The 288,358-nt window shown below is 43.4% G+C and overlaps 8 protein-coding genes across 18 annotated transcripts; 2 read left to right on the top strand and 6 right to left on the bottom strand.

The window, feature by feature from the left end:
* Positions 1 to 16,684: 16,684 nt before the first annotated feature.
* FBXW2 (F-box and WD repeat domain containing 2) lies at positions 16,685 to 48,626 on the bottom strand. 2 transcript variants are annotated; one of them, XM_081237118.1, is made up of 8 exons: positions 48,565 to 48,626; positions 48,354 to 48,462; positions 42,961 to 43,470; positions 35,074 to 35,268; positions 32,699 to 32,832; positions 27,533 to 27,619; positions 26,752 to 26,921; positions 16,685 to 21,858 (listed from the first exon to the last, which is right to left on the bottom strand). In XM_081237118.1, the coding sequence occupies exons 3-8, from the start codon at positions 43,448 to 43,450 to the stop codon at positions 21,570 to 21,572; spliced, it is 1,365 nt and encodes a 454-aa protein (XP_081093244.1). In that variant the 5' UTR covers positions 43,451 to 43,470; positions 48,354 to 48,462; positions 48,565 to 48,626; the 3' UTR covers positions 16,685 to 21,569. The 2 variants fall into 2 exon arrangements, 1 of the variants encoding a protein (XP_081093244.1); XR_014016086.1 differs by lacking the exon at positions 48,565 to 48,626 and adding an exon at positions 25,149 to 25,322 and having other exon boundaries at positions 21,774 to 21,858; positions 48,354 to 48,459.
* A 3,203-nt stretch (positions 48,627 to 51,829) lies between these two features.
* On the top strand, positions 51,830 to 53,294 carry B3GALT9 (beta-1,3-galactosyltransferase 9). Its single transcript, XM_081237582.1, has one exon. The coding sequence runs from the start codon at positions 51,951 to 51,953 to the stop codon at positions 52,923 to 52,925; it is 975 nt and encodes a 324-aa protein (XP_081093708.1). The 5' UTR covers positions 51,830 to 51,950; the 3' UTR covers positions 52,926 to 53,294.
* Positions 53,295 to 54,447: 1,153 nt separating this feature from the next.
* Positions 54,448 to 73,545, bottom strand: PSMD5 (proteasome 26S subunit, non-ATPase 5). The gene is made up of 10 exons (XM_081236152.1): positions 73,305 to 73,545; positions 66,927 to 67,071; positions 65,795 to 65,908; positions 65,231 to 65,359; positions 63,491 to 63,600; positions 61,775 to 61,917; positions 60,818 to 61,009; positions 58,770 to 58,879; positions 58,023 to 58,163; positions 54,448 to 55,267 (listed from the first exon to the last, which is right to left on the bottom strand). The coding sequence occupies exons 1-10, from the start codon at positions 73,475 to 73,477 to the stop codon at positions 55,010 to 55,012; spliced, it is 1,515 nt and encodes a 504-aa protein (XP_081092278.1). The 5' UTR covers positions 73,478 to 73,545; the 3' UTR covers positions 54,448 to 55,009.
* Positions 73,546 to 73,644: 99 nt separating this feature from the next.
* Positions 73,645 to 95,104, top strand: LOC308618639 (protein CutA homolog). Of its 4 annotated transcripts, none has more exons than XM_081236781.1 (7): positions 73,645 to 75,960; positions 82,092 to 82,240; positions 87,775 to 87,834; positions 89,496 to 89,541; positions 89,786 to 89,835; positions 94,576 to 94,654; positions 94,807 to 95,104. In XM_081236781.1, the coding sequence occupies exons 1-6, from the start codon at positions 75,871 to 75,873 to the stop codon at positions 94,622 to 94,624; spliced, it is 444 nt and encodes a 147-aa protein (XP_081092907.1). In that variant the 5' UTR covers positions 73,645 to 75,870; the 3' UTR covers positions 94,625 to 94,654; positions 94,807 to 95,104. The 4 variants fall into 4 exon arrangements, with proteins under 4 accessions (XP_081092907.1, XP_081092904.1, XP_081092906.1 ...); XM_081236778.1 differs by adding an exon at positions 93,414 to 93,743 and having other exon boundaries at positions 94,576 to 95,104; XM_081236779.1 differs by lacking the exon at positions 73,645 to 75,960 and adding exons at positions 76,584 to 78,082; positions 93,414 to 93,743 and having other exon boundaries at positions 94,576 to 95,104.
* Positions 95,105 to 97,909: 2,805 nt separating this feature from the next.
* On the bottom strand, positions 97,910 to 118,304 carry PHF19 (PHD finger protein 19). 2 transcript variants are annotated; one of them, XM_081236776.1, is made up of 15 exons: positions 118,050 to 118,304; positions 115,392 to 115,592; positions 114,797 to 114,878; positions 112,275 to 112,370; positions 111,699 to 111,799; positions 110,886 to 111,034; positions 109,072 to 109,167; positions 108,274 to 108,342; positions 107,953 to 108,073; positions 105,627 to 105,694; positions 104,197 to 104,355; positions 103,514 to 103,601; positions 102,663 to 102,748; positions 101,582 to 101,677; positions 97,910 to 100,419 (listed from the first exon to the last, which is right to left on the bottom strand). In XM_081236776.1, the coding sequence occupies exons 2-15, from the start codon at positions 115,575 to 115,577 to the stop codon at positions 100,077 to 100,079; spliced, it is 1,740 nt and encodes a 579-aa protein (XP_081092902.1). In that variant the 5' UTR covers positions 115,578 to 115,592; positions 118,050 to 118,304; the 3' UTR covers positions 97,910 to 100,076. The 2 variants fall into 2 exon arrangements, with proteins under 2 accessions (XP_081092902.1, XP_081092903.1); XM_081236777.1 differs by having other exon boundaries at positions 115,447 to 115,592; positions 118,050 to 118,204.
* Positions 118,305 to 133,163: 14,859 nt separating this feature from the next.
* LOC308618469 (ATP synthase subunit g, mitochondrial-like) lies at positions 133,164 to 133,812 on the bottom strand (the record flags this gene model as incomplete). The annotated part of the gene is made up of 1 exon (XM_081236337.1): positions 133,164 to 133,812. One exon carries the CDS (start codon positions 133,810 to 133,812, stop codon positions 133,501 to 133,503), a length of 312 nt encoding a protein of 103 aa, XP_081092463.1. The 3' UTR covers positions 133,164 to 133,500.
* Positions 133,813 to 148,371: 14,559 nt separating this feature from the next.
* On the bottom strand, positions 148,372 to 171,729 carry TRAF1 (TNF receptor associated factor 1). Of its 5 annotated transcripts, none has more exons than XM_081237404.1 (8): positions 171,709 to 171,729; positions 168,242 to 169,005; positions 166,223 to 166,307; positions 156,476 to 156,541; positions 155,566 to 155,976; positions 153,908 to 154,085; positions 151,779 to 151,927; positions 148,372 to 149,710 (listed from the first exon to the last, which is right to left on the bottom strand). In XM_081237404.1, exons 2-8 carry the CDS (start codon positions 168,379 to 168,381, stop codon positions 149,492 to 149,494), a joined length of 1,248 nt encoding a protein of 415 aa, XP_081093530.1. In that variant the 5' UTR covers positions 168,382 to 169,005; positions 171,709 to 171,729; the 3' UTR covers positions 148,372 to 149,491. The 5 variants fall into 5 exon arrangements, with proteins under 5 accessions (XP_081093530.1, XP_081093529.1, XP_081093527.1 ...); XM_081237403.1 differs by lacking the exon at positions 171,709 to 171,729 and adding an exon at positions 171,342 to 171,634; XM_081237401.1 differs by lacking the exon at positions 171,709 to 171,729 and adding an exon at positions 171,286 to 171,343.
* Positions 171,730 to 190,377: 18,648 nt separating this feature from the next.
* C5 (complement C5) lies at positions 190,378 to 268,199 on the bottom strand. 2 transcript variants are annotated; one of them, XM_081238391.1, is made up of 41 exons: positions 268,096 to 268,199; positions 263,576 to 263,768; positions 261,925 to 262,087; positions 258,068 to 258,138; positions 256,746 to 256,837; positions 254,421 to 254,503; positions 252,004 to 252,094; positions 249,868 to 249,982; positions 248,159 to 248,285; positions 245,778 to 245,893; positions 244,030 to 244,215; positions 242,623 to 242,826; positions 241,126 to 241,335; positions 240,855 to 241,004; positions 239,655 to 239,784; positions 238,621 to 238,683; positions 237,314 to 237,511; positions 235,266 to 235,356; positions 233,722 to 233,795; positions 232,687 to 232,826; positions 228,897 to 229,124; positions 227,650 to 227,710; positions 222,341 to 222,430; positions 220,921 to 221,133; positions 220,376 to 220,451; positions 217,628 to 217,787; positions 215,859 to 215,954; positions 214,392 to 214,563; positions 212,343 to 212,548; positions 210,565 to 210,717; positions 210,272 to 210,337; positions 209,077 to 209,158; positions 208,025 to 208,073; positions 202,589 to 202,691; positions 202,148 to 202,222; positions 201,724 to 201,829; positions 200,537 to 200,620; positions 199,288 to 199,377; positions 196,903 to 196,986; positions 191,472 to 191,610; positions 190,378 to 190,907 (listed from the first exon to the last, which is right to left on the bottom strand). In XM_081238391.1, exons 1-41 carry the CDS (start codon positions 268,158 to 268,160, stop codon positions 190,769 to 190,771), a joined length of 5,034 nt encoding a protein of 1,677 aa, XP_081094517.1. In that variant the 5' UTR covers positions 268,161 to 268,199; the 3' UTR covers positions 190,378 to 190,768. The 2 variants fall into 2 exon arrangements, with proteins under 2 accessions (XP_081094517.1, XP_081094518.1); XM_081238392.1 differs by lacking the exon at positions 244,030 to 244,215.
* Between the last annotated feature and the right edge of the window lie 20,159 nt (positions 268,200 to 288,358).

Here is a 288,358-nt window from a genome sequence, read left to right as displayed (position 1 = left end):
GAGACAAAGAGAATTTCTCAAGATTGCACAGATAATTAGTGGCAGAGCTGTTTTCCAATGCATGTCTCTCTGCCCTTAAGCCTAGGGTCCTGTAGCCTACCCAGAGCTTCGCCCTCCAGCACCACTCATCCCAAAGCCTAAATAAAAGCCCAGGACTCAATAAATTTGGACCTAACCAGACTTGCTGAACTTACTGAGATAGGGCCCAGGAATTTTCTGATCTTTTTTTTTTTTAAATCAGTTGTCAGATTTATTTTGAAAGTGTTTGTCAGAATCTTCTGTTCTTAATAAGATCCCATACTCATCCTAAAGTTTAGGACCACGGCCTTAATCTCTTTATCTCCCTCAAAATCCATTCTGCAGAAATTATTTAAGTGAAATGGAAGGGTGGAACTTGTAAAACAAAACATAAGAAGAGGCCTTTGTGGAGACAGAAGTCTGTCTGGATCTGGTATGTGTACCTGGGAGTGAGGAGGTGGGTACCTGCAGCCTGGGGAAAAGGCTGATGGAGGGGGCAGAGAGGATAGGCCGGAGGAGAGGTCTTTAAGGTCAGCTATTGCCTCACCCGGGTGTTGTCTTGGGATAAACACTGCCTGCCCCTTTCCATTAGAAACCAGCAGCACAGGTAGTCACATGGGTCAGCTTATCAGAAAAGCAAAAAGCCCCCAATGAGAAAACAAATAAAATGGAACCAGAGATGACACCCTAGAGAGACCGCTGCCTCCCAGTGCTTTACTACTGAATATTTAAAGACAAATCCCTGCCCAGAGAATCAATCCCACATAGAAAGGTGGGAATAAACCAGAGGGGCCAAGAGTGATTCTGTGGGTCCTGAGGTCCTGTGTTCTGGGGCTTATCCCCTCCTCTCTCCTTAAGCCCAGAGACTAGAGCCTGGTCTTCAGCCCTCCCCCCTGAAAACACTACAGAGGAGCTGCTGTCCCAGGGGACCATGAGCTCCTAGACCAAACTAATGAGCCACCTGAGGAACACAACCACAGTAAAAGAGGACAAACATCTACCAGGACCAACATCTACCATCTGAAGCAAGATGACTGGAATAGACTGGCCAAGAATATGCTTGATAAATACACTTAGGAAAATAAGGGCTTTCAAAGTATAAAGCAAGAACAGGAAATCATTTTTTTACAACTTGAATGGTATATAATTAACATACAATAAGATGCACATGTTGAAAGTATTCAGTTCGATGAGTTTTGACATAAATATAATGAATGGTGAAACCATCACTATTATCAAGATAATGAAGATCTCCATCACCTCCCCCCAAAGTTTCCTCCTGCCCCTTGTAATCCATCCTTCCCTCCACTTCCATCCCCACACAGCTGTTGATCTGTTTTCTGTCTCTTGAGGTTAGTTTTATTTTACATAGAGAATTTTGTATAAATAGAATCATATAGTTTTAATTCTTTTGAGTATTGTTAATTTCACACAGCATAATAATTTTTAAGTTCATCCATGTTATTATATGATGATAATTTTTCCTTTTTTTTTTAAAGAAGATGTTGGGGGTAGGAGTTTATTAATTTATTTATTTATTTTTGCTGTGTTGGGTCTTCGTTTCTGTGCAAGGGCTTTCTCTAGTTGTGGCAAGCGGGGGCCACTCTTCATCACGGTGCGCGGGCCTCTCACTATCGCGGCCTCTCCTGTTGCGGAGCACAGGCTCCAGACGTGCAGGCTCAGTAGTCGTGGCTCATGGGCCTAGTTGCTCCGTGGCATGTGGGATCCTCCCAGACCAGGGCTCGAACCCATGTCCCCTGCATTAGCAGGCAGATTCTCAAACACTGCGCCACCAGGGAAGCCCGATAATTTTTCCTTTTTTATTGCTGAGTAGAATTCTACCATATGGATACACCTCAATTTGTTTATCCATTTAAAAACAGTAAAACACATCAGTCGAGGTACTCCTAAAACTTTTGTACATTGAGTCTACTTCTTCTAAATCACTTTTCAAGTCAAGATTATCAGTGTCTGTGATTTTCCATATAATATCTTCTCCTATGATATCACGAGCACTGGTTTTGCAGCATTTCTTTCAAAAAATTAATGAAAGAATTAAACGCCTATACTACTGAGCTCTAAAGCCAGATTTGCAATTATATATGATGCTAACTTACTTTTTTGGTACTTTTTCTCTTTTCTTAAATTTATTTTATTTATTTCTTTATTTTTGGCAGCTTTTGGTCTTTGTTGCTGCACGCGGGCTTTCTCTAGTTGCGGTGAGCAGGGGCTACTCTTTGTTGCAGTGCACGGGCTTCTTACTGCAGTGGCTTCTCTTGTTGTGGAGCACGGGCTCTAGGCATGCGGCTTTAGTAGTTGTGGCACGTGGGCTCTAGAGCTCAGGCTCAGTAGTTGTGGCGCACGGGCTTAGTTGCTCCACGGCATGTGGGATCTTCCCAGACCAGAGCTTGAACCTGTGTCCCCTGCATTGGCAGGCGGATTCTTAACCACTGCGCCACCAGGGAAGCCCGGTACTTTTTCTTATTGTAGTAAAGTGTATATAAAATAAAATTTGTCATTTTAACCATCTTAGTTCAGTGGCATTAATCACACTCACAATGTTGTGCAACCGTTACCATTACCCAGTTCCAAAATTTTTCATCACCCTCAATAGAAACTCTGTGTCTATTAAGCAATAACTTCTCATTCTCTCCTGCCCCAAGCCTATGTATAACTGAATCACTTTGCTGTACACTTGAAACTAACACAACATTGTAAATTAATGACAAGTGTTGAAAAGACTGTGGGAATATGGAAACCCTCATTCATTGATGGTGGGAGAGAAGACGGGGGCAGCCATTCTGGTATAATCTGACAGTATTTAGTCATATGAGGCATTCACACCTCCCCCCTGCCCCAGTGGAGAGAAGCTAATGGGAAACCCAGGAAGGCAGCCTGGCCAGAGATCCAGCATCCAGGGAAAAGAGAAACTTGGGCCAGGGCTGTCCCCATGATCTGCAACAGTGCTCCACCCAAGTGCATCCTGTTCCGGAAAGTCCTGGTTCCCCCAGGGGCACCTTTACCTCTTACCTGGACCACACCACCTTGTGATCTCATCCAGGTGCTGGAGGGAAACCTTGAGGCACACAAATGCCCAGGAAGGCATGAGTAAATCTCTGTGATGGGGAAGCCACGAGATGGATGGGAAAACCTCTGGTTTGTGGATCAACAGACCTATGTTTGCTACCAGCCCCTTGGTCTCAGGCAAATTTAGCTCTGTAAGCCTCAGCTCTCAAATGTTAGTGGGGACAAAACATTAGATGACATCTGTAGAAGTGTGTGGCATAGACTGGATGCTCAGTATTAATTCCGCTGACCACATTTTTGACACGCCAGTGCTGAAAGTCTCTGGGGACACAGGGACTCTTTTTTCTTGTTACCCTGAAGGATAGCTCTAAGCAGTCTTCCCCATGCTAAATCCAAATCTACCTTCCATAATGTTAAAAAAAAATTTTTTTAATATTCAAAATAAAATTAAATAGAGCGTGAAAAGAAAAACAGTTTTACACTCAGAATGAAAGAATACACTTGGAATAAAACCGGCAGTTTGTGCCCTATTCTTTCCCATCCCTGAGTCCTGCTCTACAGAGAGCCACAGAGCTGATTGCCTCCTCCCCCCACATACTTAACTCCATATTTTTAAATGTGTGTTTATACAGCTATTTCTTTCTTAGGAATTTATCTCCTACGTGAGGATTTAGCACTGTTGAATGAACTGTCCTTTCAGCATCCTCATCTGCTAAATTAGTCATCACTCCTCCATACACAGCTGCTTTTAACTTCAAAAATATTCTCAGGAGTCTCCCATTTATCGATGCGTTCTCCTCAGCTCCCTTTGCCCTTGTGTGTTTATATACTATTTTTTATTCTTTACTGTCATTTTGGGTCTATAGAAGGGGAGAAAATAAAGGCAAGATGAACTTGCCATCTTTTTAAACAGAAGCCCCATGAGAGAGCTTCTTGGAACAAAACTTTATTGAAAAAAAAAGAAGTCATTTACATCATTTTTGGTGAGTAGTTACTTCTTGGTCGTTAAGTCTGAAACTGTGGTTAAATATCTTTTGCCCTTGCTGAATATATATGCATGAGTTGAGATTCTCCAATCTGGTTAACGTCAAAACTGAAATTTTGAATTGGATTACTGATGAAGAATTTATCTTCATCTTTAAAAAAACACAACTAATATTGAACTGAACATTCCTTTAATATTAACTGATCATAAACAATTCCTTCTCTTAAGGAACTGATTTTCAGGTATGCATTTTTGTCAATTGATTTGTTATCACTTGTAATTCATTGGAATTTAAAATTTGTAATTTAAGAGATGAATAGCCCTATTTGATTCCTACTATATTTCTTTTTAGTAGCTTCTAACTTTGGCATTTGCCAAAATCAGAGATCATTTAACTTTCTCTAGGCTAGACTTTTTCTTTTAAAATAAGGAATGGGGTGGAAATATCCGGACCCCAAGATAGCTGGAGACCAGGTGAAGACAGGGTTCAAACCCGTGCCCAGGCTAAACCACTGGATCGCCAGGGAAGTCCCAAGACTTCTGTTGCTTTTTATTCTCTACCCAAAAATGTGTTTTACAAAAGTCAGATATTATCTCACTGGTTTCAACCCTCCCTTGGGAGAGGGCTTTTGGTTTTTTTCTCCATACTAGAGCAGATCTAAACCTTTCATCAATTTGGAGGGGAAAGCCAGTTTTGTCAATCTGCTTCAAAATTGGGGGGAGGGGTCCTGGCCCCATTTATAACATCAGAGACAGGAACAGAGTTCCAATCATGATTCCTTTATTTCATTTCCAGCAGATTAAATGGGCAGGTCGTTCTCTGCTATTTAGTAGCAACTTTAAACAGTAAGAAGGCACAATTTGGGGGCTAAATTTTCTCACAGAAACTTTGCAAATGCTACATGGTTCATTTGTGGCAATGATGTAAAATGGATCTTTCTGAGAAAGGTCCATATGTATTTTAGTTTGAGAACAATCATAATTTATGCCCACCTTTTTCCTGAGAGACAGGAAAAGATTTTAAATATATCCTGGGTGTCAGGAAGCTTTCAGTGTATAAAGGGACATTTGACTGAGGGATTCTTAGAAATACGACTTGATGGCAAGTGATAAATAGCTTTCCTTTAAAATAAATTCATACAAGAAAAAGCAGTTGTTTCAAAGAAGAACATTAAGTGTGCAGAAATGATAACTCCAGGGTGGTATTTGAATACCAAAAGGTCTTGAAAACATTGTTTAGTTCATTTATTTTTTCCAGAAATATTTATTGAGTAGCTTCTAGCTTTCAGGCAATCTTTTGGGCACAGAATACAGAGATGAGTGAAAAATTGTTTGAAAGCTCCAAAATATAGAACTCACAGAATGTTATATCTGGACAGGCTCTGAATAGCCACCTAGCCCAAGTCTCCTCTTTTTACTGACCGGGAAACTGAGGCTGAGAGAGCAGACATGACTTTCCCAGCTCACACATTTTGTTTGTGTGAAAGGAAAACGAAGGAATCCTGCCAATTCCCCATCCAGCGCGTCACTGTGTCTTCATCCCTCTGAATCCCGGTTCTCTGGAGTCTGTTCCTGGGACTGGCATCTCCAAGACTTTTGTCATGAAGGTTCTGCCCTGGCATCACCCATATTGGAGGCAGCACAGTTTACACCTGGGGGAAGTCACCCTCAGGAGAAGGACTGCTCCGTTCTTATCTCAGGTTCTACTCCCATGATCAACATTAGCCAATCAGTGCCAACTGCCAGAAAATGCTGGCCTTGCTTCATTCTGAAGAAGCTACCCCAGTGTTTGTGGAGGGAGGAATGAATTTTAACTACATTTATGGTGACCTAGTCTTCTCTTTTTTCTCTCATATGTGTCCAGGAAATCAGGATGCCTCTAGTTTTTTTACTACAGATTTTGCTTACAGTCACATAATTCATTTTGATTCTGTACATCATACAGTGCTATATGATAAAACCAAAAGAGAATTAAGGAAAATTAAAATTGTGGCTGCAGGGTCTTCCCTGTTGGCGCAGTGGTTAAGAATCCGCCTGCCAATGCAGGGAACACAGGTTTGAGCCCTGGTCTGGGAAGATCCCACATGCCGCAGAGCCACTAAGCCCATGTGCCACAACTACTGGAGCCCGTGAGCCACAACTACTGAAGCCCGCGTGCCTAAAGTCCATGCTCTGCAACAAGAGAAGCCAGCGCAATGAGAAGCCCGCGCACCACAATGAAGAGTAGCCCCCACTCGCCGCAACTAGAGAAAGCCCATGCGCAGCAACAAAGACCCAACGCAGCCAAAAATAAAATAAGTTAATTAATAAAAGAAAATTAGTAAGTTTTAAAAAAAGAAATCATCTGTGGCTGCAGAGGGGAGCTTGCCAGAGATAAACGCACACCTCTCAGAGATCAAAGCACATTTATAATAGCCCCTGGTTTTGTTAATCCTTCTCAACCAAATCTCATCCATGTCATTGGAATCGATCACCATGGAGAAGTGCAAGAGCCGTATTGTTTGTTGCGCTGCCTGCCTGCCATCATAAGAGCAGAAATGGTGTTCCACAGTGATAGCAAATGGCTTTATTTTCTATACAGCTCGTGTACTAAGTGAGATTCCTGAGAATTCCTCCCTGTTGGCTCAGGGATGTATCAATTCACTGGGCCAAGATGACAAACAGCCACATACCAAGGTTTGAAACCAGAAACCCAGTTCCGGGTTTCCCTGGTGGCGCAGTGGTTGAGAATCTGCCTGCCAATGCAGGGGACACAGGTTCGAGCCCTGGTCTGGGAAGATCCCACATGCCGCGGAGCAACTAGGCCCGTGAACCACAACTACTGAGCCTACGCGTCTGGAGCCTGTGCTCCACAACAAGAGAGACCGCAATAGTGAGAGGCCCGTGCACCGCGATGAAGAGTGGCCCCCACTTGCCACAACTGGAGAAAGCCCTCGCACAGAAACGAAGACCCAACACAGCCATAAATAAATTAATTAATTTTTTTTTTTTAAAAAGAAAGAAACCCAGTTCTTGTGGATCCTGCAGAGTTCACTGTGTGCATTTCACCTCTTTTGGAGGGAAAATTATAAGAATATTCTACAATTTATACAAAGCATAGAGATGTGCAAACTTCTGGCTCTTCAAACCTGATAATTTACAAAACCAGCTGCAGCAAATTTCTGGGAAGACTCTTGCAGTATTACATCACAGTAGGGTCAAGAGAGGTAATTCATGGCCTGACATGTCTCCTTCCTGGCACTTCTTCTTGAAGAAAAGTGACTTTGCTTACTACAGCCAGAGGACGGCCCTCAGCAAGCTCATTTATGGAAATATGCACAGGAGCCCATTTGTACTGCTCATTGACATTGAAGAGATGGTGCTGCAGATCAGGTGCCGGGAGTGGAAGGCTATGGTGGGGGAGCTCAGGCATTTACATCCGGATGGGGGGATTTTCCTGTTTAAAAACTTTGTCTCCCCCAGTACTGTTCAACATAAATCCCAGTTTTACAGGTCTTCATGGAAGCATCGTCTTGGGGGTGAATGTGCTGCAGTCTACTTATAAGGAGCAGGACTGGTTTAAGTCATGGAAATCCAAGAAAATGTTGGTTAAGCCAAAGAAAGTTCAAATTGCAGCACACACTGTCCTGGAGAGATGTGGTCTCTCCTTTGATGTGCCCCTAGATCCAGATACTGGCTTTCCTTTACCATTGCAGAAAGCCCCTCCTGAGGGACGAAACAATAGGGCAAAGTAGTAAGTCTGTAATTTAAAATGTGGGCTTTGTGCTAAGTAAATTATACTTGACAAAAAAAGTTCCTAGATTTCCTCTTAAAAGGAGAGAGAACCCTGAGTTAACTTTTGACAGGAGGCCCAAAGTCAGGTCCAGATGCTCCAAGTCATCTAATACAGCTAAACCAGACTCTAGTGGGACTTCTCAAATACAATTACTATTGAGTGGAAAACTCCCTAGAAGAGCAGAGAAAGTCAGCAATTTGAGCAGTCACCTGACAGAAACATCCATTAGCTTTTGAATCTATGGGAAAGAGATGATCCTAGGTCTTAACAGGTTCTCTCTATATATTTGAAGGACATTCTTTTCCAAGGACATTTAGTTAAAAGTACAGTATTTCAATTTTTCTTTCTTTTTGTCTTTAGAATAATGTTATTGGAAGCAGAAAAGAAAAACCTTGTATTTGAGACCTAGATCATGAAATACTTCTCTAAAAAAGGTCTTTGACTTTGCTATATCAAAGCTCTTCTCAAAATCATGTCTATCAAAATGTTGTGGTGCTGAAGATGTTAGATGTCTATAAGCAAGTAAGAGATGCCTACTTGAATGCTGATTGTATTTTTGAAAGGATGTTTTTTCTTTTATAAGGATTTCACGGCATTTCTTGAGGGAGGCGCTCCTGGCATTCCGGATGGAGCAGTTCTTTGTTGTGCTGGAACATGTCACGCACGTCAGGAAGTTTGGCGTCACTAGCCCTGAGGCACAGAACAGTCTAGTAACCTAGGTCCTTGGACAGCCACCTACAGATCCTACCACTGGACAAAGTCAGCAGTACCAAGTGCCTCTGATCCAGGCACCATGGCCAGCATTTGAGACACAGACATGAAACAGAAAAGCACACCCATTGCCCTCAAGGAACTTACAGTCTAATGGGGAAGGCAGACATCAAACGACTCAGATCAGGGGCTCTGGCCCAGTAGGGCCCACTGAGCTCGGCCAGCCTAGAAGTCAGGAAGGCCGCCTTGTGAAGGACTGTGCCACTGACCCCCAGGTTGAGTAGGCGGTAGCTCACAAGGCATCATCTGTTGTGTTTAGTTCTTATGTTGCTTCTAGTTTAGTCTTCGCTTCTAAAATAATTTCTAATTCTTTTCTGAATTCTTCATTTTTGAGTTTTTCTAATTCTGATTTATGCAGTTCTTTTCTGTCTTAGGCCACTTATTCAATGTATTTTCATTTGTTTTTAAATAACTGACTGTTTTGAACTGTTTCTGACATCTCTGAGGTGTGCTTTCATTGTCTATGGGGATATCATTCTGCTCCCTCTTATTCTTTTAATAAGTTTGGGTGGAAATTGGCCTTGATACTTTCCTATTGTTCACTTTTATGCGAAATTATTTTTCCTGACTTTTTGGAATGAGGCTATATTCAGGAAAGATTTTCAACCTTCACAGAGCTCACTCTTTTGTTGTTTTTGTGTGGAGTGTAAAAATAAAGCAGCTTGATTTCTGGGATTTCCTGCCTCCGTCCTTATCCTTTCTTGGGTCTGGTCCATCTCATTCTTTCCTTGTCCTCAAACTCTGGTAGTGTCTTACATGTTCCTCTATCAGCTACAAAGACCACCCCCCCTCGCCCCCCCACGCCCCATGAGTAGTACAGCCTCTCTCTCTATGTGTCTCTCTCTGTTTCTCTTCTCTCATCTTAGTCCTGCTCAATTCTGATTTTAGTCCTAGAAGACAGCAGGTCAGCCTCATGAGCTTATAAGGGCTACGCTGCTCCAGTCCTTTCAGGTGTTCTTACCATAGGCACTTGCACTCCCACTGTTGGGGAAGACAAACCCTCTTCCAGCTTCAGCTGACATTTTCGGGTTGGTTGCCCAACTCTCCAGTGATCACCGTTGCCCATTTGGGTTCTGTTCTCAGGTCCATGATATACTTAGCCCTGTTCCTTCTTTCTTTTTTTCCTTCTCCTCTTACACAAATGCTGTTCCTGTGGCAGTTTTTGGTTTGCCCCTCTAGCTTGTATTTTGGGGCTCATGGAGTTACCTTGTTACCAATTTTGTTGTAAGTATTGTCTGGTTTTTTGGTCTTGCTATTTAGTTGTTATTTTTATGTGGGGATTTGAAAAGATTGAAGAACTATGCCACTACCACCAACCACCTGCTCCTTTTGTGTTGAGTGTCAGGTGTTTACAATGATTTTGTCTTCAAATTCTGGTAGTGTCCTATATGTACTTACATTGATTGTAAAGACCCCTGTGAGTAATACAGTCCAGCCAACCACATGTATCCTGGAGCCCTTTAACAAAGGCTGGTAATTTACAGGCTGTTTGCATCTAGACTCATCTTAGCTTGGGAACTTGATGGAGGGTTACTTCCTCTGGGAAATCTTGGTTATCACCCCAAGAAGAACTTCTCCCTTCTTTGAGCTTCCTTCATTACACCTCTTGGGATTTTGTGTGTACTATCCCAGAGAACCGGGAGCCCCTAGAAGCAGGGCCCATACACAATTCTCTCTGTATCCCCAGGCCCTAGCACAATGCTTGGTACAAAGTAGGGACCTAACATTTCCTGATAGAAGGAATTTGAGCTAAATGGTGCCTGCAGCTATATTACATACTCATATGAAAATTTTTTAAAATTATTCTTAAAAATAACTTATGCTCATCATAAAACATTTAGAAAATACCCCTCCCAGAAAAAAGCATACAGAAAATATTCACCTATAATCTCATCCCCAAGAGAGAACCATTATTACCCTTCTGGTATATTTCATTTTGTTCCTGTGCATATTTAAATCATTTAATTTGAATCATGGTGTATGCCATTTAAAAAAATTTATAATAACTTAATTTTTAAAACATCTTTATTGGAGTATAATTGCTTTACAATGTTGTGTTAGTTTCCGCTGTACAACAAAGTGAATCAGCTATACGTATACATATATTCCCATATCCCCTCCCTCTTGCGTCTCCCTCCCACCCTTCCTATCCCACCCCTCTAGGTGGTCACAAAGCACCGAGCTGATCTCCCTGTGCTATGCAGCTGCTTCCCACTAGCTGTCTATTTTACATTTGGTAGTATATATAAGTCCATGCCACTCTCTCACTTTGTCCCAGCTTACCCTTCCCCCTCCTTGTGTCCTTAAGTCCATTCTCTACGTCTGCGTCTTTATTCCTGTCCTGTCCCTAGGTTCGTCAGAAGCATTGTGTTTTTTTTAGATTCCAGATATATGTGTTAGCATATGGTATTTGTTTTTCTCTTTCTTACTTCACTCTGTATGACAGACTCTAGGTCCATCCACCTCACTACAAATAACTCAATTTCGTTTCCTTTTATGGCTGAGTAATATTCCATTGTATATATGTGCCACATCTTCTTTATCCACTCATCTGTCGATGGACACTTAGGTTTCTTCCATGTCCTGGCTATTGTAAATAGTGCTGCAATGGTACATGACTCTTTTTGAATTATGGTTTTCTCAGGGTGTGTATGCCATTTTTAATCCTGTTTTTTTCACCTTAAGTTTTTGCATTTCCCCCACAAATTATTCTTCGTAGCATTATTTGACAGCTGTGTATTATTCCAGTGTATGATAAGAGAAATTTTAATACAAAATTAAAGGTATTTATTTATAAAACAATAGGGAAGAGTTTATGTAGTCTGCCTACTGATGTCTTGACAGGAAATGCGCTATAATAACTGAAAATAAAGTAGAAGGCAACTCCAGTTTTAGAACACATTCAGAGTGGCTGTAATTTTAAGTGCAAGAAAGTTCTTAGTATAATTAACGTATTCTACAGCAACCGACTTCTGCTCAACTCATTGCCAGATGCTATTCCCAAGAATTCCACTAGATGGCAGAACAGGCTAGGTAAGAGCCATGGTTCTCAACCTTAGCGATCGCAGGAACCACCTGCCTAACTCCAGCCTCAGTTTCTGATTCATTAGGTCTGGGGGTCTGGCCCAATAATTTTCATTTCTACCAAGTTCCCAGGTGATATGAATGTGGTGGAAGGATATCACACACATTAGGAACATTGGATTATAGGAATCAATGCAGACCAAGACAAAGTCCATTCACCCACATATCCATCCAGCCCCTCCTTCCAAGTTTATATTAAGCCAGTTCTAGGCAATATGGGCAGAGAGAAGAGTAAGACACAGTTCCTGTTCGCAAGACATAGTCTTATGGGGTAGAAAAAAAGAAATTAGGAAAACAATGCTTAGTGTTGTCAGCTTATGCTGACACATAGCCTTCCTAAGTGTTTTTTGTTTCTCTGATTCCCTCTCAAAGAGTTCAAGCAGGAATTCCCCTGTCGGTCCACTGGTTAGGATTCAGCACTTTCACTGCTGTGGCCTGGGTTCTATCCCTGGCCAGGGAACTAAGATTCTGCAAGCCCCGCGGTACAGCCAGGAAAAAAAAAAAAAGAGAGAGATCAAGCTTTATGACCTTAAAGCTTGAATGATCAACAAGCTCAATCTGCTGAACTAACAACCTCAGGAATGTTTGCTCTCCTGCAAAACCTCACAGATGGAAAATCTCCTCACCGAACTCACAGAGGCCTGAAATATAAAAGCACACCTGACAACACCCTCTGCATTAATGAGTAAAAATAAAACACTAGGATGACGATGTTCTTGGAATCTGTACTTGGTTGCCTTCTGAATTAGTTCCTCAATTTAAATTTCAACACATTAGTTTTGGAAAAAACCTTTTGATTCATGATTGCCCACATTTTCCTTTAAATATTATTAATCACCTATGGTATATCTTCATTAGGAAAAGTTTAAATTAAGACAGCTCTATATATCCAGTACTGTTGACTGGCTCTCTTCTGAAGTTCTAGACCTACTCTGACAGGCAATGCAGTTTATGACATATCATGTTAATTACTGGGATGTAAACAGCGATTGTTGATAGGTTTACTTAACGTGAATCCTTTTATGGAATGAAAGAAAACTTCAATGTATGCCTTGGGTTGAATTCTTACTTTCAAGTGATGCCTAGATTAGTGAAATGCTATTTGTGACTATAATTCATCTCAATGTTTCCCAAGTTTTTGAAAATGTAATAAAAATAAATGGGTAAAAGAAGAAGACAGAGTTCAGAAGAAATATAAATAAGCACACATAAAAATATGTCTTCACATGTTAAAGAAATGACAATTAAAGCAACCTTGAGATACCTTGTTTGTACCTACTAAATTGGCCATTTCAAATAACCACTCAACACTGATGATGTTGTGTTGAAACATGTACACTCAATCCAGTAAGGTGACAACATAAATCCCTTTAACCCATTTGGAAAGCCACATGATAAATATGAAGCAAAAGCCACGAAGTGTTCCTTCCTGGAAACAGAGGAGGTTTCTGGGGACCCAGAAATGTTCTTTCTTGACTTGGATAGTGGCTAGACAGGCATTCACTCTATAACTACTCAATAAACTGTGTGTGTTTTATGGTCTCTTCCATGTCTATAACAAAAAAATGTTAAGAAAAAAATTTCCTTTGCTTTTACCAATAAGTCATCTACTGGGAACTTGTTCTAAGGAAATCATGCGCAAAGAAGTTCTCTGTAGCATTACCTAAAAAGCAAAACTAGAAACTACCAATTATTCACCAAAACAGGAATGGTTTAGCAAATTTTATGTAATAAAGGAATATTACAAAGTATTATGGTAATTGCAAAGACAGCACAATTCTGACAACACAATACAAAACAATGATTTGTAATTACATAAATCTATACATATATGCATAAGGATTAGAAGAGAATATTAAAAATTGATATGACAAAGGAGTCTGGGTAGTTTTCTCCAAAAGTTTGTGTTATTGTTAGATGATCTTTGCCACAAAGAGAACAGAACATGTGGTTAAAATGCAAAGGACAGGAACATCCCACTGGCAAGGCCTACCCTTGTCTAATCACAGAGTGATCGTCAAACATTGTTCAAGTGTACTCAGAACACTTTAGATGTTTATAGAACACGGCAGAACAATGCACCCCTATGTTCACAGCAGTACTATTCACAATAGCCAAGACATGGAGACAACCTGAATGTCCAAAAATGGATGGATAAAGAAGATGTGGTAGGGGCTTCCCTGGTGGCGCAGTGGGTGGGAGCCCACCTGCCGATGCAGGGGACACGGGTTCGTGCCCCGGTCCGGGAGGATCCCACATGCCGCGGAGCGGCTGGGCCCGTGAGCCATGGCCGCTGAGCCTGCGCTCAGCAACAGGAGAGGCCGCGACAGTGAGAAGCCCGCGTACCGCAAAAAAAAAAGAAAAAGATGTGGTAGACACATACAGTGGAATACAGTAAGTCCCCTACATACAAACCTTCAAGTTGCAAACTTTCAAAGATGTGAATGTGCGTGCATCCTCTACAAGTGGTTGTGCTTTTGTGTACTTTACAGTACAGTCCTGAATAGAGCACAGTATCTTTATTTCAAGCCCAGGATGTCTGGAAGCAAGAGGGTAGATAGAATTGAATCCAGCAAGGAACCAGAACCTGTGCCATCAGCGTCAGGCGTGAGCGAAACTGCACCTTGCCCTCCGTCTCCTGTTGCTGACGATCCTTCAGCTCTACCGTCTCCCACCCCCTCTCCCTCCTCCAGTCAGTAACTCTTCTTGCCTGTTCACTCGATGCCAGCCCCTGTACGCCAGCTGTTGTACAGTACTACTGTACTTTTCAAGGTACTGTACTGTAAGATTAAAACTATTTGTTTTTTATGTATTATTTGTGTGAAGTGTTATAAACCTATTACAGTATAGTACTGTATACCCGATTGTGTTAGTTGGGTACCTAGGCTAACTATGTTGGACTTACGAACAAATTGGACTTAAGAACGTGCTCTCAGAATGGAACTCGTTTGTGTGCCAGGGACTTACTGTACTGCGCAGCCATAAAATAATAATGAAGTAATGCCATTTGCAGCAACACGGATGGACCTAGAGATTATCATACTAAATGAAGACATAGACAAATACCGACTGACATATATACACCAATATGTATAAAATAGATAAGAACCTGTGTATAAAAAATAAAATTCAAAAATTCAAAAAGACAAATACCATATGATATCACTTGTGGAATCTAAAATACAACACAAATGAACTTACCTACGAAACAGAAACAGACTCACAGACAAAGAGAACAGACTTGTGGCTGCCAAGGGGTAGTGGGGTGGGGGAGGGATGGATTGGGAGTTTGGGGTTAGTAGATGCAAACTATTATATATAGAATGGATAAACAACAAGGTCCTACTGTATAGCACAGGGAACTATAATCAATATCCTGTGATAAACCATAATGGAAAAGAATTTATATATAACTGAATCCCTTTGCTGTACAGCAGAAATTAACACAACATTGTAAATCAACTATACTTTAATTAAAAAAAAAATACGGTGGAGCAGGGAAGTGTAAGAGAGGGAGAGCTGTGTATAATTGGTCTTTCATTTTGCTTCAAGGCTCTGACATTCTCAAGTTATTTTTCCTCCATAACATGTAGCCCCTAAGATAATTCATGGAATTTATTAAAATATCAAGAATTTCTTGAGCATCTCGTAAGAACTCAATCTTAAAATGTTACTGGAGAGACAAAGCATTCACCTAAATTTTGAAAAATGTATGGCTTAAGGGTAAAAGTTAATGGTTTGCCAACTGCAAACGGTACTACATGATGAATTGCCAAATGAATTGCACACCTACAGTACCCTGGAACAAAACACTGAGTCAGGCCCAGTGGGGGGCAGGGGGCGGTGGTCGCCAGAGCTTTAAAGATGGTGGGAGGTTAATGGGATCCTACAGGCTGGCCCAAAGACTGGTTGGAAAGAGCACAGAGGGCTTACCCACGAGGACGTGGGAGGACCCAAGGTGCAAAGGCAGGAAACGAAAGAGCAAGAGTCCTTTGAAGAGATGAGCTGGGACTCAATTACACTGATGGAGCTAGACACCCCCTGCTGATAACAGGGAGTCATTAAGGTTGTTAACAGAGATACTTGCTCATAAGAGTGGTTGGGGAGAGGCCCTGGAAGCAGAGTCATGGTGGCTCAAGAGGTACACATGAGTGGTGAAGGCAGACGGCAGCGGGCCAGGTCTGGATTGAAGAGACTGAAGTAGAGAATATGGGAAGGGAAACAAGGAAAGGCAGGAAAAATCCAGGTCTGCAGAGGCTAAACATCAGGGCCCCAGCCTCATCCTCGCTACTTACTACTCCTCTAAGCAATTAGCCACTCTTTCAAGCCTCAACTCCTTTTATTTTTAAAATAAATTTATCTACCTATTTATTTATTTATATTTTTGGCTGCATTGGGTCTTCGTTGCTACGTGTGGGCTTTCTCTAGTTGTGGTGCGTGGGCTTCTCGCTGCGGTGGCTTCTCTTGTCATGGAGCACGGGCTCTAGGTACCCAGGCTTCAGTAGTTGTGGCTCGCGGGCTTGGTCGCTCCGCGCAAGCCTCAACTTCTCACCTGTAAAACAGGAAGGATAATCTGCCCTGTCATGGTGCTGCTGGGGATCAAAAGTACAGGACCATGTTTGATGACAAGGAGTCCTACAAGTTTAAATTAAGAAGAAAGAATGAACCAACCTGGGGACATGCTCAACAGAGGAGGGCAAAAGAGAGGAAGCTGATCCTAAGGTCTCGGCCCTGCATAAACGTACTTGCCCTCCATCTGCATCTATTCGTGAAGGTCACCAAATTCCTTCCCTGCATTTTACTTGTAAATTTATTGTTTTCCCTCTTGGATCTCATTCAGAAATTGTTACATTGTTAGACTTACATTCTAGAACATGCAGAAACAGTAGAAGAACAGAGTCACTTTAGATCACTCGAGGGGCAGTTTCATTTCTAAAGATGCATTCTAAAACACTCGCTTTTGAAAAGTTTCCTTGGAATTAGTTGGGGGAAAAAAGCAAGAAAATAGTCTTAACTACAGAATGTAATTTTTAAGGAAATGCAGCTTTATTTCTTTCAAGTACAAACAATAACTTGGGCTTGGCTAACCAAATGTTGCCTAATCAAGGGAACCTGCTTTAATGTATAGATATAAATGATTTACAGTTAGCACAATCACTCACAGGTAGAAGAATGCTTCTATGATGCATGAAAATAACTTCTCATCTTATAGAGACATCTTGTTCCACAATCACTCCACTATTTGCTTAAGCAATCCCTTCTCCCCCACCCACCCACCCCACAGACAGTTCAAATATAAACTTCATTTCATTCCCCCTAGATCACAACATACATCAAATAAGTGAAACATAAGTTCCATGTTGCCACAGATGTTGGATTGGTGAGGCCAGTCTTTTTCAACCTGAGCATTCTTATCAAGAGTACTAAGTCTAAATGAGTGAAATATGTTCACAATGTGAGTATATGGACACCAAACAATTGTGAGCTTTTATCATCTGAATTCATAATTTGCCAGGTTTAAATACAGAAAAACACTTTTTTTTTTTTTTTTTTTTTTTTTTTTTGCGGTACGCGGGCCTCTCACTGCTGTGGACTCTCCCGTTGCGGAGCACAGGCCCCAGACCCGCAGGCTCAGCAGCCATGGCTCACGGGCCCAGCCACTCCGCGGCATGTGGGATCCTCCCGGACTGGGGCCTGAACCCGTGTCCCCTGCATCGGCAGGCAGACTCTCAACCACTGCGCCACCAGGGAAGCCCAGAAAAACACATTTTTATTTGAGCATATTCATGAAGAGTAGAAGTAGCTGGATTCTTTAAGCTGCAATAATTAAGTATGTTTACACTGGTCAAGACTGTAGTACTAGCTTTAAGCAACTATACCATTCTGGGGGAGACTGGAAACGCACTGAAACAACTTGACAGCAAAACACCTTTTTGCACTGAGCATGATCATTCAGCCTGATTAGGCTGAAGGGAGTGATACAAAGACTATCCAGTAATCCATGTGAGGAATTATCCTGAAACAAATTCACTTTCCTAGAGTAAGTACAGGGAGCTACGGATCAGGACACTGCCAAAGATGGCTGGTAGGCATTTCTGTCAAGAATGCTAACCTGTTCTCTCCATCAGACATCCTATCTGGGGACTGCAGAATTCTCGAGTGTCTTGGTTGTCTTAAGTATCTTGGCAAGCACCAGCATAACCAGGTAGGAAGGCTGTGTCAAGGGGACAGACCTAAGGTGTCTCTCCCCTATACTGACAACTCTATGGCCCTAAAGGCAAAAGTCACAGTGTGCCCTGGCCCAGGCTGCATCCTAGGGCAGCAATCTGACTACACACTTCCCTACAGAGGATGGCAAGTGGTTCAGACACCAAGGCCCAGTAGAGGCCCAGACAAGGAGGAGGCACTGAGAACTAGAAGAGGGACGATGGGAAGATTCACCTCTAGGCTCCCGAGAAGCCAGGGCAACAGTCACGGCTTCAAGGAGTCGGCTGGGTTTGGCCAAAGCAACGTTCAAAGCCAGGCTCTACTCTCCTTAGCTACTTCTGTTTGGTTGAATCGCCTCACCTAACAGAAACAAATTCTTCATGTCTAACGTAATACTGTTTCCAGAAGTATTTCTTTTCTCCCTAAGATTTACAAATGCAGAGCAGTAATCATTCTCCTGAGAGCAAATATTAGGATGATTACATAACCCTCATTCACATTTTACTGAGCATTTTTAGTGGCCAGCACAGATTAATTTTAAACTATGAAAAATGAAGTACACAGCTTAAAATAGCAATATTCCCCATCTTCCATTTAAAAGCTATTCAAACACATGTACTTCCTGTGGAACGTCTTCAAAGTCTAGCCCCTGTCCTGGAGGAAGTCTTTCTTCCTACTTCTCTGACAGGTCTTAAGAGGTCAGGTTTGACAACACTTATTACTTCAAATAATGGGGCTGGCTGGAGGAAACTAGTTTCCTTTGGAATGGGAACAAAGTCTACTAAAACCACACTCACTCAGCTCTCCTGGACCCCATCCTCCCCCGGAGCCTGGAGTTGTTATGGTTCCCTACACAAACCGGAGAGGAAAGAAGCCCCCCTTCTACCACACCAGGGCCACTCAAGAAATCCAACACTCATAAAGAAAGATGTAGTCTATTTGCTGATGATTAAGAATTTTTCAGAAATGAGAATATTCACAAAAGAAGAGGCAAAGGCAAATCCCTTGCCTCTGAGCTAAGGAAGCAGAAGTCAGTATGTAGGGAAGAGAGGCCCCTAACTCCATGAAGGAGACTGAGTTATCCCCTACCCACTGCTCTCACTGACTCCCCACCTTACTTTATTTCTTTTTAAAGGATAAGTTAAGTTTTCCATTTGTATAAAAGCTGACAATACTATGAATAAAGCTAGCATCCATAAAGCAATTAAATAAAATGCTCAGGTGAAACAAAGACCTCTGTGAGGAGGATCAAAGTTAGGACTCTAAGCACCGCTGTCAAAATCAGCTGTACTACCTTGATGATAACTTTGGTATTCACCTCTGAAAACTGAAATGGGACATGCCATACAGGTTTCAGGTTTGTCATTTTCAAAAACTTTTTCCCACAAATGACTATAGTTATAATCGCTTGGTCTTTGAAGCTATTAGATATATCTGATGGTGAGGTGGGAATAGGGATGGTCATTAGATCAGTAATCTCAGTTTTTTTGTTCTGGCTGGATGAAAAGGAGTTAAGTTGCTTTACCCTTATCATGGCCCAAAGCCTCCTGAGGTTCCTGCAAAATAGATTCCAGCTTCTAATCTGGTTCCACTTCTTGAAGGACCGAGCAGAGCTCACACACAGAACTCAATGTGAAATGGATTTGGGGGACGGAGAAAGATAATTGTTCTTTTACGCAATTCCCTCAGAGCCTCAACATGGGTATTAACTAAACCCGTCCTTGAAACCAACCATCAAAATTCTCTGAAACACTAACTTTGCAGCATTCAGAGGTCCACTGTCAGGCTCTAGGCTGACAGGATTCTGGGAGAGCTGTGTCCCCACTGTACTTTGAATCATTCTCAGCTCTGCCAGCAACCCTTTTCCTACCTGAAAAACAGATTTGCTTTGTATCAGAGTTAAGAAGAAGAATGAATACCTCATATTCCCAGGCAAAGGCTCTCACTCAGGTTCCCGTTAAGTTCATCTTCAAACTAGTTTCCTGTTGGTCTGTGAATGAAATGCCCCCCTCACTCCTCTGTAACACAACGGGGAAGCGCTGAATTCTTCCTACTACTTGCTCCCTCGACTTTCTCCCTAATGCTTGTGACAGTTATGTTAAAACAGTTCCACTGACGAATCACAGCATTATCTAATTTACAGGAATGAGAGGGTGGAGAATACAAACTGGCAGCCCGCAGACATGCTTTGTTTAGCCCACTACATCTTGAATGATCTTCGAGTCACTGTCAACATTTTTAAAATTAGGGGATTACAAATACAATTCTGGAGTTGACCTCCTTCTGAAATATCAGAAGACCTGCCGAACACTAGACTTGTTTCTGCCTAACACTTAGGGCTCCATAACTGCCCTGCCAGATAAGCTTCCCCTGGTGCAGCCCCATCCTACGCAGCATGCTGCACTCACTTATGTTTATCTCCGTGGCTCCCCTGGGCGTGTGGCTTTGCGAACCTTAATCTAGGGCAATTCCTTCATTTCCAACAGAAAGTTAACCTGCCTGAGGCTACACATCAAGTTAGAGGCAAAGGAGGACGAAAGTCAGGGTCAGGGACCTTTCTTTCTAATATGGCACACTGCCTCTCTAGAGGACCACAGCTGCTCTCAGCATTTCTTCTACCAATCATTTACATTTTTAAAGTGGAACATGTAACATTTTCTACATTCCCTCTTATCCATTCTTTTTTGTACGTTTGGATTTCCTTATAGGTGACAACCTTCTATCAGTAATTTCATTTATATATTATCTCCAAACCTAAAGAAGCAATGAATCAACAATCAGACAAAACTGAAATATCAACTTTTGCACACCTCAGCAGACACAGGACCAGAAGGAATCTTAGAAACCAAGTGACAGCCTAACAACTAGCTATACAGACAGGGAAAATGGGGACCAGAGAAGTATACGCCTGGGGTGCAGCGTTCCTAGGTAACAGAGCCAGTCTTCAGTCTGCCAGCTCAGTGTTCTTTCTACTGTACCACATCATCTCTGTGCAGTCACCTAGGCTGTGGGGGACCAAGGACCAGCTTGCTCCACCTAGAAACAAAAACTACATAACTTCCTCACATCTCAGACATGGCCCACCTTCACTCTGTCAAGAACTAGGGTTTAGAATGTGTTACAAACCATCAATTTATAGAGCTGGATTTGCACTGGAAGACAACTTTTCTTTAGAACTGGTATTTGGTGGACAGTATGAATGTCAAAGAATCTGGCGGTCTTTATAACACGGGTTGTTATAAAAGCTAAGCCCCATGTAAGAAAAGTTGCTGTAACAACATCATAGCACCTTTGCTTCAACTTCAGAAGAGAAAAAGGCAATGGTAAAAAGCTTTGATAATAGACTGAAAGTGTTTTTATAGGCAACCAATTAGCAGATTAATGAGCCATTTAAATATCTTTACTTAAAACCAATATTCAAGGAAGATGAACCCCAAATGCAGCCTCTTATACTGACCCACATAACTAAGTACGAATGAAGTCAGTGGTGCACCCCATCAGCATGCTGCGGCGTATGTCAACAAAATGAGCCCTCCCCCACCCCGAGCCCTGGCCCCCTGGCAAACAGAGATAAATGATTGTGCACTGCGTGATGATACCATTAGGTGAGAACTTTGGTTCATGCAGTCGGCTGCCACAGAGGTTGCACTCAAAACCCGCAGCCCCGGCGCCCGACGTCAGTCAGCGGCGCAGCTTGCGGCATCAGCCGTGCTCCTTCCACAACACCAGGTGAATACTGTGGTCGGGCATGCTGGTGGCAAAGACCAAGCCCGTGTCATTGTGCCCGTCCAGTCCATTCAGCCAGGACGCTTCGCCTGCCAGGAAGCTGGAGCCTCTCTTGGATTTCCTGTACTCTGGGAGAGGCCAGCGGCTAATCAGGCTCTCTGTCCGCAAGTCCATGATATACAGGTAGTGGTTGTCAAACAGCAGGGCAAAGATATCTCCAAAGCCAAGCAAGGCCAAGTTCGCTATCTCAGGAGTCTTGATGACCCTACAAGGATGAGAGTTAATAAACATGAACCAGAAGGCAACTGTGCTTCTGTTTATGCTACTGTAATTTTTTCTGGAGACATTTAAAACCAATGCAAAATTCAAGCAGCAAATTTAGAATTAAATGAAACATTTTTATAAAAAGGAAAATATGAGGACAAAAAGCTCACCCTCCTTTAGAAAAAAGGCTGGGGAGAAGAGCCCTTCATAATGATAAGGTAATATAACATAGGCATATAAGGAGAAGAATATTTATAAAAGCACAAAATGCCCATCTAAGCTGGAAAGGATCTTACAGATTATCTCGTTTAATACTCACTTCTGAGATGTGAAAACTGAAGTACAGCCAGGGTAAATAATTTGGCTAAGGATTCACAACTAGTTAGTTACCAGTCAGAACGAGAGGGTAACACTCAACTCTTACCACTAGGTAAAAACTACTATACAGTCATCCCTTGTTATCCAAAGGGATTGGTTCCTGGACGCCCTCAGATACCCAAATCTGAGGATGCTCCAGTCCCTTACATAAAATGGTGTAGTACAGCTGGCCCTCAACATCCATGGATGCAGAGCACACGGATATGGAGGGCCGATGGTACTGGCCTAGGGGAACCTCCCCAAGCCCAGAACAAAGACTAAAAACCAAGTGACTCAGACTCAGTGCTTCTCTATTCGGCACGTAGCAAACACAGGTTCCTCTCTAAGAACAGCAGAGGCTGAAAATATAAAGTTCCCCCCAATAATTCAGAAACATTTACTAATAGATTGATAATAAGTTAGAGAAAACTGTGAGAGTTGGAAGAACAGCCTTAACCTTTTCAGGTTGGCTGTTCCTAAAACATCAACGACAAAGGCAGAGAGTGGGAGGGACCTTGCCAGACAGGAACACAAATGAAACCCTCCGTCTCTCTTATCTGCACATTTAGTAAGGCGAAAAGTTGATGTCCTCTTTGGAGGCACTAGGAAAAGAGCTATAAGACAAGGGATATACAAATTCTGCTGTGGCAATATATTTGAGCCTAGGTGAGACTCCAGTTTATCCTACATCTTAACAAGGACACTACCAACTAGTGTATGTCCAAGAGGTCAATCAGAAGGGACAGGGCCTGATAACCAGGACAAGCAAGGAACAGCTGAAGAATATGAGCTTGGGGCGGGGAGAAAGCAAAGTGGCAGGGACAGGGAAGCTATACACGATCATCACCTTTCAACAGTGAAGGATGCGTGAGAGGCCAGGCATTAGGCGCTCTAGCAGAGAGAACGAAGGTCAAAGGGAAAGACTGTTACAAAGGAGCAGATTTTAGTCTGGTATCAGGAAGGGAGGGGATTTAGCAGTGAAGAATAAGACCTGTTCCTCACACTCAACCAGCCCAAAACAACCTTCTTAACCTGTTTCTCTTCTTCATTTCCTTGCTTGCTTATTCACCCAGCTGCTCAAGCTAGGAAACATGGCAACCACGCAAATATCAACCCACAAATCCAATCACCCAGATCTACTGATTTTACCTCCTAAACTTTCCCTTAATTTATTCACTACTACCTGAACTGCCCCAACTCTGACCCAGGACATCACCTTTGCCTGCACTGCTACCAAGAGTTTGCAATGGGTGCCCCCACGTCTGCCCTTGGCCCCTTCCAATCAGTTAACCTCACACTAAAATCTAATCCTATCGTATTTTAAACTTTTAAACCCTTCAATGGCTCTCTCCTGCACGCACGTCTGCCACTCTGGCCTTCTTTCAGTCACTCAAAGGCACCGGGCTCCGGCGTCCCAGGGCCTTTCAGCAGACTCTGCCCTCGCGTCTACAATGCTCCTCACTGCACCCTCGCCCCTGGCGCTTAGTGAAATGCGTCTACTCATCCTTTAGAGCTCGGCCCCAATCTCCTCCTCAAAGAAGCTTTCCTTTACTCCTCAAACTAGGCAGGGTCTCAAAAGTACCCCGAGCCATGTTGCTCTTACCCCAACCATGAAAACACCTGCATGTAGTCAGCTGTTGAATGTCAGCCTTCCCTGGTCAGTCATTTCCACAAGTTTGGTAAAAGTATTTCTGCTGGTTCCCAGTGTGCATCACAGTGCCTAACACATGGGTTAAATAAATAAGTGTCTGCTAATGACTAGAGAAGTGGTGCAGTAAGCATGGGAAAATACAAATTCCTACAAGAGAGAGCCAAAGGAAACTGGGGAAAGCAGCAGGAAAGTCTAGTAAGTCCCACATCATCAACACAAGCAGAAAATGACCAGAAGCTTGAAAAACAGAGTGGCTAGGGGACAGGACTTAAGCCTGAGGAAGTTGAGCTGACTCCAAAGACCCCAGCACAAATGTGCTGCAGGACAGAACACAGGTCCTGACAGGCTCACAGCACCTTCTACTTTGATTACTTTAGAACTGTAAACAGACATCCCTGCTGTGCACTCTGGGCCCTTAAACCTACAAAACCCCACCTGCTGTACTGAGATAACCTAGCTCAAGGGATTGCACCATAACTTAGCTTTATGGAGCAACATGCTACTATTTGTGCTTTCTTTTCAATTAGCATCAAAGCTTACAGAATGCAACCTGGTCCTGGCAACTGAGGTCACAGGATTTGTACAAGATTTCAAAAAGAGGCTGTTATGTTCATGTTTGAGGGGGAAAAGCAAGAGATAAAATAGCCCCTCCTCAAAAAAAAAATCTGAACTTAGCACTTGCTAGCAGCAAACAATCTTGCCTGTTTATTGGTTACAGCTAGTATATCGAAACATCAAAAATTAACAGAACTTTCATCTGGGACTCTGGACTCAATATGCCATTCTGAGTAAGAAGCACACACGAGAATATAGGACCAAATTAAACCTTTAGAGACTCTCAAACTCTAAGCATTAATCAGATTATAATACCTCTATTCTACCTCGCCTCTTCACCCCTCTCTCCCAAATTTTAATTCAAAACAAAAACAATATTAAACTATCAAAGATCTGATCTTCCCACGGTGACTAATGTCCTATCTGCGGGGAACTGGTTCCAGGACCCCCTTGGATAACAAAATGCATGGACGCTCAAGTCCTTTGTATAAAATGGTGCAGTATCTGCGTATAACCTACACACGTCCTCCCGTATACTTCAAACCATCTCTAGATTACTTACATCTAATACAATGCAAATGCTATGTAAATAGTTGCTGGTGCGTGGCAAATTCAAGTTTTGCTTTTTGGAACTTTCTGGACATTTTTTTTTTTTTAATATTTTCGATCCTCAGTTGGTTGAATCTGTGGGTGCAGAACCCATGGCCAAATGTACTTCAATTTCTTACTTTGCAAAGACTCAAGTTCTTTCAAAAGTTCCTTCTCTCTGGCTTGCTGGTTCCTTAAGCATATGCCTGCCCGATGATCCAACCACGGATGGATGGATGGATGGATGCTGGACTAGGGTGAGCTGTGGGATACTGGGCAAGGCCCTTATCCTCTCTCAGCTTCAGTTTCCCCATCTATAAAATGAAGAGGTTGGACTAATGTTTTCTGGCATCTGTTCCAGTCTTTTTTTGTCAAAATGTAATTATCAATCATTTCTAGAAATTATTCTGACAGCTTGCAAATCTAACTGGTTAGAAACGTAGGTCTAACTCCAGGAAGACATAAATGAGGTTGTAACTTTACGACCAGAGAGACTGGGCCCACCAAAGTCCTGCTGGCTAGTAGGATCAGATCCCATACAAGTTGACCTCAAACAGTCATGCATAAAAACAATGAAGAAAATGTTCAGTTTCTGTCCCCAGGCCAGCACTTCCTGAAGCATGCTATGGAACACTAATTCTGTGAGCTGTTAACACGTGCTCCTCAAAACAAGGGCTCTGTGCACAATACATGTGAGGTACAGTAGGTTAAACAAATTAAAACAGGTTTCTTTATGTAGGACTTCTCACACCTATTAGTAATAAAAACCTCTCAGGTCCTCTGCTAGGTCCTCATTACAGGCATTTCATTTAACCTTTACTTTACAGGTGAGACAATTCAGACACAGAAAGGTTAAGAAAGTTACATAAAATCACACAGCTCATAAGAAAGAGAACTAGGTCTTAAACCAAGGTTTATTTATCACCAAAGTAGGTTCTCTTAATCACCATATGTCACTGGCTTCCATCAGCCTCCAATATGCTAACAGATATCGCCAGTCTCCAAGAGGGGTCTATGATATACAGTGAATCACAAAATTATTTGTCTATAGACCTCTATTTCTTTCTTTGGAGAGAAACTCTGCAGGTTGTAACTTTCTCCAAGTTTCTCTGTCTTTCTGCTAGTCAGCGGAAAGCCACTCAATCCCTCAACACAGAATTTCAACTGACCAGGAAGTAGAACATAAAATATTAGAACTAGGGCTTCCCTGGTGGCACAGTGGTTGAGAGTCCGCCTGCTGATGCAGGGGACACGGGTTCATACCCCAGTCTGGGAAGATCCCACATGCCGCGGAGCGGCTGGGCCCGTGAGCCGTGGCCGCTGAGCCTGCGCATCCAGAGCCTATGCTCCACAACGGGAGAGGCCACAACAGTGAGAGGCCCACGTACCACAAACAAACAAACAAAAAAAAACTTAGAACTAGAGGAGATCTGAAAGATCTTTTCATCCAAACTCTTCATTTTCCAGAGAAGCTGGAAGGGGAATTCAGAAATTCTTAAAGTGGAAGTAACTCAGAGTAAGAAGACGACTTAGAATCTAGACCGTCTACATTCTAACATATAACTCTTTCTAATTTAATTACTGCCTTTAAAACATTTTTATGTGTGAGATTTTCAGCACACAACTGATGGAGTAAACATTTCCCCAAAGCAAGTTACTAACTGGTTTATGGAAATATTTAGTCTTGCCTTTATTATTAAACTGCAACAAACCGTTAAAGGTAAAGGCCCAAGGGAATATTACCTGAGAATATCATAACTGGCAAAGTCCCACTGGTAGAGACCCAGTGCCGAACTACAGACAATGTATTTGCCATCAAAATGAAGTCTTGGCTGCAGGCAGATACTTCTGTCCTCAGAGACAGACAATGTCTTTAAGCACTTACAGTTAATTTCTCTCCCAATTGGCCAAATCTACAGATAAGAGAAAATTAGGAAAGGTGAGAGATCACATCACCATAGAAAAGCTTGTCCTTAAACAATGTGGCTTGTGTTTGCTGACGTCCAATACAAAGTGAAGTAAACTGGAGAGACCACGGGTTTTACAGCTGAAGCATGGGTTCAGATTTGGATTTGGCACATATGTGTGGTGTAATCCTGGGTAAAACATTTAACCTCTTTGAACCTCAGTTCCTGCAGTGACGATGGTCAGTGCCTACATATGGAACAGTTTAAAAGATGCAATAAAAATACATGTAAGAGTGTTCTGTAAACTTTTTTGCAAATTGCTGTTATTATTATACAAGTAGATGTTTATGTTTTCATACTTCGGATCTAAGAACTGAGGAGAAAAGGAGATATATGTCTTAAGGAAAGGTAAGAACGCATCAAAGCTAAATTTCTGTGGATTTTTTTCCCCCTTCATTTACAAATCAGAGTCAGAAACTGCCTAGAACACAGGAAAATGAACAATTCTCTTTCCAGTGGGTTTAAGAGGGCTTAAAGACATTCCTTCCTCCCTTGAAATATTCCCCCTGTGCCACACTCTTTCATAAGGCAAAGTAATGGAGGAAAAAAAACCTCACCTTGATCTCATATTTGTCTGCACTTAAGAGGATGTAGTCTCCAGGGCTGTGCAAGAGAGACTTGACTTTGCACTTTTGCAAGACCACCTAGAAATAATAAATATCCATGTTACAGAAAGATCCTTTTAGTACTGTTCCTATCCCTTTTAATTAAAATATGAAAAAGAGCTCAAAATGATATGGTATATGAGTAATCTATAACTCTATGTTAACTGTAACACAAGTTAACCTTTACTAGTTTTTTTATTACCAGATTCTTTAGATTATTAGCAAGACCTAAAAGTGTCTAATGTTGGCAGCATTTACTCTTAGCTTTAGTCTGGAAGCAAACATTAGGACTTTAAAAATTATAAAACGTGACTTCATAAAAAATGTGAGGGATAGGAAAGAAAAAAGTCCATTCACATAGTAGATACAAAGAACCTGTTTTCATAAGCATGTGCATCATAAAGGGAAAAGCACTCAACTTGGGACCAGAATGTTGACTGGGACCAGTCATATGTTGACTCTGCAACCTTGGGCAGGACCATCTAACCTCTTCGTTTCTCAGTTTCCTCATCTTTAAAATAGGGTATGGGGCACCTATTATCTCAAATAATTGTAGTGAAAATGAAATAAAACAATGAAAATAATAATGTAAGAGAAGCTAACATTCCATTAGCATGTGGGATAATCTGTAAACACTAGCTTCTGGTTATTTTAGGAATAAATCAGCATAAAGTGAGAGGGGAGGCCAGGCTCACTCATTCAGAAGCCTGGGTTGCAGATTCAAATGAAACTGACAGACCTGCTACTGAGTGCCAGGCACCTTGCTGGGTTCTGTCTCATCATCTCATTTAGTACTCACAGGAACATTTAGCAGATGATGAAACTCAGGCCCTGAAGGGAAGAGTAACTTATCTAAGACATCTCAGTCAGTGTCCTGGCCCCAAGTTCACTGTTTTTAACATAACACCAAATTATATAACTTTTCTATTTAAAATTGAATGCACCCAGTACAGAATTTTTTTCCCAATGTTTTTATTGTGGTAAAATACACATAACATAAAATGTAGAATCTTAACCATTTTTAAGTGTACAGTTTGGTGGTATTACTGGTCTTCTCACACAATCACCCACCCAGTCTAAAACCCACTAGTCATCGGATTCTTTCTTCTTCTTTGTTCCCCATGAGTAAGTTCAGATGGCTTTACCTTAAAGACACATCCTTCGTGTATGCCCTTCTCTTTCTTTATTGCCACCCAAGTCCAAGCCGTGGGTCTCTTTTGCTTAGACTGCTGCAGAAACCTAACTGGCCACGCTGCATCCACTTGTGCCCCACTGTAACCCATTTTTCACTCAGCAGTTATCTTTTTTTTTTAAACTTGCTTTTTAATTAATCAATTAATTTATTTATTTTTGGCTGTGTTGGGACTTCATTTCTGTGCGAGGGCTTTCTCTAGTTGCGGCAAGCAGGGGCCACTCTTCATCGTGGTGCGCGGGCCTCTCACTATCGCGGCCTCTTGCGGAGCACAGGCTCCAGACGCGCAGGCTCAGTAGTTGTGGCTCATGGGCCTAGTTGCTCTGCGGCATGTGGGATCTTCCCAGACCAGGGCTCGAACCTGTGTCCCCTGCATTGGCAGGCAGATTCTCAACCACTGCGCCACCAGGGAAGCCCAGCAGTTATCTTCTTAAAACATGAATCACACCAGACTCTTGCTCAGAACTCATCAATTGCTTTCTACCATACTTACAATAATCCAGAATCCTTAATGAGCTCTAGTAAAGCGTACGTGATGTCCCCTCTCCCACACATCCCCCAACTACAGCACAGCTCCGCTGGCCTTCCAGGGCAATCAGCTTATCAAATGTTCTAGGCTCTTTCCCACCCCAGGGCCTGTGCACATACGGTACCCTCTGAAACACTCCATTTACACAGTTACCTCCCATTTATTCTTCACATTTGGCCCCTTCTTTAAAAGATTTCACTGAATCAAAATGAATTAGACCCTGCACTTTTCCTCCATAGCACTTAACACAATTTGTGAACTTGTGAAATTACTAATAACTATTCCTCCTACTAGACTAACATTCACATCAAGCCTGGGTCTGTTCTGCTCACTCCTGCATCCTTAGCCCCTCACAGAATAGCATGATAAGCTCAAGAAAAGTGTTTCTGCATGGCATTTCCACTTTTTACATGGCTTTTGATCCTCACAGCAATCGTTTTTTTGAAAACTAGAAGACATCACAACATTCTTCTCAAGATCCTGTACATTTTTGTTTCACTTCTTGAGAGCATTATTTTCTCCTCCTTCCTCCTTCCCTTTCTTTGCAATTCATTTAAACTAAAAAACCAAAAAACACTGTCCACCCATTTCTCCCACTCCCCACATCCCACCCCCTGCCTCTGGCAACCACCAGTCTGTTCTCTGTATCTATGAGCTTGGCTTTTTTTCCCCCTGTAGAGTCTACATATAAGAGAGATCGTATGGTATTTGCCTCTTTTTTCTTACTTCACTTAGCATAATGCCCTTGAGGTCCATCCATTTGTCACATATGGCAAGATTTCATTCTTTTTTTATGGCTAAATAATATTTCAATACATATACCCCTTCATCCATCTATGGACACTCTGGTTGTTTCCATATCTTGGCTATTATAAATAATGTTGCAATGAACATGGGGGTGCATGTATCTTTCTGAGTTAGTGTTTTCAATTTCTTTGGATAAATACCCAGAAGTGGAATTGCTGGATCATGTGGAAGTTCTATTTTTCATCCTTTGAGGAACTCCCAAACTGTTTTCCATAGTGGCTGCACCAATTTACATTCCCCTAAAAGTGAACAAAGGTTCCCTTTTCTCCACAATATCACGAACACCTGTTATTTCTTGTCTTTTTGATAACAGTCATTCTAACTAGCATGACGTGATAACTCATTGTGGGTTTTTTCCCCCTAATATTTATTTAGTTAGTTGGCTGTGCTGGGTCTTAGTTGTGGCATGTGGGATCTTCATTGCCACGTGTGGGATCTTTGTTGCAGCATGCGGGATCTTTTTTATAGTTGCAGCATGCAGGATCTAGTTCCCTGACCAGGGATCGAACCTGGACCCCCTGCATTGGGAGCGCAGAGTCTTAACCACTGGACCACCACGGAAGTCCCTCATTGTGGTTTTGATCTGCATTTCCCTGATGATTAATTATGTTGAACATCTTTTCATTTACTTGTTAGTTGTTGTTTTCATTTATCATCTATATGTCTTCTTTGGAAAAATGTTCAGATCTTCTGCCCATTTTTTAATCAGATTGTTTGGTTTTTTGCTATTGAGTTGTATGAGTTATTTATCTATTTTGGATATTAGCCCCGATCTGATATATAATTTGAAAATATTTTCTCCCATTTAGTAGGTTACCTCTTAATTTTGTTAAGTTTCTTTTGCTGTGCAGAAGCTTTTTAGTATGGTGTAGTCCCACTTATTTATTTTTGCTTTTGTTGCTTCTGGTGTCAGATTCAAAAAATCATTGACAAAACCTATGTCAAGATACTTACTATGTCTTCTTCTAGTCTTAAGTTTTATGATTTCAGGTGTTAAGAAGTTCAAATCTTTACTCGATTTTGAGTTAATTTTTATGTATGGTGTAAGACAGTGGTTGAGTTTCATTCTTTTGTATGTGGCTGTTCAGTTTTCCCAACACCATTTATTGAAGACACTGCCCTTTCCCCATTGTATATTCTTGGCTCCTTTGTCATAAATGAATTGACCATATATACATGGGCTTATTTCTGGGCTATCTACTCTGTTCCATTGATCTATGTGTCTGTTCCGCCAATACCATAGTTTTAACTACTATATCTTTGTCATATAGTTTAAAAGCATGATGCCTTCAGCTTTGTGCTTTTTCAAGATTGCTTTGGCTTTTTGAGTTTTTTTGTGGTTCCATACAAATTTTAGGATTATTTGTCTTATTTCCTTGAAAAATGCCATTGGAATTCTGATAGGGATTGCACTGAATTTGCAGATTGCTTTGGGTAGTATGGACATTTTAACAATACCGATTGTTCCAATCCATGAGCACGAACTACCTTTCTATTTATTTGTGTCTACTTCAATTCCCTTCATTAAGGCCTGGCAGTTTTCAATATACAGGTCTTTCTGTTATGTACTGGTTACACTTATTCCTAGGTATTTTATTCTTTTTGATGCAATTGTAAATGGGACTGTTTTCTTTCTTTCTCTTTCTGATAGTTCATTATTAGTGTACAGAAAGGAAACAGATTTTTGTGTATAGATTTTTTTTTTTTTTTTTTTTTTCTTTTTGCGGTATGCGGGCCTCTCACTGTTGTGGCCTCTCCCGTTGCGGAGCACAGGCTCCGGACGCGCAGGCCCAGCGGCCATGGCTCACGGGCCCAGCCGCTCCGCGGCATATGGGATCCTCCCAGACCGGGGCACGAACCCGTATCCCCTGCATCGGCAGGCGGACTCTCAACCACTGCGCCACCAGGGAGGCCCTGTGTATAGATTTTACATCTTGCAACTTTACCTGTAGTTTACAAGTTCTAACAGTCTTCTGGTGGAGTCATCAAAATATCATGCATCTGCAAATACTGACAGTTTTACCTCTTCCTTTCCAACATAGATCCCTTTTTTTCCTTTTCTGCTCTGTCTAGGACTTCCAATTATATGTTGAATAAAAGTGGCTAGAAACCAGCACAATGTTCTTTTAAAGAGCCTGTACATTTTTCTTCCACTTCTTGCAAGCATTTTCTTTTTTAAAATGAAAATTACTTTTCTGATTTAAAAATATGCTTATCCTCAAGGGAAAAAAGTACTCAATTCCACAAGAAATAATCATCTTCAACATTTTAGTGCAAAAACACATTTAGAAACTGTCATCACACTCTACATAGTTTTTTGTACGTAACCTGTCTTATTTGCTCCCTCTACCCACCTAATATATTGTGGGCATCTTTCCATGTCCATAAGTCACTCATTCATTAAACTATCTACTGAGTGTCTTTTACATGCTGATCACTGTGATACACCATCATGCTTTGTGGTTGTATCTATCCCATCTTTTGACTCATCTACCACTTACGAGGCAGCATCTACCATCCCCCATCCCACCCCCAGCTCCCCCACCCTCAGCAAGACTGATGTCAACATTTCTTCTGTAAGTCTTCCTACCTTGGTGACCCATTCTGTGTGCCCGGTGAGCGTGTTCAGGCACGTCCCAGCAGATAAAGCCCATACTTTCACAGTGAAGTCTGCAGAGCCACTCACCAAGATGTCCAGTTCATCATTGTAGTCGACGCTAAACACTAGTATATACAACACACACAAAGTTAAAATACGCCTTTGCCTGTGGGTCTTTCATAGTAGAGTTCAATTACATTTATTCTCCCTAGCTGCCCAACTGTATAATTTCTCAACCAGAACTACTGTAGGAATGATGCTTTCTCAACTAGCAATTTTATGCTAAAAAATATATCTATTTCAAAATTCTTGTTATTATCATAGCTTATAATTCTAAGGATGAAAAGTTCCTGGAATAGTACAATCTCTTATACTTGTACTAGGTTCAGAGTGAGAGGTACATCAGTGTAGGAGATAATGGCATTTCTCCTCAGGACTGCCTGCCTGATACTACACGTAACTTATCTAGCCTATGCAGGAAAAACAGAACATAGGTGGACCTACTCAGATTTGTACTATTTACTGCAGTAAGATAAAATGTCAAGAGTATAAGCTGCCGCAGAGCACAGGGAGATCAGCTCGGTGCTTTGTGACTGCCTGGAGGGGTGGGATGGGGAGGGTGGGAGGGAGGGAGATACATGAGGGAAGGGATGTGGGAACAGATGTATATGTATGACTGATTCACTTTGTTATAAAGCAGAAACCAATAAAAAAAATTAAATTAAAAAAAAAAGAGTATAAGCTGCAAAACAATACCCATACTGAAGAAAAGCCAGTGTAATGAGAAAAACAAAACAAAGATCTTAAAGGTCAGACTGAGCCATTCTCTCAAACTGTCTGATTTTCTTTAGAGCTCTATCCCCAGCACCTAAAACAGTGCCTGAGTATAGCAAGTACTCAAATATTTGTTTTTAAATGCCTGCCAAGCTCTAAAGGAACACTGGGGACCCAAAGATGAAGACACTGCTCTTTTCTTTAAGGAACTCAGACTAAGTGAGGGGTGGAAGAGGAAGTCCAAAAAATAAAAAATAAATGTTTACCTCTTGCTAGGGAAACACCAAGGAGAATGACTAACTCTGCCCAGGGGTATCAGGGAGGACTTCAGGGAAGAGGCGATATTGGAGATGGGCCCTGAAGGATGAGTAGAATTTATCAAGAAAAGAAAGAGAATACTGCAGGTAGAGGGAACAGCAAAGGCATGGAGTTAGGTAAAGCCACAGCAATGTCCAGGGAACAGCAAAGAGGAAATTTTTTATAACAGGGCTCTCAAAGCTGACCAGGTATAAAATCACCTGGAAGTCAATGTACAACCCTGGACACTGTGGAATATTACACTCAGTTTGATATATAAGTTCCATGTTAAATCATATATCTTCAAAATATTAATTTCTACAACAAACAAGTGGTAGCAGAGAAGACTGAAGAAAAATGTACAGGATGACGCACAAAATGGGGGTGACTTGGCTTTTTGCCATAGAACAGCTAGGTTTACATTAAAGAATTACTGAGTACTAGGTATGGTGCAAGGAATTCAGGACCTAAGTGTGAATAAGACAGGCAGGATCCCTGTCCTTCTGGAGCTTACAGGTTGGTGGGGAAACAAGGTTATCATACTTACTTGTATTGATATGATAAGTGTTACACACGTATTGGGAAACCTACAGCAGAGAAACTCAACCCGTTTAGGGAGTCCAGGAAGGCTGCTCATAAGTGTCTCAAGAGCATAGACTATGATTCTCAGGGGCTAATGCAGTGGGTAAAGGGCAGAAAGGAAGAAGGGAGCAGCTGCACAAGAGGCTGGGAACTACATCAACATGATTTCTGCACAGAGCTCCAAAATACAGTGAAGCAGAGGGAGAAGCTCAGATCTGAAGGCTATGTTCAAATGACCAGTTTTTTACAAACTAAGGCTGTTGTAAAATTATTGTCAACCAAGCTCCAATTTGATGTAATCTGTATAGTCACTCCAAATGATTTCCAGTCCTAATTCTACAAATAAAGTAGACTGAATTTACAAGTGTAGCACTTACTCAATTTGGAGGTATGGAATCCGATCAAAACAGAGGGGGCTGACTGTTCAATAGGATATAAATGAAATAGGGGAAAAGAAGAACTGCCTCTCCTAGCATAAGGGTATAAAGGACATAAGAGTTAAAAAATGGGCCAAGGAAAAGCAAAATTAGGGGGAAAATTCCAAAAAAGAATAACTTGAATAAAGGGATTAACTGTAGTGACTGAGAAAGAAATTGGGGGAAAGACAGGTTAAATTAAAAAACAAAAACAAAAAAGGGATCACATTCTTGGCTCCTGGCTTTAAGGAATGAGGGTAGAGTAGCTGTTGAAACCCTTGAAGAAAGGCAACCCACCCGCCCCCGTGTGCCCCCGGAAGTGCTGGGTCCTGGCTCCGGAACTCCATTCCCAGCAGGCCACAGTGTTGTCAAAGGAGCCTGTCACAAGCTTCTGCTCATCAAACTTCACTGCTGCACAAGTGTGGGTCTGGATGCCATAAACACACTGCCCTGTGCTCACATCCCATAGTTTTGCAGACAAGTCATCTGACCCTTCAAGAGAAAAACAGGGAGGTTAGTAAGAAAACAAATACTAAAGAAGGAAAACCAATTCCCCAAACCATGGTATTCTTAAAGGAGAACCTTAACAGTCACCTCCTCTAGCACTCTCACTTAATAGCTGGGAAAACCAAAGCATGGGGACAGTAACACAACTTGCGCTGGGTCACCAGAATACTGTTAACAGCCCTGGTCCTGTTCCCTTAACTTTCCAGGCTATAGTGTGGTATTAGACTAAAGCACCCCTTGGTGCTTCCACTTGTAAATTTTCCCAAATCTTTGGCTATCATGAGCTCTCTGATTTAAGCTTAAAACGGTGGGTGCCACCTATGACTGGATGTGTACACTTGCATGCCTGTCCATTACCCAACAATTCTGAACAAATAAAGAATGGTGAATAGTAAAGTTGTCTGCTGGAACATGTTCTACTCCAAGGCAAATCATAGATAAGCCTCCAATCACTGGTTAACTTCTGCAAAGGCTAACTGCTAGCTTCTTGAGCCATCTTGAAATATGTGAAGGAACTTCAAAGAAAACTAGACATAAATTATTCTCAGATGTTCACAACAACCCAACAAAGAGCTTGTAAAGCCTCTTAAGATTCTGCAGGAAAGAGGGTAGGTTTTATTTCTGCCTCTGATGAAAATATTATACTGATTATGGTGACAGTTCAGGACTTTGTCTTAATCACATTTAAAATCCTAACGATGAACTCATGTCTCACAATTTACCTGTATAAAAGTAAGAATAAGAACTGACAAAGAGGGAATTCCCTGGCGGTCCAGTGGTTAGGACTCTGCGCTTCCACTGCAGGAGGAACAGGTTCGATCCCCCATCAGGGAACTAAGATACCGCATGCTGCACAGAGCAGCCAAAAAAAAACAAAAAGAACTGACAAAGAAAAAACCATTCTGAAGCTACAAAAATGTAGTCCCTGTAATAAGGACATGGTATCTTGGAAAAGCACCAACTGATCAGTTTTCTAAAAGCTTAAATGACTAAATAAAGTTAGCCACAATGCCACCTTTAAGGGTTGATCAAGAGCCACTGTTTCAGACAATGGAAAAATAGCTATCAGTTATGAAAGAGGCAGAGTATGAGTTTCAACTGTGGCAAACCCTATGAGAGCATACTGAAATGAAGACTATACTTGTTGTTATTTTACTATTTAAGGATTCAGTTTCCTCTCTACAAAATGAAAGGCGAGAGTTGGCTGGTGGTTCTCAATGGGCATATGAGGCATCAGAATCATCTGCGGAGCTTTATCAAAACACATGTGCAGGGCCCTATCTTCAGAGATTCTAACTTAGAATATCTGAGGTAGGATCTAATTACTGTAAAAGCTTGCCAGGTGATTCTAATGTATTAGCAATGCATTGAGAACCAATGATCTAGAACAATACCGTCCAATAGAAATATAAGGCAAGACACATACACAATTTAAAATTTTCTAATATCTACTTTAAAAAGTACAAAAAAAAGGGGACTTCCCTGGTGGTGCAGTGGTTAAGAATCCGCCTGCCAATGCAGGGGACATGGGTTCGAGCTCTGGTCCGGGAAGACCCCACATGCCGCAGAGTAGCTAAGCCTGTGCATCACAACTACTGAGCCTGCGCTCTATGAGCCCGCAAGCCACAACTACTGAGCCCACGTGCCACAACTACTGAAGCCTGCCTGCCTAGAGCCTGTGCTCCGCAACAAGAGAAGCCACCGAATGAGAAGCCCACACACCACAATGAAGAGTAGCCCCTGCTCGCCACAACTAGAGAAAGCCCACGCGCAGCAATGAAGACCCAACGCAGCCAAAAATAAATAAATTTATTTTAAAAAGTACAAAACAGGGAAAATAATTTAATATTTTTAACTCAGTATGCCAAAAATATTATCATCTAACATGTAATCAATATAGAAATTAATGAAGTAGTTTACATTCTAAGTCTTCAAAATCCAGTGAGTACTTCCTATTTCACATCTCAGTTTGAACTAGCCGTATCTCAAGCGCTCAAAAGCCATACGTGTTGAGTGGCTACCACACTGGACAGCACAGGTCTAGATAATCTTTAAGGTCCTCTCAGCTTTTTGGTCCAGTCAGCATTTTGTGACTATATTTCTAGGAAGCAAAGCAGGAAAAGAAATCATTTCAGATCCTATCTGAGCTTGGTTCTGATTTATTGCCAGTGTTCAGCCAGGGTCTCATTCATTCATTCATTCAACCCATATTTAGAGAACTTGTGTGTCAGGCAGGGCTCTTGCTCTTATGGTGCTTAGTCTTCCTAGGAAGACAAAAAGGCTAAACAAACAATAATAATTCAGTACAGTAAGTGGTGGGCAGTACAAAAGCCCATAGCAAATACAAGGTGGGGGATAAAAGGAGAAAGCGCCCCAGGTGAAGCTCCGCTGAGTTTACAATCATGCTCCTCAACATCGAGGTGTTCCACAAACACACCTCAGGAGATGGAGCGACTGGCTCCATAGCTATATCCTCTGCTCTGCTGTTAAGCCGGGCTGTGCTGTAGGATTGCTGGAAGGAATTTCATGGCTTAAAAAAACCCCCAAACTTTCAGGTATTAACTAGCTGAAATCTAAAGGATGAATAAAGTAATCAGCACCCTCTCCCCAACCGAAAAAAGCAGTATATGCCAGAGCTCAGCCAAAATTTCTGTAAAAGACTAGACAGTAAATATACTAGGCTTTTTGAGCCCTAGAGTCTCTGTGGTAATTACTCCACTCTGCTGGATCCAGCCCCTGCAGTTCGTGGTTTACCAATCGCTGGAATACAACTATTAAAGCACCTACTGAATATCCCTATATATTACACAAATATATGTGAATAGGCATTGGGGTCGATTCATAAAGAACTACTTGAATCCATTCTAAAAACTACCTAGGAATTAGTTACAATGCTTGTCAAAATGCATTGCCTAAAACTTGGACACGGATAACAGTTCGGTATGACTGGGAAATAGTGGCAAGGTCAGGCTGGAGAACTCGTCGGGAGGATGTTTAACTATGACCTTATCTGCATTTCTGAAAGATCACTATGGCTGCATCAGAGAAAATGGTTTGAAGGGGAGCAAAACTGGAAGCAGGAAGGCCAGTTATAAACTAGGAGGGAGGATAAAGAAAATGTGGCCTATACATACAAAGGATTATTATTCAGCCTTAAGAAGGAAGGAAATTCTGACATACGTGACAACATGGAGGAACCATGGAGACATTATGCTAAGTGAAATTCAGTCAGTCACAAAAGAACAAGCACTGTAAGAGTCTACCCGTGAGGTACCTAGAGTAGTCAAATTCAGAGACAGAAAGTAGAATGGTGGTTGCCAGGGGCTGCGGAGGAGGGAATAGGGTGTCAGTGATTAATGAGTACAGTTTTAGTTTGGGAAGATGCTAAAAGTTCTGGAGATAGATGGTGGTGATGTCTGCACAACAATGCACTTAAAATGATAAATCATATATACTTTACCACAATCTGATTAAAAAAAGGGAAGGAGATTATCTAAATTAATTATTTAAACTAGTTTATATGGGAAAACATGAGGCCATTCAGTTTTACACCCTAATAAACATCAGAAAACAATCAGGTTGGGTAAACAGGTTGTAAATGATACAGTGTAGAGGAAAGTGAAAGGGGACTAAATGTAGACTGTTTTTCATTATATAAAAGGGGGAAAAAGCCCTCTCAACTCGGAAAACAGGGTGAAAACAATCTTTGATATAAAAATTACAGAGATGGGTAATGTAACAAAGGTAAGCAGAAAAATGAGCCGTAACCCAAACAGAGTAAGCTATCTTATCAAGTTAAGTTTAAATATTTAACTGGTAGAATCAGATCTCAGCTCTCAAACCACCCCTCTGAGTTATTTGACTCTGTTAACCAACTGAATAAACATTTACCAGTGCCTCTTCAAGTCAGGCAACTTTCATTCTCCTTCTTGAAACTCTCTTCATTACCCTTGTTTCTTTACCTCTCCCCTTTCTGTGAGTACACACTCAAAGGATCCCCACTATGCTCTATCTTCTGCTCTCTCCATCTCCTTTTAAAATTTCACTTACAGCCATAGCTGTGATGTGGCTAACTCCTAAATCATTCTCTCTAGCCCTGAGCACTCTCCAAAGCTCTCACCCAGCATTTCCAGATACTGTGGGAATCTCCACTTAGACATCCAACTGGATTCAGTTCATCCCAAATTGAATTCCATCTATCCTCTTGAATTTATCCCTTCATTTTCTATTCTTTTACTACTACTACTACTATCTTCCCAGTTACACACGCAGCTAGAAGCCTTCAGCCATTTTTGAAATTTCCCTATTCCTTACCACATATCCGATTGACTGCCAAATCCTGTCAATTCTATTTCAATAGCTGCTCTTCTCTGCAACTGCTACTTTTAAAAATCTCTACCCTTACTATCCTATATCTAGACCTATTTAAGCTCATCTAAACGGCAAGACTAGTCATTTAAATTGCAAGCGCAAGATGTGCCTATGTCAAAGGGTATCAACAGAATTAGTATCATCTCCTAGGGGGAACACTTCAGAAATTTCTAGGGTGGCTTCACTGTCACAATGAGAGGACATTACTGGCATCTACTGGGCAGAGTCCGGGAATGCTGGACATCCTGCAATGTTTGCAGAGCACAAAAAGAATCTGTATTCTGTATGACATTCCATAAGGTTCTGCCAGATATTTGTAAGTGAAAATCTTAGTTATCTGACTGAACCTAAAATCTGTTTTACAAAGAGTATTAGCAGTTTAACTGTATACCTAATTTTCTATGAGTGTAACTACCAGATAAACTGAGGAACGGCATACTTTCCTGGGAACTCTGCTGAGAGTCTTTCACCATTTGAAAAGATGGCGTCACAGATGGTGTCTGTGACACAAACACAACATTTTGCATTCACAGTTGTCATGTTCACAATAACAGTACACATAGGTGTAAACATCTGATTACTTTACCACCTTCTAAGCCATGCTTGAGCACGTGTTCAATATGTATTACTTTAAATCACAGTCCTCTTATTTCTCCTCTGGATCAAAGTTTCAGTATTATATTGATTTTTAAAATGTGTACTTATAGATAAGTTACTTCCATGATTTTTACTTCATGATGGGAGAATACTGTAAAATATGTCATCATAGAGGACCAGGGTCTGACAGAAACAAGAAACTCTAGTTTATCTGAAATGGAAAGCTCTGAACTCGGCCCTTTTTCTACTCAAAAATCTTTCATAGTTTATAGAAAACTGTCCAAATACATGTTCCTGGCATTCCAGGCTTGTGAAAACACAGCCCAAGCCTATTTCTTCAGATTGTACTCTAGGAGTCTCTCCCTAATTATATTCTAAGATTTCAGCCAATATGGGTTTTCTTTATTTTCATCCTCCATGCTTCATGCTTGGCCCTTTCGAAGGCCGATATTCCTATTGGAAAGCGCTGTGTATCTCAACTCTCCAAAAATCTATACATTCTTCAAGACCCAACATAAACACTGCTCTTCTTTCCCAAGTGGAAGAAATTATTCCTTCTTCTGAACAACTGTATAATTTTATTCCCTCATACAATTCAACAGTATCACTTTTTTGGTTGGTCTCTCTTTTAATTAAGATATAATTGACATATAACATTATATTAATTCCAGGTGTGTAATGTAATGATTTGATATCCGTATATACTGTGAAATGTTCATCACAGTAAGCCTAGTTAAATATATCATTTGATCGTACCTCTTTTATAGCTCTCGTTTTTCCCATTCGACTGTAAGCCAGCTATTAACAAATATTTCTCATTAGTAACAGTCCCAGGAATGCTGCTTTAAACTAATGCTTTGGATCATTTTCAATTAACAAAGCATAATTTTCCATATGCAAACCTGGTGAATTTAATCATACTAAAAATAACATAGCATATAGACGCACCTGGAGAATAATCTTAAAATGCAGGGTTGGGTCCACAGTTATCTGCAGATACTAACTGTCCAGGTAGTTAAGGAATTCAGTGAATGTATTCCATTTACTTCTGTGCCAAGTAACAGGTTTTACGGCATTTTAAATGCGAAGTTTAACAAGAAATTAAAAAAAAAAAAGCTGCAATTGGTTCTGAAAATGAGTCAACTGCCAGTATTGACCCAAGTGTGAATAAATGCCAAGCTCAAAGGCAATATGGCACCTTAATCTTTAAAAAAAAATTACCTACCGGTGAGCATGACGCAAAAAGGATATTGAAAAGCCATCACCACAGCTGGGAAAGTACATCAAAGTATAAAAGAACAGATGATGTTGTTCCAGTAATCAGGTTTTTTATAGGACAGGGAAAATAATGTAAGCACGGAGTAATTTCAGGATGGCAAACAAACAAAACCATGAAATGCCTTAAATTTAATGTTTATTTTATAAAACTGACAAAGTGTCTAGCATTTCAGAGAATGTCACCACGTGAGAAAATGTACATCCTCAATGAATAAAGAAATGCCATTTTAAAACAATATTGAGAAATCATACTTCTCTTAATTATTAAAAATATTAAAACTGGGTCTGGTAGGACTCTGAGGGAGAAGCAGGTTACTTTAGACTTTGCTGTGGGCATAGCATCAATCCAATATATCTGGAAAGGACACTTAAGAGGAGCTAGAAAATCATTCATACATCTGGATCTGGTGATTCTACTCTGAGGTTTCTGCCCCTAATAAGTAATTCAAGGGGAAAAAATAATGCAAACAAAAATATTCATAAAAATAGAAACAACCTGAATATGCATAATATGGAAATGGCTAAATAATTATGATATACTTACACAAAGGAACAGTATATACTATTAAAAATGACAACTATATGATTTAGGTAATACTCAAGTATTTATTAGAAATCATCCTGGATGATTTCTAATCATCCAGAACATGGAGTATCCCTATACTATATATATTATATACAATGGAAATGAATAGGCATTGCTATCATTGATTAAGAACTGCCTAGAGCATTCTAAACTTTGCTTGAGAATTATTTACAAAACCTATCAAAATGTATTGCCTAAAACATAGGCACTAATTATAATCACATGTAGAAACACATGCTCATTATAATTGGAAGATACACATATTTCTAATTTTAATGATTACATTTGTTATAAAAAGTTACCTAACTACTTGCTTAGTTTTAAAATACCCAACAGTCTTCATTCCCATGCCCAAACTCTTCTAATTCTTCTCACCACAGTATCTTAGAGCAAGAGAGAAATATCTCCTTTTCCATATTTTACAGACAAGGGAACAAACACAGAGAGGTTACATAATTCTTCCAAAATGACCTATTTGCTAGGACTACACAACAACTTTTCTACTGTTTTTTCCCCTAAAATCATAACTGATAGAAAAAAAAAAAAAAACCCAACATGGAGGACTGTACATGGAAGAAAAGCACAGAAACAAGTAGAGCTTTCTGACACACATCACATTTAAAAAAATGTCTGGAGCTTTCTTCTCATAAAATTTTATAAAAATAATTGTCTTCTCAGAGTGAAAAAGGATAAAGAGGAGAAAAACCAGTCAGGGATGGAGGGATAATGCCCTTATAGGTATCTTTTATAATTAACAATTGCCATTCTCAAGCCTGAGGAGTATTTTGTTCTATTTGTAAGATTACACTCTATGAAATGCAAAAAAAAGTTCCAGGCTCTCTTACCTGTACAGAGGAGTCCATCTTTGTAGTAAAGTGCATACACTCTGGCACTGTGTCCAATTAATGATGAGGTCTCAAAGGCTTCATGGCCCTCCAGTTGCTTCATTCTCAAAATAGCCTTCAAATAAACCTTCTTCCAGTGCAAAGCGTCCTGAACAGAATCATCTATCTGCCAGCCCAAATTTTTACAGGCAGTCTGCCACACCTCTGTACAGGCACTTATCACCTTATTCCACTGTTTAGAGACGAGGCAGCATGTGAGTAAAGTCTGAGGATCGAGCCATTTTAACAAATAAAAACTGAGCTCCAGGGGAAGGAGTTTGAGGAAGTCCCGCTTGAGGAGAGTCTCCAGGTTATTGGAGAGATGCCTGAGCTGGACTGCCCCACTCAGACTAATCAGGTGATCCAGAGTTTCATTTTTCTGCAAGTCCGTCAGAGAAAGAAATGTAACAGAAATGTTATCAAGCCATGTCTCAAAGTCCTTTCTCTCCATAAGGTTATGGAAAAATTTACCTGTGGCACATCAAAATATTGTATTAGTTCTGCTCAAAGTGACCATTCAAGCAAGACTGCTAACAAATGAAGTATTAAAAATTAGTGTAAAAAACTTGGCATTACAACATTATGCTTCGTTACAACTTTACAGTTAATACACTGTATTTATCTGAAAAATTTCCATGCACACAAAAGAAAATACATTTGTGAAATCATACTTTAACAAATCATGACCTCCAAAACATAACTCAATGAAATTTATGCTGGTGTGTGCGTGATTTGCTCCTTTTGGAGTCTAGCACATGCTACATGCATCTTCACAGTAAAAGATTTTACAGAGTATTCATTCCTTATGAAACAGTGTATTCTATACAATGGAACCCCCATCAAAGCGATCATAATACCATTTGCTTAATACACTCTATTTTGGCACTAAAATCACAAAAATAAGCACAAGGATGTAACAACCAGAAAGCAAGTCTCCGGAGCAGTAATTTGAGACACTGGTCATCATGCTAGGTACAACATGACCTGTTACTAGAATCACAGAACTGACTACTGGCTTTTACAACAGATATTCAGGCAAAAAGGTTTGGGGAAGAAAAATAAGCAGATGCAGTAAGTTATACGGCTCATGTATTCTGGTTCTTCCACTTCCTTTATGGCACTGCCTGTTATAACGTGAATTACCAAAGGCCTTATCTGGCCTTACATAGTCTGTTTTTATAAGCCTCATATGAGCTGGTGACAACTCTTAACCTCATGTACCCCCAGAGAGCCATGAGGGTCCTGGAAGCCTGCACAAATAAGACAAATTAGTAACCCTCATGCTTAAAAAACACCCAAAGAAAGGGACCATCATCTTCACTTTGCAGATGAGGAAGCTGCAGGTCAGAGAAGGTGATTTGCCTATAGCCAACAGAGCAGACTGAAAGCCAGTGCTCTCAAGATCAGTACTCTTCTAAACACACCAAGTGTCTCTCTCTGAAGCCAGCTACCACCAGGAGAACTGCAACCTTGCGATAAAATCTGGGAGCACCGAGCCTGATTATATACCACCTTCCCTTTTAGGGCTAAATACAACAAAAAAAATTGACAAGTATCCAGCAAAACATACTATGTCAAGGTGTCAACACACTCTTAACAACGGGGACTAAACTAACAGGAAGAGAACAAAAAATAAAGCAAATCACGTGAATACCATCTTTCCCAATATAGGCCATGTTGGTAGATATTAGTGCTGGGTGATGGGTACATGGAGGTTTTTTATTCTATTTTCATATGTTGAAACATTTCAATGATTAAAAAAAAGAATAAAAACTTTCCTTCTAATCTGATCACTCAGTTTCCCATCAGATTATCATACTAATTTGAAAACTTTATGTCCAAATTAAGGGATTCCCTGGTGGCGCAGTGGTTAAGAATCTGCCTGCCAATGCAGGGGACAAGGGTTCAAGCCCTGGTCCGGGAAGATCCCACATGCCACGGAGCAACTAAGCCTGTGCGCCACAGCTACTGAAGCCCGTGTGCCTAGAGCCCATGCTCTGCAACAAGAGAAGCCACCGCAATGAGAAGCCCTCGCACCACAATGAAGAGAAGTCCCTGCTCGCTGCAACTAGAGAAAACCTGTGCGAAGCAACGAAGACCCAATGCAGCCAAAAATAAATAAATAAAATAAATAAATTTATTTTTAAAAAAAACTTTATGTCCAAATTAAGGTAGAAGAGGAAAATAAACTCCTTTCCATATATGTCACCTAGATCAAGGTTTACACAAATATCCAGATCTCATCGTCCACCTTTGTTAATGTTAAGGTATGTAAAAATCATTTTCATTAATTTCCCAATATCAAATTTGGTGGGAATGTTATCAGACAAAAAGCAGTCAAAGCAAATAAACCTCTTCCAATCACATCATCTGTTGTCTAATATTTTTGAACAGTGAATGGACTTTAACCCTCAGGGTTTGGGCTAGGTAGGAGTTATTAATTTAAGGATTTACTTGGCTGCCAAAAAACGATGATTTCACCAAACGTTTTATCAACTTAACACAAGATAACAAGCCTCCTGGGACTTCCCTGGCGGTCCAGTGGTTAGGACTCTGCGCTTTCACTGCCAAGGGCCTGGGTTCGATCCCTGGTCGGGGAACTAAGATCCCACGAGCCACTCGGCGCAGCCAAAAAACAAAACAAAACAAACAAACAAACAAAAAACCAAAATAACAAGCCTCCTCCTTTTTCTGTACCCTAACAACCTTTTATCTATAATATTTCTGGAAAGGTTTTACTTTAAAAAAATCATTCACAGCAAGACCAAAAAAAAAAGTTTCTGTGGACATTCACAAAATGTCACAATAGCTAATTAGTTAATACTGGCCAAGTAAAAACATAACCAAAACATCTGCCCAAGCATCATTTTTTACAGTGAAGAAGCAGGGGGGCTTCCTCTATCTCACCTGCACCGCCACACACACACAGTATGCCACAGGTCCATCACAGAAACGCTGACATTTATGTAAGATGAACTGTTATTTAAATGGACACAACGCAAATTTATAATACCCGTGAAAACAATATCATTACCAAATAACTAAGAGACATCATACAGCATGCCAAATCAACGTACCCGTGGCACCACAGAAATTATGGAACGAGTTTTCCAACGAGCACCTTTAAAAACCCAGCCATTTCTGATATGTATATACTCTCCTAACTCCTAATAAGAATTTTTCTTCCCACTCTTACATTAGAAATTGCCCTTTAAGCTCCTGAACCCTTTACGGGAGGCTCTTTTCCAGTTCATCTTTCACTGTCATGAAAAAGGCATCTTTTTAAAATAAAGCAGGCCCCATTAACTTTGCAGAATGCACTATTTTAAAAAAATCAGCTTTTGTTTCTCTAAAAAATTGAACTGACTCTGCAGAGAACTTTCTTGAGGTCACAGCTCTAAACTGAACTCTAAGAGAGTCTCTAGGAATATCATGTACTGGCAGCAAAGGTCCCATGGGGAAAACTTCAGGAAGTGGGATTTCAATTCAACTGAAAGAGGAGATCTTAAAACACCAGAGCTTTCCAATAATGGAACAGCTGCCTCCAGAGTGGTGAGCTTCCCATTACTGGGAATGGTCAAGGACAGCTGGATACAGAGGCAGAATGAGGTAAATGAAAATGCTTTGGAGCAGTCAAACCTTTTACTGACTCAGCCACTTCCTCTGTGATCATGGACATGTTCAACTAACTTCTAAGCTTCCGTTTTGTCATCTGTAAAATGGAAGCTAGCTCACCTTGAGGGCTGTGAGAATCAGGACCAGAGTAGGGACATGCCTAGCACAGAGCCCTTGTAAGTTTTATTACTATGAATACCTGGCAGGAAAGCTCCACTAACATCCCTTTCAACCCTATGACATTACCACTGTTTATCTTAAGATGGCTTAAAATATACAGACCAAAAAACTCAAGTGCTCAAACTTACTGGGAATTTAATTTTATAATTAAGGGCAGTTACTGAGGCTATGATTTCCCACTAGGTGCATTTTCTCTCCACCCTCTCCACACTCCATGGTGTCTCATCCTTTTTTTCCCCCTCACTTAAGACTAAACATTAAACTTGCCCTTCTGCCCTCAACAGTAACAATCACAAACCTCTGAAACAGGTGGATGATGAAAAGATTCCTAAACTGGGAGATGGGAGACCTGGGTTTGGTCTCTGGTTCTGCCATTAACTCCCTATGTTCCCTTAGGCAACTCTCATCTTTGTACTGCTTTGACAGACTAAAGTACTACTCATAGATATTACCTCACTTGATTTTCACAACCTTGTGGAAGGTATCAGAACTTCCCTTAACTAATAAATGAGGAAATTTATGGCCCCAAAGGTGGAGTGACTGTCCCAGGGTCCCACAGGAAGGAGCTGGTGCAACATCTTTCCCAGCCCCCACCCTCCAAAACCAAAACCAAACCAAACCTATACTCCCAGGTCTTATTAAAGATACAACATTCTCGATTAAACATGATGAATGCATTTTCCTCTCCTCCCTCAGGACCCGGCCTAATCAAGAGAGAAAACAAGACACTTGTTGCCCTTGGCTTCATCTTCCCTCTCTTTTCTTATTAAGTATAGCCAGCAGTTTAAGAGTACAGAGGCTCTGAACTTATCTAAATGAACTTACATACTTATATTCTGAATATTCAAGAAGCTAGTAACACTGGTTGCTTCCAGAGAATGCTGGAGGGCTGAGGAATAGGGGTGAGGGTCCCTTTATGAATTTAAAACCGTGTGAATATCCGTTCTACGTAAATCCGCCTTCAGTTTTAAGATGAACTTTTAAAAGCTTTGAAAGAATACAAATAGTGTTTCTAAAATAAGGGCTCTGCAACCCCACTTGTTGCTGGGTGACCCTGGGCAAATCGCTTCACCCATCTCAAGCCCAGTTTCCTCACTTATAAAAGATAACCACGAACAGATAACCCTACAAGGGTTTTTACAAGGAATAAACAGGATAATGCACTTAAAACGTTTAGCACAGTACCCGCACACTGTAAGCCTACAAGAAATGCCGATTACCATCATTATTCAGCATTAACCTTGTTATCTTTATTGCAAGCAGCACTCCACATACACACCTGTTTCCATGGCATACCCACAATTATGGCGCAGTCCCTCACATTAGTACAGCGCTTTGTACTTCATAAATCACCTCTCCACACTTCATCATCTTTCAAACTCATGGCAGCCCTGGGACATCACTGTTAACTCATTTCGCAGCTAAGGAAACTGAGGCACTAGGAGGCAGTCACTCCGAGACTCAATTCTCCCATCTCTAAAATCAACTCCAGATCCCTTCAACCCGTTCGTCGCTCCCGGGTCCCCTGCTCCCGGAGCCGTGTTCCGCGCGGCACTGACCTGAGCGAGCGCCCCGGGGCCCGGGACCTCGCGCCGGGCTCACACCGACTAGGCGCGCTCGGGCCGCCAGAGCCTCGCAGCGGCCGGGTCCGCTCCGCAGCCATGGCGCCTGCAGGGAGAGAAAGACAAACAGCCCGAGGCGCGGCGGGTCAGCAGAGGCGCGGGCGGCAGGCAACCCCCTCCCCGACCCGGCCCCGCCTCATATACAGACCTGGACCTGCGGCCGCCGCTCGGGGTCCGCAGCCTCACAGGGGAGCGGCTTCCGGTGCTGCTTGCGTCATCTCCGCGCGCCCCTCCACCCACGGCGCCCAGCGGACGCGGCTGCACTTCCGGCCCCGCCTTAAAGGGGAAGTGGGAGAGCTGAGGAGCGTAGAGGGAGGCGGAGCATGCGTAAGTCCGCTTAGACCTGTGGCACACGGACCAAAGTTTACTTCCAGGCTGTACACACGAATTTGTCCCGCAGGTTTATGTCTGTCATCCAATCTGATCTTGCACCGACCGTGCGGCACTTTTTTCTTATTATGCTTACTTTACGGAGGAGAGAGGGAGAATTTAAGAGACGTGTCCAAAGTCAAACAACGCATAGACATAACATTTATATAGACAATAAGACACCCGTATGTCCAGTTAGTGGTAGAGCACATCTAGGGTACTTGAAACATGGGAAATAAAAAGTTGATTCTTTGTGGTGGAAACTAAGCATGGAGTCCAGAAAGTCAGGTCTCAAGAGAGCAGATTTGATTTGGTTTGATTTGATTTGGAAGCCTCTGTGAACTTCGAAGCCAGGGAGTGACTGATGACAACATTACAAGAAAATTTAGGAAGACATGGGTACACAGATTGGATAACCTTTTTGAAAGAAAAGGCAGTGCTAAGGTAATAAGAAAACCAGGCACCCCTATCTATTTGCAGCAAATGGTCTCAACCCCAGGATGGTAGGAGTTTGATGAATGAAACTGAAAATTCCAGATGGAACTGCCCCAGAGACAACATTGTTTCAACCTCTCATGGACAAAGAAACCAAATTGTCTAAGTTTAAGCCCAGAGGCTATCCAGGAGCAAAATTTTTTTTCTTCTTTTTTTTTCAGGAGCAAAATTTATGGCTTATTAAAAAATGAAAAGAAAATTGCAAAATAGAATTTGTATTTAATTAAATTCAACACCTGTGTAATCATTCAATTTAGTATATGTAAAAATTCCCTATCATTTGAATTTTTTTTAGGATATATATTCCCACTCTGTAAAAATCTCCAAGATTGCACAATGATTGTTGAGAAAAACATAGCCAACTTTAAAATGTAATGAATTATTCCTAGCCAAATAACTACAAAAACTGCTATAAATGGCATGTAGGAAGATCAACACACAAAAAGAAAAACATGAAATATGGCCTGGCATAGGAACAGAATGATCAGTACAACTGCTTATGTGACAGGAACATAAAAATATGCTGGATGCTTTTTCTTTCCCTCCCTCCTTCCTTCCTTCCTTCCTTCCTTCCTTCTTCTTTCTTTCATAAACTTGCTGCTCAAATGGTATTTGGAGTAATTCCTACACTTTCACGCAATAGGAAAATTGCAAACATCAAATGCTTAGTTTCTCTGATTCAGGCTAAAATGGACTACACGTTGTTTTCCATTTTGAGATAAAGTTGCCTGGGAAAGGTAGATGGATGACATATAATTTATTTAGGAATGTTCTTCCATGGCCTATAATAGGAATACAAAATCCTTCTTGACAAGACATACGCCAAACCACACCATAAGTTTCTTTGGGTAGAAAAAAAATGCACCCACTAGGGATGACAAGTATCCCTTGCTATTTAACACATTTGTTGCATGTGCAGGTACCAGGGAGCAGAAACTACTCCAACTGTTTAGTTTCTTGAGATGCACTCCTTCTGTGATGATGCTATGGAGAGATGATATGGGTGAAGTAACTGTTCTTTCAATTCCCACACATATTTCACCAGGCACTTCACCAGGGTCATTTTCAAGAGGTAAATAAGGTTGGAAGCATTTGAAGAGGTTTGCTTTCTAGTCTTTGTTCTGGATTCACTTTAGCTGTAACATGATCAGCACTTGCTGTCCTATGGAGCCAGCAGGTATTCTGGGACAAAAGCTCAGGTTGATTGACAAGAAACCTTATCCTTAAAGTCTCAGGCACAAGGTACTGTACCTCAATTGCTGTTAGACTGAGTGATCCTGAGATACATTTGGGCATACTTTGGCATCTGGACTCAATAATTTCCAAAGCCCTGAAATCGTTCACAGACAACATGCAGGCAAGTTTCTTATAATCTTTGAAGCATTTTATATCTATTAAAATAAGCTTTTAGTAGGCTGAAGTTTCTTCTGTGTGTAAATCATCAGAATTGAGAAAATGGAAAGGAGTTCAGTTTATAATTGTGAGAGTTTGTTTTGCTTTGTTGGTTTTTCCTATTCAACAGACACGGGAAAGTAAAAGATGGAACTCAGGATTCTCTAGTGGTTAAGAGTGAGCTTTGAAATCTGACAGATTTGAGTTCAAATCATGGCCCTACCTCACCCTCTTATTCACTGAGAGATCTTGGGCAAATTCCTATACTGCCTGTATACTCAGCTGAAGTTTGAAGATAACATATCTGAAAGGGATATTACCAGGGCTGAATGAGTTCAGGCATGTAGAGTGCTTAGCACAGTGCCTTGCCCCCAGCAAGCGCTCAGGAAGAGGTAAGTGTCATTAGGGGAGTCTTTGTTGATTGAAGCTCCAATGAATAGAGATTTAATTCCTCCAATGTCCCCTGGCTCTGTATATTGCAATACTACATTGTATATGCTCTTCCAGATGGAAAGTTTCCATCTCCTTTGATAGGTGAAGTAAGCTTGGCACAGGTATGTCCTAGATCTCTGAAGAGGTTCTATACAGATAGCAGGAATCTGGCCATGTTGATAGATGCGTCAGATGGATTAGGGGACATTGTCAAAGCAATGTCAGAATTTATTGTTAAATTGAAAAGTCATGCTAGAAGAATGTAAATGTTTGATAGTAGCCATTGTTCAGTGGCCAACAAAAGCTACCACTCCATTGAAAAACAGCTCTTGACCTTTGTAGTTAGAGAAGAAACTGATCCAAGTGCTTCAATTCCAGAAAGAATATCATATATTTTCCTGTAGGCTTTTAGCACGATGGCACTTGTTACTTTATATCCATGTGTCTATGTCTGATTTCTCTTTGCTTCCCCAGTGTCTAACACAGTGCCTCATATATAGTAAGTAGGCTTTCCTCCAAGCAAGAAAACAACCAACATTTTATTCATGATGCCTACTGTCCAGGGGGCCATGATATAGTGGGAGAGACAGATAACAGAACTAAATAATGAACACTTAAAACAGTGTAGCGCTAAGTGTTGTGAGAAGTACATATAGTGTTCAGTGGGGACAAAAACAGAAATGGAGATGGAGCTTGAATGTGTGTTCTTTTATTTAGGTGACATTCTGCAGACTTCGGACTCACCAGTGGTGTTTCATTCTGTTTAATGTTATTCTATTTCATGCCTTGCTTTTTGGGGCTGATTTTGTGGAAGAATATTTTCTGCATGCTTTGCCTTATGTAGATATGAAAGTTCTTGAAATTAAGGATAAGGCAAGAAAATTGAACATGGAGCCCCTAAGAAGTAATCTTTCCAAATACTATATCCTGAGCCAGTCGGAGGTGTGTAAAGGGAAGAACATATTTTTGCTCTCTCTTATCTTCAGTAGCCCAGGAAATGGAACAAGGCGGGACCTCATCAGGAAAACCTGGGGTAACGTGACCAGTGTCCGAGGGCATCCCATTCTCACACTGTTTGCTTTGGGAATGCCTGTTTTGGTGACTGCCCAGCAAGAGATAGACAAAGAGTCCCAAAAGAATAATGATATAATTGAAGGAATCTTCTCGGACAGTGCTGAGAATCAAACTCTGAAGATTATCACCATGACGCAGTGGGCTGTGACTTTCTGCCCTAACGCCCAGTTCATTCTCAAGGTTGATGAAGAGATGTTTGTCAATCTACCAAGCTTGGTAGACTACCTCCTCAATCTGAAAGAACACCTTGAAGATATCTATGTAGGAAGAGTTATCCATCAGGATACACCCAACAGAGACCCTAATAGCCAAGAATTTGTCCCTTTCAGCGAGTACCCAGAAAAGTACTACCCAGATTACTGCAGTGGTGAGGCCTTTGTTATGTCCCAAGATGTGGCTCGGATGATGTACGTAGTTTTCAAAGAAGTCCCCATTATGGTGCCGGCTGATGTGTTTGTAGGAATTTGTGCTAAATCCATTGGCCTAATACCCATACACAGTTCAAGGTTTTCTGGGAAAAGCCACATCAGATACAACAGATGTTGCTATAAGTTCATTTTCACATCCTCAGAAACTACAGATGCTGAAATGCCCCTGGCATGGAAGGAAATTAACAGTGGGAAAGAATGTACGCTGTTTGAAACCTACTATGGGCTCATTTCCTGCAAACTTCTGACATACCTTGACAGCTTTAAACTTTTTCACATGGGTACCATAAAAAATAATGTCATGTATTATGGTGATTAGGATTTCTTTGTTTTTCTTAAAAGTGTGTTCTTTAAAAATTACCTCCTACCTCGTTACAGAAAGTGTCCCTCCTTCCTTGTGTTTTTTTTTTTTTTTTTTTTTTGCGGTACGCGGGCCTCTCACTGTTGTGGCCTCTCCCGTTGCGGAGCACAGGGTCCGGACGCGCAGTCTCAGCGGCCATGGCTCACAGGCCCAGCCGCTCCGCAGCATGTTGGATATTCCCAGACCGGGGCACAAACCCGTGTCCCCTGCATCAGCAGGCGGACTCTCAACCACTGCGCCACCAGGGAAGCCCCTTCCTTGTGTTTTATGTAGTTTCTCTGAATCTTTAATTGTACTCAGCAAGTTGCAGTGTTCTTAGTGCTCTGATGTACTACATTGCATTGAGATCTCATTTTAAGAAATTTAAGTTGGTGTAGCATGATTCTTTTCAAAATAATACCTTTTGTCTAGAAAAGAGAGAACATTAAATTTAATTATAACCAAGAGTCTTGTTTCTCTTTACAATCAATGGATTTCTAAAAATCACATTCTATGGAACTGTCATGACTCAGTGAGAGCAGCTGTGACTGATTTTTGAGAATTCTCAGAATTAAAGGAGAACACTAAATAAGGAATTTAACAAAATGTTCATCTTGTCTGTAAGATGAAACATTTTAGTAATCTGGGTGGTAGAATTACTTAAAAGTTTTAGCTACCTAGTATATATTAACTTAAATCTCACTAGGGTAAAGACTTGGATCTCTAATTTTTTGTGAAACAATTTTCATCAAGTCCTAATTAGGCAGTATTTTACAAACGGGATGCAACAAATACACATTTCATGTTATGTATACACTCTATTAGTTTCCTAAAGATGCCTAACAGAGTACAACAAACTAGGTGGCTTAAAACAACAGAAATTTAGTGGTATTAGCAGTAGGAAAATGGCCCATATGGAAAGATGGAAAAAGGGGACTCACGGATACCAGAGATGGCGGAACAGAGATGACTAATCTGGGGACAAGAAAATTCCAGTCACTTGAGAATCATTTTGTAACAGAGCAGGGCTGGTTTATCAACATCACCACCATGGCTTGAAAGAAACCTATCTCTCCATTCTGAACCATCACACTCTGATAACATATTCATGTAGAAACCTCTGGATTGGTGGTCACTTTGCTGTTTAGAGAGCACAGCACTGGAAAACAGGTGGGAACATTTTTTGTCAATGAAAAGCAAGTGCATCCTTTGTTAATCAGTAAGATGGTATCCTGGTTTAGGCACAGTGACCCCTCCATTCTGACTCTAGTTATTAGGAGTCAGTTTCCCTCTCTCTGATCAACTCAATGTGGACCTGATGGATCTCAGAAATTAAAAGCAAAGCTCTCAACAACGATGCCCCACCAATAAATAAAATGACAGTTTGGGGACCTTTCTGGTTTAGCATGTTATCACTCCTCCCCACCCAAAACCACAACACAGTAAGATGCCTTGATAAACAGCAAAAAAAAAAGCATCGAGGAACACTAGAAACATTTAAAAAAGATTTATTATCTATTTTTCAAAGGAATAATAGGAACAAAAAAGCAAAAGAGACCTTATTAACAAAAGTATTTATTCTTAGTATAGGGAACATAATTTTAAGATTGCATATTACTTGTTTTTCAAAGAATATTTATATCCAAGACTTTGAAAGTCGAATCAGAAGGGAAAAAAAGACCAAAAAAATAAGGGAGTGGGGGGATAGAAAGAATTCAGAAACAATTTGGTTCCATTTTAGTTAAAGTGGATTTTAAAATAAGATGGTGAGTAAGTCCATGAAAATTTTCTGGGAGAAGAACAAAACTTCCATCTTCTTGCAAAGACTAAGGCAGTCAAAGGAATCTGAGAAACATCTGGTTCAATTACGATCAAGTTTGCCTGCTTTCCTGGCTTTACACTGAATTTCAATGTAGAAACACAACAAATGTTGGTGATAAAATTACATTAGACACTCCATGATAATTCTGGTGGGAGGGAAGTCTCTGTTTTGTAAAATACAGATGGAGTCAAATGCCTCAGGAGAAATTTTGGTCAATAAATGGTCCAAACTCTAGAAGAAATCACTCTGCTCCTTCCACTGCTGTTGTGGAAATAGGTTTCACATAGTATGGACCTTCGCTCAGGTAAGTTCTGAGCCTCAAATAATTTGGGTTCCCAAAGATTTCTGCAATTGTCTTAGAATTGGCAAGTGCTTTCACCAGTTCATATTTGGCATCCTTTGAAGCTTTGTCACGCTCTACGGACCGGTCCATCACATATTCTACAAAACCTGGACTGTTAAACATAAGTTTCTGAGCCCAGGGTTGGTTTGCAATGGCCTGAAATAGAAGGGGAAAAGAACACAATTCCTCTGAGCCTTAAGTTAAGTTTGTTAATGGGATGGCACAAACCTTAGAAAGAAATTTGGCAACATGAACCTTAAAAATGTTACATTTTGCCCAAGTAAATTCCCTCCTGAAACTCTAACTTAAGAAAATAATCAAAATATTTAAAAAATCTGTAAACAAAGATGCTCATCACACTGTGAAAGGTACACTATAAATCCCTAATAGTGGGAAGATGAGTTAGTAAATTATGGTATATAGCAATAATAAATAAACATTAAGAATAAAGTTTATAAAGGATAGGTAAATCTGTTATATGAAAAAAGTAGATCCAAATTATACACATGGCATAGTTACAACAGTGGAAAACTCAAGACAAAGACTTGAGAAGAAAAGACTACCCTAAAGAAACTCTCATACATGTGCATAAGAGGATATTTTCGAGAATGTTCATTGTAGCATCATTTGTAATAGATGCTATCTAAATCTTCATTTACTGGAGATTGACACACTGTGGCTATACAATGAAATACTAATGCCTTTCTAATTGCCTCTTTTAATATAGATAAATCTTAAAAACATAACATTAGGGAGAAAAAGGAAATTGCAGAATGATATGAAGAGCACAATACCATTTGCAAAGTTTAAGAATATTTAAAATACTGTAATTTAAGCATATATGCATAGATAGTAAAAGTACAAAATCACGGGTGCACTTGTAAACCCTGAATTCATGAAAGTGATTACATTCAGAGAGGGAGGAAGGGGAATTGGATTGGGCAGAGGTAGCAAGGTATGACTGTATGTTTGAAATATTACACCAATAAATAGATAAATACTAATACCAATACTAAAAGGAAACACCTTAAAGTCATACCAAACAGGTATGACTATGTGCTTTAAAAAATGTCTACTTCTCAATCTTTTCCAAATTTAAAAATAATGAATAAGCAACGTTTATAAAAAATGTTTTTAAAAACCTCACTACTATATTCTAATGTAGAACAAGGCACAATCAAGTTTACAGCCTATGTCTTCCTCTCAAAATGTGTTCTGCAGACCATCAGCTTCAGCATCACCTGTGAACTTGTTAGAAATTCAGGATCTCAGGCTCTATTCCAGAACCAATGAATGAGAATCTACATTTTAACAAGACATTACAGTTTGAGAAACATCAGCCTACTTAACAATAGTTGAGGATGGGTGGGTTGAAATAAAAACAGCTGCCCAAACCAGTAAATCAAAAATTATCTCTACAACTACGGCTAAGTGGAGCATAAGGTAGAAGAGTGGGAAAAAAACAAATAATGAGAATACCAGCACAGGAGCCAAAATGACCATCACAGTGACTACTGACAAGGATGAAACAGTCTAAAAACAACATTCTTGAAGTTGACAGGTATCCTGTATCCTTCAAGACGCAGATCCTGTATCACATCCTGCAGGAAGCCTTCCCACTTTTTAAAAAAATTTTCTTTATTTTTGGCTGCGTTGGGTCTTTGTTGCTGCGCACGGGCTTTCTCTAGTTGCGGCGAGCGGGGGCTACTGTTCGTTGCGGTGTGCAGGCTTCTCACTGTGATGGCTTCTCTTGTTGTGGAGCATGGGCTCTAGGCGCGCAGGCTTCAGTAGTTGCAGCACACGGGCTCAGAAGTTGTGGCTCGTGGGCTCTAGAGCACAGGCCCAGTAGTTATGGCGCACGGGTTTAGTTGCTCCGTGGCATGTGGGATCTTCCCGGACCAGGGCTCAAACCCGTGTCCCCTGCACTGGCAGGCGGATTCTTAACCACTGCGCCACCAGGGAAGTCCAGCCTTCCCTCTCTTGTTGCCCCCCCCTCCTTGTTCCCTCCCTCTCTAGGCCAAGCATACTGCCTGAGATCCCATTATTAAGATTACTAAAGTGATGACTACATTTCTATGAGCCCAGGGAACCACAGCAAGTGCTGAAGCTACAAAGTTAAATCAGCTATGGCTCCTATTTTCAATAAACTCTGTTGAATAGGTCAATAAATAAACATTTTCAACAAAGTGTAATAAACAGAACACAGAGGTATGATCCTTACCACAACTATAATTATACAATTAACTTTATAATTATATTTACTGCTTGAGTCCTTCAGTAGACGATGAGCTACATGAAAGGAAGGTCTTTGTATCTTTTGTTCACTACTTTATCCCCAGAACCTAGCAAAGAAAATAAACTCGACAAATATTTGCTGAATAAATGAATAAATGCAAAGTAGGAAAGCCAGCACTGCTTAACTCAACCTTGTGGGTTTGGGCAAAGCTTGCTGAAGAGACATCTGAGTTAGTCCTTGAAGAATAAATAAGAGATTAACAAGCAAGCTCAGGGAAGAGTGTTGAATGTAGAGCGTACACGAGGGTCCAGAGATATGAAGCAAGCAGTCTGCTATCACTAGAGCTGCCAGTGCCAGAAGTGAATGGCAGGAAATAAGGCTGAGGAAAACTAGGGCTAAGGTAGTAAGGGCTTGCTTGATGGCAGATAAGGAATGCGGAATTAATTGTGATCCCACAGCACCCTCGAACATTTTGCCACAGCACCTAATATCTTTTACTGAAACCATTTGTTTACATATTTGTCTCCCTAATTAGTCTACGCTAATAGTAGAGGGCAGAAACTTCCTATGCACTTGTGCATCCCCAGGGCATGGCAGAGAGACTGGCTCATTGTAAGTACACATGTGTTGAACTGGCAGAGTCCCAGAAGGCATGGAAAAGAAGAGGATGCCTACCGTGAACACTTTTAAGGCAGCACAGTGTAGTTCAAGGAAGGGTTGATTACTGATGCCACGGAAGAGCTCCAGCGGGTCCTGAGATAAAGAAGAAAACCAGGATTCTGTCATCCTCAGGAGGTCATCAGTCTGCTGCTCAGGCTACAAGACAGAAAAGGAAAACCTCAAGACATTAGGAAGCCAGGAAACCTGGGTTCTGATCATACCCTGTCATTAACTAGCTGTGTGAGCTCTGCCAAGTCTGGAGCATTCTTCCCCAACTCAGCCCAGACTTCCCCAGTTTTGTTTCTTTCTTTCTTTTTTTTTTTGCGGTATGCGGGCCTCTCACTGTTGTGGCCTCTCCCGTTGGGGAGCACAGGCTCCAGACGCGCAGGCTCAGCGGCCATGGCTCACAGGCCCAGCTGCTCCGTGGCATGTGGGATCTTCCTGGACCGGGGCACGAACCCATGTCCCCTGCATCGGCAGGCGGACTCTCAACCACTGCGCCACCAGGGAAGCCTTGTCTTGTTTCTTTTTTGATGGGGTTGATTAAGCAATCTCTAGGGTCCTATCCAGTTCTAATACTCTATGATTCCATTTTAACTTTAAAAATGTCACTAGTGATATAATGAGGGTTATCTTCTTTCACTAAGAGTGAGAAAGATGGCATTTATTTGGTCAACATTTATAGTAAGTTAACTAGTATTATACAGATTTATTCTCCCCCAGATATACCACTGTTCTTCATTAATTTCCCAATCTACTTACTGGTAAATAAAAGAGAGATGAAATTGCATCCAAACACCTAATTTTGAGCTCTGTTGAGGCATTCTTTGCTTGATATCCTATTCTCATCAGCAAGCGTTCAAAGCGAGCTCCTTTGAAGAATAACAAGATATTTTTTATTGTGGTAAAATACACATAACATAAAGTTTATCATTTTAACCATTTTTAAGCATACAGCTCAGTACATTCACACTGTTGGGCAACCATCACCACCACCCATCTCCAGAACTTTTTCATCATCTCAAACTGAAACTCTGTACTCATTAATCAACAACTCTCCTTTCCCCCCACCCCCCGTCCCCTGGTAACCACTATTCTATTTTCTGTCTCTGTGAATTTGACTATTCTAGGTACCATGTATAAGTGGAATCATACAATATTTGTCTTTTTGTGTTTGGCTTATTTCACTTAGCACTGTGTCTTCAAGGTTCCCCCATGATGTAGCATGTGTCAGAATTACATTCCTTTTTAAGACTGAATAATATGCCTTTGAATGTATATATCACATTTTGTTTATCCACTCATGCATCAATGAACACTGGGTTGTTTCTACCCTTTTTGGTTATTGTGAATAACGCTGTTAATGAACACAGATGTACAAACATCTATTTAACCCCCTGTTTTCAATTCTTTTGGGTATATACCTAGAAGTGGAATTGCTGGATCATATGGTAATTCTATGTTTAATTTTTTGAGGAACCACCATGTTTCCACAGCAGCTGTACCATTTTACATTCCCACCAGATATGCACAGGGGTTCCAATTTCTCACATCCTGTCAACATTTGTTATTTTCTGTTTTTTTAAAAAATAATAGCCATCCTAATGGGTGTTAAGTGAACAATGAGATTTTTAAAAGTATGCTTTCATATACTATGACTGCTACCAACCTAAACCAATATAAAAATAAACATGTGGTCAGAAACCAAGTGACAGGCCTAAAACACATTCATATGCAATACAGCATATGTAAGTTAAAGTGTAGAGCTCTGGAATCAAAGGACCTGGATTTGAGTAGCAGCTGCCCCACAGTCTGAATGATCTTAGAAAATTTTCTCAACTTCTCTGAGTGTCACCTACCTTATCTGTAAAATGAGAATGACAACAGTATGTTCTTTGCAAGATTGTAAAAGGATCATATGTCATAGGTACAAGCAGTTAGAAAAGTACACATAACCTGGATACTAGCTGTGATAAACATTATATATAATTTTCAACATATATTTCACAAGGGTTTTAACAGTGCTGTACATTTTTTTTTTTTTTTCTTTTTGCGGTATGCGGGCCTCTCACTGTTGTGGCCTCTCCCGCTGCGGAGCACAGGCTCCGGACGCGCAGGCCCAGCGGCCATGGCTCACGGGCCCAGCCGCTCCGCGGCATATGGGATCCTCCCAGACCGGGGCACGAACCCGTATCCCCTGCATCAGCAGGCGGACTCTCAACCACTGCGCCACCAGGGAGGCCCTGCTGTACATTTTTTTGTGTGTAGAATTCATAGTACTTGCAAGATACTCATGGATGTGCCATTAAAGTATCACTCTTAACATAAAATCTTGTAACATATTTCTGTTTCCCTTCCTTGACATATAAATATAAAACAAATGTGTCTTTTCAGTAAATATTCACAACAACCCTGAGAAGTAGTTGTTATACTCTTTTTATACATAAGGAAAGTGAGGCCTAGAGTAGTGAAGTGAGTAAGTGAAGCTCAAAAAGCTAAGTTAGTGTTAGAACTGGGACATGAATCCAGGTCTTTCTGACTCCAGACTATGGCCTTTGTACTATGAATACTATTTAAGAAAGATGTAGAGGGGAAAGAGTGCTTGGTCCAGCCAAGTTAAAAAAAAATTCAGTAATAATTATGAGACTTTTTAGGGATTAGTCCAAGGTCATGGTAAAAAGACTGCCATCTGTAAAAGTAGTTTCTACTATGCAGTTAACATACAAGCAAATGAACTTATATGATGAATTCTTGTCCCCCCCCCCAAAAAAGAGATATCCTTAAGGAAAGCCAAAACAAGTCATACCAACCTGTTTTCTGTAAAACTTGTTTTCCTTCAACATTGGATCCTAGAATTCCAATTGTGTCCACTGCTATACCAATCATGGTGGGGTCTTGACTTTCTGTCATTTCAAAGACTTTTTCCACAAAGACAGGATAACGCTCACAGATCTGCTGAGGACTATCCATGATAGCCAGGTTTCCAAAAAACTTCACAAATCCTGAAGATATTTACAAGAATATATTTTAACAGAAAAAGAAGATAGCATAAATTGTGGGCCCTAGGTTTTCATGGGACAGTAATAAACTTTAGGTCAGAAAGAGGAGAAAGGTTACAGTACTGTGTTGCCTGGAAATCAGACAGACCATAAGGAGATACTGAAGGACCTGTGATGTGTGGTCCTGACGGAATAGAAATCTCAGGGTGTCAACGGAGCTGGGTCCGAATACTGAAGCATTGTCATATGCAAGAGGGAGAATAAAGAACAAGGACCAGCAGATACAAATTATAGGAAGGCAAGTTTGGAGTCATTATCAGGAAGAAATTTTTAAACAGAGATGTTCATCGACGAAATAAGCGAGGCTATCTAAAATTAATTTCCAATTTCTGGAAGTGCTCAAGAAAAACGAATCAACCAAGTCCTACAACAGAATGGCTAGAATAATTCTATATTAGATAAAGATTCCAACTCAAGATTTGATGAATCGGTGAAATATACTGTAAGTATCATTACTAGTAGTTTTATTATGGTTCTTTTGGCTAAGGTTCAAGGGAAACAGCCTAATGCTCTAAACAGCAATATTTCCAGAAAATTAGACTCAACAGTGCATGGCTCTCAAAGCAATAGATTCCACTTCATTAAGGAGCTATGGGTATCATCTTAAGGGAATGAGCTCTACAGAAAACAATCCCTGGCCTCCCCTGTCAGAAATAACTCTGAAACAAAACATACACTGTCATTTCCACAAGTGTCAGTATTTCTTACCTGGCAAATAGAAGCTAGAGAAAGGGTCTGAATCTGCCCCAACAATTATATTAGAAATCTGGTCAATTACTCCTTCTTGAGCGAGGTACTGTCGTCCATGATGAGTATATGCCAGTGATGTCACCATTTCTATACAGGTGGCTCTGTAATGCCAAGATTTTGCATATGATTAGTATAGTTTATAAACTGTTTTCATATAGGTTATTTTATTTAATTCTTCCCACCAAGTGTGAAAGGTGACTGATCCTGGCTCTACTTTTCAGATCAGGACACAAGGATGAGAAAATTGTAACTTGTCCAGAATCACATTGTTTTTACAAGGCAGTTAAGACTTAAATCATGACCTTCTGATTTGAGGCCCATTATTGTTTCCATTAAAACACAACTACCTCTTCAAAGAGTTTTTCAACCTTTGTTTTATTTTGAAATGTCAAACATGAATATTTTCTCACAAAATTATAATGCCTTTACCACATATTTAAAAAATGATTCTTTGGTATCATCTAAAGCCTACCCATGACCAAATTTCCTCAATTAACTAAAAAAAGTATTTTTATAGTTGATCCTAAGGTATTTTAACTGACTATTTGCAAGGTTGTTTCCTATGTCACAAAGTCTGATACTAAGTTAAAGAAATTTAACAAAATAATTTCCTTATTAGGAAGGCTTTGAAACAATGTAACTCAAATGCTCTGAAACAGTATGACTGAGGACTGGTTTATGCATGTGAGTTCAACAAATTCAATCACATTTAAAGAACACAGGACAATCAGAAAATCATTTAAGATAAGGAAAGCAAAGTCCTGTGTACACAAAGGTAACTATAGTGCTCTTATAACAGCAAAATACTTGAACCAAGTATTCAACAGTGGGGATGTGTTAGTAAATTGTGGAATATCCAAGGAAACACTCGGCAGATATTCAAGGGGACTTAAGGAATAGGGGCTGGGAGTAAAGAGACTGGAATTAACATTTTTTTGAGAGCCTGTATCGGCCATTGTACTGGTCTCTATGGTCAATTCACTTAATCCTCATATTATCTTCTTTACACAATTGTCATTGTTCCATTTAAGAGATAAGGAAACTCAGGTGCAGACAGGTTACAATAATTTGTCTAAGGTCAAACAGCTACTAAGTAGTAGAGATGCATGTAAGCCCAATTCTCACTCATTTTCAAAAGTCCATGTTTCTTCTATCATGCCATAGTGCTATTATTTAAAGACATCAAAAAACATGCATGTTGGGAATTCTCTGGCAGTCTAGTGGTTAAGAGTCGGCACTTTCACTGCTGAGGGCCTGAGTTCAATCCCTTGTTGGGGAACTATGTTCCCATAAACCACACGGCATGGCCAAAAAAAAAAGAAAAAATTCTCTCTCTCTCTCTTTCTCTCTCTATATATAAAATGTGCATGTTAACACATTAAGTAACACGAAATGACAGTTACCATGTGATTGGCAACTTTTAAACAGCACACATGCCTAAGGACAGGGAACACTGTTGTTCAAAAGTAGCTGAATTGTCATGCTAAGTTCCGGTATGTTGTCACCATGTAAGTTGAGCAATTTTCAAAAAGCCCCTTCTTCAGGACATAATCAGTCATAAGATTGCAACCTGAGCATAGGCTCCACTAGGGGAGATCACACTAAGTTCCGAGATTGTCTCCTGGCACCCCAAGAAAGGACATTTTGCTTTAAGAACTCTCTCCGTCAACATACCTTACTAACACATCCTCACCGGTCAGCTCTCGGAGAAGCTGCGTTACCAATCCACTGGTGGTACAGTAGTTTAAAGATTCTGGTGACACAGAAGATATCTCCACAATTAGCTGAAAGAAAACAGAAAAAGCAGAAAGGTCAAAATAGCCCCAAACTTGTTAGATGGCATTTTAAGCTAAATGCAGGACTAGGAAGTATATTACATACTATTATATACTAGTATAAATTATATACTTAATATAATTGAATTTTTAAAAATCCATTATTTGTCTCCACAAGCAGGAAAACTTCATTGAACACACAAGAAATTACTCTGGCACAGAAACACTCACCCAGATATACCTGGGTATATCTGCCCTTTTTAAAAAAGAAACCATCGGGCTTCCCTGGTGGCGCAGTGGTTGGGAGTCCGCCTGCCGATGCAGGGGACACGGGTTCGTGCCCCGGTCCGGGAGGATCCCACATGCCGCGAAGCGGCTGGGCCTGTGGGCCATGGCTGCTGGGCCTGCGCGTCCGGAGCCTGTGCTCCGCAACGGGAGAGGCCACAACAGTGAGAGACCCGCGTACCGCAAAATAAATAAATAAATTAATTAAAAAAAAAAAAAAAAAAAGAAACCATCAATCGGGACAAAAGCCCCTATCAACAACAACGAACAGATTGTAAAAATCATCCATTCATTCATTCTATCAGTCGGCCATTCACTTACTCGTTCAACAAGTATGTTCTGAGGGCTTACTGAGAGATCTAGGACACCAAGTATTTTAAGCAGAGGAACGATAGAATCAGATTTCGATTTTTAAAAGATCATTCTGACTACATGTGGCGATAGACTAGTGGTGACAAAAATGGGAGTAGACCAGTTTGGATGCAAATACAGTTGTCCAGGTGAGAGATACTGGTAGCTTAGACTAGGGTGGTGGTGGCTATAGCAAAGCAGAGAAATGCAGGAGTTTACGTAAAACTGACACAACGTGATGACTGAGTGGATACACGGCAGGGAGGACACGGCCTCACAGAGAATAAGCTGGCGGTCCAACAGCCAGCCACATGGACTGGGAGACGGGGCCAGTTTGTTGCTGCTGTTTTTATTAGGGGCATGAGGTGGATGGAGAAGATCAGGAGTTTGGTTTGAACATGAGCATAAGGGCCCTAGCTTGCCTTCACAAACTCCAGCGATTAAAGGTTCAATAGAGGCTAAGGAGCCAGGAGACCAAGAAGAAACAGCTACAGAAGCAGAAGGAAAATCAAGATTGCATTATATTAACAATACAAAGTAAGACATTGTTCTGAAGAGGGAATCAGACTGTAAACGGTTCTGTTTTGAATATACAATCTATTAATTGCATGGCCTTGGGTCAATGACTCCATCAACAGCGAGATTAATGATAATGAAGTATCAGGTTTACTGTGAGAATTGAAGAGAATATATATGAGAGGATTTAGCACACTGCTCAGTACAAAGCTTCTTCTTACTACCACTTCACTAATTTTTTCAAAGTCTAATTTCAATGGTATCTCCTCTATTATAGTACTCAGAGTGCAGTGTAAATATTTTTTATATGACTGTCTCACACACTAGGCTGGGAGTTCATCCCTACATCCCGAGCACCTGGTATATATAGGGCCTAACATAGACTATATACTCAATAAATACATGTTAAATGAGCCACCTCGCCTTCTGATGTAAGCCTTGATACATTCTGAATTATAGGCACCAGAAAGGATGCTTTTAGTCTTACCTCATACACCCTGTATCGAACAATGTCATTTGTTTCCATTACACTTTTCAAATCATCCAGCAGATTACTTTCAAATAAAGCCTCCAGTCCAGCCTGGGTCAGTGATATTCTTGACAGGGATGTAATGGCCTTATAAGGAAAGAAAATATCTCTTAAGTCATAAAAATACCAAACTGTACTTTCTACTTCATAAGATTTATATGAAAATTAGTGTATGGAACGCAGCTTACCCAAGGAGCATTCACTACATTTTAGCTATAATTACTTATAACTGGAAAAAATACATAGTATTCCCAACAGAAAATAGAAAAAGCTTCTTATCAAGCAACCCAATGTAAGCTCTATGATGGTTAATTTAGAAATGTGCATTCTAGAAAATAAAAGGGGTTTACTAGTTTTATTTTGATGCCACTTATTTATTTCATACCATCGATATGAGGCTGCAAATTCAATTACGCAAATCATTCATTCTAAACCTCCACCTCTCAATCCAGAAGGCCTTTCTCTGTCATTTAGGACATTAATGTCTCTGCATGTTTAGGCTGATGGTTGTAGCTGACTCACCGCTTTAGCTACAGATAGGTTCTCTCCACCAATACAATAAACGATTTGTTTTAATAATTCAGCATTATTTAGAATCTCAGTAACAGCATCAGAATTTTCAATAATTCTTCCAACCTGAAGGGAAAAAAACAATCAGAAATACTCTTCCAAGGTAGGGCAACATGGAAACACATGATGGTCAAATTTCCTTAGTGTGCAGTTATTTTAGGAGTTACTAACTACAGCTATGAGTCATTAAATTCCAAATAACCCAAATTCATTAAAGCCAAACACACAGATGGTATAGTCACATCTTTGAAAAGAAAGAAAAAACAAAACAAAACAGGTGAGTTAAGACTTGAGACACCTCAGTGAGTGAAAACAATACAAATCTTAGTTCTACCAACTTTCAGTTCTTGATCTTGAGCAAATCAAATAACTTTTTTTGAGCCTAATTTTTTGTCTGTAAAATGGGAATACAATACTTAACTGCAGGATAGTAATAAAGATTAAATGAAACTAAATAGGTAAAGCACCTCCTACGGAGTTTTGCACATAAATGGTCGATGGATAAATCGATCCTTTCTCCTTTTCTTGAATAAATACTTCAGAGAAGAAAAGAAAAAACAGTAGTTGAACATCTAGTGGATAACTAACTGCTCAGCTTCTATTCCTTCAAGATAATCCTTGGCAGCAGCTCTTGACCCGAACACTAGCATGTTTGGTTACCGGGGTGGTTAGAGTTACTGTCTCAATTTGTTGGTATAGTGACCTTTATAACAGTACTTCACTCATGCCACTATAATAAGACTTACCATGGCAATCTTTTTCTCTAGACTAGGGGCTCCTTGGAGGGAAGAAACGGGCTTTATTTATCTTGGTAGCTCTAACAGCATATGGCACAATGCCTGATAAAAGGAACTCAGTATTTGATGACTAACTGATTCAGATGGTACTCAGTGGAACTTCTTACTTTAGCTTGTATCTGCCGGTTATAGTTAGCTACGCACACTGGAATAGACTAGATACTCCCTACAGAGAGAGCACGTGTTTTCTTCACCTCTCTGTCTCTGGCTCCCAGCATACACCCTGGCTCAGGGCAGGTGGTCACTAAATGTTGATTCCCTTATTATGTGCTAGTAAAATTTCATACCTGGGACAGAGTGAGGATTTTTACAGAATCATTGGGGTGAGTCAGTCCCCTCTGCAGGTCAACCCTGAGGTTCCGGGCCACGTGAACTGGCTCCAAAGCTTGCAGCAATCTCTCCAGGATGGATACACACAAAGTAGTCTGTTCCCTAAAACAGACACCACAGATCTCATCAATTCATGTCCTACCAGGTAGGAAGCAACAACCTAATATCTGACACCTAGCTTAAAATGAGGCTCTCCTCCACATAGACTTCCCTTTGAAACACCAGCTTCTACTAGTTTATTCAAATTTACCTAGTACCGGGCTTCCCTGGTGGCACAGTAGTTAAGAATCTGCCTGCCAGTGCAGGGGACATGGGTTTGAGCTCTGGTCTGGGAAGATCCCATGTGCCATGGAGCAACTAAGCCCATGTGCCACAACTACTGAGCCTGTGCTCTAGAGCCCATGAGCCACAACTACTGAAGCCCACGAGCCACAACTACTGAAGCCCACGAGCCACAACTACTGAAGCCCACGTGCCACAACTACTGAAGCCCTCATGCCTAGAGCCCGTGCTCCACAACAAGAAGCCCCCGCACTGCAATGAAGAGTAGCCCCCACCCACCACAACTAGAGAAAGCCTGTGTGTAGCAATGAAGACCCAATGCAGCCATAAGTAAATAAATAAAACAAAACTAAACAAAAAACAAACTAACCTAATACCTATTATGTGCCATGCCTGTGCCAGGATAATACATATAAGACATATTCTCTAAGGATAAGATATATTCTCTAATCTCAAGGAGCTCAGTTTAATGGATGACACAGAAAAATAAAAAGGCAACTATAATCCAAGTAGATAAATGCTATAGGTTAGGTCTGGAAGCTGAGGGAGCTCAGAAAAGAACACAGGGTTCGGCGAAGGCCTCCCAGAGGGTAACACCTGAGCTAAAATGTGGGATTTATCTAAGAGAAGAGAGGGGTTCCGGGTAGAGGGGGTAGTCGCACATAAAAGACACAGAGGAATGAGACTGTTATGCATTCAAGGAACCACAAGTCGCTTGGTATGATGGGGTGGGGAGAAGGATGAATGACAAGAAATGAGACAAGAAAGATGCACAGAAGCTGGATTCTGATAGGTCTTTTATGTCCTGCTATGGAATTTAGCCTCTTCCCAGAAGGCAATGGAAAGCCATGAAGTGGTTTTAAAGCAGAGAAGGAACACAATGAGCTCTGACTTACAGAAATCACTCCGCATCAGTTTTAGAGAAAGAATTTTCAGTTAAAAGGTAGTTGATGGTGAGACGTGATGAAGGAGCAAAACAGGGAAGTAGCAGTGGGAATGTAGAAGAGGGAAAAGATTCAAGACCTATTAAGGAGGCAAATTAAGCAGAACTTGATGACTACCAGATGTAGATACAGAGGCGTTTCACTAATAACTTCCTTGTCTCTTAATAGGCAGTACAAATAAACGGGCACTCATATATTGCTAATAGGAGTATACGGTTAAATTGGTGCCTTCCTAAAAGGTGATTAAGCAGTACATAGCAATACACAGCAAATGAACATATCCTTTTAACTTAGCGATTGCACTTTGCACAATCGAGGGTAAGGGAGTAATTAAGAATGTTTTTATACCCAAGATAAATGAAAACATGTCCACACAAAAATTTGTATGCCAATTTTTCATAGCAGTGGAAAAACCCCAAATGTCCATCAATTAATGAATGCTTAAGTGTGTAGATTCACTTAATGGAATATTATTCAACCATGAAAAAGGAATGAAGTACTAATACATGGTACAATGTGGATGAACCTTGAAAATATTATGCTAAGTGAAAAAAGCCAGACACAAAAGGCTTCCTTTTGATGTGATTATTTCGTTTACATGAAATGTCCAGAACAGACAAATCCATAGAGACAGAAAGCAGATTCCTGGTTGCCAGGGGATAAGGGAGAGATGAGAAGGGGAATGGGAGTGATTGCTAATAGGTATAGGTTTCTTTTCTTTTTTAAAGAAATGTAATTGTCTATGCTATAAAGTTCACCATTTTAACCATTTTTCAATGTATAGTTCTGTGGCATTAAATACAGTCACATTGTTGTGCAACCATCACCACCATCCATCTCCTGAACATTTTCATCTTCCCAAACTGAAACTCTGTATTCATTAAACACAACTCATTTTCCCCTCCCCTTGGCCCCTGGCAACCACCATTCCACTTTCTGTCTCTATGAATTTGACTACTCTAAGTACCTCATATAAGTGGAATCATACAATATTTACCTACCGTTTTGTATCTGGTTTATTTCACTTAATATGTCTTCAGGGGCTTCCCTGGTGGCACAGTGGCTAAGAATCCGCCTGCCGATGCAGGGGACACAGGTTCGTGCCCTGGTCCAGGAAGATCCCACACGCTGCGGAGCAACTAAGCCCGTGCGCCACAACTACTGAGCCTGCGCTCTAGAGCCTGCGAGCCACAATTACTGAGCCCGCGTGCCTAGAGCCCATGCTCCACAACGACAGAAGCCACCACAATGAGAAGCTTGCACACCGCAACGAAGGGTAGCTCCCACTCGCTGCAACTGAAGAAAGCCTGTGCGCGGCAACAAAGACCCAACACAGCCAAATAAAGAAGGAAAGAAAATAAAGAAATAGAAAAAAAATTTTTAAATGTCTTCAAAGTTCATCCATGTGTCAGAATTCTCTTCCTTTTTAAGGCTGAATAATATTCCATTGTGTATATGTGTATACCATATTTTGTTTATCCATTCATCCATTGATGGACACTTGGGTTGCTTCAATGTTTCTGTTTGTTTGTTTTAGCCATTCTAGTAGGTGTGCAGTAGAATCTCAGTGTGATTTTAATTTACATTTCCCTAATGACTAATGATGTTGAGTATCTTTTCATTTGCTGATTTGTTATCCACACATCTTGTTCAAATATTCTGCCCATTTTAAAACTGGGTTCTTCTTATGTGTTTTGAGAGTTCTTTATGTATTCTGAATACAAGTCCTTTATCAGATATATTCTTTGCAAAGACTTTGCTCCATTTGTGACTCGCCTTTTCATTCTCTTAACTGTGACCTCTGAAGAGCAGAATGTTTAATTTTGATGAAGTCCAATTTATGAATTTGTTCTCCTATGGATCATTCTTTTGGTGTCACATTAAAGAAATTTTTGTTTAAGCCAAGGTCACAAAATTTTTTTTCTATGTTTTCTTCTAGAAGTTTTAGTTTTAGGTTTTATATTTAAGCTTATAATCCACTCTCATACACTTCTGGTAGGAATGTAAAATGATATAATCACTTTGGAAAACAGTTTGGCAGTTTTTTCAAAGTTAAACATACACCTACCATATGATCCAGTCATTCCACTCCTAGGTATTTACTCAAAGAGAAAAGAAAAAAAATGTGTCTATGTAAAGACTTGTACACAAATGTTCATAGCAGTGTTATTGTAATATACCCACACGGAGATAACGCAAATGTCCATCAACAGGTGGTTCATAAACAAACTGTGATTCATCTATACAATGGAGAACTACTCAGAAATAAAAAGGAATCAAGTATTCATTCACACCACATGGATAAATTTTAAAATAACTGCCAAGTGAAAGAAAGCAAACAAAAGAGTACATGCTGTATGACACCACTTATATGAAACTCTTGAAAAAAAAATGGCAAACTCATCTATAGAGACATTTTTGCTACCTTGATTGTAGTGATGGTTTCATGAGTATATACATGTCAAAACTTGTCAAACTGCATATTTTATTATGTGCAGTTTATTTTAGGTAAATTATATCTCAATAAAGCTTTTTTTTTTTTTTAAAGCAATGGTAGATTAAACTGTATATTGCACAGATTTAAGGTCACATGTGGCCCTTCGGTACCAAGAAGCCAAAGAATTAATAATGTACAATCAGTCTTGCTTGCCTTCCATGTTGTAAAGCAGTGATCTTAGGACTTACTTTCTCTCACAAAAACTCTGGTCAAGATTCTAGGTTTATGGACTTCCCTGGTGGCGCAGTGGCTAAGAATCTGCCTGTCAATGCAGGGGACATGGGTTCGAGCCCTGGTCCGGGAAGATCCCACATGCCACGGAGCAACTAAGCCCATGAGACACAACTACTGAGCCCACATGCCGCAACTACTGAAGCCTGCACACCTAGAACCCGTGCTCTGCAACAAGAGAAGCCACCGCAACTAGAAGCCCGCACACCGCAACTAAGAGTAGTCCCTGCTCGCCGCAATTAGAGAGAAAGCCCGTGCACAGTAACGAAGACCCAGTGCAGCCAAAAATAAATAAATAAATTTATCTTTAAAAAAATGATTCTAGGTTTACATCTATCCGAAAAGATCTCGAACCAATATATAGTGCAGGAAAACAGCCATATATCTAGAGACTGCTAATCCACTATCCAGAGAATTATTCCCACAAATTGCAATTGGTGTCTACAATGTACTAAGTTCTGAATTACCTTGTCTTTAAATTTCCATTAAAATTGTTTCCTAGAGAGCTGCTCCTTTATTCAGCAAACCATGACCCCACAGACCTTATTCTTCAAACTCCCCTTCATTTCAGTTCCTAGTGCATGTCTGGTGTTAACTTATAGATCACTGAAAGTCTCTTCATCTATAATATGAAGTGGTTGGACTAGGTGGGCTCTCTAAAATTTATGAGTTTAATCTTTTATTTGGCATATATTGTATTATGTGCTGCACCCTAAGAGGGATGCAGAGATGAATTCTTCAAAGAATTTACAAACTAGACAGAAACACACATGGAATTACAACATAAGGCAATAGTGTCAAGTATTATTAAGAGAAGTAATGATAATGTCCTTCAGGAGATCTAAGGCCAGTCACTTGTAACTGGAGTGACCAAGAAAGACTTTTTGGAGGGGGTGGCACTTCACCTGGGCCTTAAAAGATGGACAGATTTGGAGGGGAAGGCATTTCAGTTAGAAGGACTGGCATGAACAAAGTTAGGAAAGTGCCAAGTCATGCTCAAGGGAAAGTAATGCCACTTGGTAGCTGGAGCAGATGAAATATGTGTAGAGTGGAAAAAGATGAGGCTGGAAAAGTAGGATGGAAATATATTGTAAAGGTCCAAGTGCCAGACTAACAAGTCATGATTTTACACTGGAGGCAATGGGAAACCATGGCAAAGATGTGAGCCAAATATCCTGAGGAGTTCTCTGTGGTTGCAACGTGGGAAGAACACACTAGACAAGGAAACTCAGAGGTAATGAGAAGTCAGACTAATGCAACAGACCTAGCGAGAGGGAGAAAATGAGGGCCTGAATTAAAATGGACAAGTAGAGATTTCATAGGCAGACCTGAATAATGTTAATTAACAGAATTAATGAAGGGAGAACACATATGAAAAAGGGAGGATTCTTAGAAGGTCAGAGCCAAGAAAGCCCTCTGAAATCATCCAGTGTTGATTCAGTGATTCATTATCTTTTCAAGAAGAAAGGTCACTTTTAAATTTCTGGATCACAAACATTTAAAAAGTCTTTTAAGTTATCAGATGATCAAATACAAAGTGTTTTTAAATCAAATACTACAGATGTACATAAAAAGTAAAAGTTGCCATCCTACCATTCTAAGTCCCACTACCATATTAATAGTTTCTGATGTATCTTTCAGCTATTCCAAAAGCTACACTGGCCTGTGTTCAAGTGGGTGTGGGGGGTGGTAATCCTTTTTAAAAATTACGCATAACGGGATTACAAACTCCTACAATTTTCTTCTTTCATTCAGCAACATATATTAGAGATCTTTCTATGTCCACATATATAGATCTACCTCAATTTTCCTAATAGCTGCATAGTATTACAGTCGCGTCATAATTTAAGAATCCCCTTTTAATAGATATTCAGGTGGTTCCTAGTTTTTTTGTTTGGTTTGGTTTGGTTTTTTGCTGCCTCCTTCTGTTATGAATATTCCTGTATATACAGTACATTTTGTGTGTGAGTATACCTGCATGTTAAATTTCTGTAACAGGGAATTACTGGATCAAAGGTATGCGAATTTAAAATATCGATGGATCCTTCCAAATTGCCAGGATAGGACCCCTTCTTAAGAGGTGGGAAAAAGTCAAGGACTTGGATACGTGATTGTGGAGTCCTCCCCGTAGGTGGGCAACCTTGCTTTCCTCCTCCTATTTCAAGGATGAAGGCAGTGAGGCCAGGCGACGGCCACCTCAGAGCCTGGGCTTGAACCCCGTCTCTCGCCTCTCAGCCCAGGATCCTTCCCTCTCTGAAATTTCAGCGATATTCAACCTTCACTGCGACTGGGAAAAGCCTCCCCCGTCACCACCACCCCCATCCCCGTCTCCATACTTGGGGGTGTCGCTCTCCCCCGCTCAAGCTGCGGGGTCATCTCACCGATGGTTCTCGTTGAGCAGGGAGAAAAGCGGGCCAAGGTGCAGTTCCGCCGCTTGCTCGCGGAGCTCGCTGAGAGGCACCGACTGCAGCACCGACTGCAGAGCGCGCAGCTCCTCCAGCGGCGCTTCCAGCCGAGACACCTCCCTCAGCAGCGACAGCACCTGGGCCGCCATGACGCCCCCTCCCGCCGGGGATCCCCAGTCAACCCTCCCAGCTCCCGGCTCCCGGCGCGCTTTTCCAAGCCTCGCGAGATCTGCCCGGCGCAGACTCCCTTCCCCGAGTTTTGACTGGGCCAAAACGGCCCGGACTGCACCAATAGAGTTGCGGAGCTGCCGGACAGCGCGCGCTCGGGGGCTGCCAAGCCTCGCGAGAGCGGGGCTGACTAGAGTCGCTGGTGGTTACGGGGTCGCATCGCGGCGTCATGTTGGGCGCTGCTCAGTTGGTCCTGCCGTCCGACTCTCCGGCTGGTTTGCTTCTGTCCCACTGAGAACGAAGGCTGGGTAAATGCCCGGCAAGCGGAGTGGTGAGAATGAGGACTAGCCAAAGGTTGAACGGCCTTGGGGGCGGCCCCCTGGCTCTAAAACCAGGCTCTCGGCAGCGGCTATGATGGACGCCGCTGCGGCTTGGGCAGGGGCTTAGGCCGCCCGGGGCGGGGCGGAGGCGGTGGGCATTCTGCTCCCGGGCTAGACACGTATTAAGAGGAGCGGAGGGTCATGTCTTTGGAAGACGAGATGAAAATTCTCGAGAAGCTGGGAGAAGGGTTTGCGCACCCTTAAGCAAAACGAGGAGGCGGTCAGGACCAGCATGGAGAGTGTTTCACCCGTCTGCTCCTAGATGCTGTGCATTCCTCAGGAGGTAAACATCGAGAAGATGGAGACGAATTAATCTTTGGGGTCTAGGATTAGACCAAAGGAGGAGGGGGCAGCCTCTGACGCTGAAGGCCATCTGCAGCCCGGCCAAACGGGTTTACATGCAACTGGTGGAAACCACTGGCAAGGGCAACCCAGAGAAGTTTCATGCGAGCAAGGGATGGTTGGAGAAGTTTAGAAATCGCTATAGGCTGCTGAATTCGAGGTTGATAGGGAAGAACCGTTAAATACCCAGTCGGCACCCACGTATTCCAAGCAACTCCAGAAACTGATCAGAGTTAGTGGCTTTGTACCTCAGCAGGTCTTCACCGCCAAGCAGATGAGCCTGTTTTGGAAGTGCTTGCCTTCGCATACTTTTGGGGAAAAAGACAAAATTCCGGAAAGCTTAGAGGAAGCTAAGGACTGGATTTCTTTCATTTTTTGTGCCAGTGCCGCAGGTGACAAAACCATTGCTGCTTTATGAAGTAGCACCTGTTTCATGGAAAAAAATATAAAACGCCTTCCTATTTTCCGGCGATCACTAACAGTATCATTAACAGCTGCCCTCATTTTGGATTGGCTTCGTAATTGTTTTATTCATTGAACCTGGAGTTATTTAACAGAAAAAAATCTTGCCTTCAGAGTGTTGCTGTTTTTGGACAGAGGTCTCAGTCACCCAGACTCCATTCTTTGCTCATCCCAATGATGATATTGTGTTTCTCCATCTGGAGCGCAGTAGCTATTCTTAAGCCCTTGGATCAGGGTATAATTGAAGCATTCAGGAGGTAATACACCAAGCATATATTTGACTACTTTGCCGACTTTTTGAAAAAAAAAACCTTGCCTCACTTTGAAAGAAACATGGCAACAGTACAACTTTGCTGATGCTTTGGTAGTAATAAAAGAGGTGATGGACGATATAAAAACCAGCCTCTCTTAATAAAGCCTGGTGGAACCTTTGGGATGATGTTGTGAATGATTATGCAGGTTTCCCTAGAGCTAATGAAGATGCTGAAAAAAACCATAAAGTCTGAAAATGGATGGGCTTTAAATTCATCGATATTGATGAAAGTGAAATTAATAAGCTACTTAAGTTTCAAGCTTTGGCAATAACAGAGAGAGTCTATATCTGTAGATGAGGAAGAAGGCAAATCTCTGGAACCAGAGATAAAGTTGAGCTTAAGGAAACAATTCTGTCTTACACCAGGTGTCAGACCTCATTGAAGCTGCAATTGATATGGGTTCTTTACTGGATTGAAGTTTGACCTTTAAAAAAGATTTCAGTAAATTGTTGTATACCTATAAAGAGGCCCAGAAGAACCTTCAAAATAAAGCAAAGGAGATGAAGAAAGAGAAGGAAGACACAAACAATAAAGAGGAAGTAGTGTGGGTGAAAGAGATGGGTACAGAATCTGACTCTGAAGAGGATTCTGAGTCCATATCTGAATCCAGTAAGGAGGAGGAGAGAAAGAGGGTAAGAAGCCTCCAGAAGAAGAACTTATAATCTCAGGCAGTGACACTGAGGCTCTTACTAGATCTGAAGAATCTGCCAAGGCCATAAATGCAGAATTGGACTTTTGGAATCTAACCTTGGAATTGGACCTGAAGAGAGTAGAAGTGCCTCAGTTGAAATAAGAAGAGAATCCAGAAGCAGTTTCTTCCAAATAACAGTTCATCTCTTGCCATCCTTCCCCTGCTGCCCCAGCATCGCCTTCATCATGACCATCCTTAAAATCAACAAACATTTATTGAACATAATCTCTGTGGGATCCTGTGCTAAACTCTGGGACATCATCTCAGGATCTAAGGTAAAATGGTCATTAGCAGTGGCCTTTCTTATTAATGTAATAGATTTAAAAGATCATTGCCTTGATTTATTTTAGTGGACTTGGAATATAAAGGGGTTTTTTTTAGGATCACTCAGCCTCATTTTCTCTAACCCTGTTTTCTTCACACACGCTAAGTTTTTCAATCACAAATGGAGATTTTCTGAGTTAACCTTGTTTGGTAGTTGACATGAGACTACTTGCTCATGAAACGCTGACATGGTCTTACATTTTATAAAGCACTCTTATATTAATCTTCTCTGTTAATCCTCACTTTAGACCTATGAAGGAGGTATTAGCCCTTCCTTTACCAAAAAAACCCCAAAAAGCTCAGAGAGGTTAAGTTATTTGCCTGAGTTCACATAGCTATTGATGTAAATGATAGGACTAGGGCTACAGCTGACTTTGTTAGACACTTTGCCAGGAAGTGTATCAGGCCTTTAAGAATTTATAGTCCCAAGGAATGAGACAGACAGGTAAACAGGTAATTAAAATAAACACAGAGGCTGTGAACTGGCAGCCTGCAGGCCAATTTAGCTAACAGGTGTGTTTTGTTTCGTCTGCCCAGTTTAAAACAATTTTGAATTGGTTTTCAGCATTCCCCGCCTCCTTTGTTTAAGGTACTATTTACATACAATGCAATTCACCAATTTAAGTGTATAGTTTGTTGAATTTTTTAATGTTTGTGTAACCACTACCACAGTCAAGCTATAGAATAGTTTCCTTGGCTTAAAATTTACTTATGGCCTTGTGTATTCAATTTCTTCCCCTGAAGTGTCGTCATTTAAAAATTAAGATATTTCACATTAAAAAGCTGGATTAAAAAATTGGAAACCCTGACAACAGTGGACTCTGCATCCCCAAAGGGCAACAGTCAGTCCTTAGCTTGCTGCTTTTAAAGATTTGTTTAATAGTTGATGTTAAATGCTGCAACGGAAATGTGGACAAAGTGCCTTAGGGGAAAGAGAGGACTGTGGGGATTAACCTTGGGAAAGACTGCACAGAGCAGCTGGCCTGGAAAGACATGAGTTCACAGGGAGAGCAATCAGCAGCCAGAGTGTGTACTCTAAGCCAGAGAGGAAATCAGAAGGGAGATCCTGGGAGGAGGGAGTGATGTGTGGGGGACAGGAAAGGGAAGGCAGCCATGTGTGTGCTTCATTTATTTGGGTTTTTTTGGTGGGATGGTCCTCTACAGCGGTTCCCAACTTTTTTTTTTTTTTTTTTTGCGGTACGCGGGCCTCTCACTGTTGTGGCCTCTCCCGCTGCGGAGCACAGGCTCCGGACGCGCAGGCCCAGCGGCCATGGCTCACGGGCCCAGCCGCTCCGCGGCATATGGGATCCTCCCGGACCGGGTCACGTACCCGTGTCCCCTGCATCGGCAGGTGGACTCCCAACCACTGCGCCACCAGGGAAGCCCGGTCCCCAACTTTTTTGGCATCAGGGACCGTTTTCGTGGAAGACAGTTTTTTCCAAGGATGGGGGGGGTGGGGGGGAATGGTTTCGGGATGATTAAAGCGCATTCCATTTATCGTGCCCTGTATTTCTATTATTATTACATCAGCTCCACCTCAGATCATCAGGCATTAGATCCCGGGGGTTGGCGACCCCTGCAAAGTGGAAGAGTTTTGTGTATGTGTGTTTGTGTTTGGGCTGACGATTTTATATATCTAAGAAACTTAGGTCTTTTAATCTGTACATCTCTGGGGATTTTATGGGTTTTTTGTATGTGTATGTTAGAATGGGAAGGGAAAATTAGTATTTTTACTTTTGCAGGGGTTGGAGGTTTGCATATGGTGCTTGGGTTGTATGTTTCCAGAAGGAGAATTGCCCAGTGAAAAATTACTCCCTTTTCCCCCGCCCCCTCCACTATCTCCTTCCGGCCAGCCTTGCTGGGACCTGGCTGGGCAGTGGGGCAGGCAGCAGGTGGTAAGGGGAGAGGGCAGTTCAGGCCCTTCGTGCCCGCCCATCAGCCAGCAGCAACTCGGCCTCAGGCCACAGTTCCAATAGGCTGTGCTGCTAAATTACCAGCGACGCCATGGACAGGCTGGGCTCACGGTGCCCTTTGCCAGGCTGCCCGCGGCCCTCTGTCCTTTTATGCCTCTTGGTGAGTGTTCCACGCTACGATGCTATGAACCCTCTCACCTCTAAACCTCCAACCTGGGGATTGAGGGAAGAACGTGCATTTCTCTTTTACTCTTCCTGGGATTTTGAGCTGGGGGTGGGCAGGTAGTGGGTGGATGGTAAAAATCCTTGGAGGCACCACCCTGTGTCTTGGAGATTGTGGTGTGAATGTGAAGATTACCAGCACCTCTTTATGCCCTGCCTTGTGAGGAGGGACTGGGCTGTGTTTCCCTGCCAGGGTCCTTGGGGTGGTGAGGGGTGTCTGCTGGTGAGTTCTCATGTAAGGGTCACATGATAGGTTCTTTCCCTCTTTCCAGTGCAGTTACCATCTCATCTTTCTGGGGGCTTTGTTTTCTCATCTCTGAAGTATGTTAAAATTTAAAGTTGGCAGTGGCTAGAGTCCCTACAGTGGTGCTGGTGGTCGCAGTGGGCGGGGGATGAGTGGGGTGGGGTGCGGGGGTGGTGGAAGGGAGAGCTGTGTGGGAGGGCCACAAGCCTAAGGGTCTAGCCCAGCTTTGCTCCTCACTTTTTGGTGATTTCTTCCCCTCTCTGGCCCTTAATTAACTGGCACAAATCAGTGGCTCAACATTTTGGGGACATTTCTTGATTTTGTGTGTGTATGTGTGTGAGTGCAAGTCTGGATTTGCACCCAAGGAAAGTGTATAAACACAATGTCAATTTCAGAGCATTCACAGATTCCTTAAAACTAGATGGATTACAAATTTAGAACCACTGGGTGGTTTCTGAGGCCCCTTCTGCCTTAACACAGATAGTAAAGTCAACCATAATCTCTTAAAGGCTAGGCAAATAATGCAGGACGAAAAAAGAATGAAATAATTGAAAGGGTACATAAAATATTTTAAACGAATGTAAAATTAGAAAAGGTATATAGTAAAGACATATATATGAAAATGCTATAAACTTACAGTAAATCTTTTCCCGTTATAATGTTTCTGTTAGGGAATATGGTGATGTGTGTATTTTGCATTCATATAATATCACGTTCTAATATACTGTAGTCCACTTTTGTTTCCAAACCGACCTTTCATGCTTCTGATTCTTTGTTGATATGGTTCACAAACATTTCTCAAGCCCATACTCCTTGTCAGGCGGTTATAAAGTGCTGGGGATACAGAAATGTATGAGGCCAAAGAGCTCACGTCTAATGAGGGTGACATATGTAAACAACTGTCTGTATTTCAGTGTGATTGATGGTACAGTAGGATGTTAGGCAGCAGTCCTGACCTCTACCCACTAGATGCCAATGGCATCTCCTCCCCAGTCATGACAATCAAAATTGTCCCTAGATGTTGCCAGATGTCCCCTGGGGGGAAAAATTGCCCCAAGTTGAGAGGCGCTGGATTAAGTGAAGCTGAAATAAACCCACTGTATCAATTCCTAGTCGTGCTCCTTGCAGTTCAGAGAGCCCAGAAAAGGAGGCAGGAGTCTTGGATTTAAGTCTTGCTTCTGTCACAGAATTTCTGTCTGTTCTGCCTCAGTAACATTATCTGTTAAATGAAGGGTTGTCTTAGATAATACCCGAGGGCCCCAAGTACCTCTTAGTTTTTTGTTTTTTGGTTTTTTTTGGCGGTACGCGGGCCTCTCACTGCTGTGGCCTCTCCCGCTGCGGAGCACAGGCTCCGGACGCGCAGGCTCAGCGGCCATGGCTCACGGGCCCAGCTGCTCCGCGGCATGTGGGATCTTCCCGGACCGGGGCATGAACCCGTGTCCCCTGCATCGGCAGGCGGACTCTCAACCACTGCACCACCAGGGAAGCCTCCTCTTAGTATTTTTTGACTGTGAGTTCATACAAGAGTTTCAATACATTTTAGGTGAGTTTATCCTATTAGCCCTGTGTTACGCTGATAACTGCTGGCTGAAATGCCCTAGATCTTCCTTAGGAATGGTTTTTTTGGTTGAGGGACAGACCATTACTCCTTTTGTTTAGAGTCTGTACAGGAAGCCACCTTAGAGTCATGTAGTTGACCCCTTAGAGTTTTTTAGTTTGTCCGATTCTCTGCCAAAAGCTCTGTGGGTGACCCAAAAGCCCTACTTACTTCACAAGGCTATTTTGTCTCAATGTCAACATCTTGCTGGTGTACTAATTCACCAGTCTACAAGTTATTTCTTGAGAACCTGCTGTGTGCCGTGAACTGTCCTGGGGACACAGTGATGAGCAAACCACAGTCCCTTCCTTTATTGGATTAGTGATTATATTGTTTTTCCTATCTTGTTTGAACCCATGGCAGCTCTGAGGCAGGCAGCACAGATGTCATAATCTCCAGTTTCTAGATAACATTTATAGAAGGCAAAGGAAGTAACTTGTTGAAGACCACAGGCAGCGGTACTGGCACTAGGATTTAAATCCCGCTCTTTAGTGCCTTTAGATTTTTCCTATATAATCTAATTGAGTTGTCACCAAAAGCTTCATTGAAAAGCTGGGTTCTTTTTTTCTTGTGTGGTCACTGGTTTAGTTCAGAGGACTAGTGTGTTGGATTGGAGGTGTTGGAGGTAGTGGGAGGGAATGAGAAACCCACCCCAGACAGGCTTCTAGTCAAACTGAAGCTAAAGACATAAAAACGCTACTCAGGCCCTGCCAAGAAGTAGGAGCCAGGCAGGGCCGGGCAGTAACGTAGGAGTGGGAGGACAGAGGTTTATTTGAGAGAGATGTGAGCCCCTGGCTGGGAGGCAGGAGAAGCACGCTCTTGTTCAGTCTTGCCTGAGTCACAGCGGGACTCCTTGCAAGTTGCCTCTATCCCTATTAATGACTCCTTTGTATCCCCCCAGCACAGAACCCTGGAATAGAAGATGTCCTCCAGTTCTTTTCATTTCCTCTTATTTTAAAAGTTTGTCATTAAAAAAGCAAGAAAAATTATATCTTGACTGTCTTTTCCTCTCACAGTGTCACTGCCATTTTCTTAGCTCAAGATCTTAATGTCTTTTTCCTGGAACATTGTAATGGCCTTTTGAATAGACTGCCTTCTGGTCACTCCCCATCCTCCTTCAGCTTAATCATATTATTACTCTTCTACTTTAAAACCTGCAAAAGCACCTTATCACTTGAGTACGAACCCTACATTCCTTAGCCTGACCCTTTATAGTTCTAGCCAGTCTCATTTTCCTCCCAGTCTCTTGCCCACAGACTAAGACCCATGCAGACTAGATAGCTTATCTGTCCCTACATACCTCTTGAGTTTGTACGTATTATCATATCTCCCTCTTTTGTAATTCTGCTTATTATTTCAGTTCCAACTTAGACAGTACCTTCTTTTCAAAGCCTTTTCCTGTCCCCAACAGGTAGAGCCTTCCTCCTGGACCCTCCAGTTGTCTGTCACAGTAGCACAGGTCACATTGCTTTAGAATTAGCCTTCCTTTTCCACTAGACTCCCTGTAGCACCTGTCACATACACAATTGAACGAAGGTGAAATTAACTCCCTAAAACATCGACAGGTGTAAAACTTACCATTCATAATAATCTCCATAGGATGATAGTTCAGTGGATGCCGATTGGCGTTACCTCCAGTAGCAGTTTTGTACAGTAGGAATGGATTTCAAGTTATCCAGACTCAACTCCTAATCTTGGCTTCAGTTAAAAGCTGTGTGATTTTTTTTTTTGGCCACACTGCATGGCTTGTGGGATCCTAGTTCCCCTACCAGGGATTGAACCCGGCAGTGAAAGCGCCGAGTCCTAACCACTGGACCGCCTGGGAATTCCCAAAGCTGTGTGATTTTGAGCAAGTTTCTTGATTTTTGAGCCTCTATTTTTTTTCTTTTTTTTTTTTTTTTTACCATTTGTAAAATGCAGAGGCAAATAATCTAGACATGAAAACTTTAAGCACTAAAACTCAATACAGATCCCAGGAATTATTTTATGGATGGGAAATAGGGATGAAAATATGATGCTCAGCTTTGGTTCCAGTCTGCTTGAGCTGGCAAATAGTGAGTTGACCATGTCACTGCTGATCTGTGCTTCTCTTTTCCCACCGTGTAGATCCTGACTGCTTCTTTCCTGACATACTCCATGCTCAGGACCCTTAGCCAGCAGCTCCTTTCAGTTGTCACTGGCAGCTATGTCTCCGGCACTTACTCCATCGTTTTTGTCAACTGTCCCAACGAGCAGATTGCCAGAGATATTGCCAGGTATGGTGAAGGGGCTTAGGTGCTGCCCCAGGAGGCTTGGGAGCTACCAGGATGCTCCAGAGGGGGCACTCTGGGGGTACTTCTCTTGCTTTTGACAACCCCATCTGTCCAGTGATGAACTACACAGCTGTCTGCTTGGGGTGATGTGAGAAGCATGGCTGAATGACACTTAGATGGATCCTGCTGCTGGGCCTGAAAATGCTGAGTGGTGCATGGGGGCGTAAAAGTGATATGAGACCCAGAGAGAGAGATGGCTTGGGCAAGGTGTTAAGATAAGACAACAGTGGAACTCTGCAGGTTGAGAATTTAAGAGTCCTAATTCCCGACCCAGCTCTCTTTTTGGAGATAGTCTTTGCTCAGCCCCAGAGGTGCTCACCATGCCAAGAGCAGGAGGAGACCAATTCCAAGTATATGGCAGATTTCTAAAAGCAGCTGTGCTGTGGCGGAAGGAGCACTGGACTTGTAATCAGAACAGTTTGAATCTTGGCTCTGCCACTTGCTGTGTGACCTTGGGCAAGTTGCTTCCCTTCTCTAAACATTAGTTTTCTGAATTATAGACTAGGATAATGCCACCTACCTCACAGTGTTGTTGAGAGGATTATATGATATATGTACAGTCCTTATTCCAGTATCTCAAATGTAGTAGAAGCTCAAAAAATGTTTGTTGTATCTGAATTTCTACCCTTCACTTCTCTTTTAGTTTTTTAAATTTATTTTTCTTTTTTGGCCGCGCCTTGCGGCTTGCGGTATCTTAGTTCCCGGAACAGGGATAGAACCCAAGGCCACGGCAGTAAAAGCGCCGAATCCTAACCACTGGACTGCTAGGGAAGCTCCCCTGCCCTTCAGTCCTTTACAGCTGCAGCTTTGAAGAGGGTTAGTGGGGCTGAGGGGTAATGGATTTGGCTCCTGGCTCCCTTTCTTCTTGCTCTACAACTCAGCATTCTTGAAGTTTGATGATAGCTTAAGTTACAGTGTTTTATGTGTTGAATTCAGTCTTTGGGGGCACATAGCCTCCAAACTGATGGTCACAGGTTAACTTTGCATTTGATTCCATCTTTCCTGCCCCTAACCAGAATGTCTATTTTTTCCTTATTTACATTACTTTTGGAGAACAGCTCTTGTCTAAAAGAACATGTGATTACTCCAGAAATATGACCTAGTATTGTATTTAGCAGCTAGGAATTGAAATCCCTTCTGTGCTTCTGGTATACCCAGGATCTGGGCTGAACTCACTGGACCCCTGGATTAGCCACTCTGGGTCCTGTCAGGGAACAACTTCAGCTGACATCTGTGAGGTGTTGGGTATCAGGAGGAGAAGGATTCTTAGGCCTGGATTCTAAAGACAGTAGTTGAAAGGCCAGTGCAGGTAAATGGATCAGTACCAGCTTGGAGAGGGGTCTCTATTGTCTTTGCATCCAAGGTTGCTGATGAGAGGTCAGGAATGGGGTCTCATTCCTTCATAGGTAATGCTTTTTCTCCCTGGTTTTTCTCCTAGTTTTTAGGAGTTTCTCTTTGTCTTAATGTTCAAGTATTACTTTGTTAAATATAGTCTCTCTACTCTCTCTATTCTTTCTGCATCACGCTTTCCTGGAACTCCTTATAGATAGATGTTGAATTTGTTTTCTGTGACTGAACTTTATAGTTTTCTTTAGACTGAATTTTATAGTTTTCCTTTTCAAGATTTCAGATTGTTTTTAATAACCAACTGCTCTTGCTTTGTAATTGTTTGATCTTGTTTTATAAATGCAATAATCTTGCTTTATCGTTCTGTGGATAGTAATTATACTTATTTTATGCTTAATTTTCTTCCAGCTTTATTGAGATATAATTGACACATAACATTGTGTAAGTTGAAGGTATACAACATGATGATTTTATATGTGTATATATTAGAAAATGATTACGACAATAAGGTTAGTTAAACATCCATCATCTCAGTTACTTTTTTGTGTGATAAGAACTCTTTAAGATCTACTCTCCTAGCAATTTTCAAGTATACATAATTGTACTTATTTTAAAATCTTGGTTTCAGTTATCCTCATGTAAATTCTTTTGTTGTTGAATTTTAAGTCTCTCATGGTGTTGACTTTCCTCAAATACTTTGACCTCTCTCATCTTCTTAGCTATGCTTATGAGGAAGTGCAGAAACAAATGCAGGAATTGACCTTAGGTGGCACTCTGCAGTGTGTGTGGGGGGCATGTGGACATTCTGCTGGCTGGGGTACCCAAGTAACTGGTCTTCTGGGCATGCACTCTCCCTTTTGTCCTTGGCTGTCGCCAGCCATTAGGACAGTGTTTTGCCTTTTGTCCAAAATTCCCACGTTCACTGCTCTGCCTGTATCAAACATCCCATTACTGTTGCCTGGGCCATGGGAGATTTAGGGGGTCTCCCTGCTCCTGCTGTGGCATTCCAACTATTTACCTTGGTGGTTGCCTCCAAGTTCCTGCCTGCTCTGGTTCCCATTACATCTAGATTACAGACTGTTGCTTTCATTTTCTCTCCCCACTCTCCTGCCCCAAGTTCAAAAAGGCACATTTATTTACAAAGGAACAGTATAACTGTAATAAGGAACAAAGGAAATAAAATAACAGGCATACATATTTACATAGCAGGTGTAGGCAAAACTAAGAAGATTCTTGAAATACTTGTACAATGTAGGATTCAACAGTTAAAATCAGTTTCTAAGAATAATTTATCACCTCAAGAAGAATTTTTAGGATGGTCAACTTGTATGATTCAAACTATGGCTATGTTAATGAAAAAATTGTAATTTTATATTCTTCAAAATTCTCCAGGTTGCTGGAGGCCAAGAAAGCCAGATCACTGCCAATGTTTAAAAGATTCGGAGGCTCTTAAGTTAGGAAGTCCGCCTACATGCTCCCATGCATGTCTCAGCACTGCCTTTTTTCTTCAGGGCCTCCTCCTAGTTTCTAGTGCATAAAGCGTTCTCCTTACTGTGCTCTGGCACGGTGAAGAAGTGTTTTGTTGTTTCTGGTGTGGGGTGTAAGAGGGAGGTTGCAGTGTGTGTGCAGCCCACCGGCTGAGCTGGAAGTCTCACGTGGACTCTCCTGAGTGATGCGGCAGTGGAGCTCTCCCCTCAGCTCCTCCGTTCAGTATTTTTCATTAATGATTTGGGTAGAAGAGAGGCAAACAGGTTTCGCTTCCAGGATTTGTAGAAGGAGAGTAAGTGGGTACATGGTGGGGAGGGCCCCACAAATGTTAGCCGGCAGGAACCCCAGCTCTGCCTGCGGAACTAGTGCTGGGACGAGGTCTTTCAGCTCCAGTTTAGCGCTCTTTCTTCTTTAGGGCTCTTTGGCGTTCGGTCTGCTGCCTCTCAGTTCTGGTTCAGTTCCATTCTGGTTCCTGGCGGTGTTCTTAGGGCTCTTCATTGACAGATACATTCTAAACTGGAAAAGTCTCTTATTGGGGCTAGGGTGAAAACCTGAATGTTGAACCACGAGACCTGGATTCTAGTTTCCTTCTAGCTGCCAACACCACATATGACCTTAGACAAGTCTTCCTTCTCTGGGCTTTGATTTCATACGTAGGGAGAGGGAATTGGATTAGGCCAGGGTCACAGACAGAGATATCACAAGCAGGCAACTTAAGTGAGTGAAGTGGGCTGGGGTGTTGCGCTGAAGAATGACTGTAGTTAGCAACCCTTACTCGTCCCAGGTGTTGAGAGGGAGAACAGCGGAAACTGACTGACCCGAGAAGCATATGTTGTGCCTAGAGGGACTCGCCCCTGCTCAGCTCTAGCTAAACCTGACCTTGTAGGACTACAGGTCCAAAACGTTAGAAGATTCATTTTTTGGTGAGAAGCTAGGTAATGTGTATTTTTTTAATGTGAAATACCCTGACAGTAAATATTGGTAGCAAAATCAAGGTTTTTTTAAATGCCGTGAGAGCCAAACCATATATCTGGTCTGTGAGCCTCTAGTCTGTGAACTTTGCAGTTTCTGGAGACCCCAGAAGCTCTGTCTTCTGCTTTACTCAGATGAGCATAAGGGCATGAGCTTTCCGTCTGTGACTCACTGCTGGGCTTTAGTGTGTGTGTTTGTTTTTGTTTTTTGTTTGTTTGGCCACAGGAGCTTTTTGAATAACACAGTCCTCCATTACTTTACAGTCTTTTACCCAAGGACAGGTTGCTGTGATTACTCAGGAGTTCACACTACCAAAGAGATTGGAGGCCCGTGAGGCAATGGATTATTTTTTTCTAGAGGTTTAACTCACTCCCTGTGTTTGCGTGCCACCTTCAGAACCAATGAAGTGTAATTTCTCAGCAGATCATTTGATTGAGTGAGCAAGACTTGCAGCCGTTGCTTAAACAAATTTGTGCCGTGTGCCTCTCCTTACAGTCAGAGATTTATGTACCACCTGGAACTTTCCAAGGGAATGAGGGTGGTGGTAATACCACATTAAAGTGGAGCCTTAAATAGAGCACTGTTCAGCCTGGAGCTCAGGGGAAGAGAAAGTAGGTCAGTTCTCTTGGCAGCAGTCAAGGGAAGGAGAGATCAGTAAGCAGGGCTCAGATTAGGGTTATCTGGCAGGGGCCACACACTTCAGAGAACTGAGACCAGGCCCCCTTGGCTGACTGAGACCTGAGAGGGGGTTGTCAGGGCCTGCCTGATTCCGAGGGCTTGAGGTTTGATACTTGGGGACACTTCTTTGCATCGATGACTTGGTGGTGCTTTTGTTTCTATGACACTTGTACTAGTTCAGGCACTTTTTGTTGTGTTCACCAGGGCTCTGCACAGGAGTCAGGCTCTCAGAGCAGGAATTCCAACCTGTGGTCTGTCAAAGAAAGTCTTTAGAGGTCTGCAAAGGTGATGATGATTGTGCTCTTAGGGTTGTGGTAGGAACCTTCACAAAAATAAAAAGTGAAAAGAGCCTGTGTTTGCCAAAGACAAACATAGGATAGGAGGCCTTTTTTTGCTTTTCCTTGGAGTTATATCAGTTCCATGCGGTCACATGATATCTACAGACCAGAAACCCTGTCAGCCTAGTACATATCCGAGAGAGAAAGGGAGAAGAAGGTGACATAATAAAAGGAGTTTTCGGGTGGTGAAAAGAGTTGGAAACCACCGACTGAACCAGTCCTCTGATTGGACAGCAGCAGTCAGGTTGAGTGAGGGGGTCGTGCCTGTCTTGGATAGGTGCTCAAATACTTATTTCTGGAATGAAAGAAAGAGCTTGCATAAGGTCACACAGCCATCCTACTGCAGGGCTGGATTGGAATCCAGGTCTTTTTGTTCTCCATCCATTGCTAATAAATACCCATTCCCCAAGCAGACTAGGCCTGTCCTTTAAAACTGCCTTCCCATAGCTGCTTCCCTACTTCTCTCCCCACCCAGGGAAGGACTTAGAAACAACTCTGTCTTCAGAGGTTCTGTGCACAGTAGCTCTGAAACATGTTGGTTTGAGTTGGGAGGGGCACTCTAAATGGTTATCTATTTAGAATTAGGTTTCCGGAGTAGTTCCCAGGAGCTGCTGGACACTTGCCCCAGTAACTGTCACTCTCTCTTTGCTTTAGGGCTATACTGGATAAGAAGCTGACTGCCTCTGTGAACATCCTGCCTAAGGCATACTCACTGTGAGTTTGGCTGTGGCCAGTGGAAGGGTGTGGGAGTGCTAGGTCAGGTCCTGCCTGGTGGAAAGAGCACTGAACTAATGGGGAATTGTCAAAGAACAACTCAAAGGTGTTTAATTAATCAGTAGTTCACTGTCAGTCTCTGTTTAGAGGAAATCAACCAGTGGGTTTATGTCATTCAACAAAAGCAAAAACAGGCTGTGTTTAGAGAGGGGAGAAAAAAATCTACAGTTTAGGAACAGTGAATCTTGTCTGCACATTCTTTGTTTAAATCAATTAGCTTGCTTTTAGCAAAGAAGTCAAACTGGGCATTCCATCCCTGAGTAAGCCAACTAGGGATATCAAAGATTATAATTTACATTACTTTTGGATTCTCTGGAAAACTTTGAGAGTTTAGCATATGCGACAGGCTGTTTCTGTGTATTGTCTTCCTTTCATTTCATCAGCTCCTTTACTTAAGCCTGGTCTGCACCATTTACCTCATCAAAATATGTCAGTATCCCAGTACTGCAGGATTTGTCTTGTGCCTTAATCTCTCTCATCAGCCTGTTTCTCATCTCCTTCCTCCCCTGATGAGGGAGAGAGAGGGAGGGAGGGAGGGGGAGAGAGAGAGAGAGAGAGAGAGAGAGAGAGAGAGAGAGAGAGAGAGAGAAATGACGTCTACTCTAAAGGTCAGAACAGAAAAGTGCTATATAATGAAAGCTTTCCCCTGCCCAGCAGTGTCATTCCCTCAGTGTCTCACATCACCTATAGCTATGGTTCCCAAATTTGGCTATGCTTTAGATTCCTGAGCTCCCTCCTGGATCTACTCAATCAGTCTCCCTGAGGATGGGGCTTGAATCTGAATTTTTAGGAGGTTATGGAAGTGATTCACATAAAGCCAGTCTGGGAGCTACTGCTTTGGAGCTAGAGCAGAATTTTAGCCCCTCATGTGTTCATCCTTCCTTGTAATTCATCCTTTTACCACAGCTCTGTGAGATGAGGCCAGTGTCCTAAGTCATCTTAGATTTGCCCTGGGTCAGCATAGGCATGCTCAGGCCGAATTTCTTTCCCTTCCCATGATGCTGTTCTCGTACTCTTTTCTAAACATTGTCACTGACTTTGTTTTTAACTTTTGGACCTGTTTCCATATTTTATAAGGCTTACTTCCCTGAATCTTCCTGTGCTTTTTCATTTACCCATTGGTGGGCACTCAGCTTTGAGAGTCAGTGATACAGATAGCACCAGTCCAAAGGATGGGGAGGTGCCTGGAAGCCAAGAGTATGGGATGAGCATTGAAAAAGCTGGAGATGCCCAGTTTAGAGGAGAGAACATATAGGAGTTTCTGTAGGGCTGTCCTGAGGTGGTTCTTCATGTGGAAGTTGGGGAAAACAATTGGGTGGCAAATGTTGGCACACCATAAGAAAAACCATCTCACGTGAAAACCTTTCAGGAGATGGTGAGCCTCTCACCTCCAGGAAAGTTAAAGCAGGTGCTAGAAGCGTGCATTAGAATGTTTAGACTAGATGACCTGTAGTGCCTTGGCCAACTCTAGGCTTTTTAATATGGGCTTGGAAAGATTTTAAAGTTTCCACCTTAGTAAGTCACCTAATTGGGCCAGGTTTATTTCACTGAACTCATCTTGTAAGCATGATAATTTTTGTTGTTGTTGTTCTCTTCTCCAGGTACTATTGGAATGGAGAAATAGAAGAAGCCACTGAAATCCTGCTGGTGAGTGAGGATAGGGGGATGCGGCCTTGATAGGGAAAGAGTGAGAGCACGGTTCCAATTAAAAATTAGCAAAGATCAATTAACTGAGGTTCTTGCCCCACATAAGATGCCCTAGGTTCATTTGTAAGCTACTAACAGGGCCTGGGGACCCGGAGGAATGCTGTCTCCTAAACAGCCAGATGAATGAGCAGCTGCAGAGCTGGGTCTGAGCTCCTGAAGCAGTGATTTTTTTTTTCTTTTACAGTTAATAAAGACAAAGACTTCCAAGGTCCATATGCTGTCCAGCTACATCAGGTAATAGTGCAATCTCTTCCCATCTGGGACATGCTGGGAACTAAGTGAAATGAGCTTGAGAAGTAGGAGACCTAGAGCTTAGTCACCAGCCTCCCATGTGACCCTGGGTATGGCCCTGTCCCTCAGACTCTCCATCTGTAAAGTGAGTGAGTTTTAAACCAGCGGTTCTCAAAATTTTGGTCTCAGGACCCCTTTACACTTTTAAAAATTATTAAGGACCCAAAGACCTTTGTTTATGTGGGTTATATCAAAGTTTACTGTATTAGAAATTAAAGCTGAGAAGTTTTTAAAATATGTATTTTTAGTTCATTTAAATTAACAGTAATAGAACAATTACATAGTAACATAAATACAGGCATACCTCAGACAGATTTGGTTCCAGACCACTGCAATAAAGTGAATCTTATGATTTTTTTTTTGGTTTCCCAGTGCATATAAAAGTTATGTCTAACTTATACTGCAGTGTATTAAGTGTATTAATAGCGTTATGTCTAAGAAAACAATGTACATACCTTAATTTAAAAATACAAAACAAAAAACAATTATAGTAACATCAAAGATCACTGAAGACATCACCATAACAAATATAATAATCATGAAAAAGTTTGAAATTTTGCAAGAATTAGCAGAATGTGTCACAGAGACACAAAGTGAGCAAATGTAGCATCAATAGACTTGCTTGATGCAGGGTTGCCACAAACCTTCAATTTCTAAAAAAAACACAGTATCTGTAATAAAGTGTAGTGCAATAAAACAGGGTATGCTAGTAATGTATTTTTATGGAAAGTAACCATATTTTCCAAAAAACAAAAAAGTGAGAAGAATGGCATCATTTTACATTTTTGCAAAATCTGGCTTAATAAGAGAGCTGGATCTTGTCAAAAGCATCTTTAAGTGTTGGGACACTTTTAAGCTCACGATGATAAATTCAGGTTTTCCAAACTTCTGATTTTTGCTTAAAAACATGAATTTTTTAAAATTTACAATATTGTGTTTAATTTCTGCTGTATAGCAAAGTGACTCATTTATTTATATATATATATATATATATATATATATTCTTTTTCATATTCTTCTCCATTATGGTTTATCAAAGGATAGGGAATATAGTTCCCTGTGCTATACGGTAGGACCTTGTTGTTTACCCATCCTATATATAATAGTTTGCATCTGCTAATCCCAGACTCCCAGTCCTTCCCTCCCCAACCCCCAAAACATGAATTTTTTGATTGGCATTAAATGATATAAATTGTCTTCGTTTTGAGTGATGGGCCCACTTTGTTCATATTTGAGAAAATGTCTACCTAATACTCAAACCTGAGTAACCTTAATTTGTAAAACTGACAAATGATGGTTACTCAGGCTTGAAAGTAAAAATGGTATTCTTTGGGAAAAGTCTAGCTTGTGTCTCAGTCAGACAAGTTTAAGACACCATTGAACTTAGGTATATAGCAGAAGTGCTTTATGTATGCTTCCCATTCTGTCACACAGAATATTAAAAAGGCACACTCAAGGGTCAAACTTTAATAAAAATAGTAATTTTTACCACATTATCAAGAATGTTCTTAAGTGAATTTGACTTTTTTAAAATGCAAGTATTGTGGTGGTGAAGAATACAGTGATAGCTAGTACAGTTTGGTGCCGTTGTCTTGATGCATGCTAAGGTGCCACCAGTTTTACCCATCATTGCTTTTGTACCATCAGTGCAAATGTCAACATAAGTGAAAAGATAAATAACAGTATTACTATGAAAATAGTTTTGGCCTCATGGACCTCCTGAAAGAGGCTTGGAGTTCCCCAGGGGTCAGTGGACTCCACTTGAGAACCACTGGTGTAAATCCTTATTTATCATTCAGAGTGTAGTTTTGTAATAATTGGCATCACCTGGAATCTTGCCATAAATGCAGAATCTCACACTCACCCCAAACCTACTGAATCAAACTACAGTTTAACAAGATCCCCAGGTGATTCCTATGCACAGTAAAAGCTTGAGATTCTCTGGTCTAAACCAGTGATTTTTGATGTTGGCTACATATTATAATCACATGGAGACTTTTTCAAATTACCAAGTTGGGCTCCACCTCAGATTCTGACCTAATTCATCTGGAATGGGGATCAAATATGGTGTTCTTCAAAGCACCCAAGTTGACTCTCCTTGCAGCCAGGATGCAAGTCACCTGTCTGGATGATAAAACCCTTTCCTTTCACATCTTAGGGAACCAGGCAGGATTCTATGGTTATATGGCTATACTGGGTCTCAGATCTATTGGTAGAGAAGGCCCTCCTGTTACTGCCTTAGCGCAGGTGTGGAAATAGGGCATCTTTGGTAGAACCAGTGCTGTTGAGAAATTACAGCCTGACTGGTGAAAGACAGCTTCAGGGTTAAGACAGTGAACCCCAGAGCTTGACCTCCAGCGTCAAATCCTGGCTCCTCCGCTTGCTGGTTGTAGCATAAGTGCATGCAAATTACTTTCTGTGCCTCAGTTGACCCATCTATAAAATGGGGACTATACTAGTACCTTGGGTTGTTAATGCATATTGGAAAGAATTTATGTCAAGTATACACATGAATTGCTGTATCAGTGACAGCTCTTTATACTAAAGTGTTATTAAAATGTCTTATACTGAATGCTATTCAGACATACATACACTGAATTCTGTATGTCTGCTTATAAAAACACATACACTGGTCTAGGTATCCATGAAATAAGAAAATTCATTTTTCTCAGGCATTAGATAAAATTACCCAGCTTACTGCTAATGTTTAAGCACCTATACATACACATGTTGTGATTTAGTAAGCATCCTATCTCATGAGAACTTTACAGTGCCTAACTCAGCAAAAAAGAAGCAGAGAATTATTACTCCTGTGTGACAGATGGGACCAAGGCCCAAGGCCTTATGTTTATTCAGTTTGGAAAGTGAAGAGAACTGGCATTTTGTGCCAGGACTAGGTGAAAGAAATGGGGAAAAGGGAGAGATTGCTGTGGGTTTGGATAGTCAAGGAAGATCCCTGGGGAAAGGTCAGTGGTTGAGTTGAGCCTTGAGGAACAGAGAGGCTTTTGATTTATCAGCAGGAACAGGGAGAACTTTCTAGGTGGAGAAGAGAATACAGAGGTACAGGGGAAGGGGGAGTTGTTTGGGGAAGGCACAGTGATGAGTGGAGGATAGTAATAAAAACAGTAGCTAACATTTACTGAATGCATACAGCGCCAGTGTACCACGTATGTGCCTTATATACCTTGTCTCATTTAATCCTCAGCAATCCAGTCACATAGGTACTATTTTTATCCCCTTTTGCAGGGCCTTTAGGGAAATTAAGTGATTTGTCCATGCTTACATAGCTAGTAAGTGGCAGGCTTAGAATTTGAGCCCACGTCTGTGAGACTCTAAAGCCATCCGGCCTGACTCATCACTTGGTGACGGATGGGTAACAGGCGTAGGAGTGGTGGGCTGTGGGGCTGGAGCAGTGGGCTGCAGGCATATTGCAGAGGGCCTCAAGTGAGCTGCCCAGTTGGGTTTTACTGCATAGGCTGACTAATCCTGGTCACTCACAGAGCTCTGCTTTCTTTCCAAAGGTTGGTGCATCCTTTTGAAATCCCAGAGGTCTTCAGTCTTCCCATGGACCAAGGAGATGTGCACTATTTAAAGTGGCTGGAGGAGGGCATGGAGGAGGAATGAGTGCCTCCTGTCGGCTGACTCTGACCTTCCTCAGCTGTTCTCTGGGGGAGGGAAGGCTTCCTCTGCCCCCTTGCATCTCTGGATTCCATGCTTTTGTCAGCACAGAGGAGTTAAGTAACCTGTGGAGGGTGAAGGTCCAAGGCTTCTGAGGCTGGAAGAGGACACTGGGCCAGTCAGGCCAAGCAGGAACCCAGTGGATCTTGTCTCTGAGGGCATCATGCGTAAAGGTGGCTGGGGGTGGGAGGGCGAGGGTGATTGTGTATGGGGACCAAGGGGAGGCGGCAGGGAGGGTGAGGTTTGTCATCTACGTTCACTGAGCCTATATTGAGCGCCTAGTATGTTATTACTCTCCTGCCTCTCATGAGGAATGGACCTCTTGACCTGTCACCCAGAAGTGTGTGGGGTGAATACCACCTAGGGGAAATGGAAGTGCTTAATGTGAAAGCATGAATTGCTAATGGTAGAATTTCAGGGACAAGCAGGACTTTATTTCTTCTGGCTAAAGATGGTGTTTGTTATTCCTGAGTCCTGAGGAAGTGGGACTAGGAGTGGGCTTCCTGAGTGCACGTAGGACTAGGGGAGTATTAGGGCTTAGACACAGCCTCACGGGTTGGGAGTAGGTCTTGACTCTTTCCTAGCCCGAAGGGGCAGGCGTCAGAAGGTTCTGGTGCCTTGCTCAGTGGAGACATGGGTTCTGAGCCCACCATACTAACCTCTGCACTAGAGCATTGAAACAGCATCCTGAAGTCGGAAGAACCCAGGGGGACTGCTAGACAAGTGCTTTTCAGACTTGCTCCACAGGACCTCAGGGGTTCACAGAAGGCACCCTGGGGGCTACTCATACTTCAACCAGTGCAACTGTGCTTTTATTATTTTTATGTATTGAGCTAAGTTTCTGTTGTTAAAAGTTTGTAAACCAGTGGCCTAAGCCAGTCTCCATTTTATAGGAAAGGAAACTGAACTGCAGTGAGGTCCAGAAAGTGGGTGGCATGTTGAGTTACAGACGGGATAGCCAAGGCTGCTCACTCTGTCTGGTGCTCTCCTAAACCTGCTCCACAGGTGTCTTCTCCACAGGGAAGATCGCTGTGGGGTGAGAAGAGAGACCTGATCTAGGCTGCTTCCATGGCTCTGTCACAAGGTGACTCCACTCTGGGGACACTATGGGCAGTTTGGGTGGGAGTCCACAGACATCTGCGGTATCCTAGGTCTTCCTTCTCAAGAGGGAAGGGTGTGTGGGAAGGTTGTTGCCAGGCTCTGGTTCTGACACCTTCTGTGCTTCTTGGACCTTAGTTCCTCCAGATATAAAATGAGGGAGGATCTGCAAGGACCCTTCCATGAAGACCTCGTAGCGCCTTCAGGCTGAGCCCCTTCCAGAGGTCCAGAGGATCCTGTCTGTGATAGTAGGGAGTTTGGTGGGCTGCCTCAGGAGAAGAAAGAAAATGATAATGGTGATGTCCTTTTTTTTACGACAGATGTTTCTGGTGCATGTGAAAATCTTGTGTAAAGTAAACCCTACCGAAAATGTACTGGGGACCCCAAATGGACTGTCCATATTGCTTTCACGATAAAGTCAATTACTTGGTCTGGATTTCAAGGCCCTTCGGAGCCTTGCCTCAACTCAGTTTTCCATCCTCACCTACTCTGGCATGTAGGTGCTCCAGTATGCTGTGAAGTTACTCCTGTGTTCAGGCCACCCCCTCTGCCTGATCACCCTTCTGCATGAGTGCTTAAGAAGTCTCCTTGGCAAGGCCTGGCATCCCTGGTTGGAAGGAATCTCCCCTGCCTTGATGTCCTGTTATCCTTGTGCGTCACAGTCAGTCTCCTGTTTCTAGATTGTGAGCTGCTCGAGGTGAGGGATATGTTTGAATCCATTTGGTCTCTTGCACTGGGTTTGGCAGATATTTCCTGAATTGATGTTTCAAGGATTTGAATAGCTAAAGCTTTCTTTATGGTCCACAATTACTTCCTAATTTATGGAGTCGGCAAAATCCAACTTGTTTTCCTTCAACTTTTTTTAGGTGGGACTAATTCCCAAGGAGGTTTTTCTTTCTATCTCTGGCCTTCATTGGTTCATTTTCTGTGCTGACTGTGCATTGAAAACTGTTTCTTGGTGGCCTTCCTTTGTCACAGTGTCACAGCTGACTATAGGAAATAGGAGAAGACAGGGACAAGACACCAGCTGTCTCTGCCAGGCACTACCCTAGGTTCTTAACATTATTTTATCCTTACAAGTCAATGTTTTCCTCATTTTGCAGTTGAAACCTGAAGTCAGAGAGCAGGAAACACTTAAAGCAAATGGCAGAACTAGGCTCCTAACCCAAGTCTCTGATTCTAAATCTGATGCTCTTCCTGCCTCTTTCAAAGAGGTTGGATGTATCCCTTTGTAGGCCAAAGATCCAGAGAACCTGCTGTAGCCAACTCTAAAGGAAGAGTTATTCGTTCCTAAAACATCTGTGTGGTAGTTGGTATTGACATATTGCATCACTTCTCCCCACAGATCTGGATGTTGGTGATAATATCTTCAATTCTACAGATGAGGGAACGGATTTAGAGGAGTTTAATGGTTAGGGTCTGTGTGACTCCAACTTACATGGTTTGGCCACTATACCACACTGTCCTCCCAGATGATGCTGTGGGAGCTGGGGCTAGGACCTTCATCAGGGTTTCCACGTGGGAATTCCCTCCCAGCATTTCTCAGGAAACTTATGTTTTTTGATCCCAGAATCCCTGGGAGAGTCAGTTGAGGAAATGTGAAAGTATTAAAATTTTATCTGTGAACACTAAAGCTTAAAAGCATAGAGACATTGCTGGTTTGAGGGAATCCAGCTTCATCAAATAAAAAACTAGAGCAAGAAATGCTAACATAGAGTTGAAGACTAAGAGAACCAGGACAGGAGCACGTAGAAGAGAAATGGTTTCCACCTAGTCAGTCTTGCCTGTGATTGTTAGCATGTCCTAAGAGTGTGTGTCTAGCCCTGTCTGCCACATACTGTGAGTTATTCTTGCAAATAAGTTTATACACGTAGTGTACTTTATACAAATCCTATGAGCAGTGTTCCAAGAAATAAGCTTTGGAAGCAAAGTAAGTTCTTAATTTGGCAATTTAGACACATGATTCTATATACTGTTAACCTTGTTAGGATATTTGAATGTTACGTTATTTGAATACTATCCAATAATGTTCCCTGGTGTTTTCCAGTGTTTAAGTATTCCCTAGAGGCTGTAGTTCCTCCTAAATTCTACTAAGCTTAATATTCCTATTTGTTAATTTTTTTTCCAGATATCTGTAATAACGGGGCAAGTATGAAGAATGTTCGCAGTATTTTAAGAATCAGTTATGATTTAGGGAATTTGTGAGAATTCTAATTTCTTGCTCCTAAATTCTAAACGTAGATAGATATGTGTTGTAAATTTGTAAACACTAACGTAGACCACACAGGAACAGGGACTCCCCAGCTTGGGGAGGACCACTCACCTCAGGAGGGTATATAGGGCTATTCACTGTAGAACTTGGACTAGAACCCAAATCTCTGGATGCTTGGTGCCATTCACTTTTTATTCCATCACACTGATTTCAGCCCAGAGAATAATCCCATCCTGTACCCCGCCCCAGCTCCAACTGTGGTTTTGTTCCAAGGGCAGTTATAAGGTTGCAGCAGAAAGAGTGGTAGGAAAAAGCGGGAGCCATAGTTGAAGACGATTTTTAAGGGCAGACATTAACACTCGGGGTTTAACATGCTACACTAACCTCTGAAAACAGTTCAGTTGAACTCATAGCCTTCAGTTCCCTGTAGCTTTTTCCTATCCCTTCATGCTGCCTCTTTTTCTCTCTCCAAACTACCCCCGATTTAGAGTTTAAGGTGGTAATCCATCACATTCATATGTGAGAGGGTTCCCTCAATATCTGGGATGCTGAATACAGCAGGGATTCTCCCAGGCACGTGAAGGGTGAGGAACTGGAGCAAAGGAACCTGACATAGTGGTGCAGGTTCCAACCAGCAGAGCCAGGCCAGGAATGCACTTCAGATTTCTACAACTGTGTGCTTGCGAACTCTGAATGAAGTTTTACAGTGCCTGTACTTAAGCATCTTCACAGGGTCATATTCTAAACTCAGTCCCCAGCTTTCACTTCCCTGTGGCCCTCAGCAAATGTTTTTTGCCCCCGTGGGTCAGATACTCACAGAAAAAAGGTTCCACATCCTTCTGGTGGCAGAGGTGAGAATATTGCTGAGAGAATGTGGTGGTGGTAGGCGTGGCACGGTGGCCAGAGAGAGGGTGGGGCCTCACCATTCCTCTCCACCTTCCAGGAAACCAGAGCTAATTCCTCCTGGCACCCAATAGCTGATATTTCACTAGGGGAATGAGAGGCAGTTTTTCAAAGTAAGCCTTTAAATTGTAAATCAGACACATTAATTATAATTTTAATATAACAAATGTTATTAAAAGCAGCAATTCAAAACCGTAAATCTTTTCGAAGGTGCACAGGGTTATGATAAGGTCAGTTGGCAGTAATGCAGCTATTTTCAGGTATGAATGAAATGCTGGGGTGTGGAGTCAGTGACCTTGCCAGGCCTTACACTGACCTCCAGGTGAGGAAGACACTGTCTCCCTCCTTCCTCCTCTTCAAGGCCAGAGCCTCTGGAGCTTGAGTAGAGGAGGTGCAGGTACACTGACAGGCTGTGTTCATCCTGCACTTTCTCAGAAGCCTGGAAGGCAGGCCTGGGAGGCTGCTGTGTTCTCTGGAGCCAGGCAGGAGGCCCCCGGTTAGATCTGGCCCCATACTTCAGGCGGCTGGCTGGGGGCTGCCTTCTCAGCTCCCCTTCCACCTGGCCCCAGTTGGGGCCTTCAGTGGCAGCAGCTGTGGAACCGAGAAGGGAGCGAACTGGGCCCAACCAGCTTGTTCCTGCCTGGACCATGCTGGGAAGCAGAAGGAAGTGGGTGCACTGTGTACAGGGGGTGAGGTCCCAGTTGAAAGGCACTGTTGGGGCTGAGGTTTGAGGCAAGGGGCATCTGAACTCTCTCAGGGCCCCCCTCAGCCTAATGGAAAAACCAGCTCCAGGCCTGCTGCTCTCAGCTCCTCGTTCACCCCCCTCCACCTTGCAGCCGGCAGAGCCTCCAAAACCCAGCCGAGCTGGAGGCCACAGAAGCAGTTGGCAAGGATGGTCTCCCTCAGGTACACCCCTCGCCCCAGTCAAGGCACTTCTTTCCAATCAAGTGAGTCAGTTTCTAATACCTCTGGAAGCAGCAAAAATGAGGGGTCTCCTCCCCCTCCCATTTTTGGTCTCCCTCCAGGTGGGTCTGAGTTTTAATGGTGGTCCTAAGACTCTATGTATACTCCCACTGACAAAGGCTTCCCTTTGAGGGGACTTAATGACTCAGGCCCTTTAAAAAAATCCCAACCTGCCCCAAAAGTGATTGTCAATTTCAGAACAGGGCAGGGGACAAGGAAGAGGGTATGAGTCCCCTGTGCCTCCCTCTAGGGTCACAGCTGCTTCACGGGCGGGTGCTGGACGTTCACATTGAGTTGCAGCACGGGGCCCCCAGAAGAGGGCCAAGGAAAAGCCAAGGGCAGGAGCCACGCCGGCACCCGAAGGAATGTGTGGCTGTGTGTGTGTGTGTGGTGTGTGTACACCTGGAGGCCAGGGCCCATGTGTGTGCCTGGAGGTGAAAAGCACACACACAGATGGAAGCTTGTGTGGGGGGTGAGTCTGGGGGTGGGAGGCAGAGGAGACAGTCTGAGGTGTCGCAGGACACGGCTTCCTTTCCTCCAGCCTCAGGTTTGCCAGGCCAGGCCCAGCTCCATGCTAAGAGAGAGGGATGTGGCCAGGGGAGGGAACACGGGTCTCAGAAGCTGACGCCTGCAGCCTGCACTCTGGGCCTTAATAACTGGGCTCTGGTGCTGGTGCCTTTGGAAGCAGGGGCCCAGCCTCCTCATGCCTCAGATCCTGAGGGTCCCAGGGCCTCTGCCACACAGGCTTTCCAGAGGCATTCTCTCTCCCACCCTCACCACCTCTTCCCAAGGGCAGAAGGAGAGGCAGGAAAGTGAGAGGGAAAGGCTCCTCAAGGCATCCCCTTACCCACCCTCACCCAGTCTTTCTCAAAGGTTTCTGTCCTCATGATGTGGTCCCTGGGATGGGTCAGGTGTAAGGATGTCCAGTGGAGGGTTGGGTGTGTAAACACACACACCCAAAAGGGGAAGGAAAGGTAAAGGGACGCACTGGGGACAAAGACTCGGGCCTCAGGAACAGGCCACAGAGCCAGCAGGACACTAATTCAGAGGAACAGGTAAACAGTTTGAGGGAGTGTGTGGAGACACTGAGAAATAGCCAGCGGGACCTCAGAGACACAGGCAAAGAGGTGGTGAGCCTGAGGGGGCCGGAGAGCAGAACGGGCACAGCGGAGGCACAGCCCTGGCAGGCGGGCAGGCAGGGCTCTGGCCAGGCACTTGCAGCTCCGTCTTGCTTCCCTCCCCCACCCCAGCCTGGAGAGAACTGGGGAGCCTGTGGCTTCCGCTGTCTCTCCTTTGGTTTCCAGGACTGCTGGCATCCTTTGGGGGCTGGTCAGTAAGGGGTAGTCCCTTCCCACTCCACCAGGTACTGAACCTTGCCCTCGGGCGTGACCCTCCGAGCCAGCACCTGGTACTTCTCCCCACAGGCTAACCGCCCGGCTGCGCCAAAATAGTTGGTGATGGATGACTTGAGGTGGGACAAGGACGAGTCATCTTCACTGATGCTCTCGAAGGTGTGGCTGTCGATGCCCTCGTCGGGCCGCTCAGGGCCTGAGGCCCCCTCTGCGCTGCTGTCGGAGGGGCAGCGTCCACCCAGCTCGGCCGCCCGCCGCTTTGCCCGCAGTGGCATGTACGCTTTGGCTGCCAGCTTCCTCTTGCGGCTGCCCACTGTCCGTCTGTATCGGAAGGGGAGGAGGACGACGGGAATGAAACGGGATTATCCCACCAAGTCCCTGTCCCTGAGCACTCTGGGCACCAGGCCCTGGGCACTGATGATCCCCCTGGATCCCTACAACAGCCCTGAGGAGGCTCCAGAGTAGAAACCACCAGCTGGGGAGTGGCAGAGCCCGGATTCAAACCTAGGTGTGTCCAGCTCTAAAACCGTGTTTCTTATGCTGAGGAGCTCAGTGTGGCCTGAGTCCAGGAGCACCGTCCTCTGTGCTTCCTGCAGCCATGCAGTGCAGAGGCCCTGCTTACTCTGCCTAGTCGGTCACCTGGACTCACTGTAGCTGGAGGCGTCACGCAGGGGTAGGGATGGGGAGGCAGACATGTATCCCCTCTCCTCCCCTCTCCCCTCCACAGGGGCAGAAAGAGGCGGACGGGGGGAAAGAAACACACACAAAAGAAGAGGTACACAGTCACAGATAATTAGAAACAAACCAAGACCCAAAGAGCTAGTGAGAACCGAAGAAATAAAAAAATACAGAGGCAACAGCAGAGAAAGACAGAGATGTTTGGAGACAAGACACACTTCGATGGGCATTACATTGATACTTTAAATTCTACTCTTTGCAAGGGCCTCAAGTATCCTAAATACAGTTAAAAGAGCCTCAGTTAAAAAGTTGTCTGTGTGCTTTGCAGCACCACCCTCGCTTTGCTGCTGAGGACCAGCTGTTGCCAAGCAGGCTGTACCCTTAGCTAGGCCTCCAGGGATTTCTGTGCCCTCTCCTAGTCCTTACACTGCAGGATGCCATTTCCCCTCTACCAGGCTCTTTTCCTTAAAGACCCAGGTTCAGACAGCCAAGAACCACGGTCAGGGACCCTGCAGTCAGAGGCACAGACATTGCAAAATCATGGCAAGCAGAGGCCAAGAAGCCCAGAATGGAAGAACCCTGGATCTGAAACTGCCCAGCAAGAGGTGTCACATAACCTGTAGCAGGCGAAGAGGAGCGGCCCGAACGCCCACAACTTGGAACTGGAGGGTCCCAAACCCTCACACACTTAAAGGCGGCCAGGTCCTGAGACTCAGATGCACAGAGTGAGCCACACATCACAAAGGGGGTTGGGGGTTCTGGGGGGAGCAACGGAACTTGAATCCCATCGTGCTGGGAAGCTAACCTGGAGTCGTAGGAAAGGCTGGTGGAAGCGGAGCCAGAGGTGCTGGCAGCATCAGTGGAGTCCACGTCGGAGAAGAAGGTCTGGCCTGAGCTGGCGCTAAGAGGGAGGAGAGGGTGAGCCAGCCGCTGATCCTCAGCGCCCCTTGGGACCTCCCCATCGTCTCCTGGTCCCTCTCACGTGCATCCTTCGTCCCAGCTGAAGCCACCTTCCCACTGAGCTTCCCGCCACCACAGCTGCAGTGGCACCTCCTCTCTCCTGAACGTTTCCTACCCATCCAGCCTTCAAAGTCCAAGGAGTCACCAAAGCCTTCCCTGACCACCCTCCCCTGGCATTGACATAAGCACTGTGACAGTCATTAGAGATGATAATGACCATGATCCCAGACACTCGTGCAACACCTTACAGGCCGGGAGTGCTTTTGTGTACAGGATTTTGAGTCTCATAACAACCGTGCAGGAACAGGTGAGGAGGTTCAGAGAGGTTAAAGAATTTTGCTGAAGTTACCACAGCTGGCAACTGGGAAGTAGGGGCTGGAGCCCAGGCCTGACTGACCTGAGCCCCTGCTCTCTCCATGCCTACAGGAAAGCACGAAACGACCTTCAATAGTTCTGGAAATAAAACGATGGATGCAGCCCCTCTCCTCGGGTGTACCAAGCACGAGGCTCTGTGGGAATACACAAGGAGCATCCGCCACAGCCTGGGGAGGGTTAGGGAAGGCTCCCTGGAGGAACGTGAACGTGGGGTGATCACAGCAGTTTTGGTATCAGGCGTGAGGCAAGGAGAAGTGGGAGAGGTAGGGAGGGCTGGGCTAGGCAGGCCTTGAGCGCCGCCCCGCGGAGCTGTCCCCGGGAGCCCTGCAGGCTTACAGCACGGGTGTTAGGCTGAAAGCCCTAATGCAGACAGACCTTTCTGGCAGCCTTCTGCAATACGGACCCTTTAACTCAGTGACCCCAAGGGAGCTTCCCTCCCCTCCAAAGGCTCTCTGCTTCACATCTTCCAGAGCTGCAGGAATGGCGGTCTCCCTGCTGGGTTCCATCCCAGTCTCCAGAGCAGACCTCTCTGCCGGGTCCCTCATTGTTACCTCTTTAAACTCTGTATCTCATCCAGCGTGAAGTCAAATATGCTGGCCAGGTGGTGGTTGGTGCTCCAGGCCGAAGTAAAGTCACTCTGTGGACACAGGAAGGAGGGGCGGTCAGCCAGCGAGCATCACTTCCACCTTCCACAGCACCCTCCTCCCCGCTGAGGGCCGCACAGGCTGCGTGGGGCCAGCTGGCCTTCTGAGGGTCAGACTTGTCCCTTCCTCTTTTTTCCAGTCCTGACCAGGGAGCCAGGTCATGTCAATTCTAGTCCTGGCTCTGTCTCTGGCCAGTTGTCTGACTGTCCCATCTCTGGGCTTGAGTCACCTCAACTGCAAAAGGTGGATAATAACCCCTTCTGAGCTTCACTCTTAGGAGGTGTCAGGGAGCGCGGCAGAATGAAATGACAGTTGTGAAGGTGCCATATAAATGGTCCAGGGGAGACACGGCTAACGTTAGTGCCCACAGCGAGGGCTTCAGTGAGGATGCAGGGCTACTGAAGAAGGTTAAGAATGCTCTGGAGCCCTGGTTCTGGGCTGGGCTCTGCCACTGCCTGAGGTGTGACCTCAGGAGGGTCACTGCCCTCCTGGGCCCTCAGTTTCCCCACCTGGACGGTGGAGGCAAGGATATTACCTGCCCTTGCCCAGCCCTGCTCTGGGTTCTTGGGAGAACTTGGGGAGGCGAAGGAGTCGTCTCGCAGTGCCTGGCCCTTCCTTGTTTAACCAGCTGTAAAAGGATCCTTTCGGGGACGTGGGAGAGTCCCCTGGGCCTGGGGGACTTCGTTTTCTGCACAGGAATCCCTAGTATGTGCTGACCCTGAGTGTGAAAGTGGAGAGTGAGAAAACGAGAAACTAACACTGGGGATAGCATCTTCCAGCAAAAACTTTGATCTTTTTCTTCTATAAACTCGCCTTTTCTGCTGCTGGAATTCATGAGGCAACAAACTGTGGAGACAGAAAAGGGAAAGGGTGGCCCAGTCAGAGCCTGAAGGCCCAGAGGGTGGCCCTGAAGGAGGAGCGGCTGGGCAGGGGTGGGGTCGCAGCGTGGGAGTGGGCACAGGCTCTCCTTTACGAGGAGACCTGGGGCGGCGGGTGTGCGAGGGTGGCGGGGTATAGTGGGCAGGCAGGAGAGGGGGTGCCTCTCCTGCCTCGGGCATCCAGGTGCTCTGCCCCCCACCCCCCGATGCCAGGAAGAGGGCGCTGGGCTCAGCCGGGAGCGCTAGGGACCCCTTACACACTGACTGCCCCTTGACCTCTCTGCCTCAGCCCTAAGCCAGCAAGACTGGGTCCCGTGATCCGGCTTTCCCTCCAAACAAGGCCACAAGGGGCTGTGACTGAAGGAGCGGGGACGTGGGATCAGGTCCCGGCTCAGCCACTGACTGGCTGGTTCAGGGTGCCTCCAGCTGGGACTAACTGGCTGGACGCCTGCCTGGCTCACTTGGATGCCACCACACAGCCCATCGGAGGGGCTGCAGCTGGAGCCGGGAGCAGAGGACCCGAGGTCGGCTGCGGCCCCGGCCCTGGGGCCCCAGGCACTGACCCAGGCTTGCTCTTTCCTCTCTTACGCAGCTCAGAGGCGCCGTTCTCGGTGGGCACCAGGCCCTTGTCGGGCAGCAGCTTCCCGGGGGGGTTGGGCGGGACGCGGATGCGCAGGCGGAAGATGCACTTCTTCTTCTTGATCTCCTTGCCGCAGAGGAACCTGGGGGTGGGCAGGGAGAGGAGAAAGCTGGAGCCTGTCCGTCCATCCTCCTGGGGAGGAGAGTCAAGTGTTAAAACCTCCCTCTGCCTCCCGGGACCCAGAGCTAAAACCCAGAGAGGCCCGTGGAGACACTGATTCCTCGAAGCCTGTGGGATCAGGGGCACCAGGTGGCGGCTCCTCCCCGTCCTTCCTTGTCTTGTGTGTGGCTCCTGCTGCTCCTCCCTTTTCTTCTCTGCCTCAACCAGCCCCAAGGCCTCTGCCTACAGGAAGCCCTCCTCCAGCTCCCCATGGAACCCCGTGGTCAAAACACTGCATTCCACACCACTCTGTTCTCTGCTCTCCCCAAGGAGACTGAAAGCACCTCCAGGCACTTCCCTCACCCTTTCATCACTGGCTGAGCTGCCATGAGGCTGCAGAGGTGACTTAGCCACAGTCCTACCCTCAGGAGACCATCCACAGAGCAGTCAGGAGGCCCCACGTACTCGGGTAGAGGGCTGTGTCTGGGCCCCAAACCGTGACAAGATGAAAGAGAGAGTGGACAGTTCTGTCTAGAGATGTCTGGGGAGGTTTCACAGAAGCAGGGACCGTGTCTTATTCACGGTGTCCTCAGTACCTACACAGGGCTGACACAGAGCAGTTCAATAAATAGTCACTGATGGAACAAATGAATGAAAGGCATCGAAGAGCATCCTAGGTGAAGAAAGAGTGTGAGCAAAAGCACTGAGTAGGAAAGGAAAGGGTTCAGAATGGCTGACACCCAGAATAAATCAAGCAAAGGGTCCGTGGCAGAAGGTAGAAGGTATGGGCAGGGTCTGATCATAAGAGGCCTTGAATGCCATGCTAAGGAGCTTGGGCATTCTCTGTGGTGTTAGCGAGGGGCATGCCAGCCTTGTGTTCTGAGAAGAACTCAGTAGTCTGGATGGGCAGACATGGGCTGGGGACAGGTGATGAATCCGTGCTCCAGTGCCTGGCCCAGAACCATAGATGGCTAGTGCAGGGGGGCCCTCAGAGAGCAGGGGTTGCAGCCCCCTATGGAGCCGAGTCCAGTATCAAAATGTGTCTGGCTGCTGGAGTGGTCAGGGGAGGCATCCCAAATGAAGTGGGTGCTCCCTGATCTTGGAGGACAGGTAATATTCATATAGTCAAACAGAAGTGGAGGGAGACCCAGGTGGGAGCATAGCTTGTGCAAAGGTTACGAGGTAGGAAGACACTTTAACTGCAATCCAACCTGTCAGGGGGCCCACTGCACTCCCTCCCTTCCCTGCACGCACCGGCTTTTATAACTGTTCAGGGCGTTCAGGAGATGCGGTCCTCGGTCCGTCACGGGGGTGCTGGTGAGCTACCGGGGAGCAGGGCAGAGGACAGTCAGACCTGGCGCATGGCACCTGAGAAGACCTCAGCCCCTGTCTCCACCCTCCCCTCAATCTCCTGATGCCCCGAGTCCTCCAGGTGAGGACCACTGACTTGTTCCATGATCTCAGACAAGTCTTTTCACCTCTGAGCTCACGTCCCCATCTGTAAATGAGGAGCGTTAACTCCTGTCCTAAATGTATCAAGAGCCTTAAAAATGTCCATGCCCTTGACCCAGTAATGCTGCTCCGTGGAACCTATCATACAGACAGGAAACACAAATAAAGCTTTACATACAAAAAAGTTCACCGCGTCATTTTCCTAATGATGGGAAAGAAACTACATGCCCAACAGGAAGGAAACAAGTAAACTATGGTGGGAACCATGCAGCCATGAAAAATGTTGATTAAAAACTCTTTCATAACATGGAAAAGTATTTACGATATAATGTAAACTGAAAAAAATGACTTAAAATTGTATATACTGTCTCCTTCTGTTTTGTATACAGATTCATTTGTATTATTTTTTAGATTCTACATACAAGTGACATATTTGTCTGACCTACTTCACTTAGTATAATATTCTCTAGGTCCATTCATGTTGCTGCAAATGGTAATATTTCATTCTTTTTATGGCTGAGTAATACTCCATTGTATATATACACCACATCTTCTTAAACCAATCATCTATTGATGGGAAATGGAGTTGTTTCCATGTCTTGGCTATTGTAAATAGTGCTATGACCACTGGGGTGCAGGTGTCTTTTCGAATTAGAGTTTTCATCTTTTTTGAATATATGCCCAAGAGTGCAGTTACTGGATCATATGGTAGCTCTATTTTTAGTTTTCTAAGGAACTTTCATTCTGTTTTCTATAGTGGCTGCACCAATTTACATTCCCACAAACTTATGGTTACCAAAGAGGAAAAGGAGGGGGAAGGGATAAATTAGAGGAGTATGGGATTAACATATACACACTACTATACATAAAATATATAAACAACAAGGATTTACTGTATACCACAGGGCACTATATTCAATACCTTGTAATAACCTATAATGGAAAATAATCTGGATAAAATATATGTGTGTGTATGTATATATATATGTATATATATATATGTATATACATGTACAGACAAGTGACATGTATATATATGTATATACACACACACACATATATATATGACTGAATCACTTTGCTGTATGCCTCTAACAAAATATTGTAAATCAACTATACTTCAATAAAAAATTGTAAATACCGTATAATCTAAGCATATAAAAAGAAAAATAGATGTAAATGAGAGGATTGAACTATGTGCACCTATGTGTGTTAGCAGTGGATGTTTCTGAGTGGTGAGATGCAGGAGTATGGATGGTTTTCTTTTAAGTATACTTTCTTATACTTTTTGGTACTTTGAAAATTTTCTACCAGGAACATGTATGATTTTTTTTTAATAAATCAGGAAAAAAATTATTTAAAAAAATACCAGTTCTACCTATCTTTTAGGGCTTTATAATATGAATGCCTTTTATAAATTATCAAGCACTGTAAATGAAGATGTTACTATATGAAGGACTTCTGCCGAGCATAAAGTTACTTTAAAAAAAAAAAAGCCCTATTTCAGTAAAGGATTTGGGGCAGTCAGCAGAGAAGATGCCTCACTCTGGATGTGGTGGAGAGGATTCAGAGGGTGTCATTAAAGGGTGCGTGGCCCTGCCGTGGAAGTGGCTGGGGAAGCCCTGGCTCAGCTCTCCACCTCTGACATCCTGAAAGTCTCTGGTTTGTGACTTCACTCCGTGAATCCCAGCTCCCAGACCCCTGGTGATCTCTTCTGCTATTCAGAGTACGACCGGCAGAGGGCAGGCACACTTCACTTTCCATCCTAGCCAGTGGGTCACACAGCTCTGTAGGGAGATCTCCTCCAGCCAGACTCAACCCCCAGATCCCTACAGCTGAGCTGGTGAGGCCCTAACCCACCCACTACCAAAGCCTGGGTTAGGAAGCTCCTTGCAGGGAACAGGCTCAGATGCCTGGACTCAGAGATGCAACGGCTCAAAGGCTCTGGGTCTTTGTCCCCACTCAGCAGCCCCCACAGACAGCCAGTGTTTCTGAAGAATTGTGCTCAGAGACCCAGATCCTAGTGCGGCGCCGTGTGACCCTGGGCAAGTCTCTCACCTCTCTGGACTTAGGGAACCCTGCTGTGGAACGGATTCCCCCCACTCTGATGTCCCACGGTCTTGCATACCTTGCCAAGCTGCAGGAGCTCCCAGTGGTGGTTGACGAAGGCCAGAATCTCCTCAAAGTCAAAGTACTTCTTCTTGCTCTGCACCCCCAGGTTGTAGAGGGCCAGGTGAACCACATCGACCCTGGGCAAGGGTGCAAGGAGGCGGGCCCAAGTGAGCTGGCAGCCTGTGCAGCCAGGGCTGGAGCATCCTGGGTCCAGGCTGAAGGGCAGGGGCAAGGCTGGGACCTGGTGGCTGGAGATGGAATTGTTCCCGGAGGGAGGAGGGAAGGGAGAAACTGGGAAGGGACAGGAGTGGGCCTGGGCCAAGCCCCACCCTCTCACCATCGCAGGGGCAACCTCTCGATGTACTCTGGGCCCTGGTTGCACACGGAGCAGAAAAACAGGTAGAACCTGTGGGTGGGTGAAAAGGGGGCCTGTGGTAGGAGGGGCTCTGACACCCCACCCTGGTCCAGCGCCCTCACCCCCCGCCTGCTTTCCCGTAGTCAGCACTGTCCTCATTCCCTCTGAGGAGGGGATAAAGATGGGGCAGAACAGGGACCAGGAACTACTCCCCTACCCCCTTCTAACCTGTAACTCAAACCCTTTCCCAAATATCACTGCCCTGGAGTGTGGCTGAGTTCAGAGTGAGCTGAACTAGGCTGGGCTGCAGGGACCACCCTCTTCCCCTCTGCCTGACACACACACACACACACACGCACGCAATCACAAACCACGTGAGACACCAACCAAGACACACACAGTATCCTGTTTGACACACATAAGCCTTCCACTAGCTTAGCCCCCTTGGTTAGAAGCCAGATCAAGTCATCCATTTCCCCCATTGCCTCCTCCAACAACCCCGGTCAGGGCTGGGGCAGGGCCTGTGTCTCCCCCTTCCCCAGACACTTGAAGCGTCTGGGGCTTAGGGAAGGTGGGGCTGCGACTGGGGATGTAGCCCAGCGTGTCCCTCTACTGGGAAGGCCTCCTCACCCTGAGCTGCCTCTGTAGACAGGGACACACTGTCCCAGCCCCCCACTGGGGGTCTAGGGCCTGGCAGGCAACCTGAAGGAGTTGCTGCAGCTGCTGCCCCCATCCCCCCACCTCGCCCCCAAGGCTGAGCCAGACCAGATTAGCACCTACCGGTCTCCGAACATCATGGGCTCATTGAGACACTGGGTGCAGGCCTCGTGGAACCACTGCCTGCACCGGTAACACTGCAGCATCCTCAGGTACCATCTGGAGAGCCAGAGGAGCCAGGGTCAGCCAGGCCCACACTCCCAGCCAGGGATCAGCCTCAGCAACCTTTCCCAACACAAACTCGCCGTCCAGCGGGGGAAAGGGAAGAGAACTCACAGTTACTGAGCACTGGGCTGTGCCAGGGGAAGCCCTGGCAGCAGGGCTTAGGCTGTCTCATTTGATCGCACCATCTGGTCAAACACGGGCTGCTGACCACACTTTACAGGTGAGTCAGAGGTTAAATAGCTTGTTCAAGGTCACTCAGGAGGCAAGTGGTGGATGGTGACTCAATTCCTAGCCTCCCTGACTTCAAAGCCCATGCTCCTTGTGCCACACTGGAGCCCCTATCTCTGGTCTGTGCCTCACACACTGCTTCCCAAACACTACTGATGGGGAAAGGTTTGCCCTGGAGACTTCATGGGAGAATAAAGGCTCCTATAAGCCCCTCACCTGGTAATGTATCTAACCTATCACAACCATTCAACAACTACTCATTGAATAAGAATGAAAACCAAAAAGGTGTTTTCTTAATTAACAGTCAATGCTTTGTTCACACCTTGTCAGGTGTGGTCCTTGGACCACCTGCATCAGAATCACCTGGGGTCCAGGTTAAAATGCAGAAGATTCCTTGACCCGTTCCAGGCCTACTCAATCTTTGGGATAGCCCCTGGGAGACACACTTTTGACAATCACCCGAGCAACTCTGGCCGGTAAGCATTGAGAGTCACCACCTCAATGCTGCAAAGGTCTCTATAAGCACTTCTCCATCTGTTATCCCAAAGGCCTCAACACCCACGGAAGGATGATGGGGCCGAGGTTATTAATCCCACTTGAGAGATGAAGTACTTCAAGTGATTTGCCCAAATCACCCAGCTAGGTCGTAAGCACAGCCTCCAGACCCCTAGTGCTTGTCAGCAGAACTTAGGGATGACACTCAGGACTTCAGGGTGAACTGTAGGCTGTTTCCTGAGGGCAGAGGTTCCATCTCTCACTTCTGTGGTTCCTCCCACAGTGTTGGTGCAGTCAGCCCAAGGGAACAGGCTCAATCAGCCATGGCTGCATGGAGGCCCAGGCCACCAGGAAGAATCAAAGACTCCCATCCTACATATAGTCAGGGTAAGAACCCCCTCCACAGCGTCCCCAAGGTATTCCCCCCAACCCCTGCTTGCACACCTCCAGGGAAAAGGACCTTCATATCTCATCAGCAGCCTGTCTCGTTGACTCTGGCAATGGAAAGGTTTATCTCAACGTCCATGCACCAACAGTAACAGCTCACATTTGTTAAAGTGCTTACCAAGTGCCAGGCACTGTGTGAGCCTTTACGTGAAGGACCTAATTCACCCACCGCTCACAGCCACCATGTCACGGGAAAACTACGATGAGAACGGAGGCTCAGGGGTAGCACAGCTCTAAGGGGCTGGGAAAATTTGGACACTGGGGGCCAGTCTGGTAACCACTCTTCAATACTGCCTTCTTTTCCACGGTGCCCCAAGAAAACACCGCCACTCCCCTGCAGCCCGCTGCGGAGCGCGCTAGCCCTAATTCTCTCGGGCCCCGCGCGCGCTCAGGTGTCATCCCCGAGGCCTGAGGGAGGATACGGGCTCTTCCATGGGGGTCTGGCTCCCCCAGCCAGCCGCGCCTACCCCGCTTCCCTGGGGCCCCGCCCCGCGCCCCGCCCCTCAGAGAGGCCCCGCCCTTCCCCGCCCCCGCGGCCTTACTCTCCCGGCCCGCCGCAGTAGCAGTAGCATTGCTGCTGGTTGGTGCGGTGGGGCGAGTCCCACTCCAGCTCCTCGGGCTGGTAGGACAACACCATCTTCACAGCCTGCAGGGTCCTGGCGATGGCGCCCTTCTTCAGCGCGCCGCCTTTCTGCGGGAAGATGAGGGCCCGAGTTACCCGCGGGGGTCCCGGTTGGGCCACACGTGGCTCCCTATCAAGGCTAATGCCGACCAGGTGGAACACGATATTCCAGTGTAGTCAGAAACGCACAAAGCCTCTTCTCATTAATCCCAGATCCATCCTCTCTCTATCCCCAAGGAGCTGCATTTTCAATAATATTAATAGTAAAAAGCACAACAATAAAAGTAACAATAATAACCAACACATATTGAGAGTGGGCGCTTATATGGATTTTCTCTCTTAATAGTGATTTCTCACTATTTGTTGGGGGCCTCCTACTCCTGACACCAAACCTGTATCCATTTAAAGAGTACTTTTTTTTTTGGCCGCACAGCATGTGGCATCTTAATTCCCCCACCAGGGATCGAACCCGTGCCCCCTGCATTGGAAGCGCAGAGTCTTAACCACTGGACCACCAAGGAAGTCCCCAAACCTGTATGCATTTAACAGCCAAGGAAACAGGCTCAGGGAGGCTAAAGAACCTGCACAAGGACATACAGCTGGTTAAGTGGCAGTCGCTGTCTGCCTCCAAAGCCAGGCTCTGTGACCACGAGTGAGGCCCGAGCCCAGGGAGTCTCTGGGCTTCCAGACTGGAGGATGGGGAGAAGCAGGGTGGGAAGGATGGAGGGCTCACCCGCACAGCCAGCGCAAAGATGCAGCGTCGGCAGAACCAAGGTGTGAGCAGGGGCCGGTCGGCACTGCCCGCTATGGGGATGTGGCACTGCTGGTGGTAACCTATGGCAAAGGAGAGGGGGTGAGTGCCCACGAGGAAGCAGTGGCCTGAGGCCAGTCAGCCCAGAGGCGGCAGGCTGGGGAGGGCTGTGGCAAGTCCTAGGAGCTGTGTGCCTGCCAGCTGCCAGGGGACTGGCTGGTGTCCAAGCAGGCCACTAAGAGCCAGCATTGGCCCAGTGCGGGAAGCACCAAAGGTCTGGCTTCAGCCTCTGTGCCCCATCTCTCCTACCCATCCTCTCCACCCACGGGGGCTCCAAAGTGCATAACTTCTCTCACTTTCCAGAAGCCCCAGCTCTCCCCAAGGATCACCTCCCTGGGCCCTCATTCCCAGAGACTGGCCCCTTGTCACTCTGGAGCTCCAAAAGAAACAGGAAGCCAGCTAAGGCCCCAATGGTCTGAGGCGATGCAGGTCCCGAGCCAGCGGGGAATGGGGACCCACAGGTCTGGGCCTTCTCCATGCCCTGCTCATCACACTCACCCAGGCCACACTTCCCACAGATGAGGATCTCATTCAGTGGTCCTGATGTCTTCCCCAGGCAGATGTTGCACTTGGGTTCCTCTCCTGGAACACCAGCTGAAAGAAAGAGGCCCTCTAGGGTCAGGTTGGGCTCACAGGAAAGAGCAGTTTTAAAATTACATTCCAGGTGCTGAGCCTCTACTGAGTGCTGGGCCCCACAGGCCAACTCACTGAATCTCCCCAACCAGTCTGAGCTGCCTATTACCATTAGCCCATTCTAAAGATGGGGAAATTGAGGCTCGGAGAGGTTAAGTCCCATGCTCAGCTGGGTAGGTTGGCGGGGGGATTCAAACCCGCAGCTATCTGACATCAAATTATTTGTCCTTTTCACCACGTCATGCTGCCTCTCCTGCTTAATTTAACTTGATTTGTTAAAGTTTTTTATGTTAAATAATTTTTTTAAAAAATTTATTATGGAATAACAGAACGTTATAATGAAACTCCAAGTTCTTATCAACAATCACGAACTCACGGCCAATCTTGTTTTGACTATATTCCCACTCACTCCCCCCCCTCCGGTATTAAATATTTCAGTACATATCGCTGAAAGTTCAGGACTCTAAAAAAAAACCAATAACTACAGCACCTTTATTGCACCTAAAAATTAAAAATAAATTCTTAATATCAACAAATTCAGTTAGTGTTCACATATCAAATTGTCTCCAGAAAGTCATAACAATTTTAAGTTTGATCAATTGCTTTTAATCTACAGTTTCCCTCTCCATCTCTCTTTTTTTTCCTTTGCTATTTGGCGTTGTTGAAGAAGAAATACGTATTTATGACTGAAGGGTTTGAGTGAATAAAGTAAGATACATTTTGATATGTGTTTCTGTCTCATTTCCCCTAGCACACGGAAAGTTCTGTAAGGGCAGAAGAGGTATCTGTTCATCTCTGTGTCCCCAGGACCTCTTATGGGGTGTGGCACATAACACGTGTTCAAGACATGTTTGTTGAATAAATGGTGTCTTGCCTCTTATCCCTGAATATGCTCCCAGGAAGGCGGGACCCACTGTGGGTGGCAGTAAGTCTTCACTGGCTTAATGAAGTGATGGATCAGTAACTACTGCGTGCTCAGCCTTATGCTCTAATCTTGGGCGACCCCAGAGGGCTGCTGTCCTACCTGTGAGGAGCAGTGATCTGGCCGGGGAGCCACATGGCTCCCCAGGTGAGCACTGCAGCACCTCCTTGGTGCCTGGCACACAGTGGGCCTTCTATTCATGGTGTGCTACTTCGATCCACGGTTTGGACTGTCTTTCCTCACCAGCTGGCTCCTTCTGCTTTCAAAAAGAAGGTAGCCCAGGAAAGGAGACCCTCGTTGCTTTGGATTTTTAAATAATACCTTTAGGGTGACAGGGGCTTGGAGAAGCATCAGCCTGCACTAGCCACAATATCTTGGAGAAAAAGGCAATTTGGAAGCTCGACTAACTGGCTGGGTTCTGTGGCCTCTGCTTGGCAGGCTCTTGAAATCATCTCTTACGGTAACAATTTCTTCAGAAACAGCCTCCCTGTAACTCAGCAGCACTGGGCTAAGCATCTAACCGCACTGTGAGGCCAGTACGTTCAGTCTCCTTTTTCTCAGATGAAGAAACAGGCTCACAGAGGTTATGTCACTCACCCAAAGATATGCAGCAGTAAGTGGCAGAGCTAGAATATCTTGGTCCGAGGAATACTGGACCCTAAAACCTGCCTCTTCCCCACATACCGCCATGTCGGTTCTCCTGTTACAGCATAAATGGCAAAAAAAAAAAAAAAGTCTCTTCTCTCACGGTAACTCTGATTGGTAGTGGCTGCTTGGAGCTCCATGTTGAAAATATACAAGTGTTGTGATTGATTAGTGATGTCTGTCATGTACATGGCAAGGAAGAAAGGTGGCAAGAATGCCCCCAATCCGTCATCTCTGTAAGACAGTGTCAGCTCTCTGAGGGCAGGGATGGTACCCAACCCAGATCCCTTTCAACTCTGAAAACTGGCCTAGCTCCATCCCGTTAAGTCCATCATCACCTTGCCTGGTTCATATTTGCTTGTTCGGTCTTTCCCCCATGGAGAGAGCTGCCTCCCTAGTTTTCTTACCATGCTAACAGGGGACACTGTGCTTATACCAAAAGGTGACAATTCTGATTGCCTGGGCCCTTCCCTGTTCCCTAGCCCCAGAGTGACCCAGAGCTTTGGGCAGCAAGGAAGCAAACACAGGCCTGGGACCCAACCCTGCTCTCCCAGCACCTCCCTGAGCCACTTTCTCCATCTGCCTGCCTCCCTCATGAGGTAGGAGTACTCAAGGGAATGACAGACGTTATAAGTGTGTTTCCACATAAATGTACAGCTGGTAATCCAATCAGCATCTCAGGTGCGCCTGGGGCTCCAAGGACAAGGCCAGATGCCAGAAGTTAGAGACAGAAGGAGAGAAGGAAAAAATGGAGGGAGAGGCGGAGAGAGGATCGGGGGTTGGGCGGGGGGGAGGTGCCTGAAATCACAGGAATACTCACCATGCTGTATGTCCTTCCACAAGACCCAGTATTTGGAGTTATCTTCAAAAGTTACAAGGCAGCTCTGCTTAGAACTGCTGACCTGGGGCAGAGAGAGGGAGGGGCAGTGTGAGACAGTCGTGGGGAAAAGCCACTTGAACACGGTCTTCCTCTCCCATTTCTGTCCCCACAGGTCAGAGGCTTTAGACCTCTCCTTGTGCTGCAAAAAGGAGAGCCAGGCTAGAAGGGGAAGGAGGGTGGCAGTTCCGGAGGTAGTATACACCCACTCACTGGAGTTGTGCAGTCAGGGACTGGGGGACGGCAACTTGGCGGGAACGCCGAGGACAGAACAGGCCAGGTGATCATTTGTGATCCTCTCCAACCTGATTTTGTTTTGTTTCGTAGGCTCACAGAGCACTTTTCTAAAGATGTTGGCCCTCAGAATGGCACCTGCTTTTGCAGGCTCCGCCTCCTTCCACTTTCCGTTTGGAGCATAAGGACAAGGCGGGAATTTCCCAGCAATCTCTCACCCTCCATCACTGGTCTGAGGCCGAGACCAGAGGATGAGCAGAGAGATGCTGAGCCTGGGAACTGGGGCCAGGGAGGAAAGGTTTACCCTCTTGATCTTCCCGAGATAATACAGTCCATCTGTCCACCGGCACAGCACATACTGGCCCTCTGTCAGCTTGGACATCAGGTCTTTGAAGTTGTTCTTGGCTTTTGCCAGGGCCCCCTTGTTGGGGAGGTGGCTGGTGGCACCATAGGAGTCCCGAGTCCCTGGGTCCAGACCTCGATTCTCCATCAGCTTCCACTGACACTGGAAGAGAAAGGGAAAGGGGTTTTTACTCCTTACTTCAGGAGAAGGGGAAGGAAGGAAAGAAACAACCATTTATGTAACCTGTGCTATGTGCCAGATGCTTTTATCATCTCACTGGATCCTGCTGACAACGCTGTGAGGGAGGCATTATTATTCCCATTTTACCAGTCAGGAAACTGAGGTTTGGCAAGGGGAAGTGGCTATGGGGTCAGAGGCAGAGCCATGGTCCATAATCAGGCGAGCTGATTCTAAGTCCTGCTCTCTCCCCACCCATACCATGCAGCCTTCTAAATAGAAAGGCTCTCTCAACCAACCACGGAGCAAAATCTCCCTGCCCAGTGGGGCCTGAACCTCACTCCCTGGCTTCACAGCCAGAGGTTTTATCCCTAAAGCAAACATACTCCGTGTTCTCTGAGTGGAGGACCTTCTCCAGCGGAGCAGCGGGAAGTTCTCAGACCCCTGACCCCTACCCTGAGAGCTGGCCAGAGAAAACTCACCTGGAGAGGAAAACTCCTGGGTGGCTTGTGAACTGGTATAGACTTGGCCATCTGTGTCTTCTGCAATCTCCTTTTCTGTTCTCAATTATGGGATGATTTAATGGACACCAATTCTGGGACATTTAAACTCACTTATGCCTTTACTCAGATGCAAACCGGCTCCAAGCAGTGAAATCATTGCCATGCCAACCTCTCCACATCTGTCTTTCACCATCCTACAAACGTGCTGCTCCCCTTGCTTTCGCTTCTTCCTGCTAATGGTACTACTATGGTCCCCAGACCCCCAAGCATCTTAGACTTCTCCAACCGATGAGTTGCCACAGCAGCCAAGCAGAGTGACTTCTGGCACCCTACTCCTCTTTTCCATCCCCCTGTCCTGGTCTGAGTTCAGGCCTCATCTTGCCTGGGCCGTTCATTCATTCAAGAACTGTTTCCTGAGCCTTGTGCTCACTCACCTATGCTGGGCACCTGGGATTCCGAATAGAACCACCAGCGCCCAGTGCTAAACAGGCCACTCCCTGTTTCCTGCCTCCCCACCAGACTCTTCCACAGGGCCATCAATTCCCAACTTCTTATTCTCCCAGAAACCTTCTGTGGCTCCCCAGTACCTTCAATGGCATTCAAAGCCCCCCCCATGGCCCCCTCCTCCTCAATCTGGGCTCACCTGGCTCCAGGCCCCTCCACACACTCTCCACTAAGCCAAAAACACAGCATCCCTCTGTTCCCTGCACCCGCTACTCTGGTACCCTCCTTCTCTGCCAAGGCGCTGGGCACCTGGTGTTATGATTACCTGTAGACAGGGAGAGAGTCCTGTGTTTTTTTCCCTGTAAGTGTGTATGTACTCCTGTGAGACTGTGTTTGATGTCTACAGCCTTATGTCAGTGAGCATATGAAATGGAATACATGTGTGTGCATGTCAAGGGCCCTGGGGCAGGCAGGGCCTTGCTGGGGTCTTCACTCTCCAGATGGTGGCGCGGCCACGTCCCCTCTTGCCTACCAACCCACCCCCCCCGCCCCCGCCCCTCCTCCCCCCCATTCCTCTCTTTTCTCCAGGGCAGAGCGCGCAGGCACCGGGCAGGGTGTGCAGTCCAAATCTCTGCCTTCTCCCTGCCACCTGGCTCCCGGGCGCTGCAAGGTCCCTGCCCGCCGGGCCTGGGGCCCGGGCCCGCGGCAGGTTCACAAACTGACACTTCCTCCCCCGCCGCGCCGTTGGGAGCAGGCCCGGTCGCCGCACCCCCCCTGGCGGGGCGGGGGCCCTCGGGTGGCGGCCCCCCCAACCGCGCCTCCATCCTCCCGGAGCGGGCCCCCGCGGGCTGTGATTGGCTGATTCAAACCCATCTGCAAAGAAATGCCTGTTTGCGGGTTCCCGTCGGCGTCCAGTTCAAATCCGCGGCACCCGGATCGCGGGGCCGGGCGGGGGCAGGAAGCGAGGATGATTCATGCGCAGGGGCCTCTCCCAGGGCGGCCGTTGGCTTTTTAAAAAGGGTGTTTGGGAGGGGAAAAAGCTTGCAGAAGTACCCCCTACGGGTTCAAGCGCTCCTCTCTTTAGTCGCTCCGACGCCAAGCCTCCCCCATCCCAATCCTGCCGCAGCCTGACTTCGGACGTGAGCAAAATTCCAAACGCCCCCGTCGGTCTCCAAGCCACCCACCCCCCGACACACACAACAGGAAAAATAAAGATTTTAGGCACAGGACTAGCGACCTGTCACACACGCCCCGCAAAGGCTCAGGGACCCGGGCGGGGCTCCCGCCACCCCGCGGACACCGTTCACCCCTCTCCACCCCCAAGGCGTGCGGCTTCCCAGGACTCCAACGCCCCCGGAGGCGTTTGACCCGCCAAAGTTCAGGAAATTTCCAAAAGAGGGATGATGGCAGGGAAAGGCGAGTGTGATGGCAGGGAAAGGCGAGTGTGGCGGGGAGTCCCCCAGCCCGGGCCGGCAGCCCGCAGCGCTGAACTTACCGCGAGGCTGCGTGTCCGCCGGTCCCACTTGGAGTCTGGCCACCAGGCGCATCGGCGGCGGAGGTGGCTGCGCTCGGCCCGCGCCTGCCCGGCCGAGTGTCCGCCCGTGGGGCCGGGGTCGGGGTCTCGGCGGGGGCGGGGCGGGGCGGGGGCGCCGCGGGGAGGAGGGGGGGCGGAGGAGGAGGGAGGGGCCGGGGCGCTCAGGAAGGGGCCCCCCGGGCGCGGGGCGCCATCTTTTTCGCGTTTTCCCGCGAATTATTGACGTCTCGCTTATGTAATTAGCGGGGGCCGCGCCGGCCTCGCCATTGGAGCCCGCGGCCGCGGGGCCCCGCAGCACCGCCCGCCCGCCGGCTCGCCCACTCCCGCCCCCGGGCCGCCCCCGCGCCGCGCCCCGGCCTCCGCCCCCGCCCCCGCCCCCGCGGGCGCGCATCCTGCATCCTCCGCCGCCACCGCGCGCTGGACGCAGACAAGCGGCGCGAGCGCACACGGACGCGGAGCCTGCGCCCCGGAACGACCGCCCGGCGGAGGCGCAGGCACAACGCGGGCACACGAGGAGGCGCGCGCGGCACTCCGAGCCGGCACACACTTGTTGAGGAAACACAACTCTGCGCGCAGGGCACAGACGTCAGCTGGCACAGACACACAGCGGGGAGGTGCAGATGCACACGGACTCCCTGCATAGGCACAGACCTAGAACAACCCAAACGGGATTCGCACAACAGAAACACACAAACATCCTGCACTTGCGGTGTAGAGAGCACACACAGAAACAGATCCACAACGCGCACGGCACAAACACAAATTCACAACACATGATACACACGACACAACACACAATAAAGAGGCAATTACAAAGTATGGACATAGATACATAGGAGAGACACACCGTGTACACAGCATGGACACACAACAAAACATACACATAAAGTAGACAAACGGGCATAGAGCCACAACACAGTAACACAGGCACACAAGAGAAACAGAGTACACCAACAGCAAATTGCACACAAACGTAATGCACGGAAACACAACACAAAGATACAGTTGCAAATACATAACACACACACAAGCACAACATTTAAATAAGTGGCACACAGTGAAAGACAGCATACAGAGTCAAAGGAATAGCAGATGGAGGAAAGGGGCGTGGCTCCAGTCATATCCAGTCCTTGCCCTGGGGAGAATGGGCAGAAATGTCCCCATCCAGACTTACTCTTTGGGCGTTGGGGGCTGGAGAATACTTGCCAACCCCTCTCCTTATCCCTCAGCCCTCTTCTCACCTGCTACCATCACACTGCACAGACCCCCGTGAGGCTGTGGAGTGTGGACATCATGGGTGTAGCGGGTGGACCATACTCCCCCAGCCCCCAGTCCTTCCTGTTGACTGTCAAGTTGCCCACTCTTGGCCTCCTGCCTCTGGCCTTGGGGTGTGATCTCTCTGGCTGGCTGGGTCTACCTTTAGGATGCACAGGGCAGAGATTATAGTTGGAAACACTTACCTCTGGGTCTCACAGGCCAACTCCACTGATTACTGGCCGTGGGATCCTGAGCATAGCACTTCAACTCTTAAACCCCAGTCTCCTCATAGAGTTGCTGGGAAGGTTAGGGTGAATGTATGCAAAGCCCCCCGCAGCCAGTGGGTATGCAGTAAGTGATTACCGTACTTTTTCAAGAAATTATGTATTCATTGAGTGCCCCCCTGGGTAGGACTAGAACTGGGAGCTACGGGGCCCACAGTCTCATGGGGGAGTCAGGTGTTGGCTCAAGCAGCAACAACACGCATATATAAATATGAGGGGCATGGTGCAGCGAGCTGGACATGGAATTGGAGGAGTCCTGGCTTCAAGTCCACCTCTGCCTCTGAGCCAGAGTAAGATGTTGGGTGAACAATTCCCCCTGTAGGCCACGTTCCCTATCTGTTCAAAGAGGGTAGTGGTACTACCCCAACTCACAGGGCCATTGCAGAGATGAGGACAAAATAGCATAATGCAGGGGCGGGTGTTTTTGTCAATGAAAAAGTGATGGCCAAGATGAGGAGTGATTAAAATACTACAAAAGGAGAAATGATAAATGCCACTAGAAAGGTAGAGTTTCACCTGACCGTTTAGAGGCAAATCCAACTTTGATTTGAGAACTATCACAGAAAAGGTGGCATTCAGAGGAAATGTGGAGATAGGAGGGAGGCATTCCAGGCCTAGGGCACGGTGTGTGCAGTAGGCCTGGGACGGAGTGAATTGTGTCTGCTGGACCGGAGTTCAGGGTGCAGACAGTAAGGCTGGAGGAGAAGGTGGGGCTGAGTGTCCTGCGCTGAGCTTGGTTTTCAGCCCACGGCAAATCAGGACCACTGAGCAAGGTTGTAAGTTATGTGTATCCTAGAGAGCCTCGGGGAGTTTAGAACTGAGAAGGGCCATGATCTGAGTTTGCTTTGGGATCTGGCAGAAGTAGGTTGAAAGCATGGACAAACCAGAGAAAGACAAACGATCATTTTTTTAAAAAAAATGGGTTAAGACTATCAACAGGCAATTCACAAAAGAGGAAACCTAGGTGGCCAAAAATGTAAAAAGATGTTCAACCTCACGGGTCATGGGAGAGATGCAAATGAAAAGAGCTGTGAGACGCCATTTCACATCCTCCGGACTGGCAAGGAGTAAGCATTCTATCAATGTTGGGAGAAGGGTGGAGGGGGTGAAGAGGTGGCACCCTTGGAACCCTTGTACAGTCTTGATGGACGTGTAAATTGGTACAACTTCTCTGAAGAAGAGGTTTGGCAACATCTAATAAAGTTGAAGATGCTCTTGTCTACAATTCAGTGACTTCACTCACTCAGCACATAATCATGAAAAATGAGGAATTGATTAATTGTCCATCAACAGCAGTGCAGATAGATAAATTGTGATCTCTCTGTGCAATGGAATAATATACTGGGAGGGAAAATAAACTGAGGCTGTAGCCTCAACATAGATACAGTCTAGAAAAAAAAAAGGGAACATCAAGTGGTAGAATAGTGTGATACCAAAAGTTTTTTTTTAATTCAAAACTATGCTATATATGTATTTTTAGGGATACAGTCAGATAGTGAAAGTGTTCAAACATGCATAGGAAATCAAAGACACTAAATTTAGAATAGTAGTTACCTCTGGGAAGGGAGGGATGGGAATGAGATCAGAAAGAGGAACACAGGGGATTTAATTTTATCTGTAATGTTCTATTTTTCAGAAAAAAAAAATCTGAAGCATATATGGCAAGGTGTCAAGATTTGGCAAAGCTGGGGGTCTTGTCTGTAATTCTTCGAAATGATCCTTCTCCTTCTCACGTCCAAAACTTTTTCTCTATTCTCTGTACGTTTGAAATATTTGGTAATTTTAAAGATGGGGGTGGGGGCTGGGAGATTACAGCAAAGGAGGTTTAGTCACAGCACTAACCTGTCACATGTGCAGGGCCATCAGACCTCACAGTGTCCTAACATGTCTGTTCCCTGAGACTTGTCACAGCGTGGTGAACCAGGGATGGCAGGCATCAGATCTGTTCACAGGGGAAAGAAAAAAAGCTTGGAGAGGTGGAGTGACTTCCCCAAGGCCACACAAATTAGGGAGGAGTACTCTTACCCTCAGCTGTGTCTCAGGGGAGACCAGCAAAGGCCAAGGAATGTCGAGAGAAGGTCTCCCACCTTGCAAGAATCCATCTTCTTCCATCTGCGGCCCTCTTCTACTTTTGCTTTCAATTAAGGACACCATGGAAAATATGGAAAAGCACAAGGAAGAAAATAAAAGTCACTTGTGGTTTTCACTGTCTTACTTTTTAAGTCAGCTTTATTGAGGTATAGGTAATTCACATTAAAAAATTCACCTATTTTGGGCTTCCCTGGTGGCGCAGTGGTTGAGAGTCTGCCTGCCGATGCAGGGGACATGGGTTCGTGCCCCGGTCCGGGAAGATCCCACATGCCGCGGAGCAGCTGGGCCCGTGAGCCATGGCCGCTGAGCCTGCGCGACCGGAGCCAGTGCTCCGCAATGGGAGAGGCCACAACAGTGAGAGGCCCGCGTACCACAAAAAAAAAAAAAAAAAAATTCACCTATTTTAAACGTGCAACAGTACCTTAATTCTAGAGGACGTATTTGTTTGAGTCCTAGACCAGTTAGTATATATGAAAGTGCTCTACAAAGAAGAAAACACTTTTCACAAATTTGAATAATTATGATTATAATAAAGGTTTTGGAAATCATTGACAATAATTATTTGGAAATAATTAAGATTTCATTCATGAAAGCAGATGGCCGGTAGGCGGGCCTGTGTTTTGTTGCCTGAATTTGGGAGTCAGTTTATAATGGCCTCAGCATGGAGGTGCTGAGAGCTTTCAAATTATAGTAGAAAGGATGACTTTTAACACCATTTAGAAATTTTAAAAAAAAGAAAAGAAATAGTTGACAGGGTCAGACTGTGGCCTATTGAAGTGCTTGTGGCCTTCGTTGGCTGCCAAGCCATAAACACTTTTACCTGTGGCTTTTGTGGGGAAACGAGAGACATCAAGTGTCTGTCCTCTGTGGGAGCCCAGGAGCACCTCCACTGGGATGTAGGAGATCCTGTTGACCCTCCCCGCAAGCTTGCTATGGAATCAGGGGTGGGTCCCTTCTCTTCTCTGATTTGGTCTCTCCATCTGTTAAAAATAAAGTACAGCTTTATTCACACTTGCAACATTCAGCAGCCGGTTAGGGCAATGTGCTGGGGGCAGGCACCCCTAGGAATAAGGGTCAGGGCAGAGGGAGATGTGCCATAAAGATAAATAAATCCCAGCCTTTGACATCAAGAAGCCCATATCCAGCAGTAGCGTTGGCGGATAGACACATCAACAGGTCACTGATAGTCTGTTAAGAGATGGGATCAACCAACACTCAGGATTGTCAGAAAGTTTATTTTTTTGCCAATACAAACTTTGTATTTTTATTTCTCATTGTGTTTTAATTTTTATTACTGTAATTACTATTAAATTTTTTTCACATATATTAAAAAAAGAAATGGCTCAAGACAAGGAGTGGTTGTTTCTGAGTAAATACCCATGATCTCTAAAGTGCCTCTGACTACGAAAGTATTTGATTTTATGAACTTAATCTGAGCTTTGTTTCTCCCTCACTGGGTAACCTTGAATAAATCACTTCTCCAGTCTAGGCTTCAGATTTACTCACTGGTCAAAGCATAACGTTTAAACAAACGAGTAGTTCCCAATCTTGCTACACAAAGGATCTTATAGAAAGATTTGAGGGACTTCCCTGGCGGTCCAGTGGTTAAGACTCCAGGCTTCCACTGCAGGGGGCACAAGTTCTATCCCTGGTCGCGGAACTAAGATTCCACATGTCGCAGCACCGCCATAAAAGAGATTTGATCCACCAAACATCTCATTTATTATTTGAGAGTTATTTTGTCTTCTTTTTTTATGAATTTGGTCCATATATTATATTCAATCAGAGATTTTGATTGGTATGATACAAATAATGTGATTATAAAAGATAGAATTAGATAAGTAAATTGAATAAGTAAATAGAATTCTAGCCCAAAGCAAGGGCACTGTGTCTTTTGTTAATCTATGCCATTGTACAACAGATACTTCTAGGGAGGAGTAAAGCTATCTTTCAAATTATCCCCATATTAAAATACAGAGGAGAATTTTATTAGTGAATTCCAGTATTTACAAGGCATCTTTTCTAGAATCAAGCAACCTCGTGAGTCTGTCAACTTGGTGGCTGAGCGCCCAGCCCCAAGCTGAGCAGATAGGAAACAGACAAGAACTGGTCCCCAGGAGCCAACCCCTTGCTGGGCATTTCATGAAGGAGACAAACTATTAACTGCTCAAGAAATAATCAGAGGAGAGCCAAAAAGAAGACAGTGGATATCACATGATCATTTGTATGATTCAGCTAGTAGAATGGAGGTTTGAACCCCGTGAGGTCTGGTGTATTCAAAAGCCAATGACCAGCAAAGCACAGGGAGATCAGCTTGGTGCTTTGTGTCCACCTAGAGGGGTGGGATAGGGAGGGTGGGAGGGAGACACAAGAGAGAGGAGATATGGGGATGTACGTATATGTATAGCTGATTCACTTTGTTATACAGCAGAAACTAACACACCATTGTAAAGCAATTATACTCCAATAAAGATGTTAAAAAAAAAACAAAAACCAACGGCCATCCCACTGCCCCACCCTGCCTCCTTGCTTCATGATAGGAAGGTAATCATGATAATCATCAGCGTTGCTAGAGAGCACACCACATGCCAGGCGCTGCCCTGGGTTTCACATGTGCTATTCTTAACCCAGTTTACTCATGAGGAAACTGGTAAAGGTGGGAGAGCTGAGCCACAAACCCAGGCAGGCTGGGTCCAGAGCCTTTGACCACCATGCCTTTCTGCCCCTATGAATACTGCTATTTGGTCTTGTAGCTTCTTATGCAATTAAGACACCCTAGATACATCATACCATGATATTTCATCTTGCACTAATACTTCATATATGAATAGCTCTTTGGAGTTTACACAGGGTATTTTCACATCTCCCATTCCATCCCCACAGCAACGCTACAAGATGAACAAGGCTAGGATTACGAATCCCCCATTTTGCAGATGATGAAACTGAGGTTAAGGAGGTTGAGTGAGGTACCCAAGGTCATGCAGCTGGACGGTATTAGACACAAGTCTCAGGGTCAGGTAGTCACAACTGGAGAGGACCTTCCAAGTCACGTTACCCAACTGCTCATGTTCAGATAGGCAAACTGGTACCTGGAGAGCAGGTGAGGCTTGCTCAAGGTCATCCAGGAAAGACTTGATCAAGGTCAAGTGGTAAATCAGCAAAACAGCCATAGTTTGATCAAGGTTTCTGCCTGCCTGCTGAGAGATTTACACCCTGTTGCTTTTGTCAGATCTCCGGCAATCCTCTTGGGTTTTCTTACTGCCAAAATGTATTTTAAAACCCTTCTTGTTCAGTGTTCTGGGATATATGACATTCTCCTGAATTTCTGAGGGAGTCCTTGCCTGGGTGGGGGAATGTCTAGGTGACAATCAGCTTGGAGAGGCCTTGAGTCTCTAGCGATTTAAAGAGAACCTTCGCGCTTTTGCGGCTCTCACAAGAAACTCCCAAGGCTGCTCTCTCTCTCTGTGGTCTGTTCTGCTCCTAACCTTTGGGCCTAAACTGGGGCAACGGCTTTGAGAGGTTTAGCTGGGACCACCTGGATCTGTGTCTTACAGCTGCCCCGTCCAAGATTACAGTTCAAGACCCCATACATCTCCTGCCACGGACGGGAAACATCTGGGCCAGAGCTGCGTGGAGGGAGCCCAATTTGTGAGACACCCTGGGTAGGAGGAGCCTGTGAGCCGAGAGCTGTTCACTTCAGATGCGGTTCAGACCACTGGGGTCTGGATGCCACCTGGGAGGCTTCGACAGGCCCAGGGTGTGTGTGGTGGCTGAGGTGGGGGCAGTTAGAGAAAGGGAGAGGGAATCCGGAGTGGTAGGCATCCAGGAAAGAGGCCCTGGGACTTAGGTTGGTGGGAACAGTAGGCACAGTTTGTATGAACATTCAGCCGAAAGAGAGATGCTGCGGCAGCTGGACATAAAAAGGTCAGGGGCGGGGGGTGGCCACCGGGAAAGGGAAAGGCAGGGACAGGACTCCGCAGCGAGGGGTTTTGTCTGCAGGTCGCAGCATAAGCAGAGAGAGCACAGGCTCAAACCATGAGTAATCTGTTCGCAAACCCTTCACAGCCAACCTGGCTTTGGCAATGAACCCTTGGTGAGACGGAGGACCATGTTCTCGTCTGCAGTCAGGAGATGACCCAATGCCAAACTGAGTGTTTCTCACTCCAATCGCTGGTCCATCCTGTCCGTAGTCACCGCCCCCCTGACAATCCCAGGAGGTACCAACCTGGGATGACCCTTCCGTGAGGGTTAATTTTAGCACCCAGTTATTTAATCAAATGTGGATCTAGGTGGGGCTGTGAAGGGATTTTGTAGCTGTGATTAACATCTCCAGGCAGTGAAGATGACCCTGGTAGTGTGTGGGAGGGCCTCATCCAGTCACCTGGAGGCCTGAAGAGCGAAAACTGATGTTTCCCAGAGAAGAAGAAAAGCTGTGTCAAGAGCACAGCAGCATCAACTCGTGCCTGCGTTTGAGCCTGTCAGCCGGCCCTGGACTTGGCAGTGCCCCCATCCCGTGAGCCAGTTTCTTAAAATAAAGGTATTTCTTTTAAAAACTGTATATACATACTTATTTTATAGCTATCTACCATCTATGTATCTATCTATGTGTCCATCTGTGTATCTATGTCTGTATCTATCCTCTCTGTATCTATCAATCAATCTACCTATCTTTGTATCTATGTATCTTGTACCTATCAACGTATGTATCTATGTACCTATGTACCTATCTATCTATCTCCATCGGTTCTGTTTTTCTGGAGAATCCTGACTGATGATCCCTCTTTCATAGCCTTGAGAACAGATCACTGATCAGACCCTTCCCAGACCATCTCCTGGCACATATTCGGGTCCCCTTATTCCTCTCCCTCCTGCCCCTCTGTCCGTGTACTCCAGCCCATTGCTCCTTCAGCAGTCCACACCCATGGGTTTTACCTCAGCCTCCATCTCTACACTCATAACCCTTAAAAGGCCAGAAGGACCCAGATGAGAATGGAATCCCATAGAAGAGCAAGCTTGGTAGCAGCTTGAAGGGCTGAGAGGTCTGGACCAAGGGCGCAGCCATGGGAGCCACAGGAACCCCAGCCAAGGGAATGCTGCAGGCAGACTGATCTGGGGCTCTCTGCTGAGTGTGATTTTGACCTCCAAGGGTCCTCTCACCACTCACTCAAGAGTCAGTCCCAGGAGGGAGTATCTGATTGGCGGAGGTTGTATTTCACATGTGCCTATCCACTGTCTGGGCAGGAGATGCTGGGGAAGCACTGGGTTTCACTAGGCTTACATGGTGATGGTGCCACGGGAGGTGGTGCTAGTTTCCCTTCCTCACAATGGGGGAATTCCCTCAAAAGAGAAATCAGGTTCTAAGATGAGGGCAGATACTAGACAGATTATAAATTGCAGCTAAACCTCTTGGAGCTATTGTTCAACTTAAGCCAATAACGGTTAGATGGTGTTGCTTAAAAAGGAGCAGGGTGGAGGGACAGAACGTAGGTTCTGAATATGGATGACCCAAGGTTGAATTCTACCCCTTATTACTGTTGTGACTCTGGGCAAGTTACCTAACCTCTACGAGCCTCAGTTTCCTCCTCTGAAAAATGGGGATAATAACATTACCTACAGCTCCCCAAATTACACGTGAAAACACTTTGTAAACTCTAACGTATTTTGAGCCCTTGGGGGCAGTGGGGATGGGGCAATCATGCCTAAGGCATCTTCTCAGCTTGGTGCCCAGCTCAAGCCTGGTACCCAGTAAATGCCCAGCAAGTGTTTGTTGAGTGAATGGATAAAGTGATCATGGGATTATCATCATCGTTCTAACTTGACCATCAGCTTTGCAGAAAAACCCAGGCAGATGCTGTTGGACTCTGATGTGAGTTTTGTGAGCTGAGCTGCATCTTTTTCTTTTCTTTCTTTTTTTTTTTTTTTAAAAACAACGCTTTTGACGTTTTCATTTTAATATGTGAAACCTGGCTACTTGTCTCAGGGAAAGTTTATGGAAAAAAAGCTTCCAGCTGGCTTTGGGGCAGCCCATAAAAATGTACTGAAAACTTTGACCAGTTAGAATTTAGGAGCTGTTGGATGACAGAGATCAGTGACGCCATAAACCCTGGTAAGGCCCACAGTATTTCAATAATTAGCTCTCTGGGCAAGAGGATGCGTTCTTTATTCCTTCCTGGTTCCTAGTCAAAGGATGGGGCCCAGAATCTGCTAAAGAGAAACCACAGCTTTCAAATAACCGACAAACACAACTCTAAACAGGGGCAGCTTGTGATTCAAATGGTTTCAAAGGGCGTGGGGGAGGGAAGCGTTTTGAAGAGGTTTAACAGTAGCAAGCTGATCAGAATACCCACACCTCTCCCTCCCGGCCAGCTTTCCAAAGCCTCCTCCCTCCCTCAGCTCAAGTCTGACCTCCTCCAGGAAGCCCTCCTTGATAAACCCAGACCATTATGGATTTGTTCATCCATATGACTCTTGGACTTAAAGCCCTCCAGAAGTTCCTCTGAGCCTCAGGGCAAAATTCAATCTCCCTAGCTTGGCATGCAAGGCCTTTTGTGATTTGGCCCCTTCCTGCCTCTGTGGCCTCTTCTCATATTCCTTCCCCCTACCGTTGACTCAGCTGCACCAGACAACCTTCCACTCTATCTCTTCCCCCTCTCCGTTCGGGCCTCAGAGTCTTGGACTGTACCCTTGCTTTGGCTGGGATTCTCCTTCTCCTTCTTTATGTGGCTGGATGGTATTTATTCCCAAAATTCAGCTCAGGCCTCTCCTCCAGAGGATGGGGTGGTGGAGAGTTTGAGTCCCCCAGGCTGGCTTAGGGGTCTCCATTTGGGTTCCCAGAGTACTCATCACACTTACCCTGACAGTCCACTTACCTCCATCCTCTCTGCTCTCCCGGGAGCCTTCCTCATCTCAGTATCTCTCCAGCTGATACCAGACCTGGCCCAGAGAACATGGTCCTTTTTAAGCCCTGCCCCTCACACCTGGCAGTCCTCTGGGATAACCTGGGGAGCTTTAAAATGCTGACGCCTGTGTTCTCCTCAGAGATTCAGATTTAATTGGTCTGGGAGGTGGCCTGGGCCTGAGGATGGGTTGAAAAGTTCTCCAGGTGGTTCTGACATGCAGCCAAGGGCAAGCACCACTGTGATTGACAGCACCTGCCTCAGGACACCCCAGAGACTCAGCGGAGCTACACTCTGGGCATCTGTCAGGGAGCGTGATCTTGAACTCACAGCCCCACTGTAATTGCCAAAAGCTGTGTTCAAAGGAACACTATTCATCCATCTACCTGGATCGGTGGTGCTGAGCAGCTATACAATCACTCTTGGGCCCCAGCCAGCCATCCAGCCCATCAGGAGAGACGCCTGCACCTCAATACCTGTTAGAAAGACTGAGCCCCACCCCCAGATCCAAGGAGCCCGGCCTGGGACCCCGCACTGTAAACAGTTACTGACTGCTGCTGACGCACACCAATGTGACACAACTCAAAATATCCCAAACCAGGGCTGCAAGCCCCTGACAACTTGCAAAGCCAGGTAGGGAAGCTGAAAACAAAAAGGGCCTCAGGGAACCATGGAGGGATCATCGGAAAACTACTCAGCTCAAGCCAATTCTCATCCTTAGGGAATGTGGGTCCCATGTAGTCAAATCCTTTTTTTTTTTTTTTTTTTTTTTGCGGTACGCGGGCCTCTCACTGCTGTGGCCTCTCCCGCTGCGGAGCACAGGCTCCGGACGTGCAGGCTCAGCGGCCGTGGCTCATGGGCCCAGCCGCTCCGCGGCATGTGGGATCCTCCCGGACCGGGGCACGAACCCGCGTCCCCTGCATCGGCAGGCGGACTCTCAACCACTGCGCCACCAGGGAGGCCTCCATTTTTTTTTTTTAAACAGACCGTCAAAATCTGGCTTTTTAGGTGAAATTTCCTAACCGTTTAAAGTTGGCAATGAATCCAAACCGTTTAAGTATACTTCTCAGGCCAAACAGAGCTTACCTGAGGACTGCATGTAGCTAGCAGCCTGCCAGTTTGTTCTGAATGTTTCCTATAAACGCTGCGTGGGGATTAAACCAGAGAATGGAGACCGGCAGGCCTGTCCTGCGCTGTGATCTCTCCCCTGAGCTGCTTTCCGCTTTGGGACTTGGGCCAGCACGGAGGGGAGCACAGGAAACAGCCCCCGGGGCCTGTGCTGCACGTGCAGCCTGTACGCCGTTTGGGGACATTGCTCCCTATGTTCCACCGTGTTCTCCTCACGCCAACTCCCTAGGAAAAGGCCTCTCTGGTCTTAGGGCCCAGGAGAGTCATGTTTTCCTGCAGCCTCTGATTCGTTGGTATCTTATGGACCCTGAACCTCGTGGGATTAGATTTTGGCCGCTAGAAAGCTCAGAGGACAATTTGGGGCTTGTCTCCTGTAACCCAGAGGACCACGAGCTCTGCCTTTTGTCTGCCTGTCTTATTCCCGGGTTCCTCTGACCTTTCCAGCTTCTGTTTTCCATTTGGCAACTGTCACATGACCACCCCTCTAAAATTTTTATTCTCTTGTACATCAAGAAGTTATGTTAAGTGCTTTCTGGAATAAGGCATGCTATAAATAAAGAAGCCCATACAAAAGAGTAAGTGCTCAACAAGAAAAAAAAGAAAGCTTGTTGAATCGGTGACTTCTTGAATGATTCATCTGCGGTCCCTCCCAGGGCCGTGCATGGAGCAGGTGTTCAGGAAATGAAGGGCAGGGTGATAGAGAGGAAAGTGACGGTTTAGAGATGGTGAGACAGTAGCCCTGTCATTTCCTAGAGACTAGGACCCTGACCAAGTTATTTAAGCTCCCTTAGCCTCAGTTTCCTCATCTGAAAAATGGGGATAATCTCAGAACCCACTTTCTGGAGGTTGTTGGGAGGACTGAACGAGGTTTTGTATGTAAAAGGCCTGGTGCATAATAGACACAATAAACGGCATCTGTGATTATTAATTATGAAAACCCCCTTGTGTGGCGATGTCATTATTTAATAGCCTAATTTATAAGGTGTGCCGCATGGATAAGGGTGCTCTTGCTCTGCTCAGGTCGGCTAGACGCTGAAAAAGAAGCCACATGTAAACACTGGCGGAATAAAATGGAAATGCATTCCGAGAACCCCTTGCTTTCCTCAGCTCTCTGTCCCAGCTCTCTGCTTACCAGGCCCCGGGCACCCCTGGTTTCAGCGGTGATGCAGGTAGCTTCCTCTCCAAGTCTGCAGCTGCCCCATCACTCTCTTCCCAGCACGCTCAGCTCCTGTCCTGCCTTCCACATCACTCAACTCTCCAGCCGTCCTGTACGTCCCTTTCTTGGAAGCCGCTGTCAGTTTTCTCCAAGCCTTCCAGCTCTTTCTTTAGCTCTGACTGTCCCCTCTCCTGATGGTCACTTAAGGAAGCAAATTCATCATCGACAATCACTTGTCCTCATTGCTCAATGGATGCACCCCACTTTAGGAAGTCTGTGCCCTGTGGTGTCCAGGAGGAGCACTCAGACGACTGAACGTAGTATGGGGAGCGGGGCATTCCCCTGAGGGTGGGACAATCAGGAATGGAACCCTCTATTCTTGGTATAGGGAAGGCAGCTCATCATACATCCTTGCCATGGAAAGTGGCCCACGGTGAAAGTTGCATCTCCCTAATCACTGAAAATTTATTCAGAGGGGGCACCATAGTATAGGCAGAGTTTCCCAAAGTGTGGTCCTGGACCAAGAGCATCAGCATTAACTGGGAACGTGTGACAAATGCAAATTCTCTGGCTCCACCCCAGAACCACTGAGTTTAAAAATCTGGGGGTGGACCCAGCACTCTGTTATTATTATTATTATTTTTTTTGCGGTACGCGGGCCTCTCACTGCCGTGGCCTCTCCCATCGCGGAGCACAGGCTCCGGACGCACAGGCTCGGCGGCCATGGCTCAGGGGCCCAGCCACTCCGTGGCACGTGGGATCCTCCCGGACCGGGGCACGAACCCACGTCCCCTGCATCGGCAGGCGGACCCCCAACCACTGCGCCACCAGGCAAGCCCTGTTATTTTTTTTTAATTAATTAATTTTTTTGGCCGTGCCACGCGGCTTGTGGGATCTTAGTTCCCTGACCAGGGATCAAACCCGGGTCCCTGGCAGCGGAAGCTCAGACTCCTAATCACTGGACCGCCAGGAAATTCCCCTAGCACTCTGTTTCAACAAGCCCTCAGCCTGGTTCAGGTGAGTGGCAGTTTGCAGACCTCTGGAGTGGAGGGAAGGGCGAAGCCTGGATTCCAGTTCTGAGCCTCAGTCATCTCTGTAAACAGGGACCATGCTTAAGGCAGGGGCCTTCTGTCAGGGAAGTGAGATTAGTGTGGGACTCACGCCCGCACATGGTGGGTGCTCAGCCATCCCTCACCCAGTCATCCATCAAAGCAACCACTGAGGGTCAAGTGTGACCTGACACTGCTCTGTGATAGGCCCAGAATCAATCATGTACCCCAAGACTCCTGACTCTGTCAAGGAGGGGAAGTAAGACAAAGTTACAGGAAACCTGATTAGAAAGATTTGGGGGGGACCTGCATGCCCAATTTAGGATTTTTAATTTAATCTTATTATTTTATTTCATTATTTCCTTTTTAAGAAATTGAAGTATAGCTGATTTACAATGTTGTGTTAATTACTGCTGTGCAGCAAAGTGCTCAGTTTATATATATATATATATATATATATATATATATATATAATTTTTCATATTCTTTTCCATTATGGTTTATCACAGGATATTGAATATAGTTTCCTGTGCTATACAGTAGAATTTTTATTTTAAATGTTTCTATTACTTATCTACAACAAAGCAACCAGATGCTGTGATTCCAGTGGCCCCTGGGGTCACTTGATCTCTTCTCTCCAGGCCACCTCCCAGTCCCTGCCAGGGCCGTGGAGGAGCAGCTACAGAGCATCGGGGACACCCGCCACCCCCCTCCCGCTGACCTTGACATTGCGCAGGTGGAAGGCAGCCTCGGGGAGGCCCTCTTATCAGGCACTGAGGCCCTGGCTGCCTGCAGAAGGCCTGGCACAGTTCAGGAAAAGGCGCCTGGGAGAGCAGAACCGCGTGTTTGGAATGCTGGAGCTGCTCAATGCATTCCATATGGCTGCGGGTGCTGGCGGCCTGGCCCGACCCAGGGGACCGAGGGAGGGGGACGGACTCTGGCAATCAGCCGCTCCCCCATTAGGCCCTTGCCAGCCCCTCCCTGCAGGAAGGCACATTTATTTGTGCTCATTTACTGTCTGTCTCCTTTCTGCCCTGTGCTGGGATGTTGAGCACTGATTGTCAAGACTAGCCCAGTGCCAGGAACATAGATGTTGGGAGGATTTGATGAGTGAACACCTAGTAAACAACTTACTGGTAGAAGGCTTTAGGGATTCTTCCTCTTAAATAAGCCCAGCACACAAGCCCCCAGAGCACTCAGCTTCAGCTAACATTCCTGGGAATCTTCTGTGTGTCTGGACCTCACATGTGTCACCCAGCTGCCCCTCGTAACCCCACCAGTTGAGAACTGTGTCACCCAGCTTTGCCCATGAGGGCAGTTGGGCTCAGAGCTGGTGATGTGACTTGCCCAAGGTCTCACAGCCAGCAGGGTAAGGATCTGAAAGCAGGTTAAAGGATTCCAGGTCCGGTGCCCTTTCTGTCCAAGCTCCGGAGGGAGGGAAGTCCCGCTGAAGCTTTTTTCTTTTTTTGACACATTGTCTTATTTTATTCAAATAGCAGTCTGCTCACACATGGTCCAAGAACACCCAAATAACAAAGCAAAGACTGGTCTTCAAACATTACAGCCAATGATGTCACGCTTGCCTATGATCTCGCCAACACAAAACCACATCCACACCTCAGTGGCCACCAAACCATTCAGTAGAGCTTCCTTAACTGTAAGCTGTTTGAAGCTACAAGTGTGAGCACTACTGATAATTGTTTGCAAGCTCTGAATAGCTGTAGGGATCTCAGCAGGAGTTGGAGGGACCAGCTCAACCTTGGCATTGTGCCAAAATGTGGCCAATTGAGGCTTCCAGTAAGTCACAGCAGTGCTGACCAGCGCTGGGGCCTTCTCCGCGAGGTTACAGACAAACTGGGCCATGGTTCTAGGATGGAAAGCCCGTCACGCTGACTCCGCTGAAGCTTTAATCTACCCTGACTTCCCGGGGTTTGTCCTCACTCAGATTCCAGAGTTCCTCAGACTCGTAAAGTAAGGAACTGACCCGTTAAGAAAACAAGGCACAGAAACCTCCAGCAACCTTAAAAATTTTCCCCCCAGTTTTACTGATGTATAAATAACAAACTTGTCAGAAGTTCTGAGCTTTCAGGTTTACGGGAGAACAATTGCCTTAAAGAGGAGTCTGTGATGTTCATGTTGTGTTTATGTAATAGCTCTAGAGGCCTGATGGCTTGATTAATAGGCTCTTTGGGTAAAACCGTGGAAGTCCTCCAATCAAAATTAGGAACTCAATAAAGAATAGGACCCAATACTATTATTCTTGATCTGAAAGTTTTAGCCATTGCCGTAATGGGAAGCAAGGAGGTGACTTAGGAAAAAGACTATACCACTTCCTAAGGATTCTGCAATTGGAGATTATATTAAATATCTTATTTTACTGAATACTCATAGCACCTCAACAAGATACATAGTTATTTTATGTATTAGCATTGTTTCCATTTTTTTCCTTATAAGGGAATCGAAGTTCATAGATAATAAGTAGCTTGCTTATGTTTCTCCATCAAATGATCCTTGTGGCTCCAGAGTGTTGCTGCTATTTGTAAAGGAATCAAAATTATGCTGATTTAAACAGGATTTGTTTGTCCATCTTGAAAACCAGTCACATTAACTGAAAAAGCTACCAGAATAAATAAGAGAATTCAGCAAGGTGACTGGATATAAAAGGCAGTCACGGGCTTCCCTGGTGGCGCAGTGGTTGAGAGTCCGCCTGCCGATGCAGGGGACGCGGGTTCGTGCCCCGGTCCGGGAAGATCCCACGTGCCGCAGAGCGGCTGGGCCCGTGAGCCATGGCCGCTGAGCCTGTGCGTCCGGAGCCTGCGCTCCGCAAGGGGAGAGGCCACAACAGTGAGAGGCCCGCATAACGCAAAAAAAAAAAAAAAAAAAAAAAAAAAAAAAAAAAAAAAAAAAAAAAAAAAAAGGCAGTCACCATCCTATACATCTGTACCACCCTACATACTAACATAACCAATTAGAAAGCATAAGTTTAAAAAATTTCGGTCATAACATACCAATAACTAACCTTAACAAGAAATGTGAAAGACTGATAAGAAGACAGCTACACATCTTTACTGAGAAACAGGAAAAGATAAATAAATGAAGCTTCCTTCCTACTGTGGTCTTGGATAGGAAAACTGGATGTTGTAAAGATGTCAACTTTTCTCAAGGTAATTGGCAAGTTTAATGAGACGCCCATAAAAATCTCTGAAATATTTTTTATCATGTTTGTTCCATCTGCAAGAATAAAAAGTCAAAAAATGTTGAAAAATACAAGTAATAAAAAAAAAGGGTTAATTTGATGTGTGGAGGAAACCAACACCTGTCATGTCACATTTTAAAACATACTCTGAAAATTTAGTAATCAAAAATAGCATGGTAAGGACATAAGAAATGGTAATGGATCAGAAGAACAAAAATAGCCCGGAAACAGTCCTTATCATTTACAGGCTTCAGTGTGTAAGAAAGGTGGTGACCAAATCACCAGGTAAAGGAAGAATGATTCAACCTCAAGGCTAAGACAATTGGCCAGCCATCTGGAAAAGAATTAAGTCAGTCTCATCTCTCACTTTATATCAAATAAATTTCTGATGGAGAAAGAGTTAAAATATGAGTCCATAAAACTTAGAAGAAAATCTAAATAATACTTTTTAACTTAAAAAAAACTTTTTTAACCTTGTATTTGGGAATAATTTGACTCACATAAAGTTGCAAAAATAGTACAGAATTCTTGTGTACCCCATCACATAGTTTTCCCTAATCATAACCTCTTACATAACCATAGTGCATTTTCATAACCAAGGAATTGAAGCCAGTATGATGCTATCAAGAAACTACAGGGCTTCCCTGGTGGCGCAGTGGTTGAGAGTCTGCCTGCCGATGCAGGGGACACGGGTTCGTGCCCTGGTCCGGGAGGATCCCACATGCCGTGAAGCGGCTGGGCCCGTGAGCCATGGCCGTTGAGCCTGCGCGTCCGGAGCCTGTGCTCCGCAACGGGAGAGGCCACAACAGTGAGAGGCCCACATACCGTGAAAAAAAAAAAAAAGAAAAAAGAAACTAAAGATCTGGCACATATATGTAATGGAATATTACTCAGCCATAAAAAGAAATGAAATTGAGTTATCTGTAGTGAGGTGGATGGACCTAGAGTCTGTCCTACAGAGTGAAGTAAGTCAGAAAGAGAAAAACAAATACTGTATGCTAACACATATATAGACAATCTAAAAAAAAAAAAAAAAGGTTCTGAAGAACCTAGGGGCAGGACAGGAATAAAGATGCAGACGTAGAGAATGGACTTGAGGACACAGGGAGGGGGAAGGGTAAGCGGAGACGAAGTGAGAGAGTGGCACTGACATATATACACTACCAAATGTAAAATAGACAGCTAGTGGGAAGCAGCTGCATGGCACAGGGAGATAAGCTTGGTGCTTTGTGACCACCTAGAGGGGTGGGATACGGAGGGTGGGAGGGAGACGCAAGAGGGAGGGGATATGGGGATATATGTATACATATAGCTGATTCACTTTGTTATACAGCAGCGACTAATACAACGATGCAAAGCAATTATACTCCAATAAAGATGTTAAAAAAAAAAAAAAAAGAAACTACAGAACTGGGACTTCCCTGGTGGTCTAGTGGTTAAGAATCCGCCTTCCAATGCAGGGGACACGGGTTCCCCTGGTCGGGGAGCTAAGATCCCACATGCCGCAACTAAGACCCAGGGCAGCCAAAACAAATAAAATAAATTAAAAATAAAAAAGAAACTAGGGCTTCCCTGGTGGCGCAGTGGTTGAGAGTCCGCCTGCCGATGCAGGGGACACGGGTTCGTGCCCCGATCCCAGAAGATCCCACATGCCGCGGAGCGGCTGGGCCCGCGAGCCATGGCCGCGGAGCCTGTGTGTCCGGAGCCTGTGCTCCGCAACGGGAGAGGCCACAGCAGTGAGAGGCCCGCGTACCGCAAAAAAAAAAAAAAAAAAAAAAAAAAAAAAGAAACTACAGACCTTATTTGAATGGGGACATTTTAAACAATAAGAAATACCACTCCCTTTGAAAAATTAAAATCTTTAGTGTATTAAAAAATCATAAAAGAAATCAGAAAGGCAAATAACAAAGTGAGAAAAGTACTTGCAATAAGTGTGACCGATGAATAGTAATTACCATGCTTCGTGATAAGTTAATAAGAAAAATACTAACACATATATAGAAATTTGGACACAGGGCATGTGTAGACAATTCACATAAAATGAAATGCAGATGGTTACTAACCATGTGAAACAGGTTCATCCTTCCTAGATACCAAAGGCAACTGTGTTAAATTTAAAATGCCATTTCTCATCTAGTAAATTAACAAATATTTTAAAAATATAGCAATACTTAGTGAGATGAGATATATACTTCAATACACTACTTGGGAAAGTTTAAATTAGTACGTCATTTCTGCAAAACATTTTTCAATATGTATCAAGAGCCTTAAAATTGTTCACATCTTCGATCCAGGCATAGCACTTCTAAACACCTCTCCTCTGGCTGTGATCAGAGGTAACACCAAAGACTTGTCAAGACTGTTCATCATAGGGACTTCCCTGGTGGTGCAGTGGTTAAGAATCCACCTGCCAATGCAGGGGACACGGGTTCGAGCCCGGGTCCTGGATGGTCCCACATGTCACGGAGCAACTAAGCCCGTGCGCCACAACTACTGAGCCTGCGCTTTAGAGCCCGCGAGCCACGACTACTGAAGACCGCGCACCTAGAGCCCGTGCTCCACAACAAAAGCCACAGCAAAGAGAAGCCCACGCACCACAAGGAGGAGTAGCCCCCGCTCGCCGCAACTAGAGAAAGTCCATGCACAGCAATGAAGATCCAACGCAGCCAAAAATAAATAAATAAATAAATAAATAAATTTTTAAAAAAGATGATTCGTCGCAGTGGGTAAAAGCTGAATTATCTGACAGTTAGGGGATGGTTACATTACTTCTGTCTCTTCCACATAATGGAATATAACACTGTCATGACAATATGCTTTCATAGATTTTTAATGGCATGGAAAAATGTTAATAATAATATGAAATGGAAAATGAAAGATAAAGATTGGTATATGTATATGATACCAATTTTGAGGACTGTGAGTGTGTGTGTATGTATCTGGTATATATAGCTATATATCTATATCTGGCAAGAAATACACCACCATGTTAATAGTAATTATCTCTGAGTAGTGGGATACTCTTCTGTATTTCTCCCTTCTTTTTAAAAATAATGAGCAGGGCTTCCCTGGTGGCACAGTGGTTTAGAGTCCGCCTGCCGATGCAGGGGACGCGGGTTCGTGCCCTGGTTCGGGAAGATCCCACATGCCGCGGAGCAGCTGGGCCCGTGAACCATGGCCGCTGAGCCTGCGCATCCGGAGCCTGTGCTCCGCAATGGGAGAGGCCACAACAGTGAGAGGTCCACATACCGCAAAAAAATAAATAAATAAAATAAAAAAATAAAAAAATAAAAATAATGAGCAGTTATTGCTTTAATATTATTATTTTAATGGCTTTATTGAAATATAATTTACTTATCATAAAATGCACCCTACCTTTATATTATTTTAAATGATTATGTATTTTGTTCATTTAAAAACAAATTTATATTTTTTAATTTTTATTTATTTACTTATTTGTTTGTTTGTTTGTTTTTTTATTTATTGGCTGCAACGGCGGCATGAGGGAGTGGACCTGGGCCCCCTGCAGTGGAAGCACAGAGTCCTAACCACTGGACCACCAGGGAATTCCCTAACAAATTTATATTTGGAAAATAGAACAGTATTTAAAACTAAAAACAAGTCTTCTAGACTGCAACTGTATCAGTTAGGGTTCCACCAAAGAAAGAGAAAAAAATATATAAATGCCATTGAATTGTACACTTTAAATGGGTGAATTGTATGGTATGTGCGTTATATCTTAATTATAACTTCCTAAAGCTGTTACTAAAAAATTCCTGGCTCTGCCTCTCACCAGATGTGTGACCTTGAAAAGTGACCTCACCTCCTTCAGCCTCAGTTTCTTCATCTGTTAAATGGGGATGATGACAACAGTGACCTCATGAATTGTTGGGATGTTTTGCTGAGAAGACACAGTAAGTCCTTGGTAAATACTAACAATAGCGATTGTTTACTGAGGAGGGCTCCCCAGTGCCTGGCTCGGGGCTGGGCACTTATGTTCATGACCTCACTTTGTCCTCTGACCCCTCCTACGCCGATTGTACAGCGGAGGAGACCGAGGCTGAGGGCTCCAGCAGACAGGCAGCATCGAAACCCGGGTGTTCTAGAGGCCGGCACCTGAGTTCTAACCACAGGGCAATCCTGGTTTTCGTGTCGTGTTGCCTTTCCATACGTGTTGGTGCTTTCATTACTGGGACCCACTGCAACAGGAGATGTCAGCTGCACACCTGGAAGCTTCATCCACCTCCCTCCCTCTTTCCAAATGGATTCTCTCCTTTTCTCTGGCTTAGAATACTTTCCAAGGTAGAAAGCGCTCCAGAGAAATGCCACCCACGAACTGGTGACTTCCTCCGGTCCCTGAGCAGGTCAGGCCTTGGGGAGGAAGACTCAGACTCAGCTTTGCCCCCTCCTCGCTTGGAGAGACCTCTGAGCCTCGGGCTCGTCACAGAAAACGTGCAGATTATGATAGTATTTCCTTGCCAGGGATGTTGCAAGGCTGACTTATGCTCCCTGAGAGGCCCCAGCACCAGGGTGTCAGCTCCTCCTGAGATCCCCGTTGGCAGGGACAGGGCAGGCCTGGGGCTGGCCCCCACCCAGCAAGCCTCAGAGTTAGCTATGTGGAGCCAGCGAGTACAGCTGCTAAAAATAGAAGTCACATCTAGCAGGGACATGGGTTGGCCCAGAGGCAGGGCTCAGCTCAGGCAGATGGGAGTGGCGAGGGGGGGCCAGGACACTCGTCCACCACCAAGGCCCCTCACCTGCAGTGTGTGCATGTGTGTGTGTGTGTGTGTGTGTGTTGGGGGTGTGTGATTCCCTTACTCAGTTAAGGCCCCATCCCCAGCTACAACAGAGGGGTGGAGACTGATCCTTCATCAGGACGACGAGAAAAGTCCTCTAGGGATTTTCAGTAGACATATAATGTGAGCTACACATGTAATTGTCAATTTCCTAATACAAACATTAAAAAAAGATCAGGGGAAATTACTTTTAATAAATTGTATTTAATCTAAAGTAATGAAATGTTGATCATTTCAACATGTCATCAATATAAAAATATTAAGGAAATCAATGAAATTCTCTTTTTCATACTAAGTCTTCAAAATATGGTACGTAGGGCTTCCCTGGTGGCGCAGTGGTTAAGAATCCGCCTGCCAGTGCAGGGGACATGGGTTCGAGCCCTGGTCCAGGAAGATCCCACATGCCGCGGAGCAACTAATCCCGTGCACCACAACTACTGAGCCTGCGCTCTAGAGCCCACGAGCCACAACTACCGAGCACGTGTGCCACAACTACTGAAGCCCACGCGCCTAGAGCCTGTGCTCTGCAACAAGAGAAGCCACCGCAATGAGAAGCCTGCACACCACAACAAAAGAGTAGACCCCCCGTGCTCTGCAACTAGAGAAAGCCCGCACACAGCAACGAAGACCCAATGCAGCCAAAAATAAAGAAAGAAATAAATTCATTAAAAAAAATATGGTATGTATTTTAGGACTCATGGCTCATCTCAATTTGGAGTGGTCACGTCAAGTGCCGTATTAGTTTTCAACCACTGCTGTAACACATTAACACTTAGTGCTTTGAAACAGCATGGATTTATTATCTTACAGTCTGGAGGTTAGAAAGTTGGAAATGAGTCTCAGGGGGCTAAAATCAAGATGTTGGCAGGGCTGTGTTCGTCCTGGAGACTCCCGGGGAGAATTCGTTCCTTGTCTTCTCCAGCCCGCCTTCCATCCGTCCATCCGTCCAGCCACCCACCCACCCACCCACCCATCCATGCATCCCTTCCTCCATCTCCAAAGTGCATAGCTTCTCTTGTCACATCTTCTCTCCTTCTGCTTTACCTGTCACTTTGCCTTCTCTGACTCTGACCCTTGACTCCCTCTTACAGGACCCTTATGATGATATTGGGCCTGCCCAAATAATCCAGGATAACCCCCCATCTCAAGATCCTTAATCACATCTGCAAAGTCCCTTTTGCCATGTAAAGTAGCATACTCACAGACCCGAGGATTAGGGTGTAGACACCTTTGGAGAGCGTTATTCAGCTGGCCACACACACTTTACAGGCACGCGTGTCAGCGGCTGCTGAACTGGACAGTATTGCTCTAGGGAAGTAAGGGGGAAAAATCTAGTTAGAGCTTCTACCTTCCCCCTCCTGCTCAGTCACTAAGCCCCTGTGGGATCTCAGGCAAGTCAACTCACGTCCCTGATTGTCCATAATTACCTTGCGTGTAAAGTGAGGTTGACAGTAACCCAAGCTTGGGAAAATGCAACAAGCTAGGAGGCACATCCATGCTTATTTAACTGTAAAATAGGGGGCAGTGCAATTGGCAGGTTGGAGGGGCTGCTGCCCTGTGGTAGGAGAATTGAATACCAGGAGGGTTCTCAGAGGCCATTGGGTTCTCGGCTGCCCCATTTTACAGATGGGAAAACTGAGGCCCAGAGTAGAGAAGAGGCTTGCCAGAGGTCCCCAGTGAGTGGGTAGCTGAGCCAGGGAGGGGATCCAGTGGGAAAACTGTTCCCTGCCACATCACACTGCCTATCCGTCTGAGTTTCCTCACTTATAAAACGCAAATAGTGATGGCATATTATCAGGGCTGTTGTGAAGATCAAAGGACCTCCTAGGTGTGAATGTGCTCTGTGAACAGCTAAAGGGTTGTGTAAAAGAAGGTCACGATGACACCTGGGCACAGGTGTTTATGGTCTCCCTCTAGGGCGAAGGCTGGCTTCACCCTCTACCTCCCTGGCCTGCAGTGCCCTGGGCACCTTGTGTCAGTCCTCTCTTTCCATCTTTTCCCTTTCCCACTTCTAGAACCAAGTCTCGGAGCCTCAGGAGGCAGGCCTTCCCCTGGTTGACAAGGGGCCCTTAGCCCTTTCCTGAAAAGTGACCTCCTCTGGGCTTGGCCCTCCCTAACCTCTGCTCCTCCTGTGGGGACCGTGTTCTGGTCGGGGCAGGGGCCAGGTAAGCGCTCTTCCAGGCCTGGGTGGAGGAGCCTGGGTCCCCTGCTGGCTGGCTGTGCAAACCTGGGCACGTTCCTTGGCCTCCCTGTGCCCATCTGCACAGTGGGTGACAGGGGTTAGACCAGAGATGCTCACAGCCCCCTGAGACCTAAGATTCTGGGGATCCCTTCACTGTCTTCACAGAAGCCCAAAGACAAACTATTCCTGATTCAAACTCTCACCTGCACCGGTGGGCAGGGCCGGCGGGCGGGCGGGAGCCAGGGCGAGCGGCAGTAGAGCAGGAACGCAGGGTGGCCTCCATCTGTGTCAGGCTCTACCACCCTGCCAGCCTTCCAGCTCCACCCCGGACCTTGGGCAGAGGGCAGAGCTGTCCTGCGGAGCCACAAAGAGGCCTCTGGGCCGGAAGGAACGGGTGCCGGCATCAGTGAGTGGTGAGGCTCTGAAAACACCTGACTGCAATGCAAAAAGGAACTCTCTGGATCTTAACAACCCAACGCACGGTTTAGGCAGGTTCCATGCCAGAGGGAGGAAGGGGTGCATGTTCCCTCCTCCTCAAGTCCTGATGCTGCTGGGCTTTTCAGAAACACCCGCAGAGGTGCACAGCACCCAGCCTGTGGAAGATCTGTTCGTGATTGTCTCCTAAGTGCCAGCTCTGTGCTGTGTCTCGCGACCCAGAGTGAAGTCCAAGTGTCATTTTCTACGTGAGGTCACTGAGGCCCCACAAGGGTAAGGAGCTGGCCTCTGGTGGGTCAGTGATCGGAGACACAGCCAGCGCTAGTGGGAAGAGAGCTGTATGGCCTTGACTCATGGCTCCTCAGTGGGCTGGAGCCTGCGGGTTAAGACCTTGATAATAATTGTAGCAGGAATACTACATGCCGCTCACACTAGGGGCTCCGTCTAAATCCCTGCCATGTGTTGGCTTGCTTCATTCCCACACATCCCTACAAGGTAGGAATTTATCATCACCTTTTTACACTTGGGGAAATGGAGGCACAGAGAAGTTAAAGAACTTGCCCAAGCACACACAGCTACTAAGTGACAGAGCTGGGACTTGAACTGGACTATTGGACTCCAACACCTGTTCTTGACCAAATGCAAGTGCGAGGCTGGGGGGAGACAGTCTGAAGTGATCTGCACGCCCTGACCAGGGCATGCTGCTCACGTGCCGTGGGGAAGAGGGCCTCCTTCGGTCTGACGCTTTGCGCCCAGAATCCCACATGGTCAGCACTGTATCTTTCCCCACCCACCTGTCCACTATGCAGATGGGAACGTGAGCTCAGATTTGCCTTTGTGTGGGTTTTTTGTTGTTGTTGTTTTGCTGCACCATGCAGCATGTGGCATCTTCCCTGACCAGGGATCGAACCCATGCCCCCTGCATTGGGAGCGCGGAGTCTTAACCACTGGACCTCCAGGGAAGTCCTGGGAACGTGAGCTCAGAGATGGCAGGTGACTGGCCCAAGGTCCCACAGCAAGAGTACAGAGTCCCTGGCAGGCTGAACACCGGACACTCAATGGTCTAGGGGGTTGGGAGCGCACTCATACCCCCATCCCGCCCCCAGGAGACATCCGAGGGGCAGGCAGTTTCCCAGGGGGCACAGTAGCAGCAGAGAGGACCTTTTCTCCCACCCCCTCAGTCCCAGACACCCGTGTCCCTGGTGGATTCCACTCCGTTGCTGGCCCCGGGATTTCTCCCCAGATGGAGCTGTGCTTGTGAGAGGGAGCGGGGATAGAAATCAGTTGTTTCCATAGAGAGAACCTTCAATATTGAAATCAACAAGTTAGTGGGTACAGCCCAAGGGCAGGGGTGTGTGGCAGCGGACCCAGGTCCTAAGAGGCTCTGCCTCTAGGCACCTGGCTGCCCCGAGGGAGTTGCTCTTCTCTGAGCTCCTGCTTTTCATCTGTACAAAGCAAACAGGGGCCCTACTGCTGGAAGAATGGATCCAACTGCCCAGAGGGCGGCAGGAGGGTGAGAGCAACAGGCGGGGAGGGACGATGGCTCAGCTGACCTCCTCCCACCAGAGAGGAATCACAGGCCATCATAGCCGAGCCACTGACCTGCTGGGTGACCTTCACCTCCCTGCCTTACCAGGATTGGCTGGGACAGCTATGATGACGTTCACACCATACACCCCGGATTTTCTACAGAGGAAATGCCTTGAGACAGGTGGGAGTTGAGGAAAGGACCTGAAAAGGAAGAAATGTCATCAGCCAGATGACTGTAATATCCCAGCCTCTCTGGAATGGTCCCCAAACTCTGTGCCATATGAATGTGCTTTGCTTAATCGAACACAAGTTCCAGATGCCAAGGCAGCAAATGAGATCCAGCTCCTGGCAAAGGCTCAGGGGCCCACCAGCAGCTGCCCTGATTTCGTCCTTCCCCTTCCCCGTGGCCTGTGTCAATCCTACCCAAGAGGTCCCGCCAGGTGGAGTGCTCCAGGCAGGCACATCTCCCCTGGAGGAGAAGAGCTGGTGGCTGGTCCAGAAGGGACATCACGTCCATCTGACCCTCTCCTGCTCCCCAAAGCACTGGAGAGGACACCACCGTGGGTAAAATCTCTCATTGTGGAGGCAGAGACCTGCCTATTAGCTGTGTAACCTTGGGGAAGTTGCCTGGCCTGAGCTTGTTTCTTCATCTATAAAGTGAGGAAAACAGTGCCTTCCTCCTAGGTTAGTTATCAATATTAAGGGTGGTACTTGCAGGAAATGCAAGTAAAGTATGTGCTCAATAAGCTGTAGTTCTCATCATAGTTATGCGTGTTTAAAAATGAGCCTGCAGTCTGTGCAGACCTAAAACTGATCTCACTTTTCCGTACCATTTTCACATTATGCTGATCACGTCATGGCCTAAGGGTTTGAATCTGGCATAGACTGATCTGGGTCCAAGTCCTGGCTCCTGGCACTTGTGTGACCTTGGGTGGGTGATTTTTACTCCTCAGAGCCTGGGTTTCCTCCTCTATAAAACAGGGGTGATAGGGCTTCCCTGGTGGCGCAGTGGTTGAGAGTCCACCTGCCGATGCAGGAGACATGGGTTCGTGCCCCAGTCCAGGAAGATCCCACATGCCGCGGAGCAGCTGGGCCCGTGAGCCAGGGCCGCTGAGCCTGCCGTCCGGAGCCTGTGCTCCACAACGGGAGAGGCCACAGCGGTGAGAGGCCCGCGTACCGCAAAAAAAAAAAAAAAAAATGGGGGTGATAATAATCACACCTCCTCTTGGGGTTTTTATGCTAGTTTCATGCAATGATGCTGTGAGCCCTCAGCTCAGTGTCTACTGGTAGGCTCGGCAGTCCATGACTGTTTTGGATTCTTGTTTCTGTTATTATTAGACTGGGACCCCACAGTGTCCAAAACTAGTGGTTTCCACAACCTTGGCATCCTCATAGCAACACTGTGAGGCTAGGATTTTCACTTTCATGCAGAAGTGGAAACCGAGGTTTAGCAAGTCTCTGCTCTGGAGCTCAGTAGGGGAGCAGGGGTCGTTAAGGGGAAGTGGGTCCTGTCTGCTCCACTGGGGTACAGCCGCTTGAAAGCACAGGAAGCATCACTCTCCCCGGCCCAGGTGGGCACAGCGTCCCGCCCACTGGCTTCTGGACCCACGGTCTCTTTCAGACCTACAGAGCAAATCCTCTCCTGAGATCTCCGGGAGCCCTGCCCAGACACCAGATGAAAGGCAGAGAAGAGTCCAGGAGCCCTGCAGTCACGTGACCTCAGACAGGCTGCTCCTCTTGGGGTCTCCGTTTCTCCATCTGAGTGTGAATCACATCCAAAGTGTGAATCCTGATCCACCACTGATTCAGATTGGGCTTGAACACAGTATCTCCCTCTTCTTAGTGTCCGTGGCTTCGCCTATGAACGGGGGCTAACGGAAGAATGGGATAAGGGGGTGTTAAGTGAACAAAGGAGAGCATAAAGCTGTAATTAGTATGATTTAAATGCATTTTTTAAAGTCTGTGTGTGTATGTGCGTGTGTGTGTGTTTGTATCTACTGCTTCAAAAAGACAAAATTTATTTAAATGTTTCTAGTAGTACTCTCTGGACACTGGACTCATGACTGATTTTTACTTCCTTTTGTATATTACCTTTGTAGTTTTCCAGTTTTTCTACCATGAGTATGTGTCTCTTACAATCAGAAATGAACAACTAAAGCCATAAATAGTTGTCCATATGGCTCAGGGTGGTCCGAGGATCACCTGTGGACACCCCCGAGGAGGCCTGTGAGCCGCCGGGTGACAGCAAACGTTCCCTTTGCTGACTGTGCTCACGTGCCCCTCCTGGGCACCATTGGGGTGACGTTGTGGTTCCCACGGGCAGGACCTCTGGCTGGGAGCAGAGGGAACCGTTGCCTCCCAGGGCTTCCCGTGAAGATGTGACCTCATCTTGGCTGAAGACACAAAAGGAACTGAAGATTCCTCATCAATCTAAAAGAAGGAAAGTAACTAGAAGCAAAGACATGGCTTCTAATTCCACTGCCTCCCTTTCTCCCACCTGACATTAGGCAGGGCACCTGGCCTCTCTGGCCTCAGTTTCCCAGTCTCTAAAAGGGGATTACACCATGCTTGCCTCACAAGGGTTTTGTGAGGATCCAATGAAACAGCAGCTTTGCCTGCGTCTTGCCTCCCCTCCTCTTGAATTGTCTGTAAGAGGTGAGACATCAGGTGTTTGGTGCACTTAACATAGGGCTTTGGTGGAAGGTAAATTAGTAACAGTTTCAAATCATCGTCTCATCCTGCTGTTAACAGCCTGAAAGGTCACACGCAGGTTGATTGGGGAACCTCCCACCCAGTGCTGCTACTTTCGGGCGGTTGGGACCACCTTAGATGCCTTCTGTGCTCCAGCCCATCCTGTCTTCCTGCCTTCCTCTCCGCGGTTCCGCCTCCCAGACCTTACCTGAGGGCAAGACTGCATCCCATCTCTGGGTCTTTACTGTCCCTCACACCCCTATCCTCTGCATCTCAAAAATATTTTAAGGGTGAGTTTACAGGCCACCTCTTCCAGGAAGCCCTCCACGCTTCAACCAACGGATCTGAGTTCCTGTGCTGTCTCTGAGCCTCTCTTATCTATCAGTTTCAATGAGCTACTTATATACCTGTTTCACCCACTGCACTAAGAGTTTCTTGAGTGTAGGCTGCACATCTTACCGTTCCCCACGCCCTAGGGGCCAGCACAGTAGGTCTCAATAAAGCTTTACCGAAAGACTGGCTGCAGCTCACAGTGTCTGAAGAGAGTATGTGTCCTTTCCCATCAGATATAAGCGATGAAAGGCACAGAGTGATATTTGTCCCTAGTAGTGCTTGTCCCACAAATCGCTTGTTAGCTTAGTGAGTAGGGATGATTTTTTGTTGTTTTTTTTTTTGGCCAGGACACCAGCTTTGAGACAGATGTCCCCATCACTAGCTGGGCCAGACCTTTCTTTCTACACACATCAAGGAAGCAAGTCAGCCTCATGACAGGTTGTCAGCAGCGGGGACGAGAAAAAGAAGCCCTGACACGTTTGTAGCCTATCACGTGTGGCAAGATGCCATTACACTACAAAGCACTAGGGCTTGGGTATCATATTTGGGCCTCGTGAAAACTTTGTGAGCTGGGCAGGGCCAGGCAGGATGCTTCCCTGTGTTTGTAAATGAAGAGGCTGAGGCATGATGGGATACCAGGTCTGGACTAGGGGTGGGTCTGGGTTTTCTGATATACTGATCCCACTGGGCCGTGCTGCTCCGTCACCTCTTATGTGAGCAGCATCCTCACAAATGCTGGCTAGAGAGGACAGGCAAGGCTGCTGACCCATTTCACAGATGAGAACCCTGAGGGTGTGAGGCGTGAAGCCCATCACAGCCTCGGCAAATAGAGGAAGAGTAAGCTGCAGGGAAGCCTGGTGGGGAGAGGAGTGGGGGACCTGCCATGCATCTCTGAGAGGCAACGTGCAGTCTCAGGGCTCTGGAAAGACGGGCGAGGGTCCCTACAGGAACTGGTTGTGTAGGGACCTCCAAGGTGAGAAGACAAGCATGGGCCGCAGCCAGGCCAGGTCAGGTGGGCAGTGGTGCCCGGGCCTTTCTCTCTCTAGCCTCTCCTGTGTAGCATCTCCTTTGAGGTCACAGAACTCATCGAGGGAGGCAGGCCGGGGCGGTTCCCCCATTACAGACAGAAGACTGAGGCAGAGAGGCATGTTCCTGCCAGCACACCAGCCTTGGATGCCACCTGCAAAACTGGCAGCACCACCCAGAGCTCACAAGTCACCACCAACTCCCACAACCAGACCCTTTATGAAAAGTGCAAAAGAGATTTTTTTAAAATTTTTTCTTTGGTTTTATACATATAAAAGGACAACATCTGCGGGTGGCTCAGCGGTCCTGATCCATCAACTAGAGATGTGGTTGCCTTCGTTCATCGGGCGACACGGGATTCTGGAAATGGCCAAGAGTGGGGCCCCCAGGCAGGCAGCGTGGAGAGTCTGTGCCCCTCTCCTTCTCCACGCTCCTTCCAGCTGCCTCTGGGAGCTAGGGACCTGGTTTCACCTGGAGGAGGTGGAGGGGCACTCAGCTGGGGGAGGCGCAAGATGCAGGGCCTCTGCGTGGCTCTGCGTGGAGGGCAAGCAGACTGCCGGGCCCTGGGTGGCAGGTGCCGTGCGGGTCAGCTCAGCCCACCTGGCATTACTGAAGGTGAATCAGGAAACTGGAGGGCATCGGGCTCCTGAATGTTTCCAGACCCCCCGCGGCACTAGGCCTCATCTGGCCCAGGAGGCCTAGAGTCAGAGACTCTGGGCTGGAAGGAACCATGAAGGTCTTCAAAACCACCCCTCCCCCCATTCGATGCCCTCCCCGCAGCATAGCCCCCTGGTTTTGCTTGTTCACCTCCAGTGCTGGGGAACTCGGTCCAGGCTGGGACAGATTGAATTCGCACTGGCACCCTGTCACTTCCACCCCCTGGTCCTGGTTCTGATCCCAAGCAGGACGAGAGCAAGCTCACTCTCCATGGCGGCCTGCAGAGGCCTTCCCATCCCTGGAGCTTCTTTGCTGAGGTCCCACACCTCCAGCTCCCCATCCACGTCCCAGCCTGGTCCCCACACCCTCCCCATCTTGGCCGGAGTCCATCTCAACATTCAGGGCCGGGTGGCTCTCAGAGCTCCAGTGCTGCATGGTCAGTGCAGGGGGATCAGTCCTGCACCACCTCCTTTGGGACCCTCTGCCTTTGTGGGCCCAGTCCAAGGTCCTGCCACACTAAGGTGATAGCTAGCCACGGTCAATCTGTCAGCTCGGCTCACATCATGCCAGCCGCGGCCCATCACGGTGCCTTGGGATCTTGGGCGCCAAGGGCAGGACCTCAGTCACCTTGCTGAACCCCCGTCTGAGCGGGTGCTCCCTTGGGACCCGGGTGCGGCTTGCTCGGCCCCTCCTGCCCTAAGCGTTTGTCTCCACGATGCACTTGAGGAACATGGTGTCGTCCTTCACGTAGGCATGCTTGGGCGACTGCAGCTTGTTGAGGGGGAAGAAGAGCGGGCAGCCGCTGGCCACATTGGTTTCGCTCTGGGGCCGCTGGAAGGATGCTGAGTTCAGGTCGGGCCGGAAGGCGTCGATGGCGTGCTCACGGTTGTTCTGGTCGAGCAGCATGAAAGTGACCTGCGGGGCGGGGGCCGGTGGGAGGTCAGGGGCAGGGTCTGTGCCTGTCACCCGTGCAGCCCCTCTAACCCTGAGCTCACACGGATCAGGAGTCAAAGAAGCACGTAAGGACCACACATGGCGTACAGGAAGAGCCCGGAAACGGAAGCACCTGGTACGTGAGCAGGCTTCAGCGGTGTCCCATGATTAGAGCTCAGGTGTTCTAACAGGAAGGGGGAATTCAGATGCCACTGCCAGTGGCTGTTGGGGGCTAAAGGGGGGACTAAGCCGGGACAAGGAGGCTGGACTCCATAACCCAAGATGTCCCTTCCTGCACTGAGATGTCTGCCTGATCCTTCAAACACAGCTGGACCCTCCCAGGCAAGAGCAGACAAGCCTTCCACTGAGCGGATGGCAATCAACACCCTGAAACACGAACCCAGCTTCTGGTCTGTACAGGGGCCCTATGTGCCTCCGAGAAGCCAACGATCTCAAAGTGACACACAGCCTCCTCCCTGGCACACGTCACTGAAATGCCCATCGCCCACGGCAGCCGTTCTCGAACTTGGCTGCACTTTAGAATTCCCTGGGAAGGTTTGAAAATTCCCGATGCTCAGGCCTCACCATCTATGGTAGTGAGACCCAGTCATTAGTATTTTGAAAATCCCCCCAGCACATATGGGAACCACTGACCTTCTGACTCATAGCCAGACCACTGTGGCACTACCGCTTCCACCCCACCCGCTTGCCCTATCTTCCTCCACCCCAGCTGAGGTGTGGAGTCCACACCCTCCCCTTCCCTCCCCCACTCCCTTGCTGCCGCCATTCACCTGCGGGGAATCCCTGCCACAGTCCCACCTCTGGTGGCCCTTTTAAGCACTTTTAACAAACTTTATTTTTCAGAGCAATTTTAGGTGCACAGCAAAATTGAATGGACAACACAGAGATTTCCAAGTACATATCCCCACACAACCTCCTACTCTGTCAACGTCCACACCAAAGCGGTACATTTGCTACAGTTGATGAACCTATGTTGATGCATCATATTCACCCAAAGTCCCCAGTTTAAGGTTCATTCTTAGCATTGTACATTCTATGGGTTTGGGCAAATGTAAAGGACGTGAATCTTATCATTATAATATCATTCAGAGTATTTACACTGCCCTAAAAACCCTCTGCGTTCCACCTATTCATCTCTCCTCCCCTCCATGAAATCCTGGCAACCACTGATCTCTTTACTATCTCCACAGTTTTGCCTTTTCCAGAATGTCATATAATTGGAATCATACAGTATCTAGCTTTTTCAGATGGGCTTCTTTCACTCAGTAATATGCATTTAAGCTTCTTCCATATCTTTTCATGGCTCGGTAGCTTATTTCTTTACAGCACTGAATAATATTCCATTGTCTAGATTTACCAGAGCTATTTCTCCATTCACCTACTGAGGGACATCTTGGCTGCTTCCAAGTTTTGGCGATTATGAATAAAGTTTCTGTAAATATCTGTCTGCAGGGGTTTTGTGTGGACGTAAGTTTTCAACGCATTTGGGTAAATACCAAGGAGTGTGATTTTCTGGGTCACATGATACAAGTAGGTTTAATTTTGTAAGAAACCGCCAAACTATCTTCCAAAGTGGCTTGACCATTTTATAGTCCCACCAGCAGTGAGTGGGAGTTCCTGTTGCACCACATCCTTGCCAACACTGGGTGTTGTCAGCGTTTGGGATTTTGGCCGTTCTAAAAGGTGTGCAGTGGCATCTGCCTCCTCCTTCCCTTTTTCTGACAATGTTGTCAGTTCAAGCTATCCCCACAGGACCTCCTCCAAGAAGTTTGCCTTATTCAGCCACCAAGTGAACTTCATCTCTACATGTCTTCCAGGGTCGCTGGTCCAAACACTTTAGCTCCTAGACTCAGAATGCAGCAAAGAGCCTTGGCTACTAGATGTGAACTCAGGCTCTTGTTTTATGAGGGGAAACTGACAGCACGAAGGGCAAAGGGACTGCCGAGGTCACACAGGCAAGTTCATGGCTAAATCAGGACCAGGACCGAAGTTTCCTCCACGCCACCCCCACTGTCCCCCAGGCCCATACCTTGTTCCGGAAAGGCCACGGCAGCAGAGCATCATACTCCCCTCTCATGATCACGATGAAGAGGGACATGTGGGTCCTCTTCCCCGTCCCGTCCCCATTCAGGTAGAGCCGCAGGCACAACTTGTATCCGTACTTGGCAGTGTAGAAAGCTGAAATGAGGAAGACAGAGTCAGCGCCGAGGCAGCTGGAGAGTGCTGGACTTTGCAGATGAGGAAACTGGGACTGGCAGTTAGGCATGCCCAAGTCATGGCTCAAAACTACAAAACTGGGACTTCCCTGGTGGCACGGTGGTTAAGAATCTGCCTGCCAATGCAGGGGACACAGTTTTGACCCCTGGTCCGGGAAAACCCCACATGCCGCAGAGCAACTAAGCCTGTGCGCCACAACTACTGAGCCTGTGCTCTAAAGCCCACGAGCCACAACTACTGAGCCCGCGCGCCACAACTACTGAAGCCTGCGTGCCTAGAGCCCATGTTCCGCAACAAGAGAAGCCACTGCAATGAAAATCTCGCGCACCACAACGAAGACCCAATGCAGCCAAAAAATAAAAACAAAAAAATGAAATCTGGGGATGGAGCTCAGCGTTCTTCTCCGTTATAGAGCATCAAATCTTGGAGATCATCTGGCCTGGTGGCTGTCAAAGGCCATCAGAATCACAGATTGCCCCTGGAGCTTCTGACTCAGTAGTGCTGGGGTGAGGACTGAGAATTGGCATTTCTAACAGGGGATAGAGATGCTGCTGGCCCTGGGATCACACTTCTGATTTAACCAACCTGCATTCTGTAGTCGGGAACCCAAGCCCAGCAAGGGGAAGTGGCTGGCCACAGTGTCACAGTGTACTGGGGGCAGAGACAGAATTAGGGGCCAGGCCTCCTACCTCCCAACATGGACTTCTTTCTGCTGCCCTAGGCCAAGGGGCTGGGGTCTCCTGGAGGCTGGGAGAGAGTGCGGCGGCTCACAGTGCTGCCGGCCACCGCTGGCAAAGGCCCCCGGGATGAATCATCCCCTGGTGATTAGGCCCAGGGGCCTGTGGGCTCTCTCCCTGGGCAGCTGAAAGAGCCATCCGAGTGTGGGTTCCAGTAGCCGTCACCATGAGGGCCCTTCTGGGAGGGGCTGAACGGGGACAGGGTGTGGAGGGCGTGCGGGAAGGAGTGGAGGGGACAGGCTGACAGTCTGACTCATCTGGGCCCCTTGTGTTTTGGTAGAACAGGAAGCCAGAGACACTGCTTGCTTTTTCCCTCTCTGGAAAGAAGCCAGGACAAAAAAGCTTACGTGTAGGAGGCGAGGCCACCCCCTGAAGGGGCTGTCCCTGTTCCTGAGGAAAGGGGGCTGGCTTTGGGACCCAGCCTGCTCTGTGGTGTGGGGCAAGCTCCCATGCCCCTCTGAATCCCAGCACTGTTGACCTTGGGTGTGTCAGAGGAGCAGATGGCCAGGAAAGGCATGAGGCTGGAGCAGGTGTGAGTGGTGGTTAAAACTGCCATCGGCAGAAATCCTCCTTAACGACCCGCCCGTTTACTTAGAGGCACACGAGTGAGGCCAGGGGAAAAGCACACAGATTGGAGCACAAATATACACATTGTTACATAGACAGCTATCAGTTAATTAAGAGAAACAACAACCCAGTAACTGCCTACTTGATGCAAGACATCGTGCCAGGCCCAGGGGCCCCAGAAATGACTAAGAACTGCCCCAGTTTACACAATACTCAATCACGAGCTCCCCACAGTGGTACACAGGAGTTCTCCACTTGTCTTATTTCAGACCACTGGGGTCTCTGAGGGCAGGGCCCCATGGTATTTACCTGCGAAAGTCACCCTGGGCTTCCCTCGCATCTACACACACTTTGGTTCACAGCATACTCTCTTTCACAACAGATACCCACACAACGTAGATCATTTTATTCCTAGTTGCAGACAGTGACGGATGTCCAGGTATGCCTGGTGCAAACAGCCCCTGATCCACGCGGCTGAGCAGGGAGGGGCCTCCTACCTCTGCGGGCCTGGTAGGGCCAGAGGCCTGAATGGACACTGGCCTAACTGGACACAGCCCGCCTGTCAGAGTGCAACACCCACCCACCCACCCCCGCCCGCCTCCCCCAGCTGGTGTCTGTGCCCCCGGGGAGGCCTTACCTGGGGAGAAGAGGCTGACGGTCCTGCCGCAGGCTGACTCATGGCACCGCCTGGTGACACTGGTGACCTTCCATAGGAAGGTGCCGTCGTAGGAGGCCTCTTCCATGAGGCGGAAGCCCTGCTCCAGCTTGCTCAGGGCCTGGTCTTTCTGGGCCAAGGTCTGCTGCAGCTCCACCACCTGGGGCGGGGAAGCCCATTCAGCCAGGAGCACCAGAACCCAGCTTGGCGGTGGGATGGGGACAGCAGGATGTAGAGACAGAGCTGCCCCGGAATTTGCTTTCCTTGCCTCCCTCAGCCATGGGCATCTGCCTTTGTATATGCTGTCCCTCCTGCCTGGGATTCCTTTCCCTTCCTTGTCCACTGGCCAACTCCTGTTCATCCATCAGGAGCCTGGCTCACAGACTTCTTCCTCTGCAAAACACTTAACCACTGCCCTAGCTCAGCTGGTTTCTCTCTTTCATTTTCGATCTTATAGAGGCTTTACAACCATCCGAGATAAATTTTTCTGCCTTTCCAACAGGATAGATGGTCTCCCCTATCAACAGCTGGGTCCATGCTCATTTTATCTGTGTCCATGCCTTGCACAGTGCCTGGCACGTAAGAGTAGAGCCAGGAAATTCGTTAATGAACTGAAGACACAGTCACTGCCCTCGGGGAGGCCATCACCTTCCAACTGGGGCAAGAGTTACATAAATAAATCCTTTACTTCGCCACTCAAACCCAGTGCCTGGCTCTTCTGGTAGGTTCCTCAACTGACATTTGAAAGAATACAAATTTATTATTGGGTGTACTCAGGTAGGGAAGTCAGGAATGGAAGTGAGTGTCCTTAAAGAAAATTGAATCCCTAATTTTATGGATGGGAAAGTTGCAGTGCTATGACTTGCTCAGATCTATACAGCAAGTTAATGGTGGACTTGGAACTAAAATCCAGGCCTAACTCAACATGAGACGGTGAAGTAATGTTGCTGCCCCCCCCGCAAAAGCAACATTAACATTGTGACTGGCTATATTAAGAAAAGTATAAGCTCTGGAACAAAGGAGGGGACAGTCTGGCGCAACCAAGAACTGTCAGAGAAGTGCATTATCTGGTGGTTTGGGACCACCACTCTGAGTGTGTGGAATCCTTTAGAGGCTGAGCCAGAACATATGAGGACAGCATGAAACAATGTGCTCTGATGAAGTGGTGAAGGCACTGGGGGTGTTTAGCCTAAAGAAGGAAACAATCAGGATATTATTACTGACTGCTCATCTCTGAAGGGCTTCCATGGGGGCTAGAAGTCAGATGTTTTGGGGGCCCCGAGGGGCAGGGAAGACACAGGAGGCTGATTTTAGTTAAGTATGAGGGAGAACTTTCTAGCGGTGCAAAACGTCCAGCTGTGGAATGAGTTGCTTGGGGTGGGAATAGTCTATTGCAGAAGTTCAAGCAAAGGAAAGGAAGCACTGGACGGGGGAGTTTGACCTTGACTATAACTTCTGACTCGGTCCTCTTCCTAGAAGGTTTTGGGATTCAGAAGAGATATTTTTGGAGGAGGAGCGACTGGTCTGTGCAGGGAGAATACTTAGGAGGAAGGCTGGTCCTCTGCTCTGGAGACAAGATGGGGCGGCGGGGGTGTGTGTGCCTGAGCTGCCTCGAGGGTAAACGTGCCTCCCATGCTCACCCTCCGTTCCAAGTTCAGGATGTGCTCGCGGTCCAGCCGGCTCTGGTGGATGGAGGCGGCCAGGGCCAGGTGGGAGGCCTCCACCTCCTTGTTGAGGACGGCGACAATGTTCTCAAACACGCACAGCTTCCCCTCCAGCTCAGTCAGGAGCTTCTCCTTCACGAAGTGCTGCAGGGCCAGCTCCTCCTGGCTCTCGGAGCAGGGGGCCCGGTAGCAGTCCACCTCTAGGTCCCCAGCTGCCTCCACAGCCCCCTGCAGCTGCAGGTCTGACAGATTCTGCTCCAGGGCCATGGGTCCGGACCCCAGGCCAGAGCCCAGCTGGGCCTTCCACTGTTTCATGAACCCTAACAGCAGGTTCAGGTGGGTGGCCTGGGAGGTGACCTCATGCTCCTGCATGAACTTTGGGCCCCCCTGCCAAGAGAGTGGGGCTGATCAGTGAAAACAGAGCGGGAGGGAGGACCAGGGAGCAGTGGAGACTCCTGCCACCAAAGGCTGCCAAGGGAAGTCGTATCCATTCACCTGGCCAAGGGAAGTGTACAGCAAGAGGGATTTGGAGAAGGACCCTGGCATCAGACATACCCATGGTGAGCTGTGTCCATCCCAGCCTCCAGAGCAACAATTCTGCCATGGCCTTGAGCACACTGATGATTCAGGACCATGGAGAGAAGCAAAGGGGTTTTTGGGGGTGCGGGCGGTGGTCATTTTTGTGATGCTACAATGCCCAGGTGAGACATTAAGAAGAACGCCCCTGAGTAGGAAGATGATTTACTAGTGATTTTGTTGCTTGGGAAAGTCATGTAAGGTATATCCAGAGGCGTAGCTTGATGTTGTGGGAACATCCCGGAGGGGCTGAGTGGGAAGGTCTGAGACTGTAGTGTACAGATCTCCTCTCTCACACTCAGATGCTTACCTTGAAGGAGCAGCCAACACCTGCAAAGGGACACCCAACTCCAGCCTCAGCCACCTCAGGGTGATCCTGGAAATAAGAACCATGTCACTGGATGTTATGGGGGTCCCAGTGGCACTGGGGCTCTCCGCAAAGCACCAGCATCCACCAGGCATGAGCTGGGCTGGGCCACAAAACTTTGCACATGCTGTTCCTTCTGCTTCAGCCGTCCTGTAACCCTCCTTCAGAACAAGAGCAGGGCCCCTGCTGTGATCCTGGGAAGCGCTGCCACCTCTCCTGAGGGTACATGTTCCACTCAGCCCTGTAATCATCATTTACTTTTTGGTTGCCCCCACTGGTCTGGGGGCTCCGTGAGGACCCCTAACAAGCAACTTGACAATACTGTTAACCTATGTATAAGTCTGAGGAGTTTACAAAATGCTTCCATAGTCATAATTCTTCCTAGGGTCCCTAACAACACTTGGGGGTAGCAGGGTCGGTTTTTTGTTCCCATTTGATTGATGAAGAAACTGAAGCTCACAGAGCGGCAGGGATTTACTCAAGGAGGAACAGCTAGGAAGCAGCACAGCTCCAGGGATCTTCCTACCCCATATCTCTATCTCTTATCAAGAGTAAGCCCAGGGCTTCCCTGGTGGCGCAGTGGTTGGGAGTCCACCTGCCGATGCAGGGGACGCGGGTTTGTGCCCCGGTCCGGGAGGATCCCGTGTGCCGCGGAGCGGCTGGGCCCGTGAGCCATGGCCGCTGGGCCTGCGCGTCCGGAGCCTGTGCTCCGCAACGGGAGAGGCCACAACAGTGAGAGGCCTGCGTACCGCAAAAAAAAAAAAAAAAAAAAAAAGTGTAAGCCCAGGAGAGACTGGGAGAACATTTTTTCCTAGACATAGACCTGGAAAGGGCTTATATCCAGAATATATAAAGAACTCTTACAATTCAATAAGACAAACAACCTAATACAAGATGGGTAAAATACTGAACAGATACTTCACAAAATGAGATACACAAATGACAAGCCTATGTAAAGATGTTCAACATCACCGGTCATCAGAGAGACGCAAATTGTAACGAAATGCCACTGTCCACTCACTGAATGGCTAAAATTTACAAAGAACGATAATATCGAGCTTTGGTGAGGATGTGGAGGAACTGAAACACTCATAGGTTGCTAGTGGGAATGCAAAATGGTACAACCGCTTTGGGAAAATCTATGGAAGTATCTCATAAAGTTAAATCATACTTACAAAGTAACTTACTTACAGACCGTGCCTATCAAGTTATCGGACAACCCACACATTCCACGCCTAGGAATTTACCCAAGTGAAAATATGTCCAGGTGTATGTAAATGTTCACGGCAGCTTTACTCATAATAGGCCCACACTGGCAGCAATCCAAGTATCCATCAACTGGTGGATGGATGAACAAAGTGTGGTATATCCATACTCCAGGACACTGCTCAGCAGTCAGATGGACTAAATGACTAATATGTGCAATAACATGGAGGGACCTCAAAACATGCTAAATGAAAAGAGTCAAACACCAAAGACTACATACTAGGATTCTATTCTTATAAGATTCTAGAAAAGGCAAAACTATAGTGACAGAAAATAGACCAGTGGCTTCCTGGGCTGCAGCTGGGGGAGACTGACTAAACAAGGGCACAAGGAAGCTTTTTCTGGTGCAGAATCATTCACCCTCCTGACTGCAGGTCACACGACTGTATACATTTCCCGGCATTCATCAATCTGTACACTTAAAATGAGTGAATTTTGTTACATGTAAATAATATCTTGATTTTCCAAGAGCTTTGTTGTTGTTTTTAAGAATAACCTCATGGGGTGATGTGAAGGGAGATTTGGATGAAAGGACGGGAGGACAGAGGTCTTTTGGGCTGAGCAAATACAAAGCCACACTAGTTATTATTCTCTAAAAGTAAAATAAGTGAGAGCTGTGGGCTTAATGAGTACAGTTGGATTGGGACACAGAGCACAGCCCAGCAAAAGGCCACGCCCCACTTTGCCCCATTGCCCCGGGCTTCAAGCACAAGTTACTCCCAATAAAGAACAGAAAACAGATGTTTTACTGGGGAGGGGTGGGTCGCCTTGTCAGGGAGACTGCAATGGCTTTGGAAAGTGCCCTGTGATGCAGCCTCTCCCAGCAGGTAGCTTCCCGACATGAGGGAAGGATGGAGGGCCTGAGGCCAGTGAGGAACCTGGCGAATGCACGAGGGGTCATCTCTCAGGCCCTGAAACTCCCTACGAGCCCATGATTCAAATCCTCTGCAGTTTCTAACGGTATATGCTTGAAGTGAGAGTCAGAGGGAGGTAAAAAGTGAAAGTGATAAAACTAACGGCGGGAGTCCAGAATCGCCCACAGGTGGAGGGGCACGTGTTCCTTTGGCAGCTGAGCCCTGTGGTGCTGTGTCTGTGCAATGAAAGCCCATGCAGGCTGGCAAGTGCTACATGGGTGGAGCGGGCATCCTTATTACCATGTACAATGGGAGTGGGCTGGGACCAGCCTCTCACGTCTGGCAGAGGAGGGGCAGGGGGTAACTTGAGAGGCCGCTGGTGGCCAGCCAGGCTGCCCAGAGTCCCACCATCAGTCACACAGTCTCTCATTCCTTGGGGGGCTTTCCAGGGTTAAGGGGGTGGGCTCTGGAGCCAGCCTGTCGGGGTGCAAAGTGCATCTCTGTCACTTCACACACTAGCTGTGTGGCCCTGGGAGAGTTATTAACTTCTCTATGTCTCAGTTTCCCAGTCTGCAAAATGAGGATAATAACAGAACTCCCCCTTATAGAGTTATGGTGAGGATTAAATGCCACAATACATGTAAATTCTGACATGACTGACCTATCGTGCTATAACAAAATACCACAAGCTTATTGGCTTAAAACAACCCCCATTGAGACTTCCCTGGTGGCACAGTGGTTAAGACTCTGCACTCCCAATGCAGGGAGGCTGGGTTTGATCCCTGGCCAGGGAACTAGATCCCACATGCATGCCGCAACTAAGGAGCCCACCCACGTACTGCAACTAAGGAGCCAGTGAGCCACAACTAAGGAACCCGTGAGCTGCAACTAAGACCTGGCGCAACCAAATAAATAAACAAACAACAACAGAAAACCAACCCACATGTTTTGGGTTGGCCAAAAAGTTCGTTCTGGTTTTTCATGTCATGGAAAGGCCCGAACGAACTTTTTGGCCAGCCCAGTATTATCTTACAGACCTGGAGATCAGAAGTCCGAAAAGCGAGCAGGATCGTGCCCCTTCTGGAGGTCCAAGGTGAGCACCTGTTTTCTTGTTTTTCCAGCTTCTGGAGGCCGCCCGCATTCCTTGGCTCAGGGTCCCTCCCTCCATATTAAAAGCTAGCAGCAGAGCATCTTCCAATCTCGCTCTGATTCTGATTCTCTTGTCTCCCTCTTTTGGGGACCCTTGTGATAACAATAGGCTCACCAAATAAGCCAGTGTCATCTCCCCATCACAAGATCCTTAATTTAATCACATCTGCAAAGTCCCTTTTGCCATTGTTATGGGCTGAGTAGTGTCTCCCCACCCCAAATTCATATGGGGAAGTCCTAGCCCCCATGAACATGACTGTATTTGGAGACAGAGTCTTTAAAAGAGGTAATTAAGTTAAAATGAGGTCATTAGGGGGGCTTCCCTGGTGGCACAGTGGTTGAGAATCTGCCTGCCAACGCAGGGGACACGGGTTCGAGCCCTGGTCTGGGAAGATCCCACATGCCGCGGAGCAACTAGGCCTGTGAGCCATAATTACTGAGCCTGCGCGTCTGGAGCCTGTGCTCCACAACAAGAGAGGCCACGATAGTGAGAGGCCCGCCCACCACGATGAAGAGTGGCCCCCACTTGCCGCAACTAGAGAAAGCCCTCACACAGAAACGAAGACCCAACACAGCCATAAATAAATAAATAAATAAATAAATAAAAATTTATTTTAAAAAAATGAGGTCATTAGGGTGAACCCTATTCCAATATGACTGGTGTCCTTATAAGAAGAGAAAATTAGGACACAGACATCCAGAGGGAAGATGATGGGGAGATGCTGGGAGAAGAGGGCATCCACAAGCCAAGGAGAGAGGCCTCAGAAGAAACCAACTCTGTCTAGAACTTCTTGCCTCCAGAACTGTGAGAAAACAGATTTCTGTTGTTCACACCACCCAGTCTGTGGTACTTAGTTACGGCAGCCCGAGCAGACTAATAGAGCCATGTGAGGTGACATATTCACAGGTTCTGGGGATTAACGTGTGGACATCTTTGGGGAGCAACATTCTGCCTGACGCGGCGCTCAATAAATGTTACCCATGATTAGTAGTAGTAGTACTATTATTAGCAAAATTATTCCTATGGATTAAGCACTGCCCTTGGGACATCTTTTTCCTTTTGCTAATGGCTGTCACATACACGCATATCATTTAATCCTCCCGTCTCAAACTCTTAATAACTAATTCTGTAAAACCCTATTTTCCCACTGGATTTCCTTGGGGGTGGGTAGGGGTAAGGAACATCCCTAAATGCATTTGTATTTATACAGGACCAAAGCATTTTTGTAGGTTACCTCATAGGATCCTTACAATAATCCTCTGAGGCAGGCAGGGGGGGATTAGTTTCACCTTAATACAGGGTGGGAAACCTGGGCGAGCAGCTTGCTCCACGGCACACCAAGCTTGCACATGTGAGAAGCCGACTGAATCCGGGTCTCCTGTCCCCCAGTTACGAGCCCTTCCGGGCTTGCTGCTCTCTCCACACCTGCGTGAGCACGGCCCCATCAGATCTCCCAGGGCCACGAGGAGGAGGTCGGGGCTTTGAGGTTCTGCCTCTCTCGTGTAGGTGAGGAAGCTGAAGCTCAGAGATGGCCGGTGACTTGCAGGATGCAAGCTTGGGGTGAGGCTGTGGCAGAGGCCAGGGGCCAGGAATCTACATCCAGGGTCCTTCCTCCTCACCAGGAGTCCTCACCTTGACTAAAGGGTAGCCTCATCTGAAGCCCAGGGACCGAGGGGACTGGAGAGGGAAGGGGCTGGGGTCACAGAGGAAGAACGGGGCATCTGTCCTGAGCCAAGCCTGTGCCTGTCTGGTGCCACAGGAGGCCCCTGTGTGAGCGGTCTCATTGCTTGCAAACTGCTAAAAATAAAATTCGCAGTGGAATTTCCTCTGAGGAGGAAACAGAGAAAACAAAATCCCAGCCCTGAGGGAACACTTGTCCTTCTGTCCACATCGGAGAAGTCTGGGGGTGTGTGGTGTTCCCAGCTTCCCTGCTTACCCAGGCCCTTTGTGACGGGGTCAGCAGAGAGCTCCATCAAAGGGCCCCCACTTGGGGACCTGGGGGCCTCCAAGAATGTAAGTGTCAAGAGGGTGCCGGGAGCATGAGAGCTGCCTCCGTGAAGCTACTGCACAGAGCGGAGGGTCTGCAATGTGCCAGGCACTTCCCATGCTGCTGTGCTGGGCACTGAGGCTGGCCAAGGTCTTGGATGCCTGGAGGGGCTGTTTTTGCTTGGGTCTCAGCTAGTGCTGAGGGAGAGGCACTCTACAGTGACAGGGTGGACTTCGGTCCGCTCGCCAGTTCCTGCCCACCTCTGTACCTGAGTCAGTTTCCTTTCTGGCAACCTCTGCTTGGCTCGACTGCCACCTCCTCCAGGAAGTCCTGCCTGATTCCCCTAGTTGAAAGTAGTCTTGCCCATTCCTGTTTCCACAGCATTTGGTGGATTCCAGCACTTAAGGCTGACTGTGTATTTAAACCTGTGTAAAACATTTGGGGGTGATCCACCATCTGGAGGCAGCAGAGAGGAGATGTCAGCAGCCTAAGGGGCAGGAGTGGGAGCCTGGCTCTGCCCCCCCTTTGCTGTATGACTGGTGCAGGCACACCTCTTCACTGCACCTCGATATATTACCCACTGGTGAAATAGGGGTATCACCACTGCCCATGACACAGGATGTCACGGGATCGATAAGGTTACAGATGCAATTGTCAAGCTCAGAAGTGTAAGGGGGTTCATTTCCAGGCATTACATTTCAAAGGACACAGATATGCACAGAGGCTGAGGAGAGACTCAAGAGGGACGTGGTCAGCGTCCTTCCACAGACTCAGGACCACCTCAGGGGACAGGAGGCGGACTGACTTACTTTTTGTGGCCCCAAGGGAGACAGACTTCAGCTCAGTACAAACAAAGAGGAAAGTGGTACAACAGTTAGTTCCCCATGGTGGAAGTGGTGCTTTCGTGCAGTAATGAGCTCCCTGTCACTGGAAGGACACAAAGCCACTTGGCAGGAATCCAGTACAGAGCGGAAATTGGACTAGACAGCTTGACCTCCTATCATTTTCTGATTCTAGAATAATTTAAGGCGCTCTTGTAAGCCACTGGCAGCAGATGCCAGCTTGCTTTTGACCTTCCTGAGTGACCTCAGAGGGAAGAGAGTGAGAGAAACAATCCCATTCACAGGGTCTCAGGCAGACAGAATTGACTGCTATTTCCCAGCCACCGGGTCGTCCCCTACTTCATTGTCACTCCTGTAGGAAGGTCATTCTAGGCAAGAACCAAGTCTCTAACCAGGTCAACAGTTATCCTTTAATATCTGCTTCTTACATGAGCTAATCGGTCTAGGGCTTTGAACACTTCTTAGAGAGACATTAATCTAATGAAGTCAGAGGAGGGGGACAAACTGATAAGCAGATGGCATGGAAAGTGTTGCAAGAATGGGCACCTCGGGGCTTAGCTCAGCTGGTCCCCGGCCTGGCCTGCCCACCGCACCTTCACTTCCCAGGTTTCCCCAGATGCACAAACTGCAGAATCACCACGTATGCAAAGTGTTGATTTATAATCAGCTGCTTTCCTTTGGTCAAAAGTCCCCCCAAAGTTCCCATTGGGTCAGAAGCTGAAGGAGTCCCTGGTCTTTCCACTTGTGGCTTTGCGCAGGTGTCAGACCACTGGCTCACGCCACCCCCCAGCTTTCCACTGGGGGTGTACCCTCCTCCCACTCTGTAGCCTGTTCCAGTGCCTGTAATTCCATCATAAGAGTCACTTCATTTGGTTTAAGGCAGCAAGTTTCAAACTGTGCTCTGCAGGGCCCTAGGAATCCCCAGTGTCTCTGAGGGGCTGGGACAGGAGAAGGAAGTGGGGTAACCAAAAGGACAGGGCTCCAGGCTCCCCTTTAATCAGAACGCTTCTACCTTCATCTGATTTCACATTAACAAAGATGAAAAAATTAAGACTACTGGGTTGAGAGATATTAAAATATCTCATCTTTATGTTATCTAAGATTTGTACAATGAATCTGTATTCATTTTGTTAAGAGGCAAGAATAAAACAAGTCAAAACAATAGTCCTGATGCCTTCAGACAGGCAGGTGCCTTAGAAAGCATCTAGCCCATGTCCTCTCTTTCGAGGGTGGAGTACAAAGATGCTCAAATAGGGAGGCTTGGAAATTTATTCCATGGGTGTTAATCCTATTAGCTCGTAACCACATTGTAGAGTAGAAAGTTCTGGGGAAATGCACTGGATCCTTACTATTATTCCCTTGAGGACCTGCAGGGGGAGAGGGTTGCTGACAAGAAGACAGGAAAGCCCTCAAAAAGACAAATACCGTATGCTAACACATATATATGGAATTTAAGAAAAAAAAATGTCATGAAGAACCTAGGGGTAAAACAGGAATAAAGACACAGACCTACTTGAGAATGGACTTGAGGATATGGGGAGGGGGAAGGGTAAGCTGTGACAAAGCGAGAGAGAGGCATGGACATATATACACTACCAAATGTAAGGTAGATAGCTAGTGGGAAGCAGCTGCATAGCACAGGGAGATCAGCTCGGTGGTTTGTGACCGACTGGAGGGGTGGGATAGGGAGGGTGGGAGGGAGGGAGACGCAAGAGGGAAGGGATATGGGAACAGATGTATATGTATAACTGATTCACTTTGTTATAAAGCAGAAACTAATACACCATTGTGAAGCAATTATACTCCAATAAAGTTGTAAAAAAAAAAAAAAAAAACAGCTCTGGTGGGACAGGAAATTCCTCCAACTCTCCGCAGGAGAGGGGCCAGAGCGGAGAAGGGGTAAGAAGGTGTGGAGACCTGCCTGCCTCTGGTTCCACAGTGGGAGGGAGAGCCGCCCTGTCAGCCACTGACTGGCAGTGGGACATTGCAGGTGCTGGAAAGACCCTGCACAGTCAACCTGGCATCTTCATTTTACAGGTGGAGACAGGGGAGTCATCTCAGCCATGCACTGAATTATAGAGCCATCCTCAGACACCAGGCTCCTGACCCCTGGGCCATGGTTCAGGCAAGGGTGGAGCTTTGGTTGAAAGGAGCCGGTGCCTCACAGTGTGGACAGTGCTGGTGGCCAAGTTGGCGAGACCCTGGTCATGAGGGAGCTTTGCAATGAGACGCCCCTGTGGGTGTCGGGGCCCATGTGTAAGAGGGGGTTAGATTTACAGCAGGGATTCTTAAAGCTTTGGATTCACAGACCAATACCAGTTTGTTTGCTTTTTAAATTAGGAGATTAACATAAAGATTGCCATTTTAAAATTTTACTAAATAAAGGCTTTACCCCGAATTCTATCACCAATCACGATCATTTCCTTTATACAAAGACATGAATAGGAAGGGCATCATCTCAGAGTAAAGGTTGACTCTATAAATGGAAAGAATTTAGTTTTATAAGAAAAACTCATGACAATTTCCTTATTTTTTTTTATCATTTTTGTCATGAACTGGTGGGAATGGACCAGGGCTGGTAAACATGTGGGAACCTCTGGGCTGGACAGATGACCTGAGAGGGTTCTTCCCCAGCTCAGAAGAGCTGGGGTTCTAAACTGATGCCTGAGGGTATCTCTTTGGCCCCTCACACTACCAGAGTTGCATCTTATACCTGGAAGCATGGTTTGGCAGAGCCAGAGAAGTGAGATGAGGATGGCCTGTCCCTGTCTGAGGGCAAACAGGGCCAGAAAGAACTGTCTAGGTCAAGAGTTGGCCAACTTTTCCTGTCAAGAGCCAGATGGTGAATATTTTGGGCTGTGAGGCCTCTGTTGCAACTATTCACCTCTACTGTTTTAGGACAGAAGCAGCTACAGGGACTTCCCTGGTAGCACAGTGGATAAAACTCCATGCTCCCAATGCAGCAGGCCCAGGTTTGATCCCTGGTCAGGGAACTAGATCCCATATGCATGCCGCAACTAAGAGTTCGCATGCCACAACTCAGGAGCCTGCCTGCTGCAACTAAGACCCGGCACAACCAAATAAATATAAATAAATAAATAAATAAATAAATATTATAAATAGAAAAGCAGCCATACACAAGGCATATATACATAAGTGAGTTGTGGCTGTGAACCAATATAACTTTATTTAGGGACCTGGAAGTTTGAATGCCTTATAATTTTCATGTGTCACAAAATCTCATCCTCTTTTCAATTTTTAGAAACCTTTGAAGTGTAAAAACCATCCTTTGCTCGTAAGCTGTACAAACAGGTGGCAGGCTGAGTTGGGCCCGCAGGCTGTGGTGTGTTGACCCCTGTCTAGATGCTGTTCTCACCCTGAGTCTGTCACAGGTCGGCCAGGTGGCTTGGGGCAAGTTGCTTCCCCACCGCGAGTGTCAGTCTCCTCACTGCTGACAAAAATGAATTCAGTCTAGACTCAGACAAAGAAGGAGCCATCTGGCAGGGACTAGGTGGGCAGATACCTACTTGGCCTCTTCCCCTGCCAACAGAGACAAATGACAGACAGTCTTTCCTGGCAGTGCCAACTTACCTGCTCCTGAGACAGAAGGCTTCCTGGCCTTTCGGATGGTGTGTCATCCCCTTTGCATTTGGGACAAATCCGATCTTCACCATTCCTGGGGACACATGAACAAATGCCACTAAGTGAGGCATTCACGACTCCATGGCACCAACCTCCGTCCCCAGAGTTCCAAAAGCGTAGGCCTTGCCCAGTGTGGCAGCTGACACCAATGAGCACGCAGCTCCACAATCCCAGACCCAGCATTCCCAAACCAATGTTTTCCTGTAGTTTGCAGTGAGCTTCTCTGGCAGCCAAACCTGATCTGAACTGACTAGAGGCTATTAAAGCCCCTACTTATCCCACTTAGTGTGAATATTTAGGTTTCCAGAAATATTCATTGCTTAATTATAAGGTGCATCCCCAATCCCCGCTGGAAGAATTACATAGTAATGCACTGACTTGCTTTTCTAAAATCTGAAAAACTTCTGCATTCCAAACTACATCTGACCCCAGGGGTTCAGACAAAGGACTGTGGATGTGCAGCTATATTAGTTCTTCTCAGCTTCCTCTATTTTATTTTGGTCTCTTATTTTTAGTAATTACAGATGACCATGGCCTCTCAGAATAAGAAGGGACCTCCGAGAACACCTAGCCTGAGGTTCTTAACCAGGAGTGGGTGCTAGACTCTGAATGGGGTGACACATGGGCCTATGTGCTTTAGCAAAGCTCCCAAGCCATCTGATCCTCAGTGAGAGCCACTGGTCAGGTCCATTTTACAGGAAGGAGAATGAGGCCTCAGAAGACGTATGGATCAACCAAGGTCGAGTGAGGCAGGGGCAGAGCTGGGCAGAGCTCTTCAGGCCTCAGGCCTGGATCCCTCTCCCGCCTCTGCCAGGATTTGGAAGAACAGCGAAGGAAGCCAAGAGACCCATTGCAAAAGCCTGAGATGAAGCCAGGATGGTAAAACCAGTCAAGCTTTTCTCCTCCCCCACACGTGCCCTTTTCACCACCACCTCTCCCCTCCTTCTCTCAGCCTCCTCCTTTGTGAAAGCATTGGAACTCCTCAAGCTTGCCTGAGAAGTTTCCCACCTTCTTAAACTGTAAAGTCCCAAACAAAGGTCATGCTGGGGGTGCACGGCAGTTTAAGAACACATCTGCCAGGAAACTGACCTGGGGCAAACTGACCTCATCTGTCCATTAGGCCTCATTGTCCTCATTTGTAAAATAGGGTAATAATAGTATCCACCTTTCCAAGGCTCTTCTGAAGACACAAGGAAAGAGGGCTTGGCACACAGTTGGTACATAATAGTTGCTTAAGGTGGGATACTGATGATCATATTCATGTCACACCTGAGTTATTTGTATTTTAAATATAAACATACACATATTTTAATATATAATATACAATGTAAATTATATACGTATATTTTATAAACATGCAAAGTGTGTGCATTATATATAGATATTTATATGCAGATATATACATATTTTATATATACATACATAAATATATAATACATGAATATAGTAGATATTTTTGTCCCCTTTAAAAGCATTCCCAGCAAACAGTCTGAGGTGATGGGTGATATTGTGGAAGAAGATATATTTGTACAGCAGTTTGTCATTTACCAGGGAGTTTATATTCATTATTACAAGAATTTTTTGGAATGTTATTGACTGGGCCTTGTAACAATCCTGGGAGGTAGAAAATCACTTTACAGGCATTTTACAGACAAGGAGGCTGAGTCTTCAAGACATCAAGCAATTTGCACAGGCCACACAGTAAGTAGCCCAGCTGGACCCAGAGGCTCTCCCCCTGACCCCGGATGGCCTTCTGCTAAGGGAGCTGACGTTTTTCTGTGGCTACTTCTCCTTCCACCAACAGTCAAACGGGGCAGTGTCCGGGACCGCGAGGAACAGGTGTGGAAGCTGAGGCCAGAGAGGTGAAGTCACCTGCCCAAAACCACGGTTCCTCTCACCCTTGCCTCCCGTGATGGGTCCCTCCCTGGCACCTCCGTCCCACCCGCCTCTTCTCCTCCGACCCCTCACCTCACGTTCTCAGAGAGACAGACGGCGCAGCAGAGGGGCCTGGGCTCTGGTGGGTCCTGGCAGACGGTGGGGGGGCACCCAAAGGGGAACTCGTTCTCATCGGGGGCCGGGCGGGGGCTGCTGGCCGAGCCAGAGGCCATCTTGGGGTCCCAGGCTGGCTGGTGGGGGGGCCCTGTTCAAGCTCCTCTGGGGAGGGGACCAGCTCCGTGGAGTCTGTGTTGGGAGAAGAGGTGAGTGCTGGCCGGGCCACCCTCTCTGATGAGCAGAAGTCTGATGATTTTATCTTCTCGCTGGCTTGTGTGGTTCAACGTCACAGCTGAGTCACAGCAGGGATGAGACAGGAATTACCCTTTGTGGTGAAAAAAATCCCCTGGATGGTGACTGCAGGCTCTAGGAGTGTCCAGTCATTCTTTTGAGCAAGAGGGAGGGAAGGGCGAGTCAGAGAGAAAAAAGAACCATGTCACGGACTTTTAGGAACCACAGTTAGAGTTTCCCCTGTCGGAGGACCTCAGGCTGCCACTGGCTTCCTCCACTTCCTCCCCAGGGGAAAGGGGCAGAGAGAGCCCCAGTCGGTGACTTGTCTATGTTCCCTGGAACCTCCGAGCAGCCTAGGATACTCGGTGTGGGTGTTCACTGCCCCAGTGGAAATCCCCAGGGTTCTGGAGTCAGGTCCAAAAATGCAAGTTCCATGCATATTAGCTCTGCCCTGTCCAGAGTATCTTAGGTAAAAGTCACTTTTGCACAGAGGGTCTCGGTTACCCCATCTGTAAAAAAAAAAAGAGGAATTGCAACAGGATTCTCTCCAAGACTTCTCTGGGGTCTAAACTTCTGGGACCCCATGGCCAAGGCCAGCAGGAAGGCTTCTGATGGCCCAGCCCTGCCCGTGGCGTTCTTCATCAGTATGTGTGACACCTGGCCCTCCCCTCTGAAGTCCAAGGCCTCAGGACCATGGACTGCTCAGGGCCCTACCTCCATGGCCCCACTCAGGAAGTCATAGGTGGCCACAGACTCGGATCAGGCGCCACCACTTCCTGGCCCTGAGGAGAACAAAGGTCTAAATAAATACAAAGTCACGAGGAGTTGGTCTCAGCAGCCAAGTGGGACGCAGATCCATGGTTGTGTGGGAAGCGTGGCTCCTGGCACATCTACCATGCCCCAGGCAACGTTTTCCTTCCTATTCCTTAGAGCAACCTGTTAGGAATTCCGCAGGCATGTGGAGGCACAGAGGAGCAAGATGCCTGGTCCAAAGTCACCCAGCACCTGGTGGTACAGCATGATGACCACCAGGTCTGTAGGACTCTAAGCTCTGTGTTCTTCCTCCCATTCAAGAGAGGCAAAAACAAGGGAGCTTGGTGGAGCCTACAGAGCCCAGGGTGGAGTCAGAGCTTCTAGCCTTTGTTTTCTCACCTACCAAATGGAAAAGATGATCACTCCACATCTTTCTATTCTGCTGGGTTGCTACTCAGGGTTTTGCAAACTTTCATAGTAGTTTCAAATCACAGGCTTTGAGGTCTAACAGATCTGAGTTGGGATCCTGAGTTCATCACTTACTAGCTGTGGGTCCTGGGACAAGGTCAGTAACTTCTCTGCACCTCAGTTTCTACATCTGCAAAATGGGGTTAATATTAATACCTACTTCACCTGACTTGTAATAACTAAATGAGATCATGGGTGAAAGCATGGCATGGTGCACGGCCCAAGTGAAGTGCTCGAAAAGCTTTGATATTGATGCTGGCCACAGCCCTTCCAGCTCCTCAAGGTCACGAAGAAAGATTAAAATGGTAAGTTATGCTTATATAGTGTTTTCACATCCATCAGCTTTAGATGAGCCTCACAAGTGGGCAAGGCAGGTCAGACGTTGTCCTCTGACCCTGGTAAATTCAACTGTCCACCTTCCCGGGAGCGATGCTGAGTCTGCCAGGGGTTGCTGGCAAAGAGGGCATGGCACCCTACCCTACTGCTGCGGTGGAAATCAGGACCTCCACCCTCACCTGGGCCAGCCCTGACCTGGCCCTCTCAGCAAACGACCTTGAGGCCTACTTCAGAGAAAGGCTATCAGAAAGCCACTCACTTAACCACATACCCCAAACCTGCAAACTTCCCTGCGTCCCCACCTGCTCCCTCCTTCCCTTGGTTTGGCACAGGAACCCAAGACTTCTCTCTCCATCCAAGTTCTTGGGTCCCTTTCTCTCTGCTCCCTTTTCTCTCCCCTCTGTCTTCAATGCCTCCCAGCTCCTTCCTATCAGCAGCAAAATATGCGCAAGCTGCTCTGATAATTACAAGTGAAAAGTAACAGGTACTTTTAGTGCTGTGTTAAGTGCTTTTACAGGCACCATCTCATCTAATCTTCACGTGAACCCTATGAGGCAGGTATTGTCATCTTCATCCCCATTTTACGGAAAAGGGAACTGAGGCCCCAAGAGGTTCAGTGACATGCCCAAGGACTCCCCGATAGTGAGCGGGGACTCGGGAGCCCTGAGCCTGTGTTCTAACCACACATGGTGCTTTAAAACGCCCTTTACCCTCATTCCACCTTCCTCTCCAGCATCTACACCTTCTCACTTTAACATAACTTCTAGAAAATACTGTCTACACGGGCGCTCTGCATCATCACTCCAATCTCCATGGAACCATCTCCCCAAGGTTCTCAAGGTCGAGGTTGCCAAATGCCCGGGGCTTGTCCCAGTTCCTATCCAACCAGCCCTGTGGCCAGCATCTGACACGCCTCTTGGCGCCTCCTTTCCAGTTCCCTTCCTTGCTGTGGCTTCCTGCACCCCTTCCGTGCTCCCCCCCGCCCCCACTTCTGTGGCTGCTCCTCCCTGTGTCTCCTTGACCCCCTTCTCTTCCACTCTGAACCGCCACCAGCCCCATCTCCGCGGCCCCACCCGCGGGGCCCGAAGATGCGGAGTCTCTGCGCTGCACACCCGCGTCTCCCCAGCCTTCCACTTGTCCTTCGGGGCGCAGCGGGACCAGACCCCACTTTCCCTGGGAGTCCCGGTGGGCCGCCCCAGGATGAGGTTGGGCTCCCAGCTTTGCGATCCTACCGCGTCCCGCAGCTGGAGCACAATCCCCCCCGCCCGGCTCAGTGATGCCGGATGACCTGTCCGTGGCCCCCAGCCCCGTTCGTGCGCCCCCCGCGGGCTGGTGACGGCCGTCTCGCCACCGCCACATCTCCGGATGCGTGCGCAGCGATGGGAGCAGAGCGGCGCCCGCGACTATTCAAGGATAAGCCACCGCAGGGCTGCCCCGGGCGCCCGCAGGAAGGGCGGGGGCAGCGAGTCCCGGGCAGGGCTCTGCAGCCGGGATTCCAGGTCCCGGAGGCGCGCGGGGGGCGGGGTGGCCCGCACTTGGGCAACCCCCGCCCCAGAGAGCTGGAGCCGGGCTGTCCCGGGCGGGGAGGGCTGGGGCGGCGGCCCGGAGCCTCCGCAGCCCCGGGGCGGGTGGGGGCGGGGTGCAGTGCAACCAACCTTGGCGCCGCCGCCGCCTCCCAGCGGTCCGGCGGGAGCTTCCGGTGGCGCGAGGACTCGGCCCAGGCGGCGGAAACCGGGGAGGGCAAGCCCGGGGTCGGTTCCTGCAGCCGGAGCCGCCTTTCCGAGGCGGCCTCGGGGGCGGGGCGAGCGCTCCCCGATGGGGAGAGTAGGCCCGGGGCGGTATCCACGGCGTCGCAGGCTCTGTTTTTCCACTGAAGACTGACCTTCTGTTCTCCTTCTCCCCGCGCGAGTTCCTGGCACGTGTGTGGGACTCAAAGTATTCGCAGACTAAACGAACACGGGCCTGGGACTTGAACCCCCATCCTGTCCCCTGCCTGCCTGCAATCCCGCGTGGGGTGGGGCGAGCAGCAGCAAAACCCAAGTCTTAGCCCTCTTAGATTCCTGCAAAGATCCTAGCACAGTGTCAGGCTCGTCCAAGCTTATTGGGTTGGAGCAATCAGCGAAGAGGTGTAAACAGCGGTTCTGAAGGCACGGCGCTTCCACAACACTGGGTGTTTTCAGAAACTGTTTCTGGTTTTGTCTAAACACACACACAGCCACTTATTCCTTATGAATTTTGTGTATATCAATCAAAATAGTTATGGTACTTAGTGTTGGGATAGAATTTTTGTCTAAAAGGTACAAACAACCTTTATTTTTGCGAATTTGATAAAGGCTCCTTCTCCATCAAGACCTAACATCTGCAGGACTGTTAGCTGAGGAAGCAGTGAGCCTGCCTACTTTGTTGGTTTTGTTTCCTTTTTGTTGCTCAGAGGCACCCATTACATTCTCTATGTATCAGGGTCCCATTTTTTGTCTTGACACCAACTGGAGTTGGGAACTGTGTTTTACTCCTTTGGTGTTGCTTGTTTTTAACCTGGGATGTATTTAAGCCTCTCACTCACCTGGGGCAGAACTCCCAGCTTCTGCCTGAGGAGCTGATGCTGCAGGACAGACTCCTCCTGGAGAAAGGAGGGCCTCGGTCCTACCTGGAGGGGAGGCACCTGCCTGCAGACAAGCAGAGGGTCTCAGGGCCTCCAAGACAGGCAATCTGTGGGACACTGACCAGAGGTGGCCTCTGTGGTCAGGTTCAATTCTAAGAGAAAAGGATTTAGAGCTTTGAGTCTCTGGTTTAAAAATTCATTGATTCTCAGTGCAGTGGGACCTCTAAAAGCCCTTCTCTGCTCCCACCTCTCTCCCACCCACCCCCTTCCTCCCTGGCCCAGGCCAGTGTAAGTGAGCAGGCAACCTGACTTTACTGTCTTCATGTGCCACATCCTGTTTTCAGATTAATGAGCTCATTTGGTGGAAATTTACCAAGGGAAATAGTTTAATTTTGGAAAGTACCAAAAACTTATCTGTAGTCACTCGACTTATTTTTGGGGGCTCTTGAAATAGAGGGGGCATCACCAGAGGACCTCTGAGCACTCAGCAAGTGGCAAGCCTGCAGAAATTGAAAGCGGAGCCCAGTGAGGCTTAACCTGACTCAGAAAGGAATCGAAACCCTTTGGAGACCACTCATCTCTACCCAGTAGAAAAAAATTTTTTTTTCCAAAAATAAGTTTAAGAAGAAAAGTAGTCCATCTGGCTAAGGCCTAAGATCTGGTGGTATGAACCTGGGGCCATGATTGGGGAACAAGAAAGCACACACAGGGAAGTAGGGAATGTTTGAGCCTCAGTGGTCCCACTCACATCCATAATCGGCTCTGCTTGTTCTACAAAGCACCAAAAGGTTTCCATTCTCCAGTTTTGCCCCAATCCTTCAGCTGTCAGGCTCTTGACGTTGAAGTTGCCTGCTAGCCTTGTAGCCTTTTGAGCTTGTGGCTCCTGCAAGGAACTAAGGACTGAGTGGCTAGGAGGACTATGGAAAGTTAAAGTTTGGTGAGCCATTCTGCTTTGAAGATGGTAGAGCACGTGTGACAAGCCCCGTAAGTGTCTGACCACCTCCTGGCCTGCCCTGTTTTCTAGAGGAGAGATTTTTCATCCCTTCTAAGATGCAGAAGAGAAAAATGGTGAAAACTGACAAGACGCTGACAGTTCAGTACTGGAATGAAAGGAATTGTGTCTTCCTTCTCTGCCCCCATCTGAAATCCATAGTGATACTTTGGAGGACATATTTATATTTTGGAATGAGCACTGGACTAGGAGTCAGGATACTTGTGTTCTTTTTTTCCTTCTTGCCACTAAAGTATTTGGGGGGGTGGGTAGATAAATAGATTAATGCTTAAGCAATAATTCAAGAAATAATAGTCCATAGTTTTTTTGTTTTTGTTTGTTTGTTTTTTAGTGGAACATGACCTTAAAGATCATAGAATGCATTGGGTTTTTTCAAAATTTGTATTAGCTGTGGGACCGTGTCTTCAAATGGTTTTTCACATAGAGCCCAAACATACAAACCAGCTAGAAGCAAGGATTTTCTGTTAAACGGAGCAGGCTGCTGGGAGCCTGTGCGCTGGACTTCTCTCCTCCCCATCCGGGCCTCTAGGCTCTAGGGACATGGTTAAAAAATCATGGATCTAATGAGATGCTCCCAGGTCTCAGAGGTGGAAACGGATTCTCTCCTGGGCTGGCTTGCCTCTAGTGTCCCAGCCATTCACCCTTTTCTTCAATAACTGTGACTTTCCATGTGTTATAGTCCAGATGGGCATTGGAGGAGGGAAAGGTTACACTGGCCTGGGTCATTAGCCTTCCAGGTGGTGAGGGCAGGACCAGATTGGAGCCCAAGCATCTAGAGGATTGAGGTCAGTGGTCATGGTAAAAATAACAGTGATAGTAACAGTGGCTATACTTTATTTAATATCAGTCACAGTGACACTGCTCTAATCGAAGCACATCACATGCCTTGCTCCATTTATTAAGATCATCAAGAAGAGGTGAGAAAACCGTTTTTCTCCTTTCCAAAAGCCAGGCCCCAGATTATAGCAGTAAATGAGGTAGGCCGAGCTCCTGTTCTCATGACAGCTGCCTCCTAGATATGAATGCACCAGCTGAGCATAGCCAGTCAGCTAATGCCAGCCATTTGGGCTGCTTCTGTTTGTCAGCAACCCTTAAAACGTGGAGCCCATAATGGGCTACTACTTCCTCTACTCATAAATACCAAACATTCCTCGTTTTGCCCCTATATTCCTTCTTTTCATTGCCAGCTGCAGGCTTTGTCCCTGTCATACAGCCTGTGTTTAGTAAAAACAATTAGTGAACAGCCTTCTTGCTAGCATCATCTAAATCTCCTCTGTAAACTTCTGGTTCCTGAACCAGGAAATTTAATTAAACAGATGATTACATGTTATCAGTCACCTAGTAGATTAGAAGACCAAATTGACCTGGGTTCCTCAACCCAAATTCAATACCTCCCCGTGGTAACTCACACACAGCTGATATCAACAATAAAACAGAAATATACCAAATGATCTTGTAAAAACTGTAGCCTATAGTACACCTTCTCTGCTTTGCTGTGATGATATAAAATGTCCCAAGTTTCCTTCTGTTAATCTCCATCTGGTTCTTACTATACTTATTATAACTGGAAATTTATAAAATGTGCCTGTTTACAACTTTTTTTCTGCCCCACTAGACTATGTGAATTATATGAACATGAGAAATTAAGTTAATTAAAGGTGTTAAAGTAAAGCTGTGTCTGATTTCTTCATTGTTCTTTCCCCTGACTTAGCACAGAGGAGGCTGCAAATAAACATTTGTTCAGTGAATGACTAATACTCAAGACACTATCCATAATCATATTTACTTAAGGTAATAATCATTAATGATGATTTCACCATCATCACAAAGTGTTTATTAAGTATCTTTGGCCTGGCCCTTTTCAGGGTGTTGTGAAGTTAGAAATAACATTCTAACGAAAATTTGAAAAGAAATCTGGGGTTCTTTTTTGAAGGGAGTTTCTATGTCTGGTGATTTTCCCTATCTCAGTAGATTTCCAGATTTTAAGGAAAGAAACAAAGCACCTCAGAAGTTTTTTGAACTGTAGGCTCCAGAGCTGTCCCTAGGGGTTTTCCAATTATTTGTGGGGCTGACCACTTTGAAAGTGCCATGGGGATTTGACTTTGTGATGGGGGTACCAATGACACTCACGGGGATGGTAAAGTGGCCCAGGCAAAGAGCTTGGCAGATGGACCCTTTGATAAAGACAAGCTCTTAAGAGGCCAATAATGAGGAAGGCAGACAACTTTGGGTCAATGCCAGTCAACCTGCTGCTTCTCTCTGCCATCTCTGGCCACTCGTGTGCCTTGTTCTAAAAGTTTGCTTTTGCTACGTGTCAAATTCCTTCTTTCATGGACTCTAGCAATAAAGACTCTTCTGAAGGTGGGTGCCTGGACCTCCAATGCCTTTTGCTGGGCTACAGAATTATTGCTTTTCCTTCACACTTACATTTGTGAGGTTGGGTTTCCCGGGCTCTTTGCTGGAGCAGATCAAGAATATCTTGATGTTCTAGCCCCAGAGCAGTTGATATCTGCCTGAGGAGCAATGCATCCTGGGGGGTCCTCCTCTCCCTCCGTCCTGAGGACTCAGCCTGAGAGAGAAAAATCAGTGAGTGAACAGAGCCCTTACTCAGGAATCAAGAGATCTGCCTCTGACATTGACTTCAGGACTGTGGGGAAAGTCTGTCCCATCCTCGGGCCTCCTTTTTCCCATCTGCAAAGTGGGAGAATGACCTCAGAACAATCCTTCAGGGCAAATTCTTTAACCATTCAAACCCTGGTGCTGGGGAAGGGGTACAACTCTCCTACCTGTTGAGGGGCTGCTCTCCTCACCTGGACCAGGAACCCCTATAACGGATGCTGGAAGCTTCCACTAGATGCCTGGTCTCTTTGGACTCCAGACTTTTTTTTTTCAAGAAAAAGCAATGAGAAAAACCTCCTCTGATGGATTTTTTTCAGCACTCAAGCCAGATGAATTCCCAGCACAAGCCAAGACTTAGGAGCAAGAATGTGGGGCAGGGAGTAAGAGGCTAAGAACCAAAGGGCTGCAGCCTGTGTTCCCTCAAAGAATACCCAAGCTGGGGGCTGGGGCTGTGAACGTGGGATTGATGTTTGTTCATCTCTTCTGAGCTTCTTGTCTAAAAACGGGGAAACGGGGGCTCAGATTGGGGAAAGAGCTTGCACTGTAAATCAGAGGTCCAGAGGCATCTTCTTCTATGTTCTGGTGTCTTTTGACCCCAAATGTCTCAATAATACCCCTGTCCTTTCTTGTTCCTGCATTCATTTCTTCTTGGACATCTTCCACAAGACTGAGTTTCCTGAGAGCCAGGGAGCAGGGTGTATTCATCTTTGTAGTCCCCTCGTACCCAGCCTACATCTCGCACACTAGTAAGTATCTATTAAGAGAGACTGATTTGCCATCTTAAGAGGATCCAGGAATATTAGAAAAACATCCATCCTACCTTTCACATCTGTGGGTTCCCAAAATGTGTTTAACAGTTATATTTTTAGCTTCTACCATGAGGCTATTTGCTCATTTTTAGAAGAACCATAGTATAGACATCTAGAAAATTTTTCTTTTTCTGGGAGATCATTGCCTTAATCATTTTGGAGCTAGGATGCAGGAATTTTTAAAATGCAAAATCAAATACGCAAGAAAAGTTAGTCTGTCTGGCTGCCATCCTTGGTTGCTATCTTCTGTAACCAGCATCCAGCTACACAGCCAGAGAGCCTTGGGGAGGGCCCACAGTGGTCTCCATCCCCTCTGATTGCTGAAACCAGAGCTGCCTGGGGAGGCCAGGGCCCTGGCATCAGTCCCTGCCTGGTCCTGCTTCTCTGTTCACAGAGAATGTGTTTGCACACGAGCCCTCCCAAGCCACCTTGGAGTCCCTCCAAGGACAGGCCTGGAAGCCAGCCAGGAGGGAGGGTGCTCCTGGAAAGGACACATCTCTGGGAAGCAGAGACCGTGGCATACAGGCACACACATGCAAATACTTGCAGGATGGCCACATCTTCCAAGGTTTCAAGAGAACCTGGAAATCTGGATTTTTATGTGCAATGTCTTGATTTTTAGAACGCTCCAAAAAACAAATCCTAACCAAATGAGCATCCCCACAAACCGTGTCTGAGGGCCACGATTTACAACCTCTGGTAGAGCCTGGCATGTCACACACATGACCTAAGCAGGTGAGCTAATGCCCTGCACGTAGCTCACTGGGACTACACACGCCATATATGCTTATCCAGGTTTAGACCTTGTGTGCACCTGATAGAGACCAGTCATCAAATATTTACACACACTTGCTATCTCCTAGGATGTCCTTTTAATATTTTCACTTTCCAGCTAAGGAGACTGAGTATCAGGGATCTCCAGGGTCATGTAGCTGGTGTGTGGCTGGACTCACATCCCAGGCTGCTTGGCCACAAAGCCAGCATTTGCCCCTCACTCACCTCCAGGATGCCTGCACCCTGAACTGAAATGTCTGCTACTCTGCATCTCTCAGTAAACTCAGTTCCCTGAGTTCAGGGGCTGTGCTTCATTTGCTGTTGCATCCCCATCATCTAACAGAATATAGAAGGTGCTCAATAAATACCTGTGGAATTGCCCACAGACACACAAACACACATACAGATGTAAACCCACACAGTCGTGAACTCCACCCCAAGAACTGCCCAGGAACATCCCAATTCTCAAGCTCCCACAGGCACACGCCCACCCCCATCTCCCACCTCCCACAGCATCCCAAGCCAGGCCTCCCCAGCTCTCCCTGTCAGCCTTGCCCAAAGCCTTCACAAATTGTTTCCTGGAAATCTTGAGGCGGCTGTGGTGTTCTTTTTCCCTAACTCAGGAGACAACTCAGCAGTTTTGTTTTTCAAAGTCTGGGACTCATAAACCTGGAATCCTTTCTTCGTTATTTTCACTAGAATTTTCCTTGGCCGGGTGCCTTTCCCCAGGGCGGTGGCCAGGAGGTCACACTCAGAGCGCCCTCTGCTGGGCACCGTCCTCCCGACCTAGTGGGCAGTTGCAGAGGGGGAAGGGACACAACTGCTTTACAGATGGGGAAACTGAGTCAGGCGGTGGTACTGGGGAGAGGTTGGGGGGTGTGGCTCATTCCAAGTGTCTGCAATGTTCACTACTACTAAGTGGTTTTGTGATTTTGTGTGTGTGATTTTTTTTTGATTGTTGAAAATAATAAAAGAAGAAATAGCTCCCAGAGCTCAGACATGGCAGCGAAAGGCCCTCTGTTCTCCCCAGGACCTCTTGTGGGACAGATGGCAGAGGTTTGGGAACTTCATCAGATTCAACTTTATCCTTGAATCCCCACCACATTTAGTAGGCAAAGAAACTGAGACATAGAGAGATGCTGGGGGAAGAAGGAGGGAGAATATTTATTGAGCATCTGCTATGTGCTAGCTATGATCACAGACTCTCATTTAATCTTCACAGCAACCTTGTGAGGTAGACGACTTTATTTCCATTTTACAGATTAAGACATAGAAGCTGAGTGAGGTCTCAAGATCAGAAAAGAAGGGGAGAGCTGGGATTGAATCCAAACCTGCTGTTTTCTTGGCTTTGCTACCTCCTGGATTTTTCCCACTTGGCTCCAGTGGGTCCAGGGCGGAGCCTTTGTGGCTGGGCTCATAAAGGCAAGGTTTCCATAGCCCTCCTGCTCAGAAAGGGAAGCCCCTCTCCTCAGCCTCTTCCAGAGGGCAGCCCCTTCCAGGGGACCATGGGGAGATGGGACGAACAGCCCCATCAGGTTTGAAGCTGAGGGTCCCATAGCTTGGAGGAGGGTCCTGGCAGCTGTGCCAAGGCCCCTTAACTAACAGTAAAAACAGGATTGGATGTCTTTATAAGTTGAACTTGTGAGAGGTTCCAAAGGGCAAGGGTTTTCCTGGAAAAGAAAGCAGGTCCTGGAAGGTCTTTGTTTTGTTTTTCTTCTTAATGGGGCCCTGGTTAATGACTCAAGGAAATGAAGAACACATTTCACCAAGAATTAGTCACTGCCCTCCCCAACCCTCCATCCTGCTACCCTTTCCAAACCTTCAAAACTTCTCACTTCCTGCAGGAAAATATCCAAACCCCGGTGTTGTTCATTTTTGGTCTGGCTTAGCCTTATCTTCTACACGTCTCATTGAAATAAGCCACCCAGGGGTCTCTGTACACAGCTCCCTCTGTTCCTATGCTGGGCATTTGCTCTCATTATTACCTCTCTCTGAAAAGACTTCATTTCAGCTTGTCCAAATCTCAGTCATTCTTCAAGACCCAGCTCAGAACTTGCCTTCTCCATGGAGCATTCTCCACTGTGCCCAAAAGGAACCATCCTGCCTTGTGCTGATGGATGCAGGTGTTAGTCTCCCTAACAGACTGAGACCCTTGAGAAACAGCATTGGGTTCATCATTGATCCCCCTATATGGGCACACATGCATGTGTGTGTGTGTGTGTGTGTGTGTGTGCGCACACCCTTTATACTACCTGGCAGTAGGGTGCTATAGAAAGATCCCGAGACCCTCTGCTCTGTCATTAGGAGAGTAGGGTTGAATAAAGATTGAATGTGTTGGAGAGAGCTGCTGTGCTTCCCCCTTCTCAAACCAAGAGAAAAGAACTTCATGAAGTCTACTTAGAGAGCATAATTCGTGTCTACGGTGGTTTGAGATGGGGAGACATAGTAGACTTTCATCTGACAGCCACCAGAGAAATGGAAAGGATGAGAGATGGGTGTCGTTATAGACAGCCTGAACTCCCAAAGCCGGTTTGTGCAAACGATGCTGTTCCCATGGACGAGAAGTGGGCCACACACTGGAAGAACTGGTGTGAAGGCCTCTTTGGTCCGTCCAACAGGGGGACGAACTGAAGGTACCGCTGGATTCCTAGGGCTGCGGGAGGGGTTACCAGTGGGATACAAGGTAATGTGATGCTTGTGTAAGGGTGAGAGGTCCTCAGAGCTGGGGGGCGGTGTCTGAAAATTCCATAGATGTGCCCGCACAGAAGTAAGCTTTAAAGCCATCTTACGACAGTGCTGTTGAGTAAGAGTTCTCCCGCTCCCCTTTATTGTCTCCTCACTCCCAACCCCTTAGCCCTGGAGAGGTCAGAGGCCACAATTAGCAAACTGGGGAGGGCAGTCTGGGGAAAGAAAAGCAGCTGTCCATGCCCCCATTTCCAGCTATAGGGGTTCCACCTGCAGCAAGGCCTGGTTGGGAGAAAAGATTGAACTTTAAATCAAGTTTGGATTTTGCTTTTTTGGTGGGGGGGGCGTGCTGTGCGGCATGTGAGATTTTACCCCAATCAGGGATCGAACCCCGTGCCCCCTGTAGCTGGAGGGAAGAGTCTTAACCATTGGACTGCCAGGGAAGTCCCTGGATTTTGCTTTTGTATGGGACCGATTTATAAAATAGAATTTGTTTGGTGACTGAAGTGGTCACAGGAGTTTTTATGTCCTGAGAATGATCAGATGATCAGAAAAGTCATAGGAAGCTTGAGTTTTCATCAAAGGTCAGAAAAAGGGCTTCTCTCCCTTCCTCTGAACAAATTTTTAGAGGGGGGTGGGAGACAAAGTAAAGTTGATTTATGATTATACACTTCAAGTCTTATTTACTCAGTGTATTGATTATATTTGCTATTGTAAAATGGGTTGTTGTCATCCATCATATTTTTCTAATTTGTGCTGTTTGCTTCTATCACTGCTTCCGAAGCAGTTAAGTACCTGTGCTCCCCTCAGCTAAAGCCACTTAACCATCACCCGAATGTTCAGCTGTGCTTCAGGCTTCAGGTCCCTACCTTGTGGGGATTTGAAGGAGCCTCACATGCACAGGTCGAGAGACTCAGTATCCATGTGCCTTTACTGCTAGTTCCTGTGTGAATCAAATTCTTCACGTGGTTGGCTTCTCTCATGTGTCTGTGTTCTTCACTCTCGGTGCCTCTGTCTCTGCGTCTAAATTTCCCTCTTCTTATAAGGACACCAGTCACATTAGAATAAGGACCCACCCTACTCCAGTATGACTTCATCTTACCTCGACTAATTACACCTGCAACCACCCTATTTCCAAATAAGGTCACATTCTGAGACGCTGGTGGGTAGGATTTCAACATATCTTTTAGGGGGAACACAGTTCAAACCATAACATCTTGCTTTCTTGTTTTCCTAAATTTGCAACTTCTCCTGCTTTCCCAAGCCATATAAATGGCACCTGCAGCAGCTCGAGCCAAGCATCCATGAGTAAACCTTGAGTCCTTCGCCTTCATCACCCCCATCCCAATTCCTTCAGCAAGCCCTTTCAGCCCTACCTCCAAAAATATCCTGAATCCATTCATGTCTCTTCGTCTCCATTTCTACCGTTCTAGTTCAAGCTACAATCACTTCTTGCCAAGACAGCGGCAATAGCTCCCCACTGGTCTCCCTGCCCCTTTCTTATCTATAATGCGGTCTTACCTGCCTTGCTTAGTACTCTCTACTGAATCAAATCTAGACATTTCATCCATGCTTACAAAATCCTATTGATCTGGCCCCTCCCACTCCTCCGACCTCATTTCCCATCACTTGCTTCCTTTGATCTAGCCGCATCAGCCTGCATGCAGTTTCCTGAACCACTGGCCTCCCCTCTGGAATGCTCTCCTCTGGGCCCTGGTATGGCTGCCCCTTCTTGCCTGAGCATCTCAGCTTAAATGTCATGTTATTTAGTGACATCTGAGAGACCTTCCCTGACCACCCCATCAAGAGCAGTCACCCAGTTATTCTCAGTTGCAGACCTTTATTTTAATTCCCTGCAGAGAATTTAGTAAATAGATTATTTTTCTCATTTATTTAGATATTTATCATCTTTCTGCCCATAATCCCTAGGAGAGCAGGGACCTTGTTTATCTTGATTACACCATCTAGAACTGTGTCTGGCATATAGGAGGAACTCAATAAATATTTACTGAATAAATCATTAATCCTGCACAGGAGATCTTTGTGTATGAACTTCCCTGCCCCCTCTGCTTTTGGGAATTTATATAAATAATCCATCAGGAGGAGGATTACCGGATCAAGGGATATAAACATATTTTGGCTCTTGAAGTGTATTGTCAAATAGGTTTGCAAAGATGTTAGGTCAGTTTTCATCTGTTAGGCAACCTTCTGAATTCCCCGTGCCAAGGTAGTGATTTCTGGTACGTGGGGGAGGGAGGTGGGAAGGGCATATGCTAGAAATGGCAGGGGAGGGGGTGCAGGTCAGAGCTGCTGCCTCTGGTGGGTCAGGGCCCACAGCAGAAGCAGCAGTAGTGACCAGCCAGCTCAGCAGGGCCTCATCCAGCGCCTGTCTGGAGGGGCAACAGCCTGGTCTTCCAGGCCTGCCTGAGGCAGACAGGGCCTTCTGTTGAATGAACTTGGGTCTGGCTATAGGAGCCAAGGTGGGCAGAAGAGCAGTTCCCTTGCTCTTCAGCACAAGCAGGCCATCCTGGAGGCAGTGTTGGGAAGTGGTGAGGGGGTGGGAAGCTGAGGATGCCAAGTGGGGCTTGGACCCGGGTCTGGAGGCCCCTTTGCAGAGGCTGTTTCTGGACTGAAGCTTTCCTGCTTAGGACACGGAACACTGGGCGATATGAGTACCTCCATACATAAACCAACAGGAACAGGGAAACCTGTCTTACGCACTTCCAGACACAGCCAGGCCCATGCAGCAGCGCCCTGCCCCCGTCTTGTAGAACCGCTACAAGAGCTAAAATAGCAGCTGTATGTAAGGTGCTCGGAATATGGCACGTGACGGGCATCATCCAAGTGTGGGCCATTATCAGTCCTCGCCCATATTCCTCATGGGACTATAAGCTTCCCGAGGGCAGAGGCCAAATTTGAGGTGGAATTAGTGCTAATGAGTCAGGCTGCCTGAGTTCTAAATCCCGGCTCCACCACTTATTAGCTGAGTGACTTGGGTAAGTGACTTGGGTTCCTCAGTTTATTCCTCTGTACCCAACTCATGGGGTTGTTTTGTGGATTAATTGAGCCGATGAACGTAAAGAACATATCACAGTGCCTAACGTGTAGCCGGCACTTGGTGAGTAAAAGGATAAATTGATGCCCAGACCTGCTCGGGCCACATTCTACAAAGGCAATTTAGTTTTCTTTTAGCACCTCCTACCCCCTCTTTTTTTCTTGAGACCTCTTTCTCTTTGCTGCCCTGTGTTTCTCTTGTCCCCAGAATTCCTCAGTCTTTTCTGCGACCCATTCCTGAAAGGCCTTGTGCACGACTCTCAACTAAAGTGTTGGCTGTTAAAGGGTTGCTTCCCTTTATGTTAGAATCCCTGACTTTATAGAACAATCTAGAGCCTTGTTAGGTCCAAGAACCAGCAACATAGGCATCACCTGGGAGATGCAGAATCTCTGGCCACCCCAGACCAACAGAATCAGAGCCTGCATTTTCACAAGCTTTAAAACAATACTTCTTAAATTTTAATGTGCCTATGCTTTTCCTGGAGATCTTTTTAGAGTATAGATTTCAGTGCTCCAATTCTAGAGTTTCTGATTCAGTAGGTCTGAGGTGGGGCCTGAGAATGTGCATTTCAGCACTTTGCGAAGCACTGCTCTAAGACTGCCAGCCTACAGGACCAAAGGAATGAAGCTTTAATAGAGAAATTTGAGGGACTAGCAGGAGATTGTTTTTTAAGATAGCGGACACTTTCCTAATCTTTTAAAACCACACCAGGCAGTCTCTGCCTGTGGTATCAGCACAAAGATACTTTTGATTATTAATGCCATTTCCATATTTGTTCAAAATTCTACAGCTTAAGAGTTCTTTCACTTGTTTGATCTCATTTCATCCTGCAACAACCCTGTATGTTGGGCCCAGAGAAGTTACTACCTCATTTCCAAAAGAAAGGACAGAGGCACAGGGAGCTGTGGGAGTTAGCGGTCACAGCCAGCTGGCCGCCGCGGGCTGCACTCCCGGAGTGGGCACATAGGTGTCATTTCTAACCCTTATATTCCTTCAAGGCTGTTCATCCTACTCTCACTGGACAGAGAGGCAAACTGAGAGGCTGGACGAGCTTCAGGAACTTTCCCAAGGTCCCTAACCAGGGCAGGTCTTACTTCTTCCCCCTGTCACTTCCCCATAGTAACCACTCCTTTGTCTGTGTCTGTCTTTTACACACACGCACACACACACACACACACACAACTACAGCCAAACAAAAATCACTCTTTCCAGGACAGGTCTGATTTCTCCCATCTCATCTGCTAGCAACGTTAGCCCTGGGCCCCACCCCCCGGGCTCTGGTTTCTGCCCGTCTGCCCCTAGGCCCAGCTGGTGGGAGCAGGCACCAGGCACTAATATGGGGAAGGGGAGCTTGGCACTCTGGTTCCAGCCCTGATTCCCACATGGGACCCTTGGAGAGTCCCTGCTCTTTCCTGGCCTTTTTCCTCATCTGTGAAACGGGGAGAGTTTGATGAGATGATCTCTAGGGAATCTTTATCTTCAGTATTTTATGATTCTATGTAGGAGGCTCACAAAGGAAAAAAAAAACCTCAACTCTACTGGCACATTAGAGTCTTTTGAGGGGAGGTAGGAGGACCTGTCAATTCAGAGTTTTACAAATTGTGTTCTATACACGTGGAAGATGATTTCAGGACCCACTTTGCAAATCTATGAAATTTCTCTCTGATGCCACCTTCCTTCATTTTCCTACACCAACGCCAGTATTCCCACTGCCCCAGTACCTGTCCCCAGAGCCCTCGTCGGCCTCACTCTGCCTCACCTGTGGTCCTAGCACAGGGACGGCTTAGAGAGCATATAATGAACACACTCATTGCTGAGGCCCAGGAGACTTGGCTAGGATTACACGATGACCATGTTCCTACCCTTCCCGTGTGTGAGAAGGCGGTCAGCTCAGACGCTGAAGCATGGCTGCCAGAGCCCAAAAGATGCACATTGGAGTTGTGGCCCTACTGCTCATGAGGGTCTGAGACCTGGGGCAAATTACTGAGCCTCCCGGGCCCTCAGCTGTTTCCTTCCTAACTGTAAGGATGATGACAATCATCACAGGATGGGTGTGATATGTCAACAGAATAGTCCACGAATGCAATCAGCATGATGCCAGGCAAGAACTTTGTTGAATTCATCACTTATCACGTGCCAGGGCTGTATTATTAACAACGGCAAGTTACAGTTATTGTGCCAGGCCCTGTGCTCATCACTTTATGTGCATGACCTGTGTTATTTAAGTCTCACAGAAATCCTCTGAAGTGGGAATTATTTTCAGATGTGAAAATGGAGGTGTAAGGAAGGAAAAGAGATGTTTTCCTTTCTATTAATGGCCTCTTAGAGTTGTGGGGAGACTGGACGTCATTGGGGCCAACCTCCTACCTTGAAAGCTCCTGCAACATTCCTGGGCAGTGGTAGTGATGGGGAACCTGGTCCCTGCAAGAGAGTCTAGTCTATCTTTGAACAGCTCTGGCTCTAAGGAAATGCTTCTTTGCAGGGAGCCCAAATTGATTTCTCTGTAACCTCCATTCAACTGTGTGGTGGAAAGAACACTGAGCTCAGAGTCAGAGGCCTTGGGCTTGTGTCCCAGCCCTTGCACTGTGCAGAACTGTGACCACTGGAAGCCGCTCCTCTGGGCCTGTTTCCCCAGGTCCTTCCTGGTTTGGACATTTGAGGATTATATAACTCATGATGGTGTACATAATACACACATATCTGATTATAATGATGGAAACAGTGAAGGAGTGGACACCATGTTCCAAGGAATGGATCGGTTTCTGCCAACTTGTCTGTCAGGGTGGGGACCCTGCCAACCAAGAAGAATCCAGAAGGTTCTTAGAAATGGAATTCTCATCTTTAAACAAAACCCCGTCCCTTCCCCGTCCTCTTTCCCTCCCCTCTCCTCCCACCCACCACCCTCTCTCCTTCATGTTTTCCTTTCTTCCTCCTGTCTTTCTTTCTTTCTTTCTTTCTTTCTTTCTTTCTTTCTGATTCAGAGGCATAAAGGGATATTTTAATCTCCAGTCAAAGTTAAAGATCGTGCCCCTGGTGACACGTTTCTCACATCACATTAAACTCGCAGAATCAGTCTGATTTCAGGAGTAGGGAAAACCTAGAACCTCCCAGATTTGGCTGCTAAATTCTCAGCTCTGAGACAGAGGTTTTCAGTCATGAGGTCAATGTGTGCACTTGCAAGGGGCCTCTGAAATAGTATGCAGATTTGTCTATTGTGTGCACATATTTTTTTTTTAATTTTTTTTTTTGCGGCACCTCGCGGCATGTGGGATCTTTGTTTCCCAACCAGGGATTGAACCCGCACCCCCTGCAGTGGAAGCGCAGAGTCTTAACCACTGGACTGCCAGGGAAGTCCCAAGTATGCATTTTCTAGGAAGAAGGGTCTGTGAAAGGGAAGAGTAGCCCTTGATAGCTGGGAGCTAGACTGGGAGCTGGGCCTTAGTGTCCCTTGGAGCTGGCCTGGTTCTCAGAGCCAGGCTGTGGTGTTCTCTGTGTCTGATGTCACAGAACATCAGCATCAGACAAAATGGATCAAGACACACACACACACAAAAAAGAGAATGCTCCATAATCATGTTTGAGCAGAGAATAAAACAAGATTATAATCTGAAACGCAAGAATGACCAAATATCCCCCTTTCCTGACTAATGTGAGTGACTGCTTCTTCTTTTCCTCCCAGTTAGGTAAGAATTAATACACTCAATCATAGGATTACCTCTGCTTCCTGACAGCATCCATCCCAGAGCAAAGCCCACTTCCCTGAACCCTCCCCAAATAATCCATCACAAGCCCAAATCCTATAACAAGCTCTTTCTAACATCAATCGAGTGAGAAGCTCCATAAACTCAACTTTGCTGAATTGCAATCAGCTTTTGTCTGGTTTACTGGGCTAACCTCCTCACTGGTCTGTTTTTACCCTTGCCTCATTTTCAGTGCAGCAGTAGCATAATCCTTCCAACAGGTAAGACAGACCGTGTCACTGCTCTGCTCCAAACCTTGCAGTGACTCCCTCTCCCTCAGGGTACAACCAGCACCCTGTCCATGACCTGCACCATCTTGTCCTCGTGACCTCTCTGACCTTGTCTCCACCTACTTCCCCTCTGCTCAGTCTGCACCTGCTACGCCAGCCTCCCTGCTCTTCCCAGAACATACCAGGTGCGCTCCTGTTTTCAGCTCGGGCACTAGGTGCTCCCTCTGCCCGGAACACTCACCCCCCAGATCACCACATGGCTCACTCTTTTACCACCTTCAAATCTTTGCTTGAGTCTCACTTCTCATTGAAGCCCACCTTGACCTGACCACTCTGTTAAGCTGCAACCCCTCTCTCCACCACTCCCAATATCCCTTAGCCTGCTCCGCTTTTCCTTTTTCCCACAGCTCTTATGACCTGCCAACATTCAAGGTCAATCCCCTGATGATTGACTTTATTATTTACCGCACGTCGCCGGCCGCTGGAATCTAAGTTCCACAAGGGCAAGGATCTAGGTAGCAAGCTCCTAGAACTGGGCCTGACCTGCAATGACCCATCAGTACATATTTGTTGGATGTTGCTGAATAAATTAGCATCATGGGGGCTGGAAAGTAAAACTGAGCATGACTTTGGCTTAGAACCCCTCACTGAGAAATAAGGAGTCAAGCTGCCTGCTTTAAGCTTGGCTGGTTGTCAATTCCACATATTTTCTTAAGACAGGGTTTCCTAAACTTCAAGTATGTACATGCCAACCTCATGATTTTTGCCCTAAGAACAACGTATACTTTTATTTACTTAAAAACTCCTTAAATAGACTTTTTGACAAAGAAATTTATTTTCAAAGAGAATTTTATATCATGGCTTTGTTGTGCTCGTTGTATACTTTTCTAATACATGTTAACATAAGCATGTAACTATTTACCACCTAAATTGTCTTGCTTACCCCCTGTGGAAACCTGCCTTGTGCTTTTTCCTTCAACCAGAAAGACCCTCCTGTCCCTCTCTACCTACCCAAATCCTGCTGTCCATCTCCAGGAAGCCTTTGGAAGCTCCTCCAACTCACATACTCATTCACTTCTCTGAGCTCCCTCCACATTTATAGGAAGAAATACATACCTAACATTTGGGTGCTTACATGCCACGTAGTCTTGTTTTCTGTTTCATAAGATTATAAAATGTCTTCTTGGAGATCTAGATAAAAGAGGCATTAGACTGTTTCAACTCCCTTGTTTCACAGGCCATCAGAAAGGTGAAGAGGCTTGTCCCAAACCCCTGCCAGGGGCACAGCCACACTAGAACCCGGGTCTCCCGATGCCCCACACTCACTGGTGAATCCACAAACACTTGCTGAGTCCCTAGAATGTGTCTGGCATTGTGCCAGGAACAGGAGACAGTGATGAAGAGAAAGGACCCAGACCTTGCCCACATGGAGCTCACAGGAGAGCCAGGAAGCGGCACACCAAAGAACTATATATGAGTAAGTAAGTAATTGCAAGTGCCTTGGAAGAGAACTGCAGGGTTGAGGAGGGGCCCTGCTGTGTGGAGGGTCAGGAAAGCCTCACTAAGCAAGTATGTTTAAGTACTTAGGAGTTTGCTGAAGAGGAGCTGGTGGATTTCTCAGGGATCCAGGCTCACTCACAAAGGCCTGCTTTGATGTTTGGAAGCTCTGCTGCACTGTGGGTTAATCAGGCCGCCGTGGCCGACCTATTTGAAACAGTGCTCAAGGAGAAGGCGATGTGATGGCTCAGAGACACTGGTGCCTCGGGGGTGCTGCAGTGGTCCTACGCACCCTGATTTCAGCAAGAAGGTGACAGGAGGCACTTCAGGCCTGCTCTAGAGGGGCCCTTCATCCCTTGCTGGCAGAGAGTTTGGGCAAATTGGACACACTGGTTGTTTTTGCCAAGGGAGCGCCTACAATGTGAGTTTTGACATTAACAAAAATAAATCCTTAGTTCCTGGAAGTGGAAAATCTTAGTTTAACTTAGGAGGCACACTGCAGGGCCTTGTGTAGTTTCACCTAACTGGTAAGGGGCAGATTTTTCAAAAAGGGAATGCATTTTAGTCACTATTACCGTTTCACCCAGAGTTTATGTTTCCTTGTAATATTTCAGTGGGGTTGGTTAAACTAAATCTAAGAAACTACACCTGCATCCTGACTCGGTCTTAGGAAATTAAACCCGACGAGCAATAGGATGGGGCAGAGAGGTGGAAGAGGGATGTATTTAGACTGTGAGTGAGCCTTGGGGTTTGGTCTCCCACTCTGCCCCTTACTAGGCTGGGAAAATTGCTTCACTTTTCTGAGCCTCAAAGTCCTCATCTGTAAATGGGGATAATAATAATTCCTGTACCTCGTGAGATTCTGGATACATTAAATGGGAATGTATGTGAGAATTCTTCCATAGGATCTAAAGTGCTGCAAAATGTCACTTAAAAATGAGCCTCCTGTTAGAAATCCTCATTTATAAACCCCCAGTGGAGGCTCAGAGACCTGGTTAGGGCTCCTGATTCCCACTAGGTTTCTCTTCATTAGGTTGCTTGCCTTCCAGGAGAACAAGTTCCAGGGGAAAGGAGTATGTGCTGGGTGGGTGGGGAGGGGAGTAGAGGGCTCCCCATGAGGGTAAGGAGAGGGCAACAGGAGGGGAGGGGGCAATGGCAAGTCTCCTACCTTCTCAGGTTGCTGAGGGCTCTGAGGTGAGGCCTTCTCAGGTCTCCCGGGCTGCTTTCTCTACCTCTCTCAATTTGCCTGTCTTTGTGTGGTTGAAGCTGACCTAGCATAAAATAACACGCTTTTTCGCACATTTTGAAAGCAAAGGCAGGCTTTAATGATCAGCCTTCTGTTCCTTGGTATTTTCTTTCAAGCAAAGGCCATGTTTTTGTAAGATACTACATTTCAATGGGGCTATTCTTTCATCCCCAGCAAACATTCCTGAGTGGTAGGTTTTAGGAGGGTTCCAATTTATTGCTTCTGGTGTCCAATAACCTTGGAATGAGTGTCTGTCTCCATGCCCCCCAAGGACATGTTATTTCAGAGAGTTACTGCTCTTAAAATCGTTCTCTAATAAAAGCAAGTGTCCCTAATTCTAAGTAGAGTGAGCTCTCCAAATAAGACCAGCTGTGAACGCTGGGGGAAAAAAAAGGAAGAAACTTCAACAGGAGTCCATAGTGAAAACTGGATGCAGCTGACCTTCTTTAGGCATTTTCACAGCCATTTAAAAAGATGTCTTCAGTAAACTCATCTAGATTCGCTAAAAATGCTTGGCAAGATGGACACCCGGTGTCTGTGGGCCAATATTCAATCCAGGTCAAGGAATCTAACAGGTAGATGTACCTGTCAAGAAATAATGCAAACAAAGCATTTGTGATGATGGCCACAGAGAGAGAAGAGCTGAATTCAGCTGAGGCCAGGCTGCTCAGGTGCCCAGGGATCAGGTTGCCGGCCAAACACTTCTGGACCCGTCTCTCCCCAGGAAGGTCCACAAAACCCTGGGGATCATGAGCTGCTTGGGGCTCCCATGGTTAAAGGCAGGAACAGCATCTGTTTCAATGTCTATTTTTAAAAAACAGATAATAAAACGTGTATCCAAACACTGTCCTCTTTAAAACACAACAGCCTGAGAACTTACTGAGGGAACACATGTGGTAAAGGGGGGTCAATGAGCACCCCCAGATTCACTGTCAGACCTGAGCACTCAATTTGGTTTATCCTCAGTGTGTCCTTATCTACCCTGGTGGTTTTGAGGAGTTCTTTGTTTTAAACTCACATCATTTCATTTATGCTCCTAATGGTTTGCAGGTTAACAGCAGGGCACGTAAGAACACGCAGTGTGTTTAAGAATAAATTGCACTCCGTTTTGGAGGGAAGATCAGAGACTCCAAAATATTGGTGACTTACTTGAAACGGAAATTGTATTTTATCTGCAGGCCCTCTTTACCCATAATTAGGTACTGTTTTCCTTCTTCCAGGTCAGCGTTAACACAGGTTGTCTTTTTAATGAAGGTGATTTCAGAGTCTTTCTCAGCAGCAGCTTCTCCTGAGAGACACACAAGTAAGGTTATCACATTCTTGTCACAATGTCAAAATTATTAACTCTTTCGAGCATTCCAGTTCCTCATGGCTATTTATTATTCAGTGTAAATTTCTATTGACAGGCTAATGGCTATAGGCAATGTCCATGTGGTTAAGGCTTCAGACTCTGCAATATTATGACATAGTATGAGTGTGTTTTGTGTTTGGTAATTGCAATCATTGTTGCTTTTGTTGTGGTCATCCATTTACAATGCTTGGTGTCAGTTTAGTTATCTCTTGTAAAAATAAAATACAGTGTGTGTGTGTGTGAAAAAAAGAAAAAAAAGGCTTCAGACTCTGGGATTAGGCTCCCCAGGCTAAACCCCAGCTCTGCCACTTCCTGGCTGTGTGACCCCAGACGAATGAAGCTCAGACCCCTCATCAAAAAATGGGCATCACAGTAAAACCTACCCTGCAGAACTGTTGTGAGATTAAATGGGTTACTATATGAAAAGTGCTTAGAACACAGTAAGCGCTTTTCATTATTACTCTTGTAGAACCAGGAATTAAAAGAACCTCTTTAGAGTTGAACAATATTAATCTCCATATGTTACACAGGAAAATAAAAAAGGATTTGGTAGCTGGCAATGGGCAACTTTGTAGAAAAGTGCAAGACATGTGAAAGACTAGAAAATTTTAAGGAGGATAACTTTGGGATTCCCAGAGAACTAGTACGTAGCCAAGAAGCTGGCTCCCTGCCTGGAATGCATTCCTCTTCGTGTTGGCCTGTTGAATGTCTACCCATCTTTAAACGCATCTTCAGTTCTCACAGTATCCAGTAAACATTCCCTGATGCTGTTTGATAATGTTTCACTCCACATGCCTGATTCCTCTGCTAGGCTGGAAACTTTTTGAGTCCAGGACAGGGAATGCATTGTTATAAATTCAGGACTGATATCCAGTTATTAAACTCTGGCAGAGTCATACTAATTATTAAATCCTTGGGCTTCCCTGGTGGCACAGTGGTTAAGAATCTGCCTGCCAATGCAGGGGACACGGGTTCGAGCCCTGGTCCGGGAAGATCCCACAGGCCACAGAGCAACTAAGCCCGTGCGCCACAACTACTGAGCCTGGGCTCTAGAGCCTGTGAGCCACAACTACTGAGCCTGCGTGCCACAACTACTGAAGCCCTAGAGCCTAGAGCCCATGCTCCGCAACAAGAGAAGCCACCGCATTGAGAAGCCCGTGTACCGCAATGAAGAGTAGCCCCACTCGCTGCAACTAGAGGAGGCCCACGTGTAGCAATGAAGACCCAACGCAGCCAAAAATAAATAAATAAAAGAAATTAAAGAAAAACATTTAAAAAAATCCTGAAAAAATTCTGAAACTGTTGCTAAATAGCATATAATAGTAATGCATAAATGGTAAACTTTAATTAGTACTATAAATTCTAGTGTACTCATGTTAGTTCAAGCTAATGTTCTTAGGCTCTCCCGGTGACCATTAATACATGACTTCCTGTTGCAGCAACATCTAAACACCCTTCCCAGCATGATTTGCCAAGTCAGCCCCTGTCATGGTAAGCAGTGTGGCTTCAGGGGGGCTTATTATTTTTTAAAACCTTTTGTTATGGGAAACTTCAAGCATATTCAGAAGGGAGAATAATTAACCTCAGTTTCAACAATTTCTCATCTTTTTTTCATTTATACCCTCACCTACTCTATACATCCTGTGCTTTAGGAGAAACACCAATCATAGGATAATAACATCATTATCCTTGAACCACATAGTTGCCCTTGATTCTAAGTAGTTTAGTTTTTATTTTGGTTTATTGTTAGTGAGCAGCAATTCTTGTGTAAATGGTAAGTGTGTGGTGTTTTAATACTTATATGAATTCAAAATCTATATATATTAAAAACTAACACCCAGAATGACTAGATAACAAAATATGCAAAATTTTCTTAACATTTCCTTTTAACTATCATAAATATGAATCTTCTGAACTAACAGGAGAACAAAGACGAAATGATATCAATAAAGAACTGCAGGTATTTCCCTGGTGGCACAGTGGTTAAGAATCTGCCTGCCAATGCAGGCGACGTGGGTTCGAGCCCTGGTCCGGTAAGAGCCCACATGCTGCGGAGCGGCTAGGCCGGTGTGCCACAACTACTGAAGCCCGCATGCCTAGAGCCCATGCTTCACAGCAAGAGAGGCCACTGCAACGAGAAGCCTGCGCACCGCGGCGGAGTGGGCCCCGCTTGCCATAACTAGAGAAAGCCTGCATGCAGCAACAAAGACCCAAGGCAGCCAGAAATAAATTTATAAAAAAAGAGAACTGCAGGGACTTCCCTGGTGGCACAGTGGTTAAGAATCCACCTGCCAGTGCAGGGGACACAGGTTCGAATCCTGGTCCAGGAAGATCTCACATGCCACAGAGCCCGTGCGCCACAACAACTGAGCCTGCGCTCTAGAGCCTGTGAGTCACAACTACTGAGCCTGTGTGTTGCAACTACTGAAGACCTCGCTCCTAGAGCCCGTGCTCTGCAAGAAGAGAAGCCACCGCAATGAGAAGCCCGCGCAACGCAATGAAGAGTAGCCCCCGTTCACCACAACTAGAGAAAGCCTGTGCGCAGCAATGAAGACACAGTGCAGCCGAAAATTTTTTTAAAAAAACAAACAGAACTGCAGCTTGGGAATCATCTGATGTTGCAGAAAATTCAGAACAGTCTGGAATGTCTTTTGATAGTAGGCAAGAATTGATACAAAATAAGTAATTTGTATTTCTGGAATGAAAAGCACTTGATTATTTCAGTAAAAATAGGAATGGCTTATTATTGCTCATGATGTGAATGTTGTATGCAAAAAGTGCTTGAAAATTGGGTTGTGAAAATATCAAAGTGCTAAACGCTTACCTATTTTGTCAGAATGGCAATTGTGTTTCAAATAAGGAACACTTGTGATCATCAATGAGAAAAAAATAACATCAGAAATCAACTTCATACAGTAAAACATTTGAAATAATAAAAATCAGAAAAAATGTTGTCAGAGTATTGATCATGCAAAGAAAAATTTGGAAACTATTAGAATTTTAAACTCTAGTGTATGGTTAAGAATAATCAAACATTTTCAGAGTTGAAATACTTGATAACATTTCAAAAAAAACAATGTAAACATATTGCCACAATTTAGATTTATGGTCCTACTTATTGCAAAATTTATATCTACTGAAATGAGAACACAGCTTTTTGAAAAATATAAATAAGGTAATAAAATAAAATTTCAATCATTATTGAGAAAATCAACTATTTAATATAACATGTGTTTTAAATAACTTAAAATGAAAAATTAGAGACTGAAGATGGCTTAATGGGTTTTGTTGAACTCAAGGTACTGGAAGGAACAACAGGACAGCATGTCAAACTGTTTGAGAAAAAAGGTGTCAATGAGAAATATTTACATGAACACGTTATTCGTGCAAATGTAATGCCAGGGAGAAGTCTGGGGCTTCAGTAAAAATCCTGAAATTTCCATCTGTTTCAGTTTGACTGAATCACCTATCAAGTGTCTCTGGATAATGCAATCAAAGACAAAAATCACTTTAGATATTGTTTTTATAAATTTGATATTCACTACCACATAGATAATAAACACTAGACAGAATTAAGTAATAGTGTGAAGACCTCAAACAATTGCGTTAATAAAAATTGGAAAAATATTGGGATTTTGACAGGCAGCCAGTAGTGCTAGAACTGCAAAGGCAGTTTATAAATCATATCAAGCCTGATAGATTCACTTTGACAGATATAGGAGTAAACATTTAGAAAGTGAATATATATGTGTTTTAGTGATTTGCCTATGATATTCTAGCAATTATGTCAATACTATCTTTATGTATTCAAGAAAAAAATGTTTCAGCTTTAATAAGCTGACAGATTAATGAATGAATGATAAAACTGATCATAGAAAAATAAGTAAAGGAAATATGAAAATGAAGCAAGAGCTGTTACAAAATGAAGAATGACATGTTGTTTGATATAAAACAAAATAAAATATCAATTTAAGAGAAAAACTAATTGTATGAAAGTGTTTTTGTTTTTAGTGACAAAAGCAAAAAATATAATGAACTTTTAAGTTTTGAAAACCTGTGAATTCTGAAACTTTGTCAGTGATGTTTGTAAAACTCTGAGGGTTGACGGGGAATAAAAATTAAGAAAATTAGGAAAATTAAATATGACTTTTCAGTAATTGTTTTTATAATTTAGCTGATAATAGAGATATATTAAATAAATGAAAATGTTAGATGGTATCATAAGGACTAGAAACATTTGAATGTAATTACTGCTAGTTCAGCAGCAACTGAGAAAGTGTTCAGTACCTTGCACGATACTGCTGCTAATTACTTATTGAGGCTATAGGTCATGTAATGACTATCAGTAGACATGCAATTGGAAAAATTTGATGTGGTTCCTTGTTGTCAAATCAAAGCACAAACAGGGGCCCCATCCGACTGAGTGAGTCAAGCAAAATAACACTGACAGTTTCTTAAAAGAAAAAAACAAAACAAAAAACCAAAAAAAACTTATTTGGGATTAAACATGATTTAATAAATCATTTGTGTTACTATTTACATCATTACAAGCAGTTTCACAATATTTGTAGCTCAGTTTACTTAAAGAATAAAGGGAACATATTTTAAAGTGTTTTATGTGTTATTTTACATATGAATTTATTTTTTGTATTGGTTACTAAAGCTCACTTATCCTATCAAAACTCACATGGCATCTGAGCCATTTTGCACTTCATAGATGCTCCTAACTGGTTTCCCTGTTTCAACTCTTGTGCCCTCCAATAGAAGCCAGGATGATTTTTAAAACCATACATCATAAAATGTTTCTTGCCTACCTAAAACCATTTATTAGCTTCCCTTTGAACTTCTAGAATAAAATCCAAATTTCTCACCATGCCTTATAAACCCCTGTATGACCCAGCTCCTGCCCATCTGGTTCCCTCTACTCTGCCCTTTAAGAATGGCTAACTCCTAATATCATCTCCTAAAAGACGCCATCTGCTATCACTCCAAAGGAGTTTCCCCCATTAATTCCGCATCTGTTTCAACTATAATACTTATGATTTATAATTGTTTATTTGTCCATCTCCTTTTTCAAAAAGCGTGTCTCCTCAAATAGAATATAAATTTTATGAAGGCAGGACCTATGGCTGTGTTATTCACATTGTATCCTCTGTGTCTAATATAATGCCTGCCACATAGTAGGACTAAGTATCTGTTGAATGAAAGAATGAATGAATGAATTCTTACCAGCTTTGTAGATATCCAGGAGGGTTGCGGTATATTTGACAAAAGCATTTTCTTCAGTGATGGCTATGATCTTAACTTTATAAGCTGGTTAAAAAAACACACACACATACACAATAATTCATGCTTATTACCACTACTGCTGTGTCCAATAGAAGCCAGAGTCCGTCAAACAAATGAGAAATGAAGCATGGCAAGCTCTTATGGGCACCCTGCAGTAAATCTCATTTCTTCCAAGAAGCCTTCCCAAATACTCCCAGTGTGATTCTACTGGTCATGACTGTAATGACTCATTCTACTTAGAATCATCATCTCTGGTCATTGTTATAGAACAGGCTGGTTAGGATAAGAGCAATATTAAATTAAAAGACAGAAGCACACAAAATCAAACAAAACAAGCCTTAGATGTAAACTTCAGATTCTGATCTTTGAGATGAATGGAGTCATGCCTACAGGGCACTTCAAAGAGCCCCTTACTTCTCTATCACTCGGGCCTGCCATGTGAGACTCTCTGTTCCCTTGCCTCCATTCTTCAGATACCTCCACTGGCTTTGATCTTTAGTTTTTGATAGGACTCCATTTTCCAACCCGTCTTTGCTTGGATGGGCAACTATCTGACATGAAACATTCTCAATCCTGTTTTCTCTTCATTCAGGCATCAATGTTTAACCTATGGTGTGTTTGACCTCAGCTCTGAAATGACCAGCTTGAAGGGACCATCTCTTCTATATGGCATCAATGTTTAACCTATGGTGTGTTTGACCTCAGCTCTGAAATGACCAGCTTGAAGGGACCATCTCTTCTATATGGCCTGAGAAAAAAAATCCTCTTATTTTTGCTTTCGATGGGGTTGAAGTGAATGACCTAAAAGTTTTTGTCCATTTTTGAGATCCTAGCTAGCTAGCAAGACGTATAGACGAATGAATGAACTCATTGTGGCAGAACTGAAGGCTGTGTAAATTAGTAACTTAAAGACTGTCCTGAATTTCAGATTCTTAAGTATTTATGGTGGGTATGGGCAATGTACCTACTGTGGCCATAGGTGGATAGAGGGAATTATTTAATTTTGTTTCTATTCTATTATTCCAGCATTAACCTGTAGCTCCAAAAAAGACAGCTAAGTTTTTTCTTGAATGTAATGAACTAAATCCAGATTCCATTCACTCTCTGTGTTAAAATAGATTTCTTATATTTAAGAGTTAAAATCGTTTTATTATGGAGGGAAGAAATAACTTGGTTCTTCTAAATTTTAGGGAAAAAATTCTTAAAACAATATAGTATTCTCTTCAAGTCTCAGTATTTTAAAAGTGGCAGTGGGCCTTGGCTGAGTTAGGCAACTTTTTAGCATTTTTTAAAAACTCAAGAAAAATTTGAAGGAAAGACCATGAGTCATACAAAATTCATTCTTATGGCTGTATTTCCATTAAGAGAATTCAGCGTGATATGATGGAAATAATACTGGAGACCAGGATGCATCCTAGTTCTATTACTTACTTCTGGCATGACTTTGAGCAAATTATTTAGTCTCCCAGACCCTCACTTTCTTCATTGGTAAAATAAGGATAATTCTCTGTTACCTCCAAGGGGGTTTATGGGACACCAGTGAGAAACCATATATGAAAGCAGTTGGTAAACACAAAATGCTACACGAACAGCACTGTTCTTATTTTTTATTTATAAATAACCCCCTACCAATTTTCAAGAAAAGATTTGAAATAGTGTATAATCTGTGTTCTCTCTCTCTCTCTCTTTCTCTATTAAAAAAGCCAGAAATAAACATTAGAAATTATGGACAGAAAATAAAGGATCTAATTCTATGAGGAATTTGAGACAAGACTACAACTCTACTTGGGCATTTGATTTAGCTCTGAGGTCTGGACAACAAGAAGGAGATGCTCCTTTTGAAATGGAGAGAGTCTCAAACATGGATTGCAACTGTGAATATATTAAAAATTATTTAGTGCTGATATTTTTACCTTGTCTTTGGAGGGATTTGGAAAGCACCCAGACACCCGAACCATCTTTGTCTCTGTTTCTGCTCAATTGACTGGAAGAATGCAGTAGTGAAATCTTATACCTCTGCAGCTTCTCAAATATTCTCTTTGAATATGTTTTAGCACCTTTAATTCAATGGGGTCTGTTGGAATAAAGTGTTCTGGCTGCGTGTGCACCTCACTCCTATCATTTTTAATGAAAATCCTATTTCTTTGCTGAAGGATAAATAACTTTTCATGTTAATGCTGAAAATTGATGGCATTTTCCTTCAAGGGAACATGTGGAATGTTGTATCTATATAATCACTGTGTAAAGTTGTAGATCTTCCTAACTGATCATGTTTTCATAAAATGTCATGTTTAATGGAACTATACGTTGAACTTTTGAACTTACCATATGCAATCTCTGGTTTACATGCTGTTTCTTTTCTAGTAGCTGCAGAGATTGTCAGATCCAGTTCTGTCTGCATTTGTCCACAGTCAGCTGGATTTTGTGGAAAACAGTACAAGTTAGGTTAATGTAAGGAACAGACAGCTTTGGGAGTAAACATAGTTCTTTCTCATCAGCCCTGAGACAATCTAATATAATCTTACAAATACCAGATTCCTAAGACCTGTCCATTTTCTCATCTTGCATAAAGTGACACAGTATGTAAAGCAAAAACAAAACAAAACAAACAAAAACAAAATCTTGAACAAGAGATTTATCCTTATTTTTTCTTTTTTTTTTTTTTTTTTTTTTTTTTTTTTTGCGGTACGCGGGCCTCTCACTGCTGTGGCCTCTCCCGTTGCGGAGCACAGGCTCCAGACGCGCAGGCTCAGCGGCCATGGCTCACGGGCCCAGCCGCTCCACGGCACGCGGGATCCTCCCAGACCGGGGCACGAACCCGTGTCCCCTGCATCGGCAGGCGGACTCTCAACCACTGCGCCACCAGGATAGCCCGAGATTTATCCTTAGAATGGGTAGTCACTCCACATTCAGCTCTTTAGAAATATATATGCTTCATTGAAGAAAGGAGGAAATTTTTCCATTTTGAGTTCAAGTCCCTTGAAGGAACCAAGTTGATGAGTTGACTGATTTACAGCTCTAAGATGGAGCAATAAGTACCTAAGAAATGTATAGATTTTAAGGATTTTGAAAAACAAAATAAAACCAAAACGAACCCAGACCCTCATGGAGTCCATTGCTGATTATTGGTGAGTTCTGGGCCTTTTCCTTGGCCAACAAGGCTGCCTTGATAGATGAAAGACTGAATGGAGAATGTCACTATCTGGGAAGGACAAGGGGAAAGAAAGAGGAGCTAGTGGCTCAGTCTGGAGCCTCTGTTCTCTTAGGCTGTGGTCCTACTACACTAAAATGACCAGGTGAAAAGTAACAATTTCACATCATGTTATCCTTCTGATATCCAACAACCATCTGGATGGTATTTCTCTGCCTCTGTACAGTAGGAACTATCGGGTTGTCCCGGAGCTGTCGAAAAGTAGCTTTACAGTGCTCAAGGAATGAGCTTTCAATCAGATGAGATTACATTTCTACTTCTGAGAAACGACAGTTTGTCAAACAACTTCCCCCCAGATTAGTCCCAGATTATGAGTGCTGCTTTAAACAAGCAGGCAGCCTAAACACATTAAACAAAGTTTACCTTCGACACATTTGCACATTACTCCTTCACAGACTTTCTGAAGTTTGGTATGGGACATGCTATAAAACATGGTGCACTGTTTATCTGCAGCAATGAAAGTGCAGTTAGAAGAGGTGGCTTGATGAACGCACAACAATTTACCCCATCAATGAGTCCCTCCCACGGGGCCTTGGAGATCACCTATTCCAAACCCTCTTTTTGTAGCTGAGGCCCAAGGAAGTTAAATTATGAATTGCCTGTCCTAACATGGGCCCCTCTACCCTCAAAATATTCTCCATTTCTGTGCTTGAAATTTTACTCTTCAATATTCATTTCTTAGAATGAAAATATTTGGTGCTTCAATGAATGAGAGGAAAAAAATTATTACATGAGAGTCTATTGAAAGAATTGTAATTGGTAATTATTTAGGCTGGAGAAGAAAAGAAACTATATATTTACATAGTTTTGGGTTTTTTTTCTGTCACTTAAGGAGAAGAGAGGCTAACTATGTTCTATATGATTTCAGAAGTAAAACTAGATTGAATGGGTCTCAGAGTTTGGTTCACTTTAAGAATTTTGTAACAAGTAGAACTGTCCAAATTGAAGTCTTCTGTCTTGTGAAACAAAGCACCCTCCAATCACTTAATATTCTCAGAAGTGGCTGAATGATCAAACGTGGGGGTCATTCATTTGACATTTATCGATACACATTATGTACCTGACACTGTGCTAGAGATTAGGGGCACAAGGATGAAAACATTCTGTCTGGGGTTGTGGAGAAACCAATAATAACAATGCAATGTGGCAACTGCTATAATAGAGCTCTCTGCAAAATGTGATGAGATTATAGGTGGAGGAGAAGTTGATTCTGGGAGGATTAAAGAAATAGTTGGGTGAGTGGGCATCTCTAAAAAGGAGAGATGCAATGAATAGTAAAACTGAACACCAAAGATAAACTTGAGGCAAAGAATTTAAGTTGGGAGCAGTCCAATCCAGTTATTCTAAACATGAAGAAACTGAGAACCAGAGAGGTGAGATGATTTGTTCAATGTCACACAGCAGTTGTTTGTCCAAGTGGGGAATGTTTGTGAGGAATGAGCCCTGGGAGAGGCGATATATAAAATCTGCAGGCCTCTAGTGCATTTCTACAGGTTCCATAATGAATACAAAGCAGTCCTCTGAAGAAACTTTAGAGTAGAGTTGATTACCTGGTCTGTGGTACTCATACACTGTGAAAGTAGTAGGACTCAGAAACCCAACTTGAAAAAGTTCAACTATCCGGAATCGAACACAAAGGAACTCATTGGAAGGAATCTGTTTGACAAATTCAAGGTTTAAGAAAATTATGGGAGTAAGATAGATAGCTAGTGGGAAGCAGCCGCATAGCACAGGGAGATCAGCTCGGTGCTTTGTGACCACCTGGAGGGGTGGGATAGGGAGGGTGGGAGGGAGGGAGACGCAAGAGGTAAGGGATATGGGAACAGATATATATTTATAACTGATTCACTTTGTTATAAAGCAGAAACTAATAAAAAAAAAAGAAAATTATGGGAGAGGAGAGACTCATAATATTTTAGGCTGCGAATTTTGAATAGTAATAATAAATGAAGAATGGTGAGAGGTGGAACTTACCGAATTCAGTTGCAGAATAACATGTCCATCTTTGATTTCATAATCAGTTAATAGTTGATCCACCGCTTCCACAAGCTAAGGGAACAAAGAGGAAAGCTCAAATTTAATTTCATGGACTTTTTGTTTAAATGCATTCACCCAGTGATGGAATGTTAGGTCATGGGGATGTAATCCACTATTTAAAGACATTGAAGAGCAGCTCCTCCTCTTGAAAAAGTCTGAACATGTCATCGTATACACTCACATTTTTCAGACCATGCAAGTATACGTCCCTATTTCACTTTGAAAACTAAAAACTTAGGTAGATTGTTGGTTTGAAAAGAATATTCTGGCTGATTCTATGAAAGTGACTATTAGAAGGAATGGAAATAGCTTTGTTTGTAAAATAATGCAATAAATAAAAGCAAGTATCCATAACAACATTTAAAAGAAAACATTTACAGCTTTTAAGTCTTCTGGGTTTGCATTGACTCCAGTAGGCAAAGAGATATCCATCACTGCATGGGAGGACCCAGATGATGATTCTTCACTGCTGAGCTTGTAGCTAAAATAAATTAGAGATTAGGAAATGAAATAAATAAATGGATAAGATTCTTTAAGAAAAGCCCCTGTTCCTTGGTAGGCTTTAACTTTCTAATTTGAGTCTCTAGTTATTTGCTTCTTTACAATATATGTGTTGCAATCTCTGAATTTTAGAGGTGCAAGAGATTTCTGAGTCATCTATTCCAACTCTTTACTCACTTGACCGGTTATCTCAATGGACCTCCATTCTGGGGTTGGAAGAGATTATAAAAGCCATTCAGCCCAAGCTCCTAATTAGCTAGTTGAGGAAACCAAGGATGAGATAAGGTACTTGTTCAAGCTCACATGACTAGCTCACCTCAGAGCTGCATAAGTCTCTTGATTCTCATCCTAGTTCTTTTTCTAACGGAGAATATTCAAAGAAGAAAATTAATTGTATATTGGAAAGAAACTCAATAAGCATGTTCAGGAAAAGACTGGAAGGAAACACACTAACATGTTAGAAGCTACTTTCTCTGGATGATGAGATTATAAGTGACTATCTCTTTTCCATGCTTTTCTCTATTTTCTAAAATTTTCATAATAGATATTTTATTAAAAAAATGTTTCAAGGACTATCCTTCATCTAGGAATTGTGCTTGTGGGGAAGCTGAGGAGAAAGGCAAAGGGGGTAAAATGGGAGATTTGGTTTATTTTGTTTTTGTTTTTCTGGTATGAGAGAAAATAATACTGAAATTCCCATTTCAGTAAATTCCCAAATCAGGAAATTTGGGTTTTATCCCAGTTCTGCTGAGGGTTTTCCCCAAATTATTTTCCCTTTCTAGAGCTCATTTTCTTTTTTGTAAGATTAACTGTGAAGAAGTATAAACTCGTGTTTTAAATTTATCTTTATAATTCCAAGGTTTCATCTTGAGAGGCAGAGAGGCCTGTTGCTACAATTAAGCAAAGTCAGAATACTTAAAAGAGGAGCAGGTTGGTGGGGTAGGGACTGGATGGGAGTGTGGTTCTGCAAAGGTTGAGTTTTAGGTTCCAGCCTCACCTTATGATGTGGGAGAGGCAGCCGGACATTTGAGAGTGGAGCTTGGGAGAGCAGTTGGGATTAAAGGAAGAGCCTGGTGAGACAGCTTCATAAAGGGGAAAATGAACTGATCTCACCCAAAGAAATAAATATGAGTGCAATGGGAGGTATTATTTGAATTAGTGAGGTGGCAAGGGACCTCTTTTCCCCAATCATATCTTATTGAACATATATAAAGCAGACCCTACTAGAAGTTTTAGATGTCATATTTACCATAAAAATTTAAATATTATAAAATTTCTGGCTTATAAAAATTTAACCCCATTCTTTACCAAATTAACAATTTAGAACAAAATATAAGGCAACTTGGAACTGAAATGTGACATCTAGCATCTCCCTAATTGGATGGGTGAGTGTCACCAGAAGCAGAGAGCTCTGGCTCACAGATGCAAATACTCTGTCAACATGATGGAAAAGGGCCTCCTGAGTGAAGAGTGTCTATGAAAAGTTGCTGGAGCCTTGATGACTGGTTGCCATGGTGACTGTTTCAACCGTGGAACAGAAACCTTCCTTTCAAGAAGCCCTTTGCCTGCTGCCAAAGACAGCAATCTTTCCCAAAGGCATTTTGTTCCAGGAGAAGGAGAGAAATGAAATCCTTTTTTCTTTTCTTATGAATACAACAGAGAAGTTGTAAAAAGCTAAATACACGAAAGAGACCCTCTGAACATAGAAATTGTGTGCTGGCATTTTTTAAATCAGGAGAGTGTATATTTGAAGGCAAAGAATTTCTCACATGAATAAGTACTGCACAGTTACATTTGGAATTTATCCAACCCAGCTTCAGCATCACAGAGCCAAAAGCATGTTCCACCTGGTTTTTTGAACATTTTGTCCCCAGTGTATAACAACCAAAGGGTAGAATATGCAGTATTACATCTCTGTTGCTATCTTTTGTATATTAACAATCTGGAACTAGGCCTCCTGTCAATGTATTCAAATGAACAAGATTTTGATGAGAGCCTCTTAATGTATAGCAGAGTTGTGGAACTACCGGAAGGCAATTTGGGATCAGAGAGTCCAATATACTTACTTTACAGAAGAGGCCCAGAGAAGTAAGCTGATTTGCTGAAGGTCATGTGAGTATTTCATGGCAGAGGCTGCCCCACAGGTGTCCAGCTCCACTATCATAGAGTCCTTGTGCCCACTCAGTGTACCTCCCTGTAGGTCCCACACATTGATTCTAGTTTTGCCCAGAACAAGTTTGCTCATACCTCCCTGCGACAAGTGCTATGGGTTTAAACAGTGATCACACCCTGTCCTCTAGAAGAGAGGTACCCAAGAGTGGGAATGGCAGGAAGCAAGCTGCCTGGGAAAGGGTGACCTTAACAGGACCTTAGGGAATGAGGAAGGGTGTGTGAGGGGGAACAGATGGCAGAGACTGGCCAAGGAAGGAAGGAGGGACTTCGAGTGGGCTAGCTGATGAAGGAATCCTGAGAAGAGAGTGACTGGGCTAGGGACCACAGAGAGGGCTGCGAAATGCTGGGAAGGAGGTGGTGAGAAATTCTGTGCTATTCCTCAAGGTCAGTAGTCTCAGATTACACTAATTGAAGGATGTGGTTTAGAAACTGGACTGGGCATCAGGGTCTGGGCTCTGAGGCCCTAGCTCTGCCTCTAACTCTGTGAGAATTTGGCCAGTTACTTCACCTCTTGGGGTCTCAGTTTCTTCTAAAATAAGAGGATTACTATATCATCCCTAAAATCCTTTTCAGCTCCAATCTATGACACAACTCTATGGAATTTCTAAGTTACCCATACTCAGTGCTTTGCATCATGTGTGATTATAAGTAAAAACAGCAAAATACCAGCCAGTTGTTGAGAATAGGAAGAATTAAGGAAACAGAACAGAACAGGAGGTACTAAGGGGTGGTGGAAAGAAGGAAGAAGCCTGTGTTCTAGTCCTGGCTCTGCCATTAACTGATTCACTCTGTGTGATCACTAAAGTATACATACATATTTTCAAAAACCTATATTTTCATAAACATTTTAGGATGGTGGTTTGGCAAGCAGAATAATGGCCTCCAAAGGTGTCCACCTCTTAATCCCCTGAACCTGTGAACTTGTTACCTTACATAGCAAAAGGGACTTGCAGGTGTGACAAGGTTAAGGATCTTGAGGCAGGGCGATTCTCCTGGTTGATTATCTGCGTGGGCCCAATGTGATCACAGGGGTCTTTATAAGGGAAATAAACAGGAGAGTCAGAGAAGGAGGTTACGGTGATGGAAGCAGGGGTCTGAGTCAGAGAGAGATACTGGAAGATGCTGTGTTGCTGACTTTGAAGATGGAGGGAGGGGCCACAAGCCAAGGGAAGCAGGTGCCTCTGGAATCTGGAAAGGGCTAGGACGTGGATTCTCCCCTAGAGCCTCCAGAAGGAACGTGGCCCCAATAACGCCTTGATTTTAGGACTTCTGACCCCCAGAATTATAAGATAATACATTTGGGTTGTTTCAAGTCATTACATTTATGGTAAATTGTTACTAGCAGCAATAGGAAACGAAGATAGTGGCCAATTCAGGCCTTGGAGTTAGTTTGCTAAGGGCTCAGCATCCATGGTTCTTAGCCCTGGCTACCATTAGAAGAACCTCCAGGGGTGAGCCCGGATGGAGTTTTGCATAGTTCTAAAATCTCTCCAGCTGAATTCAATGTGCAACCTGACTTGAGAACCACCAGCTGGCTGATAACGGCCAGGGATTTTGCTGGGTGAACATGATTTTTCTAAGTAAAAGAGTGGAAGCTGCTTCTGAGAGAATCTTTTGCTCTTTCTTTTCCTAATACTTACATATTGTATCTTTATCTTTCTGGAAGACAAATTAATATTTTAGTGTTTGAATTAGAAAAAGGCCAAAAATGGGAGAGAAAACTATATATGAGCAAAACAAAGCTGTTCTGTACAGTAAGTAGCTATTTAAGAATGGTGTGGAGAAAAGGGAACCCTCCTGCACTGTTGGCAGGAATGTAAATTGATACAGCCACTATGGAAAACAGTATGGAGGTTCCTTAAAAAACTAAAACTAGAACTACCATACGACCCAGCAATCCTACTACTGGGCATATATCCTGAGAAAACCATAATTCAAAAAGATACATGTACCACATTGTTCACTGCAGCACTGGTTACAATAGTCATGACATGGAAGCAACCTAAATGCCCATCAACAGATGAATGGATAAAGAAGATGTGGTACATATATACAATGGAATATTAGCTATAAAAAGGAATGAAATTGGGTCATTTATAGAGACGTGGATGAATCTAGAGACTGTCATACAGAGTGAAGTAAGTCAGAAAGAGAAAAACAAATATCATATATTAACACATATATGTGGAACCTAGAAAAATGGTACAGATGAACCGGTTTGCAGGGCAGAAATAGAGACACAGATGTAGAGAACAAACGTATGGACACCAAGGGGGGAAAGTGGCGGAGGGGTGGTGGTGGTGGTGGTGGTGGTGGGATGAATTGGGAGATTGGGATTGACATATATACATTAATATGTATAAAATGGATAACTAATAAGAACCTGCTATGTAAAAAAATAAATAAAATAAAATTCAAAAAAGCAAAACAAAACAAACAAAAACAAATGAATGGATAAAGAAGATGTGACACATATATACAATGGAATATTACTCAGTCATAAAAAGGAAAAAAATTGAGTTATTTGTAGTGAGGTGGATGGACCTAGAATCTGTCATACAGAATGAAGTAAGTCAGAAAGAGAAAAACAAATACTGTATGCTAACACGTATATATATGGAATTTTAAAAAAGCGGTACAAATGAACCTAGTGGCAGGGCAGGAATAAAGACGCAGACGTAGAGAACAGACTTAAGAGCACGGGGCGGGGGGTCGGGAAGGGGAAGCTGGGATGAAGTGAGAGAGTAGCAGTGACATGTATACACTACCAAATGTGAAATGGATGGCTAGTGGGAAGCTGCTGCATAGCACAAGGAGATCAACTTGATGCTTTGTGACGACCTAGAGGGATGGGATACGGAGGGTGGGAGGGAGGCTCAAGAGGGAGGGGATATGGGGATATATGTATACATATAGCTGATTCACTTTGTTGTACAGCAGAAACTAACACAATTGTAAAGAATTTATACTCCAATAAAGATGCGGAAAAAAAAAAAGAATACCTGCTATGTTCCACATTAAAAAAGCGAACAATTTTGCATCTTCTGGACATTCTTATAATTCAGAAAGATTTGGAGAAATAATACTCTGGCAGAAGTGAGACCCTGAAGTCTACTCTCCCCTTGGTGGAAACGGGCTCACCTGGCACATGCCACTATGCGTTTGTATTCCGAGTTGCTGTAGCCGCGGGCTGGCACACACAGCAAACAAACAAGCAAACAAACAAACAAAAATAAGAGTAAACCGTTTTTAGCTGTTTTGCAACATGTCAGAACAGAATCATTAATGAGCACATCTCTAAACACACTTAAAAATGATTTGTGATTTGGAAGTTGTCACTTTTGATGATTTTAATGGAGATTCGTGGCTACTGACAATCCCAGGAAGTCTTGAAATCATTAGAAGAGTCCTCTGCTCTCCAAGAATTTAAGGAAGGAGTCATTTAAGGTAATTATGTGTTGGTCACGTGTCTGGGGGAGGTAGCAGGAAGGAAGGGCCGATGCCTGGATTTGCTGGTAGTTGGAAATTTCCTGCAGGAACAGGCTTCTGAGCCACAAACAGAAGCTATCAGGGCAGAGGCTATCAGAGAACTGGGGTGTGCAAGCGGCCTTGCTTCTGGACTGGGAGGGGAGAACCAACCCATCAGAAGAGGGATGAGAGGGTCACAGGTTTAAAAAAAAAAAGGGCACATTAAGAAAGGATCATAAGTCCTGGAGAGATCAAGTTGAAGGTGGGGGCAGAGAAATGTGCATTTGCCAGACTCCTTGGGATACAGAAAGGGTAAGGGATGGAAACCCAACAGAGTGATGAGAGAAATTCAGGGCCCAGGAATGGAACACTGACACAAAAGTAAAAGAAATTCAAGTTTCTGAAATTAGACCCTTCTGTGGCTTTACAGCTAGTTACATTTTTTTTATGCTAGTTACATTCTTAAAGTAATTTTTAGTCAAAACAATTTCTGGATCAATAGCGGATACATTTAGCTTAGATATTGTTATTTAATATCAATTTCCAACTATTATTAGTTACCTTTATTATAATAAATGGCAGTTATGTTTACTCAGATGTCAACCTGTTAAAGAATTTGAATAAGAAAATTGTTTTTTTGATTTGGCATGTTTTTCCTAATCAGGGAAGCTCTTTGGCATTCTTCATGCTTAACCAAAATTATAGTGTAAATCATGCTGTTTTACCTTCAATTTCCTGGGTTTCAATTTTCAACTGGAAGCTACAAATTTCCTCAGAGGTACTGGTTTTGTGAAACACAGTTTTTACCTATATTGGGACAAGTAAACAAGGATATTCTGTTTAAAATGGGGAGTGGAAGAGGTATTATGGCAGTACTGCGGCTGGAAATGAGATGCTTCAAGTATTTTCACCACCCAGTGCAAATGGTGTACATTAAAGACCATTTTCCCAGCAACTGGACTTTCAGCAAACTCCACACTTTGAAACATAGCTGAGAAGCCCAAGGTAAGCAAGAGACGATCTCTGTCCAGTCAGAACCTTGGTCCAAATCCCACGCAGTCAAATCTGAGCACCTCACTCTACAGGAAAGTTGTTAAGACTTTCATCCTTGTGCCTGTACACTAATTTTACAGAGAACACCACAAGGTCATGAAGTATGATTTTCTTCAGCCCACAAACCACTGTGGTAACAACAAATTATAGGTGTGCGTGGAAGGGCAGGGGTGCTACCAGAAGTAGGTATAGTGAGAGTGACCAGAAGTGACAGAAAACTGGACCATCCATCTCCCCACCCTCATGCAATCTTATAAACAGTCTGTGAAGGAATAAATGTACTAAAGATGAGCACACAATTAAATAATCAATAGAATGTTAACTTATGCTCAGAATACATAGTTTATTTTATTTTAGGCATTTGGCAGTTACACGTTTTTCTAATCTGTTTATGTGTGTCCATGCAATCTATGGTTAAAAATAGAAGAAACTTAAGCCCTTACATATCCATCAATCCCCAACGATGCTGGACAAATGAGGTGAGACTATGTTACTAACCACCGCATCCATGTATATACACGTATGAATGTATACATACAAGTCACATGTATATATACGTATATAGACATAAAAATTATTTCTCTCTCTATATAATTATATATATATAATTTCCACAAATACACAGACTATATACATATAAAGATTAATAAAACCATTTTCAAAAAGAAATTGTGGGGACAGCTACCAAGATAGCTAAAAAGAATGATAAATGACTCTTACCTCAGTCATGGTTACCCAAGCCCAGATTTCTGTAACTTTGTGGCAAAGTCCCTAACTTTCTTTTATGTTACTTAGTACAAGCTGACACATAACCCCAACTAAGTCACACATAACCCCAATTAAGTTGGCTCTCCATGAAATACTCACATGCACTGTAGCCAAGCCATTGTTTTGTCCAGTACTTAGGACAACAAGGTCATCATTGAAAGGCACCTGGAAAGATTTTTGCATTCAATATTATTTCTCATGCTTATTTACTTTGCACAAACACGGATTTGTAGGCTGTGGACAGTAAGAACTATTTCCAGTTACTTGTATGTTTAAATATACCTTAAAATAATCTAAAATGTGGTTATTAGAAAAATACGTATTAGCTTCTGTAACAGATGATTTCAAAGGTCCCATCGATTATAAAATACTATAAAAAATCCTTTATTTACCTCTACTGGCCTCCCAAGGAAATTCTTCTCTGTCATCTTATAATGGTAGAGGTCACCTTTATGCTTGTAAGAAACTTTGATATCCATATTCAAGCGGAGTTCTTTAACCAAGAGTGAATACTCTGTCAGGCCTTCGATGGCATTAATTGTATCCTATCAACAATCGGCAAGGCACAAAAATAGGTTTACTTATTTATGTACTCTCTGTTTACAAATACCTTTTCATATGAGAAGGTGAGTCAGCATTGCCTGGAGATGAAACTCCAGCTGACTGAGTGAAACTGGTTAAGGGTCCCCATGTGGAGGTGGAAGGAAGATCTCCCTCTCCCCCAGTAAGGATGCTGCTGTTAGCGGGGACAGAAAGGCAGTGTGGCCTCACGTCCAGGTTCTCTACCTGTCCTGAGCATGTGACTTCAGGCAAGTCACTCTTTGCAGAATACCTCCAACTCCTTGCATGACAATGTATCTCCTTCCCATCCTTAAGTCTCTGCTTAAATATCCGCACAGTGAAGCCATAAAGAAGCTCCCCCTTCTCATTATTCTGTGTTTTTTTTTTTTTTTTTCCGTTACGCGGGCCTCTCACTGCTGTGGTCTCTCCCATTGCGGAGCACAGGCCCCGGACGTGCAGGCCCAGCGGCCATGGCTCACGGGCCCAGCCGCTCCACGGCATGTTGGATCTTCCCAGACCGGGGCACGAACCCGTGTCCCCTGCATCGGCAGGCGGACTCGCAACCACTGCGCCACCAGGGAAGCCCTATTCTGTTTTAATGTTCTTCCCTTCTGCCCTTTAGAGCATTCAGCTCAATTGGTAATATTTTTATGTAGAGTTTATCATTGGCATCCCCCACTGCAGTATATTGCAGTGGGCATTCATGGGGGCAAGTAGTATATTTTTCTTGGCATCCATTATATTTAGTAAGTACACACACATGGTAGCTATTCAACAAGTATTTGTTGAAGGAACAAATGGATGAACTTAATTTTTCTGGACTTCATCTTCTTCATCTACAAAATTAGGAAATGTGGCTGGATCAGAGAGAGCAAATTAGTGGTTACCCTCTCTGCCCATGTCCATGCAGCCAGTGCTAATAAGCGGGGTCCTCTTTTCTCTAAGCCTCCAGTTGTACCCACGATGAAACCATTTGCCTCCCCGGATTAGATGATCACTAATGTCACCCTGAAGGACCCCTCTAGCTCTAAATTTTATATACATATACACACACACCCCGTCATTGTCCAAGCATCCAGGGAACAGGGAAGATGCTAACATTTGAGATAAACTTGAATGTAGATGTACACTAAACAACTGCATATAGTTATAATGTAAAATATACATACTTAAATGAGTTTACATTGGTAGGTAGATAAACATGTTAATAATCAATATTCCTCTCACTTTTTATTTGTTTTGTGGAAGGGAACATCAGTATCTTTGCATGGCAGCTGCTGTTTCTTACAGAGGATTTAACTCTCCTAGCCCTTCATGGTAATTAAGAATCATAAAGGAAGTACTGGGCTTAGAGTCAGGAGACGTGAGTTCTGATTTTGGCTCTGCCACTAACTCCCTGAATGAACCTCCTGAGGCTGACTTGCTCCTCTGTATAAGAAGGGTGTCAATGCAGATATCCATTAGGGTCCTTGATTCTAGCCCTTTATTCATATCTTTGGTATGCTCCCTTGGTGACAGAAGCATGGAGGTCAGAAGGAGTGTGGAATGTGTGGTGTGGGAGGCGCTAAAAATATCTCCAGGAGGATGGACCGTGAGAAAGAAACATTACCTGGGTCGAATAAAAGCCACCTCCATACCTCTGCTCTTCTGATAGCCATTTGACGATTAGATTAGCGTAATTCATGTCTTTCAAGCTCAGGCTGGTAAGTAAGGCATAGGCCGTGGTTTCTACCATGTGTGCTGTGCTGGTATAACGTGCAGAGCTGTCTTTCTGTTGAAGATCATCTTTCCAAAAACGATATATTGGTGGATTACCTGAACATCAACAAATCACAATGGTAAATATGATGAAAAGTGTGAATTTGGCATAACAATTCTAGCAAGTTTCTAGAAGTTTCTTCTGGTAGTGGCCTTCTGGTTTCCAGAAATTTTTTACTCTTTTGTAAGAAGAACTTTCTCAAGGTGACCAATACAAACAAGATCCCTTAATACAGGGCTCTTTTAACCTATAATGGAAAAAAATCTAAAAAAGAATTTATATATATTTATATATATAATATATATGTATTTGATATAAATATATATAAAATTGACTATAGTTCCCTGTGCTATCCAGTAAGACCTGGTTGTTTATCCATTCTATATATAATAGGTTGCATCTGCTAATCCCAACCTCCCACTCCATCCCTCAAAATTTTGATGTCATCTATTTACACATCAGAATTACCTGCTTTGTATGACTTTGGACAAAATGTTTTCCCTCACTTGTGGAGGCTGTATTTAGAATGAAAGTTTTGGTTTTTAAAGATATTTCTAGATCAAACATTATTTGAATTATTAAGTTCCCTTCTAGCTCTTAAATTCTATGATTTTATGATTCATTTCCTACAATACCCAAGACATTTCTTTTGTGTTATTTGAAAAGTATTATACAAGTGGTTTCGAGGTATATGTTAAGAATCAGTCATTTTTAAATGATGACAGAAGTCAAATTTTGTAGATAATGATAAACCTCATGTAAGATTTATTAAACTTTTAGAAAACCTGAGTCAGGAGATGGCTCAGAAGTGCCCAACCATGCCAGTGCTGGTCTAGGCACATTGGCCAATGACCACAGCTCCTCTCTATTTCTTTACTCTTGACCCATAGGAAGCAATATCTTTACTCTTCAAAATGAAATATATACCTTTGTAGTCAACCTGGTACAAGCTAGGTCATGCACTCTCCTGGGGCTCACACTGGCCCCCATAGCACCTTGATGTGAATGAGACTCAGGCACCCCTTGCTCAGGGTAGAAGCTGACTCAAACCAGGGCGCGTGGATAGGGGAGCAGAGCACAAGCTGGATTTCAGCCTCAACTCACCTGCTTGCTGGGGTGCTTTGTACATTGCACAACTATATACAGGAGTCCTGCAGAGCTCCAGTAATGACCTCCAAGGTCCTACATGGCACTCCCTCACCCTTTCCTTCCCTGACATCACTTCTTACCCTCATCTCATTTCTCTCCAGCCATACTGGCCTCCTGGCCTTTTTTCGAGCACCAGGCATGCTCCTACCTCAGTAATATGCAAAGTTGTTTCTCCACCAGGAAACACCCTACCAGAGAGCCACTGGCTTGCTTCTTCGCCTCCTTCAGGTCTTGACTCAAACACCATCTTCTCAGTGAGGCTTAAGCCTGACAACCCCATCTAAAATTACAACCCACCCCCTCGCCCTGTCTCACTTCCCTGCTTCATTTTTCTTCACATCAGTCATCACTAAGCTATTTACTATATTAAATGTTCTAGCTATTTAGCGTGTTTGTCTCTCCCTAACTAGAATGTAAGTTTCATGAAGGCCTGAATTTTTTTTTTTTTTTTTTGTCTGTTGCTTTATCCCCAGAGCCTAGAACAGTGCCTGGTGCGTAGGAGGTACTCAATACTCAATACACTCAATACACATTCATTCCTTTGTTGAATTAAGGAATGAATAAAAATGTGCTGAATGAGTGACTAAGTAAATGAATAACAGCGCTTATTCCATTGTACTGTGATGATTTGTTTCTTGAGGGCAGGGATGGTGTCTCACTCCACTATGCATGCCACCACCCCTCCCCCAATTAGCAGACGCTACATGCCTAGTAGACACTTGCCGAGTACCTGTCAGGAACAAGTCATACCTTTAACCAAAGCTTCCTTCTTCAGAGCTGAGACAATTGAACGAAACTGTGGGTGTGTTTTATCTCCCAGGGAAAGAGCAAAAGCAGCAATGGCCAGTGTAAAAGTACTCTGGGTCGAGAGGGTATTTTCAAGCAGAAAGGTGTCAGCTTTAGTTACAGCTGTGCTGACTTTCTGGAAACAAGAGCAGAAGATACCTAAGTTTCTTTGTCAAGCATCGGCCTATCAACTGATGGGAACTGCCCCCAGGTTGCACCACGCTGGGGCAGGCAAGGTGAAGGGTGGAAAGAGAAATGACCTAATGGAAATGGATGGTGTCTCCCTGAAGCAAATCCTTCCAGGAGAAAGAGCAGAGCGTAACCTGGAAAGTGAAAACGAGATTGTCCACATCCAGTTGTTTTAGTTTCTGAATCCACCCCTCCTCGGTAGAGGTTTCTCCACTGAATTTCTGCTTCCCATGTCAGACCTAGCCTCTGGGAAGAAGAAGCACCAAGTATAGACACGGCTTTCTCCGTTCCCCCCCAGCATAGCTGAGACAGATTTACATTTTCAAAAGGAGTTTTACTAACTAAAACCATCAGTAGCAGAAAAAAAGCCAAGCTGTCAAAGCACTTTTTGATCCTAAGGATTCCTGGGAAAATAGTCTTTATGACTTTGTCCTGAGGCAACTAAAGTAGTTATTTTGGATAAGTGGATGAGGAGGCAGCATGGTGCATCACTACTGACACCTTGCCTGGTGCAGTCTCTCCCAGCACCACTGCTAACTTCTCCTTGTTGATTATTTTGTCTTGCTGGATATATATATAAAACAACTCTCTTGAACTAAACTAAACAATTATTTTGTTTTGTGGTTCGAGTCCTATCAATCCCCTTGGGTTTTTCCATCTTGGTTCTGTCTGCTGGTTTGAAGGACATGTCTAATTTACTTCCCAGATCAGGGTCTCAATTCTGTTAACCTTTGGAATCTTCTATATTGATTCACTTAAGTGGATACTCTCCTTTCTCCCTTCAGCTTCCAAGCAAATGAAACAGCACAACCCAAGGCAGCAAACGTGGTATGGGGCATCCTCAACAGTTCTGTGATACAGAGTACCTCAACACTCTGTATTCCGGGTTATAGAACAACAGTCACATACGTGGCATAAGATTTAGCAGAGGTAAGAGTAGGAGGCTGCGGACACAGGGTCATTTTCTCATCACAGTCAGAAGTCATCTGTTCTAATCACAGCTCTACGATTCAGTAGCCTGTGACATGGGACAATTAAATTCACCTTTCGTACAGGCCTCAGCTTTCTCAACTGTCAACGAGTGGGTTGGACTAGATGTTCTCTAGTATCTATCATAATTCTGAAATCCTTAAATTCTAGAGTTAAAGTTATTTTCAAACCCCCCTCTTACCTTCCCCCATCCCCCCAAGAATATGGTTGGAAAAAGACCATGGGTGTTGGAGAAAGAAAACTCTTACTTACCTCCAGAGGGCATATATCAAAGGCCTTTCTAATTCCAATCACAGCAAAGGCCGTAAGATATAAAGTTTTCTCTTGGGCTTCAATGCGCCAGGTACCCTAAAAATAAGCAATGTTTAAAAAGGAGAATGAACTGGTGTCTTTAAAGTGAAGTGACCTGGCTCTAATCTCCACCTTCTCTCCCTTCATGCACTCTAGTCGGACTGCTTGCGTTTTTTCAAAGCTCTGAGTCTTACATGCTTTCACTTGCTTTTCTCTCCTCCACCTCTCTACCCTGTAGCTCCACTTCATACCTCTTTACCACGTTCAAGCTCACCCTCTCCTTCTAGACCCTGTTAAAATGCCACCTCCCCTGCGAAGCACTATTCTGTTCTCCCACATTTTCTCCTCTTAGAGCAGTGATGTTCCTATGCAATGCTTCCAGGACCTTCCAGTAAGTAACCTTTACCTTTCTCTCCAGCTTTATTTTGTGCCACTCACCCTCTGGACTTCTCGGCACCAGCTCTTTTAATGAACCACCCTCTCTCTACTTCAAGATAACAGGCATGATGTTTGCTCCACTTGCAACACTCTGCTTGCCTCCCTCCTACCTAGCTCCCAGGGACCTGGTCAACCCATTTTCTCAACTCCCCCAATCTAGGTTAGAGTTTCCTGCTTTCAAAGAAACTGTATTTCCCTTTTCTTAACATGAATCACACACTTGAAATCACTTACTCAATGTCTGACTTCTCTGCTAGACTGTAACTGCCATGGCCTCAGTGACCACACCTGTTTTGTTCACTGTTATGTCCCTACCATGTAGCACTTTGTACACATTCGATACATACTTATTGAATAAATAAATGAACACACACACTTAAATCTTGGTTAGAGTTATTAGCATTTATACCCCACTTTCCCTACCAGTGTGTGAGCTCCTTTGTGGCAGGGATACACTCTGGTCCATCCTTCCCACTCTTCCTCCCCCATGGTGCCCCAAATAGGCCCTTGCATGTTTTAGGTGCTTCGTGAATGGTTGTTGAATGGATATGAATAGATGGATGGATGGGTGGGATCTTAAAAAAAATTGTTGTAGTATTTTACTCTTCAAATAGCACCTAGATGATGTCAGTTGCCCCCATTTCTTGTGTGAGTCCTAATCGGTCCTAATTATGGGACCCCTGTCAGCCAAGAGGCCACTTGTGCCTGATATGAAAGGGATTGGATTGGGGCAGGCAAAATAAATAAATAAATAAAAGCTGTTGGATCCTAAAAAATACATTCTAGGAGTAGAAGATGTTGTAGCAGTATTTTGCAGAGATTTTGCAATTCAAGCATGTAAGTGGATTCCAATTTCAAACAACACTTTGTTGTACTTTTAATAAATTGACTCCACTCCTTCTAACAGAGTGTAAATAGGATCCCTTCCATGTTTCACAACAACATCTTGCAGCCTTGGCCTGTAAGAAGGCTCTGAAGTTCAAGTTCAGATTCATATCAAGTGTACATGGACAAATTAGCACATTTTACCCGTTCTGAGATCACTAGCACTTGTACCCTGTGACCCACTAATGCCTGTTACACCAGATGTCCAAGATCTCACTCATCTGACCTATGCTGAATTGTCTGAAGAGCAGAATGAGAAGACCTTTCAAATTCTTTGTACACAAGAGAAGTTTCTTGCAGGATTGCATATATTCTCCCCTCTCTTTTTCATTCTTATAAAATGGATGAGAACACAACTCAAACTTGTAAATAAAACTATTCCTCATCTGTGCATTTGGTTTCCTTACCTGTAATTTTATTGGTTGATAGTCGGAATTTTCCTTGAATGATCCATTTTCTAGTTGACAGTTCTCAACCAGCCACAATAAAGAATTACAGATTGAATTTTGGTTCTGATCTATATATTTACTTGCTTGTCCAAGTACTCTTAAAGCAAAAGCTGTTAGCCTTTGAGACAAAATCAAATAAATATACATTTAGACACTGAATCCCTGCTGGCTTTCAACTTGCAGTGTGTTTTAGTTCATACAGTGTTTATTCTTGAAAAGAAAATATGTTTTAAAACGTACAATTCCAAAGTAAGTTGTTACCATTTCACAAGGGCAGGAAAGATTTCAGGAAGATCTCCAAAAACAATCAAATGTGAGCAGCACATCTTCTGTGACTGCAACATTGTTAGCTTGTACACAAGCTGAAAATTGATGCCTGATGATAAAAAAAATTCTTCTTTCTCTAAAGTTAAAGACAATAGTGTTGAAACAAATAGTTTTGTGTTAAAGCACTGACTCATGAACATGAGATATGGAGGAGCGAAATCATAAAATTCTAGGTTGTAAAATTTGTACAAGCTATCTGATCTAAATCCCCGTCTGAGGTCTGAATTCTCTTCCCCAACATCCGTGGGAGTGTTTATCTCGCTTCCCCTTGAGCCATGTTATTGATGCAGAACTCACCACCTCCCAAGGAAGCTCTAATTATTATGATTACTTAGTCAAAAAGCAAGTTCAGTCTCTACTGTCTCTCAAAGAATATCAGAGGGGATCTAAATACTTCATGACCCCATGTGCCCCTTATGCCTCCTTTCCTCCCCTCCAATTCCTTCACTCAGCAGCCCAGGAGCCAGAAGCCCTTGAGACTTGACTCTCTCCCTCACTTTAAAATTTTGTTTTCCTTTTCCTTTTTAGAGGAGTATTATTCTTAGTACTTTTTGTATCTTCCCTGTATTTCTACAAAAAATTTTTTTGGAAAGTATTCAGGTGTTGGCCATTTTCTTCTATGTATGTTTATCTCCAAAGGAACTCATGGAGTTGGGCCTGGGGTGGTTGGGTCCAAGTGTTTCTATGTTTCTGGCTGAACACCATCCACTCAGTCTTGCCCAGAATCTTGAGAGGCTCTGGGGGTTTCCTGAGAGGCTATCGCATCTTCTCGTGGAGATTTCTGTTCTCCAGGCATTTAGTTTCCAGCTCCTGCTGTGGTGCTTTCCAGTCTGTATCGACCTCCACTCCCTGCATCCTGGGTTTTATCCTCTGGTTGCCATACTCCAGGGGCCGGTGTGTCTTTCAAATGTGCCACCCACACAGGGTCAGACCCACTTCTAAGGTACAATCTGTGAGACGTGGCGACTGGTTGGATATAAAGCCAAAAGGAAAGGGAGGAGTCAAACTTGGTCAGCGGAGGACAAAGTATTGCTGGGCACTGATTAGGGGAACAGAGGAACAAAAGAATGAATTTGGCATGAAATGTGTTCAAAGGGCTTTTGGCTCCCAAGTCCACAGAAATGTGGATCTGGAACTAAGGAAAGAAGACAGGCCTTGAGACGTGATTAGAGAATCATGTGCATAGGAATTATGGAAGTCATGGGCAAAGATGAGATTGTACAAGGAGAGAGTCTAGAAAATGAGGGTCAAGGATAAAATCCTGGGGACTCTCAAAAGTTAAAGGGCATAATTTAAAAGACAATTATTCTAGATTGTAAACCCTTAAAAGCGTTTCATATAGTAGAACCTACAAAGTACCTGTCACAGTGTTTTTAGTAAATATTTTGTCAAAGTATGATATTATTTTTTGAAAAGAAGTTGCCATATGGATTTATTAAGTCAGACTGACTTTCCCTCAAATTATCAGAATTTTGGAAGTTATTATGCTTCACCAATTAAGTACTTACAGAGCACCTACTATATGCCAGGTACATACCAGGCACTAGGAATACTTGAAACTGCCCACATAGAGCTTACATTCTAGTGGCGAGACAGACAATAAGTGTGATAAGTAAGAATGTTAGTGATAAATTCTAAAGAGTAAAGGAAAGCTGGGGAGAAGAATATGAAGTGTTGGGATGGGAATGGCATGCTAGATAGAATGATCAACAGAGGCCTCAGTGAGAAGGTGACTTTTGGTAAAGACTTGAAGGAGGTAGCAGAGTCAGCCATGCTGATACCTCAGGAAGAGGGGGAAGAGGGAGTAGTCAATGCAAAGGCCCTGCGGTGGAAGCATGGCTGGCACGTTCAAGGAACAGCAAGAAGGCCAGTGGGGCTCGAGTGGAGTGAAAGAGAGTAGTAGGGGATGTAGTTGGAGAGGTGAGGTAGGGCTAGACCATGTAGGGCCTGGTAGATCACAGTAAGAAGTTTGGTTTTTACCCTGGGTAAGAGGGGAAGCTCCTGAATGGTTTTGAGGGACGTGACCTAACATGTTTTAACAGAGTCCCTCTGGCTGCTGTGTTGAGTATAGACTGAAAAGGGGCAAGGGCGGAAGCTGAAAGACCAGAGGGGGCTAGTGTCATAATCCAGGTATGAGATGAGAATGGCCTGGACCAGGGTGGTGGGTTGGGGTTGGTGAGAAGTAGTCAAGTTCAGGATATATTTCGGAGGTGCAGCCAAAAGGATTTGCTAGATCAGATGTGGCTTGTAAGAGAAGGAGGGCAGTGAAGGATGACCAGGCTGTTTAGCCTGAGCAACTGGACAGCGTTTCCACTAAGGTTGTTATCCTTTAGTTAATTGACTACTGTAGGAAAATGCACGTAGAAACTTTCTACTTACCAAGTGTTAGCACTTCCACCCTTCCACATGCTGTAAGAATAGTCAGCATTTCTGAAGGACATGATGCTCACCATCCCTAAGAGGCACCAGGGAAAGAACACAGTGCTTCAGTGACCCCCATTTCTACTCAGAGAGTGCTTTATGAGCCCCTGGGAACACTAAACTTCCTTTGGTGTTGGGCAGCAAGCACATGCTCTGCGGCCAACACTGAACTTCTCAAAGGAAGTATATGAATCGCTTGAATTGGGAATTATCAAGTAGAACATTCTGAGCTCATTCAAGAAGGAAGGAAGTACTCTGTAGAGTTTGGAATGCAGGTGTCTTGTATCTCATCCAGGCGTTTCAGTAAGTTAAGCCAAAGCGCTCCAGCAAACAGTATTTATTTGTGTAACAGAGTCCACCTCATGATTTTTTTTTTTTTGGCTGAAATACTTTTACAAATAAGCTTTTGTATAATTCATAACTTAAATATTAGTTCAATCAAACTATTAGTTTAAAAATCACAAGATTTTAATGTATAATATGTGAAATAGTTTTTTTCTTACCTTCTTTTAATTTTTTCTTCAAGTTCTGTTTTTGAGTTAATGAGTTAGCAGAAAAAATGTTCCAATTATTTCCTGCTTCCAGGTAGTGAAAAACATAGAATACTGGGACAGTGCTCATCAGTTCTGCCTCTGCATTCCCTTTGGGGAGGTGGGTAAGGATATCAATGCCTTCCTGACTCAGAACTGCAGACATGACCTCACCTATAAGCAGTCCTGAAACAAACAAACAAGCACACAAACAAAAATCATAGTAGGTACAATCAATTTCTGTCAACTTCTGAGTAACAGTATATTTTAAATGGAGATAAGAGCAACCATCCCTCTCCTTTCCTTTTTATCTAGGCAGCTGAATTACTTCTCAGAACTGGGGAGAGGAAAAAAATTTGATTAGAAGATGTATTTAAAAGAAACACCAAAAGCAGACTTAAAAATACCACTGCAATATGGGGATAAGATGGTTTCATACAGTGGGCAGATTACAGCATAGAGGACATGGCAAATTAGTTGCCATGAAACTGAAAGCTTTAGATATTGTAAACTCTATGAATCGATCGCACCCACAAAACAAAGCTAAGAGTCTGAACTGTGAACACTCTGTGAGTGCTATGAGAGCTCATCGTGAGACCCTGGGAAAAACACTTTCTTATATATCTAACTACAGAGTTGGACATGATTAAAAAGGTCTTTTCCAGTACTAACATTCTGTGATTCCAAGGTTTTATCTAAGATAAAATGTAGTCAGGACATTCTATTATTTTGATGATGTGTCATTGAATTTTTTTTTTTTTTTTTTTTTTTTTTTGCGGTACGCGGGCCTCTCACGTTGCAGAGCACAGGCGCTCCGGATGCACAGGCTCAGCGGCCATGACTCACGGGCCCAGCCGCTCCGCGGCATGTGGGATCTTCCCGGACCGGGGCACGAACCCGTGTCCCCTGCATCGGCAGGCGGACTCTCAACCACTGCGCCACCAGGGAAGCCTGTCATTGAATTTTTAATGGCTGGAGACCAGGGATAAAACCTGCTAAAGACACCACTTCTACAAATGTACTGGCACTCTAAAAGAGCAGAGCTGCTCTCTCGGGGCCATTTGCAGGTCATAAAGCCTTCTCTGGAACAGGACTGGCCACTAGGCTAATAGAAAGTCCTTTAAATCTGGACGCAGCTGCACTTTCATTTTAGAGAGGTCTTTGGGCCAATGACAGCCCTCACCCTCCATTCCAATCAGGCCACTGGAAGAAGAGGGTTGGAAGAGTGGTTAGGGATTTGAAGGTGGGAGTAGGAATAGGGTACTCCCAGAGGTCCCCTATTGTATATGCAACTGAGTAGAGAAGAGGAGAAATAGGATAATCATGAGAATATTTGATTTTTGTTTGAAACACAAACTGAAATAAGAAATAAAAATGGCACTTGTTAATTTACCTTTTACACTCACAATCCTTTTGACTTTTGTTTTGGGGACCAAATCCAATGGTAACCTGTATGGGAACTCCTTTCTTCTACTAATGACGCCTGAAATTTAAAAGAAAATTATTCGATTTACACAGAGTTCTTGAGGGAAGACTATTTGAAGATTATTTATAGTATACCTACTTTCAGGGAATTTAAAAAAATAATAGACTCTTTTATAACAACAATATTAAAATTTAAAAGGGAAATTTAAAATAACCAAGGATTTTTTAAATCAAACCCTAGGCTTATAATCTCATTAAATAAAGCATTAAAGTTGACTGTAAGCTTCCTGGTCATTACACGATAGGAAATAAATAGGTTATATAAATCTTATTCATCAGTAAAAGGGAGCATGCTGTTTTGTCCAAAGACAGAAAATTATTCCCGGAACTGAAATCTAAAAATAACTAACAAGTAATTCCTTAGTCAAGGTAATGTGAAGATTAGCTCCATTGGGAAGCATGCTCTGAAATCCCTTTTACCTTCTCCTCTCCATCTAACTTAGACACTTTTTCTTTCTTCACAATAACAGAGTTTAAGCATGCTGTATCGGAGCATTTTCTACTGTAATCATTGGTTTATTTCATGAAAATGATAGTATTTATCATTCTACTGTTAGAATACCAAGCACACTGCTAAGCTCTTTGAATGCATTGTTATACTGGATCCTCACAACAACCCTATACACTGTGTCTACTATTATTATTTTAATTTTATAGATGAGCAAACTGAGGCTTAGAAAGCAAATTGCTCAAGGTCACAGAGCTAGTACAGATGAAGCTGCATCTGAACTCAGGAAGCTTTACTGCAGAACCCATAGTAGTCACCACAAAGAGACTCCTCCTCCCACTGTCCTGCTAAGAAAGCTCTCTGAGGGCAGGAACCATTCTTATTGAACGCTGTAGTCCCAAGCACTTAGTCCCTGGCACATGGTAGATGCTAAAAAAAAAAACTAGTGACATTTTGCAATTGCATGTCCAAACCATGGCTTTGCAGAAGAGACAGGAATGTTCCTCTTCTTTCCTCATCAACCTTTGATAAATGCTGAGGATATAATATTAAAATAAAAGTCAGTGAAGACATTTGAGAGCTTTGCAATGTGGATGAAAGAGTACTGAGTTCAGAAAGAACTTACACTGGGCAAGACACAATCTTTCTATGCTTTGGTTTGCTCATCAGTTAAATAGAGGTAATAGTATTTTCCTCAAAGGGTTTTTGTGAAGATAAAAATAATGTAGACAAAGCATGGCAAACAGTTTGTGCTCAATATATGGTACTTATGACAGTAAGTTGTTTGAGATTATCTAAATTTGATCCTCCACCGTTTTTTTCCATTGATACCTGCCCTTGACTATTTCATTTCTCATTATCAACTCTTCTACTAGATGGAAAATGTACAGAAAAAAAAGCTAAAACTAAGAGAAGTCAATTTTACTCCTTGTCAGAGATCATAAAAAAGACCCATCAAGGCATCACTTATAAAGGTAGATGCCAGAGAGATTAAAACATTTAAAAGTTAAATCTTTAAAACCAACAGGATAAAATATGCAATAATGTCTTTGTGAACTAAGATATATAACCATAAAATGAAATTATAATGAATTTGACTATATCAGAAAAAAAGATTACTGTTCAAAACCCACTAAGGTCTACGACTGCTCAAAGAAGTATATGAGAGACAAAATCAACAAGAAATAGACAAGAAAACCCAAGTGGAAAATAGAAAAAAATGCAAAAGATAGGAATCGGCAATTCACAGAATGGAAGTCCAAATGGCTACCAAGTACATGAAGAAATGTTTAGAAATCACTGTAATCAGAAGAATCCAAATTAAAACAATAATGAGATGTCACTTTATACCCCTCAAAAATGGCACATTTTAGAGAGGTGAGTAACACCAAGTGTTGGTGAGGATGTGGAATGAGGAGAATCCTTATGCAGTGCTGGTGGAGGTATAAATAGTACAGCCATTCTGTAGAGCAATGTGACAGAAGTAAATGATATTCAGTATAGGTATGCCCTTTGACCCAGCAGTTCAACTCCAAGAAACATAGTCCAGATAAATTCTCACACAGATTCGTAAAGGGAGATGAATAAGGATGTTCATTGCAGCATTGTTGATGGTAGTGGGGAACCTGTCACTAGGGGATGGGTAAGTAAAATTGTGGTGGAATTGGAACTGAGCAGAACCCTGCAGGGCCCCCAAGTACAAAAATGAGCAGTTAATGATTAAGACAATAGTCACAGACTGAGTGTCTGATGCACGTTCCTGAGTTGTTTTACAGATACTGTAACTGCCACCAGAGGAAAAAAGCTAACTGCATGAGGACCAGACTATAGCCATGACATTAGCTGCTCCATCTTGAGCAGTACTGAATCTATGGCTAGCACAATTCCAAGAACTGGCCTCAAGAGAATGGGATTAACATTATTGCTCATAATAAACTATATCTTTGTGGGCATCAAAATAATTGTATCTTACTCTGCCCATATATGTAAGCAGGCAACTAAAATTGTCAGCAAAGATGCTACAGACCCATGTTGACATTTTCCACTCTGAGAATATGGTGCCCTATGTCAGCATGAAGAAAGTTACGGAAGATGGAGCTTCACCCCTGATCCCATAGAAATGGAATGATGTTTGACAGTGGGGAATTGAAAGCACTGAGCCTGCGCTCTAGAGCCCACGAGCCACAACTACTGAACCTGTGTGCCACACCTACTGAAGCCCGCGCACTTTGAGCCCGTGCTCCACAACAAGAGAAGCCACTGCAATGAGAAGCCTGTGCACTGCAACCAAGAGTAGCCCCTGCTCACCGCAACTAGAGAAAGCCTACCGCACAGCAACGAAGACCCAACATAGCCAAAAATAAATTAAAAAAATAAAAAAGAATGACTAGCTCTCTACCCCCAACAGCCCCTTTAGAAATCCTGCAGGCAAATCACGTGGGCAAGATAACATCTGAAGAGTCAGCCAGTCTGCACGCAATGGAGAATGATGCAGAATTCAACCTTCTGCCTAGATGATTCACTGAGATTCTTCCCCCTTCTCCTTTAAAAACTGTAATGGCTGAGCAGAAACTTTGGAGTTGGTCTTGGGATGCAAGTCTACCTTCTCCCCAGATTGCCGGCTTCTTTGATTAAAGCATCTTTCCTTTCTATTGACATTTGCCTCTCAAATTATTGCCTTTTGAGTGGCAAGCAGCCGAACCTGAGTTTGGTAACAGAATATACTCTAAAATACTGTGTAGAAGCAGTGAATTAAATGCATGTATAGCAATAGAAATATTTGTTTAAAACAGAGTATTGTGTTTAAAAACTTAAGAACTAGAACAGGACCTATAGCACAATACCTTTTATATGTTAAAAAAACACACACACACAAAACAACCTTTCCTCCATACTCTAAGACATATTTCAAGCATATTAGATTGGGGGCATTTGAAGGAAGGGAAATGGGAGTGGAGGTCAGGCATGAGGAGAGAAAATAAAACATGAGAGGGGCCTGCCCAAACCAATGATGATGATGTGCTGAGAACTGAGGTGGGTGAGGAGCTGAACTCTCTGCATCTGAGATTTGAGAAGAAGTGGGGGAGAGAGCTTGTCAGGCAGAGAAAGCAGGAACCAAAGTCTAGGGCTAGTCTTGTGTATTGAGTTTCTGTGTTTAATCTCTTTTTAAACTGATGTCACATAATTTTAATTACTGTTACTTTACAATTTGTTCTGATACCTCATTCTCCCTCACTGATATTTTTCTCAGATTTCCTCTAACATTATTGTCTGTTTACTTTTCCAAATATGTTTTTTTAGCCTTTTAAAAAAAACTCTGTAAAGTATCATAGCAGTATAGCAATTCCAATATACACAGATGGGAAGTATTTAATAAAATCTCTGAAATAAACTAGACAGAATTGGTTGTCATCTTTACCCTATTTAGCACTCTGGAAAGTAACAAAGCTGCCTGAATCTAAGTTGTCTAAAATGATAAGGGAAAAAAGTCATATGACAAGATTGGAAAGAGGCATAGATTCTTTTTTTTAACCAAGATTTTTGACGGAGAGATCTATTCCCCGATAAAAGATCATTGTTGTCTTGTGGGCCTGATGTTCACACCTGGGATGGGTAAGACGGCTGTTTTGGAAAGCTGTTTGCAATAATGTTAGTATAGCAGGCATAAGGGGGAAGAGAAAGAGAAGACAAAGGAAGCAGTGGCTCTGAGGTGTGATGTGACTGCATGAGGCCAAAACCTCAGAATCTGTCATGTATCTCCCCATATATCCTTCACAGGCTGGGAGGAGGTCTGTGTGAAGATAAAATTAGAGAAAAAAGTTTGCATGAAGTCATCCTTATTCAGTTTATGGGACTCAGCTGATTAGAAATGTAAATATTAATTCTTTGCTTTCCTAGAGGAAATAGCACTCTGAGTATAGTGGTCTTGATTTGTAAGGAAACTTTTTTTTTTTCCATTGCTGTATCACTGAAAGAAAAGAAGAACGATACAATGCAACAATAAGGTAAATTGCAACCATTTAATAAGAACTACAGTAGTCTGTCTTTTTTTGGTGAAAATAATTGTTAACTGAAAACATTCTAAATTTCATAAATACATAGGTATTTAGGCCTTGATGAAGTGCTCAAATGTTTGCACAATTCTAACTCTAAGAAGATTCAAAAAAAAAAGGAAGATTCAGAATATCTCAACTGGAGGAAAAGCAAGGAAGCAGGAACAATAAGGAATGGCTTTGTTAAGTAGTTTATCAGCATTATTGTGTTTTCAAATAACACATGTTAGATAAGAATGTAAATGACTTTTTCTTAGGTGTTCTTTGGACTGATGGTTCTATAAGAAAACATTATAACTTATTATTGTGATGGATAGAATGGTAAAATGACTAATATATAAGGGAAGTCATGCGATGATTACTATTTCAATGCTTTGTATTTAAAACTAATGGGGTTACTTTGGGAATTCCCTGGAGGTCCAGTGGTTAGGGCTTGGTACTTTCACTGCCTGGGTTCGATCCCTGGTGGGGAAATAAGATCCTGATAGCCACGCCATGCGGCACAACAAACAAACAAACAAAAACCTAATGGGATTATTTTTCTTTGTTCTAAACCCATCCAGATTATAATGTAACACATGCTATCAAAAATGGCAGTGAACTAAGAAGTGGATATTTCTGATTCTAGACAATTAACATTTTTAAAAATAGTGTTTCAGGTTACACATCTCTCTAGGGCAAAAGACAACATATAAAATACAAACTCATTTTGCCTACCGTAGATACCCTTTGGGTCCAGAGTAGTGCCAGCATAACTTTCCCTTTTGACACCTTCTGGCTAAAATAAAGGCAAAAATTGTTCAGTTAAGAACATAATTAAATTTATATGACCTGAATGCTTGAATCAGCTTGACTACTTTTCCAATTAAAAAATCCTTTTTTTTTTTTTGAGAAGGCAAAGTATGTTTAAATACTTATATGCCTACCTCCAGGAATAAGATTTTCTGGCTATTTGCATGATGATCAGAGCAAACACTTAAATAAAAATTATTATAAGCCAGGTAATTGATCTAAGTGCTTTATATGTATTAGCTCATTTAATCTCAAAAATACTCTATGGAGTAGTGCTCCCATGTGACATACGAGGAAACTGACACCCAGAGAGATCAAGAAACTTATCAGATGTCACACTGCTAGGAAGTAGTGGAGCCAGGATTTAAACACAGGCAGTGTGGCTCCAGAATCTGTGCATGGAACCACCATGCAAAGATGTATAGAAAATAGAATGTGCCTTGCACAAAATAAGTCAATACATGTTTACTGAAGTGAATTTCATGGCTGAAAACAGAACTCAGAGAATGAAGACCTCGGAAGACCCAGTTCTGTCATTAACATTCTTGCCAAGAATCTTAATCTTAAAAAGATAACATGAAAACTCTCAACAGACTGTGTGGGTAAACAGTACTTAAAAAATGATAGTTTTCTTCCTTTTTTGGCCTGTTTACTCATTTACAAAATGGAAAATTTTCTAGACTATAAATTCTAAACTATAAATGCATGGATCCTATCTTATTTATTGCTGTAGCTCCAGTACTTAGCATAATATCTGGCACAGATTTCAAAACATTTTCTGAATGTGTTGGGGGAAAAAATACTCCAGAAAACTATATACCAAAATGTTAAAATTGGGTATCTCTGGTTGTAGGGGTTTTTGGTGGTTTTAATTTTCTTCTCTGTGGTTTTTCAGTATTCCATGCTTTCTACAATGAGCAAGTATCATTGTTTTATTTAAACTTTAAAAACATAATTTCAGACTTAAAGAAAAGTTATAAGAATAGTCCAAAAATATCTGAGATAACCTCCACCCAGATCCCCCCAAATGTTAACATTTTGTTATGTTTGTGTTATCATTTTCCCTCTGTGTGTCTCTTTCTGAATCACTTAAGCATGAGTTGTTGATAACTTTTTTTTTCAGAAAGAAAAAAGTGTTTTTGAAAGAATTTTTAAAAAGCATATTTTCTTACCACCACTCGTAATGTTTTTATTAAGATTTCGTTTCCAACAGAAGTCTCCAGTGAGAAGCTGATGTTGTGGAGGCCGATTTCCAGAGGAAGCACGCTGAAGGTCACCAAGTGGCTGGAGGAGCCCTCTATTCTCTGGGGCAGACATTTGGAGGAACTTTTCCCCTGACGGTCAATGTCTGGGCTTCCCGATGAACAGATTCCCTCCACGGGAGACATTTTAACACAGAACTGAAATATCACCAGTGAACAATTATTTCAAAACATTTTATGATAAGGAAAGCACGCCCTGATTACATTCATCTGGACAAAAACTCTCCCCTGGTACTCGTTAAACAATCCCTTAGATTCCAAGGCTGTAGAGAAAGCTCATTTCAGATTTTCTAAAACACACAAACCAGTTGCCATAGAGCTTAGCAATGTGACAGGATGTCTAGAAAGCTCAACACTGGCTCAGAAACATCTAACATTCCTTAGACTGTTACCTACTAAATCGGGTACAACACTACTGAAGTTCTTTGTTCATGTTGTCGTGATAGCATTTGTTACACTGTCTCTTTACATGTTTATATTTTAGGCAGCGGGAGCCCAGGCTCAGGCACTCTGTGTGTCTTATTCATCTTTGTATCTTATAGCTCAGCCTTTGGTATTCAATAAATTGTTTTATGAAAGACTGGAAACTCCATCTCTTGGCATTTAAGGTCTTGGCGAATATGCCCCCGACCAACTTTTCCAATCTTGCCTCTTATTAACTTCCCATTTGTACCCCATTATACAGCCAGACTCTGGCTCCGGAAAGACCTAGGTTCAAATCTTGGCTCTGCCATTTCCTGTGTGACAAGAGCACATTGCATGACCCTCCATTTCTTCATCTTTGTAATGGGGATAATAATGATACCTACTGACTTCTGGCTCAAACAGTGAATATTTTTCATCTCCTCTCCAAAATCTAGTGAACTGACAGAACTATACCAAAAATAATAAATCTGTAAGATCCAGAATAAATCAAGCAGGTAAACAAGGAAGAGTAACAACATTCAACAACTAATTTTGAGGAATTTCTCAAAAATGGTAAGCTCCTTTTCCCTCTTAACCATCTTCTTGGGAAACACAACAACTAGGGTGGGTGAGGCAGGAGTTAAAGAAGACTTTTGGGTCACCTGAGGCCAGTGATTCCCCCTGGAGAGCTGGGGTAGGGTAGTTAAGGAGAGTTACAGAAGAGTGATTTGATCAAATTCAACATGAATTCATTATAAAAACTCTTAGTAAATTGAGATAGAAAGCAACTTTTGAAACTGATAACAAATATCAAAAAAACAAACCCAAAACCCAAAAATTCTGGCAGTGGTTCTGCTTTCAGAAATAGCCAAGTAGCTCCTACTTGGATAACTCTTCTGCAAATAATAATTACAAGCTCTAGACAAAATACATATTTAAAAAAACCAAAAACAACCTGAAGGCACTAGAGATTGGAAGAGAAGGTGACACTCAGAAGAAAGGAGGGACACTGTGTGAGGGTCCTATTTTTTTACAGTTTTAACCTGAGGGCAGTCACCATTAGTCCCTTAAGGAGTAGCTAAACCTCCAGTAGAACCTGCCATCTTATTGGCTTAAAGAACCAAGGGACAGAGTATGGCGCAGCCACCACAGCGGAAAAGTGAAGGACCTCCAGGTTCAGCATATAAACTTTGCTCAAACCTGGTCAACCCTTGAACTACGCACAGCACAGATTCTAAGCATCCCAGCTAAGGCTAAAGGAACTGAAATGAGATTTCAAAGTTTGAGATTAATTCAGCCAACTGCCTGCTAAAACACACAAACCAAGATGAAAGCTCTTCAGAGGATCATAATAGAATCCAGAGTCTCTATAACATTTCATTAAGAAAGTCCAAGGGTCAATGCAAAGTTACTAGATGTAAAGAAATAGGAAAGTGTGATCTGTACTCAAGAGGAAAGGTAATTAATCGGTAATTATCCTGAGATATCTCAGATGTTCTTGTTTCTTGTTTTGATATGATGAATACGGCACTGATAATTTAAAAATTAACTAAAATATGGCAGTACCATGAGATGTGCGACACTTAAAATACTGTCTAATTATAATTATGTCATTGCACTTTGTGGTGCTCTGAGCAGTAATGCAATGCAATGAAAGCAGTACATACGGTCTATGTCACAACTACTCAACTCTGCCATGGATAATACCTACACAACGGGTGTGGCTTTAAACTTTATTTATGGACACTGAAATTTGAATTTCATATAATTTTCATGTGCCATGAAATATTCTTCTTCTACTTCTCCCCCTCAACCTTTTAGAAATGTGAAAAACATTCTTATCTTATAGGCCATAAAAGAAGAGGGAGCAGGCCAGTTTTGGCCCATGGGCCATAGATTGCTGACCCCTGATCTAGTACATAAAGCAAAAGAATGAAGAGATGTAAAAAATTCAATATTGTAGACAAGTCAGTTTCCCTTACAGTAATTTATAAATTCAGGATAATACCTATGAAGACCTGAATACATTTTTAACTAGATCAGCAAGCAATTATTTGACACTTAGAGGCTTATAATCATAAAACTTAAAAATAATTCAACTTCAGTATATGTACATATTTTTGTTGCATCAAAGTATGAGAGAGTAATCGATAGAAAACATTCAAGTGTAAAATATATAACACTAGGAGAGTGGAATGGAAATATGAGTTCACAGATAAAAGGAATGGTATATAATCTGTTCACAAGAGTTTATTTGGGTATTTTTAAATGGATTGCTATGGTATTTAGATTCACTGTATACCTTTAAAAGTTTGATATAACAGTTTTATTTTTAAAATATCAATACTCAAGTATTCCCAGTTATAAATTTGCATATTTTTTTGAACTTATGAAGAAAAATTTTAGATGCCAATTTAAAAATGTGCCAATGGGGTACTTAGTTTTTCCAAAAAGATTTAGGGAGCTATAAGCGAAATATTTGGAGACCACTGAAATACTCATGTCTAAGAATAAAATTAGAGCTTTAAAAAAAAGAGTCAGATTTTCAGACTGCATTGAGTTCCTATATAAAATTTTGTGATTGTGATTTTCAAGTGAAATCAGACAGCCTAATGTGTAACTCTGTTTAGAAATGTGTTGGCAAAAAGAAGACAAATGGTGGGTCTGGCCATGGCTGGAGTTTTTCACAGAGTGTACCCCAGAGCAAAAGGGGATCAAGGGAGTTGACATGTTTTTAATCAGTGAGGCTATAATGATGGCTTATGAATTCTAACCTGAACAAGGAGTGAAGTAAAGCCTTTAGCATAAGAAGGCTAATGAAGAATAAAAAGTAATGGAGTCAAAGAGCTGGAGGTTTCAATGATGCTGTAGAACTGTAGCTACAAAGTAACAAGGTTAATGAGTCAGAAGGATAGGTAGGAGGTGGTCAGTTGGTGAGATGTTTGAAATCAAATTTTCCAGGGGGAAGACAAGATCAGCAAAGTGAAGAGTGTGAATGGCTAAAATGGAGGAAAGGAAAGGGTTGTTAGAGATAAGGAGATCAGGGTGATGAATGAACCAAATGTAAGCTCATCTTTCTCTGAGCCTCCACAGCACATTGATTATCTTAAGGACTTGTATTCTTCATTGAATTGGGGTTGTATGAATAGTTATCTTAACTCTTCTTCTTTTCTTCTTCCCTTCATTGAGTTGAGTTTGTGTGTGTGTGTATGGGATAATTCCATTAATAGAATTCTCAGAAAATCAGGGACATCTTCATTTTTTCCATTTATTTGAACATACCATAAATACTTACCAGAATTCCAGATGTTCTATAGTTGTAAACAGTTCCACTCAACTGGATCTGTTCCCCTCGTACAACAGAATATGGTATATTCATTTCCAGGAAGACATTTTTGAACACCTTTGCCTTGAGAGTATCAGCAACACATATACCTTCAGCCCAAAGTGAAAGCAAAGTTGAAGCATATTAGGGAATTCCCATAATGCCTTATTAGTATTAAAATGTCTCAGATTTGCTTTGCTTCAAGGAAAAAATGAAAGTTAGATGATGTTTTTCTCTGCCCTAACACCCCATGTCCTTGAATTTTCTACTCACTGATTTTTTTAAATTGAGCTATAATTGAAGTATAATATTATATTAGCTTCAGGTGTACAACATGATTCAATATTTGTATACATAAGTCTAGTTAACATCCACCACCACACATATTACAAATTATTTTTCTTGTGGTAAGAACTTTTAAGATCTATTCTTTTATCATTGTTCTTCATTCAATAATTATTAGTATTAACAGAAAACTTCATTTGTCCAACAAATATTTAATTCTATTTAAGGCGTGAGAATGTTTATTAACTAGAGCACCAAATCTCTTTTTTAGATATTCATTATTGGTTCCGTTTAATCGGCATAAAATTTTGATTGTGGAAACCAAGATTTATAAGAACAAAATATAGCAAGCAAACAAGCCAAGCCTGAAATTATTTATAAACTGTCTGCACTAAATCACCACAAAAGGGCACTAGTCCAGGGGAGAAATTATATATTTTTCTCTAACTCTACTGAATCTTCTACTCACTGAAAAAATACAAAGGAAAATGGGGGCTTCACATCAGTATTTATGAAATGATGGCTAATAGAAGAACAAAAGAAGAAACTGATACAGTCCACGATGTGGGCACATCTAAGTCTCTTTGTAATACATTAAAAATAGGTTTTAATAAATGACACCACTTAAGTCCTGTGTAAACTAAAAAAACAATAACAAAAAACTGCATTTTGCCAAATCAAATCATTCCTTACATGAGTATATAACTTCAATTTGCTTACCACTATTTGAAATGCCAACACCTTGAATTTCCCAGGTAGTTAGAGAATCAGGTAGCACAAACTGCAACTGGTTTCTGAAAGTTAAAATGTTGATATATTCAAATACATCGGAACATTGATTAACCCAAATTGACAGCTTGCATTAACAGAATTCTTGCTTCATACTACTTTAGAAGAAAGAAAAAAATCACAACAGAACAAAATCACATCAGGTATTAAAGAAAAATCAAGCAAGAAAAGTTTATTCAGTAACTCTTATACTCATTCCATGTTTTTAGATATTTCACTTGTATTATGAGAATTCAAATTCAGAAGGATGTCTTTGAAACATTGCAAATTCAAAACATACAATTCAAAGAAAAAAATTATGTTTATTGTGTAGTATGTTCTAAAATAGGGAAGCAAAATACTAATGCATTTTAACACTGCTCATAACGAAGTTGATATAACTAAAAATTTCTGATTAAGATCAAGCTTATACTCATTCAACAAACAGCTATTGTGCACCAACTTTGTGTCAAGCATAGCACTAAATACTGAGTACACAGCACTCATAGATACAGTCCTGCTCTCAAGCAGTTCACGGTCTAGTGGAAGAAATAGTTCAGTATATAAATTGCGATTCACTGTAATAACTGTACCAATAAAACTTTAAAAAAGTTCAGAGGCGGTGTGCATTGATTCAACAAATTTATTTTAGTGCCTCTAGAAGCCAGACCCTATGCCAGGTCCTGAATATAAAACTAACCTGAATTTAGTCCTTGTCCTGGAAGTATTTACATTTTAATGTGGAAGACAGTCAGGTAAACAGGACATTATTATATTGTGTGATATGTGCAACAGAGTTCATTGAGAGGGGCAATACATCCAATCACTGGGTGGGGGACAGTGGTGGAAAGGTCTGAGAGGGGAAATGCTAGCCAAGGGGCAATGTCAGATGAAGTGGACAACACTGTGGAGGAGGAATCAGGCAGGACAAGGGTAGAGGCCAGGAGACCCATTAGAAGTCGGATGTCAGGCCCTGAACTCACTGCCTTGACGGCTCCTTGGAAAGTCTGTGCTTTGAGCCCCACCCCCCCAACCCCCTGGCCCACCTGAGGAAGGATGACACTAAGGGAAGGGGCACTGTTTTCAGTGCCTGGTACAGAGTAGGCATTCTATAAACATGTGTTGAATAAAGGACTTTAACGAGAAAAGAACCTTTCTCCCTATTAATCAATGTTTTGTAGTTACAGATATTTCAGGATGAAAACAGCTGCATAATGCAGTGTAAAGCACACAGTTGTGCTCGGTAAAGGCTACCTGAAATGGAATGAAGTTGAATGGAATGGTACCCTTCTTCCCCAAGAGTTAATCATGACCTGGAACCAATTATTAGAAGAAATCACACGCTAAAAAAAAAGAAGTAAAATAAAATTTGACCCAATGGTGGTATAATCTTAACTCTTAAATAAAATATTGGGAAATGGGTAGTTTCCAGATTTTTGGTCAGAATATTTGCATTTTCCCATATTTTTCAGAGAAATGTCAAAGAAGTATAATACCTTTTGGGGACATGATGAACTTCCCATAACCAGCTTTCTGGAAAATAAGTCCTTATTTCTGGTTTGGTTACTGGTAAAAGAGTCTTTATATCTGGGGGAAAAAGTATATTTGGTTATGGAAAAACAACATAAATTCTACTTAGAGCTGAATTTTAAAATATGGACATTAATTAATAGCTTAAGCATTTTCGGAAAGGTCAATAAAACATTTTGTTTAGTGATTTCAAAATAGAACAATAAAGGCCTTAGGATTTCTCCACTAGTGGCACTGACAAAATGAATAAAGCCTAAAAATATGTTTAATAATTTGTTTTTTAAATTGCTAAATGTTTCATGTTCGGGAAATTATACAAGATACTAATTAGTCTCTAAAGTTATTTGCATTTAAAAAATTGCAATAATTGTTTTTATTTTGTAAAATAGGGAGGTTTATATGATTATCTGCCTTACCTCAGAAATTTATTTATATTTTCTTTAATAAAAATGGACAGAAAAAAAAATAATGGACAGAATGTCTGCTTCTGTCCAAGATGCACTGATAGGGACTGGAGTTACACCTCTGCCTTAAGAAAACTAGAAAGCCAGACACAAGAGCTTTCAAATATTAGAGCATAAGTGAGCCAGGACAGTGATCCTTGAGAAAAGGGAGACAGATTGGATGAACCCTAAACTTATCCAGGTTTACTGTCTGGAGGCAGTTTACAGGCTTTAGAGCAGGGAGAGAAACCCATACAGACCCTGGCAGAGTTGCAACACCATCCATGGGAATTTGGGAGGCCAAGCTGTCTAGAACAAGGGACAGAGAGGAGGGAGCTACAGAGGCTGAATTCCAGGCAGCTGATGCCAACCCAGATGATTAGAGTTGAAAAACTGGACCACAAAAGATGGATACGTACTAGATTATTCATAAAAAATACTGTGTGTACTAAGCAAAAATCTGAAAACAACCTAAATATATCTAATAACCTGGTTTTGATAAATGGCCACAAGAATTTATTTCTGCAGAAATGTACCCACTCAGAATGATGACATTTAAGACATACTGTTAAGGACTTCCCTGGTGGCTCAGTGATTAAGAATCCGCCTGCCAATGCAGGGGACACAGGTTCGAGCCCTGGTCTGGGAAGATTCCACATGACGTGGAATAACTAAGCCCATGCGCCACAACTACTGAGCCTGTGCTCTAGAGCCCACGAGCCACAACTACTGAGCCCATGTGCCGCAGCTACTGAAGCCCTCACGCCTAGAGCCCATGCTCTGCAACAAGAGAAGTCACCGCAATGAGAAGCCTGTGCACCACAACAAAAGAATAGCCCCTGCTCACGGCAACTAGAGAAAGCCTGTGCACAGCAATGAAGACCCAACGCAGCCAAAAATAAATAAATAAATAAATATTTTTAAAAAGGAAAAAAAGTAACAACAACAAAAAAAGACATACTGTTAAGCAAAACAATCAAACAGGATCTGTCACTCTGCTTTTGTTCGTCTTGACTGTATATAAATGAGTTGAAAATCCTAAAAGTTCTGAAAACATGTTAATGAGAGTTCTATAAATTCTGAAAATGTATATTGTGGTTGAAATTGAAATAAGATTTCAACTTTATGTGAGTACATTTAAGGTTATGCTACATTTAGAAATCTTTTGCTATATGTGGTCAGTATAGGTATAAACAGAATTTTTAATGGTTGTAATATCACAGAACCATGGAATTTTAGAACTCAAAGGCATATTAGAGATCACCTGGCCCAAGCTTCTTGCTTTAAAAATGAGGAGATTGAGGCTCAGAGAGGATAAATAATCATTCATGTTTATAGAATGAGTCAGCTTCAAACTCGCCTGGGTCTTGACTACGGACTAGTGCACTCTGCTCTGTACTATATATACCTCTTCTGATTCCCAAAAATGACAACAAAATTTTTTTCTTAACAGCATTTGCAAGTTATCTTTTCTACTTCCCATTTTAAATAGAGCATGTAAACCACCTTTTCTGGAAGCATCAAATTACATCAAGTTCCCCATATTTTCCAATAGAAAATGTCAAACTTACGTAGCCTTCCCAATTGGATATTTTTATGAGTCTCATTAGCACGGAACTGGCTTGCGATGGCACAACAGTTCTTGAAAGCTTTGACGCATCTTGGGCCTATCTTAATCCGAGCGGCTCGCTGCTCACAGTTTTCATCATCATTACGATGGGCTCCATCATAACAACATTTCTTCAACTTTGCATATTGGTATTTAGCAGCTGAAATGGTAATAATTCAAGTGCCCTTGATTATGCATAGAGTCAAAACATCTCAGGCTTAGAAAGGCTCTTGAGGGATACTGGATTTCTGCTGTCACAGGACCCCAGCCCCACAACAGCCATGGCTAGTTGACTGTCCAGGCCCGCTTTGGAACTACCCTAGGAATGGGAGAATGTGGCCTCATAAGGTAGTCCACTCTGATTTGCACTAAATGGTTAAGAGCTTCCTGCAACTAAGCTGAGTACTGACTTTTGAAACTGGCACCTTGGGGTCAGCAGCACCCTTTGAGTAACATAAGTTAATGATCTGAGAAGCCTGAAAATATCTGAAGATAGTTATCATCATTATACAAGTATGTTCTTCTTCAAGCTAAAATTCCTATTTTTTTCAAACGTTTCTTGTGGTTTGTGGTTTCAAACATTTCTTCACCAGTGGCATCTTTCCTCATCATAAGTGCTTCGATTAATCAGTATCTCTCTTTTCATATCATTAAAACTTAGAATGAAGGTTAGAATTAAAATGACTCATATACAGATGGAAAGTATTATTGTACTACTATAAACATCTTTATTAGTTGAGCTCAGGGCACTGACTCCTGGTTCAATGTTCTTTCTATTATAGCATTGCCAATTATCATATCTCTGTTCTGAATAATACTTAAAAATAATTTCTGTTGGGATTATTCCCCCCCCCAAATAATCTAAAATACTCTTAACTGTTAAATGTATGCAAGAAGAGATAGACTTCCAGGTATATCTCAAAGTTACTTAAATCATGGATTTTGTTAGAATAAAATGGAAGAATATGATTTTAATTACTAGATGAAGTTTGCAGAGAGGAAATATTTGTGACAAATAAAAGTTAATCTTTTATATTTTAGAGATCAAAATAACAAAGACTTATTTCCCTCAGATTAAGGTTATGGCAAATGAACTATTGGATTAATTTGGATTAACCTTTCCAGGGGAGGTGAGCTAGATGTCTGTACATATCTTTCTTTTCACCCATTCTATTTGAATTAGGAGAAATTAGATAATGTTCACTTTTCTCCACCTTTTGAATGACACAATCATAACCTTTTGGCAATCACATGAAACTTTTAGAGTACCTTCTTCCTCTATCTTCTTTTGCAGCGTTCTTTTTGGCCTGAGAATTTCTTTACAAGGTTCATCTGTTTTAAAAAGATAAAGAAAAAGAAGGGGAAAAAGGAGATAAAATCTCAAAAACCACAAAATTCCGTGAAATTGTTTAACTTTTTAAAACATTCACATCATTCATTCAACAAATATTGAGAACCTGCTTTCGACTAAGCACCGCACACTACACATCTCAATATGACTTGTTTTTAGAGGGGCTCACAATCTATTGTCACACAGTTTGACTTGTTTGATCTGAATTTGGTTTTTAATCCTGCAACCTTTTTGATCCACTGATTACAAGGAAATATCTAAGCTTTTAGAGTGAGCCATGTTTCCGTTAGGTATGGTATTTTAATTATTTTTGGTGTTTATATTACTACAAATAATAGTATCACGTATAATTATGAACAATTTTAAAACCACAGAAAGAAAATGATTAAGATGTGGTCCTTGCCCTTAAAGAGCTCCCAGTGCAGTGACTGAGGCAAGGTGTGTAATTAAGTGTAAGAACGTACAATGATGCACTGCTATAAATAGATCTAGTCCTCCCTATGGTATTCCCCCTATTAAAGGAGGAGGTAATGATCAATTCTATATGGGGAAGAGGCCAAATTAAGGAGATGATTCTTCTTCTAGCTTCTCCAGGCTAATAAAAGGGAAAGCAGTCCTAATAAGGAAAGGCCCAAAGATGTAAAATAGTGCCACCCATAACTAACTTGGTTCTGTATGGCTTAGACATAAGGTCATGTAGAGTGAGATGAGAAACAGCTGGAAAGAGCTGGAGAGAGGATCATGGAAGGCCTTGAGTATTACAGTAAAGAATTTGTACTTTATCTTGAAGGCTAATGAAACATTTTATACAGAGGAGTTACCTAGTCATATTATAAGATCAGTGTAGAGAATATTCTGGAGGAGGGACAAAACTGAGGTCTGGGAGGCAAATCATCCATGTAAATTTCAGGAATCAATTTGAAGAATAAACAAAAAGTACTGAGTGTTTTACCATTTTCTTGGGAGTCATCTGCATTTGCGTTGGTGAGGAAGGTGAGTCCAGCCAGGTGGAATACATCTGCATTGTTGCGGCCACCACCTGCCCCGCAGCCCAGGTCACTCTTCTCTAAAGTTTGAAATACCTGTCCAGAGGTAGTTAGTTAATTTAATAATTCTTAGGAGTTAACAAAAGGCAAAATGGTGAGCCTATTCAGATGTGGAAATCATTCCTCTGAAAAACTAAAGGTACAAGTTGTTACATGGTTCTAAAAAATCTGTGAAATGCACAGCCCACTCATTTATCAGATGGGCAAAGACCAAATTTCCCAACTTCATTCCTTTAGTTTGTCCTTTTGTATTTAGAAATACTTATCTATTCAAAATTAAATCAAGAACTAAGTCTTAAGCTTTGATGAGGTGATTCTTCGAAATTGACCCCATGCTGTGTTGTACACAGGATGCATACTGCAATCAATATAATGTTCAAAAAAGAATAAATGAGTGAATATATGAATAAGTGAATTAATAAACAAGCTAATTTTTAAGTCGCTAACAGAAAAAAGAGCACAATCTCTTGCATTTTGGGGAAGAGGGCTCTAGGTTGTAAGTGGGTGAGAACTTGTTTGCGGGGGGAGGCTTTTTCCAGTTTTAATTTTGACCCCAAATGTTTTTTCCTTTCTGAATGTTTTTAACTTAATAGTTTCTCAGTTCTTTCTTCCTCCTTCAAAGAAATTCAAGCCTAGAAAATAGAAGCAGAGCTTAGGGGAGATAAATGGGAACTTAGGGGAAGTGAACCATTTTCAGATTCTTCTGGGCCACAGATTTTAATGAGTAAGAAAAAGGACACAAAACCCAAAAAACCCCCAGTGGTTGCCTATTCATTCTTCTCTGTTGCTGCTACTATAAACTCCCTGCTCCCAAATCTCCAAACCCTCCCAATCAATGGCACTTTGCCCATGAATGTAATTGCTATCATGGCATATGTTTTTAAAGTGCTTAATTCCATACTTGGAAAAGTAAAAATGGATAGACCTGGGCTTTAGAGGCTAACGTGAGGATGGCTTACCTTCCTAAGAGTCACTGTTTTGAGTAGACTATAGAAAAGCAGGTCTAGTCTTCCCTTAATTCTTCCCCCACGACTTACCCTAATGGCCACACTTTGTGAAGTACTGCATAGGGCCACCCCAGTAACCAAGGCCATGCACTACTTAACTCTTTCCAGGGGTTTCTTGGCTGTCCTTTGCACCCCGTATATAGCACTGTCCACTGCCATTAAAGCCACCCAGGAGTACAACTCAGTTGCCATATTAAGAGATACATGTTGGCCAGGGGAATATGTATCAGCACTTGGAGACAGATGAACCTATAAGGTCATTTGAAAAAGAAAATATCATTTGTATGACACAAAAACTTCACAGATAGCTGCATTTACAGCCCCTTTATTCAGAAGAAAGTTGGATTGTGACTTATAGTTTGTGGCTTACCTGGAGCTGGTTGCCACACTTTTCTTCAATATTTAACCAGACTGAGTCAGACACTAATTCTGCGGTCTGTTCTCCTGTAACAATGTAATAGACCAGGAGACGAGCTGAAGGAACCATGTTCTGTGTCACTGGAATGTTTATACTTTGATAATCTGAATCTGAAAGTTTATCCCTTGTGCCAAAGTGAACGATTTTGCCCTTGGATAAAATCTAAAAATAAACAGCAGTAGCAACGGTAATTATAAAAACAAAACATTTGCTTCAGGATGGAGCTTGGAGCTGGAGTAGAAATTACGTTAAAGAAAAAGAAAGTTAACATTGTATGGGCCTACTATGTGCCAGGAACTTTACATTTAATTAACTCTTTTAGTTCCCATAATAACCAGAAGCATAGGAATACTATCTCCATTGTGCAGATAAAGGGACTGAGGTTCAGGAATTAACTAAATGTCATACTGATTTCAGTTCAAAACCACCTAGCTACGAATTCAGAGAGCTAAAATTTGACCTCAAATCTGTTTAAAGTCATCACACTGTCATTAACATCTCCTTGTTTAGTTGATTAAAAAATATAGATGAGGAGGTAGAGTGCATCTTCTTTTTCCCTAATTTCTGGCCTTAAGTTTTAAAGCCAGAGATTAGGTACTAAATTCGAGGTGTGAGGTTAAAAAAAAACCACCCTAAAAATCATATGAAGCCAAAATGTCCTCAAAGATCCCTTAAATTGTCCTTAGAGAACAGGACTGTATATGTGGTTTTGGTACGTAGTCCCTAAACAAGTCCCCTAATTATTCATCAGTCAGTATGGTCCTCATTTATTTTTAAATTTCTTCTTCAAAACTGTTGAAAAAAATCATCATCACCTGTTTGGCCTGATCATCAGAATAATTAATTCCATTTCTTGGGTAATTGTCAGGAAGCCCTTAACATTTTTTTTACATTCTTTCCTACCTTTCACTGCCAGCCTTGACTGACACCTCCGTTTAATTTAAGTGATGTAACAGGGATGTTGCTGGAGCAAGTATGATATGACTCAAACCCTTAAGAACAGGATTTGGGTCCCCTCTTTTTTCCAATGAAATGCACATATTTTAAATGGGTCTAGGCATGTAATCTTTGGCCATGAAGTAGAGCAGAGGTAATGTGAGAATTTAATCAGGCTCTCTCTATGGAGGAATCAGGCTGTCTTTGGTGAAAGGCATATAACACAGAGTCAGAGGTTCCCAGGTCTAATCTAACTACAACCTTCCTCTTCCCAACTGAGTGACTGTAGTGAGTCTTTAACCTCTTTGTCCCTCAGTTTCCTCATCTGTGAAGTAGTCATGAAAATCATGCCCTGTCTCAAAGGCTTTTGAAAAGCTGATTATCAAATTAGATGATGTTTTGGAAAGTGCTTTGTAAGAATATATGTAAGGGATCATTCTAACGCTTTTCTATAAGCAAAGGAAAATCAGGTGGGGGAATAGATAGGTGTAAATCTATCATTATTATACTTACCAAGTAATTATAGTGAGTTATTTTGTCAATATATGGACTTCTGGGGGTAACAACAATATTCAGATGTTCTCCCACAAGCAAAAGTTTATAGTTTTCAGTCCAGTCAATATAAAGATAACTTTGGCTGAGAGATGAATATGCTATTGCTCGGTAATCTTCACTGGCCTGATTTTCTTCTGGAAGGTCTGGGTCCTTGGTCCTGACCTGAAAAGGAAAAAAAGTGAAAAAAGATACATGGACTGTGATGTAATGTTTTCTGTGAAACATACCTTTTCAATTCCTTTCTTTGCTTTATAAATTTCTAAAATTCACAACACCAAATTCTAAAGAAAAAAGAAATCCATTACTCCAAAGTGTTTGTACAGCTGTGGTATCAAGTAACTCTACAAAGGCTATGGACAATAATTGGGATAATATGGGATTGTGGGCTATGGTGGGAAAGTCTGGTGAAGTGAAGAGAGAAAGATGCTCCTGGAATATTGGCACCCTTCCTGAAGTGTCATGGTGAGTTGGGAACTCCTTTTCCTATGGGTTGGAAGGGGAGCAGTGGGGAGGTCCTGAGGACTGGGGACAGGAGTTGTGAATGGACATCACACAGACTCTCTGGCCCAGTTTCATTGTGAAGTCGTGGCACAGAGAAGGGCTTACAAACAGAGTGGGGCAGAAATGATATCATGGCACCAATATCGGCCTTCGACAGCAGAGGGGTTGGTTAATAGCCCATGCTCGGGAGTGAGATAGGCATTGGTTTGCCTCTTGAGTACCATCATTTATTGTCTGGATAAGTTATTTAACCATAAGAAAGGTTAAAAGCCTCTGTTTCCTCAGCTGCAAAATGGTTAGCACAATGCCTAGCACTTCATACGGGCTCAGTAGATGATAGTGAATCTATGCATGCTGGGGTCATTGACATGCATTACTAACTTACTCATTTTTTATTTGGGATTGGAAACCTAAATATTATTTGCTGGGAGAGAAGACTACTAAGTGAGCTCTAAGGTAGAGTGACTCATACAGCTGGACAAAAGAGAGGCTTCCACGTTTGGCTTTTTTGTGGCCCTGAAAAGAGATAAAAAGTTGGGAGGTGGGAAACAGAGAATATTTCTATCACTGATTTCCACTGCTATACCTATTTTGATACTTCTAGATTCTAATACAGTCTTACAGACATAAGAGAAAATAATTCACCCCAAATAAAAAACTGATAGATTTATCTTCCTCAAGGACCATTCAATGAATTTGCAGATTGCCTCTGGTGCTTTTCTTTTCTTTTTTTGGATGCAAAATTGTGGAACCGTTCACTGGACTCATGTATAAAATCTGCCGCATTTGTTCTGCACATTGGCCAAAACACACAGTCAAAAGTACACACTGTCCCAGAAAATTTAACAGAAGAATTCAGCTCACTTTAAACTCCAGCACCATCACTTCAGATGGGAGATTCACCACAAAAGAAGCTACTCCATCACTGGAACGTGTTACACTTTGCTTTGACTCCGAGTCGCATATCTCCTGGTTTACATCGAGCATTTGTGCACTCAGGGTCACCGGGACCCCTCCTACCAAATGATCAAGTGAATCCTTAACCTGCACCTGTTTGTCAGAACAGTCCAAATTCATTTCAAGAGCTCATCACTTCTTTTAAAGCATAACAATTCTGAAATAATTTTCCCTCCTCCTCACCAATGTATAAATTATTCATATTCAATTCAGGAAAAAGAAGCATGTTCTCAGCTTATATATAGAAAGGTTTAATCTTATTTAGTTAAATCATTCTTGAATGGATTCCCCTGTATATCGAGAAGACTCAGAATATAAATATCATCGCATTAGGTCTGCCACGTAGATGTGATAAGGTCTTCTGCTATCTAATTTCTGTGTGTGTTCAATTGGTTGAGAACTGGATAAAGGAAAAAATGAGGCAATCACTTCTGGGAATGATTCTCTTGGATATGAGAAACAATAAACGCATCTTCTTTTTTCTCAAACTCTACCTCTCATTGCCATGCATATGGACATATAGAATTTCCACAAAGATATATTTTATATTATTTATTTGTATATGTGATATGAAATATATAAAATATATTTTAAAATAATAAATTCTATATAGTGACATATTTTGTGATCTTGTATTATATATTATATTAATATACTCCATAATATATTATAAATTACTATATGCATTATATAGCAATATGTTATATATTATTAAATATGTTGTATATATACTAAGAAGTTATAAGCATGTCCAAAGCTTGCTTGTAGTCTAGTAAATTTTTTGCTCTTAAAGGCCAGTGACCTACGGTAAGTAATAAATAACCCATTTTAATTATCCTAAAGTTGATTTTTAAAAGCAACGCATCTTCAAAGAATAAAAAATTTCTACTCTAGCTTTGTAAAGGATAGGGCATAAAAATTTCCATTTTATAAATATAATAAAACATATATGTAATAGAGCATGTTTTATATATAATAAGATATAGAACACTAATCTACAATAAAATATAATTAAAAGGTCAAATGAATGTTTTAACTCCATACTAGCAGCATTTTAAAAAGGAAAAGTGGAGGAAGGAGAGAAAATATTGTAAAGGAGGAAAAAAAAACATAGAGAAAAGAGTCAGGGACAGACAGAAATTGTCAAGATGGAAAGGATGGAGAACAATACAGAGAGATGAGATCAGACAGAGTTATGTACAAAGAGAATGCAGAGTGAAAAGCACAGAAATGCGCCCTCAGAGACACACAGAAAGTAAAAAATGGTGAGAGAGAGGGGTTTATTTTCAAGGAATGCTATCTCTGTCTTAAGACTTTTAAAGAGCACGTTGCCAAATAATTTTAAACTTTAGTGTTTTTTGAACTATAGACTTATGGGGTTTTATTTACATATCATTTAATGCAATGCTCATTTAGGGAATGCTTAACACAGGCTATCTTACTAAATAGTGATACTGCCCTAAGGGTTGTTATCATCCCCAAGGCTGAAGCTGGCCTGCAGTTTCCCACCACCCACCACATAGTCAGAGGGGCAGATTTCACACACAGAATGAGTTCCCTCTGTGATTTGCCTCTCCATCATCCTTCTTTCATTTGTCACCCCCATATTTTTAGAAAAAGATAATCACATTTAGCAGTTACCCCCCATCATCTACCTTGACATAAAATGGAATCCCAGGCTTCACAAAAAGAGGAGTAGCAACCAAATTCAGTTTGTAGGGAGAAAGGACATATTTGATGCCAGGAATTTCTGCTTCTTCAGAAAATCCACCTAAAGAAATGACAAGGATTATGTTGACCTTTTTTAGGAGTGTACTGATCTGTGTGGGGAGCTATTTTGTGTTCATATGTCTCCACAGACCTACTCATTCATTCATTCACTCCATTCCTGCACTCATTCATTTACCAACAGCAAGTAGGATATGGGTCTTGGTTCAGAGGGGCAGTGCACAGAAGAGTCTAAACTCTTCTCAGGAGTTTCCAAAGCCTTACACACAAGGCTTGTGGGCAGAGATGGTCCTTGTGGAAGTAGAGCAATAGGATTGGACCAAGGAAGAATTCGAGGAAGGGACACCACTTTTCACCAGTGGCCTGAGTTTCAGTTAAATATGTATAAGGCATTAAGGAGAGAAGAAAGGGTAGGCCAGAGACTAAGCCTTACAGGGCATTCACCTTTAGAGAGCAGGGATATAGAGAGAAGTGGAGAAGACATAAAAGGAGAGCTTGAGGTAGAGAGAACCCAGAGGGTCTACTGGCAAGACCCCAATAGTGTTTGTTACCCATTAGCTAAAACTTAAGCTAAACTATTAAGAATGATATACAAAGCTCTAGTATCCCCAAACTCCTTTCCAGTATTACATCCCTAATACCCCTACATATATATCCTATACTTCAGCGAAAGGAATAATCTGCTATTCTCAAAGATCAAGCTTCACCTCCCACTCTTGGTATGTTCACTCTGTGAAGGGTGCCCCACTTCATCCTGGCTGTTATCCCTGCCTCAAAACCCTACTTATCTTTCAAGACAAGACCAATCATCTTTAGGACACCGTTCTTGGTTGCTCAACAATCACCTAGGAGCTCTTCTTCTGAGGTCAGTAGCATTAAGCACTTTTCTTAAAGCACATATGGAATTCCTTCTTGTTCAGAGTTTTTGTTTACTTGTCTTATAGATAATGCTTGTTTGTAAGCCACTTGAGTACTGGGATTATGCATCATTAATATTTGTAAGCCTGCATATTTAGCAGCACTCTTTGCATATCTAATAAATACTGCTTAAACTGAATTCGTTTGTAATAAATTGAGAAAAATAAAAGTAAGAAAGAAACATTAAAACAATGTCAAAAACACAGCCAGGGCAGGGAGTATAAAGTTATCATCATTCTCCCACATCTATTGAGCATCAGATGCATACAAAGTGCTTAAAAACTTGATAATTACCTCAATTCTTCATTCTGCTACCCAGAAGGACAAAGTTAAAGAGGTGGAAGGGGACTTAGGAATAATTTGATCTAACAGTCATTTTATTGAAAAAAAAAGTGGCCTCACTGTGGTTAAATTATTTGTTCAAGGTTGGTTGGGGATTCAATATAGACCTGAAAATATAAGTTACATAAATAATCAAGACATATCAGAAGTAAGAAAAGTAACCCAACTTGGAGTAATAATTAATAACTATTAAAACCATTGGAGTGGGGATTAAGAGTACTAGACAAGGTGTTAAGAATACTAAGAAAGAAGTAGGTGGAGAAAAGAAGGAGGAGGAGGAGGAGGGGGAGGAGAAGGAAGGAAGAGGCAGAGGAGGAGAGGAAGAGGAAGAAGGAGGAGGGGGAGGACAAAAAGGAGGAGGAGGGAAGGGGAAGGGGGAGGGGGAGGACGAGGAGGAGGAGATGAAGAGGAAGAGGGAGGAGGGGGAGGACAAAAAGGAGGAGGAAGGAAGGGGGAGGGGGAGGACGAGGAGGAGGAGGAAGAAGAGGTGCTGTTTTAAGTGCTTTGCATATACTGACTCTTTGATCCTCACCATAACCCTATGAGGGATATACTATTGTTGGATCTATTTTAGAAACATTACCTCCAATTTTAAATAGAATTACTGACTATTACAGAAGAAAAGGGCTTTAGGATGCACTTTGTTCAACTCCATCATTGTACAGCTAAGGGGACGAAAACAATGATCATAGTAATAACTTTCATTTCCATGATAATTTATTTAATGTTTTTACACACATAATCTCTTTGATTTTGATTCTTACTGGGTGAGAAAATCGGGGTGCCAGATGTTCACGCCAGATAAGTTGCAGACCCACTTGGAATACCAAATGGGCAGGAGTTATCCCATTCTTGCCAGTGAGGCAATAGAGACCCAGTGACTAGGGGGTGGCAGAGCTATACTTTAATCCCAGTTTTTAGTGATGTAAAAAATAAAACTTAACTATAAAAGGAAGTAAACTGTGAAAGAACTGTAGAAATTATTTATACCTTGAATATGCTGTCTAAATACTTCCCAAGAGAAAGTTTAAAAAAAAACCAAACTCACCTGTAGACTCTATGACTGTCACACCAATATAAAGGTACTTGTTGTTTAAATCTTCTAGACTGCCATAGGACAATTCTTTAATTGCTGTTTCAGAGTCAAATGTGACTCGAGCAATTCCATTTATCAACTGTTTAAAGGGGGAAAATGAAAGAGTTATTTCACAGAAGAATTTATAAGGAAAAAATGAACAAAATGTGCCTTTACTAGCCTCTCAATTGAAGACAAATGTCAGAGGAATGCTTTAGTGTCACCACTAAAGTGAGTAAATGAGTCCACAGTTAAGCCCAGAATGTTATTTTCTAATCTATTTGTTTAGAATTTTGACACGGAAGCGTCTTAAACATCATTTGATTCCACAGGCCTTTTTTGTACTAGCTGGCAAAGATGACTTCTTCCAATCACTGAGTCATCATCTTTCTAGACCTCTCAGCTTACTTTTGCTCTTAACTGAGAGTTTATGGGGTTTTATGATATTTACTTTGTACTTTGCTGCTTACATATTGAAACGCTAATTTAAAAACACACAATGGGTAATGGGATATGGGGTTAAGTCACATGATATTATTTAATTATTAACCACAACAGTAAAATAGATGTTGCCTTCTTTTTTCTTCTGAAATTGAGTGTTATGAGGCCAGGGATTTTGTCTTATGTAACTTTAAATCTCAGGGTCTAGCATAGAATCTTGCATTAAAAAGAGGCATTTAATTTATATCTTAAAGAAATAAAACTGTATTTTGAAAGAACAAAGGCTAAATTACTGATGATACAAACTATGTGAATATGCAGCAGTGAGCAAAATGACATGAACCCTTACCATCCACAGTATAATGTAAAGAACACTGAACTAGAGAAAAGGGGACCAGGGCTCTACTCTGAGCTCCAGCAACCACTAGCCCTTGACCGTGGACCAATAACTTCCCAGTGAGTTCATTCATTCACTTATAAATTTTCATAGAGCACCTATGTTTTGCCAGGAACCAGGCTGGCTCTGGGCATACAATGGGAATGATTCAGACCCCCAGAGAGCTTTGTGTAGAGAATGATAGGGAAGTAAATAAACCATACAATAAGAAGGGTTTCTCAGCACTACTGACATCATTTGGACAGGATAATTCTTTGTTGTGGAGCACTGCCCTGAAGGAGTTTCACAGCATCCCTGGCCTCTACCCACTAAGTGCCCGAATGATCCTCTTCCCCAGTTGTGACAACCACAAATGTCTCTGGACATTACCAAATGTCCCCTTGGGGGTAAAAGTCATCCCTGGTTGAGAACCACTGCAATTAAGTGTGAAACGTGCTCCACTGAGAGTGACTCAAGGCCTGAGGGAGTAGAAAGTGTGTCCACATTGAGACAAAGAATGAGAAGGAATTAGCTGGGCAAAGAAGAGGCAGGAGGGGACAAAGGGAAAGAGCATTCCCAAGCAGAAGGAGCAGCTCTGCAAAGACCTGGAGGCAAGAGAGACTAGGGTAATTTTGAGAAACTGGAGTGACCAGTGCAAGGGAGAAGAAAGGGAGAGATGGGCTGGCGAGGGGAGCTAATGCCAAGGACAGTGAACTTTATCCTAAGGATAGTGAGAAACCAACGGAGGATTTTAAGTTTCAATTTCCACACCTCTATAAAATGAGAGATTGGACTAGATGATTCTGAAGTCACCTTCCCTCTCTAGCATTCATGACGGATCTTTAGGTACAAGTGAACCTCTTACCACTGTGCTTTGCATTGCTTTTTGCATCATTTCTTTTTGATTATCTTTTAAGTCTTCTCTTATTCCAAAAGAGATATAAACGTCAGCCTCGTTGATGACTTTATTATAAAAATATCTGTCAAACAATCATACCATAAAATTGTTTTGCTAACAGGGTTACAATAATAAAATCTGGATAAAATATAACAATTCAAAATTACATAAAGCACTTGATACACTTTAAAGTGCCTTCCATCCACTGTTATATTTCATCTTATAAAGCTACAATAATAAAGCCAAAGTACAGATTTTTATTACTATGTGCTAGATGAAAAAAACTGATCTTGAGGAGATCAAAAGAGTCAGGTCTGGGCCCCTTTCTTACAGGACACATCACTTCCTCAATGATTTTGATACCAGTGCAGAGCTGCTCTTTATCTTCTTTTATGTCTTTAAAAGCAGCATGTCCGATCTCAGAGTTATATGTTCTTTTTTAAAATTCTAACTGCATATTTCCTTTTTTAGTTTAGAATTAAAGTAATAATAAAGAAAACTTTCTGCACAGCAAATACTATATAGCAAGAGCTAACTTTCCTTAGTCATAGTTTGAACAAAAAAAGTAAGTCTCTCCATTAAAAGAAGTCAATTTCCACAATTCTCTGTCAAGTGAAACTTTTATGCTGGTTTAGATTAAGGGACAAACACTCTATTTGAGGAACAAATGCTAGTAAGAGAGGCAGTATAGGGTAGCATTTGAGGGCATGGATTCTGGAACGACAGGCCAAGTGACTTACTAGCTGTATGATCTTGGGCAAATTACTTAACATTTATGTACCTCTGTTTTTCCATTTGCAATGTGGGGATAGTAACAGTATCTACCTCATAGAGTTTTCGTAAAGCTTAAATGAGCTAATATGTACAGAGTGCTTTCAAAAGTGCCTGGCACGGGCTTCCCTGGTGGCGCAGTGGTTGAGAGTCTGCCTGCCAATGCAGGGGACACGGGTTCGTGTCACGGTCTGGGAAGATCCCACATGCCGCGGAGCGGCTGGGCCCGTGAGCCATGGTCGCTGAGCCTGCGCGTCCGGAGCCTGTGCTCCACAACGGGAGAGGCCACAACAGTGAGAGGTCCGCGTACCGCAAAAAAAAAAAGTGCCTGACACATATAGTTATATAAATCGGTTAATGTTACTAATAACTAGAGTATATCGTCATTTTTAAATGACCTAAGCTTTTGTGGTAGATTGCTTGCAAAAATAACCCCAATTCTCCACCTCCCCATGTATCCACCACTTTTGCAGCTCCTTGGGTGTGAATGGAGTTTATTTCCTTTGTGCTGGTCTTGTAATTTGCTTTGGTCAAAAGAATGTGTTGGAAGTGATGGTGTGCCAGTCCCAAAGTGTAAACCTCAAGAGGACTTTTATGCTCCCATTTTCTCTCTTTGAGCATTGCTGCTGCTACAGGCTAGCCAGTTGGTTGATGAGAAACACACATGGCCCAATCATCCTTGTAGCTTCAGTCAACTGCTAGCCAGCTGCCAGGCATGTGAGTAAGACCTCCCTAAACCAGCTGGCCCCCAGCTGACCTGCCAGCTGACTGCAGGCACATGGGCGAGCCCCACTGACGTTGGCCTGGCCCAGATCAGCAGAACTGCCCAGTTGACTCGTAAATGGCTATGGTTTTAAGGCATTGGATCTTAGAGTAGTTATGAAGCATTAGCTGGCTGATTAAGCCATTAAAAATGACAAGAAGTGAAGGTTTCATATTTCAGTCCCAATATCCTAAGTCATGCTGGTTCCTAAACATACACATTGAACTTAAATCTTTAGGATTTTTCCCCCCCATCTGGTGAATAACCAACAAAACTACAATCAGAATCAGCTAAAGTCAGTATGAGCTAATAAACTATAGGCATGGTGTCTTCTCAATCAGTCGGTTTCAAAGTCATGGAAGACATTGCCACTAAATCACAGATCTCAGCGATATATAAATTTATCAACTCAACACATTGTACACCTTAAACTTGCACAATGTTGTATGTCAATTATATCTCAATAAAACTGGAAAAAGATCACACATCTCACTCTGGTCAACTGTCACCAGAGTTGGAACTCAGTTTAGCTAGATAATCTGAAAAAAAAAAACCCAAAACTTTCTTACCTTGCTTTTATAGTAATTTCAAAATTATTAAAGTCCTTATAACCAATGAAATTATTTTCTGTTTCTATTGAGATAGAAAAGTGTGGCAGCACTGAAAATAAAAACAAAAAGGCAACATTACCATTTAATTTAGAGTAGTCTTTAAATCATAGCAACCAACTGTATTTCTGGATTAGTTGGATAAGCTGTTACATCAGCACAACATCCACCCTGTCATCATTATCATCAACAACAGCACTATCTTTGGGGAGCCTCCCGTTCTACCAATCAGAGGTCAATCCATCCTCTATGTACTGGAAGCCCTTCACTTATACTTTGATTTCAGCACTTATTATAGGCAATCAATTATTTCCTCCACTAGAGTATTGGCTCACTGAAACAAAAAAGACTATTCTCTCTTTACCTTTGTATGTCTCCCCCTCTCATCCTTCTCATGAATCGCAAATATAGTATGTGCTCAACAAATGTTTATTACATTCAAAATGGAAAAAGAAATTTCTTGCTTATTTAATATTTCCTTCTTTTGTCTAGTAGAAAAATCCATCCAGTCTCTAAATTCCAACATAAAACTCTCACTTTAGTCAAGAAGAGAGAGCTTACAATTAGCTACATGAAAGAACCTTCGTAAAAGAATAAAAATTAGGGTAGAAAGGAAGGAGGGTTTTTTCCTCTCTTTGGTATCTTGATTGCCCAAGAGAAAACAATTTCACCTGTCAAAATGGCACTGTCTTCTCTTTATACTAACTCAGACTGTGTACTGAGGCTTACAGATTCTAATTCTATTAACCTGCACAACAGCTAGTAGAAAATTGGTTGATTGTATGACCTTGATATTGTAGACAAAGACTGACACAGGAGAGTAAGTGAGATAGTTGGCTTCAGATATGGCTTATGTGTTTTCTAGATGGTGAAAAACAGAAGAAAAAGAGCAATGCAATTTGTTGCTTTTGGCTGCATTCCTATGTTATTAAAGATCAAGGCAGATGTGTTCTCCCCAGGATATGAAGTAGAGGAAAATATTTCATCCTTTCATCCAGTACCTAGGTGCCATGTAGCCTGCATACTCCTGCCAACAGTGATATACCAATGAACAGGACACAAACCCTGCCCTTAATGAGCTCACAGTCAAGCAAGGAAGACAGGCATAAGCAAAGAATTATACAAACACCTAAATGACAGATGACAGTTATGAAAACTGATATAAATAAGTACAGGGAATCCTTCCCAGGAAAGAGAATTTAGGGAAAACTTCACTGAATAAATGGCTTTTCAACTGAGACTTGAAAGGTGAGCAGGAGTTGGCTAGGCAAGAGGGAGAGGGAGGGTGTTGCAGGCAGATGGAACATCAAATGCAAAGTCACCATTCCTGAGTGGTATAAATGAGGCTGAAAGGGAGGTGGGAATGAGGAGATACTGGGAACTTTTCAAAAGAGAAATAACATGAAAAAGTTTGCATTTCAAGGTTATTTTGGCTAATACCAAGCGAGAATATCTTTGAAGCAGAGATAGCAATTAGTGGGGGTTGCAGTAGACCAGGAGGGAGCCTGGTGGTAAAATCAATGAGTGGCTGCAGATAATAAGAGGTGGATGAATTTTAGATATCTACAAGAAGCAGCAAAAACACTTGGAGGAAGGGGGATCAGTCAAGATTATATGTTATTTAGAGCCTATAATCTTTAAAGTTGAGTTTCATTATAATAAATTTGCTTTGTCACTGTTTGTTAATTGTTAAAATTCATGTTGTTTATTTGCCACATTATTATGAGTCTCCTGGGGAATAAAAAAATGACTTCAAGAAAAAGAAAGTTAAATTTGATATCAGAGCACACAAATACTCTAGTAAACAACCACAAGAAATGGAAAGGTTAAGCTGTTTATATGTTAATTATTAGTCCATTAATATGATTGATTTCAAAATAAGAATATCTTAACTTTTTGGATCAATGTATTAGGAATTTGTGAACTAGAAGGAAAATAGCACTGGACTAGGGATAAGGAAATCCAAATGTTCTTGTTCTGTCACTAACTGGTTGTAATGAATTGAGTAAATCATCTATTAGTCTTAACCAGGTTCTGTTCACCTCAACTCTGATTATTTAAGTTTCTCCTAAAATCATAATTCTGGAAAGGACCTTAACTAGTCAAGTTCCTCAGGGGACTACGTCTCTTGAGGCTCTGTAAAGAGGAAGACAAGTCCAGAGAGACTGGTGTGCTTGTTCAGGGTTACCAAGGGCAGCTAGAACTAGAGCCTAGGCATTTGGACAACTCTTCCCACCCCCTTGAGCAGTACTTCTAACCAAACCAGCAAGTGGCCTCATCTTCATCTGGGAGTGATTTTTCATTAAGTTCATTCATGAAAAGAATTATTGCAAAAATACTAACTCTTTATAGGTAAACTTTTAATTGTCAGAAATTACCATATTCTTTAATTTCAAAATATGCGGTTCCAGTTGTTGAAAAGTCTTCTTTATATTTAGCTCGAATTGTCCATACACCATATCTATGGAAGCAAAATATTTATAATTACAGAAGTCATCAAATGGTTTTAATTCACCCAAAGAAAATCTAATCAATTCCCATTTTAAAGAGGGAGAGGTAAGTAAAGATGTATATAGCTTATGTACTTTTTTTCGACGACAGATTTTAAAACAATAAACAGAAATAACTGAGCATTTTCAAGATAATAGAAATTATTTAGTAATTAGTTTTCATACATTGTGATTTTTTTTCAGGTATTTTTATCTCAATATAATAGCTTTGATTTGAAGAGCTTATGATACTTGAAAATTTACTAATCCTGGAGCTTAATTATACTAACATAATACTAAAATACACCCTGTAGTAGAAAATCCATACCAATGTCTCTAGAAACATATAATACAGGTCAAGCCTATCCAGATGATAAAATTCACACTTCACATAAATGAAATTTTGGTTGGGGACAAAATATGGTTTGTTTAAAGAGGAAAATGATCTGAGTTTAACAACCTTCATTCAAAAATATTGACTGAGGGCTTCCCTGGTGGCGCAGTGGTTGAGAGTCCGCCTGCCGATGCTGCTGATGCAGGGGACGCAGGTTCGTGCCCGTGGGGTCCGGGAGGATCCCACGTGCCGTGGGGCGGCTGGGCCCGTGAGCCACGGCCGCTGAGCCTGCGCGTCCGGAGCCTGTGCTCCGCAGCGGGAGGGGCCACAGCAGTGAGAGGCCCGCATATCGCAAAATAAAAAAAAAAATTGAGAACTGGATTAAGCACTGGAGATAAAAAATGAACAAGATAGAAGAGACCCTGTCTTCCCAGAGTTACTAGTCCATGGGAGTCCAAATTCCCACTTTTACGTTTAGTAGCAGATTGGACTTGAGCAAATTACTTAGATTCATTTGTGAAATGGGAAAAATAAAATCTATCTTGCACATTGGTTATGCAATCAATAAAGTTTAATATTATGGTTATCATCATCATTTACACAAAGAACATTTATCAAGTGCCTGTTATGTTGAGGTGCTAGTGATTCAAAAGTGACCAATACGGACAAGACCCCTGTCCTCAAGGAGTTTACAGTCTAGTGGGGAATAAAAGACAAGTAAATTAATAAATAATTACTTACAAAACTGAGATAAGTGCCATGAAGAAAATAAACAAGAGAGTAAAAGGAAGAGAGAGACTACATTAGATCATGCATCCAGGGATAGCCTCTTTGAAAAGGGAGCATTTACCCTGTGTCCTAAAGAATGAAAGGAAGCCAGCCTTGTAAAGAGCAAGGTGAAGTACATTCTAAGCAGAGGGGACAACATGTGCAAATGTACTGGGGTAAGACAGTACTGGTCATGGCTGACATAATCTGTCATGGAGCAAATGACATAAGATGAAGTTGGAGAAATGATAATAATTATAATAAAATAATTGGATAAATTCTGTGCTATGGAGCGTGTAATATTTTCAAGGAAGTACAAAATTTAAAAATTATCCAAATTACTTAAATTCCCCAATTTCATCCAGATTTCTAGAAAATCTTCAGTACAGTGAATTAACTGCAAACTCCATTCTAGAGGGCAGACAAAAATGACCATAAAAAGATTTTGCTTTAAAGTGATATTGTTGCCATTTTATAGGTGCACTTATCTTATTTGTCCTCCTCTAAGTTCCTTGGAGACAGGGACTGTGGATTCTTTATTTCTGTTTTGAATTTCTCATTCCCATTGTACTTTGCATATACCAGGAATGTGTTCACTAAATTTTTTTCACATTGGGTTCTGTTCTTAATCCTTTAGCATGTGGCCAAATGGAGGAAATTAATAACACCCTCCCTCTTGAAATCTGTCTTCTGGTGTTCTGTGCAGTAAAGACTACAGGGGACCAATATTTTTATAACTCTCAGAGCTAGGCATGGGATAATACCAGCCTTTTAGACTGATAGTCTATTAGATTCCTTGAAGGGTGGAGGGTTGACGGTTTTGATGGGAAGAAAAAAAAAAAAGGCCTGGGGACTGTTTTTTGCCTCTTCCAAATTTTAATTTCTATATGTAAAGAGGATTGGTAGGAAGCATTGGGAGTGGTTTGTTTGTTTTGCCAGAACCTGAGCCTAGCTTCTAATTAGACTTGAAAAGAGTTTGCATATCCTCATTTCCTTCACACCTACTCTTTGTTAACACTAGGTGGCTCCATTTGACTGGTTATCTACCTCACAACCAAAAGTTCCAGATGCGCTTTTTAGAGAAAACTTTATTAACAAATACTTTAAAATACTTAGGATTAGGTGGAATCTTGAAGTCAGGAAAAGAGATAATTCCAGTATAGTCATTTTCTTCTACCATGTCAACTTCTGATCCTTCAGGATCCTTTGAATAAAAACAAACAACTTCAAATCACATAAATCACATTTAAAAAATTAACTGATTATATTGTCTTTGATCTACAGAAATATTTACTAACAAATATCCATGTCTTCAAATTAAATATGAAGGAGGAAAATCATTTAAATGTTGTGAAATGCAAATATGGCTAATTTAAGCCACTTCCCTCCCTCTTTTTGGACCCTCTTCCATCTCCTGCCTCACCGGAAAAAAAAAAAAAAAGTAAATCAGTGTCCAGGGTATCCTAGTCTCAGTTATCTAGAAGAGACTCAACTCTCTATTGTATGACTTAAAAAAAAAAAGAAGTATGACAAAAACTGATGTTATAATGAATGAAATATGAACTTACATGATTTACAGATACCTGAATCTAAATTTTTATGTGTTCATCTGAAGCTTTCCAAAGCAAATATGCTGTAAAATGCATTTATTAGCTAGACATTTTGTAAGTTTGCAGTCTATGTCAATAGTTATCCACCACAATCTTGGAACACTCTGGATGCTTCTCAAGTAATTCATTATAAAATAGTCAGATGTTAAAGTTTGTGAAAGTTTTATGATTTTTATAAGTTATGAAGGATTCAAGGTTACTCCTATACAATCCTCTTTTTCATTTGTGTTCTGTTAAGGTTTTCGGGTTTTTAGTTTTTTGAGTAGGAGGAAAGGTGCTGCAACCTATAGTGATGGACCAATTACTAGTACACCTACTGTTAATAGGTGAGCAGTTATTTCCCCACAAAAATTTGTAGGGTTGTGACACGAATTGGGAAGACCACGGGAGTTTATTTCACACATGCATATCATCTGTTACATATGTCATGGCTGATGAAAAGCTGATAACAGCTGATCTTTGTCTCATGGGTTAGCACTATTTTTCATGTGTTAGTATGTTAGTTACTAAAGCCTAAACTGCTCAAGTATATTGCACAAATAAAAAATCTCATACATAATAGGCATTCAATTAATTCTTAGTGATTGATCAGTGTTCTTCAAGAAATAAATCATGAAGGATATATTTAAATGATTTAATTCAAAAACATAACTTGTTGAGATTTCATATTCATGAGGTTTTTACATATTGTAGAGGTATAGACCTACAATTTTATACTCACAGAAGGTGTTCAATAACCATTTCCTGAACACTGAATGAGTTAATATGGTGTGAGGGCAGGATTATGGAACAGAGTATCTCATCCAAATAAATAACATACTTACTATGAAAGTTAAGACAGTTTCTCTTTTGGCTGGCTTCAAGTCATCATTCAGTGAATAAACTCTAACCTTTACTGCAAGAATAATTGATATCATCAAAAACTTTGCTGAGCACAGTATTTTGATTTTTTACAGTAATCACCCTTAAAAGAGATGAGCTTCATTTTAAAAATTCAATACACAGTCATACATGAAAATCCATATTTAACAGAAAGAAAAAGTTAGTTTGTAGACATATACATACCAATAATTTTTTTCTTTTAAAGAGAACCCTTTTGGATTCCTTTAAAGAGCTACTTTCTAGTGAATTTAAAGTACAGTTCACTTTATTAAAATATATTTACATACATCTTTTTGGGAACAAATATATAGTACAAAATTAGTTATATCTGTAATTAGGCCACTGTTTATAAAGAATTTCATAGTAGCAAAATAGTGAGGTCTACCATATGGTTATATGGGAGTATAATAAATTGTCTCATATTAAAGTTGAAGATTTTAATGGAAAATTAAGTAGTTTGTTTCAGACATTATACAGTCTTACAACAAGGCCCCAAATTGTCTCTTATTGTTACTAAAGATAGCACTGAATTCTATGGTTTTGTTATATTTATTGAGCCAGATCCTACAATTGTTCTCTCATTGTTAAAAAAAATAATGGCAGGGGCTCAATAACAATTAGTTCTCCTCCACTTCTTTCTGTCAGTTAATAGATGCCCACCTGTTAAACAAAAGCATCTGCTTAGCTTTTAATTCATAGCTGCTTGAGACATGCTGATCTAGTTCCTTCCAATGACATGTTATAATTTCTCTAGGGTTTTACCGATGCTCAAATCATTTCATGGCCAAAACTTTAACCACAAAATAAAATTGAGCCGATGCCATAAACCTTTTAAAGGGTCGGTATTACGCAAAGTTCTACACAGGAAGCCACATGGTAAGCGCTCTAAAATTGCTTTCACTATATACCATAAGATCAAAGCAACATGCTCAGTAAATCCCTCCACTCTGCTGTCCCCTCACCCCTGTCTCCCTCCTCGAGTCCTCCCTCCTGCTTTATGAACATACCTGGTCCAGGCCTGAGCATCACTGGGATGCTGCCAGAGGCAGTATGCCACAAAAGTTAAGAGCTCAGGCCCTCGAGTTCAAAACTTGGGTTTCACTCCTGCCTCTGCCACTTTCTAATGTGACCCAGAGCAGGATACCTAATCCCTCTACACCTTAGTTCCCGCATCTGTAAAATAGGACTGCTAGTATCTGCTTCATAGTATGTGAGCCTAAATGAGACAAAGCTTTTGCATAACCCGGCACATAATAACTAATCAATAAATATTTATTATTTTTATTTTATATTATTTCTACGGCTACTACTTGTCCACTTTCTAACCCATTTTGTGTTAGGTTAGAAAATTAATCTTGTTTTCATAGCAATGGTGTATCAAAGGCAAGATCAATAATTTTTTTGAACCAAAGATATAGCTTATTAATTTTAAAATGTATATTGAATGCCTTCTATGTGCAGACACTATGCTAGGCACAGAGATATGGTGGTGACAAATCAGACATGGAATTCCTCTAATGGAGTGGAGGAGAGAGGCAAACACAAGATGACACAAGTAAATGTAAAATTCCAGGGATAGGAAGTGCTATAAAAGACACTCCCTGGCTTTCTCAGTGTGGAAGAGGGAGCTTTGAAGCAGAGAAGGCTGCCCTTTATGGGATGGCATGTAAGGGTTGAGTAGGAGTTCAGAAGGCAAGTAAGGGGCATGAATATACTAGGAAGAGGTACACAAGCTTTACTGTGGATGGGAAAATGGTGTGAGAAAGAAACTGAAAAGAGGTCAGCTTGGCTGGTGTCCACCGATGAAGGGGAACATGGTGGGTGATAAGGTTGGAGGGGAAGGCAGGACACAGGCTGTGTGAAATTGAAGGATTTGGTCAATACTCTGAAGGCCTTTGTCCTATAAAGCCTTGAAGATTTAAGTCTCTATCCTAAAGATGCTTATAAGAAAAATCCCTCAACGATCTTCAGATTAAATGTGTGCATTGGGACATTAGAGCTATAAACAACAAGATGTAATCAATTTTAAAAGATTTACTTCTCAGTAATTCTTTTTCTTCTGCGTAAATAAGGCTTTATGCTATTCCACAGATTAAATGGTAATGGGAAGTACTTTCCTAGTGCTTACTCTGTGGTAGGCAGTGTTTGGAGTATTGACACATATGAATTCACTTAACTCTCACAACAACTCTATGAGGTAAGTTCTATTTTTATTTCCATTATACAGATGAGGAAAATGGGGCTCACAAATATTAACTCACACAGGGTCACAGAACTAATAAGAGCCCAAGCTGGGATTTGAACTCGACAGTTTGGCTGTCATTATTGAAACTCCATAACCTCCCCCTTCCACATACAGTTCTCTCATAATTCCATCTCTGATGTGCTTAAAAGTTAATTCTGGTAACAGGAAGTGATGGAGGAATCGAACGTTTTGCAGACACATGAACATATGTGGTCAGCATTCACACTTTTCTGTGTTTATTATTGCTTCCTTGGGAATAAATCCAGTCAGTCGTCAATCCCAGAGTTTTGACTGGCTATCCTGCCCTTTCCCCCTCTAACAGATAAACCAAGAATACAAAACAATGTTCTAATAGGAACTTTCTTTAGGCAGATCCCCTTAGAAAATTAATATCCATATATTTCTGTGATTTAGTTTATTTTTTGCTGAAACATCTGATTCTTAGGGTTTGATTTGTTTTCTGAATTTGAGGATTAGCTCCAAAGTAATAGACCTTTTTTTATGATCACTGCTTTATCTTCTCATTGCCAAAATTGTATTTGCAGTTACATCTTAAACTTGTTTAATAATAAGACCTAACACTACATTTCACAATTCTTTTTTTTTTTTTGCGGTACGCGGGCCTCTCACCGTCGTGGCCCCTCCCGTTGCAGAGCACAGGCTCCGGATGCGCAGGCTCAGCAGCCATGGCTCACGGGCCCAGCTGCTCTGTGGCATGTGGGATCTTCCCGGACCGGGGCACGAACCCGTGTCCCCTGCATCGGCAGGTGGCCTCTCAACCACTGCGCCACCAGGGAAGCCCCACAATTCTTAAATAGCTTTTTTTCTACATGGGAATAACTGATGAGGTAGATAATATAATTGTTAATTTTTTTTCATTTCCATATGAATTTAAGATTTATATTTAAAATCAAGTTTAAATTTAAAATTAAATTCCATTTAATTGTTTAACAATTTCTGTATGAATTTAAAATTAAAATGATATTTATAAGTGTAAAAATCACTGGGAATTGAGACTCTTTTGAGCAAGTTGGAAACCTATCTCTACTTAGATTCAAGTTTTAAAAAGCTCTACAGTGATATTGGCCAGTAATTTACTTTTTTTGTGGTATCTTTGTCTGGTTTTGGTATCAGGGTGATGGTGGCCTCATAGAAGGAGTTTGGGAGTGTTTACACTACTATATTTAAAATAGATAACCAACAAGGACCTACTGTATAGCACAGGGCCCTCTGCTCAATATTCTGTAATAACCTCAATGGGAAAAGAATTTGAAAAAGAATAGTTATATGTATAGGTATAACTGAATCATTTTGCTGTACACTTGAAACTAACACAACATTGTAAATCAACTATACTCCAATATAAAATACAAATTAAAAATAAATAAATAAAAACTCTTCCCCACATCCAAAGTTCAGTTTAAATAAATGCCATCATCATTTACCCAGCTGCTCAAGCTTGGAAAAAAAAACCCCAAAACCTCTACAGTATAGTGTCAATCCCAATCCCACTCCCCCCCCCCCACCCAGAGACAAAAGCATCTTATAATCTACCTGACTGGTGTGGAGTGTAAATAGGTTTGTCTGTATGAATGAAGAGGAATCCATTGTCATAGGTTATTGGCATTTTTTTTGATTTTGAAAAATGCTTTGATACAACATCCAAATACACATGTGAAACTGGGTCTTGTCCTCCAGACAATTGTTTGGGTTGTATCTGTAAAAGACAATGTTGATGGAAAAGAGTATAATAATCTTAAGGATATAAAACATGTTATTTAAAAAGTAGTATAGGAGCCAAAGTAGTAAATAAATTTTGCCCAAAGCCCTTCAATATCAAATGTCATAATCGACATTCAGCTTTAAGCAATTAAACACCTTTTTGGTTCTGTGCTTCCCAAATTTTACATGCATTTAGTAAAAACTACTACTATAGGAGCTCTCTTAAACTTTCACTTCATCAGCTCATTGGATTAGCTCATGTTCTCCATCCCCTCAGTTCAACATCCTGACTGATGTTCAGGACACTTGTATTCTATCTACATCCTTCTGCTTCCACGGGTTGAGCAATGTGCTTTCCAGTTTGTCTATGTAATTGTAATGATCCACTTTACACTGCATGCTATGCACATTTAATACACAGAAAGTAACAGAAGAAAGAAAAGTGTTTTTATGAAAACTCCGGCTTTGAAAACATGAGATAAAAGTTAATCACTAAAACAAACCATGTTGAATTAGATATGTGAGAGTACTGTAAAAGTTTGGAAAATGGTTAAAAATCTATAAAGATTCTGCACTCAGATTGCTTTGCAAGTATCTAAGTTCTTTCTCTACTTTAAGGAAATAGAAACTGTAGAACAAATGACTCGTTAAAGCTGTGACACGTTATAAATAAGAACCTCTGTTCCAACCAGTGGACCCAGGAAAAGACCTGGGCACAACATTTAATGATTAGCAAATAAAGATACTTTGTAACGTTAAGATAAAGTTAAATGCTTAAGATATGCATCAGTTTTATGATTTCCCCACCCTAATTTACTTTTCCAATTAGCTATCTGAGTTAGAACTGCTCAACAGAGCTCTATGTGATAAGGGAGGGCTGTTCAGTATGGTGCCGCCAGTTACCTGTGGCTATTTAAGCACTTGAAAGGTGGCTAGTATGAGTGATGAATTTTTTATTTTAGTTACATTTGATTGATTTAAATTTAAAGGTAACAGCCACATGTGTGTGGCTAATGGCATCAGATAAGAGTGTCTACTTTTGGGAAATGAATTTTATTTGTTAATAAACCTAAAAAGTGGAAGTATTTGTTAAGAGGTTAGAGCATTTACCATCAAGAATGTTAATCAAAGAATTCCTACATTTGGTTAGAATTTATTTAGATCAGTGTTTCTCAAACCTGAGTAATACACAGATCCCTTTTAAAGGATAAAATGTTTTGGAGGACTCTCAGTGTTGACTTTTTATTATTTGCAATATAATAAAAACTATTTTTAGTACAATGTTACTTAAATATGTACAAACCTAAAAGTAAGTATAATATTCTTGTGCTTATGACTCATTAGTGACTGACATTATCTAATAATCACGCAGTGGTAGAGTGGTATAAATGATCAAATCTCTATGTTATCAATACTCAAACTTGGTACACATTTTACTGAGAATATTCTATATGTATAAAGAAACTGAAGGATAAATACGTACTGTTAAGAGTGCAGAATTTTGGAATTTATTTACTGTGGATAAAATAACATGGCCTGAAGAATAAGTAAATTTTTTGTCAGGATAACTTTTGATAGAGATTGTTGCATCAAATTCTTCAGTGTATCCATAAACTTGAATTACAATATTTTCAGATGCTCCAACACAGAATACTTTTGGTGCTGAAATGACATACCTGTTGAAATAGGAAAAGGATCAGTATATTTATATGACATTTTTTGTTATACTTCTGATTTTTAAAAAATATCACTTGAGAGATTCAATTTAAAATAGGCACATTTGGGGCCTTCCCTGGTGGCGCAGTGTTTAAGAATCCTCCTGCCGATGCAGGGGACATGGTTCGAGCCCTGGTCCGGGAAGATCCCACATGCCGCGGAGCAACAAGGCTTGTGCGCCACAGCAACTGAGCCTGCGCTCTAGAGCCTGCAAGCCACAACTGCTGAGCCCACGTGCTGCAACTGCTGAAGCCCATGTGCCTAGAGCCCGTGCTCTGCAATAGGAGAGGCCACCGCAAGGAGAAGCTCGCACGCTGCAACGGGGAGTAGCCCCTGCTCACCACAACTAGAGAAAGTACACCCGCAGCAACGAAGACCCAATGCAGCCAAAAAATAAAAAATAAAATAAAATAAAAATAAATAAAATAGGCACATTTTCTCAACTTAAAATGATATTTCTAAATCAACATTTATTTGTGGTCTATGATAATTTCAGCACAGTTTCCAAGAAGAAGTAGCTTGGAATTAAGACTTGAGAAATAGACTGAAGATTTAGTTAACATTTAGAAAGGTAGTAATAGCACCTTCCCTGAGCTACTGCAGCAAAGGAAGACTTTTAATGGTAAAGAGGGTCAATATTTTTGCCCAATGAAGCAAAAAGCAACATAGGTACCAGAGATTGAATTCCAGCTCTGCCATCTGCTGGGTGAGTGATCATGGTAAAGTCTTTAACCCTCTCTGAGAGTTAAATAATTTACCTGGGAAAATATCACCTTCTTTACCAGGGTGCTAAGGATGAGATGATAATACCTATCTGAAAGCACCTATCATGCTCAGTAGTCAATAAATGTTATGATTAATTAAGTTCACTGAATAAGTTGAAAGGAAGTAATCTTAGAATTATTGTGTTATCCTAGTGAGTGGATAAAGAAAAGGATAGAATAATTATCAGTGAACTAGGGAATGCATTTAGAAATGAAAGTAATGATGGAGGTCCCTGAAGAACAAATGATAACAATCATACAACAATAATGATTATAACATTAACTGAGAGGCTGTATTAGGGCTTTACATACAAGTCTTTTAATATTTACAACAGGCCAATGATGTAGACTTTACATCATTGATAAGTGACAAGAGGATAATTTGACCAAGGTCACATGGCTTGTAAGTGAATGAGGCAGATCTTTTTTTTTGGCTGCGTTGGGTCTTCGTTGCTGTGCACGGGCTTTCTCTAGTTGCAGCGAGCGGGGGCTACTCTTCGTTGCGGTGCACAGGCTTCTCATTGCGGTGGCTTCTCTTGTTGCAAAGCATGGGCTCTAGGCTGCAGGCTTCAGCAGTTGTGGCCTGTGGGCTCTAGAGCGCAGGCTCAGTAGTTGTGGCACACGGGCTTAGTTGCTCCATGGCATGTGGGATCTTCCCGGAACAGGGCTCCAACCCATGTGCCCTGCATTGGCAGGCAGATTCTTAACCACCGCGCCACCAGGGAAGCCCAATGAAGCAGGTCTTTATAGTCAGGCCTCACTCTCTGTTACATGTATAATTGAGGTCAAGGTTACAAACTATGTTCCTAACTGTGAGCTGTCCCTCCAGTTTTATTTTTTATGTGATTTTTAAAGAATGGACATGAATCAATGTAAGTTTTTGAAATAGAAATCTTAAAATGGGTGAATTTTCATTGTTTTATTAAAAGAAAAGTTACAAATATAAACTAGGTTATTAATTATATATCACAAAATAGTTAATTGGAATAGTGAAAGCTACATATGCTATTAAAAGAAGAAGTGTGCTTCAACCCAAAAGGTGATTGAATAATTCAATTGGCCGAACAGGCCTGGAGGGCACTGGCCAGCACACCTGGCAGAATTATTGCAGTCTCAGACAACACTATGACATTTAAAAAGTCTTTTTAAATCATCAAGTCTTTAATAACAATGAAATTAATTTGGAAGCAATTGAATAGTTTAAAGCAACTGGCAATTCTCCTACATGACAACTAATTTTGAACCATTCACAGAAAAATTGTAAAAGGGGGAAAAGAATCTCCAGATTTCCAGCCATCTTCTCAATTCCCCATGTGCTTACCCAGGAACAGCAGAAAATGAGGAATGTTCAGCTTTCATGATAATAAGGTACAGTTACTGAAATCATACACAGTGTTAGGCACTATTTTAAGACATTATATATATATATATATATATATAGGCTCACTGTGTTGTGACAACCCCTCTATGAAAAACGTCTTACTATTACTCGGATTTTACAGAGGAGGAAACCGATAATTGACTTCGCCAAGGTCACATAGCTATTAAATTACAGAATTAGGAATTGAACCCGAGCAGCCCATTTCCTGAATTAACACTTTCAATTGCTAGGCTAAACTGAATTTATCAAGAATTTTTGCAAGAGAAATTTAGAAAAAAAAAGCTATTTTAATTTTGGTATTGTTAGAAGTTTTATATTTTTCAGTTTACTATTGTTTTACTTTTGATTGTCTATGTGGTGGTGGTGGTGAAATATAAAATAATTCATGTTTCAGGTCCCTAAAAGACAGCTCTGGAACCACTCATTCATACAGACTTTCGTCCTTACTGATACATTAGTAGCTATAAAGTATTTCATACTTTTCTTATTTTCTTTCAATAGTTGTAGAGAATATGGCCACTGAGCTTGCAGAGAGGCACAAATTCTAGTTTGGTCTCTACCTGGAATGTTCTTTCTCCAGATATTTGCATGGTTTGCTCTGTTACTTCCTTCAAGCTCTGTTTGAGTGTCACCTCCTTAGAGAACCTTCCCTGTCTACGCTTTTAAATAGTGCCCCATCATTTCTTTATCTTCTTACTCTCCTTTATTTTTTTCCTTCATGGTACCAATAACTACTGGACCTTATTTATTTACTCATTCACTCATTGGTTCATTCATTGGTTCATCATTTTCTTCTCCCACTTGAATGCAAGCTCTGTATCATCTACTATATCCTCAGTGCCTAGCACATAGTAGGTGCTCAAAAAATTTTTGTTGAATCAATCAATTAAATGTATCGATTCCCATGTTGTAAATGGCGTACTCTCACTTTTTCAGAGAAAGAGAGATGTTTATTTATTATTATTTTTTTTTCCGGTACGCAGGCCTCTCACTGTCGTGGCCTCTCCTGTTGCAGAGCATAGGCTCTGGACGCGCAGGCTCAGCGGCCATGGCTCACGGGCCCAGCCGCTCCGCGGCATGTGGGACCTTCCCAGACCGGGGCACGAACCCGTGTCCCCTGCATCGGCAGGCGGACTCTCAATCACTGCACCACCAGGGAAGCCCCGAGAAGATGTTTATTAAGGGCCAGTACAGTGTAGTAGAAAAAATTAAGTATCATGGGACCCAGGTTCTAGTCCTAGTTCTACCACTAAGTTGAAGTCATTTAATCCAATCTCTCTGAACGTCAGTCGGCTGTCTTTCAAGAAGGAATAAACGAAAACTATCCAGGAAATGGGGTGATTGTGGCCATGTGAGCAAATCAGATTAGGGTTGGGAGAGTGCTATAAATTTATGACATCCTAAGTATACATTTATATTTATAATATATTTTACATATTTAAAGTATACATTTATAACAAAATGGGAAAACATTGAAGCGGTAAAGAGGAGTCCTTAATACAAGTCCTACTTCTGTTTCTCTTAGTGGTGTGACCTTTGGCAAGTTACTTACTCTGTCTGGATTTATCCTTACAGGAAATGAGTAGGTTTGATTAGATACTCTCCAGTTACTTATCAGTACTAAAATGTTATTTCTAGATATGCTATCAATATTTTAAAGATTTAGTTTAAAATACATATTATTTCAATAATAACACTAAAATTTATGAAGCATTAGCTCATAAATTTGGAAGTAATTATAACAATAGATTTTTCAAACCACAGGCTTAGAATTGAACCCCAAGTAACCCTTGCTTTACTATGTACAGTACACGGAAAACACAAAGAAAACTGCACCAGATAGAAACAAGCCAGAAACACCAAGAAAGTTTATTATCTTGAGTTTAGTTTGTGCTGAAGAGGAATTTGAATAATCACTTATGTAAATTTTTATAAGTAACAATCCCCTAAAACTGTCATGTCGTTAGCCACTCATCAAATCAAAATGCTACAGTGACTTTCTTATTCAGAGGTGAGACTATTCACTTAGTGTTCCCAGAAGTAGAAAGTTATCTGCAAATTAACTCAGTCTGTTGAATTTACTTTTTCACTCATCACATTAATAAGATGCATTGAAAAATAAAGATGGGTTGTTTTACTTACGTTTGTTCCTGTCCCCAACTCTTCCCCACGAAGATTAAACAACAAAGTATGCCCCACAGGCCCATGCTGGAGGTAACAGTAAACCATGGATATAACCCTCCTGAAGTGACTCTCCTTTTAAATAAACCGAGATGGAAGAACTTGGGTAAATTGGTTTACTGGTTAATTATTAATGTCAAGAAGAGAGACTTCGAAGTAGGAAAAGTAAAATTGGAACTGAAACACCTTTAATGCCCAGGTATAAAACTAGGAGATTTTTTTATAGAGTCCTACACCTAGATAATATATTTTGATTAATACAAATAAAAGGATTCTAACATAAGAGTTTAGCACTGCCATGAATGGCTCAAAATTAGAAATCAGTAAGTTGCATTGTCTTTGGCCTTTCATCTCTTGACCAGGCAATTGCTCTGATGTTTTATCATCTGTGAGCATGCCTCTGGAGGCACTCTGATACAGATGGAGACCCACCTGGATTCAGTTTCACACTGAGGTGATTTTAGAATGGGCCTGGTTTAGAGAGGGCTTATGAGGTGTCTTTCTAGAGAAGACCTGAACAGTAGTGTCATTGGCACTGGAAATGGTGGAAGGAGAAGACAGATCTGCAAAGGAAGCCTATGGAATAATTCCTTGGTCTGTCCCAGTCTAGAGAAGAAGCTGAATGTTAGGTAGAGAAAAGATTGTGACTGGCAACAAAAACATCATGTTGAGGATGCTGCATCATTCTCTAGGGAATAAATGACCAATCAAATACTTTAGTTTTAAGTGGGGAATCGATATCCTGCAATATCTATTAATTCATACAGCACAAATTCAAAATTTGCATTCATTCAGGCACAGAATATTTTTATTTTCTAAAAAATAAACTTACTTTTCAGTGAGGTTTTTAATTATTTTAATATAAGAGTGCAAGAAAAACAAAGCTTCCTATGACAAATGAGTCTAGTAATTAATTTAGAATGAAATAAAAATTTTATCTTTAAGATTTTTATGATACTTTATGCTTACTAGAAAGTTTTTATTTACTACCTTCCTTTTATTAGCACTAATTTCTAGCCTAGTATATAATAAGTACTCTATTTTAAAATAGTAAAACAGATTTCTCTAAACATTTTACTATAATTCAGATGTTTAATGGTCACATTGGCAATCCTTCTGAATTAATAAGGTTCTATTTTACCACCACTTTCGTATTGAGTTTATTGGGAAAAAAGGCACACAAAGGAAAATTTGATATACAAATTTCACTAACAGTGCCTCTACATATGTTATTGAAATGGCAAAAATCTGCCACTATTGTGACAAATAGGTCACAATCTGACCTAGTTGTTTCAGAAGGAAATTTGTAAAATAATTAAACTGGGTTACGAAAGATGGGTCAAGTTAAAACAAACAAAGTACTTTTGCCATCATTTTCGGGAAAAGATACTTAGGAGAAAGCGAGAACACTCAAACGATCATACATAATATCTGAAGTGAAGGACACTTACTTGCTTGTATTATGGAGTCAATACTGATAGGTGGTATCAATCACTAACCATCGGCATGTTTCTCTGATAGAAAACATTTAAAAAACGATGTATCTCAAAGGTTCTCAATAGAACTGAAGTTCAACAACTTACAGATTCTCAATTGTCTTTAACTAAACTTTTTTAATCTGCCTTCTAAACATGGCTCAAAGATGGATTCTTCTTTACATTTTAAAGTGTTGACCTTTGGAGGCATCTGGTTTTTATACAGATACTCCGTCTCTAAAAGAGGAGAATCCAGTTCTGGCAGCAACTTCGGTGGTCATCCGACTTTCCTACTAATGCTACCTCAATTCAACCCTCAGGATTGAGCCTACATGACTTCACTTAGTTCACAAGGCCCCTCCTGATCTGGGTCCTGTTTGATTCTCCAGCCTCAAATGCTTCTCTTCTTCACTGCAGCCAATTAGCTGAATTACTTATTATTCTCTGAAGTCACCACGACATGAAAGTGCTCCTAGCAGGGTAACAAACAGTCACCCCAATACTATTACTATTATTCTTAACCTATTTATACCTTCAATTCTGTGTGTCTTTGGAAACATGGGTTATATATGGGTTACTGCTACTGGCACTGCAGAATGCAACTCACTCAGAATCTACTTAAGTGCTCGCCCATAACACCAGTGAGAAAGGGAATCTTGGGGTATAAACTACATCCAGCTGTGGAACCTTATAAGTAAATGCCTCTCATTAGTTACTTCTCTTCCTAAATATTTAAATGAATTAAAAAAGACATTTAGCTACAAAAAGTTTACTGAAACAAAGTCTTACAGGGAAGCCCAATGTGTAAACTAGTTAGAATAGAGATGCTCCAGGTGAACAGAGTGGGTGGTCCCGCTCTCTGCCAGCATCACCCCCAGGTGGCCTTGAGGAGGCTCCGCAGGGACCCTGGAGTCCCTGGACACATAGTTTAAAAACCATTAACTGAAAGCACCAGACAACCTCTTCCAAGTGTCCCTGTTTCACTTGGTCCATTCCTTATTTCCCTCTTCCAACATCCCCAAGTCCAGCTCGAAATTAGTTTTCAGTTGATTAGGCCAAAGGAGAAACCAGCCTCTTTTCTCCTTGGGTCTAAGATCCACTGCTTTAGCTGTGTGTTAAAATTCCTCTCTCAAGTGACTTGGGCTATCAACATCACACCCTCTAAATGACCCATTTTCCTTACAATCTTATACCTGTATCCCACATCCAAGGCCCTGATATCCCAACATCAAATCAGGAATTCACCACAGACTGCAGGAAACCTGGTTAGAGGGTAATAGGAAAATAGACACTCTAGGTATATACCCCAGAAAACTTTCACACAACTCTCTAAGACACTAGTACAGGAATGCTCTTTGTAGTGTTATCTGTAATAGCAAAAATTTGGCAGCAACCTAAAACAGCAGAAAAATGATAAATACGTTACTGTATATTCATACCATGGAATGCAATGTTGGCTGGTAAAACCAACTTGCAGTATTGGTTGGTAAAACCAACAAAAAAACATAATAACATTTGTATTTATACAAGTTTAAAAGCATACACAGCAGGACTTCCCTGGTGGAGCAGTGGTTAAGAATCTGCTTGCCAACGCAGGGGACATGGGTTCGATCCCTTGTCAGGGAAGATCCCACATGCCACGGAGCAACTAAGCCCGCGCGCTGCCTTGTCAGGGAAGATCCCACATGCCACGGAGCAACTAAGCCCGCGCGCTGCAACTACTGAAGCCCTCGCACCTAGAGCCCGCAACAAGAAAAGCCACCGCAATGAGAAGCCTGCGCACCGCAGCAAAGAGTAGCCCCGGCTCACCACAACTAGAGAAAGCTCGCATGCAGCAACAAAGACCCAATGCAGCCAAAAAAAAAAAAACCCCCAAAAACATACACAGCAATGTCATTATCTATAGACATTTATACCAGTAGTAATGACGTAAACATATGATTGTGAAAGGTAAATACTACATCAGAATTGTAGTTATGTCTGCAAAGGGAAGGAGAAATTTGGGATAGGAAAGAGGTATATGCTTCCACTGTATCTATTACCTTTTGTTTTAAAGGAACATCTGAAGCCAGTATAGCAATATCTTACAAATAATTCAGTAAAGTTTAGTGGTAGTTATATGAGTGTTTGATAGGTTAGTCGCTGTAGCTTCCTAAAAGTTTGAAATATTTCATTGAAAAGAAAGTATGGTCTGTGGTGAGGCAGGCTTGAATTCAAATCCTGTCTCTGTATAAATAACTATGTGATTTGGGGCAACTTAAAACTCAAAACTTGAGCATCAGTTTTGTCATCTATAAAATCAAAACAATAATACCTCATGGCGCTGATGGGCGGATGAAATGACATATGTATAAAGCTCTTGGCACATAGCATGAACCTGAAAATTGTCGCTATTATTTACTACTGGTTTAAGACATAGTCATGATCTTCTACTTTAAAAATACATGTATATGGGGCTTCCCTGGTGGCGCAATGGTTGAGAGTCCGCCTGCCGATGCAGGGGACACGGGTTCGTGCCCTGGTCCGGGAAGATCCCACATGCCGTGGAGTGGCTAGGCTGGTGAGCCATGGCCGCTGGGCCTGCGCGTCCGGAGCCTGTGCTCTGCAATGGGAGAGGTCACAACAGTGAGAGGTCCGCGTACTGCAAAAAAAAAAAAAAAATGTATATGTGCACAGGATCATACCAATCTGTATTTAATATAGTTCTACCCTCCTGGCAGCAGCCAGGCAGAACACAACACTAACAGTCTCATGACTCTCAGGATGAAAGAATCTCTTTATCATTGAGCCCAGCAGAATTTTGCCCTACTTCCTTTCTGGTTTGTCTGTTTGTTTGCTGTCAATTAAGGGTCAGAGATTAGATGACTGACCTGTTAAGAGGCTAATTGCTACCTCCTGAGAGTCTGACATTCTAACTTAGTGAGTGAAAGAGCACAAAAAGGCTCCCATGGACCGGAATCCTTTTTAGAAGGCACTCAATTTTTTTTCCTCTTGTTTATGGCATTGATTGCCATTAGCAGATTATGTGTACCCTCCTACTTTTATCTCATAAGCTATAAAAGGTCTACACTCAAAAAGATCCTCCTCTCTCTGTAACAAAGATATTGCTTGAAGCATTTTTCTTACTTCCAGGAATAAGTATAGTGATTAAGAAGAAAGGCCATAAATGTTAATTCACCATCTCAACAAGACCTACAAACTCCATGGCATTTTGCCACATGCTATATGAGATTCAGACATGAAGAACATGTTCTGAACCTTTAAAGAGCTCATCCAAATAATGACAACACAATAGCTACCAATTATTAGCTCCATGTCATAGGTATTGCAATGATTAACTTACATAAACTGTCCCTAATCTTCACAACCACTCTGAAAGTTGTTATGACCTCAGGTGACCAATGAATAAACTGAGGTTCAGAGAAATATAGTGATTTGCCTCAGGAAACACATCTAGTAACTTGCAGAGATGGGGATTTGATTGTGTTGGGATCAGTAGGAAAAAGAAGGGAGAGATACCAAGCCCTGCTGAAGTCTTACTTTCTCTTTGACACATCTCCAGCTCTTTTGTCTGTGATTGATTCTCTGTTTTGTAAACTCTTTAAGAATTTATAGCCTGGTCCACACATTTTGATTCTTATTTAGATACCACTGCACATTCTAGGTGAAGGTTCAAAGGTACAAGTTGGGAATAGGTGTGACATAAGTGAAGCACTACTCTGACTTATATCTGCGTCTCCCTTCCTCAAAGGGTGTAGGGTTGAGACTGACTGGAGAGGCAACCAGGCAGATGGCAGATTGAGGAGATTACCTGAAAAGGGCTAGAGGAGGGAAGAGCCAAGAAAAACTGGATAAGCCATGTCATAGGAAACACAGTAGTTCAGATCCAAGGGCGGGTGATTTTATGTTTAAGTTCCAAATGATAACTGAAGAAAGATAAAGAAGAAAGTTGTTGCTCAAACTATTCTTGGAAGTCACCAGAGTAGTGGGTTGGAATAGCACATCCTAAAAGGCCACTGCAGGTTCCTAACTCAGTAATGGAATAGGGGAGGATTTCTGAGGAGAGAATGTGGAGGAAGTGGAAAATAATAAGGCCCAAAGAGAAAATCAAGTGTTTGTGATGGAATGCAGTTAGGCATGTTTCTTCAGAGGAAACAAAAAGAGACAAAATAAAAGAAGGTGCCCACTCTCCCATTAACCCCCCTCTTCGGTTTCACCGTCCCACACTTTTTCAGACAATCTTACTTATTGTTCAGCATAAGCTCTCTTATTTAATTCTAATACCTGTAACGCATCCATACTCATCCACTCATCCAATGGCTGGATGTGGTAGCCAGCCTCCAAGATGGCCCCCAGTGTCCTGATATTCATGGCCTCGTGTGGTCCCCTCCCACACTGTATCAGTGTTGGCCCATTTGACCAATAGAATACAACAAATGCAGAGGTGTGTGACCTTACAGGGTAGGTCATACAAGGCATTGCCCTTCCTACCTTGCTCTCTCTTGGATTTCCTGCTCTGGGGGAGGCCAGCCACCATGCTGTAAGGACACACAAGTAGCCTATGGAGAGGCCCATGTGGAAAGGAACTGAGGCCTCCTTCTCAGAGCCATGTGAGTGGGCCACTGTGGAGGTAAATCCCCTAGCCCTAGTCACGCCTTTCGGTGACTAAAGCCCCAGCTAACAACTGGATTGCAAACTCTTGAGAGAACCCGAACCCAAGCCAAAATTAACCAGCTAAGCCATTCCTAATGGGCAATTGCCCATTAGTGGTGGCAGTGAATGCAGGAGCTTTCATGAGAGCTGAATTTTTAGAAAAACAGCTATTCTACTGTACAAGTTAACTATTGCTATGTAATCAATTACCCCCAAACCTAAGGGCTTAAAATAAACAATTATCTTCACAGTTTTAGGGAAATGGCAAGAATTCAGGAATGGCTTAGCTGGGTAATTTTGACTTCGTTTATCTCATGAGTTTGCAATCCAGTGTTAGCTGAGGCTGCGGTCACCTAAAGGCTTGACTGGGGCTGGAGGGTTTACCTCTGTGGTGGCTCGCTTACATGGCTCTGAGCAGGAAGCCTCAGTTCCTTTCCATGTGGGGCCTAAACGACTACATATAAAATAAATAAGCAACAAGGATATACTGTATAACACAAGGAATTATATCCTTTAACTTGTAATAACCTATAATGGAGTATAATCTGCAAAAATACTGAATCACTATGCTGTATACCTGAAACTAACACAATATTGTAAATCAACTATACTTCAATAAAAACAAACTTTAATTTGCAAGTGCACTTTTAAGTTCTGAAAGAACAGTGGGCTCAGAGGCCTGCTTGAAGCGCCACCTGCTGGTAGCAACTTAATAGGATCCCAAGAAGGCTGGAATCATTGGTGCTGATGGCCAGTGCTAACCCGTAACACGTTTCCAAGGTAAACCCCGCTTCCCATCTTATGTCTCTTCTGAGAACTAGGCTTCTTCAATTCCTGGAGATAGCAACACCTGCCTTGGATTCTTCATGGGAATGCTTAAATGTGATATACCCTGAGCACTGAAAATCATATAAACATATAAGGAGTTCATATGATCATTCTTTCTAGCATCTTATCTCTCCTGCTTTACCAACTCCTTTCTTTCTGCCTGCAAACATGCAAAAGTCTCCATTAATAGAAAAAAAGGCAAATACCAAAAAACTGTTCAATGGATTTCCCCCCCAAATAACTGCCAAAGGCTTAGGCTGCCCCCCAACTTTATATAATTTTCTTTTCCCCCATTTATCCATAGACCCTTCCAGAATGCTTTCTGGATCTCTCCATGGAAGTTAGATATGAAATGAATAAAATGATTGCCCATCAGCAGAGGCCACTTGATAATGGTTGGCATGATTTGGCTTATCTCCATTTTACAGACAAACTGATGATCAGAAAGCATTAAAAGGATGGAAGGAAGGAAGGAAATAAGGAAGGGAGGGAGGGAGGGAGGAAGGAAGGAAGGAAGGAAGGAAGGAAGTGCTGCCCAGAATCACACAGAAAGAAGCAGCCAGGGCCGTCTATAAAATTTGAGGGTCCCAGTGCAAGATGAAAATGTAGAACTACTTATTCATAAAGCAAGAAAAAAGTGCTGTTAAAGGTATTAAAATATAAAGTCTTTTCCTTTCTTCTGGGTCTCTCACTCAACTTGTCATGGTGTTTTTTAATTTGCTATTTAATATCATTCTAAGTAAAGAAAAATTAAAATTTTAAATTAATGGCATGAATTTTGCCATTCATCTTTATATTGTGCAATGTGAGTTTTAAGTGCAAATATAAGAGCATTTAATTCATATGTAGAATCACCAGAATTACATAATTCGTATTTCATAGCTCATGCATACATCTAATATTTCGTTCTTACCAGAATGGTGGAAATGCTGCACAAAGATAACTCAACTGTTTTTATTTTACTTCTTGATATGTGTGTATTCTAATAACACTCTCTACCTTTGCTTACTGATAAAAAGGAAAAAGAACTATGGGTTACCCTATCTTTCCCTTTCCTTCTATATCATCATATTTAGTGTAAGTGGTTGGCTAGTACAGGGTAGCAACAGGAGCAAGAAACAATATGATGAGGTTCCTCGGTCATTTGTTTTCTTTGAATGCCATTGTCATCTTTCTGCATTCAAAACAAGTTCTGGTTCCAATGGAAAATATGGCCTCTAGGGGCTGTCAGGACCCGTGCTCAGTCATAGACATGACACACTCACTTTGTACTTACTTTGAGTCTCATTAAACTTCTGTGCATTGTGGGTCCACTGGAATATTGTGTTCATTGAGTGTTGTGAATGCTCTATGCGAAGGGGGCGGCAAGGGATGGTGGGCACATGATTCACACACATCTCCTCTAATTCACATGCATGCTCCATTGTCCGGTCAGACTTTGCTTACAAAATACAAGTTCAAATATAAAATTATTAATAATTTTAAGACAGCAACAACAGAGCACTGAACTAAGTGGGGGGCCCTTCAGAGTGCCAGGCACTGTGCCACTGCATAGGCTGCATGCCCACAAAGCTGGTTAGAGAAGTTCCTGATGATACTGAAGGACTGAGGACAAGGATAATGGGAAGGGGTAAAGGGATTAAAATCTGGAGAAGGATGAGGAGTTAGAAGTGTTTGGAAGGAGATGGTTATCAGAAGGATAGAACAGCCTAGTTACTTTCGGCGGATGTACAGATTGTCAGGGGTTAGGACCTAAATGTAGGTCAGTTCCCAAGGGTGGGACAGACAATGTCCTAATCTCTAGATGCTTAGGAAGCATTCACTTTGGCAGCCGGTATCAATAGGGTACTTTCAAAAAGGGACAAGACCAGAGAGGCAGCCAGTATCAGGAGTCCAACAAAACAATGTTACAAGAGTTAGGGCAATCCTGGGATGTATTCCTCAGAAGGTCAGGCAGGAGGTCAAATCAAGGAGGCCTATTTGCAAACAGGTAGGATCTAGCTACAAGGCTGAGGCCAGGGGAGAGCCAAGTGGAGACAGGATCCATGATCAAGAAACAGACCAGGAGTGAGAGACATTGCCTATGGGTACAGGGTTTTTGTTGTGGATGATGAGCAAGTTTTGGGTGCAAGTGGTGGTGATGGTTACACAACACAGTGAATATACTGTGAATGTGAATGCCACTGAGTTGTACACTTGTGAATAACTAAAATGATAAATATTATGTTATGTGTATTATCTAAATTGAATAAACAGACTCGCATGGTGCTCACAGCTGGCAGAATTATTTCAGTTCCCCCATTTCAATGCAGAAGAGCCCCAGCAGGTGCCACCTTCAGAACCAAACTTTCTTTACATCAGCACCTTTCAGTCAGATGTTGATGACTCCATCAGACTGTTCAGTAACCCCAGTTACCTCCACTGCTTTTAAGATAAACAACTGTACCAACAAATCATTTAAAATACTTAGGACTAGATGGAATCTTGAAGTCAGGAAAACTGATAATTCTGGGAAAATTTTTTTTCCTATCACGGCGACTTCTGACCCTTCTGGATCCTTTGAGTGAAAAGAAAAGCAAGTTTCATTTTTTAAAATAATCTATAAGTACAGAAGTCACACCTAAGCATAATATTTAATTGATAGTTCTTACAGAAATATTCACTAAGCTCTAAGAAACTTTGCTGAAACTAAGCACATATGATGTTGATGTAGAGTTGAGGCAATGACTGTCAACTAGTCAGGCTTGTTAACAAAGACTAATTTCTAAGGCACAAAGGCACATTTTCAACAGACATAAGTAGTATGGTAAATATTTAGAGTATGTTAAATAAACTCCCAACAGGCTCTTCTTCACCTGGCTTCTTCCTGAACAGAACCTCCAGGATAATCTTCTTCAAACACTGTTTACATGACATCATGCCATGCCCAAAAGACGTCCTTGGCTCCCTATATCTTCAAGATCAAACCTGAACACCTTGAGATATGCCACAGCAATGGCCTCTGATATGTTCAATGTTTACTGTCCATGGGGAACTCTAACAAGGGAACAATGGGGTCCGTGGAGCCATTCACTGCTATGACAGGTTCACCTGAACATGCCATCCCCCCAAGAACTCTCCCAATGTAAAATAATCCACCAAAGCTGGTACTTATTCTCCCGGAAGTGTTTCCAGGCCAGCTGCTGCAGCCAAGTCACTGTCATGGTCATCTCCACACCTTGCTTCTTCCTGGCTCCAGACCTCTGCTCCTTCTGCATGTCACCCAAGACATGGTCCAGCTTCTCTCTATCAAACCATGTCCATGGTTTCCTTTAAGACCAAGTTCAAGGGACTTCCCTGGTGGCGCAGTGGTTAAGAAGCCGCCTGCCAATGTAGGGGACACAGGTTCGAGCTCTAGTCCGGGAAGATCCCACATGCTGCAGAACAACTAAGCCCACGCACCACAACTACTGAGCCTGCACTCTAGAGCCCACAAGCCACAACTACTGAGCCCGCATGCCACAGCTACTGAAGCCCATGCGCCTAGAGCCCATGCTCCGCAGCAAGAGAAGCCACCAAAATGAGAAGCCCGCACACCGCAATGAAGTGTAGCCCCCACTCGCCACAACTAGAGAAAGTCTGTGAGCAGCAGCAAAGACCCAACACAGTCAAAAATAAATAAATAAATAACGAAATAAATAAATAGATAGATAGATAAATAAAGACCAAGTTCAGGACCTGCCCTCATCCTTTCATGATTTCCTCCAGAGTAACTTAATAATCATCTCCAGTACTGCCTTCCCTTCAAGCTGGTCTGCTATTGGTCCTACATCATCCCCTACTTGGCTTACTGTATTATGTGTGCTTGTTTGCCTTTCTGAACTCAAATGCTTATGAAGGACACACACCATAATCCCTTGAACAAATCAAGAGATGCTAAGGGAGGAAGCTCTGGAGAAAGACAGACCTGGGTTTGAATCCTGATTCAGCTAATAATTATCAGTATGATCTCAGTGGTTACTTAGTTTCTCTAACCCTCTGTATTTTCATCTATAAAAAGGAGATAATAATTATATTGATCCTATAAGGTTGTCATGATGATATAATGCATGCCATGCACTTCTCACTGGTACCACAATTATACTTCTACAACCCTCACCACATCTGTCCACGCTTCACAAAGAGCAAGAGGATATGAACTAATATGACCCACTTTAGAGATGGACCCACCAAAAGATGTTCTTTAATGGGGCCATTGAAATGTATTTCAACTAACATTAAATTTACACACAAAAAATGTCAGTCAGAATAACAGAGTATAAAATTACCAGGTTGTACCCACAATAGATGCTAAGTAAATACTTGGCGGCTATTTAGTAATGAATAATTTAATGCCACATTTGACTAGTGTTATAATAATGAAAACTCTTTATTCATATAATGAAAATGCCATGGTTAAATTTTATTTAAATTAGTTGCATACTCACTATAAAAGTTAAGGTAACTCCTCTTTGCAATGGCTTTAGGTTTTCATCCAATGAATAAACTCTAACATTTACTGTAAGGAAAAAATTGTCATTATTAGAAACTGTTGAACTCTAAATGATCTGACAATATTATTAATAACCCTATAATATGAGGGCCGTGAAATTAAACGTAAAGTTAAGAAAGCCCAAAACATTAAATCCAAGTTTAAAGGGAAAGATGAGCTAGGATGTTGGAACGTGAACTTGATATTAAAGTAGAAAATAATATTCTTGGGGCTTCCCTGGTGGCGCAGTGGTTGGGAGTCCGCCTGCCGATGCAGGGGACACGGGTTCGTGCCCTGGTCCGGGAGGGTCCCGGGAGGGTCCGGCGTGCCGCGGAGCGGCTGGGCCCGTGGGCCGTGGCCGCTTGGAGCCTGTGCTCCGCGATGGGAGGGGCCGCGGCGGTGAGAGGCCCGCGTACCGCAAAAAAACAAAAACAAAACTAAAAAAAAGAAAATAATATTCTTTTCACAAAAGATTTCCTGAATGGGATTCTTTTAAATGTTTCTCTTTATGCATTTAAAATATAATTCAACTTATTAAGAAGTATTTTTACACAGCCTTTTGTATTTTTAAACCACTGATAGATAAAAAAAAAAGACTGGTATCTGAATTTATTATGGAGTCGAGGAGGAAGAACATAAGCAGTAAGTTATGTCAACAGAACCCAGTGAAGCATTCTCTAATATAAGGAAGATGCAGGCAAAAATCTGCATGTCTCAGGGTATAATTAAGTACTGGAGTGCATAGAAGGGTGGAAGCCTCACAGGCACCACAGTTCTCCTTCAACACACAGTCATTTTCTGATCAGGTGCCCAAGAAACAGTTCTGTCTAAGGCCAGGTTAATGTGTACTGGCGGGGACCTTGACCTGTTGCTAAAATTATGGCAGTGATTCCATCTTATCTTATTAGATGATGCTTACCTAATTAGCATCACCATCATCTTCAGTGATGATTCGCAAAGTGCAGCTGCATTCAGTACACCCCCATTAGCTCAACCTTCCTTCCCACTCTTGAGATAACTTGTAAGATGGAATTTCCTGAAAGAAGACTGAAACCATTTCCAACTGGAAACATAAGGAGGCAGATGTAGGTAGGTGAACTTTGCAATTTAGTTCACAATTTTCAATGTTAATATGAAATTGAAATATTTTTATAAAAGGAGATGATATTGAGAATTAAAAGTTAGATTTTTTAAAGTTAAAATTCAGCCTCTATGTTAAGTTCTATAATACATCACTTCAAGGGTTTCTTTTTAAAACCATTTTGAAAGGAGCCTTGGCATCATTCTACGAAAGGTCTTTCTATCTCCAAATTATACTTGTAGTTTTCTGATTCTTTGTGTTTATAATTTACAGTTTAACCTTTAGTTTGTCAGCTCTTTACTTTTGTGTATGGTGTAAAGTTAGGAATTAAGTTCATTTTCCTCCCAAAATAAACCACTTGTCCCAATACCATTAATCAGGCCATCCCACATTTCCCCCAGAAATTACAATTCCCTCTGTATTATACCTGACTGATCTGAACTGTAAATAGATTTGTCTGTCTGAATGAAGAGAAATCCACTGTCATAGTGTAGTGGAATTTTTGTTGCTTTTGAAAAATGAGCAGATACCACTTCTAAATATACATGTGAAACTGCATTTGGTCTTCCAGATAAATCTTTTGGTTGTATCTGTTTAAAAAAATTAATGGATGAATATTGTATAATTAAGATATTCAGATAATATAATTTTATTATATTAATTATGATATATGATTATATTGATTAATTATATATTATTAACTAATTATATCTTAATATAAACACATTAATATAATGAAAGCATTTGTCTTTTAGGTATCTATGAAGATGATTTGAATAATTGTTTACATGCAACACATATAAAAATTTTGGGGCTTCCCTGGTGGCACAGTGGTTAAGAATCTGCCTGCCAATGCTGGGGACACGGGTTTGAGCCCTGGTCCGGGAAGATCCCACATGCCATGGAGCAACTGAGCCTGTGAACCACAACTACCAAGCCTGTGCTCTAGAGCCCACGAGCCACAACTACTGAGCCCGTGCTCCTCAAAAGAGAAGCCACCGCAATGAGAAGCCCACGCACCACAACGAAGAGTAGCCCGCGATTGCCACAGCTAGAGAAAGCCTGCACGCAGCAACAAAGACCCAACACAGCCAAAAAGAAAAAAAAAATTGTAAAATAAAATAGTAAATATGTTTTTTCCAGAAACACTTCTGTATTTTAGTTTCTTATCAAATTTAGGTTGAAACAATTACTTTTAAAAAGTTGATCTAGAGTATATGTCTATTAAAAATGACAATCATTGAAAAAATTCAATTTTTAGTAAACAAAATAACCAGAAGTCATTAAGAAAGATAAAAAGCTCAAAAGCTTATCAGCAATAGAGGGGTGGGAGAATGGGGTGATTCAGATGTCAGATGGAGAATGGACTAAATGACTTATCACATGGTAGTATAAAATATCTCTTATATTTATTTATATTTAGACTTACACTGAAAGTTAAAATGTTTCTTTTGCTAATGTTTTTCATGTCTATTGGTCATTACATAATTAGTATGTAGCCCTCTTCAAATATATTGCATATGGTCAGTATATTTTATAGTAATAGAGTTTGTGGACACATCTCTAATTTTCCTTGACATCTTTCACAAATTTATTTGAAAGAAAATTTGTTTGATTCAAGTCCAAACAGAAAGTACCAAAAGCCTATGATAGATACACACTTTAGGGGAAAAATTAATTTTTCTAGAAAACCATGGGATTAGAATGTTGAATATAGTCTAGGAAAACAAATGTTCAAAATGTTCTCCATTCACTTCTCTGAATTTTTTAAATCAACAGAGTCAAACCTATTTTTATGTCTCTATAGATTAATATTTCTGTTCCTCCTAATAAATAAAATTTAAGTATCTAAATTGTCTCTTTCTAGTATTCATCTGTTAATTCTGAAACAGGTGCATGTGTTGGTTAATTTAGTTTTCAACTCATGTCACCAAGTCTTTTCACCTTAAAAACCTTTATCTGCTTCATTCAAAAATTTACATTTCCTGACATTGTCCCCAAATCAGAAACAGATTCTCTACTAAACATTTCCCATTTACTTACATGTATAAACATATGCCACTTATCTCTCACCAACTAGTAAACTCACTTAATAGTGTGATGTATCACATTTTATCCACGTATGTAAAAAGGATCAATGTACCATCTACAGGTATGTTTTACAAAGACACATTGGCATACAAAAGAAACTGTAAGATGAATATGTACAATTAAGTTTGAAAAGCTTTGGAATTTATTTTCTGGAGATAAATTAATCTGATCAGAAGAATATGTAAAACTTTTGTCAGGATAACTTTTAATAGCAATGGTCACTGGAAGTGATTCTGTGTATCCATGAACTTGGATTACTACATTTTCAGAGGCTCCAACATAGAATAGTTCAGGTGCTAAGACAACATATCTGTTGAAACAGTGAAATTATAGAATGATTCTCTAATACAACATAATTTTTAATGTTTTCACTTAGTTCAAATTAGCAATTTTTCTTACATTTAGCAATACGTGTCTTATTTCTCAAAAATTTATTATCTATGATAAAGCCAGGATAGTGTCCTGAAAATCATCCTAAGGATGAAATTTCAAAGAGACAGATCGAAATGATTTTGATCATTTGCAGCCAGGGCAATGTTTAACAGAGTCCTCTATTAGAAGTGCAAATAGGGATCATGCTGCAGTCTTTTGAATTTTTAATCAAAACTCCAGTCAGTAAATTACTCTTCCCCATGGCAGGGATAACAGCCTGGGAAAATACAGAGTATTTGAATATAAGTCATGATAGCTCACAAAGTACTAATATTAAAAAACGGAAATGACATTAGACAGGAGAAAAAAGAGGAAATTCACTTGGGAGTTTTCAGAACTAGAAAGTTAATTTCATGTGTCATTGATTGAATTCTGCTTTCTATAAAACTACAACCAAAATACATTGCAAATGAAAATGGGATCCTTCACTTACATTTGCTCCTGTCCCCAACTTCTTCCCAAGTAGAAAAAAATACACACTATGCTTAAAATGTCCATGGCTGGGTTAGGATTAAACTATTGATACAACCTTTCTTGAAACTGCCCTTCTTTTTTGTGAACTCAGCTTGAATAATTTGGTTAAATAAGTCTTCAGGTTAATTATTAATGTCAGATAGTGGGATCACTAAGAAGGAAACCTAAAAATTTAAATGATAACCTTTTAACGTCCAAAGATAATTTTGGGATTCAAAGCAGAGAAACTTGATTTTGATGACTAAAGCAGAAAAGACACCCAAATGGGAGTCTTCAGGAAAATGGTTCAAAGCTGGACACAGATACAAAATATTTGGAGGCTGCTCTGGTCTTGAACATTTTCTGGGTGTAGTAGATGCGGCTGATGCCCAGACCAGATCCTCTTTTCTGGGCCCGCTATGCCCATCCTACAGATGCTGTGAGTGTTGGCTGCTAAAGTTTCCTAATTGCTCCCTTCTCCAGGTAACTCACCTCAGCCCCAGGAGACAGCTTGCCCAGAAATGCCTGGGAAGTTATATCCTCTCCTTGGGATTGGTCCACAGTCAATAATTGACTGATTCTGGGGGTACAACAGACTAGCTCCCTTGCCTCAAGGTGGGACAACCTTGTGGTACCATTCATGCTACAGAGCCCCTCATGGGATCAGGTTGAGGCTAGACCTTGGTTGAAACCACATCTTTGCTTATCTTCTCTCCTGCCCTGTCCTGCTTCCCTCATTGCTTATAAAATTCTCTTAATAAAAGTCTCACAATAAACCACTTGCATGAGAGAGTCTCCCAGTCTCAGGCTCTGCTTCTAGGAAGCCATTCTAAATTTAAGGAGCATGAGAGGGGACTATCATCCTCACTCTCTGTAGAATGTCTCAGATATGGAAATGGTTCTGAGGTTTCCCTGGAATGAGTCTGGTTTGAATTGTGCCCATGAGGCCTATACTGATCCACTTTGGAGCAGATCTGAAATCCCATGGCATACTCCCAAATGCTGAAGTATTCCCAGGAACTCTGGGATTAAAAATGACCCATCAGGGCCTCCCTGGTGGCGCAGTGGTTGAGAGTCCGCCTGCCAATGCAGGGGACACGGGTTCGTGCCCCGGTCCGGGAGGATCCCATATGCCGCGGAGCGGCTGGGCCCGTGAGCCATAGCCGCTGAGCCTGCGCATCCGGAGCCTGTGCTCCGCAACGGGAGAGGCCACAACAGTGAGAGGCCCGCGTACCGCAAAAAAAAAAAAAAAAAAAAAATGACCCATCAGGGCTTCCCTGGTGGCGCAGTGGTTGAGGGTCCGCCTGCCGGTGCAGGGGACGCGGGTTTGAGCTCTGGTCTGGGAGGATCCCGCGTGCCGCGGAGCGGCTGGGCCCGTGAGCCATGGCCGCTGGGCCTGCGTGTCCGGGGCCTGTGCTCCGCAATGCGAGAGGCCACAACAGTGGGAGGCCCGCATACCACAAAAAAAAAAAAAAAATGACCCATCAATGACCAGACACGGGCAAGGAAACTATAAAACTGTTGTTGTCATAGTTTCCTCAAGTCTGCATTCAATTGTATGCACAGGCCCATCCTGAACTACAAGTCTCTAGGTATAGTCAGGATTGCTGGTGGTTGGGATGATGGGTTGTTTAATTGCCTATTCACTTGTCTGTTTTCCCCTCTTGACTGCAGTTCCATGAGGACAGGTACTGGGTCTAACATATACAATGGGGATACACACAGAACTTATCGCCTAAAAGGCACTTAGACAGTTAACAAATTGTTGCTAAATGAATGAATAAATGAATGCATCATCAGGTGGACCAAGGAAGATGTTGTTGAAAGGTAGGTTGAGGGTCAGATTATATATGGCCTTGAATGCCATGCTAAGGAGTCTAGAAGAGAAATTAAGGACATTTTGACCTTGCTTCTCTGACCCTGAGGATGTTACCATCTATTTATGACATACTAGTATTCTTCATTCCGTGAAAAGAATAGACAAGTAGTACATGTTATGCAAAGAATTAAGAAAATTGTTCTCTAAGGCAAAATGCAAGCAGAAATTGTTGAAAGTCTGAGATGTCAAACATTCATTCACAACAGCAACTTTAAAAAATGATCTCCCACAGCTCGGTGCTTTGTGACCACCTGGAGGGGTGGGATAGGGAGGGTGGGAGGGAGACGCAAGAGGGAGGGGATATGGAAACATATGTATATGTATAACTGATTCATTATGTTATAAAGCAGAAACTAACACACCATTGTTAAGCAATTATACTCCAATAAAGATGAAAAAAAAAGATCTCCCATAAAAGCATTAGATTTTGATAGTGTTTGTTAAGCAGGAGTCTCATAACTGCAAAGCTAGATTTCATCATTTTGTTGGGACTAATGGAATTGTCCCACATGCTACCTACAGGATATGCACTTTTGGTTCGAAGATAAAAACAGGTTGAAAGTAAAAGGATGGGAAAAGATATATCATGAAAACAGCAACTACAAGAAAACTGGAGTGGCTATACTATGTTAGACAAAACAGACTTTGAAATTAAAAATGTTGCTAGAGATAAAGAGGGATTTTTACAATAATAGATGGGTCAACCCATCAGGAAGATATAACAATTATAAACATACATATACCTACCACCAGAGCCCCAAAATACGTGAAGCAAAAACAGACAGTTGAAGGGAGAAACAGAAAATTCAACAATAATAGTTTCAATTATGGATAGAACAACTATGCAGAAGATCAACAAGGAAATAAAAGACTAGAACAACACCATAAATCAACTAGACCTAGTAGACATCTGTAGAACATTCTACCCAACAAGAGCAGAATACACATTTTTCTCAAGTGCACATGAAACATTCTCTAGGATAGATCATATGCTAGGCTATAAAACAAGCCTCAGTTAGTTTAAAAGGATTGAAATCACATATTTCTCTGATCACAATGGAGCAAAATTAAACATTAATGACAAAAGAAATTTGGAGAATTTCCAGATCTGTGGAAATTCAACCACACATTCCTAAATATCCAATGAGTCAAAGAAGAAATCACAGGGAAATCAGAAAATACTTTTAGATGAATGACAGTGATAACACAACATACCAATACATATGGGATACAGCAAGAGCAGCACTTAACAGAAAATCTTTTACTATAAATGCCTGTATTAAAAAAGAAGAAAGCTCTCAAATCAACAACCTAATCTCCACTTTAAGACAGTGAGAACAGCAAACTAAGTACAAAGCAAGCTGAAGGAAATAAATAATAAGGATTAGAATGGAAATTAATGCAATAAAGAGTAGAAAAACAACAGAGAAAATCAACCTAACCAAAAGTTGGTTCTTTGAAAAGATCAACAAAATTAACAGAGCTTTAGTTAAGCTCTTTATGAAAAGAGAGAAGACGCAAATTGCTAAAATCACAAATGAAAGAAGAGGCATTATTTCCAATATTCTACAAGTGGAAAGGATTATAGAGGAATACTAAGGGATCATCTCCTAAGATTCAGTTTGGTCTCTCTGTTTTTCCTTTCAAGGTACCAGATGGAACATAAGTGTCACCCTAAGTGAAAGCCACCAAAGGCCTAATTACTAGGGAGGTCTTCAGAAATCATTATAAGAGAGAGTTAAGAGGAATTCAAGCTCCTGAATTGAGCTACATGGAGCTGGGAAGATGATTCTGATAATAGTTCATTGTCTGCCATTCTGACTTTCCTTGGACTCAGCTTCAATAGACTCATGCTTGAGTCCCAGGAAACCCTAGTAACAGCCTGGCTTAAAAATGCTCAAATCTCCATGAGGTATTGGGAGACAAGACTTCAGTAGCATGGTTTTGATTGGTTACAGTGGTGATTAGCATTGACAATGACAAGAGTCAATTATATCTCATAAAACTGGAAAAGGAAAAAAAAAAAAAACAATGACAAGGGCCAGGACTTCCTGGTTTAGGAGACTCCTCCCTCAGTACAACAAAAGTGCCCTGGCCATCAGGCACTTTCACCCTCAGCACATACCTCCGCGCACTTCAGCAACAGTATGGTGTCTTTGGTGGTCAAAGCAGTGTGACAACCATGGAGATGGGCTGCTCAGATTTCCCTTGATTAAAGAACTTGCCATCAGTTGCAAGGGGGATATTAGCTGACAGCCTCCAGCTGTTAATGCCTTAAAGCCCTACCTTAGCTTTCAAGCTGAGGCCACGCTCTTTTCAAGAAGCCCTCAACCAATGACTGAACACTAGAGCCTGACCATTTCTATGGAAGAAAATAACTTTATCTTTTAAGACTGAAAAATAATGCAAACTGTAAATTGAAGGAGTTTAGCTAGGTGATATAACAGAACCAGAGATTCTCTCTAGTTCTTACAGTCCATAAATCTGCTGAAAAGAATCTGGGAAAGTTTTATATGGACTATCAGTCCTTTGGTTTGTGACATTGGCTATTATTCCTGGGGAGTCATGTGATCTTAGCTTTTTAGTTCATGAATTACTCAAGGTCTTACTGGCCCTGTCTCTGATGGCTAAATTCTAACTTTGTACAATCTTGTTAATTTCCAAGTTATTCTGATAAATTAAATAAGAGGAAACTCCATTAATATTAAATGATATGATTATGAAACTGCAAGGTTGAAGGATTTCTACTGGGTGCTATATGAAATATAAGACATATCTCCCATCAGGAAGCTGCCTGACAACCTTAGTCTGATTCTCCTCTG

Source organism: Mesoplodon bidens (genome assembly GCF_964165515.1).
Source record: "Mesoplodon bidens genome assembly, chromosome: 6".
NCBI classification, from domain to species: Eukaryota; Metazoa; Chordata; class Mammalia; order Artiodactyla; family Ziphiidae; genus Mesoplodon; species Mesoplodon bidens.
Note: the sequence above shows the minus strand (reverse complement) of the source record. Positions and strands in the feature narration are given on the sequence as shown.

Bases quoted from the DNA above. Each gene is read 5' to 3' on its own strand.
- PHF19 (XM_081236777.1), bottom strand. From the start codon at position 118,101: ATGCGCCTGGTGGCCAGACTCCAAGTGGGACCGGCGGACACGCAGCCT. The intron at 112,371-114,796 runs GTGAGTATTCCT...TCTTTCTTTCAG, and splicing joins GTGGAAGGACATACAGCATG to CTGGTGTTCCAGGAGAGGAA. The intron at 111,800-112,274 runs GTGAGTGTGATG...CCTTTGCCATAG, and splicing joins CTGTGGGAAGTGTGGCCTGG to GTTACCACCAGCAGTGCCAC.
- LOC308618639 (XM_081236778.1), top strand. From the start codon at position 75,871: ATGACCATCCTTAAAATCAACAAACATTTATTGAACATAATCTCTGTG. The intron at 75,961-82,091 runs GTAAAATGGTCA...CCCACCGTGTAG, and splicing joins ACATCATCTCAGGATCTAAG to ATCCTGACTGCTTCTTTCCT. The intron at 89,836-93,413 runs GTAATAGTGCAA...TTCTTTCCAAAG, and splicing joins ATGCTGTCCAGCTACATCAG to GTTGGTGCATCCTTTTGAAA.
- PSMD5 (XM_081236152.1), bottom strand. From the start codon at position 73,477: ATGGCGGCCCAGGTGCTGTCGCTGCTGAGGGAGGTGTCTCGGCTGGAA. The intron at 65,909-66,926 runs GTATGAAATTTT...TTTTCCCTTCAG, and splicing joins AAATCCTCACTCTGTCCCAG to GTTGGAAGAATTATTGAAAA. The intron at 65,360-65,794 runs GTGAGTCAGCTA...TTTCCTTATAAG, and splicing joins ACCTATCTGTAGCTAAAGCG to GCCATTACATCCCTGTCAAG.
- C5 (XM_081238391.1), bottom strand. From the start codon at position 268,160: ATGGGCCTGTGGGGCATACTTTGTTGTTTAATCTTCGTGGGGAAGAGT. The intron at 262,088-263,575 runs GTACGTATTTAT...TGTCTTTTACAG, and splicing joins AAAATTCTGCACTCTTAACA to ATACAACCCAAACAATTGTC. The intron at 215,955-217,627 runs GTAAGGAAACCA...GCTTATTTTTAG, and splicing joins ATCAACCAATAAAATTACAG to GGTACCTGGCGCATTGAAGC.
- TRAF1 (XM_081237404.1), bottom strand. From the start codon at position 168,381: ATGGCCTCTGGCTCGGCCAGCAGCCCCCGCCCGGCCCCCGATGAGAAC. The intron at 156,542-166,222 runs GTAAGTTGGCAC...TCTTATTTCCAG, and splicing joins GCCTTCTGTCTCAGGAGCAG to GATCACCCTGAGGTGGCTGA. The intron at 151,928-153,907 runs GTAAGGCCTCCC...TCCTCATTTCAG, and splicing joins CGTCAGCCTCTTCTCCCCAG to CTTTCTACACTGCCAAGTAC.
- B3GALT9 (XM_081237582.1), top strand. From the start codon at position 51,951: ATGAAAGTTCTTGAAATTAAGGATAAGGCAAGAAAATTGAACATGGAG.
- FBXW2 (XM_081237118.1), bottom strand. From the start codon at position 43,450: ATGGAGAGAAAGGACTTTGAGACATGGCTTGATAACATTTCTGTTACA. The intron at 35,269-42,960 runs GTAAGAGAGCCT...TTTCTCTTGAAG, and splicing joins AGATGGACTCCTCTGTACAG to GGTCAGATGACTTGTCTGCA. The intron at 27,620-32,698 runs GTAGGAAGACTT...TATTATTTCTAG, and splicing joins ACACAGAATGGGTCACCAAG to GTGGTCTTGCAAAAGTGCAA.